The 288,358-nt window shown below is 29.9% G+C and overlaps 23 protein-coding genes and 4 long non-coding RNA genes across 51 annotated transcripts; 11 read left to right on the top strand and 16 right to left on the bottom strand.

Annotated features, from left to right (window-relative positions):
* Nucleotides 1–3,709: 3,709 nt before the first annotated feature.
* LOC118067303 (uncharacterized) lies at nucleotides 3,710–30,377 on the top strand. Its single transcript, XM_035083960.1, has 6 exons — nucleotides 3,710–3,773; nucleotides 15,153–15,355; nucleotides 18,762–18,897; nucleotides 19,080–19,213; nucleotides 26,162–26,402; nucleotides 30,078–30,377. The coding sequence occupies exons 1-6, from the start codon at nucleotides 3,710–3,712 to the stop codon at nucleotides 30,179–30,181; spliced, it is 882 nt and encodes a 293-aa protein (XP_034939851.1). The 3' UTR covers nucleotides 30,182–30,377.
* An 8,847-nt stretch (nucleotides 30,378–39,224) lies between these two features.
* On the top strand, nucleotides 39,225–43,340 carry LOC118067285 (uncharacterized). 3 transcript variants are annotated; one of them, XR_004690360.1, is made up of 5 exons: nucleotides 39,225–39,271; nucleotides 39,949–40,171; nucleotides 41,345–41,462; nucleotides 41,933–42,111; nucleotides 42,648–43,340. It is a non-coding gene; the product is annotated as an uncharacterized lncRNA (long non-coding RNA). The 3 variants fall into 3 exon arrangements; XR_004690359.1 differs by lacking the exon at nucleotides 39,225–39,271 and adding an exon at nucleotides 39,377–39,587; XR_004690358.1 differs by lacking the exon at nucleotides 39,225–39,271 and adding an exon at nucleotides 39,377–39,833.
* Nucleotides 43,341–52,465: 9,125 nt separating this feature from the next.
* kl-3 (dynein heavy chain 8, axonemal kl-3) lies at nucleotides 52,466–76,919 on the bottom strand. Its single transcript, XM_035083959.1, has 53 exons — nucleotides 76,794–76,919; nucleotides 76,487–76,709; nucleotides 76,228–76,379; nucleotides 75,958–76,159; nucleotides 75,730–75,893; nucleotides 75,480–75,656; nucleotides 75,185–75,406; nucleotides 74,868–75,116; nucleotides 74,534–74,808; nucleotides 74,142–74,481; nucleotides 72,681–73,555; nucleotides 72,391–72,605; nucleotides 72,201–72,322; nucleotides 71,929–72,112; nucleotides 71,501–71,838; nucleotides 71,251–71,414; nucleotides 70,205–70,459; nucleotides 69,645–70,085; nucleotides 69,402–69,573; nucleotides 68,351–68,635; nucleotides 68,047–68,277; nucleotides 67,708–67,913; nucleotides 67,417–67,637; nucleotides 67,167–67,315; nucleotides 66,741–67,016; nucleotides 66,362–66,582; nucleotides 65,608–66,280; nucleotides 65,318–65,489; nucleotides 64,408–64,553; nucleotides 64,138–64,336; nucleotides 63,407–63,525; nucleotides 62,724–63,331; nucleotides 62,440–62,640; nucleotides 62,123–62,368; nucleotides 61,747–62,065; nucleotides 60,060–60,509; nucleotides 59,796–59,972; nucleotides 59,328–59,711; nucleotides 58,686–58,823; nucleotides 58,321–58,617; nucleotides 57,788–58,235; nucleotides 57,576–57,727; nucleotides 57,251–57,504; nucleotides 56,736–57,164; nucleotides 56,146–56,422; nucleotides 55,797–55,983; nucleotides 55,467–55,728; nucleotides 55,144–55,383; nucleotides 54,519–54,831; nucleotides 54,258–54,447; nucleotides 53,246–53,367; nucleotides 52,713–52,874; nucleotides 52,466–52,627 (listed from the first exon to the last, which is right to left on the bottom strand). Exons 1-53 carry the CDS (start codon nucleotides 76,917–76,919, stop codon nucleotides 52,502–52,504), a joined length of 13,776 nt encoding a protein of 4,591 aa, XP_034939850.1. The 3' UTR covers nucleotides 52,466–52,501.
* Nucleotides 76,920–77,067: 148 nt separating this feature from the next.
* LOC118067290 (dnaJ homolog subfamily C member 5-like) lies at nucleotides 77,068–84,154 on the bottom strand. 3 transcript variants are annotated; one of them, XM_035083946.1, is made up of 7 exons: nucleotides 83,925–84,154; nucleotides 83,104–83,242; nucleotides 82,417–82,569; nucleotides 82,202–82,333; nucleotides 80,755–80,802; nucleotides 79,694–79,853; nucleotides 77,068–78,612 (listed from the first exon to the last, which is right to left on the bottom strand). In XM_035083946.1, exons 1-7 carry the CDS (start codon nucleotides 83,942–83,944, stop codon nucleotides 78,548–78,550), a joined length of 717 nt encoding a protein of 238 aa, XP_034939837.1. In that variant the 5' UTR covers nucleotides 83,945–84,154; the 3' UTR covers nucleotides 77,068–78,547. The 3 variants fall into 3 exon arrangements, with proteins under 3 accessions (XP_034939837.1, XP_034939839.1, XP_034939836.1); XM_035083945.1 differs by having other exon boundaries at nucleotides 77,071–78,612; nucleotides 80,755–80,805; XM_035083948.1 differs by lacking the exon at nucleotides 80,755–80,802.
* A 446-nt stretch (nucleotides 84,155–84,600) lies between these two features.
* On the bottom strand, nucleotides 84,601–91,626 carry Sara (Smad anchor for receptor activation). Of its 5 annotated transcripts, none has more exons than XM_035083932.1 (9): nucleotides 90,848–91,626; nucleotides 88,572–90,773; nucleotides 88,155–88,390; nucleotides 87,973–88,072; nucleotides 87,795–87,871; nucleotides 87,292–87,469; nucleotides 86,801–87,016; nucleotides 85,335–86,725; nucleotides 84,601–85,260 (listed from the first exon to the last, which is right to left on the bottom strand). In XM_035083932.1, the coding sequence occupies exons 1-9, from the start codon at nucleotides 90,903–90,905 to the stop codon at nucleotides 85,105–85,107; spliced, it is 4,614 nt and encodes a 1,537-aa protein (XP_034939823.1). In that variant the 5' UTR covers nucleotides 90,906–91,626; the 3' UTR covers nucleotides 84,601–85,104. The 5 variants fall into 5 exon arrangements, with proteins under 5 accessions (XP_034939823.1, XP_034939825.1, XP_034939826.1 ...); XM_035083934.1 differs by having other exon boundaries at nucleotides 86,801–86,989; XM_035083935.1 differs by having other exon boundaries at nucleotides 87,292–87,406.
* A 163-nt stretch (nucleotides 91,627–91,789) lies between these two features.
* On the top strand, nucleotides 91,790–94,456 carry LOC118067308 (ankyrin repeat domain-containing protein 13C). Of its 2 annotated transcripts, none has more exons than XM_035083970.1 (4): nucleotides 91,790–92,536; nucleotides 92,611–93,395; nucleotides 93,476–93,876; nucleotides 93,984–94,269. In XM_035083970.1, the coding sequence occupies exons 1-4, from the start codon at nucleotides 92,404–92,406 to the stop codon at nucleotides 94,039–94,041; spliced, it is 1,377 nt and encodes a 458-aa protein (XP_034939861.1). In that variant the 5' UTR covers nucleotides 91,790–92,403; the 3' UTR covers nucleotides 94,042–94,269. The 2 variants fall into 2 exon arrangements, with proteins under 2 accessions (XP_034939861.1, XP_034939862.1); XM_035083971.1 differs by lacking the exon at nucleotides 93,984–94,269 and adding an exon at nucleotides 94,321–94,456 and having other exon boundaries at nucleotides 91,792–92,536.
* Nucleotides 94,457–96,330: 1,874 nt separating this feature from the next.
* On the bottom strand, nucleotides 96,331–97,782 carry Vps24 (vacuolar protein sorting 24). 3 transcript variants are annotated; one of them, XR_004690365.1, is made up of 5 exons: nucleotides 97,659–97,782; nucleotides 97,539–97,599; nucleotides 96,999–97,393; nucleotides 96,636–96,939; nucleotides 96,334–96,557 (listed from the first exon to the last, which is right to left on the bottom strand). XR_004690365.1 is itself a non-coding variant. In XM_035083973.1 (4 exons), exons 1-4 carry the CDS (start codon nucleotides 97,701–97,703, stop codon nucleotides 96,787–96,789), a joined length of 654 nt encoding a protein of 217 aa, XP_034939864.1. In that variant the 5' UTR covers nucleotides 97,704–97,782; the 3' UTR covers nucleotides 96,331–96,786. The 3 variants fall into 3 exon arrangements, 1 of the variants encoding a protein (XP_034939864.1); XR_004690364.1 differs by having other exon boundaries at nucleotides 96,335–96,560; XM_035083973.1 differs by having other exon boundaries at nucleotides 96,331–96,939.
* A 188-nt stretch (nucleotides 97,783–97,970) lies between these two features.
* LOC118067312 (nuclear factor interleukin-3-regulated protein-like) lies at nucleotides 97,971–99,211 on the bottom strand. The gene is made up of 3 exons (XM_035083974.1): nucleotides 98,908–99,211; nucleotides 98,395–98,826; nucleotides 97,971–98,318 (listed from the first exon to the last, which is right to left on the bottom strand). The coding sequence occupies exons 2-3, from the start codon at nucleotides 98,542–98,544 to the stop codon at nucleotides 97,989–97,991; spliced, it is 480 nt and encodes a 159-aa protein (XP_034939865.1). The 5' UTR covers nucleotides 98,545–98,826; nucleotides 98,908–99,211; the 3' UTR covers nucleotides 97,971–97,988.
* Tao (Serine/threonine-protein kinase Tao) lies at nucleotides 98,727–104,022 on the top strand. 6 transcript variants are annotated; one of them, XM_035083969.1, is made up of 7 exons: nucleotides 98,727–98,803; nucleotides 100,497–100,951; nucleotides 101,027–101,375; nucleotides 101,482–101,657; nucleotides 101,758–101,920; nucleotides 102,001–103,576; nucleotides 103,670–104,022. In XM_035083969.1, exons 2-7 carry the CDS (start codon nucleotides 100,646–100,648, stop codon nucleotides 103,788–103,790), a joined length of 2,691 nt encoding a protein of 896 aa, XP_034939860.1. In that variant the 5' UTR covers nucleotides 98,727–98,803; nucleotides 100,497–100,645; the 3' UTR covers nucleotides 103,791–104,022. The 6 variants fall into 6 exon arrangements, with proteins under 6 accessions (XP_034939860.1, XP_034939859.1, XP_034939855.1 ...); XM_035083968.1 differs by lacking the exon at nucleotides 98,727–98,803 and adding an exon at nucleotides 99,313–99,379; XM_035083964.1 differs by lacking the exon at nucleotides 98,727–98,803 and adding an exon at nucleotides 99,319–99,740.
* A 1,400-nt stretch (nucleotides 104,023–105,422) lies between these two features.
* Nucleotides 105,423–107,060, bottom strand: Nipsnap (protein nipsnap). The gene is made up of 5 exons (XM_035083972.1): nucleotides 106,832–107,060; nucleotides 106,527–106,706; nucleotides 106,298–106,466; nucleotides 105,929–106,196; nucleotides 105,423–105,863 (listed from the first exon to the last, which is right to left on the bottom strand). The coding sequence occupies exons 1-5, from the start codon at nucleotides 106,915–106,917 to the stop codon at nucleotides 105,715–105,717; spliced, it is 852 nt and encodes a 283-aa protein (XP_034939863.1). The 5' UTR covers nucleotides 106,918–107,060; the 3' UTR covers nucleotides 105,423–105,714.
* Nucleotides 107,061–107,100: 40 nt separating this feature from the next.
* On the top strand, nucleotides 107,101–110,041 carry abs (ATP-dependent RNA helicase abstrakt). 2 transcript variants are annotated; one of them, XR_004690363.1, is made up of 3 exons: nucleotides 107,101–107,216; nucleotides 107,288–109,204; nucleotides 109,906–110,041. XR_004690363.1 is itself a non-coding variant. In XM_035083953.1 (2 exons), the coding sequence occupies exons 1-2, from the start codon at nucleotides 107,181–107,183 to the stop codon at nucleotides 109,121–109,123; spliced, it is 1,872 nt and encodes a 623-aa protein (XP_034939844.1). In that variant the 5' UTR covers nucleotides 107,101–107,180; the 3' UTR covers nucleotides 109,124–109,370. The 2 variants fall into 2 exon arrangements, 1 of the variants encoding a protein (XP_034939844.1); XM_035083953.1 differs by lacking the exon at nucleotides 109,906–110,041 and having other exon boundaries at nucleotides 107,288–109,370.
* LOC118067301 (uncharacterized) lies at nucleotides 109,654–111,306 on the bottom strand. The gene is made up of 4 exons (XM_035083958.1): nucleotides 110,258–111,306; nucleotides 110,093–110,192; nucleotides 109,910–110,014; nucleotides 109,654–109,842 (listed from the first exon to the last, which is right to left on the bottom strand). The coding sequence occupies exons 1-4, from the start codon at nucleotides 111,070–111,072 to the stop codon at nucleotides 109,654–109,656; spliced, it is 1,209 nt and encodes a 402-aa protein (XP_034939849.1). The 5' UTR covers nucleotides 111,073–111,306.
* Nucleotides 111,307–111,667: 361 nt separating this feature from the next.
* On the bottom strand, nucleotides 111,668–113,335 carry LOC118067300 (putative odorant receptor 92a). Its single transcript, XM_035083957.1, has 5 exons — nucleotides 112,596–113,335; nucleotides 112,286–112,385; nucleotides 112,073–112,177; nucleotides 111,848–112,003; nucleotides 111,668–111,782 (listed from the first exon to the last, which is right to left on the bottom strand). Exons 1-5 carry the CDS (start codon nucleotides 113,333–113,335, stop codon nucleotides 111,732–111,734), a joined length of 1,152 nt encoding a protein of 383 aa, XP_034939848.1. The 3' UTR covers nucleotides 111,668–111,731.
* A 508-nt stretch (nucleotides 113,336–113,843) lies between these two features.
* LOC118067299 (uncharacterized) lies at nucleotides 113,844–115,452 on the bottom strand. The gene is made up of 6 exons (XM_035083956.1): nucleotides 115,365–115,452; nucleotides 114,716–115,052; nucleotides 114,547–114,646; nucleotides 114,249–114,353; nucleotides 114,019–114,174; nucleotides 113,844–113,955 (listed from the first exon to the last, which is right to left on the bottom strand). The coding sequence occupies exons 1-6, from the start codon at nucleotides 115,450–115,452 to the stop codon at nucleotides 113,905–113,907; spliced, it is 837 nt and encodes a 278-aa protein (XP_034939847.1). The 3' UTR covers nucleotides 113,844–113,904.
* A 3,149-nt stretch (nucleotides 115,453–118,601) lies between these two features.
* Nucleotides 118,602–120,093, top strand: LOC118067298 (odorant receptor 67c-like). The gene is made up of 6 exons (XM_035083955.1): nucleotides 118,602–118,713; nucleotides 118,981–119,344; nucleotides 119,417–119,516; nucleotides 119,634–119,738; nucleotides 119,800–119,955; nucleotides 120,025–120,093. Exons 1-6 carry the CDS (start codon nucleotides 118,602–118,604, stop codon nucleotides 120,073–120,075), a joined length of 888 nt encoding a protein of 295 aa, XP_034939846.1. The 3' UTR covers nucleotides 120,076–120,093.
* A 3,693-nt stretch (nucleotides 120,094–123,786) lies between these two features.
* LOC118067286 (disintegrin and metalloproteinase domain-containing protein 10-like) lies at nucleotides 123,787–131,920 on the bottom strand. Of its 3 annotated transcripts, XM_035083939.1 has the most exons (16): nucleotides 131,396–131,920; nucleotides 130,369–130,592; nucleotides 130,140–130,284; nucleotides 129,870–129,988; nucleotides 129,343–129,604; nucleotides 129,124–129,261; nucleotides 128,712–129,037; nucleotides 128,500–128,624; nucleotides 127,753–127,881; nucleotides 127,494–127,662; nucleotides 127,078–127,415; nucleotides 126,872–126,999; nucleotides 126,544–126,793; nucleotides 126,378–126,420; nucleotides 125,988–126,230; nucleotides 125,743–125,884 (listed from the first exon to the last, which is right to left on the bottom strand). In XM_035083939.1, exons 2-15 carry the CDS (start codon nucleotides 130,505–130,507, stop codon nucleotides 126,034–126,036), a joined length of 2,508 nt encoding a protein of 835 aa, XP_034939830.1. In that variant the 5' UTR covers nucleotides 130,508–130,592; nucleotides 131,396–131,920; the 3' UTR covers nucleotides 125,743–125,884; nucleotides 125,988–126,033. The 3 variants fall into 3 exon arrangements, with proteins under 3 accessions (XP_034939829.1, XP_034939828.1, XP_034939830.1); XM_035083938.1 differs by lacking the exon at nucleotides 126,378–126,420 and having other exon boundaries at nucleotides 123,787–125,884; nucleotides 128,712–129,028; nucleotides 131,396–131,919; XM_035083937.1 differs by lacking the exon at nucleotides 126,378–126,420 and having other exon boundaries at nucleotides 123,787–125,884; nucleotides 131,396–131,918.
* A 239-nt stretch (nucleotides 131,921–132,159) lies between these two features.
* On the top strand, nucleotides 132,160–133,873 carry LOC118067292 (protein saal1). Its single transcript, XM_035083949.1, has 5 exons — nucleotides 132,160–132,397; nucleotides 132,486–132,641; nucleotides 132,725–132,986; nucleotides 133,083–133,523; nucleotides 133,594–133,873. The coding sequence occupies exons 1-5, from the start codon at nucleotides 132,242–132,244 to the stop codon at nucleotides 133,776–133,778; spliced, it is 1,200 nt and encodes a 399-aa protein (XP_034939840.1). The 5' UTR covers nucleotides 132,160–132,241; the 3' UTR covers nucleotides 133,779–133,873.
* A 179-nt stretch (nucleotides 133,874–134,052) lies between these two features.
* cN-IIIB (cytosolic 5'-nucleotidase IIIB) lies at nucleotides 134,053–135,996 on the top strand. Its single transcript, XM_035083950.1, has 5 exons — nucleotides 134,053–134,243; nucleotides 134,324–134,425; nucleotides 134,530–134,599; nucleotides 134,933–135,528; nucleotides 135,620–135,996. Exons 1-5 carry the CDS (start codon nucleotides 134,217–134,219, stop codon nucleotides 135,719–135,721), a joined length of 897 nt encoding a protein of 298 aa, XP_034939841.1. The 5' UTR covers nucleotides 134,053–134,216; the 3' UTR covers nucleotides 135,722–135,996.
* Nucleotides 135,997–136,183: 187 nt separating this feature from the next.
* Nucleotides 136,184–144,698, top strand: LOC118067288 (uncharacterized). 3 transcript variants are annotated; one of them, XM_035083940.1, is made up of 18 exons: nucleotides 136,187–136,446; nucleotides 136,618–136,762; nucleotides 136,839–136,994; nucleotides 137,341–137,487; nucleotides 137,843–138,467; nucleotides 138,533–138,643; nucleotides 138,705–138,938; nucleotides 139,056–139,180; nucleotides 140,760–140,849; nucleotides 140,924–141,681; nucleotides 141,766–142,139; nucleotides 142,422–142,606; nucleotides 142,677–142,707; nucleotides 142,816–142,956; nucleotides 143,072–143,301; nucleotides 143,412–143,517; nucleotides 143,743–144,131; nucleotides 144,391–144,698. In XM_035083940.1, the coding sequence occupies exons 1-18, from the start codon at nucleotides 136,413–136,415 to the stop codon at nucleotides 144,602–144,604; spliced, it is 4,095 nt and encodes a 1,364-aa protein (XP_034939831.1). In that variant the 5' UTR covers nucleotides 136,187–136,412; the 3' UTR covers nucleotides 144,605–144,698. The 3 variants fall into 3 exon arrangements, with proteins under 3 accessions (XP_034939834.1, XP_034939831.1, XP_034939832.1); XM_035083943.1 differs by lacking the exons at nucleotides 143,412–143,517; nucleotides 144,391–144,698 and having other exon boundaries at nucleotides 136,184–136,446; nucleotides 143,743–143,911; XM_035083941.1 differs by lacking the exons at nucleotides 143,072–143,301; nucleotides 143,412–143,517 and having other exon boundaries at nucleotides 136,188–136,446.
* A 10,879-nt stretch (nucleotides 144,699–155,577) lies between these two features.
* Nucleotides 155,578–157,184, bottom strand: LOC118067289 (annexin A13-like). The gene is made up of 6 exons (XM_035083944.1): nucleotides 156,621–157,184; nucleotides 156,442–156,555; nucleotides 156,175–156,345; nucleotides 155,923–156,104; nucleotides 155,794–155,849; nucleotides 155,578–155,705 (listed from the first exon to the last, which is right to left on the bottom strand). Exons 1-6 carry the CDS (start codon nucleotides 157,123–157,125, stop codon nucleotides 155,666–155,668), a joined length of 1,068 nt encoding a protein of 355 aa, XP_034939835.1. The 5' UTR covers nucleotides 157,126–157,184; the 3' UTR covers nucleotides 155,578–155,665.
* Nucleotides 157,185–157,977: 793 nt separating this feature from the next.
* On the bottom strand, nucleotides 157,978–159,812 carry LOC118067304 (annexin B9-like). Its single transcript, XM_035083961.1, has 6 exons — nucleotides 159,655–159,812; nucleotides 158,939–159,419; nucleotides 158,734–158,856; nucleotides 158,487–158,657; nucleotides 158,211–158,392; nucleotides 157,978–158,115 (listed from the first exon to the last, which is right to left on the bottom strand). Exons 1-6 carry the CDS (start codon nucleotides 159,655–159,657, stop codon nucleotides 158,056–158,058), a joined length of 1,020 nt encoding a protein of 339 aa, XP_034939852.1. The 5' UTR covers nucleotides 159,658–159,812; the 3' UTR covers nucleotides 157,978–158,055.
* A 240-nt stretch (nucleotides 159,813–160,052) lies between these two features.
* Nucleotides 160,053–162,265, bottom strand: LOC118067306 (annexin B9-like). The gene is made up of 8 exons (XM_035083962.1): nucleotides 162,250–162,265; nucleotides 162,022–162,157; nucleotides 161,570–161,861; nucleotides 161,147–161,482; nucleotides 160,959–161,063; nucleotides 160,698–160,868; nucleotides 160,436–160,617; nucleotides 160,053–160,363 (listed from the first exon to the last, which is right to left on the bottom strand). The coding sequence occupies exons 3-8, from the start codon at nucleotides 161,856–161,858 to the stop codon at nucleotides 160,271–160,273; spliced, it is 1,176 nt and encodes a 391-aa protein (XP_034939853.1). The 5' UTR covers nucleotides 161,859–161,861; nucleotides 162,022–162,157; nucleotides 162,250–162,265; the 3' UTR covers nucleotides 160,053–160,270.
* Nucleotides 162,266–179,651: 17,386 nt separating this feature from the next.
* On the top strand, nucleotides 179,652–211,407 carry toy (twin of eyeless). 2 transcript variants are annotated; one of them, XM_035083951.1, is made up of 10 exons: nucleotides 179,652–179,702; nucleotides 184,747–184,954; nucleotides 196,120–196,372; nucleotides 197,600–197,780; nucleotides 201,249–201,525; nucleotides 204,231–204,395; nucleotides 205,401–205,483; nucleotides 206,966–207,195; nucleotides 207,370–207,626; nucleotides 210,005–211,407. In XM_035083951.1, the coding sequence occupies exons 1-10, from the start codon at nucleotides 179,700–179,702 to the stop codon at nucleotides 210,091–210,093; spliced, it is 1,746 nt and encodes a 581-aa protein (XP_034939842.1). In that variant the 5' UTR covers nucleotides 179,652–179,699; the 3' UTR covers nucleotides 210,094–211,407. The 2 variants fall into 2 exon arrangements, with proteins under 2 accessions (XP_034939842.1, XP_034939843.1); XM_035083952.1 differs by lacking the exon at nucleotides 179,652–179,702 and adding an exon at nucleotides 181,971–182,683.
* A 1,841-nt stretch (nucleotides 211,408–213,248) lies between these two features.
* Nucleotides 213,249–217,304, bottom strand: LOC118067282 (uncharacterized). 3 transcript variants are annotated; one of them, XR_004690355.1, is made up of 7 exons: nucleotides 216,974–217,304; nucleotides 216,107–216,447; nucleotides 215,720–215,958; nucleotides 215,432–215,603; nucleotides 215,165–215,330; nucleotides 213,880–215,087; nucleotides 213,249–213,734 (listed from the first exon to the last, which is right to left on the bottom strand). It is a non-coding gene; the product is annotated as an uncharacterized lncRNA (long non-coding RNA). The 3 variants fall into 3 exon arrangements; XR_004690354.1 differs by having other exon boundaries at nucleotides 215,720–215,970; nucleotides 216,974–217,302; XR_004690356.1 differs by having other exon boundaries at nucleotides 213,880–214,110; nucleotides 215,720–215,970; nucleotides 216,974–217,225.
* On the top strand, nucleotides 217,168–255,215 carry LOC118067281 (ankyrin repeat and SAM domain-containing protein 1A-like). The gene is made up of 17 exons (XM_035083930.1): nucleotides 217,168–217,475; nucleotides 223,669–223,749; nucleotides 223,843–223,999; nucleotides 224,092–224,237; nucleotides 224,513–224,635; nucleotides 227,578–227,804; nucleotides 227,933–228,146; nucleotides 231,005–231,275; nucleotides 231,628–232,308; nucleotides 235,264–235,438; nucleotides 249,546–249,854; nucleotides 249,948–250,075; nucleotides 250,188–250,565; nucleotides 252,415–252,726; nucleotides 252,916–253,074; nucleotides 253,296–253,433; nucleotides 254,127–255,215. The coding sequence occupies exons 1-17, from the start codon at nucleotides 217,372–217,374 to the stop codon at nucleotides 254,718–254,720; spliced, it is 4,197 nt and encodes a 1,398-aa protein (XP_034939821.1). The 5' UTR covers nucleotides 217,168–217,371; the 3' UTR covers nucleotides 254,721–255,215.
* LOC118067283 (uncharacterized) lies at nucleotides 238,435–239,914 on the bottom strand. Its single transcript, XR_004690357.1, has 3 exons — nucleotides 239,740–239,914; nucleotides 239,328–239,656; nucleotides 238,435–239,151 (listed from the first exon to the last, which is right to left on the bottom strand). It is a non-coding gene; the product is annotated as an uncharacterized lncRNA (long non-coding RNA).
* A 28,691-nt stretch (nucleotides 255,216–283,906) lies between the features above and the next one.
* LOC118067291 (uncharacterized) lies at nucleotides 283,907–284,280 on the bottom strand. The gene is made up of 2 exons (XR_004690361.1): nucleotides 284,131–284,280; nucleotides 283,907–284,056 (listed from the first exon to the last, which is right to left on the bottom strand). It is a non-coding gene; the product is annotated as an uncharacterized lncRNA (long non-coding RNA).
* Nucleotides 284,281–288,358: the final 4,078 nt, after the last annotated feature.

Genomic DNA, 288,358 nt, shown 5'->3' with positions numbered 1-288,358 from the left:
TTCTAAATTAATTCTCACCATAATGTGATATTCTTGGTGTCCTCTTCAGAGTAGACTTCTATGGGTTGTGATTTTCTCCTTCAATGAACGATACATCCACACTACCTCAGGTATTGGATCATTCGTCAAATTATCTGTTTTCCTAGCTTCGCTCGTGAGGCTAATTCTGGTCTTTCTAAATCTCGTATTATCTTCCTTTTCTTCCTCTACTTTCTTTCTTTATTTGTTCTATGTTTACTTCTATTCTTTTCGTTTCTTATCATGAGTTACTGATTCCTCATTTTTCTTCTTTCTTTTTGTTTGAGTTTCACTCAACTTCTTCCGTTTCCTAACTTGGTTCTCTGATTCTTCTCGTTCTATTTCTTTCGTTTTACTAGTTGAATTTACATTCTTCTTCTTTCGGTACGCCAGTACCGGTTCTTGATAATGCATCTGCATTTGTATTCAAAACACCTTCTTATAGACAATTTTCATAATCATGAATCTTCTAGCATGATTCTCCATCTGGCTAATCGTGAATGAGGATCTTTAGATTCATAACCAAACAAAGGCCTATGGTCGGTTATTATTTGAACTTGCGGACCATACAAATATGGGCGAAAGTGTTTTACACACCATACCACTGCTAATAATTCTTTTTCAATAGTTGAATAGCGTGTTCGGCTGCATTGAGTACCCGACATGTATAAGACACTGGGTGTTCCTTTCCATTTTTTCTTGCGATAATATTCCACCTATTGCAACGCCAGAGATGCGTCCGTAGCTAAGGTGACTTCCTTTGAAAAATCTGGGTATGCAAGGATGGATCTATTACATATTCTTCTTTAAGGAATTGTTAAATGCTTTTCTTGTTCTACTTCCCATACCAAGGTGCATTCTTCTTTAGCAATTGTGTCAATGGGTAGCCTTTTGCTGTACTCTTGTATAAATTTTCTAGTAAGCCTGAAAGTCCCAAAATTGTTTGATGTTTTTATGTTTTTTGGACGAGGAAATTCTCGAACACTTTTACACTCTCAGGATTAGGTTTACACCATCCTTGTGATGACGTGACCCAAAAACTGTAGTCAGGTTTTAAATATTCACACTGTCAGGCTGCAGTTGAGGTTAACATCTCTCATTCTCTGTAGGAAGAGACGTAATTTATTATTGTGTCTTCCAAGGTTGATTCCATATATGATGACATCATCCAAGTAAACACAAGCATACTTTCCAATTAACCTCTTAAAGCTTTTATCCATTATTCTTTGGAAGGTGAAGGACTGTTTTTCAACCCGAATGGCATTCTGACAAATTCGTAGTGGCCTTGAGGAGTGCTAAAAGCCGTTTTATGTCGATGTTCTTTCTCATCGGGATTTGGTGAAACCCGCTGCTAAATCAAAGCTGAAATAGCGAGCGTTACCAAGCTGGTCTAAAATTTCTTCTATGTTGGGTATAGGATAAGCATACTGCGCGAGTTTTTTCGTTCAATTTTCGATAGTCCTACTACAACTCGCCATTTCTGTTTCCTGAAGCGTCACTTTTCTTGGGGACAATCCACAAAGGTGAGTATATGGAGAGTCGGCATGTCTGTAATTAGTCCTTTTTCTTCATTCTTCACTTGTCTCGAAATTTCTTCAAGTTGTCCAGTGTGGATATCGATATTGTTTACCAAAAACCGGTATTTCGTCTGTTGTTTCAAGTGGATGATACTCCTAAATCTGTGCTGTAACGGATCTTGCTGGCAAACAGACACATCTGATATGAATCTATTATTTCCAATATATTTTCTTAGCTTCTCGTCCAAAATATGATTAGACGTGTATTTTCCTCTAAAAGTTTACTTCTCTCTATGTGTAATTGTTTGATTCTCTCTCTCAATTTTCAACATTTTTAATTCTGGTATTTTCCTATTAAAAATATTGTTCTTCGTTCGCTCATATTATAGCATCTTCTTTCTCAAGAAATGGACAACGACCAGCAATACCGTCTTCTTCCAGGGGGAACTCGTTAGGAACTACGAGAAAATGTGTTCAACGTTATCTATTTCAATTTTACATCCTGAGTACAATTCACAGCGTACGCATTGATACCCGTTAGCTGCGCCAAGGTTTTGCCTGACTGGTTAGTCCGACAGTACACTTAATTTGATGACGTTGACGGCTGCTCCTGTGTCTGCCAAGAACGAATAGTATCGCTGTCCGAATTGGCTGTGATTCTGAGCATAAAGGTTGCTCCTGGGTTTCTTGAGTTCCTTGAACATTCTGTGTATTGATGGGATTGGGCACGGTTGGTTGTCGGGCGACGGAAAATTTGCATTAGTAGGTTTTGTGGGCAGTCTCGAATAAATGGTCTAAACTGCCACATCCATGACATGGAAATCGCTTTTTGTTTGCGCCAGATTTTCTGCGTTTCATATCGATGCTTTTCGGGTTTCTATTCAAATTTTTGTAATAGGTTTTTGTTTTCGTGATTCGAATTTTATAAACCCACGCGCGATATTTCTTCTTCTTTCTCTGTTCTAATGCTAAATTTTGAGCTCTCGACTAGTTGTAGGTTTTTCCAGCTTTGACGAATAATCTGACACTCGGCTTTAAACCACGAATGTACGTATCAGTCCTTGTTTTTCATCATTTGCTCATATAACGGCGCGATCTCTTTATCCTAATCAACATATTATTTATTGCTCTTTTAATATTAAGATGACATTCAGTGAATCGTTTATTGTAAGGGTACTTTTTCTGATCTTGTTGACATTGGCTTCTCTCAAGAATAGCGATATCGTAAGATCTTTACACTCGCCAAAATTGTTACGTAAAACTTGATATAGATCATCTGACGATCGAATATCGTGCCCGTCGATAGCTTTCCGTGCGCCCTTAATCATCTTTTTTGAAATGATCAATCGAACAAATGTATTTCTTGCTCCTCCGCAAATCATCAATAATAGATTTTATTTCGAAAATAAATGTTTCGACTGCTATGTTATTGCCTTCGAATTCCGTACTAATCGCGTTGTTGTTTAAGATTTTTATATCGTTGCCGTCGCGACGCTGTCTTGCGTGTAGATGCGTGATCGACTGTATCGTGATTTGACGGTGATTGTTAGCCGGTGCTTATATTTTCTATATTGCATGTAATGTAGTTAATTGATTCTGTATGCTTGTACTGAATTTACGAGATCTGGATTCGAGCTTCCATCGTGTTTTCTGTTACTGAATTTTCGATATCGTTTAAATCTCCGTAGACTCGTTAGAATCGTCCGTATTAAAATAATCGTATATTATTATTTTTCTCTGTATTCCGAAATGCGTTATCCGTCAATAGTGTTCCTATATAAGTAATTGTACTTACAGAGTGTTGTTATTATCATCTTTATCCTTATCAATCCAAGCATTCAAATTTCGACCTGATTTGAGCTATACCGCTGCCACCAATTTTGTATATGCCGTGGATAAATTCTAGGATTTCAGTCAATTTAAATACACAAAAATGTATTTGAAGTGAGCACAAATTTATTGTCACTTTAATATTAATTACACTTTAAATTGTTTAGCACTACAATATAGTACCACCGTACAGTTACTTAATCACTTCTATTTATTACTGAATATTCTACAACTTATTGACAATATTCTGATTCTTATTCTTCCCAGGAATCGAGAAAACGTCTATTTTATTTCTGTTTCTACTTTTCAATGATAGTTTCCTGTCGCTGACCTGACTAACAAAGATGAAAACATATCAAATACAAAGTAGTGCTACTAATGTTTATCTGCCGCTTGATGAAAAACTAAGTAAGAGAGTTGCCATGAGTCTCGAGACACAGGCGTAATAATATTACAGTCAGCAAAAATTAAATACAGTATGGGGTGAGGTCGTCACGGCGTAACAACCAATAATAGCAAATTATATTTACAAGAACTATTGAGATGTCAACATCTTTAACAAGTTTTATTGAATAGCTGTCCAAGTCACTTATTACAGGTAAAAACTATTATATAAAAATTATCCCAGTAATTTGTTTAAGTTGTAAACCAAGCTTTCAAACTTTATAAATATCCAATAGTCTTTAGTCTAGTTTGAAATCATTTCTTTGAAGACTGTCGTTTTCACTATAGCTTTGCTACATTAACTTCAGTCTATTGCCAAAAAGTTTCTTCAGTTCGTGACTATGAATAAATTATGAATATATAAATAAAAATGACATCAAAATAATTGTTTATTTTTCCAAAAAATTAAAATTTAAAATTAAAAAAAAAAAATTTATTGAAAAAAAAAAAAAAAAGAAATTGCCGAAACCCGGGATTGACCAGGGGACCTTTCGATCTTCAGTTAACGCTCTCCCAATGAGCTATTTCGGCGTTTAAGTTTCTGAGCGGGGTATAAAATACATTGTTTCTTACGTAGTTTCAACTACTTTAATGAATATTTTATGCACAAAAAAAAGCTTTTTTACATCAAAAAATAGCATTGTTATTTTTAAACGAAATACATTCAGTTTTTTCTTTATTTCATTTTTTGTCACAAATTTATTCCAAATTCAATGTTTCAATTGTTTTCTCAGAATAATTTATTCTTTATAATATTTTACGTTATTTTATTATATAATATTATTAGAGTATTTTTCCAAATAATTTAGTTTAATGATCATCAGTAACATGGATAAAAAAGGGATTAACATAATTTGCATCTTCGCAAGAGCAAAACAAAATCGTTATCAGCAAATTACTTCTGACTTCCTACAACGACTTCCTCAAGTATATTGTCGTGACATATAATTAAATTACATATTTTTTTCCGTCAACTCGAAACACATGAATCACTGGAAATACATAAATCCAATAATGTTAAACCATCAGATAATTTTTCCGCCTAACATATCGACACATAATCAATCGGAAATAAGACTTTTAAGAACATGGCAAGAGAACGAACAAACGTGACTTTACTCTTCACAAAAGGTATTTGGCAATTTCACGAGAAACAATCTCATCTATTTTACGTAAAAGATTTTTGATAAATTTGTCAAGAGTTGAATAGTCTTGAAAGATCAATAGGGTAACGGGCGAGAAGTCAAGGTAAAATGAACGTTTCCGACAATTGTGTGACAAAGACAAACTTTCTTGATATTTACATTGCTTTTGTTTCTTTCCTGTTTCTCGAACTTTGATATTGGTTCCAGGCCTTCAATGGTTTATTCTGGAAAAATACGGTACTTTTTCCAGACAATCAAGTTGTAAATATCAATAAGGGTAACGTGTTCATCCTATAAATTCTATCATCTCTTCACACCCTTCTCTAAAAGTCATGAAGCTTCTTAATTCCTGTGAATGCTAATTTGCACGATATTTTATTCACTTCTACTTTATGTTTCATAGAAATTACATTCTGTATTTATGAATGTAAATTCATGACTTTTATTGTATAACATAAAAATGAAATAACTCGATATAAATTCACGTTTATTGATAAAAAAAAATTGTAACGAGAAAAATTGTTACGTGCTTGAATGTTTAAATAAATACAGTTGCTCATCCTAGGCGCTCTGCTCGACTTTCCGATCATAATCAGACGAGCAATGGTACATTGTTAACCTAGGGAGAAAAGTATGATATTCTGACCTCGGTGTAAAATTACATCGTGGTCAACACTCAGGTAAGGATATCTTACTTTGCTTTCATAGCTAACATGCTATTTTTTATCATACCATTGTCCAAACTTGAAGTTTGATGCCTATTTTGAGGTTGGAAAAGTGACGTTTTCTCTCTCGCAAAAAAAGACAATATCTGTCTGTATAAGAAAATAGTACATTTCACTCCTAGGGAGGAAAAGTAGACTAGCTTAAACCACGTGGTGTAGGATAGTCTAATTATCCTCTCTATGGCTGAATATGATTTTCGACATATCTGTGTGGAAAGTTCAACCCTTCTCTATTGGAAAAGTGAACTTTCCATGCAACGAAAAAATATTCTCTCATCTAATTCATGTGTTGTTTTTCTTTCATACATCGAAAGCCCTTGAAAATAGTAGACAATAAAGAAAACTGAAGCGTGTGTTTCATTGTCGTTACTGAAAATTATATTGTAAAATTTAGATTTGTACATTTATTTTTTTATCAATAAATATAATAAAACGTTTATTAGTCACCCAAGGCCATAAAGCGTTTTTATTATCTATGCGAAGTATAACCTGGTCAGAGATAAGCGTGTCATTGTGTCAGATTATAAAGGCATTGGTCCAGAAAGAGTTTTTATTTTGCTCCTTGACCGAAAGACAATTCATCGAACGATAAGTTGAGAGTTGCGTTTGGTTAAAATTGTTTTTAGGAGAGGTGCATGCTTTCTTGTAGAGGAAAAAATGCGACTGAGATTTCTCTGTCTCTTCTAACATAGTTTCATGGTTTTTTGATTAATAGTAGCTAGAGGTCAAGTAAGGATATGTAAGAAACACAATCTCCAGTCATAAAATATATCCAGGAATGACATATTCAAGTAATTACTATAAATATTTCGTAGCGTACAATATTCGAAGTATATTTGCTTTTATCTAGTCGTTAGATGACTATGCAATGGAACTTTTTGTGATAAAAAAGAATGTAAGAATAATATTGAAATATTGCCATAACTTACGTCAACATACATATTTATGAAAATAATATTACTTTAAAATAAAAACGTTGAATGAGTTTTGTACTATAAAAAAATGTTACACATCGTTGAACAGCAATATTTATTTGATGTAAATGATTTTTTTATTTTGATGTTTACTTTATATCCCAAATTATTGAATCATACGAGTAATCTTTCTCAATACTTATCTAAATATAGAATTATTCTATTAAATATGTGTATTATTCCTAATTTAAGAATTTTTATAAAAATGAACAATCTCATTATTGATTTATTTCCGATTTTTTGTATTGAAAAATTCATTCCTCAAATAAATATAACGTCTATTGCGGATGTGAAATAAAGTAGTACCATCTTCGAATTTCCGTAAGTTTCTACATAAAGCAATTTTTCTTATTACTTCGAAAGTATTTCATTCCTTTAATAATATAATGAAATTTTTCCCCTTTTTTTTATGTAAAATTTATTTTCAATAAAATATTTTCATTTAATAACATATTTCCAACATAGTTAAAAATGTTTTGTAGAAAAATATGTTAGCAAAGAGATTACTTTATTAAACCTGCTATACTGATAATACATGAAAAAACTGTTTTTCAACGAGACGTCATTTCATCTGTATGAATAATTCTGTCGAGTTATATGAAGCTTTATAATAGCTGTGAATTTTTTACTCATCTGAAAATCAACGGAAACTTCCTCTCCGTAGAAATTTATTTCTTGGTCAGATGGGAGATGAAATAATTTTCTACTCTTTATTAAGGTTTCGATGTAACCCTTTACGAACTGTATAAAGTAACTGATTTCCGATAATAATTCAATATTGAAACATGAATTTTTTTCATGTCAATATGTATAGGGGTAGTTGAGACTTCGACCAATATTTATAGGGGAAGGGAGAGCAAAGTGAAACGCTCAAGAAAATGAACTAATTTATTAAAATAAGTTTTAAAACACTTATTGCACTTTTAGTGCATCAATTTTTAAATAGATTAATGCATTAAAATAATTATTTGTTAATTCATGGATTTATCATAGAAATAATTATTAAATAATAATTAAAATAAAAATAAATAACATTTGTTTATGTCTTTATAATAGCAGACATAACAAAAAATTTTATGGCAAAACTTTGACAACTTTTTGATGGAATTACAACAGATGCGCATTCCCTCGTATAAGTTGGCTCATGTGTCTCTGCCTTCAATATGACCAACGCTCGTAGCGGATTGATGTCTAGAGAAGTCAGGTCCATACCCAAGTCATAGCATTAGAGAGATAGGAAGTCGGATAAGGCTGGTTCGAAGCTCTGGTATTGGAAAGTGTCGATTTTACAGAATAACCCATTCTGATTTTCAAAGACGGTCGAGCCAACGTTCATCTTTTCAACTGCCCATTTTATTAAAGACCCAATTATAGAGGGTTGAATGTAGTTGAATCTAAAAGAGAAGTTTGAATTTCTAGTTATTATCATGCTTAGTTTTTTTTCAAACGTAATATTTATAAAATGTGAACGATTCTCGCGCGACCAATGATGTATTAAAGAAGATGTAGTTGAATATTTTTAAGAAATTCAGACTATTGACTGTAATAATAAACGTTCCATTTAACTTTAATAAATAATCTATTTATAATCGAATTTAACCCGTACATGAAGAAAATTTTTTTAGCAATTTTTATCAGTCAATTTACAGGAAAATTTAGTAGCAAAAAAAATTAAAAAGTGTTGGTTTTTTTTATTTATTTATTTCAAACAATTATAATTGCATGCATAGGCCCAACAGCATAAGCCAAACTATGGTTATAGATACATAAGAAAATAATAAAAACCAAGAATCAGAAATGATACATGTAAGTTACATCAAAAGCACGTTGCAATTATTCATCAATAGCAGCTCATGCATTAGGAAGTTTTTAGCAAGAAATACTGATTTGGTTCACTGTAAATTTGAGTGTTTTATTTTAAAACATTAAAAGTATTTTAATATGACGTCAGCCATTTGATTAACATTCTCTTGATTTTAAAACACTTAAAAATGTTTTAAAATCGAACACTTTTAATGTTTTAAAATAAAACACTCAAATTTACAGTGTTGGTAAAAATAACCAAAATAGGACTTTTTTTGGATTTTTTACTTTAAACTCATAAAAAATGACTATAAATTGTTTTTCCGTGTAAAAATGCATAATTTTCTTCGCACTGACTAATGCGGAGGGTCACATATTTTCATGTGCGTCTCGATACTTATTTATTTTCTCATAATTAATTCTAAAAAAAAATACATATGCTGAGTTAAATTAAATAGATTTTTTTTCCTTCGATTTCACTCCTTTACTATCTATTCCAATGATAATATTCTGGTTTTTATCAAATTTACTCATTGCAAATTTTCTCATAACCATAACCACTAAAGTAGAATCTACAAAGATAATTTGTCATCAAAAACTTTTGATCACCTACGGTAATAACAGTGCTCAAGAATCTGGTATAACATCGAACATTACACTCATGATGAGTGATTAGTTATTGGTTCTAACTATTTCGAAACTTCAAACTTTCAAATCAGGGGAATATTATCAGAATAATTTCTCTTTAATGAAAATTACAACACTAAATTTTATTTGATTTATTCTTCCATGAGATCTTTAAAACAATTTATAGCACAGCAGTTTATTGGAATTTCCAATTTTATCGTTGCTTGTGTTTTATACATTTCAAAGTAATTGTAAATGCATGGTATAAATTAATTTTATAGTAAAACTTCAGAGAAGTGTAACAGAAATACATGATAAATATAAAAGCTACAGTGATTTCTTGTTAGTAATAAATAATTGAAGAGACGAAGCTGGATAATGAAAATTAAACTTAGAATTATTTTTCATAGTAATTTCAAAAAAATTCATTTTATTATTCAAATGGATTTTAATTAGTGATTATACTAACATTAATAATATAATTTAACTATCGTAATTACAAATAATTAATTAGATTATTTAATCTATCAGTATTAACTTAGTAATGGAGTTCTTTTTAAAGTAATTTAGAATAATTTAATAATAAAACAAGAAAAAGTTCTTTGATTTTTATTGTTAAATTCTAATTCCGTAATAAGATTTTAAAGAATATTATTTTGAATAGGATAATGATAAATATGAAAAATAATAGAGTAATTAACCAGTGTCATAATACATAAAACCATGTGGATTTAACACAAATACATCTCATTTTATGACGTTTAATTAATGAATTATAAAATAATAATTATTAAAGAATTTAATTATAAATTAATCAAACATTGTTCGATTGTTTAAAATACGAAATTCTAGTGCAATTATTTCAGTTGATATAAATTCCATTGTATTAATCTCAACGTTATTTTCGTCATTTCATTATAATATTTAAAATAACTAATTTAGATTAATTGAATTCTTGAAAATATGATATTGATTGAAGATATTAGTATCCATCGATCAATTTTATCAGTCGGTAATTATTTTGAAGTACTAATTATCATTATGATTATTACGATATCATAGATAATGGAATAATAGAAGTTAAAAAACAAGAAAGTTTTTGATGGTTTTATTAAATATGTTGTCATAAAGTCTATATGACAGAAAAAAAAATTCTTGAATAGACTAAATTTTGTGTGCAACTTTTATGATTCTTTAATGCATTCAGTTTGGCTCCTCATTATGCATTCAGTGAAGAGATAAGAATTCATTCTTCCTTATGGGTAATCAAAAAATTTTTCATTACATACTACAGTAAAACTTTAGAATTTTTAATGAACTGTTATGAAATTTTTGTGTAATAGATTTATCTTGAAACTTTAAGCATTTGGTAAAAATTTGCAAATTCTGAATATGAGACACATTTTATTTTATTGTAATATACTTTTAAAGTTTTTAACTCTTTTGAACTACCTCTAGTTGAAAATAGAAGCCATACAAAAGAGAAGCAAAAGTAAGATAAAATAATTGTGGCCAACATAATGCTAATGAGACTTACTTTCTAACAATCTAATCGATAAAAGCATTCCTAATGAGAACGTTAGCATTCTTGGAGATGCAGATTATAAATTCTAAAAGTTATTAACCTGTAATTTTGCACACGTTTTCTTCGGCTTAGGGAAGATTTATAGTACTGAAGTTCAAAAATATTTCTTCTGTAGTGTTGAAAGAAAAAGTAGAAGTATAAAGGAAATGAAAAAAACTTCATAAATTGTGTTTTAGGTAGCTTCAGTGCCTTGGATTTATGTCTTAATTTATTACTAAAAAAAAGTTTGGATACGAATAGTATAGTGAATTGAATTTAAAGAAAGAAAAAATATTAATATAATCATTTATTCAAATCGAATTGCAAATATTCTATTCCGATCATATAAAAATAATATTTTAAAAAATTTTCAATCTTCACAACAGTTGGTATTAAAAAAAAATATTGAAAGCAATAAAATCTCACCATTCATCATATCATTGAATAATCATAAATGAAGAGAATTTAAATATAACAGATAATTCAATGAAAATATTTTAAAAAACACAATTTTCAAAAATAAACAAAATATTAATGTAAATGACTTTTTATGTCTATAAAATTGTTACAATCGTTTGAGAAGTCTCTCGTAGACTAGACATAAATTATCAAGTCAATATAAAAATATTTACTTATTTTTATAAATAAATAAAAAGATAAGGGTAAGAGGGAAAGGGTTAATTTGGTAAGGGTAGACGTTTCAAATTTTCTAGGGTCATTCAAGAGGTCTCTTGAATACGATGAAATAACCAATAAAAGCCAAAACAACTCTGTTTACTCTTACCTCTATTTTTAAATTTAATAATTCAACCTGAAATCTAAAATCGATGTAATTATTTACTTTTATTTTTAATTAATAAATAGAAAAATAGAAATAGAAGCCAAAGGGTCGTTTTAAATTTTATTGGTTATATCATTTTATTCTCGTAATGAGCATGAATTTGAATATCTACATCTGTACTTATTATTATTGCTTTTTCTCTTCATTTTTATCGATTTTTGAGCTTCACAATCTTCAAACATTCCGACATTTTTGGAGTAAAATGAAAAAGTAAGATTGTTTTGTATTTATTTAAGAAGATATTACAGATGTAACCATATAGCATCACTTCGAATTGATTGCACAATTATATTTTTTCAATTTAGTTACTTTTGCTGTGTAATTATATATTAAAAATTTTGAATACTTGAAAAAAAATCAATTGAATCACCTAACTGCGATTTTATTTAAAAGTTCATGTTACGCAAATTTCTACCCTTATTACTATCCTACTACTACCATAGAATATCCATTACATAAATAATTACTAAATAGTTTTGGTCTCCAGCTACTCTCCAACTACCCTATACTACCTTAGTATTACCTTACTCATTACTGCCCTATTACTTCCACAATCTATATTGTGATAATATTTTCAAAAATTAATCAATGAATATTTATTATTTAGTGTTTTAGTGATGGTTCTATAACTGCATATCATGCGGATTCTGATGATGAAGAAAGAAAGACTATGAAGTTAATTTAAAACTAAATAATTAAATAGTTATTTGTAAATAAAATATTACAAAATGATTTTTAGTTTTCATAGAATATTTATTAGAAAAAAATATCGTAGACTATTTGTAAAAATGAATAATAGTTTTGTATAACAATGTTAATATCGAATATCTGTCGATAAATTATCAATAACGAACACTGCGGATTTTGTGAGCTATAAACCAAAGTGTGATAGTAACTTGAATAAAACTGACTCTAAAAATCTGAGTTTTATTTAATTCTTTCTCTCAGAGCCTGTAATTCCCCTACTCTTCTTTATTGATATCATTTATTTACAATATAAATTAAAAAAATTAAAATATTACTTACCTTAAAGGTATCCAGAAGTAATTAAATGTTATGGATCATCTGAGATGATCTTTTAGTGTAAAGCAGGCATGGGCAAGTGATACTCCTCACAGTAACTGTTACTCAGTACCTGGATTCCTTAATATAATTTTCATTGTGGACATTATTGTACTAGTACTCTTAATCTCAAAAAGTACTCTGACTTCAAAAAGATTGCCCATGCCTAGTGTAAAGTAAAAACGATGAAACCTCCACGACTTATACCTGTAACAGAAGAAATAAATATATCGATCTGTAGTAACAACATAATCTTTATTTGCGTATATTAAGTCAAAGGCGCAATAAAGCACAAATCCACTTATGTATTTATGTATTCAGCTCGGTAATCTGCAATCTTTCGTTGTATTATTCACAGCTACTTACATAAATTCCACTAATTTCAATAAATTACAACCTCCTCATTAATCTTTAAGACGTAAAAAAAATCTTGATAAAAAAAAAATTCTATTTATTTCAAACAGGTGAGGCTAAAAATATTACTTCAGTTGGCAAATGATGATTAAATGCTTTACGAGGTTCTTGCTAGTCATAAAAACTTTTATACTTAAATTCTTTATTGCTACAACAAAGTAATTATATTGTTTCATTGGATATACACTAGGTCAATCATCATTGCTTGATAAAAGAGAAAGATATTAGTTTACAAAATGTACAAAAATATAAATTCGAAATTTTTGATGGTATTTTTTTGTCTGATATTAATTGAAAATTTTTTTTTTATTTTTATGCATTGATGTCGTTACCATCATACTTGTCGTCTATGATACTTCATAACTGACACCTAACAAATCGATTTACGCAAATATTTGTCTTTTTGAGATAGTAAAATCTAACCAATCCAATTGAATTATTATTCCAATCGTTCGACAACTCTATATTACTTCCGTGTCTTTTAGCGTTTGATTATTTTGCATTTATTTGAATAATATCGATTTAAATCAATGTTTTGTAGCATATCAATACTAACAACTAAAGATATAAAATTTATGAAAACTTGTTATATGATTTTGAATAATATTTTGATACTTATAAATTTTTACTGATTTGAGTATTACAATTTTCAATGATTTATGTCAAAATAAAAACTTATAATTCATAATCTTTGCATTAACATGTAATTTTTCCTTTTTTTTCATTTAACTTTGTAGGAAGATAAAAAAAAATTATGCTTGGATTTTTATGTAGTAGATTTGAAAGCAAAAAAGTGTTTAAGAGATAAAAAAGTAGATATAAATTAATGTTTTTTTTGTTAAAAATTTAACGAACATCAGTTTAGACACTTTTTAACTTTATTTCAATTTTACAATATTATTTGTACACTAGAATATTTATTCATTTGGATTTCACCACGACTCTCCTTTACTTGTAATTAATAAATAAATACATTGATATAAAAAACAAATTGTTTTTATTCTCACTGTTACGTTTATTAAATATTTTTAAATTAAAAATTTGTTTTGATCCTAGAATTTGTCTTATCCCAAATTTCCGTATTCATGAGAGGAGAAGGTATAATTATGGTCCAATCTTTAATTAAATGTGGTCCACTCGTTCATTTTGCGAGCGGTAATTTCACAGAGTATAATGTAATTGAGTAAAAACAAAAAATAACCCATGATCTTACCTTCTCAATGGCTAACTTTTTCACCAAAAAAAATTTTTGTGTAAAATTTATCCCGAAGTATGGTATGAAATTGACGCTACAGTAGAGTAATTTTTACCCTAAGCGAGAGTAAAAATTACACCTCTTACGTGTAGAAACTGCCTCATTCAGTGTAAAATTTACTCTCCTTATGTGATAATATTTTCCACTATTATGTGGTAATTTTACACTTTCGTAGGGTAAAAATTACCCTACTTTGAAGTAAAAAATCTATCACGGTCTTTGTGTCCCATAGTCACTCTACTATAGGGTAAATTTCATACCATACTTAGGGATTTTTACACACACATGATTTTTGTGTGTAAAAAATTCATTTTCGTCATACCCGCACGGAAAGTTCACTTTTCCATTAGAGAAGGGTTAAACTTTCCACGCAGGCATGACGAAAAATCATATTCAGCCTTAAGGAGAACAATTAAACTAGCTTAAATCACATGTTTACCACCCTCGCCTTTGGCTCGGGTTGTAATTTTACACGTGATTTGAGCTAGTCTACTTTCCCTCCCTAGGTGTGAAATGTACTATTTGGTAAATGATCAGTTTTTCAGGTAAATATTTATTTCTTCATTATCACGATGATAAACAAGAAACGAAAACAAAATGAAATATTTATTATATAACAAAAATACTGTAATTGTCTAATTATCAATTCTATGTTTGTTCACGAGTTTGAGATATATTTTAGTGGAAACAGCAGGTTATTAGCTCTGTGATCTCATAAATAGACATTTACCCCTAATAGGAATTTAATAATTCCATACAAATACTCTCAACTGTAACAAAGTGAAATACACTGGCATTGTCGACTATTTACTGTTCAATAAAATCAACGGGTATTATAGAATAGAATGAAAAAAACGAAAATAAAGTGTCAAAACGTGTATTGCAACGATAATTAACAGGATTGTTCAATATTGCTTTATTTATCTGTTACAGGTGCGAATGGGATACAGAACTTGAGAATTAATGTTCCACCGATGGTGAGATCTGGTGATTCAGTTATTCTCTCATGCATTTATGATCTTGAACATCCACTTTATGCAATCAAATGGTTCTACAACGAAAGAGAATTTTATCGTTATGTACCAAACGCAGTACCCATTCAAGAAAGTTTTTCTGTCAATGGAATGAAAGTTGACGTAAGAACTCATCTTTTAATCAATCATCTTTTTTTTCTAGGCTCAACAATATTGGAGATCAATCATTCTTACAATATCAAAATTTATTGGCTTGTTTTATTACTAGAAAAAAAATGTAAAAAATTTTTGAATAAATTTTATTCTTTTTCAACTAACTTTTCCAATCACAGTTTTAATTTATTTAGAAAGTTTCTAATAAAATATCGAATATATTTGCAAAATTGTGAAGTAAAAAAAATTTTATTAAAAAAAAAAACATTGTTCACTGGAAAATAAAAAGAGTTTGAATGATTTCTGAAGAATTTTAACTTCAAATTTAAATCTAAATGTATTATCTTTTCTACATTCTTATTGACTCCTTATTGGCAATCTAGCTGCAATCTCGTGATAAATGTTTTTGTTTTGATTTATAGACTCTCATTAAAATGTTATCGATACTATATATTCTTCGGATGTATAAGATAATAAGTTGACCAGTATGGTATCTAAATTACTGATTAATTTAACAATCCAATTATTAAAAATCGATTAATGATTTATAAAAGGTTCTTTTCGTTTATACAATAAATCTGAGTTATATCAAAAAGTGTTTTGATTTTATTTAACAGCTTTATCTATAAATAATGATAATTAAATATTCATTACAATTTAATACTTCATATGTAATGCAAGAGTTAGATAATAATATTCTTAAACAAATAAAACTTTTTTCTCATAAATTTTTTAATAATAATTATTGCTGCAATTATTTTATCTTCTTCAGTAGTGAAACAGGATAGGTCTATCTCTATTCCAATCCTATTCTAGTCTAAGTCAACCACGACTCAATGCTAAACCATAAATAAGCCAGTCTTGGTTCCTGCTAGGGTTAACTAGTCCTTATTGAATGCAAACTATTCCCTACTACTATTTGCTACTACTCCAATAGCTTATTGCTATTTGGATAACAATAATCACCTCCTGTTCAGCAGTCATTTTATTGAATTCTAAAACTGAAACTTGTATCATGATAAAAACATCTTTTATTTGCAAACCATCAGTTCTTATCTATTACTATTAATGCAGCTATTTTTTAATTTACATGCATCGAAATTATTTTATTATCATTCACCAGTTGGGTGCAAAGTACAAAATAGCTAGAATGATAAAGCATTTATAGAATAAAAAATTAGGAATAATAATATTAAAAGATCTTTTGAAATAAAATTATTGAGAATAAAACAAAACAGTCTATTGTTTGGAATAACTAATTATAACATATTTGATTAATAGCAGTATTACGTAAATTTAATATTTATAACTATAATAAATGGATATTTATGCAGCCTATATGCCCATATGGAAATGTTCCTAATAGAGCTACGATCACTATTAGACCCATTTCCATATAACTCAGGTAGTCGTTAGCACCGGAAAAGGATGTTAATTGATACGTTTACCTTACGGATATTTTTTAATAAATGGTGTTAATTTAGAGCGATCAAATGATTTACACAATAATCTTTATTTGTTGCACTATATTCTCATTCTATTGTTTGAATGTCTATTTTATTTTAATTCTCTTTCAACTCAATGCATCACGTTTTATATTACAAAAAATTGCTCGCCTAAAAATAGATTAAATTGTCTGAATGCTTTTAAAATTAATAAAAAATAACATTAAAAAAATCACATTAACCACTGGAATTGTTCATTTTATATCTTTGGAAAATAAACAAACTTTATTTCGAGTAATTTATTCTAGGTGACATGAATAACAAATGTTTTAATTAAACTGCGTTGTGTATCGCTAAATTTATCACTTGTTTAGGTCATTCAAAAATTTAAATAGAAATCTTTTTCTACCATTTATTCCTCGTAGCTTATTTCTGAGAGCTTAATTTGCTAAATATACTTGCACTTACGAGAGCTTAATTTTTGCTTAGTGTGCAAGTATTTATGTTCCTATGCATCGTACAAATTCACCAGAAGACATTTTGTATCAGCATTAATAACGTTTTTTTATTTTGAAAATATTTACTGATATTATTATTGGATGGATGAATTTTATAGCTGCTATTTGCTGATGATTTATGTACATCAATAAAAATAATATAATCCTAGCTATTGTTTTTTTTTTTATCATTAAATAAATATTTGAACTACTCTTTCGTTCTTTCTCTTTAATACTGAAATGACTACAAATTATTAATTTAAAGTTCTGTAATTGTTGATTTTTATCCATTTAACGTTATAATAATAAATGAACATTATTTTTATTTATTTTTTATTGTAAATTTAATGTTGATGATAAAGTACATTTTTAACAAAAGTATAAATGGAAAAAAAATTCAAAATTTAATCCTGTTTATTTATTTACAATAATACAAGCAATTTTTTTAGGGTATAAAGGTGCACATTTCTCTAAATTTAGATGAACACAGTCACGTAAAAAAGCTCGTATATAAAATTTCACAGAAATTCTCATTTTGACATCGAAATAAAAGAAGATTTTTTTTTTGTCTTCAAAATTACGAGAAATAAATGACACAAAGAGCGTGACAACTTAATATATTTGCTTTATTTTGAAGCTTCATAAATTTTTAAACATTTCCTTAGTTACTATTTTATAATGTCAGAAAAATTAATTTATTATCTGTTTACATTTCAGTGAAGTTTTTATTAATACAAAAAAAGATCTTCAAAAGTCTTCTAGCGTATTTGTAATGTCAAGTAGCATAAAAATCATAATAAATTCAGTAGTAGAATAAATAAATTTATTGTTAGATGCAGTACATGTACATAAATATCTACTTTAAGAGGTGTTAACATAGAAGGAAGAATGGAATAATATTAAAGTCTCTGAAGAGATGGACGCTTAAAAAAACGTGATAAGAGTTATAAAATATTATAAAATTTAAACTGTAAATTCAAATTATTTCCATCAATGTAAAACATATTTTTAATGATGTTTAAATTTTCATAATAGTAGCATCCATTATTTTTTCTAGGATACATATTAGAGATAAAAAAGTTAAAGTATGTTCTAAATCAAAACCTCTGCTTTGTAAAATTTGGTATTGTTAGGGGAAAAATGTTGTTCAAACTTTGTTTAACGATATTTCGAGAACTGTTGGAATGTTTTGGTCATTAATAGTGGTCGATCGATGTGTCTCCAGATCACTTAGAGTTGATGAAATTTTAAACTAAACCAATTGAATTGTTTTCGAGGTACTCACAATATTCAGAACTAAAAGTTTCTGGAATGAATCTGAAGGGTTAGAGTAGTTCCACTTTTTAATGTATTGGTTTATTTATTTTTTTTTTTTTCAATTTCATATTATTGTTCTAACAACAAAACTGAATTATGAAAATGTATGATTTACGAGGAAAAAAAAATGGAAAATAATGATAACAAATTTTGCAGATTAGCAACTCAGATGAACATGGAGTAACACTTCTTGACATAACGAGCGATTTAAGTGGCACATACAAGTGTGAAGTATCAGAAGATTACCCTTCCTACTATACAGCAAAAAAGGAAGGAGATATGGAAATAGTTGGTAAGCATACACTACACATTTAATCCTTGCATTACATAACAATGCTTTAAGGTACAAACTTAAGTGTTCTTATCCAATACTCTCTTGGATTTGAATTTAAATGCTTGGCAAAAAGCCAAATGGAGGACTTAATTTTCTTACATATACTTGCAACCAATTAATACAATTTATGTAATTACCAGATGTTCCAGATATGGATCCGATGATTATCGTTGAGAAGCCAAAAGTGCGAGTGAATGAAACCCTCAGAGCAAACTGTACATCGGGCGCTTCAAATCCAGCACCTAATATTACGTGGACTCTTAACGGAGCTCAAGTTGGTATCACATACGTGACTCTTTTCAATGATTAAACTTTCCTACTCATTTCTCATCCTATTTTCTCCTGCACGGAAATTAGATCTGTTAAACGTTACGAAAGCTTGATTCAAAAGTCAATGAAAACTTTCAGACTTCCTGATATGAGATTAAGTTTTTAAGTTTTCAAATCCTTTTAACACTAATAATGGAATATCTCCATTTGACTTTCAGTATCAATTTCATTACTAATCAATTAATGAATATTTTACCCATGATTTATTTCATTACCCATAATTCAAGATCATGATAAAAATTTTAATTAAAGTAATTGAATTTTACATTACAGAAATATGAACTGTAAAAATTTTAATAATTTTTGTTTGTTTAATTTTTTTTTTTTTTGTTGAAGTAAAAAAGAATATCAAAACATAAATCTCTAGAATTAAATTTCAAAGTGACTTTGACTACTTTCCACTTAGAATTTCTAGATTCCTCTGAGCTTTTAAGTAACTTGAGACACACTGGGGGCATGAAGGAAAATAAATATAAATTTATTTTTACCTTTATTACAGTTCTTAAAAATACTAAAGTATCAATAATATCAATATTTCTCTCAATATTTATATTTGAACAACAAAAAATAAGAATAAATCCAAAATAAACTCATTGATGAAATGATGATCAACTTGTGGAGCAAGTAGTAGAGATCTAGGGAAAATATATATCATGAAAAGAAGTTTTAGTTCTGTCTATACTTGCAGATGAGTGAACAGTGAATAGATGGGAAAATATTAGCCCTTGAAAATTCAATATTGAAAGGATGTAATCTCTTGTTGGAATAAGCATGTTCTTATTCATGCATATCTTTCATCTCGATGCTTATTAATGTGTACTTCAAACTAATGAAAAGAAAAATAGATACTCTGTATTATAAACTTCTTCAATGATGAATATGTATGAATATTGATGCTAAGTTTTCTTCAATTCAAAAGGATAAAATTTTCCACTTTTACATTCATGTTTTTACTCACTTACTACAAGTACTTGATATTCACAAGGTAGTGTTTATACATAAAATCTCACTTGAAATTATTTTAATTTCTATTTTGATGCAGTTCAACCAGAGTATGAATTTAATTATTTGAATTTGTACAGTTACTGTCACTGATACAACTTACATTATAATTACAAAATAAATAAGTCTTTTGAAAACACTCCAATGGTAAAAATTATTTTTTGAAACGTCAAAATATTTTTTTTTTTATATTTCTTAAATTTCAAACCATATTCAGTAAGTGGGAACCATTGTACTTCAGTTTGATTGAAGTTGAAAGAAAAATTCATTCATTTTCAACATTGTGTCTATCAAAAACTCTACAATCAGTCTTCATACTTTTATTTACTTAGTTTATCATTAATTCTGACATTTTTAAAAGCAGTAGTATTTTGAGAGGAAGCATTAAAAATATTTCCTGATGAGAACTCTTACCACAAAACATTAGAAGAATTTATTCGATTTGATTTTTTCCTTTATTTTTCTACGCCATGTCTCTTTTAGCAGGATCTACGTTCAGTTGTAGACTCTATAATCGTTGAAAATTCAGGTAGTGCACTTATATAACTTTAAATGCCTATAACTCATGAACAAATGACCATACAATAAATCCTTGGAACATTTTTAGAAAACTACAGGAATATCTCTGAAATATCCTAATTGTACTTCTGAAAATATATCTTCAATGCTGACTATTTGTTATGAAATTCTCCAAAAATATTCATATCAAAAAAATTACAAAAGTCATTCAACAAATATTTTTTAAATAAATTGTTTCCTTTGTAAAAACTTACTCAACTTATGCAATCAGATTTAGAGATTTCTACATCTTGCTCAAAAATAATTATTATTCTTCATCTCATTAGGATTATTTTCATTGATAATAAAGCATTAATAACAATCTAATCTGAGGTACAATTTTACTCTAGAGAAATATGAAAAAGTTTTAATTTCATTTTGTATTTTTAACTGAAGAAATTAGTTACAAAAAATTGGTAAAACTCAGTGGTCCTTATCCTTTTAGTTTATCCAATATAAAAAGCTCAATCCTCTTCTTTTCCTAAGCCATACCATCAAGATTGATCATTTGACTTAAGTTTTTTTTTGCCTAACTTTTTTCTACTTACTCTCGAGTATTTGGTTATCTTCGATCATATTTCACATTATCTATACTACGTTTCTGAAGAGATTGTTTTATCTGGATGTATTACAATCTTATTAAGTTCTCCAGAAAATAGTCTATAAATACGATAGATAGTAGACCTAATCATTCTTCGATAAGTCAAAATGAAAAATTAAAATAAACTGTAATATTTCATATCATTAGTTGTTTGAATAATTTCGTAATTTTGATGAAAAAAATTTTATATCATGAATTTAAAAAAAAAAATTGAAGTAGTAATTGTAAAAGATTGTCATAAGAGTATTAGTGTCAGACTTAATTCAAAATATTTCTTTTCTGTGGGCAACCGCATGAAAAAGATGTACTTTAAGGCTCATCTCCGGACACTCTTAACATCCTAACTATCAATATTAAAGTAGAGCTCTTAGAAACTTTTTTGTTCGAAATTGTGTTTTCTATATAAAAGGCTCCATGCATTTTTGCTCAATCTACTACAAACCCATCTGCATAAATGATGAGAAATTAGATAGAACGGTCCAACAAGAATAATTATTCAATTCTTTCAAAACATTTTTTTTTGTTGATTATAATCAATTCAGAAATTAAAAAAAATTCATTTGAATATTTTCTTTTGCAATTATTCATACTTCAAGGTCTATAATTATATTCACAGTTGAGAGAAACTTTTATTATTGCTTTTTTTGTGTAAAATGATTGAATTCATAAAATGTCAGAACAAAAATTCACGAGTCTACATTTTGAAATGTTAATAATACTTTAAAAAACATTAGTTAAATTTTGTAGTAATTTTCTGTGTAAATTTTGTTGTTTTCTGTTGAAAATTAAACAAAAAATAAACTTGTTTATTTTCACAAGGCAGACAAGGAAGTAAGAAATGCTAAAAATATCCTAATTAAAACAGATATTTGTCAACTGTTTGTCAAGAAAAAATTCCAAGTGTCAACTACTTGAAACTTTCCTCTTAAAGTATCCCTAAAACAGATCGATTAAAAAACATTATTTACCTTTTTGGCTGTTTTAACAAGAAATAAAAACTTGAAAAAAATTAAACAACTACATCTCACAACAATAAAAATTTAAAAAGCTCCACTTTGGTAGGTAGGCTATAGTTTCTAGAATACTTTATGAGCTGAAAAGTGGAGAGCTCTTGTTAAGAGTAGTAGGAGTTACCAGTGGTAAAACGAAGCAGAGTAGCTTGAGAAATATTTACTCACGACTGAGAAGGATAGCTGTAAGATAAAGTAGAAAAAGCAAGAAGTAAAGTATAATTCCAAAAACGAGTAAAGAATTTAACAAAATATTTCATTTCATTGTAAGATATCAGTTTAGATTTTTTATTAGAATTTTTTTTTTCAGTTACTAAACCAGTGCAATTTCATTCTCAGTATTATCTTTGGTATATATAAACTCTGTTCAATGCAGAGAGAAATGCACATTGTAATTATTAATATCTGCTTAACAGACAAGTAGTTGGAAATCGGATCGTGACAAACAGCTTATATGAATTTACTCGGAAATGAACTACCAGTTAATTCTATTAGATAATAATTCCATCGTCCATTCATTTCAGATTATCCTGAAACTAATAGACAGATAAAAAAATAGAGCTCAATGAAAACTCAATAAATTATCAATTACATTTCAAAATTAATTTTAAATAAGACTACACTTAAATTTAATCATTCCATGCATGAAGAAAAATTATCTCTAAAAATGTTCTCCATGAAGATGTTTCAAAAAATAGACAAAATAGATCTTTTGTGAAACTATTTTAGTACTTTGAATTAGGAACACTTTTTTAAATGATAGAAATATCTTTTTTTCAACAAAATAATTTTTTACATTTTTAATTAATTAATTAAAAAGAACACTGCAAATTGTAATGTTTTATTTCAATGTACTAACTTTTATTACAAAGGGTCAAGAAAAATTTTAAGAAAATGGATAAGAATATTATATTATTCTGACTGTAGTCATATGTATCTGCTTGACATGTTTAAAATGTACATGAGAGCCAATCGAATTAATTGATTGATTAGTAAATTTTGTAAATTGAATACTCTACCAGAATATTGAACATGAACTAACCCATTTACAATATTTATTTGGTTTAATTTTAGAATTTTCCACGGCCCGATTGAATTAATAATGAGCTTTTCAATGACATTCAATCATGTTGATGTAAAAATAGAACTATCATAATTAATTACATCAAATCAATAATCAAATAAAGCTGTCATATTACCAAGAACTTATTTCATTATTCAATAACTCAAATCTATTAGATTACTTCTAAAGAACAAAACACAGCTATTTTTACTGAGATATTTTTGAATGGATTTTGCAAAATTTCATTAACTCAAATATTTCAAAAGACTCTCCCTCTATTTTTCTCTACTCTTTAGTAAAAAATTAATCAACAATTTTCAAAGTGAAAATTTAGTGAATAAACTTTAATCATTATTATTATATCTAGGATAGAACATTTTTTGAAATTTTTGTGGCATGATAACAGAGCGAATGTAAGAGAAGCAAGAAAATGAGGCAACAATGAGTAATGAGTGAGAAAAAGCAATGTAGACAGTGTCTAGAAAAAGAATAGATTTTATGATCTGACCTTTTCTTCTGTTTCTATGCTACTTCTTTTGTTTACTATCTGTTTTATTATTCCTTTTATGTCCAAAACACTCCGGAGTGATTTTGCAAATGCATTTACTCAATTATCGTTGAAACAAAAAACAATGAAGCTATTTCATGGAAGATTATCTTGTGATATGTTAAATGATTTTCAATTTAACATAGCGTTGATGAAATATTACTTCAATAATATCAAAATTCTAATTATATTTATTTAAAATAGTTCCAAACCATTAGAATTTCATCACTATTAAATTTGATCAAAACTACAATAGAGAACAATTACGACTTCTCTGAACAACATGTGACTGTTCTAGGCAAGATGCATAGTCAAACTTTGAAATTTATTAGTATTTAGAGGCCATCCCTATTTTACTCTTGACCCCTAAATTATTAGTACTTAAAGTTAACTGTGGCATATGGTAAAGTTACCAATCATCAATTGCAAACCAGAGGTCAACTCAAGCTATGTTGAATAATAAAATAGTTTTCTCTGGTGATTTATCAAATGAAAAAGATATTTTCCAGATTTGAACAATCAGATTGCTAGTCATTTCTGACCGGAACAGACATTTATTTGGTTCTATTGAATGCCACCTATTTGATCAGTTATTTCCTACAAAATGTCGATAAAGTGTGTCAATTAGCAGGAACTGACATTCAATAGACAGCGCAATTGATGAAGTATATTATTTGATAGTATTATCTTATTATGCACTTCATTATGTGGTCATAACATCAATGTTACATGCTACGACAGTTTCAATTACATCAAAAATTAGCACAGTTTTATGAATAAGTGTGGAATAATAACCCATCACTGTAAATCCTGGATTTTTAAAGCATGGTAAAATAATGCTCATGTAGGATATTTGATGTAAAGTTTCTCTAAATAAACCCTATGAGGTTACCACTAGATATTAACAGATTTGGAAAGGTTTAGAAGTTACCATCATGCTTCATAGTTTATGTGGAGTAATTTAACATTGAAGATACTTTATGTAAAATTATTTCCACACATTTTGAACTTGCAGTGTATTTAGTATATCTCATGTCCAGCACGAATGAGATTTTCTTAAGTTATTAAACATCAAAAGTCATGCAATTTACGAAGCAAACAAGTGAGTTTTGCTATTCATTCTGCTGTTACAATTCATACGTTAATAATCAATGATTCTAAAGCATTTTTCATATTCAAAAAAAAAATATGATGTCTGTTATTGCTATTAATAGCTTTTTTTATTGCTACAAATAAAGTTTATATTACAACAAATTTTTTCATTCATTGTGAAATTGTTAGGTATTGTTTTTATAGTACATTTTGTATCAACATTTGATGTTACACTTCACAATAAAAATTAACTGTCAATCACCATAAAAAATATACAAATTCATTCCCTTCAAAATATGCAAAATAAAAATAAACAATAATGAAAAGTATAACATTAAAGTTTCAATAGTAGCTGTCAAGCATAATACTTTACTCTTATTTTTAACAGGTTTTTCTATAAAAATTCTCTACTTATTATCAACAAAGCTCCAATAACTCTACAATTTACCTTCTATTTCTTATTTTAACACAACAAAGTATTATTTCGTAATAGCATTTAAGAGAAAAAAGCATCTAAATCCTTTCAAAAGTGTATCCACCTAAATGACAAATTTCAAAGAATTCAGTTCAACGTGGGTGGCTAGAAGCTTGTGACAGACAGACTGACAATGCAATCTTACAATACCAGTTTAGTTTTGACGTTAGAATGCGGAAATTTTGAAAGAAAAAATCACTCACTGGGTGAATGTTGGTTGTCTAGATAAGAGCGTTGACAAGAAAATACCACCAGATAAAATGTGAGTGAATGTTTACAGAATTGAAACCAATACTTGAAGGAGAATAACCTCACGCTCCGTTTATTCGTTTTCCTCCGAGTTGTATACCCTCTTGAATAGTGCTTTCTAATGCTCCAGTTTCTCTTGCAATCGTCAGCTTTTTTTTGTCTGTTTCAACATTCATCGAAGACAAGAATGGACATGTGTCGAATATAAAATGAACATCTTGACGTTATTCTCACAATTATTCTATTCAGTTCATTCATCATCATTGAACTAAATATTTTTTTGTTTGTATTACAGTTAAATAGTAATACCACGCAGTTTACATTACGCAACCGTACAGTACACATAGACAGGAAGTTCATGAGCCAGTCTATTTTTGAACTTCAAACAACCAAGGACCTTTTTCATGGTGGTTGGTTGCGGTTACGTTGCTTTGCTACCATCAATGGAATCTACACTGCCACTGCTGAGTACAACATTACAAAAGCTGATCCACTACGCTCACCCATCACAGGTGATGCATCTGCTCATCATGGTAGTAAGTTGGTCACGGTCATCCATTTCATTTACTTTTTCCTGCCATTTTTGATCATGTTTTAGAAAATATTACGAACTTTATAGCTAGATGTTATCTTTGAACGTAATCTCTTGATTCATGATCATACTCAACGTCACTATCTTTAATTCAAGAGTGCTTTCAAATTAAATATTCTGCATTTAATAATGAGATTTAGAGTGCTTATTGGATAAGCTTGGAGCCATAAGAATAAATGAATACAATAAGATCAAATCATTCGAAAGAAAAATTATTTAGATTACAATAATTTTCTGGGCTTATTTTCAATTTTATTAATATTATTAAAAAATATACTCGATTATTTTGTAATAAATTATAAGTTAATTAAATTTAATAAATAAATAGTTGGTAATGGGATACACTTTTATCTATCAAGATCATGTCAAGAACGAATTATAGAAAAGGAAGTATCTTTTTTCATTTTGTCCTCATATAATTGTTTTCAAGAAAGAGATTAAATGAAGTTTTAATTTTATTTTTTAGTTTGAAATATTATTAATAACTTTAAACACCTCAATCCTTTCTCTCATGGCTTTGTATCTGAAACGGACGCAAAACTTTTATTTTCCGGTTTGATTTACTTTTGTAAGTTCTGAGCAATTCAGAAGATTGTAGAACTCTCGCCTGCAGTAAAACTTTGAGCAATTTTTATAAAAAGGAAATCAGAATTTTCCAATTCAACAACTCCGGATTTCCTTTTTTTTTTTTATTTCGCCTGTCTTTCCTCAGAATGTTTAGCTTCGATAAGCCATGAGATTTCGTTACGAAAATGAAACTATTATCATTCTTAGTATATAGCTATTATATGATTTTTTTTCTTGCTCCATTTCTACCCTATCCTATTCTGTAAATAGTAAAAGATACAATAAAACGTAGACTTTTATTTCTCAGGCGTAGAATGTTAAGTAAGGCGCCAGGTTTATAGACAAAAACTAGTCAAATATTTAATATCGATTTTCTGGAATTCCTTGGAGAATAACTTTATTTTGCACAGTACTTTGAGAAAATAAGAAATAAGATGTTGACAGTTTTCTATCTCTACTGTCCATTCGACGAAATTGTCTTTCCATTTTCTAAATAAGTCGTCAAGTCAACGATCTTATAAAAAACATCCATTTTACCGACATATACATATACTTTTTCACTCGTTTATATATTAAATTCCATCCTTCATACTTCGCTTACTCTTCCACATTAAGTCCACACCAAATGTTAGCTTCCATAACTGCTTCATTTACCATCTAGTTATTTTGACCCAGATTTTAATTTATCTTTTTCTAAATAAGAAATGATCTTAGCAAAGTTTTATCCTTTAATTTAAGAGAATATTTAGTGATTCAATCATTCTAGAATTCTTGTTATTATTTACAATTATCTCTAAATAGTAAAGGAAGCAAAATTAAATACAGTCTAATTATTTGAATAAATATCAATTGAGATTAATTTAATCTACAAACACTGTAATAAATTAAAGGATATGTCTTCTGAAAAATTTTTAATCTTTAGGTTGATTTCTTACGATTTTCATTGATGCATAAAAAATCAGAACAGAAAACTTCTTGATAGACTTGAAGTTCTTCTTTCATTTGAAACTATACAATAAAATTTTTCCTTTTGCATAATTGATGCTTTTTATAATCCATTGTTCGATGACACACTCAAGATCTGTCCTAAGATATCCTAGATTAACAATAACTTTTTAAAATTTATTAAAAATTTTATTTGGAAATAAATCTTTAAAAAAAAAATCAACTCCTTTTTGCTAAGCACTTTTTAAATTAATCTCACAAGATAACTTTTAAAAGTCTTCTTCTTCACTCATATGTATTTTTTTTTTCATCAAAAAGTTGAAATGAAGTCATATTCACAATTTTTTGTTTCTATTTTATCACATCAACTGTAATCTTCCCTCTAAAGTATAAGAGTATTTTAACCAGATTGTGTCACTAAAAATGTATTTAATAAAATACTAAGTAGTACTTATTCAACTACCAATATTTATTACTCTGTAGACTTGAAATGATAATAATTTAGATGACTTTAGAACTTTTTGTTGGTTTCTTTAATACCATAATAAACGAAATAGCATGTAACAAATGTTCGTTTCTTTTATTTTATTCCTCATTATTCTACCTTTCTTTTATTGTATCCACAACAGTTAGAGGTACTCAGAAAAATCAGTTTCATCTAGATGAAAGTCAACGACTTTATTATCTCGTACATAATTTTTTTATGGAGCAAATTTATATATTATTAAAATAAGTGGCCAGTTTTTCGATAAATATACCACAGTGATAAATGTTTATTATTACTTTCCAAATATTGTCACTGACGACGATTTGATTTTAAATGTCATTGGTTGATTTTAAAATAAATAATTCAACTCAATATAAATCTTTTTAAAAAATAAAATTAATTTTGGTGTATTATCAATATCGATTGATACCCAAGAATGTGAGGTCAAAACTCATAGGTCAGTGGTCACCTTAAATATCCCATCAATGAAATAGACACTTGACCACAAGTATTTAATTAATTTCAAGTAGTGGTTGTCCATTAAAATCACAAATGAATTACAATCTTCAAATGATGAATTACAAAGTTTAGTATTTAAATTGATAAACTTTTTCATTCGATTTTATGTAATTATACTAACTAGTATTTTTATTCTCTTCCCTCTTCAGTTATACAGCTACTATTCAATTATTCAAAAATACACAAGCAAACTTTGGTAGAAATGAATTCTCCAACTCTAATTCAATAACTGACAGTAAAATTATCAACAAAAAAAAACTCGTGTATTCAAAAAATTTTTCAATAGTATTTATCGAATAATTATGTTCAATAATAAAATAATAATTAACAAATACTCACTTTATTTCATACAAAATTGAAAGGTAATATTTAAAAAATTTTTAACTTTTTTTTTACGTTTTTTCGTACTTATTATTGAAGTAGATGTTAAATAATTGTGAAAGGATTATTCTTGACATCAATATATTATTTTTGTTGAATGAAAAAGAGATAAAATTTTAATTGTGATGAATTTTCTAAACGAGCCACGAATAATTATAAAAAAATTTTATCATCATTATTTGTTTGATTTTTATTCTCAAGTTTTTTTTTGCTAGGAATTTTTCTGACCCTTTCTGTCACCATTGCTCATTACTTCTCAACTCTCCATTAGGATTTTTCCATAAATTTGAATTTAACATAATTCATTGCGATTTACTTCTGTCTACTTAAAACCCCCAAGTTCTTTTTGCTAATACGATTTTTTCCTATTGGAGTGAGTCTTTTATTCTGCCACGGCAAGAAGTTTGATAAGATTAATAGTCTAAAGTGAAATAGAAAATAAAGCTCAGAAAATACTAAGTCAATTCAAAATTATAAAATACATATTTAAAGTGATAAAGCAGTCTACTTTTTATTTACCATTTTATCATCATTAAGTAATTCATGTTATTTAATAAATATTTTAATAATATTAATAATTTATCTTGTATTTATCTTATATTCAACAATATTGAGTATCTGACAATAAAGTAACTATAAGTCAACAAAATGAAATTCTTAAAAACAATTTATCTTTGTCCTTTTGTTTCCTGTAAAAGATTTTCTTGGTTTGTTTGACAGAAAACGGATGTGAAACGGCATTACTTGGAACGCTAGAGACCCAAAGAATGAGGACATTCCGTCTGATTGCTGGTACTATACTGTTATTGAAGCTTAGCAGGTAGCTCCATTCATCCATGGACATCAAAATGTGATCAACATTGTCCACATAAATCCTAGTAGTCTAGGGCTTCCAACATACTGTACGTTACGTGTTAACTACATTTATGAAGTTATGGAGTAGATAGAAAATTCATTTTTATCTAATTTTAAGATTACATTTAAATAACCGATACTCAACAGCGATTCAACCAATTTCAAAAATTATTAATCACAAAATTTAATTATAAGAAACGATTTAAAGAAAAAATTCAATTTATACTTATTATTATTGATTCTTTTTAATGTTTCACCTTTCTATGTAAAATGTAAATTGCTGTTAAAAAAAAATAAATAAATAAATAACACATACAAAAATATGAACTATATTTAATTTAATAATGACAAATTTTCCATATTGTAATCTATTATTTAATCTGAATATAGCTGATCACAAAGGATTCTAACAAGGTAAATCAGGGGTAGATGGCCAATCAAAATAATTTCTAGAACCATTGACTAAATATCACTAGTAGCTATATAGTTCACTTCGCATCATGTGTGGGATCTAAGCTACGACCAAAAAAATCAAATAGTAGCAACACTCAATCAACATTTCTATAAATTATTTTAATTAGCCATCTACCCCGGACTTACCCTACTGGCTATTTCTGCTCACTCCAATAAAATTGAACACTATTTGTACTTGTTTATTTTTTCTAATTTTAAAATCTTTAAATCTTTATCAAGATGCATTCCGACATTAATTAATTTTCCGTTATACTATAATATAATTTAAAAAGGAAATACACTAATAAGTGATAAGTTTTAATTAAACGTATAAGTTTTACAATGATCGAAAAATTTAGAAGAGACATTTACAAGCAGCTCCATTTGAATCATTATTTTTATTTTCTGTCTACTATTATTTCTCTTTTTTAGCTTCTAAATCCACAGATTTTTTTCATTTACTGTTTAAATGGTTTTTATTTTAATGGATTCAATGGGCTAGTCACGATTGCACGATTAATTTATATCAATCACAACGAGTTTAAAGCAATACATGTGCTACAAAAAAAATAGTGGACTTTGATAAATTATTTTTTTTTTTTTTTCATCGTTTCCCATACAAATACCTTTCTATGTTATTTTTAACTTAATCAAAGACTTTGAAAATTTCATACTACAGCATAAAAAATTAGGTAGCAAGAACAAAAGAATTCGTTTGATGTTTTAAATTCGTGATTTTATAGAAATCATTATTAAAAGTGAATATCCAATTTATGTCATTGTATGATCGATTCCTTTTAATTAATCTGTCTACAGAGATTTTCTTTTTAGAGGGATGTTTTTAACTTCTCTAACTAGCAAAATATGTTTTTTTTTTTGTTATTCACTTCATATTGATATCATTCAACAGTTGATAATAATTCATTTTTTGTTCCATAAAAAAGAAAAGCTTACAGCAATAAAAATTACAAGGACAGAAGATTTGCATCATTCCAAATGGAATTAACTAGTGACTAAAGTTAAAAAAATAACCCGTACAAAAGGAGTGCTTTTCTATTATGCAAAGCACATCCGTTGTCCTCAGAAGAATAAAGAGGGAATTCAGCAGGGTACGAGAGGAATACCTACTTGAAAGAAATGTGGAACAATACACAATCAAGCAGAACGAAAGAAGATAATTCAGTGAATATATACTAGTACTTATAAAAAGGGTAAATCGAAAAAATCACTAGCCATGTGTTCATTTACTCAAGGTAACCTCATCCAATATGATTAAAAAGTTAATCCCTTATTTGATCCTTTCATTTGAACTAATCTAATGTTTAGAAATAGCTTGAAAGTTCACTTTTTTAAGCTTGGTAGAATTTTTTATTTAAACTCAAAGAGAGATTTATACTTTTGAATCAATACACGACATGATGACGATGTCGGATTATCATTCTAATGATAAAAAAAAGACATATGTCGTGATTTATTTTTCTACAAATATATCACGAAAAACTCAATCAATATTATGTAAGTTATAATATTAATAGTCTGTTGAATATTAAAAATATATTGACACTATTTTTAAATGTGTTTAGTTTTCTTTTTTTAATTTATGAAATGTGAAATATTTTATAAAGTTTCACAATAGATTGTCAAATATTTCTTGTTATTATATGTGTGACAAGCTAATTGATACAAAAATGAAAGAGTTTTTATTTTAACTCATAAAATGAATTACTGATTTTCACAAATTTAATAATGTAATGAAGTTCCTTCATTACTGTGACTCTCATTAGTATATTAGTATCTCATAGAGGACAAGTTTCTTACAAAAAAAAAAAAAAAAATCCCTCGATATTTCTGTAATCATGTATTTCTCTTTTTTTATTTTTATTTTCCACATGAAAAGTACTTTTATGGTTTCCAGTGATGACTTAGTGCCTTTATTACCTCTCTCAACGTGATCAATAAATGCAGACATGATTTAGAGTAATTCAAAAGTCATAAAAAATACGTGTTTTAAAATAACAGTTAATTAGAGCTTTTATTGAGATTACTTTGGTATAGTATAAAAGTAGTTTATCAGTGTTAAATGTTAGTAGGAGAATTTCCATTGGCAGTGTGGTAAATTGAAGTGTCACAACGATTAGTGTAGTATGCTCCTAACCGAGACAGACATTCACATGCCATCAGAAAGGCTTGATTTTGATATATAAAGCACTGAAGTTCAATTCACCAAAGTCATTAATGATTAACAATGGACTTCACTATTTATTATCACGTTGATGTTTCATGTTTCATGTATCGTTAATTTTTAATACACAGACTACAACAACACATAATACCATTTCAGTTGTCTCGAAATGGCATATTTAATTGTTATTTATTATTGAACCAACATTATTCATTTATGTCAACTGAATATGATACATAATGAATGCAGAAATTGTTCACCATATATTCTTCACTGATATATGTTACATAATAGTTACATCGTATGGTCTTAAGTGTATTTATCAAACATCATAATATAATAATCAACAATTCTATAATTGTATTCTCCAAGATATATACCAGGAAATCATAACATTTCATGAGTTCCGTAATCCCTTGTCACTGTCAACTGTATTATATGCTCTCAAACATTCCACCATGCACGTAAAATTACGTTGTTAGCATTGTACTCATTAGTGATGTATTCTACTTACACTAAAATGTATCATTATTCGGTGGAACAATCTGTACTTCAAGAAGACTATATATTTTCTAACTACAAAGATAACTTAATTATATTATACAATCGGTGATATTTATTCTATGTTGTTTTGATGGAGTTCTAGTTGAGTTAGTACAGATGTTTGGTAGGTTAGTTGATGTGAACGTCAGTTAATATTATTAATATAGAATATGATAGATAATTACATTTTAAAAATATCAGTACTCTTTAGTGGTCTGAGTACGATCCAGAAAGCCCACATGACTAACTTCCTAGTGGGGAGGATGAAAAGATTTTTTTGTTTTTAAAATCAATCATTATTATCATTTAAACAAACTATAATAAAGACGAGACACTCATATGAATGAATGCCATCATAAAATTTTAACCTGCTACATGAACAATAAGTCTGAGTTCTTTCCAGTGATTTTCTGAAGAAAGTAGAGTTATCAGGTAGTTCACTTGTAGATCATTATAACAAATCAAACAATAAAAGAATTACTCTCAAAATGTTTTACATATTATTGTATGTCTTAAATACACTCGCAAATGCTAAAATGATAATGCAAATTATTTTACTGATATGTAAGGATTGGACAGGTACTAGAATGTTCCCATTATCTGCCATTTCCTATTTTTCCTGAATTAAAAATTATACTATCCTTTTCTGAGAACAATGTCTACTTCCAAATATTTGTAATTTCGATTTTAAAAGCTACTTTTTTGGGAGAACAATAATCTCTTTGAGAAGATCTTCAAAGTTATTATTGATAGATATTTAAAGACATCTGGTCTACACTTATTTCTACCATAAACAAAATATAAGCAAATCAATCGAGCGTTGCTAATAATAACTGTTAATTATTTAATATAAGACATTAATAAACATAAACGAGATTCATTTTTTTATTTTATAATATCATAAAAATGATGAAAAACGTAATTTAAAAAAATTATCAGCTTAATTAAATATAAAAAAGAAGAAAGGAAAAAATTTTTTTATAATATAAGTAATGTACTCTGAAAGAATCGCAGCATACTAAATTGATTAATGTATTTTAACTGAATTTCACGTTCCATTTACTCGAAAATTTTAATCCTTAATCTCATATTACAGTTTCAATGCTAAATATTTCATTAAAAAAATTTCACCTTCAATAAAAATAAATTTAAAAACCTAAAAAAAAAATTATCTCATATTACACTGTCATATTAACACTCTGCCAATTAAATTTTCTTCTAAGCTAAATTACATACTCTATCTACTTATTATACATCACTTTTATTATCAGTTTCATTGTGAAAGATAAAATCATGCTGGTTTATTTAAAGTAAACATTCTCTTTGTTAGAAAATTCGGTTTTTATTCTACCTTTCCATCTTTTATATAATCCGATTTTCAGAATAACATTACACGTAAAATTACATTTCTACAATGAATACGACTTCCAATCTAATTATCCTTGAACTTACTTTTTTTTATTTATCAACATATATGAGCAATTAAAAAATTCCCTTCTCATCAAAATAATCCAAAGTAAATGAGATTTTTTCATTTGTTAGTTACAAAAATAAATTATATTATTCATCTCATACATTTGTAGGTAAAGTTTTTTTTTTTTTTTCTATTCGTTTATAGATAGAAGATATTTTTTGATATATAGAAGAATCTATCAGCAAAAATTAGAGAGCCCCGCTCGTCATCCTATGGACCAATTTTGTATGTTAACTTGGGAAACGTTAGCTTGCGTGGGCGAAATGTCGTTACCAGCTTGCTGGATAAAATTAGGTTACGTCAACGCCATTGATAATCTCGAAAATGTTCGAACGAGTCTAGTTAACGACAGGATATCTCATGAGACTTTCAGGCATTTTTTAATTCTACCTTGACTAGTTTCATACATCATCGTTATAGAATAAGACAGATCAACATATATTTGTCTCCACTCTGACATTAGTATAATATATTTTTGGCAGTTTTGAAAAATTCACATGAAAAATGATTTTCAACTTAAATTTTATAATGATATTAAAAAAGTTTTTTTTTTTTTGTTAAAAAGATTTTATTATCATGATCCAATTGCCTTGACTTGGAAATCGATATTTTTAGCAGAAAATATCCTAGAATCGCCTTAACTCGATTGGAGCACTCTCGAAGAAATTTTAAAGGATTATTTGAAATTGTGCCATCTCTGGCTCAAATATAATTCAAAAATCACATGAAAAGAGAGGTTTTTTGATGCTCTAGTAAGGTGAGAATTATAATAATATATTATAAATTATATAATAAATTGTTTTTTTCAAATAATAAGTTTGAAAAATTTAAATCAATTAAATTAAATGTAATGCAAAATAACTAATTGAATTTTCAATTTAAAAAATGCAATAATATGTAATTAATAACATATTAATATCATATACGCATTGAAATACAAATCTGAGAAGTATTAAATTGCAGTAAAAATTAAATCGATTTGTACAGAAAATGTAATAAACCAAATACTTCAATGAGTAAAGTAGAATATATAATTTCAATAATTTTAGTATAATAACACAAAATAGTCATTGATATTTAATTTCAAACATCTATTTAAATGTTTAAATAATATCAATAAATACATACTGATGAATCGTTGAGGTTGTCTTTCAAACATATTTAGTCAATATCTGTATTTTTAATTGATAATTCAATCACAAACAAGAAATATATTTTACCTGTTGATTGCTAATTTATTTATACACTAATAGGAGGATTGAGTCTTCTCAACAAAAATTTATTAATAATTAATAACTATTTGATTTAGCTAGGAAATTCACGGAATATTGATCATTAGTTGATGAATATCATCAAACATTAAAATGACACGATTCAATTTGAAATAAGATTAAGAATATTCGATTAAATTACTTTCGTAAATTAAAATACGAGTATATTATTTTATCATCAACTTTAAAATTTGTGATTAGTAGATTTGCATTAATTTAAAAAATTAAGAAATAATTTGGGTATAATGAATTGATAAGCTTCATAAAGCATTGCTATAAATTTTAAAGTAAGTCAGAAATTTAATAAAATTTCAAATTAAATCTCGAATTAATTATTAAATATTTAATTACTTTATCATGTATTGATACATGAAATTATGAGTCAAATAAATGTATTGGTAACGATTGATATTCAACTGTCTAATTTAGAATACATACAATTTAATATGTATGAATTAAAATTGAAGAGCACGTTTGATTTAATTACTTCTTTGCTATCAATTTTTTTTATTGTATTTCGAGTATACTGAAAATCATCTAATAATTGGAAACACTTGAGGTAGAAAATTGAACTCAATTAATTGATTCTAAGTCACCCAAGTAAGGATAAAGCTAGGTAAAGCTGACCTACAAAAAACTTTAAACGTCGTTGTATATTTAAGTTTACTAGTCAACTAATTTTTTTATGGTATTTTATTTAGCAAATAAAAAAGTAGAATAATTGATTTTTTTCGATGGATCAAGAAAGAAAGAATGACAAATAAAAACAGGGAAAGAAGTAACTAATCTAAAGAGCAAGTTTATGAGGAAAGTTAGCGTGTTCGTTTGTAAAACAGTTTTTTGTCAAGGCTTTGGTTTTATAATTATTACAGATTTCTTTAGCTTATATAAAATGCCATTATAATAATAATCAAAGTATTAGAAAGTTTAAACGAAAAATAGTTCTTATTTACATCTTTTAATAAGACACATTGTTAAACTTTTTGTGTCTAATGAAACTTTCTTAAACAAATAAATTAACTATTTAATGGCATTAAAAAATTTCTGTCATGCATTAAGATTTTAATTTACCATGTAAAAAATATTAGTTTACTTTAACACAAAAATTTCTTTTTTAATTATAAGTTTCCGTAAATTTTTTAATTCTCAGATTTAAATAAAACCAATTAAATGATCAATTTCATGTTCCATGATTTTTTAAAGGTTCTATCCATTAAAATTGAGAATTAAATCTTTTTTGAATCATTTGATGACCACCTGTCTGTCTGTCTACCTATTCATCAGAACTATCACTGATGATACCGAAAACCTATGGAGTATGTACTTCTGATTAAACTACTTCTAAAGTATGAGTTCTACTTGCACTAGCTTGTTTTCCACGAAAAGTTAATATTAATAGTTAAAAAATGATTCGTACAGTGATTTATATTGTTACATAAATATTATTAATATTTGTTGCCCAAGTACAATACATTATGTGACAGAGAAAGTAAAGTTTTTAGAAGAATACTCACATAAAAAAAAGTTACAACTTCCAATACTGGCTGTGTGAATGTAAAACTACCTGTAGTTTTCATCAAGTTTTTGTAGAAGGAAAAGTTTCTTCCATAGCCATCGTACTCTGTAATGAAAGAACAGAAATCAAACTATTATTTACATCTTAATCAACTAATTTCGAAAAATGCATTGAGTACTCGTTTTATACCTTTGACACTAAAGCAAGTAAAATCAGTTAATAAAGTGACAAACTTTAAATTTGTTAGAAGACTTTGTTCTCAATAAACTTGTAGTAGAGGAAGAATATTTGTCAAATAGTTATTTAATAAAAAAGAAATGTAATATCACACTGAAGTATACACGAAGATGAGTAAAGATACTTAATCGAATAAATAAATATAAACTTTATCACATTCAAAATGCTTAGACTTATATTTTATACCATTTATTTATGATTTTATTGTGAAACTAAGGAATGTGTCATATCAAGAATGAAAAAGACTGAGTAGCAGAGTACAAAGAAAAAGAAAGCGGAAAGTGAAATTTCTTGCACAAGCATATTTTGTTTTTTGACATATTTTATTCACTCCACTTTGCATGTGCAAATGTGTATCTGGTTTTCTGTCTGCGTAGCAGACTTTCTATGAATTTCTTACTATACCTGAGAGTCTGCATTTGTACGCAAATATGTTTATCATCTACAAGCATGTTAGAATCAACTGGAATTCTCAACACTCTAGGAAGTTCATTTAAACAATTTCAACAATGAATAATTAAAAACCGTCAATGTAAACGAGTGTATATTCATAACCATGACTTATTGAATAAAAACAGTTTAACTTTTATGATCCTCATATTTTAATGACTCTGAAAGAAAACAAATATTGAGATATCTCTTATAACTTTATTAAGCTTATTAAAGTTCCAATAGCAAGCTATGAAGCGAATGATGATCAATTTTTTTGATCGAATAAATTTCTATGAAAAAATTTTTGTTAAAATTGATAACGTGTTCTAGATGAATGAAACATCTCTCACATAATAATATCGAAAGCATTATATTATAATGAGGTCTTATTTATTATGTAAGATATTTTTACTTCTACTAATGATACTTCCAAATAAGGTTTTATTTATCTCATGAAAAACAATTATTTATAATAAAAATCTGTTTTTTTTTTTACTTACATAATTTTTTTCATTATCATTGAATATTAATAAAGTTATAGTGGGATTGAATTCATCTAACTTTGTTCATTAAATATTTGATAACAAACATTACCAAATTCTTCTGCCAATGCGTAGCTTGTGATGTTGTTGACATGCCAGTTGACTCATAGACTAATTCCAATTATCGCGATTTTACATAAGGTAATACATTTATTCTATTTATAAATAACGAAATTAATTGACTTTTAAGTGTCATTTTTTTATACTGTATTATAATAATATTACAAAATTAGACGTGATGTAAACATTCCTTCGGTTTTGCCATTTTTTCTAGAATATTCTACTCGCTAGTCAAATGACGCATTATAGAAATGATTTATACTACGTGAGTCAAATCTGTTATCGATTCTTGTTTACAAGATCCGCCATTGTTGCTAATTTTATAAGACGAGATTAAAAACTCCATAAAGTAATTAATTTATTAGTAATATTTATTTATTAATTAAAAATATTGGATTATATAAATAGTTAAAATGATAAAATATTTTTTGAAAAAATATTATTCATTTGGTTTTAAGATATATTGCAATTATTATACATAGCAATTATTATATACATTAGCCTCAACTCTGAAGATATTCTAATCAGTATAATTAATTAATCTGCAAATTACATCACAGCAATTAGGTGAAATTGTTAACAATATTATTCACCAATTTCTAAAAAGCGAATCTTTATATATTCACCTGAGTAAAATGGCTAATGATAGGTATTAGTAATAATTGGTAATTAGCAGAACATAATTTGACAAGTTGTCAGCATATTATATCAAACTTATTCGTGGTACTCGTATTATCAGCATGTTTATTTAGAAATTTGAGAAAATTAAAATAAAGTAGTTTTGAGTTATGATTAAATTGGTAAGACATTGATAAAATTTAATGCATCAAACGTAATATACTAACTACTGTATTTGATAACTCTTCTTCGATATTGAAATTTAGTTTGCTAATTAAGAGGGAAATACAGAGGTAAATCATTTAAAATTAGTTATATCTAGAATTTAATTCAATAATTTCTGAAACATGATTTATTTTCTCGAATATTTTCTATACAAATAAACTGATAGATTCCACCATTTCACAGGTGCTAATGACGTAAAGATGATTTTTATAAAGAATCTACCACCGCATACTTCTGGAAATAAACAACAGTAAATTGAGCTCTAAAGCTAGAGAGTTAGCTCATGAGCTAATTGTAACTGCAAGTGGAATTCATTTACCCAAAGTAGCTATTAAATGAGCAAGTGAGGATAAAATCAATATACAGGATAAAATCAAAGCAGTTTTGTGGTTAATTTGGAACAAGTGTAAGTTTATAAAGATCTCATTATATCAGTGAGACAATTGAAAACATTGGCACCTATTATGCAACTTCTAGAATACCCACTACATTAATAGACCTCATATTTAATTTGGTACATCTAATTAACTATGGTAAAAAGATTAATTGAAGAGAAGGGAAATGTAATTAAATATTTTCTATAATAATTATTGGAAATGTATAGAATGGGAGACAAGCTGGTAGTAATATTCATGTAACGATTATTCTGATGAATCATCATTCCACAATTCTAAAATGATAACAATACTACGCCTAATTTATATGTTAACAATGATCATTCGCACCCTCCGGCATGCAAGTGCATATGGGTTCATATACAGCTTTATCATTAATTTATTGGCCATTGTACATAGATATATCAAAACAAACAATCAAGCGGTTAATGTGTAATTTCTCGGCAGTCTTAATGTTCTCATGTGGAATCTTTTAATCAATATTGAAACGTGATACAGTAACCTAACTCTAGGGAACGTGAATGAATTTCCGATTGCTTTCACAATCTCATCCTGTTTCCCCCAGCCACTTCAGTGATTGAGTCGAGAATAGCGTCCAGAATTTCATAAGATCTGATTACAAAATGGATTTGAATGCTAACTAAGTTGTGATAATTACTAATTTTAACACCGTTCTATTGATGAAAACCTGAAATTTTTTTTAGAAAAATTTTTTTTCGCTCATTTTTGATACATAGACAATCTAAAGAGGTCACAAACCAACTTTGTAAGGTAAAATAACATCATTCATTAATATTTAAATTAATTCACATAACCATTTTGAAAGCAGTTCTTGCACAGTTTGATAATATCTCTGGCAGTTTCTTTAGAGTTAATGCATTATCATGATCACTACACGAAATCTTTGTCCTCTATAATTCATAGCATGAATTTTTAATTAATGACATTACTGAGTAACGTTTCAATTGTGGTACATATTTTTAAAAATTCTTTTGCACTTTCATTTAAAAAAAAAAAATAGAATAATAATATTACTTACATAAATTATTATAAAATAGTCAAAAATGTGATTTCATTTTTTATATTATGACTTGTTTTCCTTCATTCTTTCATAAATATGACATAAAATTTTTATTTGATAAAATCCTTTGAATACTATGACTAATTATTATGTTATTTTTTAGATGGCTGTCGCATTAAAAAAAAAAAACAACATTCGAAACAAACATGAAGAAAAGTGTCGACGAGTTCCCCTTGCATGTTGACACGGATAAGCTGAAAATGTATAACGATGCATCTGTTGTAAGTATAAAAATCCGGAGCACCGTAAAACGAAATGGAAAAGAGGGCTGAGGGTTGTCGGAATTGAATGCATTTCAAAGGATCCTCGTGGACTGACGGAGCTTTTTCCATGCAATATGTGTCAGACTCAGCAGCTTCTTTCTCTTTTTGCTCAATTTTTTTTCTTTTTATTACTACAACTAAGCTATGCACTACTAAACGAAAGAATTTCCTTTGAAACAGTCCTCTTAATATTAATCTCCAGAAAGTTTCACACATTCGGTTTCTTAGTTTATAACAATAATTACAAGAGTAAATTCAATTTAAAAAAAAAAATTCATTCATTTAAATTCTAAAATTAGATTTCGGTTCAATTATCGGTAATTTTTGGGAATTATTGGGTTGAAGAAATGCAAATAATCAAGTCAACAAATAATAATACCAAAATTTAGAAAGTGTTCTCTAATAACTTTTGCTATTGTTTATTTCAGAGGTTGATATATAACAACTAAAAACAGAGCAGATCATTAGAAGTAACAGACACCTGAGTAAAGACGGAAGCTCGTTATCTGAATCTGTTTGGTATAATTTAGTTGCTCTCTTCACTATTTTTTATTGTCTCTCCGCCTTTTCACATTTTGCTTTGATTGTGTACTTTGGAAACTTCGAGGTAAATAAACGAAATTGTACGTAAAATAAACAATAACAAAATTTTCTGTTCGAGGTATATAAAAGTTATTGAAGAACTTTTCAATCTAAATGTTTAAATAATTTTTTATATCGAATAATTTCGTGCTTCATGGAGCTACAAGCTTGAAAAATATTTTTTATTGGTATAAAAGTAAGATAACTTTAATAAAAATTTCCCATGAAAAGTTTACTGTTATTTTTTATATTAAATTAATGAAAATTTTATTCATTAACAAGAATAAACGCGTATTTGAATCGAAAAGTAGTATGTAACATAAAAACGTTTATTTTCTTTTAACTAACATTTATTTACTAAAAAAATTGCCAGTTCTTTCACTCATGACTCAATAACTTTATTTTTCATTAACAGGGTTTTATTAAAACTAAGTAAATAATAAAATTAATTACACATACTATGTTGAAAAATATCAATTCAGTAATGAATAAGTTTTAATTAATAAATTATTATTATTCAAAAAGTTTATTATCATACATGACAATACTTATTATTTGCAGGATGAATTGCTCTGTAAAATGAAATCCAACGAAATGTCTTAAAGCTAAATTTAATCAAAAAAACAATCAATACAATTTTGAATATTTACTGACGATGGAATCTAAGAGACTAAAAAGTTTAATGAAAGAAAAAAAGCTGGCACTGAGTCATAATTTCATATTTTCATGGAGTTGCGAAACTTTAATGACAGACTGTGGGTCGGTTAACCATTAATTTATTGTGGACAGGGTGTAAAGTACTTCTAGAAGGACATACTTTTTATAGTAGTTTATTACGTTTGTATAAATATTTATGAAGTAAAAGCTATCAAAAGAGAAATTTAATATGCTTTAAATCTCTAACTGGAATGTAGTAAGATCCTTCCTCATAGTCTGTAAGAAGTATTTATTTTTTAATTACTTTATTACATTATACCAAAATTGTACGTGCTTTGCGGTTGAAAATTTACTACGGAGTATTAATTTTCTATCATATCTGAAACTTGAGAAAGATGAACCTACCACAGAATATGATAGTCTGGAATCTGTACTAATTCCAGTAAATGGATAAGCGAATGTAATTAGCATAATCTCGGAAACATTATCAACTGATCAATGTATGCGCAGAATTATTACAGCTTTATTAATATGCAGTTAGTTTGTATCATTGATATTCATGAAAATATGTAAAAATAAAAATGTAAAAGAACTTCATTGGGGAAAGTTTCCGTTAATTATTATGAATCATTTAAAATAATTAGTTTTTATCAATAAGTTTGTAAAAGTTTCATACATAATCAAGAAATAGTGGAAGAAGTTAGAAACAAAAACTAGGCTATTTACTTTACTTGAAATTTATTTTTATTAGAAAATAGATTTACTTTTTATTATTCTGATATTTCACTCTCTAAAATGTTGTTGAAAAGTACAATTGATGTAAACTTTTCTTTCAATTAATTAAAGATGAAGAGAAAATTTAAAACTTAAAAGAAGCTCAAAGAATTTCTACCAAATGTTCATAGTGAAACTTTAACTTACTGTAGTTGTTCCTGTTAATTCATCAACTTTGTGGTATCCGTAGATGAAGTTAATTGAAGAAAATTAGGTACAAAATCCGGTAAAATTTTGCCGATGATTTTACAAATATATTTAAAAGTTAATTTATATCTTTTTATTTCTTTGGTATTTTTTTAGTGAAAAATTCTTGCTCAATTTCACAAAGCCGTATTTTTACAAACGACTATCGAAATTGAGAAAAACCAGAGAGAATTTAAAAAAGTTTAATCTTTTAAATGCTTTTTAATCCATGAAAATCTGTTTTTTTGTCTTTTGTAAAGATATGTCCTTTAAAAGTTACCAGAAACTTTTCATTGTCCCTTAATCTCATATACATATAAACTCTAAAAAAATAATAATACTCAGTTATATTAAATACATTATTTTATTTAATGTTGTTATAGCTGTGAAAACAAAAAAAAAGAAATCAAATAGCAAGTATTAAAATTTCCATTAGCATTCATTTTAAATACCAAATACTTTTTCCGATTTAAGAAAATACATGGAAGTATTTAAATGATATTGTGTTTTTACTTGAGTACATTTAATTTAACAACAAGAAGAATATACACTTTCTAGATAACATACTCCGCCTCTACTTTTCTGTTTAAGAGTTTTTGGAGTGCACATGTGTTTTCTTCTACCTCCCTCTGTAAAACCTTCTTTCAATGAATATAAACTTATCGTAATAGTATATCCTAACGAAAATCCTACGTCTCAAAGCAGCAAAAGAGATTTAAAAAATCTTCTTATGCATTAACTGTGTTCTAGACATATCTTAAAAATTAAATTTTATTCTTTTTCTAGGAGTCAAGTAATTCAATGGCACGCAATACTTTGTATTCGTTCATTCAGCGTCGAGAGACTCATTTGTCGTTCCTGGGACATCGCCAAACTTTGTATTGCACCATAAATCCTAAACAGAGCTTGCTCAGCATCACTCCCGTTAGTGTTATGTCACAAATAGGACTCCAATGTATACCAATAATCTGATCTGTCTCGATGATTTATAATTCATTCTTCAGACCAATCATCTCCTTGACAATCAATGTTTCAAATTATTAAGATCTCTGGATTTATCAATAAGTCAACAACTTCATTTTCACGAAATTCTTTAAATAATAAATTTCTTTCAATTTAAAAGAATTATTTATTGATTACAATAAAAATTACCATGTGATAAATATTCAAGTCATATGTGAAGACAGGAGAATCTCATACATGCAGTAGAAAAATGGAGATATCAAGGCAAGTAGATTGGAGTAAAGAAAGCTAGATTAGTAGCAAATGGAATGGTGGCTGAAGATAAAGTGATTACTTCCAAACCCACTTTCATTTGAATTCTTTCTTTTATTGCAATGGCTTCTTTTTAAAAACCTTGAGCTTTTTCAATGCAATCCAGAGATAGAATTAAGCTTTCATGGCTTGTTAAAGATTTATTGTTACAAAGTGAATCTATATTTATCATATTACCTTGATTATTTAATGTATATTTAACTACAATAAATGAGTTTTCTCAGTCTGAGGTATTTATTATTATATTTTAAAAGCTCGCTGATGACGTAAATGATTCATATTGATAATTTATTTAACCATTTAAATTCCATGATATTTAATTTAAGTTATGTTAAAAATGCATATTTGTAAATTCTCAATTATTAATTAAATTTTCATGCTTTTTTATAGGCGTATTTATTATTCATTTAATTTAATATTCTAGGCAATGGATTTAAATAAGTTATCATAAAAAATCCATTCGGATAAGGTTTTATAGCTTGATATATTGTTCCATGTGGGTCTATTTTCTCCAGCTAGAAAATTATCTTATTGAATTATAACACTTTATTGTTTTATTGGAATGGGAATTTTAAAATAAATACTAACTACAGTCATTGATCGAGAATATGTAATGATGAAACTTGATCTATGCTATCATCGTTTCATCATTAATAAAATAGTTTTAGGATACGACATTGTTTTAACTCTTGTTCGTCCTGTTTGCTTCAAGTAGTACATTGTTGTATTACTCAACAGTATCTCTTTGACATAAAATCTTAAATGTATTCTACACTAAATTGTTTACCATAAGAAAGACTACTCGACCTCTTTCGCTCTTTTCTTATTCTAAAGTTGTCGTAGATCTCCACAAACGACCCTCAAGAAATTCGCCTGTCTTTGGAATATATTCATGATTCTTCCCTTCACTGCGCTACTTCTTCATCATACTGTACTTCCAGTCATGGTTTTATTCTCTCAGAAAACTTTAAAACCGAAGTGAAATGCAACTCACTAAGGTATATGTCGCACAGATCTTTTAAAAAAAGGAAAAAAAAAACAATATATGGAGAATAGTAGAATGTGATGAAATATTGAATCGTGGTATCTTTTTATTGAACATATTCTCAATTTTATATTTCTAAAAGCTAAATATTGAATTACTATATGATACATAGAAACAACTTGCTCTTTATTTTATTTTGCAACTTATTCATAGTTATATCAAATATTCAGAATAAATATGAACCACTAATTTTAGTTACTACAGCCTCTAAATTATTTTTTAACTTTAAATAAAGTTCTGTATCCATAAAAATCCCTGTAAAAACTATCTACAGTAACATGATCTTTAGTAATTTTTAATTAAAGGTTTTATAAATTCACCTTGAAGCGATCAAGTTTCACTTTTATATCCTTAATTAAATAATCTGTTAATCTTTATTAATAATAGAACAAATGAAATTTTTAAATTCAGTCTACTAAAATATAATTCAAAATGTGATAAACCTTCATTATCTGATAAATAATGCAGAATGAAAAGAAAAGGTAAAATCTGTTCTCATTTTGTTCAGCAAGAAATAATAAATTAAGCAGTCATACGTTAAATCCGGTTATTAAATTTACATTCAATTACATATATAGCATGTTAACGCAAAAGTTACAATGGTCGGTCTATTCGAGAAGTTATATTCCTAGTTGTTAGTACAAGTTGAGTATAAAGCTGTTTATATTATTAAGCAACACATGCTGCGAATCCTTTGGGTAACAGCTTGCAAATGAAAACTGGTTTTTGTCAACATTTAACAATAATGTGTCTATTTTTTCATGCTATAAACAATCTATTTATAACATATTCCAATTATTTTATTAATATCCATTGAATGGAAACTTTCTCAGCAATTATTATAAGTGTTAATAGTGGATTATTAAAACTCAACCATTTTCACTAAATTATATTTAATTATATGATTATCAAGTATCCGTTTAATTTCTTTGAAACTTTGGTTGAACATTTAATTATCCAACTTCATATTACATGTTCCGACATAGAAGTATCCAATATCCAAGCACTTAATTGTAAGTTACAAAACAAGTCATTCTCGTAACTTTTAAGCACTTTAAAAGTAAGTGCCAACCGTGTGGAGTATATAATAATATTTGTCCTATATAAGATGAAGTAAGAGCAACCTATTAATACACCTAGTGGGAAGAATACTTAGGCAAAGTTTCATTAATTAAACCTCTTCTTTAGTTCGTAATGTATTATATTAATACAAATCTTCATACAACTCTTCTTACCTCAGAAACTAAGTCATTAAAGTCTTTAAATACTGTCGTGATTTTATTCTTAATGACTCAACTACTTGCTTCATTAGCTGTTACTTGTAAAATACCTTGGATATATACTATGAATGATTATTGAAAAAAATTAGTTATTTTATTAGCAAATTAGTTGGGAAATTACTGTAATTATGATTTAGTAATTTATTATACATTAACAGTAGTCAGAACATGCTTATTGAGGAATTACAGAGTTACTTTTAACTTATAAAAACATTATTTTTATCACGTTTAAATATTACTATGTCGACAATATGATAAATTGTTCATTAATTAAAGTACAATTCATTTTTAGCTTTAATGATGTTTTAATAATTAAAAAAATTTGAACTGGCTTCATAAAATACTATTAGATACTAATACATAGCTGGGATTGTGTAAAAAGGAAATGATTCCCCAGAGAGATGTTTGTTACTCTAACTGTGCTTGTAAAAACTGAGCGTTAAAACGTTTCGTTTGCATGTATAAAAGTTGTTTCATTTTGATTCGATTCAGCAATTGAGTAGGACTCATTCATACTATCGATTTTAAAGTTCAATTTGTTATCTTTTTTTTTTTAATTATTCTTTTTGTAACATAATTTACTTTTTTTCATTAAAATATTCACTCTTCATTTACATTGGTATATTACTTGAAAAATATAATTTGATAACATACAAAAGATCAAAGCTTTATTATTCATGAAGAAAATATAAAACAATAATTCTGAAATAAATATTCATATCAATGGAATAGTTAAACTACTAGACAATTCATTTTACACGATTTTTATTCTATTTTTTTTTTCATTGGACTATGAAACAATAGCTTCAGTTACGAAAATGTCAATAACATTTAAAATCATTTCTGTTGTGTAGTGTTGTCACACATATTGAATTATTTTTAAATAAACTTGTTTGTAATTGTTTCCACTTGACACATTTAAATAAATTATTTGCATTTAAATCATTTGAATGAATATATTTAGTAAAAAGCTGGTTGTGCGTCTCATAAATTTCAAGCAAGAGGATGGATAAACAGCCAGGAAAGAATTTAGCATGCGGTACGGAAATAGGGAGTCCTAGCCGGAACTTAACTCGCCGAGCGGATCTCATGTTTCGTTATCGTGGTTAAACAGTAAATTGATCGAAAAGCAAATCAAGAAACTATAATTTCATAATTTATAGTATATCCTGATAATTAATATTATCATAAATTATTCTCACCTCAACTCTTTTTATTTAGCTTAAAAAATCATTAAAAACTAATTTCTTAATTAATAAATTATTATATGCTATTATGTATCAACAATTTTTAATATCAAGTAATAATTTGTTGATTTATCAGACACTATTTTAATTAATTATCAAAATACCAAAACCAATAGATATTTTTTATAATTATTCTAAAAATAGAAATATGTTTTAATTGAGTAATAAATATTTCTAATATTGATGATAAACGTTTTTGTTCTATAAATCTTCTTTATACAGAGATAGCTCTAAGTGGCAAGGTTTGTCCATCGCACAATGCCCGAATCGTCGCATATGTATCAAACTGTCTACGACCCGCAGTCTAATTTGCATTTCAACGATTGTCTCTTGTCCGTTATTACAAGTGGAATAGCTTGGTTGAATTTAACAGATATATCACAAAACACAAGCAATCTCCCACCTTCACTGCTGCACTATTAAATCTTCCTTTCCAGTTTATTTACTTCATACGGACACTAACACTTAGTTCAGTAATATCTTAATTGGAAACTTATATCATTCACTTGAAGTTTTATTCTTCTCACTTAATTTTCATTAATTCAACCACAAAATGTTTCTTATTTACATAACATCTCAAATCAGTACCACAAGACTACGATTAGTATCTCAAAGATGTCTGACTAAAGTTAAATAATTCTACTTTCATAAGAAAAAATGTCTGAGAATCTTTCGATTTATTTTTTTATAATAGTATATAAGGATAATACCATGATTCTTTAAACAGTCTTAATTTGATTGTATGCAATCAATCACTCAGAAGAATGCTTTAATTGCATAAAAATTTAAAAAAGTGAAATAAATCAATGTTTAGTCCGACATTGAAATATAAAAATAAAATATTAATGTTTGTAGTTTTTCAGTTCATATATGGACAAGTAACTCGTAGAATCGATTACTGTCGAAGACAGTAAATTAATGGATATCAATAACACTTGCTTTGTTATAGACAACAGGTCCAAGTGCTTCTTAGTGCATTATCGAGTGTTTCATAACATGTTTGATCGATTTCTGGATAATCCACTTCAGCATCAAAGCTATCAGCATGAGGAGTTTTTTTCAGCTTAGATCTTTCTTCATTCATTAAAGAGTCAAGATTTCTATCAACTGCTTCTGCTTGAAATGCTTGAATGAATTTTTAATCAATCTGTAAAAATAATAATCAAAGATTAGAAAATGTTCATTCAATCATTTCTTTAGGTTCAAATTAAAGAATTTCAATGTTTGCTATTGTAAGATTCTATAGGAAGTGTGTATAGAAAAAATATTTAAATATGTAAAAGCGCAAAACTTTTACAAATTCAAAAAATGCAAAAGGATACTATTATCAGTATGCTCGTTGCTCTTACATGAGTGAGTATCAAACAAGAAAAAAATGGAGCTACATGCACTAGATACTCTGTAAAAAAAAAAAATATGAGAGAAAAAAATACAGTTGCGTGAAATGAGTCAAGGGAAAACATTGAAGTCTCTACCCAGCAGTTTTCATTCACCACCGAAAAGCCCAAAGATAATAATAATTATTATGGAGCATTCAAGCGAGTGTGTAGTGGATATGCAATCGAGAAAGTGCTACATGAATATATCCATGAAAATAATAAACAAAAGGAAATAAAGGAAAGCATATACCTTCTATGTATGAAATAAATACATAACTGGAATATATGAAGACAGCAAAGAGATTTCCATTTATAATGTTCAGAAAACAGATGACAAAATTGGAATATGTTTTCAATTTTTTTGGATTCTTCTTCCTAATTTATGTTCACAAGCTGCTTCTTGTATTTCTATTTGGTTCAGCTTTTATATGAAAAGCTCTGTAGGAATATTACATGTAAAAATCTTTGATCTTTCCGTTTTTCTTTGATTCAAGTTCTTGGATGATAGTCAGCTGAAAGGATTTCATCCAAATTGCAATAAATAATTCAAATATTTATAATATTAATTAAACTAAAATATATTGAATTAAATCCTCTTTCAATCATACTCTTTATTGTTCTTCTTTTTTAAATCAAATAAAAAAAAAACATACCAAATAGCACAATTGAATGTTCCACAGTGTGTTATAACAGTTCTATGACAATAAAAATTTGATCCTTAACAGTCTCACGTACTTTTAGATCTCCTTTTTCATGATTTTTCCTCTTTCTCTTTAAATCATACTGACTTTTTATTTTTGATTCTTCGGAATTATAATCCTTCAAATTGGAATCTAAAAAAATTCTCATCTCACATAATATTCTTGTATCTCTACAAACTCTACACCACCTACATGTTCTTTTTTACCTTCTTTTTTTTACTACCTATTTTTCAACATACTTGGGACTGTACTACCACAAGTACCCATGGACGACAGCTTGAAGGCTTATTACAAGGGTCAACACTTTCACGCGTGCCAAAAAGCTTCTGGGCAAAGCTTGCGGACTAAAAGAAGACTTTCGTGGATAGATGAAACAAAAAAAAAACGTGCTAGGTAAAGAAAAGACTGAAAGAAAGGTTTTACTCATCCAGCATACGGGAACTCTAAAAACACAACTGAGATATTTATAGAGTTCATGAGACTTAGAATGAAGATGAGATTTGAATGCAAATTGCTGTAAGTAAAAAGGAAGAATAAGTTTATAAAGGAGAAATTATAAGACTTTAAAACCTGAAGTTTATTTCAAAATTTCTTCTTTATAATTTTCTTTTTCTTTTCAATCTATCCAGCTTTAAGCTTGTATTTTCCATTTTTTTTCACCCTTTCAACAGTTTTATTTAAAAAGTGCTAATGATGAATTATTGTATCAAAGTTTATATAGCTTTGAAATAATTAGCAAGTAATGATAAATTTTAATTTTCTTAAAACATTGTTACTAGTTGAACGGTGAAGACAATAGATCACAGAGATGCAGAGCAGGCCCGGAAATTCCATTTGTGACGCCTGCAAATGGAGGATACACTTTGCATTCCTAAAGTAACCCATATGGAAATCTCTAGGGATTGAGGATATGATTTATATTCCTAATGAGATCTTGGTATGCTTACTAAAATATAATAGCATGTTCTGTTTGAGCTACAGATGAGATCATTTCCGATTGAATAGAAAACCAACGATTCTTTGATTGTGCATAATCTTGCGATTAATTAATCTGTCAAGTAATAAATCACTTATGTGAATTTAAAAAATCACCTTTTTAAATAATTTTTATAATAATAACTTAATAAACTGTTGAAAGATATTTGTTGAGAGTAAAATATAAATTAATATTCATTAAAAATATTAAAAAGAATATAAGGCAGATAACAAACGTCAAAAAAATAAAAACTTGGCAAAGCCCTAGCAGTCACAAAAGATAACAAATGAAAACGTCATTTTTATCTAGTGGGATAAAATTACAGGACTTTTATTTTATAAGAATGTGTATGACTAAGTTTTATTTTTCTTCATGTCAACTGCATGGCAATACTCATTTAAAAAGGTGCAAAAATGAAGCATGCAGAGCAAAAATAAAACATGATAAATGAGCTAAATCAAAAGTTATATGAAAAACCTAAAACTCATTTAAAGTAATGAATGATTCTTCAAAGGGCAAAATTTTTTATTTATCTCAGAAATAAACAGTGAAAATAAATGAAAATTCTTTCGCACTTCAATATGATGTCAAACAGAATTTCAGATGATCCAACATAATTCAATCCCTTAGAAAGGATTTTGATAGTTAGTTTAATGGAAAGACACAGCAAGCAACAAAAGCAATTTGGACTATTCCCCTAGCAAATGAGGCGCAGTTTGATTAATGTGTGTTAGCTCAATTACATGAATTTAGCCATGAGAATGGGCAATTGACCACTATTAACGGTCTAGTTGGATATAGGGGACAGAGAACACTCATGCTAATTCTCCACCCTCTACTAATTCCACTTATGACAGAATAAAAATTTTAATCATTATGATTTCATACATGACGGTTATTTGTTATCACAGAGTAGCGCAACACCACGAAGGATCCAATATTCCGGTGGTTTGATTGTTTGAAGCCACAATGGGGTCACCAGTAACACATACGTTCTCTTGGGCTTTTTGTACACCGGACACTAGATAGATTAAAACATTCGGCTTGTCAAACGAACTTTTATCGTGGGACTGTGATTCATAACAACTAAATAAATTGCTTCGTACCCGGTAAAGCTTTGGATCCTTTCCCGATTTATTGTACAATGCAAATATGTGGATGACTGGCATGTTGACGTAGAGAACTTTTTTAGAAGATTCACGTAATCTGTTATTCTTTCGATCCCATCCAGCACCTTCCAAATATAATCCGTATACATAAACTCCTTCCTGCAAAATATTTTAACAATCAACATTATGGGGAACAAAAAACCTTACCGCCTATTATTTGTTCTCCCTAGACTACTGCTTGTAGTAATGTATTTTATTAGTGAACATTAAGTATCGATTCTAGATACTATTGATATTATTTTTGTTCATGAAGCATTCTTTGTAGACACATATTTTATGGTACTAGTAAAAGGCGATACTAGTACTGGTAATATATTGTAGAAGTTGGACGAATCGTAATATCTTTAGCAGATCTATTTTCTTAGAAGTCTGACACTATTTGTCAGATTTAAACCCTTTTTTTTTTTCTTCTTTTAATAAATTTTTTACATCTGTACAAGTGAGTGAATTGGGTTAAGAGTATTACTCACAGCAGGTGAATTTCTCACTTCTTCAAACATGTACTTAGTGACTTCATTGTGAAGAGTTACATTGTCAAGAGCCCACCCTTTGTGAGATCGAGTGACTTCTTGCCGCATCGCAGTTAGGAATCCTGTGAAAATAATATATGTTTTTATAGAAATAGCAAATGATTAAATTTAGAAAAAAAAAAATTGGAAATATTTCAATAGTTCAGCCCAAGAAATTGTGTTACAGAGTGAATACTCGTTTGAAAATTGATATTCTAAGGTTGGCCAAACAATGCACGGTTTACACTCCAAGTGCACGTTTAAACCATAACTCTAAATTCTGATAAAATATGTGGCCATGTGCAAATATACTAAAAATTTAGAATTTCAATTTTTGAATGTAAACATGTGCTTTAAATCTTTATAGTAATTCTAATAAATTATATGAAAAATGATATCAATTACTTTTATTTCCTAAAAATATTTAAAATAGATAAAAAGTTTATCGAAAAATGCAAATCTTTCTTTCATTTAAATACATGAAAGTTGTTGATGTCACTTTTATAGTATAAGAAAAGGATTTAGTAGATAAAATATTCATTTGTTGATAAAAGATTAACACCACCAAGAGATAATAGAGACTAACTCAGTTAAACCAGTGCTTTACTAAAGATTAACTATCTAAAAGCAAATATTCTTACTCTGTGGGCATCGAATCCTAGAAAAACTTATTACAAAATGATTTATTTTTAAACTCATTTAAATATTCTAATGCTCTAAAAAAAGTATTTTGCAGTTACTCTAGATGAAAATTTAAACATTAACTTCAACAAATATTTGAACATGTTCTCAAGAGTTTTAAAGTAGTAGCTTCAGATTTTTGTGGATTTTTGGAGAGTCTATAATACTAAAATATGCAAGACCAGTTGAAAAGACTTGTAAAAACTGACAAAAAGTTAATTAAAATACGTTTTTTGTACATAAGAAGTTTTTCTTAAGTTTCTTTATTAATTCTTGACATTTTTCTGTTTACCTTGCGGATTAAAGAATCCAGTCATCCAAAATTTATGTGGACGACCTCGAAAAATCCAGTTTGAAAATTGTTGATTCCTTTGGAGTAATTCGGTAAACCAAAAACCTAAAGTAGACGATTCCCAGGAACGCTGACGCCAAACTTTAGGAATTCTTGCGTCGTAAATGTTGTCTAAAGCGTCTTTTAATTGCTGTTGAGGGCAAAAAATACAAATTTATCTTTAAATAACACAATGTACAAGAGATAAAAACTAAATGATACCTCATTCATTATTATAATTCCTTCTATCGCAAGAAGTAAATCCGTTAGCATAGAACGTACAAGTTCAATAACTACTTGCATACGATCAATTTCTTGCTTAAGAAATATATTCATTGATTGTGTAATACCCATAGCTTGCAAACGAGATTTTACTTCAAATGGGTCATAAGAAAGTGGCAGTTTTTCTAACATCTCTTTTGCTTGTCTCATAACAATTACTTCTCTTGTTTCTCCAGATCCAACTGAAGACGACTCTTTTGGTTGTACTGATATTATTGTGTCCAATATATCTTGCGTTGTTCTACTTTGATATCTGTATGCAAGTTTCAAGTAAATTAATTCAAATGCTTTATTTAAATACAAGATTTTTATGCGTAAGTTTTGCTTTAGTTAACATAAAAATAATTTGGTATGTAAATTAAAATTAAGTTAATAATATTCTAACTGATTACATTTTAAGAATTAAATAAATAATTAATTTATGCAAAAAGACTAATTATAGTTAATAAAAATACAATTTATGATACAATAAAATATATTAAAGTTAAACTTTAGTTAAAAAATATGACATAAAAAATTTTTTTGTGTCTAGTGGATTCATAAAAAGTATTTACTGAGTACTTACGTTATGTCAGCATTTCTATGAAGTCCGTAAACCTGAGGTGGATCAATAGACGGCATTTCTTCAAATGCTGCCAAATATTCCGTGACTTGTTTGAAACTTAACACATGATATCCGGTGTAGAAAAAGAATTCTTTGGAAAATAATGCCTCTGAAAACCAGACTTTTGTAAAAGTATTAAGAAGACGTTTGTCATAATCATCAGTTACTCTTCCTCCATATTGAACTTCTCCAATCATATATCTAAACAAATATGTAAGTAAATAGAATATAAACGATAAAATATTGATTGATTTTCAGTATTGTTCTCTACTAAAATGCCTTACCTAACTGTTTGCCAACTTATCCCACGTTTGGGGTCATAGTCATTTAAATGGTTATTTATGAACAAACAAGAGGCAAGCCAATCGGCTGAATTGAATTCGTAAGGAATATTCCAACCAAGAGGACCGAATTTTCTTCGCTCTTGTACGATAGTGTGCAAGAACGAAATAGTATAAACGAGCGGTATATATTGTGCTGCGTCACACTGGTCCAACATATCTTGATTCATACCACTGTACGTCGCTAACAAGCCTGCCCGTATACCTATAGATTCATTTGTCATTTTGGTGCTCCAGTTAGAGAGATGTGCAAAAAGATTCATTAACATATACCTTGGGGCGGCTCGTATGTAAATTTAATAGACATTTGAAGCAGAGAAATCGGAAAATTTTGATGTGGCTCAGTTGTAATCCAAATACGAAAATTCGAATTGGGCGTTTCCATTTCTAGTATGAAATCAACTAATTCATTCATGTAGTCCAGCCCTAGATGACAATTTTGAAGTAAAACCCAAATTCCCTGTGAAATTAATTTAATTTAATATTTTAGAAAATTTAAAATGTTTACAAATTATTTAATAATTAATATGTTCTTTTTGATAGGTATATATTTATAATGATAATTTATCAGCCAATATATAATTGGCAAAATCTACGAGGATTTTTTAAAAATATTATTTACTTCAATTTTTGCTCTGTTCAATAATCTTCGGGCATGTATTTCTTGTCCTTGTCCCATGGAGATACTTCGACAAGGTATTTCCAATTTTCTCGCTAATTGATGTATACTCGGTGTGGGATCTGATCCCATACTAAGGAAGCAGATCATAGGCGTGTTTGGTCTAGACTCAGCGAGCATTATATCTAAAAGCGTTATTACAGGCTCTGCATATTTTGCACCCAGAGAATCAGCAATATACTTTCGAGACTGGGAAAGCGTTCTATCCGGACACCAAGCTCTGTAAAATTAATTATGGTTAGTTTCATTTTAAGTAAAAGTCAAAAAGTTCATTTTACTTACTCTAATAAACCTACTAAATGACTCAATTTAATTTAAAATTAAAGATTATTGGATATAAAAATGTTATCAAATTATGTTAGTAAATGTGGGTGAAGAATAAGATCAATAGAAATATTCTATAGCTAGAGGGTATCAATTAATAAAGTTGAGTTGATAATGTTAACAGGTTAGCGAGTAATTATTATATAAGTATACTACTGAAAGTTAATAAATTTTGTTTAAAAGTCAAATACGGAAAACGAATGAATTACCGAATCATTAATAGACGATGAAATGTATCCAAATTATTAAACCCATCAGGTATAACTTCTTCTTCTGGTGCCTCTTTATCATACCAATTTTTCCAAACTTTTTCTGATGCTTCAACAAGAGATATGATGTATTGAAATTGACGTAACGACGATAATGCAACTAGATTAAGCCATGTCATATCAGTGATCCATTTGCATGATTTTGGCTGAACAGCGTTAAGGTCTAGTGCAGCACCGCCTTTGATGAAATATTGAAACTCTTCATGTGATATTGATCCACGTTGTAGGTCAATTTTTAATGCCATCAGCAAAATAAACATGTATTTATGATTTTCATATAATCCTCGTGCTTTGTATTTAAATATTTCATAAGTTAAATATTCAATAATAAAATTAATTCGCCGCGAAGTAACAGGACTTTTTTCAGACCTAATTAAAATGGTCAGTTCGATTAATTAAATAAAGTAAAAACCAACAAAGTTGATGAAAACAGAGAAGTAAGTAAAATAAATTACCGTGCAAGAGAGAGATCGAAACGTTCTAAAAATTGCACCAGAGACGTCTGGTACATGCAGTTCACGTGTGCCATGTCACATATCAAGAAGTAAAGTACACTTCCTCTTGCTGCTACCGGTCGAAATTCCTCTCGAGCAGCATTTATTTCTACCTCTGTATTTCGTGCAATGTCAAGTTTCCGTGTCACATCAGCAGCAGTTTTTCTTGTTGTATTAAGAACTGACATCAACTCAACATCTTCGATTAACGAACCCTTTTATTAAAAAAAATTATCAATAATTAGCAGCCAAAAAGTCAAAAATAAAACTTTAACAATCTGCTCACTTGCACTGTGGTTAACTTGCGTAAGAGGTTTGCTTCTAAGTCTTTAATCTTCCTCTTGTTCATCGTGACATCCGTGATTAATTGCGTCCTCTCTGTCTCTAATTCACGTTTTTCGGTTAATATTACTCTTCCTAAAAGTTGATCCTCCAAACCTAACCGACGTATGATATTATAATTAAAGCTAATTATTTGTTTTTTTTTGTCATAATTACCTTTCATTGTAACTGTAAAATCGATAATAGAAGTTTTTGCAAAAATTTCCGGAGTATAAGCTGGATTTGGTAATTTAGTTGTTATATATAGACGAAAATCTGGATGAACATCAATTTCTTTATCTCCTAATCTAACTTTCCACGATGTGCCTATTTTTATGAAATTCTTCTCCAACAAATTATCCAACACAGGATCTAATTCTTCCGCAACATCTTCAATTAATAAAGGACGACCGATGGAAATACTGTCTTCTAAATGATTTCTGAAGTACTTGTGACTAAGATAGGTTGTTTGTAAATTAAATTCCTTTTCTTTGTTCTTAATCCATGCTTTTCCTTGTAGCTGTGGGTCGATCAGAAGAGGGTATCTTGTTGCTTTTGTGACAATAATACCATTTTGAATAGACAATTCATCATTAGGAAGTCCTTGCAAATTCCATTCACCAGTCTGAAGGATGAGAATTTAAAAATAAAATTAAAGTACTTTATTCTGAAAGTTTGAAGTAGTAAAAGATTTCCAAAAAAGTTGTTACCGTTGCGGTGTCTGATAAAGAGTCGACAACATTAACTTTCGAAGACACAGGAATTTTCTTGGCATGCAAAAGATTCAACCATCGCCTTTGAAGTAATACTCTAAACTCTTGATTGAAAGGACCACAATAGGAGAGAAAGCCAGTTAAAATTAAAACATCTCCAACAAGTCGTTCAGTTTCGGATTTAAACGTGGCTAGTTGATTTGTCCATCTAATTCTCTCTCCTGACAATCCTTCAATCAATGCTGTCGCAGTATCCATTTTCGCTTGACATGCTTCAGCTTGATCTACGATTTTCTAGTGAAGAAAGATTTATTCGGTAAATGATTGAAAATTAGTGCAAATTAATTTAAATTAAAATTCACCTGACGCTCAGCCATCACACCATCAAATTCCTTTTGGATTACTTGCAAATCTTCATCCTTAGCTCTCAATACCTCCTGTGCATCCATTAAATTCTTATTGGCTCTGTCGTGCTTGTTCTGTTGAACAACTAAATTGGCCTAGGCAATGAGAAGAATTTATTAAATATTTCAAAGAAAATACACAAATGTAAAATAGAAAGCTTCAAATGTATTCCAAGATCTTTTAATGGCTTTTGCATAAAAAGCTTTTTTTTTTGTTTCAAAGAGGAAAGAAAATAGTTTTAATTCTGACATTGAAAAATATTGATTGAAGCTTTATACTTTTAATTTTTTTTTTGTATTTTCAATTTATCACTGTAATGTAATCGACTAAAAAAAAAGTATTTTTCAATAAACTTTCAATGCCTTTGTAAAGTGAAAAAAGCTACTGCCTTTAAGTGTGATGGTGTATAGCTTGTCTCTTCCCCTTTAAATTGCTTTTGTTAACATCGTTGTAAGGTTTTTTTTAATCTAGTTTTAAATTATCAACGCAACAAATTTTTTTCAACTTAAAATATTCATCATTCATAATCACATGATCATATTGATATCATTAAAATATTTTCACCATTGTGAAATTAAATTTAAAAAAATTTGACATACTTTAAGCGGCAGCACGTCTTTGTTGACTTGATAGAACTTCGTCATGGCAATTGTCCATTGCAAAAGACCAGCGACATTGCCACAAGCTTGTTTAGCAGCTTCATAATTATACAAATGATAATCCAAATATGGTCTCATAAGATCAACGGTTTCAGCGTTAATATTATCTTTTTGAAAATCACGTAAATGATATAAAAATCTAACATCTGCCATGACTTTTAACGCTTCTGACCACGATGGTATCAAGAATTGACGTTCTAAATCCGGTTTGACGGGATCTAATTTACGACCAAAGAGAATTATTACGCAATCCATTATAAGAGTGATAAGATATGGAGGTTTTCCGAGCTTGCGAACAGTAGCAATATCAGTTGATTTTATTGTCTAGAAAAATAAAATATAAATTAACATAAAATAGTATCCAATTCATTTATTCCTATTATTCAATCTTAGAAAATGAGCATTTACTTGAAGCGCTTCTTCAGCCTCTAACAATGCTGGCTCAGCAGCTTTAAGTTTCTCTTCAGCAATAGCTTTTTCTTCAGAAATTATTTGCAATAAAGCTTCTGCTTCGTCTTTTGACTTTTGTACTTTATCTTTCACAGCTTCGGCATCGCTTTTTTTTTCATTCACTGTTACAAGAATCTGCAGTAAAAAACTAATTAGAAGTTATAATTTTTAAGTAAAACAAACTTTCAGTAAATCCTATCTTTTATATCAATAAATATATACCTTTTCTACTTGAACATTCTTCACTGCAATTTCTTCTTGGTTTTTCTCTAAAACTTTCCTCAACTCGTCTACTTGAGCTGCGGCGTCTACAAGTTTACTTAAACCGTTACTCATTCGAAATGCAAGAGTATTGATTTCGTCCAGGTGTTGCTTGTAAATTTGTTTATAACCATCAATAAAGGAAAGAAAAGACTTGGGTGTTACATAAGTACGCCGGCGAAATCTATCAAAGTATTCATTACAAGTATCATTCACTCCATCTTGAATTTCTCCCATGGCGTTAATAAGCTCCTGCTTGATTTCTTCAGAACATACGACACCAAACTTTTGCAAGAAATGTTCACTAACCGCACACAAAGCATCTCTTGGCCATCTGGCAAACCAATTCATTGTACATCCAGAGATTAATGCAGGAAACTTTAATGATCTCGAGCGGAATTTTTCGCCTACCTAAAAATGAGTTAAGGCCAAAAAAAAATTATAACTTTGTCAGTTGAGTTAATTAATCCTCAAACTTTACTAATTATAGTAACATAATTCCTCTTCAAATAAACAGTTTACATCTGCAAGAGATGTATCAAAAATTTTAAGGTAAAGTCAAACATTGTTGTTTAAACATTTTGAAGTTGTAAAGTAGATTTTTTATTGAAAATATTAAGTTGTCTAGGATTATTTCAAATGATATTAGAAACTATCCATCATTTAATGAGCTTTCATACACAAACTTTAGTTTTAAAGGTTTAATGAAAAAGTTGTATGAAAATAAAATATACAATTATTAAAATATTTTATCTTAAATAAATTAAAAATTTTCTAAACAATTAAAACTTTTTTACAAAATGAATTCCATTTCATTAAAACTTTTTGTTTTAGATTAAAAGAATATTAATAAATAGGAAACTGTGCGGTAGATTTGGTTTAAATCTCTTTGGATTTATTTATAAATTAATCAATTAATTGTATATTATTTGTATAAGAAATAACATAATTAACCGACTCGAAAACAATAATTAAACTTTAATAATTATTGTTCAAAATCTATAGAATAATGCTATTAACCATCATTATCTGTAATTATATACATATCAGAAGACTTTTAATCCCACCAGCATAATAGAATGGCTGATCGACATCAACCCGTATTAAAGAGAGATGATAAATTACAGCTGACGAGTCAATAACCCGAATGTAAATGTAGGCCAAGTTCATAAATCCAAAGGTAATCGGGGAATCGCGAAAAAACTTGAGTTCAATATGGATATGCTCCAAAGAACGAAGTGAATAGAAGTTACTATTTATTTTAAAATTATGAATGAGAATCATGAAAGTAAGTAATTTACAATTTAAAGCAATCTTTTGTTGAATAAAATTATTGAATAATTTTTGTTAAATGAATGTCCACATAAAGATGTTGCCTGACCCAGAAAAAAACCATCCATTTTGTTTCTAGTGATTAACGGACGAATAATTCATTTACAACCCAAGAAATATGTCTTTACTGCATAAAACTTATTATATTTTCTGCGAGTAGAATAAAATATATATCATATGTTAATTTTAAGTAAATTCAAAGTGCATAAGAGACTAAAAAATTAACAACTCTTAAACCCCCAAGGACATGAATTGAAAAAATATCCCTAATATCCTTTTCTGACTTTAAAGTTAAGTTTCAAAGAGAATTACTCACTGGAGAGAAGCATAAAACTATATGAAGGTTATTTCTTGCTCGTGATATAAAGTAACTATAGAGATTTTCTTGAGTAGGTGGTCTTTTTGGATCTTCTGCTTTCATCACAGGAATGAGATTTGTTAAAATCTCATCCAATTCATCCTTTGGAAAGAGATTCGCAACCTCTCCAACACTCAAAACATTGTTTAGATACTCAAGAAAGCCTTCATCCTTTATGTCATTGTCAGTGAAGATAAAAGTAAGACCTTTGTTTCCCATTCCAGTTTCATAATAGAGTCTTTTAATATCTTCCAATAAACTTCCGATATTGTAAGCTCTAAAATCCATAAAAATTGAATAATTCTTCATCAACATCAAGAAAACCCGTAATTACCTTGTGAGGACTATTTGAAAAAATTTATAGCCTGCTATAAAAGATGCAAGTCTTGTTAAACTCTGCTTTCCTGATCCACCAACTCCAACTAGCATTGCATGACCTCGTGGTACTCCTAGAATTCTGGATATCTTCATTAAGTGGACTAATGCATCATGGAAAAATACCAAGTCTAAATGCATTCCTCTAATTAGTTCGTTGAATTGTTCCATGTATTGTTGAACTTTTCCTATTACTGTTTCAAAACTGGAATAAATTATTTTTTAACTATGCTGTGAGTTAAAAGAACATAAAAATTTCGTGAATTCTAATATTACTTTGGAATCTCTTCGTAAATCTTTGGAGCATCAAAAACGAAATCTTCCGGTTCAAATCCTGTTGGCTCTGGTGCTTCTCGCAAAAAGTTGACAAAGTACGTCTCCGTTGAGTGGTAGTATTGAAAATCTCTTTTTAAAAGTTCTTCAGCTGTTTGATGCATTGTATTTGTAAACCATGTTTTATCTTCAGAATCGGTGAATCTATAAAGATAATTAATTAATTTCTTTTTAAATTTATTTCTCTAGAAACTATTCTAGTTCTAATAAAATACACTAAATGTTACCTGTCGGAAATAACACGAGTACACTCATGGCTCCATAATTTTAACAAAGTATTAGGAGTGGTACATTCATCTTTCCCAATCCGAAGAATTCCCTCCCAAATGCGAGACAAATCCCGCAAGTTGAATACGTAATGAAACTTGGCTGGAGTGGGTAACATTTTGCTCTTTGTTCGTTGCCAAAGCACTCGAGTTAAAGGAATCAATTTCGGTAAGAATTGAACGATCTCTTTAGGAAATCTACTGTCACAGAAATATCCTTCACCAATCGATCGAAATATCGTATCCATGGATTTATTTGATGGAAGAGTGCAATTAAAAATGTTAAACTGTCGCTTGAGTCGAGCAGGAATGTCATTTCTTCCTCCACCAGGATGGATCATTGCAGCAAGAAGTTGAATGTCTTGAATATAATTAAAATCTCCAGGTTTATCCAAGGAATAGAATCCTCCATATTCCATCAGTTGTCGAACTATTTCATTAGTGATTTGATCACCCCATTCGTTGATATCCGGCATATTAATATCATCGATAAACACAGTCATCTTTTTGCCACCCGGTGGTCCATAAGTAGTTCCTACTCGTTTCTCTACATAACTTTCGAATACTCGCTGTGCGTTAATAAGAGTTTAATGAATTCATTAATTAATTAACGATAGAAGCGTAGTTAAGAAAGATGAGCATACTTGAACCATATTAGGAGTTGATGCGGATGAGAAGTTGAAAGATTTACTCAAGTGAAATTCTGGATCGTATTTCGACATAAAACTTTTAAGCATAACTGTCTTCGCTGTTCCTTGTTCGCCTAATTAAAATAATATTCATGTAGAATGTCAAGTTTTCTTATACATAGTTTTATTATGAAACTTGTTAATTTCTTTTAATGAGTATGTTGAGCAGATGTAATGAAAGACATTCAAAAGTTTCGTTTGTTTCATAAAACGTTTACTGTACTTGCGTAGAATGCACGAAGTTGAGAACGTATTTATCATGTTTTTAGGTATAAAGTATTTCACAATTGCTATTTTAAATACACAACTCACGTAGCTAAAGAGTTAGAGTAAAAACTTTATATTACAAGTCGTTTTCTGATAACTTTATCTTAGAAAAAGATGATTTCGTTTTGATGAAGTAGAAAACATTGGCGAGATTGAACTTTTTTAGATTTATGATCATTCATCATTTTTTATAGACCACTAGTTTTTCTAGTATAAGAATGGAAAGAAAAGGTACTACTTGACGTTTTATCTATTTTTGAAATTATTATAAAAATGTTGAATTTTATTATTGTAAAATTAGTCTTTTCTTGGACAAGATAAATAAATCTTGTCAATCAATAACTATGGTGAGTAGTGTATTGTGATAATTTATGGCACGTAACTGATGACAAAGGGAAACTACCCCTTATTGCTCTTACCAATAAGTAATACTGCCTTGCTTTGCTGAGCAATGATATCCATCAGGAATAGAGTTCTCGTATTATCCACATTTGGAACCAATATGGTATAGTAATCTAACACATGATCAGTTGGGTATTCGAATTTAGGTACCATCTGGTTCCAGTGTATCCATTTTCCTTCCTCTGAGACAAGATACTCAAAAATCGTTTCATCATCCTGTGCCAGAATTAACATAGATTAGATTCTTTGAAATTTATCTCTTAAGATGATGTTAATTTATTACACACCACAGGTTTAGGCCAATTTAGTTTGGATGGATGGGTTAAAAAAAATTCTTCAAGAGCACTTCTTCCATCTAATTCAAGCACAGCACCGAGGCTCCACATAAGAGAGAAGAGGAATAATTTCTCGAGGTCAGAGGAAACGGAAGTTCCTGAAAAGGTATGTAAAGTTTTTATGAGTAATGGACTATATAAAAATGTAAAGACATTAATTCTTTATCACTTAACTAAATTATGTTTTTATAATACGTGGTAATTACAATGAAACGTGCCATTGAAGCATAAAAATTTAATCTCTAATTTTAAAATTATCATCTTTACTAGAAGATTTATATAATGTTTTCAAATAAAAGTTTTACATCAGAAAATAATAGCATTGTCATTTTTTTTTAATTACAGATAATGAGTAATCAAAATTTTTTTACTTTATTATGCAAATTTATGTATACGTTACTAAATATTTATAACTCATTAAAGAATAATTTCATTTATTTTTAGAATATGACAGATGAAAAAATACAGAAACTGTGATCAAATTTTATATAACTTTTTTTATAAAAAAAAATAAATTGGCATAAAACTCAGACCATTCTGAACGTAAAATTATTCAATAGTGAAATTATTCATTAATTTTTTTTATTACAAATTGCCATAATAAAAAAAAATCAAGATAAAGTGTCACAAGCACTCATTGTTTCTTCATTAAATTCTAAAGCTTGTGTTAAATGTAAAAAAAATGCTTTCAAATATTCAGGATATTTTTTTCTGTTAATATTAAAGGAAACACATCAAGCATAAAAATCGATGTTCACTGATTAAACTTTTTGAGCTTCAAATTACCATTTAATTTATTAAAATTTAATACTTTTTTATATACTAGAAAAATAAAAAAAATATTTATAAATAATATATTTACTTGCTAAGAGTCCATCTAATAAATCAATGCACTGTCTGATGTAAATAGCTTCTAGAAGCTTCATCTTGTTAACAAGCTTTGTTTGAACAAAGTTATGAGCATCCTCATAAATTTTATCAAAAAATTCCCGCAGAATTTCAGCCTGCTGAGTAGCTCTGGTCTTCAGCCAACCCTAGAGCAAACAAAATCAAGCTTCAGAGCATGCGGGCGATGATAGTATGTCAAAGAGAGTCAAGTGAAACAAGTAATAGAAGGTCCATGGTATGAACCTAACTTGTGTAGCATGTCACCTCTAGTATTGGGGACCATTTTAACACTGAGGCGCTGATAAAGACCATTCCCATGCGTGACACCGTCGCCGGAGAAGCATTGTCAACATTGTCGGGCTCGAAAACAAGTTTACTATTGGGTGCCATTATAATGCGGTCACCATTTGCTAAAGTTAAAGTTTTATTATCATCAAGCACAGAATTGAGATTTTCAATCCAAACGGCATCCACAGGACCATCAAGAACAATCCACAAGTTTTCGCTTTTCTTTATTTGTGTTGATCTTCTCCAAAGAGTTGAAAATATTCCGTCAGTCCAGTCGTTTGTTGCAGCATCCAGTCTGCCAAACATTTGAGGAGCTGTGATAGCTTTTGGATTCATTCGAACTTCCTTATGAGGTATTCCCATTTCCGTTAAAGTTTTCATCAAAGTCCACATACATCGAGTTTTCCCTGAGCCTGTTGGTCCCAATACCATCAAACCATGACGTACTAAAGATGTCTCGTACAACTGAATGACTTTTAAATTCCACTCTGGAGGATTTATTATTCCCAGTTCATCCGTAGCTTTTGCTATTCCCTGTTGTAATTCTTTATATGTTTGAGTTGTTAATTTAACACCTGGGAACATATCTGATATAAGCGACAGAAACAATGGTTCATCTTCGTCAACTAATTTTGATAAATTCATTGCTCTGAAAAATACATATTTAAATTACTCTGATGTGAATATTTAATTGAAGATAAAAGGAAACGAAAGAAAAGTTTTAATTTACCGAAGAACTCTCATGAGAGTAGTTTCTTCTGATTCACCAGGATGAGCTCTTTTTTGAGCGCCGAGTGTTCTTAAACAAGATAATATATTTCTGAGTCCAAAGTCATAGTGTACTTGTTTACTCAATTGCTCTTCACAAAGAGAATACAAAGTGAAGAATTTCCTTGAGAGTACAATATTCTCTTTAAATCCACAGGCTGCTAGCTTCACTCTTATTATGATCTGAGCATATTTATATTGTTATTAAAATCCTTTTATTCATTAAAATAACATTTAATAATAATTTCTGATTGCGGTATAATATAATTAAGATAACAGCTATAGAATGTTGCGAAAAAAGTCTCTATTAAGTGAAAGAATAAAAATAAATTTATGATTACTTGTCTATCTGGAACCATCATGGCAACACTGCGAAATTGGGTTTTCAAATTCTCTGGTAATTCTTGTCGACCAGCATAGCCTGGATTCATCGTGATAAAAATACCAAACTCATAATCGATAGAATATGTTTCGCCATCGCTAAAAAGAAAATTAGTTCGCTTTTCTTTCCGTGCGGTGAGAACAATAGCTATTTGTTGAGCTGCTACAGACAGAACTGGCAGTTCGATCCGATTGAACTCATCAAAGCATCCCCAAGCGCCTGATTGAGCCAAGCCCTGAAATATTTACAGTTTCATTTATATTGGAAGAATAAAACCTCACTATAATGGTTTCGTTTATTCACAGAATTTTTATGAAAACATTTTCAATAAATATAAAATATGTAGATTGATTTTCCTACTTGAACTACATTATAAAATGTAAACCTTAAATATTCGTCCAAGTCCACGGAAATCCATTTGATCAGAACAGTTGAATACAATGACATATTTCCCAAGAGCTTTTCCCATGTCTTTTGTTGTTTCTGTTTTTCCAGTTCCTGCCGGTCCAGCTGGTGCTCCTCCAAAATTCATCCCTGAAGCAAATCAAACTCTTTATAATTGAATCAAATGAATAATTGAATCTGCTTGTTCGTTAGTTTATCTCATTTTTATTATCAACATTTCAGAAACATACAGACAGCTTGTGCTAGTGTTATATAACATCTATCCGTGAGTGGAGTGATGACAAGTCTATCAGTGCAACCTAGAAACTCGTTTTGGTATGTGAACGTGACGTCGGTGATTTTGATCAAAACATCCTCTGTTTCGTCATTATAATAGAATCTCACTTGTTTGAGCCATTCAAAGTCATAAATATGTTTAATCTTCATTCGACACAGTTCGTCGAAAATGTCTCTGAAAATTTATATAATCAGGTAATGTTCAAATAAATTTACATACAAAAGAAATAAACGTTAAGTTTTACCTTTGATGAACATGAATAGTAATCAGTGCTTCGTACTTGGCCCTCTGATACTGGCTGAGATCCTTTACAGTAACTTCAATGAGTCCGTTGAGTAAATCTAAAAACCACTGGTTAGTTTTCTTCATTATCATTTTATCACTTCTTGATCCAACAATCGCTATTTCTGAATCTCGAGTCCACAGAGTTTGAAGTGCCAATAAACCAACCTAAATTGTCGGGGACGTCTGAGAATTCTTTTATGATTTTTTTATTCCTTGCAGACGACATCGTAAAATAGTTGAGCGAATCTATTCAATTGCGCTTTCGATAATAAAACTAAAATGATCAGTGAATTATTACCTGAAGAATTGAATCATCTATTAAAGTCAAGATACTCGTTTCTGGAGTTAACAATCGTTGAAGCCCCTGTGATATAACTCCGCCCACAGACTGTTGATGCATTTTCAGAAGAACATTCAACCAATTCTCTACACCGCCTGTACACGTTACTTCCTTCTCTAAGACGATTTTCTCGTCTTCTCGTGAATATATTGCCACTATTTTATCATAATCTGCCTCTGAAAACTCCAGCTAGAATTTAAAAAAAATCAATAAATAATTCAAATCGTTTAGTTGAACTAATGTAGGTTATTGTAAAAGAAACCTTTGCAATGTTATCAAAAAATCCATCTAAATAATTATTAATAGTATGAATGTCAGCAGCTTGTCCAAGAATTTCCAACAGAGTTGGATCAGACACAAAGCAAAATCTTGGAAAAATCACACGTTTCATTTCTAGATAACCGCTGAGTGACTTCTGACAAGATTCCAACTGCTCCAATAAATGTGGTAAAAATTGCTGCATAGTTTCATCCCCGGTACATGTTTCTACAGCGTTCATGGTCTCTCGAGCTCGATACATCAATTTTACCCATGATTTATCAATGTTCTGTATAATAAAATAAATTAATAATTAACTTTTATGAATTAAAAAAAAAACAATTCATGAATTTGCAAATTAAAAGAAGAATCTCATGAATGAATTAATATTAAAAGATTTTATTTTATCGAAAATATTGAAAATTTGTTGTGAATTTTCATTAAAAATTATTCATAGCATGATCATTTTTTAATTTCAACATAATCTGTCGGAATGCTTAGAATTTTTTTACTTAATATATTTTACAATTTTTAGAGAACGGTATGTAATGTTATTTTTTTTCGATTTGTTTATTTGGAATTTTATCTTGTTATAAATTCAACGAATAATTCTTTTTTCGTGACATTAATACCATCCTTTTTACTATTTTCTTATAAACATTTTCTGAAGTTTAAAATATTTTGCAAAGATATTTTCCTGTCCAACTATACTGAAAATCATAAATGTTACGTGCAGAAAGGAGTGAACATATGAAAAGTTATTTAGTCATAAAATAACTACTTTGACAAGTAAAGTCACTTTGTACAACCTTAGCTACAAGAATTTCCAACAAAATCTATCAAAAGAATGCAACATAAATGCCAAGTAATATTAAAAAGGACATTGACTTTATAAAATATAATAATAAAAAATTGTTAATTATTTACTTCTTCATACTTCTTATAAATATTTATAACCATTTTTATCAATCAAGAATGTCATAAGAAAAATAGCATGAATGCGCTTTTTAATTTCGTTATTAAAGTTACTTTTTATATTACACTTCATGACTTACATTAAAACGCTTGGCTTCATTAGGAAGCTGTTTAGCAATATCTCCACCAATAAAAACTGCTTCCAGATATGCCCATAAATTCTGTACAGTCAACCACGTAGCTAAAATCTCTGAAGTATTACTCAGTTTATTTTGCCAGTTTTGTATATCTTTTTTGAAGAAAGCATTGTACCTAAAAATCGAAAATAAATCAATCAATTTATCAAATAATTAATAAACTCATTAGAAAATCAGAAAGCAAACCGATTAGCCATCAAGGAACTAATGACCATTAAACTATCCTCTAGTTGACTAATTATCTCCATCGTTTCGATACCTTTCAACATTAATTCGCCTCTTTGTTTAAAGTTAGCAAACTGCAAGTCAACAATTGCCCAGTCTGCAATTACTTGATTAAGTTTACTCTCAATTTCCATCTCTTTTACTGCACTAATACAAATATCCTCAACATCATCTTTAAATTTTAATAATGGAGCTTGCATAACGTTCGCCAGCGTAAAATTTTCCGATTCAACATCGAACACGTAGTCACAAAGCTTGGACATTCTCTCCCAATGACGATCTTTCATTGCTTTATTGGCCATCAGCTCAAGTAATGGACAAGTTTCATTAAAATCATCAATTTTCTTTTTTAAATCAATATAGGCTGGCCAATCTTGCATTCCTTTTGGTAATCTTCTACATCTAAAATGATTTATTTTCAAAACTGATTATTTTTCAATCTTATCTTTTCCATTTGTTATTTCTTTACATTTATTTTTTTTTTATATAATATTGATGAAATTATAATATGAAAAACTTACTTATCTCTGAGATCAGCAAGTTCAGCAATAATTTTTTCAATGTCAATCTCAGACCAAGGAATTTCGTAGTATCCATCAATAGTACGCATAACTTGTAAATAAAGTCCATATAATTTTTGCAGCAAATTTATCTCTTGTTTTCGCTCATGCAGAGCTGGATACTCTGTAAGTGGTAAACCAAAAAGAGCTTCTCCACTGCTGTAAGTCTGGTAACGTTCCCATAATTCATCACAACGTGCCTGAGCTAGGATAAGTCTACAAAATTAACAAAAACAAAATGCATTATAAAAAAGCCCAAAAAACACATATAAAATAAAACGTTTTGATAATTTACATTAATAGTCGGATAATTAAGAATGAAAGGTAAAAATATGAAAAAAGTTAGAGAAAAAAAAGGTAATTGAACGAAGAAAGAAAGTTAAAGTTTTAAGTGGGTGATGAAAACGCAAGAAAAGTTTGTAAGAAGAAACTTCTATGTAATAAACACAAATTACGATAAACTAAAATAGTTCATTTAAATGATTCGAATTCTGGAATGGAAAGTTTGGAAAGCAAGTAAGAACTGCTTAATTAACAACGAATTGTATGAGGTAAAACTGAAAGTAAACATATGTAAAAAAATGGTAGATTCTTAAGAAATTAATAACATTCAGCAAACCTTTAGTACATCTTTCAAGTATTAAATAATCTTAAATCCAGTTCATTTGTGAAAAAAATATTTTTATGCTTCATGCAAAACAGACATTAATATCAGTGTATTACTTTTATCTTATCGTTTAATTAATAAAAACTTAAATACAAAAAATTGATTTTTACATGCACGCTATGCATATTTTATCGTAGCATTTTGCTTATGTACAATGTATTTAATTGTACCACCTTTAATTAATACTGCGGTATAATAAAAATTTATCAAATTATCAATTAAAAACCTAACTTTGAAAAATGTACTACTGCTAAGTTGTTCAATAAATTTAATTACAAAACGTAAATAACTAAATTCCCATTTCAGCACTCGGATAAAAGGAATTCCTGATAATAAATACCGTTCACTAGCTTCTTTAGCTGGAATTCCTTCTTCTTTAGGTCCGTGATGTTTAAAATCATCATCGAAAATTTCTACATCTTTTTTCAAAACCATTACACCATCGATCAATTCCTTCTTCAATGGTTCTTGCATCTCACATATTTTTTGCTGAACTTCTTTGGCCTGTTAATCGGAAGAAAATTTAGTGTAATTAAACTATTAAAACGCTGAATTATTGATAATGGATAATCCCAAGTAAACGTTGATACATTTTGTAACATGTTGCCAAAGTTGTATCGTAAACTATCAACGATGTTTTGATCTTCTTGCTGTATTGGAATATTAAATTTCGCCATCAGAGTGTAAGTTTCTTCAATCATCATCAAATTTGTGTCTAAGAATATATAATCTTCCCTTATCTGATCTAAACATTTCATGGCTAGACGAACATCTTCCAAATCATTTATCGATCTTCCTAGTACCTTGTTTCTTTCATAAATATAATTTTGCATATATGTAAGTTTTTCTTCGTACATTTTGCTCAGAACTTTACCAAAGGTTGTTTTCCAACTCATTGCTTCTATTAATAAACCCGTTTTCAATTTATCTGAAATTTTGATTCATTGATTTAAATGATTTGATTATAGCCCAACATTAATCAGTGGTATTGAAACTTCTTAAAACTTTCTATACAAACCAATATTGATTTCAACGGGACCAATAATATGATAAACTGGAAGGTTTTTTATCTCGGTAACTAAATTTTCGTAGAAAACAAATCTTTCTCTTATTTCATCAGGGTTTGGATCTTTATTAATGAACTGCTCGATCTGAGATTCTCTATCTTCTGCCCAAACATGACAATATTTTTTCATGTAAATCTTTCAACAAGTCAAATAAAAGAATTTTATTTCTCTCAACAATAAAAGATGAAAAATATAATTGCTCTTTTATAAAGAATTAAATTACTTGTCTCAGATGATTAATATCATCTCGTAATACAAGGATTGCTGCTTGAAAGCTCATGGTGATTCGAACAATTTTTTTGTGTTCCACAATTGCCTGGTAATAAGTTTCCATATTATCTTGATCTGTAGAAAGTATCAAAAAAAAACTGAAGTAGTTTATATTTTATTCATGTATTCATGTAAAACTTTACCACCAGTTTTCTCGACACCAATTTTAGTGACTTTTTTTCGTTGTGAGTGTCTTTGTCCCCACATTATAATACCATCATGTATCTGGATTAAATTTTTTACAACTGTCTTCACATGGTTATTAAGTTCCTCAATACTAGGTGACAATATAATATTAGGTATTTGCAGTATGAAGTGAGTCAGCAGCAAGGGCGTTTGTCGTCCTTTAGTACTATCACTGGAAATAATTGGAAAATTTTAAATTGCTACTTTGTAATAATATATTCAACGAAATTTTCCATTTACTACTTACTCTAGGGTACCAATTCTTTTCTTCAACATCTCCAGTGAACGTTTAGTACATTTAACAAGTGCTTCAACTAGTTTATTGTTAAAATAAGTAAAAACTTCCATACAATCACGGTGAATACGAGTTAAATTAACTTTGGCTGACTCATCAGTACTTTTATATCCAACATCCAATGTTCCCCTTGTTAATCTTGCCTGAGAACCAATTTGTCTTATTACTCGATCGGAATCGAGCCAACGGTACTTATCTTCTTCTACTTCCGGATCTGTTATAAGACTTAAACATTTATCAATTATACCAATAACAGCATTCTCAGCTCCAGCAGATTTGGTTTCCAATTCTTTTGCTATATCACGACCAATATCGTAGTTTTCAGAAATAAATTGTGCTGGACTCAACGGTTGATCAGGAAAATAAATTAATTGAGTTCCAGCTATAGTATTAAATACTTCTTCAACTCTTGCTTCTTTTGTATCCACTAGTTTCTTCGTAAATATTTCTACATCTTGAACAATGCGATTGATTTCACTACATACTTCTGGAATCTTCAGAGATGTCCATGTGATAACTGATAGACATGGTCGAAATGCAATGTCCATTTTCACAAATGCTGGACGCATTAATTTTAGAAACAACTCGGGAATAGAACTTTTGACATAATCATTCTCTTGTACAAGTTTCTTGACAATCTCATATGATGAATATATTTTATCTTTGCAGAACGAGATGATTTTGATAAATTCCGGCACTTCGAGACCCAGTCTTGACATATAATCTGCTTCCTTGAGGACTTCATGAATATACGGATCAAAGTTAATTATGTAGGTATACTCTTTAGGATCTTTAACCAACAGAGGCGATGTCAAAGCTAATCGAACCTGTAATTATTTATTCCAAAGTTACGATTTATTTAAAGGAATGAATTGATTAAATAATTAAATTCATCTGAATTAAATACAAGTATTAAATAATTTGAAAAGGACAAATTTTACTAATGTAAGTTCTACAAACTCAATTGGAGATTGAAATTAAAACATAAAATAAGTTGAGAACTCAGTGAAGTGAATCTGATAATTACTGAGTTTATTGAAAAAATTATAAAACTTATTTAAACTAACGAATAAAAGTTTAGTCAGTTTCTTCATACAAATTAGTTAATTGATTTTAGGTTGTATTTAGTTTTATCATTTTCAACACCAACTTAAAAATGCTGTTAGCATTTTTTTAACTTTAATTTCAATCTTCAAATAGCTTAGACATCAATTTAATTAATCAAAGTTGGTAGAATTTACTCTTCATATTTAAAAAAAAATTATTTCCAATAATTTGTTAATAGTTCATATTGAATGTAATATAGAAAAATAATTAAAAGAATAAATGAATTTTAAAACGTTCGTCGCTAAAACTCTATCCTAAAATTAATTTCAATGCAAATTAAATAAGCAAATTTAAAGTAAAACCTACAACTTCAGCAGAATCAAACCAAGCTTTATGATAAATGACTTCATAGTGAACGAAAACTTTGAGTAATGCATTGTACATTTTGATGCACTTTTGCATTTTTTCGTGAGTGATGACTTTTTCTCGTTGTCTGAATATATTCATTGGCGTTTCAATTCTTTTATATAACTGTCTAATCCAAAGAATTCTTCCAGCAACAGGTGGGGTATTTCTAGGTAACGGTGGAGAAGATCTATCTTCGTTGTATCTGTCTCGCACTGTTTCTATTTCTGTTTGATACATTGTCACAAGTTCCAAGTATTTGTGATCGATCCATAACCGTTGGAGATTCAATTTCTGAAACCTTTCAAGGAAATAGACGTATGAAAATCAACATAAAGTACCAGAATGTGTACCTAAGAACTAGACGAAGCGCTTCATCAATATTCGGAGTAAGCGAAACAGTTTTGAAGAAGAAAGTTCTTATTTCCAACTCTGTTTCTGTCACGTTCTTCTTGAATTCATCATAATCAGAATCAAAATATGGTTGTCGATGATTCAAAGGATCATAATTTTGTGTAGCTATTTTTGTAAAGTATCCCATGAACTTATTTGTAAAATGATCGATGCCTTGTATTGTTGAGCTTTGAAGAATACAATGAGATATATGAGCTTCAAAAACTTCAATAAGCTAGAAAAATGTTCAACTATATAAGTTTGATTATTATTAATGTCAGAATAAATACTAACTTTTTCTAATCGTGTTTTGAATTTATCGAATTTTGCAAAAACATAAATTTCAGAAATTTCTAAAGGCTTTTCATCAGGTGATTCTTCGATGCTTTTTATCATAACTTTATAGCATTTAAAATATTGTTCATATAATTGAATACAATCTTTCATTCTTGAAATGATAGCAGCTCTTGCTTCTTGCCAGATGTTGAGAGTTCCATTTTCAGTGAGATAATTTTTGCAAGCGATAATAAGTTGGTTAGTGATCTGGAAGTAATTTTCTAATGAGATTTATAGTATCCAATACTGTTGAATTAGTGAAACCAATTTCAGACCTTGGCAAATACAGCAGTAATCATTTCCTGAGAGTTAAAAAACCGCGATGTTGAATAAACCATTCTAATTGCATTCATGAGAGCTGGTAAATGACTGCCAATTTTCGTTGGATCTAGTTGATATAAAGGTCTCGTAAATTTTTCAATTGAATCTAAATATTTAACATTATCTCTTGCTAGAATTTCGACTGTTGAAACTTTATCATCTAGCTTTTTCCATTTCTGTTTATTGAATTTAAAGTTTATTTTTATTTATCATTGAGAAATTTTCAGTGTATGAAAAAATGATAAATACTTTAACGAGCTTGGATTTGGCTTGGACTAAAAGTGCCATAAACATCTGGGTTTCCGGACGTTTTATGTAGTTGACAATAAGAGAAAAACGCGTGAGAATTCCGCGCCAGTAGATAAGCTCAGCCCTTGGTCCAACATCTTCTTTCTCTCGACGCAATTGTTGGCTTTCAACAAGAGCCTAAAATATAAATTATTAATCCACACCGTTGGGATTACAAATACCAAATTATTTTTAAAATATTAAATATTACCCTCTCTATTTGCTTTATCCACATTCGAACACAATTTTCTACCTCTACAATAGCATCATAATTTTTTGCACTTTCCATCACATTCTCCATTGTCGAAACATATTTGTCAAAAACATCTTGATATTCATCGAACTTTAAGATACTAGAAAGATCTTTGTGTGCCACTAAAAAAAATTTTTCAATCATTTTTAGTACCAATTTTCTTGAATATACTAAAATATTCCTTACTTTGTAGAAAATTACAAAAATCTTTGAAATCACTGATAAAATTGTTCCTTATTTTTAACCCTAAAACTCTATTCTTCAACAAATCACCCCATTGTGTGTTTACTTGTACTGCTGGCTCATTCAAGCGTGAAATAAGTTGAGAAATTCCTGCAAGTGTCCCACTACATTGATCATCAACTTCAAGATAAGCGTAATACGTTTCCTAAATTTTCCCATTTTCAAACTGATGATAGATTTTATTCCGTTACTTATCCACAATAATAAAGTTACCTCTAACAATTGCTTCAACTCAAACTCTACATCTGTGCGCAGTCGATAAACTATCACAGCTTTACCACAGAGTTTTTCTATTTTTCCATCCGTTACACAACAACGTATGATCTCCTGTTGATGTTTCATACTAGAGTCCCATCTTCCTGATTCTATAATAACCAAAAAATTGTTTTTGAAACCATTCCACATTGAAATGACCAAAACAAAACATGAATTTTTGAAATTATTATCAATTCTATGAGTCCATATTTCATACCGATGGGTGGAGGATCCATCGGTTGATAATGAATAATAATCGTTCGACATCCACCTTCAGATAAAAAATTATTAAACACTTCAAGATATTCATTTCTATCAACAACACCATCTTCCAAACTAGAAACATCAGTATCTAAAATGAAAGCTACAACTTCTAGGATATGACGATGGGTTGAACGAAGGGAACTTTGTCTTTCTATTCTTGATTCTTTATACTCAGCCTATTGGAATAATTATTTAGATCTTTGAATCATTTGCAATAAAATAATTTATAAATATTAATTGTTTTATAATAACCTACTTACCAATTGTTCTGCTGAAAGCTCAAGTGGTACTTTAGAAAGCTGACTCATTCTTCGTTTCAACAAATCTTCAATCCTCTGTTCAATAGCAGGGATCGTATAATCTCGATAATTGATATGATTATCCATTTTATAATAAAGTAATCAGAGTTAATCGCAAAAAAAAATCTTCCAAACCTCTAATCTCAGGATTTATTTGAAGTTGGTCAAATAATTATAAACAAATAACACTTGAATAATAGAAGTAAAAATGGAATGGATTGACGAAAGTTTTATTTATATTTACAGTGTTGCGCATTTTATTACACGATTCACTAGAATTATTTAAACCGGTACATTAAGTATCGTTATTATTATTTTATAATTTAGTTGTAATTAATTCGCAAAATTTTTTTAAATTTCATTTCATATACATAATATATCATTGTACCTCTTTATTATCAATTTATTGATTTATTTTTAACTTGATATTTATGAGAAAAAAAATACTCCCAACGTACATTAAATTCGATTATACACGCGTGATTACAGTTTACCATTTACGAAGAAGTGTCGCGTAAAGTCGACGACTAAAATGTCTTATAGTGGGTATTAAACGAATATACAATAAAGAATTAATATACATATACTCAATAAGCGATCAACATTCAGTATGAGGATGTCTCAACAAAATTAAAAACCATTTTGTTATTATTTGGTATATTTGAATATAATGTAAAACATAAATCCTTATTTATAATTTGTGGTTAGGCCAGATCGAACAATGGCTAATTTTTGAAATTGTTTTATGTAGTTGAGACAAACTATACATTCAATAAATATTCAAAAACTACATAACTCTTATATGGAAACAGTTATAACTTCAAATGTGAACAAATATATAAACAAGATTAGGGTCTTTTTTTTTATTATCTCTGTACTCTGATAATATTTTGAATATTCAATCAAAGCATTTCAATCATCAAGCGGAAGATAGCTTCTCTTTTTGCAAGTAAAATTACATATTTATTTATCATTATTCTGATTTATTATTAATATAATAATCATGCAAATGATATTTTTGAAATTGTTCCACATCAACGAAAGCATTGGAAGTGTTCATAAAATATTATATTAAAGATAAGAATATCTTTGCTCTTCTGAATATCAGAATATTTTTTTCTAAGGCTATAAAACTTAAATGCCAAGAAATTGTATCAATAAAAAACACAAGATGGTATTAATAAAATTATTTATATGCCTAATTGGATATTAATTATAATTGAGATGGCACCTTAGGCATTGTTTATCAGATTCATTGAATTAAATGCAACATTAATGCATTGTCAATCTCATTCCAGGCACCCTTATATAGCACTTAATTTATTGAGTTGGTGCGCAGCTTATCCCTCATTATGTTTATATTTCTTAATCAATAACACTCTTCACATACATACTCACTCTCCTACAGGAAAACAATGATATCAATTAGTTAAATAATTGTATAATAAAACCCAAATATCTGTACTATTAAGTACAATTTTCAATTGTTTAAACTTCAATTACTATTGTGGTTACATAATAGACATTGTAGCCACAATCTTATAAATTCTCTCTTATTCGTATGCTGTAGCAAATTGTCGGTCATATAACAGAAATATTTTAAGAACTAAGTATATGTTCTTATTATATCGATGACCAATTAATTCAAAGAGATATCTACAACAATCCGTTGCCCTCTATATGATGTCCAAATTATTTTAAATCAATAATCCTCACTACCATTTGGCTCCTCCAGAAGCTGCGGCTTCAGCAGCTGCTCCCGCTGCAAATGGATTTGTGGCTAATGTCACAAAAAATGGAGTTATTAGTTACATTGTTTAAATATTATTCCTGTATTTAATGGATTTTTTGATGATAATGATGATGATGATGATGGTGTAGAATATTAAAAGCAATAAAAATTTTTACTGCAAAGAAATAAATATTCAAATTAGATAAATAAAAAAAAAACAATTAATTACTTACTTACATATAAAATAAAAAGTTCAATGATTATTTAATTTTATCCTTTATATTTTATGTTTTTTTTATGTTAAATTAAAACCTAATAAATTGTAGCTTAAATAAAATAAACTAGATAATAACCAAAAATAAAAACACATAATAAATAGAAATAAAAAATTTATTGGTATACAGGAATGGCATATAAATATAATAATAAGAGCTGGGGCAAATCAAGTAAACGGGGAATAGGAGTCAAAAGTGGAAGGTTGTAAGAGGGTTTCTTTCATGAATAGCTATGAAAAATAAAGAAAAATATAAATTAATTTTTGAAAAAAATCCATGTGTATATATCAATATAGTAATACTTTCATTTAAAATAATGAATATGATGCTTTTTTAATTATTATGCATCGTGACAGAAAAATAATAGTTGTAATTTAAATAAAACTAATACGAATTAATTTAAATACAAATAATAAAAATAATTAAATTGATTAAGGACAATTATGTAAACATAATTTGATGGTATTTTCAGAATTCTAAATTCATAAGTAAGCATGACGAAGTAATTTTCCATGATTATTTAAATAATATTCCTGAGGAAATACATCTTCATTAAGTGTACCTAGATGAAAAATAGTACTTGTCATTATACACTGCTGCACCTTCTTTGGTATATGTCCTCAGAACATAATTAAAAGATCCTTCCATTGAAAATTGATTATAAGCATGCAAAGCCTCAATTTCTAGAGTAAAATATTTCTTACTTTTAAAAGAAAAAGCTCTTAATAAAAAAAATTAATAAAATAAAAAAAAAAGCTTTGCACAATGAATTATGATAAGATGAAAAATCTTCCTTCATAAAAACAAATTCTGCGAAGGTGCTTAAATACATGATTATCGATAATCAGACATACTAGTCGTATATATCACACGTTCTCCTCCACTGTTCAAGTTCGTGCTTTCATTAGCAGTAGTTGGTGGAGGTGGCATTGCAAATACAGTATTTGACGCAGCTCCTTGAGCTGCTCCACTCGTTGGTTGACTTGTTACCGCCTCTTCATCACTCTCATCCTCCTGTAATTGATTTTCAATTAATAACAAACTCAAATGTCACTAAATACAATCAATATATTTCCTGAGAGATTCTTCTACTGATAAAAAACAAGGGATGCTCATTCGAGATTTTATTGTGTTGATAAAATAAACATTAAACATTCATATTCAGTTCATATTCAATTATTATTATTGATTTTTTAAATATAAACTGAATTACAAATGAAAAACCCTTCAATATAGTTAAATACATTAGATAAAATTGTCATTATTTCATCAACGTGAATGAAATTTATATAAAATTAACAAAAAATTATGAAGCTTGGATTTTAAAAAGGTGTATTTGAATACATGTTATAATTATTCAACCTACCGTGAGAAATGTTTCAACTAGAACAATAGAATTTAAGTGTTTTAATTTTTTTATAACAATAATTAAAAATTCTTTTATAATAATAAAATGAAATTCATTGTGATAATTCAAAGAACCATATAGACCATTTATTTTTTAGTATTAAAAGTATTTGTTAATTTATTCAAAAATTTCTATGCTATTAGTTACCATTTAACCAACACACAGTAGAAGAATCTCAATAAATATTTAAATTTTCTCTCGTAACTGAAATTGTACACATAAATTGGTACCAATGTGGACTAAATAATGATGTTGTTATGAATGTGTTTAGTCAGTGCGTGAAAGGTATTCACCAACAATTGAATTAGTTAAAATAGTTAGTGATTTGTTGTAAGTGCATTAATGAAACACATAATAAAAATTGTATATATTAAAAAATAAATATTTTTGCCTGTATTTTTTTCCATTCTATTTGTTTCATCTGGTTAAATAATTGTAATAATTGAAACAAAATTTTGAATTATAAAAATTATTAACCAAATAAAACATCAAGCTTAAAATACATACCTTATTGAAACCTCGGAATTGACTGGGCATATCACCGGCATTCTGGCCCTGCTATCATACAACAACAACATAAACCGAACTGCTAAAAATCTAAATGCGTTTTAAATAAGGCGAGACATGCTTGGCAATGAAAACAACGCGTGCATCTACTTGTTGAAACAATTTTCAAAAATTTACAATGAAAAAAAAAAAAAATGATGATTTTGTCAATTAAAAAAAAGTCTAATTAGTTATAAGTGAATATCGAAAATGAATAATAGAATCCATCAAGAAAAATTTGGAAAATATTTATAATAAATACATTTTTTGTTTTTCTTAATCATGCTTACAGAGCAATGAGCAATGATATTAAAATTCAATTATGATTAATGAGAGCACGAAGTTCCAGTGCCAAGAATACATTGCCATTAAATATAATAAGTAAATATTGGAATAAGTAAGTGATTAACATGGAAAAAAAATGATCCAACTTTCTAAGAACAAATGTATTGTCGTTGATTTCTTTTATACGATATTTAATCTTATCATCTAAGCTCAGTGAGGAGCAGATTGATAATAATATATAATGTGTAACTCACTGATTTTTTCTCATTGGGATAGCAAAGTAATTAAAACATTTGAAACAATTACAGAATAGAAAGAAATGGTGTTTTTATGACAGTAAAACTAAATGTCTAAACAATAGTGAGATGATAAGAGCGCAAGATAACTAAACAATAAAACAATTAAGCAATTACTAGTAATGAATTTATGATTCCCTGTAATTTAAAAAAGTGAAAAGCCAGCTATGTGCAAATAAGTAAAGCTTTCCAAGGTTATATCTGCGCAACTAATCATGCTTTGAAATTCGACATACTTACCAGACAGCATCGAATTTATTGAACTTGTATTTCCGTGATTAATCAATCATACAAAACAAAGCCCAGCGATAGAACATTAATTCCACGCATTAAGTCATTACATCTAAAGAATATTTACCTCTCTGACATGTAAAATCTATTAAAGTCTCCCCATATTGAAATGTCACATCAAGAAGAAAAAAATTTGAAGCATTAAAAAGAGTCCTCTACGTACCTTTTTTTTTTCTCTAGTTAAATTTCACAAAATGGTGAATAGCAACAATTGCAAAAACAATCACACGTAAAAGTAGCGCATGCAACCCAATCCATCATTTATACATAAAATTGTAAATAAATATTTTGCAGCCACAGCACACTACCAATAAACCGAAAATTGCATCCGCGAGTCTAATCAGTGAGCCCACAATTCATTATTACGCATGAGAATAATTGATTATTTAATAAATGTTGTGATAATGAAAATTCATCACTCATAATAATTCATCACAACAATTTTTCTAATGACACTCTTTACCCGTTCGTTCACTCCTCCTAGATAGTTCTATTATAAAATAATCCGTTGTAGTAATTACTCAATTGATCAATACCTGTAGATTATGATAATCGCCACTTTCTCCAGGTGGTGCGGGTTTGAATTTTCCGCAGCAGCAGTTACAACAGCAACATAGACAGCAGCAGCAATAACATCCAGTTAAAATGCCGCAAATGACCATAAATGCCTGAAATAAAATGTCATTTAATACAATGATCGTATGTGAATTTTTATTGGAAAAATTGATAAACATTTATGGACAATTCTTACTTTGCACCATCCTGACGTTACAACGAAGTAAGCGTTGACATTTTCTTCCCCAAACTGTTCAGCTACATACAGTCCGAGTGATCCATAATTATCATATATATTTCTCTTGGTTAAGTCTGTTAATATCGCGTGAGCTCTATTTATTTCTTTAAACTGTAAAATAAAACCTTTATGTAATTATAAAGCTTATAAATCTAGTTTTTATCAGCAAGAGTGAAATTACCGAGTGCTATTATCGATTCATTAGCACATTCATATTAAAATTCAACATTTTTCAAGCCAGTAACAAGGATTAGCCTAAATTTTTAACGAGATTTAATAAGATTCATGATACCTATTTGATATCCATTTTTATTTAATAATATTAAAAAAAAAATATGAAAATTATCTATTGAAATTGACAACTTGATTATTTGACCTTAATTAAGATTCTGAATTTAAATACAGAAAAATTACAATAAAACATGGTTGTCAAGTTTTCATAATCGTAATATGGAAATATTTTTACAATTGAAGTAATAGCTATGTGACAGTTATGTTTCATTGTTATCATGAACCCCTTGAAGCAATAATTTTCTATTTCCGAAGAGTGACAAATGATATTATAGAAAATATTATAATAGAAAGTGTCAAGCTGCCTATCAATAACTTGCTCACATATAAATTCTTGTTTTTATAGCAAATTACCTTCTCAGCTGCCTCTGGGTTGTTCGGATTTTTATCCGGATGATATTTTAAAGCTAGTTTTCTGTACGTTTTTTTAATTTCTTCAGGTGTTGCTGTTTTAGGAAGTTCTAAAAGTTGATAGAGGGAATCCCCCGAGGTTCTAGAAAAAAAAAAACGTGGACGAATAAGTATGTTGAAATGTCTTATCCATATTTTGAAGCAGAGAATAATTCAATTTTTAATTTATGAGTCATCTTCTAATCTTAGAAATCGACATTGATCAGATATTAAAGCAATTAAAGATAAAAGTCGTAATTATTAATATGAAAAATAACTTGCCAAAATATCAAACACATATAATTTTATATCAAAAAATGATGAAAATACGACTACAGATTATATTTTGAATTTTGATAGAAATTATACCACATGGCTATACTGTTTATTTAAGTTGTCTGACAGTTGCTCGAAATATTTACCCAATGGAGCATTAATCACAAGTATGAAGTATGAAAACAGACAGCATAGAATCAATAAGTAACCACTAAAAATTAACTCATTATCCCATTTAACTTAAAAAATGTATTATAATGATTATTCTTATTATTATTCTGATTTTACATTATTGTAAGGGTGGCGTCAAGGTCACTTAGAAATAAAAAATGATGTCAAAGTTAAAAAAACGTTTTTGTTCAGCTGCATCATATGGCTTTGAAATACTACATTCTATAACCCTCACAGTAAATAATAATACACTTGATACTTTTCATGATCACAAATGCACTGTAATGGTGTATTAAATAATATTATCCATTTTCAGGGTGTATCGTTTTAATACTCACGACATTTTTCGCCGATCCATGGCGTTGTAAAGTTTTTTTTATATTTTCTTGATTAATCCGACAATGACAGAGCCACAACACGTGGTCTAATACACTGATCACGGATTATAATAAGTAAATTTTAATTAAATTTAACACTACGCAAACATTCTTCGATTTTGTCGAAAGAATTGTATAGACACCTGGCTACTTGATCGAACCACAAAAGTGCCTACACCGCGCACACCGCCGAATTCATTCAATATTTTAGTTTCAAATAAGAACATGTGAGTACGCTAATATCGGACGCCATTTTAATCTAGTCACGTGACTATTTGCCACGTGATAACTCTAAGCGGGTAATTTAAATTAAATTTAAATAATTTTACTTTATAGATTATGTTAATATTTACAATTTATTTTGATAATTTATATACATTATTATATAATTGTTAAAATATGATAAATGGTATGAAAAAGGGCAAGAAAAATATCGCCAGTTTGTAAAAAGCAAACAAATGTATATATAACTTTTTATATTACCTAAAACTAAATTATAATAATTATAATAATATTCATAATGATAATAACACTGTACATTTAAATATTTTAAATTTGAATAGCATACAAATGATAAGTTTTCATGGTAACATTTTAATATATATATATTTATATATATATATCTATTTATCTCTAAAGACTTAAGCCACGAAAATATAGATTGTAAATTATTATTAAGAACGAAAATTAAAAATATTCTATGTATTTTTTTGTATCAATAATTCTTTACTAATAATCATTTTAATCGGACGTAAAATTGAAAATCCATCTTTGTTAATTCTCTCAACATGGAGCCTAATCTTACTAAAATTTATTGATAATAATACAATTCTTGTCTAACTTATTTGAAAACATGACTACGATTGTCAATCGTAGATAAAACACTTCGAAGACTTAATGTTAATTCTGCCAATGAGATTCGTTTTTCATTTGTCAGTTGACAAAAAATTAACTGTGATACTACAACTAATTCTCTTTCTTATATTTCACCTTAATTCAAAGGTATTCGTTTTCTTCACTTTGGTTAATATTAGACACAATTTTATGCCCTAATGTAGAATTAATTGCACGTCACCCTAGTGTAAAAAATAATCAACTTTCAGAGGCATTTCGAATCGAAGAATTTAAATAAATGCTATATTTAATCATCTAAAACGTGGAAAATTAATTCAAGCACTACATTTATTTCTTGACTACTTTGGGCAGCTTTATGAAGAACCGGGATCAATTCATTGTCCAAACTATTCATATAAATTGGTGGTAATCGGGTATTTTCACTGCCTGCTTCATATCCAACCTAGAACATTAATAAAAAAATCGTTAACTTAGTTCAAACAATATAGTAGTTAAAATACTTTTAAAACTTCTTACATTATCTGTATGAATAGTCGTTCTAACAGCCAATTTAGTAAGTCCCGCAGTTGCCAAAAGATCTAAAAGCTTCACCAATGCCGCACAGGTAGCTCTAGCAATACTCTCTGATAATTTATTAATGTCTACAGGGTCATGAACTCCATTAGGATGATCATCAGATTTAATGATAAAAACTTCTGTCCATCTAATAAATCTACTAGTTCCCATATAATCAGTTCCATTGTGAACTCTAATAGATGGAATACCATCCATCGGTTTACCATCTATAGGACTTTTAACACCTAAGTTAAACTGAACATCATTCTCGACCCATTTAATATTAACAGTCTCATCAGGTTCAGATGCACCTTGACGTCCACAACCAATTGAAAAATCTTGCATATTTTTTAATGCTGCTTTAAGTGCTTCCATCTTCTCTGGCATTATTTGAACCATTAATCCATCTTCAACGATACTTGATTTTGCTGATAAACCCACGGAAGATTTTAATGCACCATTAATTACAACAAAACTAGCTCCAGTCACCTTTCGTGGTTTGTTATGAATATTTATCGCTTGAGTTTGATAACTGCTTTCATCTCCAGTGTTAGTTTGAATGCAAACAAGATGTGAGTCTGCATGAATACTGAAATTTGCAGCAAATGCAAGGACATGGTCGTTAGAATTATTTAATCCTTTAATCACTTGATCATAACGATTACGAGGGAATAAAACATCTGTTGTCCTATCCTGCATATGAATTATTAAACCTCTGACACTTGGAAGAGTATAAGCGTAATTCCTGAAGTCAGCCAACACTTTCATAATAGTATGACCGATTTCAAAGTAAACAGCATCCCTGAATCTCACTGACACCAAAGGGCAGGGATAATATCGGTATTCAGCTCCTAAACGTAACACCAATCGTAATGGGAATATTTTTGCCCATGGTGTTTCCCATCTATGGACTAAAAGACCAACTAAGAAAGGTGCAGGTGGAAGAACAATTTTTTGTAGACATTGAAATGTCTGTCTTATAAAAAGAAATCCTGCATGTTCACGAGAACCTAATAAATTTCCTCCTTGATGAATTGAAACGCCGAGTTCTGTTACGGTATTGCCTTTAATAGCTTCAGTATAAATTTGATTTATGTGAATAAGTAAGTCTTTTGGTATTTGAGTTTCTTCTGGTAGAGTTTCTACCAAAAGAATTACTTCATCTTGACCAACACAAGCTAAACCTCTTGACGTTACATTCCAGCATATCCTATTCACACAACAATTTAAATTTGTTATCTTCACATAGGCGTAAAGATTTCGATTGATTGCAAACATCACTGGTGGTTCACATTCATTTTTGAGTGATTGAAAAAGTTCAGCTTGATCAACGACTTCGTGATACGAAATTTCTAAAAACAAAACATAATTGTTATTAGATTTTAATTTATTTCTTATTAAAAAAGATAGTATCTGTATAAACTTACGGCCTTTATGAATAGTGACTGTAGGAGGTAACATATTGGCATCTTGAGGAATATAACTATTCGTATGTAGATCGAGAGGAGGTAAATTTTGTCTCTTGGTAGCTGAAGTTGACTGGGATCCAGGTGATGGTATTCTCTTATTCCCAATTTTCCGGTAAGGCGGCTTCAGATCCCACGATGTATCAAGTTCTGTCAGGTCACATCCAGGCCTTATTCCTGTGTTTTACGTAGAGGCCGGGTGAAATAAAAATAGAAGGGACGGGAACAGGGCCATAACAAGCATTGGTAGGTCAATAATTAACAACTAAATAAAACTTGGGAATAACTTGGTATGAAATCGAAATAAAAAATAACCAAGAGCAAAATAGAGGTCATGGAAGTTACATTGTTGGGAATATTGTTTACAAAAAATTTCTCATTTCTTATATAGAAAATCATTGAAAAAATTCGAGTTATGTAATAATTGAGAAACAATATAAAAGTTTACTCACCGTCACTGAACATCACAGACTTTTGACCTTCTGCACGCTGTTTAGTACTTCCTTCACGTTTTAATACTCCAACAGGTACCATGACTGTAGGTGGTGACGGCAATCCACCGGCAAGCTGTTGCAAAGGAGGTATTGTTGAACAGTATTCCATTGGATTATTTGGATTAGGCTGTCTTCCCTGTAACCATTTGTCGAATACTCCATTGTCGAAAATTAAAGATGCAAATCACGTGCCATATAATTTATTCAATCATTCAAAGCTATTTTTTATGATGCATTTATTACATGTAAGTACTTGATAAACAACTAAAAACTTATGACAAAATAATAATAATAAGCATGCAACTGGCAATCAAAAGGATGTATTCAACAAGTCGTTACAGAGTGGAAATAAACTGTCTAAATCATATGAAAAAATTATTAATTGTTCAACAAGCATGGTTTTAAATCATGAAATAAAAAAAAAATAAAAGAATTTTGATTTTTTATTGTGAAATATTTACCTGAGGTGAATTAATACTTGCACTGGCATTATTAGCATAGTCCGATGACCAATCACCACTCCCGTGTTCACTTTCTGCTGGAAAGAAAAATAGAATTAATGGACCAAAGAATTTCAACACGATGGAGTTTTAATAATAAAGAGAAAATGACACTTTCACATGCCGAAGTGATTCTTACTTCTGATTAACTGCAAGTAACAAGTAGAACATACTCTTGATTCTACATTTTTTTGATATTCAAGTTTGTATTTTAAGTTACAACACTTGCTACACAGCACCTGGATAATAAAAACAGTCATGAGAAATACGGTTATTTATAATTTCAAGAATAATAGACAAGTCAATTTAAATATTACTTACTTTACCGCATGCTCGACAATGATGCCGTCTTTTGATAACAGTGAAACGTGCATCACAAAGCATACAATTGGGTGCCTCACTATCTGGGACCCAGAAAGGCGGTTGTTTTCCCAGGATTATTCCAAACTCCATCGATGAACTATCTGAGGCGTCTGGCGAAGGATCCCGTTCTCTTACCACTGGATCTTCAGTCACCGGTGGTTGGTCTTGCGTGCTAGGAGTCGCACCTGGTAAACCTTAAACAAGTGAACGAAATATAGAAACAGTAGCTCGAGTAACGGTGCAACAACCATGACGGTAATGGCATGCCGCATACAGTCTCCTTGTTAATTAGGTAAATAACATGAGTCATGCTTCAGATACTTTATGATTCCTCTGATTGAGGCTGAGTTCAAACATTATTGTTTACCAGCTTACCTATTGTTGAGTGGCTGTCCATTTTAACTGGCGAAACTATATTTAAAGTTTGCGGTCGTGATGGTCTTTCGAAATCCTCTTCAGAATTCAAAGACTCTATAGCATCAGTGGGAGTTTCAAGAGCTTCAGTTGTGTGTTTTTTATCATCTACCATAGTAGGAATTTCACTCAATTGCTCTACAGAATTTGTATTATTGTTTACGTTCAAAGAATCACTAATATTTTGTCCTTGATTAGAATCGTTGGGATTTTCTTGTGATTTTATTGCTATACCCTGAGGTAATTCAGTCGATTTTTCAATACTGCTAACTGTACCGGAAGTTTCAAAATTATCAGCGTTGTTCTTATCGTCTGATTCATTATTTTTTGATGATGCATTTGCATCTCTTGGTGAAGACTGATTGCAATTATCAGAACCACTTTGGGTTAACTGAAGATTTGCTTGTTTATTTGCATCCTGTACAGCAGCAAATTGTACAGCATTCTCTAAAGCATCATTTGACGACTTCTTCGCAGTTTCACCAGTTTGTTTAATCTTTTTTTCCTTTACCTCGGAAATAGTTTTTGCAGGTTCGTGGAACTTTTCCACGTCCTTCTTTTCTAAAAAATCACCAGACTCACTACTTGTTCCACTTTTACTATAATCAATAACTGGAAATTTTTTAGCTTTTTCTTGAAGCTTTTCTTCAGATACACACGGCAATTCACCTATAGTAACGCTCTCAAATATTGGAGCTTCATTCGCATCTTCATCATCATGTTGACTGGACATTACTCTTCTCAATGCACCATCATTTGTATTAATGTACGAAGAAGTTGAAGATCCTGGAATTGAAACGTTCTCATATACAGCGACTTCTTCTTTGGCTCTCTCTTCAGCTTCTAATTTAGCTAAATATTCATTCAATTCTTCTTCAGATAAATCATCTATTGTACTAAAACCTACCGGTTTATGTTCCACCTGTGGTGGCTTAATATTGACATTTTGAAAAACAAGTTTTGTCGGATTTATACCAGTTGTTTCCATCTCTGATGATTTCATACTTACAGTAAACTGTTCATTCAATCTTTTTGCTGCAATTTCAAGTTCTGTCGTAGTTTCTGGTAACTCATTTGTCTTACCAATATAAATACATTCATAAACTGTTTCTTTATTAGCTTGTTGATTGAAGTCTACATTTTCATAAACATGTTTAGTCTCTTCTTGACTCGCAGATCTTGAAACATCTGTTGATTTCAATTTTTCTGCAGGTACATAATTTTCTTGATTATTCGAAATGTTTGTACCAATATGAATGTTTTCGTAAATATGTTGTGAACTATCAACCACACTTTTTGCTTCAGATAATTTATTCTGCTGAGTCTGTGGAGATTTTTTATTAGTTTGATTTATATTTGATGCTGTAGAAGGATCCTCGGTGTTGACTTCTAATTTTTTATCACTACTAGATTCACTTTTTATTGGTAACAATATGTTCTGATACTCCGGTAATGACGTGTTTATCGATTTTTTAATTTGAGAATCGACAATAGTTTTTTTATCGTTTGTTTCATTCACTTTACTGTCCTTGACCAATGTATTATTTATTTGTTTATCGATTACGCTTCTACTACTTTTACACTCATTTCGATCTACCGAACAGTCTATGCGTTCCATATTTCCACTAGAGGCATTAATATATTCATTTAAACTATTAAATACATTGCTAACACTTGGCTTAATATTCGGTTGATTAAGTTTCTTATCGTAACTATTCTGATTTTTCAACATAGTATTATCATTTTTCCTCTTCTGTACCAATTTCTGAGAGATATCATTATGAATAGTTAATGAAACCGGTTCAGATTCACAAAAGTCCACAGCTCTTTTTTGCTGAACTTTGTCATCTAATTGATAGCCTCGTTTATTAAATTCATTTACTGATTCACCATTTCCATGAATTACATCTGCTTTGCGGATGTCCAGAGTCTCTGTTATTCTTTCTTTTGGTTGGTACACATTTTTATCATCAGTATTTATTTGTTGAATGTTCATCATTTTTCCTTCAGTTAATATATGATCGTTTTCCTTGTGAACACTTGAATTACTGCTAATGACCGGTTGATTGAGAATCTTGGTCGATGGACACATTTGACTTTGAATTACTTCTGTAGACACGTGACTCACTGATTCTCCAACTGTAGCTACCTGCTCTGCACAGTCTAGAAATATTAACAGATTGGTTAATTGGTGCTAAAAAAAAAAATTACAAATATTCTTTGTTTTAGATAATTACCTTCATTGAACTCAAACTCATCGAGCACTTTATCAAGGTCTACGGCAAATTTTTCCATTGTTTTCTTATTATCTTACCGTTGTTTGATACAATAAATATATTATTAAAAAATAAAATTTTTTAAAAATGAACGTAGAAAATTCTTATTTATTTATATCTTTTCATTTATAAAAAACGTCATTCCTTTATAAAGATGAATTTAAAACAACCGTCATTTGTAAAACGCCCATTAAAAATTCCAGTATAATCAACGTAGAATATTTCTTGATACACTCTCGAGTTACTTGTTGACAATTTTAGCGATATAATAATTTATTTTTAAACAGTTATCAATCTCCAAAAAGAGAAGTTAATATTGTCCAAAAAAAGCATAAAGTAAAAGATAATTTACACAACTTCACTCCAATACTATACGGATTTTTTTTTTTATAAAAACTAACCTCAAATTATGACCAAAATTGACACCATAAATAGTTCATTAAAAATTAATATTATAATAATTTTTATAAAAAATTTATATATATTTCACACAATGTCACGGCGCCATCTTAAGCAAGAGCATTTATTTCATTCACTAATGCATTCTTCCTTAATAATTATTTTTCTGATTAATTTTCACTCTTTTCTCATATGTAACGATGACGACATACATATGATTTTATCTTGTTGCACTGATCGTATTAGAAAACCCACATTCCATGTATTTTCTCCGAATGAAATGCACTTCATTCTACAATTCATTGACTTGACAGCAAAACGAAAAAACGTGTGGACTTGAAAAAAATTACCCAGTATGACATACTATAGCAAATATCTATAGCGTCTGTAGAGACATTTAACTGTAATAATGGCGATGACGCTATGACTTTTCCGGTAAGAATACTCTCTTGTTTACCTTCAGTTAATAAAGTCCATAATTTTGTAAAAAAATTTGTATGTGTGGCAATCGGCAATCAATGATGACACAAATGTGTACAAAAATGGCGAAACTTGTGCATGTTTAATAATTGACGTCTCTTGTATTTTTGACAGTTATCTAATACATACCAACAGTGAACGCCTACGCTATTTATTTAATTTTATGTATGTCGAAACATCTTATAAATATTTTAATTCATTAGTGAGATCATTCTGAGGTTATAAAGAATCAAGACTCGTGTTACCTTTTTTGTTAAACAGCATAACATGGTTTAAGCACGCTCAATACGGTCTTTACAAGATTTGTCAGAAACAATCATTTAAATAATTGCCGATTATCGTCTTACGTATTTACACTAATTACTTTATGTTAAAAGTGTATTTTAAACGTTTCTAAAACGTCAATCTGTATTTCTAAGAAGCGACAATGGGAAATAGACTATTATTGTGCAGACGTAACATTTATTTTATTTATTAAAATTAAAAAGAACGTGCTAGTGTGATGTAGATAATTGAACAATTGTGACATTAAGTTTCTAAGGAATATAAAAGATGAATTATAATATTTTCTAAATAATAAGATTGAGTAAAACTTTATACTAGTGATATAACAATGTGGTTACTTTTAATTGTATAAAATGACAACAACTATGGATAGTAATAATTCTTCAAAAGTGGAATATCCCATCCACAAATGTATTTTTCAAGGAGACATTAAGTCATTAAGTTCATTATTAAGAACTCATGACATTGCTGAAAAAGATAAACATGGTAAACTCATTGTCTCAATATTATTATTTATTTATTTAGATAAACAATTGTTCCAATGATTATTATCATTTCAGGAAATACACCATTACATTTAGCTGTAATGCTAGGAAGAAAGGAGTGTGTTCAACTTCTTTTATCTCATGGGGCACCAGTGAAAGTAAAAAATTTAGCAGGATGGAGTCCTTTAGCAGAGGCGGTAAGTTATGGTGATAGACAAACGATATCATCTTTGGTGAGGAAATTAAAACAACAAACAAGAGAACAACTGGAAGAAAGGCGGCCAAATTTAGTAGCTGCTTTACGTGAAATGGGTGATTTTTATATGGAACTTAAATGGGATTTTCAAAGTTGGGTACCATTAGTGTCGAGAATACTTCCATCAGATATTTGTAGAATATATAAACGTGGAGCGTCGATTAGAATGGATACAACACTTGTTGATTTTAATGATATGAGGTGGGAGCGTGGTGACATATCTTTCATATTCAATGGTGATCATAAGCCTAACATATCGCTCACAGTTCTTGACAATAAATCAAAAGTCTTTCAAAGAATTAGATACGTGGAGACTGAGAATGAAATCGAAGATGAAGTTGATATACTGATGTCTAGCGATATCATAGCAGCACAAATGTCAACAAAGGGTATCACATTTTCAAGAGCTCGAACTGGATGGATATTTAGAGAAGATAAGCGAGAAATGGTCGGCTCCTTTCAAGCAGATATTTATCAAATTAATGGTATGATATTGGAAAGTAGAAAGAGACGAGAACACTTGAGTGAAGAAGATTTGCAAAAAAATAAAGCTATTATGGATACATTAACTAAAGGAAGCTCTCAAGGTTTTGCCAATGGAGAGGTAAATTGTCAATATATTTTTATAAATTTATTATATATTATATACACATATATTGATTTTATATAAATATGTTTTTACAGCCTCCTGTAAGACGAGCTTCTTTAAATCCTCCTCCTGATACAAATATATCGTGGGAAACATATCTTGCCGCTCCTCCAGGCGAATATCCTCTTTTAGGTAGAAGTTTGGTGTACAAAGAGAGCAGTAAATCATTTAAAGCAATTGTTGCTATGAGTCCAGATTTTCCAATGACTGTCGATATGCTCTTGAATGTTTTGGAAGTTATTGCTCCTTTCAAACATTACAATAAACTTCGTCAATTTGTGAAAATGAAGTTACCTCCAGGATTTCCTGTGAAGATTGATATTCCGATCTTGCCAACTGTTACCGCAAAAATAACATTTCAAGAGTTTGCGTTTAGAAAAGATATTGATCCATTGACATTTGAAGTACCAATGTATTACTTTGAAGATCCTATGAGGTACGATATAAATTAATTCTCAAATTTAATTTGTAATATTTAAAAATGTTTCAAACTATTTGTTTATTAAATAATTTTTTTAATAAAAATTGCCTGAAAAATTTCAGCTACTACGGGGCGTATATGACAATGATGATGGTTCGACATACCACTTCGTCTATGTGAAGATAAGGGTTTTAATCTAGATTTAACGGTTTATGAAGAAAATTAATAATTTTTGATTCTAACATTTAAAATACTAAAACTTATTTACGATTGCGAATCCATGTCGCATGATATAAATGCTTTTTTTTCTAAAATATAAAAAAATTACTACCATCATCATTGCACATCTAACTCCAAACTACTAACTAGTTTTTGAAAATTAAATAATAATATTTGGTTTTTATTTGAATAAATTAATTACGAATAATAAAAATAACAAAAACATTATTTAACTTACAGATTCCCAGATTTATGACGCTTTGATATCCTAACATTAATTGAGGTCAATTATCAAACTGGTTCAGGGTTACTTTCTCTACTTGGAGAACATCTAGCCCTAGAATTTCCTCTTGGAGTAAGCCTTGGTAGTATTTATTCAAGTTACTGTGTGCTATTAATTGAATAATATGACAATGTCTGCTTGCACCTGATAAAAATGAAGTTCGTATACTCTAAATGAAAATATAAACATGAATAATCATTGACCATGGAAAGTATTAATGTGTGAATATCAAAACCACACTTCTTGTTTAGTTACTGATAATCTACGTATTAATTCCAAGGCTACTCGTAGTAACTAGACGAAGTATAGTATAAAATACTAAATGATTTTTACTTTTTAGTGCGACCCAAAAAGCTTGTGTCGTTAAACATTTGTTTTATACTATGAAACTAAAAAATATTTTAATTTCGTTTGCCTTCTTAAATTAAAAAAAAAAAAATATGTTACTAGTTTATCAGCCACTGCCAAAGCAAAAAGAATCACTTATGTTTTTTATACAAGCTTTGCTAAATTCTAAATTATTTTTTTGTTAAATAACTATGACTTTGCCTAATCTTGAACTAGCTACACAAGACCTAATCAATAATGCAACATAATTTAATTAATTGATCTAAATTCTGAAAATGAATATGTATCGATTTGGCACTTGGTATCTTTGAGTACAAGAAATTGATTGAAACATATGATGAGAAATGGGAAATACCTGCTCAATGGTTAGCAATATTTATATCAAGAAAAATGTATTTAAACACAAGAACAATGCGAGTGAGATTATGGACTGGAATTCTTACCACATTTTAATGAGCGACGTATTTATACCGTGGCCTTGTGGTAGAATTTCATTTATATCAACTAATTTTATGAAACTAAACATTTAAAGAAAACATATACTGAGCACCCAACAGACGTGCCTGTCTAACTCTTCTATCATCGTGCAATCTAGTCCTGATATTAAATATTTATAAATATATACATATATCTATTTTTACACAATTCAAAGCACCAAAGCTCATCAATCAATCCAATTTGGCATACAATTTTCTCCGTAGTTTCTTCTATTTTTCTAAATTGTGTATTTTCTGACATGCATGATGATTATCTTGACTAATAATTAAATTTAAAATTACAAAAAAGGGGTCGCTCTATGATTTTTTGACACTAATTATATTAAATTTAACGTCTATCCGTTTAATATCACTGTTAGGCAGCTTTTTCATATCATATTAATGTGCTAGAAAGTTTTTAGATAAAATTATACATAAACTATTTTACAAAATTGATTTTTAAGTTATGAAGCCTTCCTTTATGACACTTCCTCCTAGTCTCTCACTCAAAGTGTTGTTGTTTTGTTAAGAGCAAAAAAAAAAATAAAATAAAATTCACAATATATATTGTTAGTTAGATCTCAAGATATATTGGTATAATCATTTGTACTGTGTTGTGTTATGAAAATAATTATCTCTATATTATCAAATCGTAGAACATTAATGAAAATAAAGAATATGTTATTGTTTTAGTGTTTTCCTCTCAGGTCTACCAATAAAAGTTTTTGTTATCTTATTGATTATAAAATAGTAATTTTATACTTGTTTCATAAATTTATTTGCTGTAGTTGATGAAATGTTTTAATATAGTAAAACCGTCCAAAATATCACTTTAATGATAATCATTACGTTTAATTATAATAATTAATATACGTCTGCATTTATCATCTTGGACCAATTCGCATGACAACAGTTTCTTATCCTGTAAAATATTAACGTTAAGTAACTTTCATGTCTTACAATAAAAATTGTCATTCATTTATTGTCACCATATTTTCATTGTGTATTATATTGGCTTAAATGTTTGTAAACTATAATAATATAAACAAATATAAGTACAATATGATAAAAACTATCATCTTAATTTGATATTTATCAACCTTTTCATTTTATGGAGATTATAAAAAAATACATCATAGTGTGATTTTGATAATAAGTATTGTTATTTACACATTCAAATCAATTCTTAAATTACAATCGATAATAAAGTGAAGACAATTTATAAAAATGTTACAAAAAATATAACATTTGTATTTAATTTTTGTTTTTGTCAAATGTTTTAAATTGTTGATTATTGCTTGGTATAAATACTAAATATTAATTATAATTTCTAATGAATCATTGCAGCTACTTATCAGACATGAAGCCAGCTTCTTGAAAATAAAAATGTACAATATTTATAAGAGATAAATAATAAACTCTGAAATATTTATCTTTTCAATACTGACCTAAATCGATCTAGAAGAAAAAATAAATACAGTAATTAAAATCAGTGCGAAAGAACGCTTTAAGCAAGTGTGTTATTGAATACTGGAAAAGCGTCTGATTTACTAATTGTAGGCACGAATTAAATTTATTCAATTGATTTGTTTCATCAATTTAACTCCGGAGACCTTGTAACCTGTTTTTCATTTCTTCTAATTCTGTATCAGAAGCTTCTTCAGGTTCTTCTTTAGATGTTGAAGCACCAGGGGTTTCTGTTACAATTGCAGGCGCCGTACCTAATTGCCCAGCAGTGAGTTCCCACAAAATCTGAAAGAAAAAAATATTTTAATAATTCATAAATGAGAATCTTTTTTTACATTCTTTACCTTATCAACTTCCTCATCTGCTTCATCCTCTATTTCCTCGGAGTCTTCTATCGAATCCATAGTTTCATCGAGCATTTCTTCAATAATTCCTGCTTTCATCATTTCTTTGGACAATTCTCTCATCGTAGCTGCTACTTCGGGTACTTTTATAAGAGCTTGCATAGCTTGCATAACTTCAGTTGACTTAGAAACTGAACCTGCTACTCTAATTGCAGCCAGTTGATTTTTCATTTGTAAAGAAACTGAATTTAAGTGTGCCTTTGACGTGTATATTTTATTACATGCTTTTCGTGCACGGATGATTTCTTTGGCAAGGATTTTACAAACATCCTTGTCCCCCTTTTTAGCTGCTTCCTTCAAGGATTTCTTTACTTTTTCTTCTTCTCGTTGAATGGCTAAAAAATATATGAGAAATCGGCATAATTCCAAAAAAATAATTATCATGTTAAAATGTTTTAGCGAATCAAATTATTATCTTATCATAATGCTTAGTTAGACATTGTTGATATTCTATTGTATTTATTTTGAGTAATGACTCACCCCTAACCTGTCGATCTAGCTGATAGCTTTCTTTTCTTAATTTATGAGTCCATTCTTGTACCTGTAAAAATTTGTATTAATTACTATTAATAAAGTTAATAAATTAAATAATTATCTAACCTGCTCTTTTGGGTTTTTCTCTGGAGTTTTTCCAAAAAGACCCATTGTTATTTCATAGATTTTGACAGACGTGTCAAGGATCTAGATTCTGAAAATATGATCTACATCTAACAACAGAACCCTGCACTACCTCCTGAGTCAGAATTGATCTTACTAGTAATTTTAAACATTGATGGCGCTATTTATTAATTCCTATTGCACTGACGTAATATTTAAAAATATTAAATGACTATTCCCTAAATTTTATTTAAATTCAATTCAAAAACTAAACGAAAATTCTTTTTGTATAGCAAATAAATTTAACTCGAAATCTCTAGAAATATATAGATTTTACAAAGTAGATAGTGTTGGTAATTGTGATGAGAGTCGTGAGATAAATGTAGTTAATGCTGTCACGCTAGTCGTAGTACTTTCAACTGATGTAGGATATTCTGTAATTGTGCCATGAATATTCTTCATACAACATGACGTTTGTTCTGGAATATATGTTGTTTGTAAATAATTACTGAACCACAAGCTGTGATTACTTCTCAGGTCAGGTATATTTCGTTGAATTTCTTGAACAAAAGCCACTAGTTTTTCTAACTCTTGAGATAATAACACTACTTTTTTCCATAAAAATACATTTTCATTTTCCAAAAATTGTGCTTTTAATGCAATCTAAAATAAAACATTTAATCAAATAAAAATAATCAAGTCTTTAATTTATAGAAAATGGAAAATGATTAAAACTCACAATATCTTCACGCATTCTTCGAGCATCTCGAGACTTTTTAGCAGCTTGATTATTTCTTTTGCGGCGTTCGTAATACTTGGCGTCTTTTTTGTCCTCAGGTATAGGTTTCTTTTCACTTCGATGATGCCTTGATCGACTTAAAGAGTTCATATCCTTGACAGGTTTATTGGTAACGACTGATTCAATGGCTTTTATAGACTGAAATTACCTTCGTTGCATTGGACTAGTATAAACTCGTGCACATTGTATAACGTGATCAGATCGTTCAGAGATTGTCGTAACTGTGAGAACCAACACCTGATGTTTTGCAAAAGCTTCTAACCTCATCAGTAATCGGGGAAGATCATGACAAGTGTTACTGTTTCTCATACACATATTGTTTTTTGCACGCATTCATGTCCAGGAAAAGGTATTTAAAAATTCATACTTATCCTAGTAATAATAATTCACAATTACCATTATGATCAATATAAATTATTTTTAATGTAATCAAATTAAATGGAATATCAATACCTTTTTCAATGTATGTTTCAGGTATATTTAATTATTTTTTGACATCAGGCCTTTTTTTGATTGAATTAGACTTTCGAAAATTGTATAAAGCATTTTTTCGACGACGTGTTAAAGCATTTGATGTTGACACTTGACGTAAAAATTCATACACTAATTCAGTAACACCATTTAGATCCTTTTCATTATTACTATTTTTTTGTTTCTTTCTACGGTTGTATGGACTTGGAGGCATTTTTAAAAAATTATAATTTTTACAGTTATAAAAAAAAATAGTCAAACTTGAAATTTAGATACCAAAGGGTTATAAAAATTTGAATGTAAGTAACAATCGCGCGAAGAGGATTGAACTGCTAGCGACATCGGTGGTAGTTTGAGCAAACTAATGAAACACGATAAAATTGTTGGTAAAGAAATTCGTTTACACAGAAATATATACAACGTTCTATTTGGTGTAAGAATTCGTAAGAAAAAGGTAGTTTAGTTTGAATAAATTAAATGAATCGAGCAATTAGACTGTTGTGATTTACGATTGGCGATCGACACTGAAAATATATGAGTGCACTTGCATAGAAAATAGTAAGAGGTTTGCGCGTGTGTGAATCTGTAATAATCGTGCATGCGTGCGTGTCACGTACATATCGGGGCGTGTACATACAGATACAAGACTCTTGGACCGCTCAAAGCACGGCAAAGTTGGTTGACGAAAATGGCACAGCAATGTCTGTTGTGATCGACGTGATTTGTGATAAATATTGTCGAGTGAATCCGTGAAAGGGTACAATTGAAGTATCCAGCGGTCGCGCGCATGTCTCTGTTCACATTATCGCCATTTTGTAGGTGAATATTACTCGTAGCTTTTTTTATCAAATGACAAAATATCCCCTGGCATAAATTGTGGGACACCCGTATCTCACCTCCTATTCATCTTCCTTCTCATTCTGCTAGTGGTGTTGGCTGTTGTCGTGGTTGGCTCTCTATGAACATTAATGTAACGCTATATAATATCTGAGGAATAAGGCACTGTATGCAGAAAGTCGTGCGTAAATTTCCCAAAGGCTCCTTTTGTGCCTGACGATCTCACTTTTCGAGGTATCCAGCTCTTATTTATGTATTTCCTCAACCTGTATATCAAGCGAAATATTTAATATGATGTTTGGTATTGACTATCAACTTCAGTGAAAACATCTCAACCAGGTCGATTCGCGGCCAATGCCACGGTCACTGGTAAGATGTTCTGCCAAACTTCATTGTAATGACACATTAGATATACTACTTGGTAATCGTGATAAACGTTTTTTTCTTTCTCATCTCACTCATTAGTCATGAGGGCGAATGAGACTAAGAGAGAAAGATATATATTTTTATTAAGCAATCTTCACGCGATCAAGCCTTGATTTCTCGCTTATTTGCAACCGCAGCCACTCGAGGATATGTGTCACACATTTCAAAATGACGTCGTCTAGTCACTAAATTATTCCAGCTCTAAAAAAAAATCTTTTTTCTTCTGCATTATATATTTATTACTTATAGATATACTTTTCTATCAACTATTTAATATTCATTACAATTTTATTGTCTTTCCTATTCAGGCATTTCATATAAACTTGTCGATAACTCTGATGATGGACTGACATGAAAAGAAAGACACGCGGTACGAAGCGGTAGAGTGCAAGGACCCACGTCATTGCAGAAGAAACAAGTTTACAAAAATTCCATCAAATATAAAATTCTATTGACTATGCCAGCTATTCCAAGACCTGGTAGTCTTAAGGATCCCGAGATTGCTGAACTTTTCGAAAAAAATGATCCGGAAAAGATATTTGAGGACCTACGGGAAATTGGACATGGCAGTTTTGGCGCAGTTTATTATGCGCGATGTCTACTTACGAAGGAAATCGTCGCGATTAAAAAAATGTCATATCTCGGCAAGCAAACTGTGGAGAAGTGGCAGGATATTCTCAAGGAAATTCGTTTCCTGCGACAACTCAATCATCCAAATACTATTGAATACAAGGGTTGCTACCTCAGAGACCATACAGCATGGGTAAAAAATTTTATTATTCATTTTTTTTATTCTTTCTTTCCCTAATTTGCTAATTTAATCATTATTTTTTTAAAGCTGGTGATGGAATATTGTCTCGGTTCAGCGTCCGATATAATTGAAGTTCACAAGCGTCCGTTGAAGGAGGATGAAATAGCAGCAATTTGTGAGGGAGTATTACGTGGATTACATTATCTGCACTCTTTAGGTAGAATACATCGAGACGTTAAGGCAGGTAACATTCTCCTAACAGAGAATGGTACAGTTAAACTTGCTGACTTTGGATCAGCAAGTATCAAGTGTCCAGCAAATAGTTTTGTGGGTACACCATATTGGATGGCTCCGGAAGTAATATTAGCTATGGATGAGGGCCAGTATGATGGAAAAGTTGACGTATGGTCGCTTGGAATCACATGTATCGAATTGGGTAAGGTTCGTTTTGCCAGTAAATTTTTTTTGTTTTTTGTTTTTCATTATTTCCACCAGGTACTATATTGTCTAAGTGCTCTAATGACTAACTAATTTATCTGTAGCGGAAAGGAAGCCACCGTACTTCAACATGAATGCAATGAGTGCACTCTATCATATTGCCCAGAATGATACGCCGACGTTGAATTCTCCTGATTGGTCAGATATTTTTGGTAATTTTGTTGAAGTTTGTTTAACAAAAAGTCCAAATGAAAGACCCTCCTCTGGTAAACTTTTATCGGTAAGTTATTTTTTGTATCATTTTTTCCAATTTATCATTTGATAATATTGTTAGAGAATTGACGTAATTATTATTATAATTGGTTGATTAAATCTTGTAGCATTCCTTTGTTACTCGGACACGGTCACCACAAGTTTTAATTGACCTTATACAAAGAACAAAAGCGGCTGTGCGTGAACTGGATAATTTGAACTATCGGAAAATGAAGAAAATATTGATGATTGATGCATGCGAAACTGAAAGTAATGTTGGTGACGCGGATGGTAAGGATAATTGTATTTTTTATGTTCTATTTACTAGATGAATTTTATATAATCTGATTACACAATTTTATTATGTTTAGATACACCTGATGAACAAACAGGTGGAGACAGTAGCAAGAGCAATTCAATCACTTCCGAACATTCAATTCATTCAATGGGTGTATCCGCGAGCTCTCAGAGTTCTTCGACAAATAGTTTACCACTGCCTAATGCAGATGCAAACGATTATTCGTCTGGATCTGTGAGAAACCGTCATAAAGCGTCTGCGGGTGTTACTGCCAATCTATTGGAGCATGGTGCCAATAATTTTGCAACAATAAGGACTACTTCAATTGTTACAAAACAACAAAAAGAGCATATGCAAGAAGAAATGCATGAACAAATGAGTGGCTATAAGAGAATGAGAAGAGAACATCAAGGTGCACTAGTTAAACTTGAAGAACGTTGTAAAATGGAGGTTGAATCCCATAAACAATTGTTGGATAAAGAGTATGAAACGCTGTTACAGCAATTCAGCAAAGATCTTGAAAAGTTACAATTAAGGCACATACAAGAATTAGAGCGTAAGTTAAAACAAAATCAAAATGCTGAGAAGAAGCTTCAGAAAGAAATAATAAGCCGTCAAGAAGCTGATCGTAAAGCGCTTGAGGCACAACAAAAACGAGAATATAAAGCGTATAAAGAGAGATGGAAGAAAGAACTCTCACAGGATGAAGTTACGCCCAAAAGACAACGTGATGCCACCTTACAAAGTCAAAAAGATAATTTACGACAGATGGAAGCTCAAGAGGAACAGCGGCTTGCTCGGGGACAACGTGAATATCTCGATTTGGAGATAAGAAAGTTCCGTAGAAAAAAATTGCTCATTTTCCATAGCCTCGAGCAAGAATTACTCAGAGAAGAACTCAATAAACGTCAACAACAGTTGGAGCAAGCGCACGCAATGCTTTTAAGGCATCATGAGAAGACGCAAGAGCTCGAATACAGGCAACAACGTGCTGTACATTCATTACGTGAAGAGCAAATACAGCGACAGCATGCTACGGAACTGTGCAATCAACAGGAGTATATGCAACGCTCTGAACGTGATTTACGAAAGAAGCATGCACTTGAATTGAAACAACAGCCTAAGAGTTTAAAACAAAAAGAAATGCAAATAAGAAAGCAGTTTAGAGAAACGTGCAAGATACAAACTCGTCAATATAAAGCTTTGAAAGCTCAGATACTCCAGTCCACTCCCAAGGATGAACAAAAAACAGTGATAAAAAAATTAAAAGAGGAACAAAGACGTAAACTTGCACTTCTTGGTGATCAGTATGAACAGAGCATTGCTGAAATGTTGCAAAAACAGAGTATCAGGTTAGATGAATCGCAAGAGGTTGAATGTCATCATCTGAAAGAACGACTCAATTATGAGTTGGAAATTCTCATGGCATATCAGTCAAAGAACAAGATGCAAGCTGAAGCACAGAGAAATCGTGAACGTCGAGAGTTAGAAGATCGTGTATCAGTTAGAAGGGCTTTACTTGAACAAAAAATGGAATTAGAAACTCAGGAGTTCCTTCAGGAGCGAAGTGAAAGGATACGGTTGTTACATGAAAGACAGGAACGTGAATTACAGCAATTTGATGAAGAGAGTGCAAGAATTGGTTTCAGGTGAGTTCAATCTCAATTTAATATTTTTTTTTTCTTTACTTTTACGTTAAATTTATTAACTTACTAATAAATATTCTTTATATTATATTATAGTGCCCTGGCAATAGCAGAAGCATCAAAAGAATCTTATCCAGATGATGAAAGTCTCAGTGGTTCCATGTTAAGTTTAGCTCACAGCAATAGCTCTACATCTTTTCCACCTAATAGTATCTAATTATTGACAATATACAATGTGTATGTCTTATGACGACTCGTACCAAACGAGCTAATAATCTTGTGACATCTTTGACATAGAAACTTTATTAGCATTGACGTTGACAAAAAAAAAACTCATGATAAAAATTGAAAAGTTTCTTACGAACATATTAGTGTAGTATATGAGTAGTATCAACTATCGAGTCGTCCATCCAAATTTTTTATTTTTTTTTATCTCATCTCATTTAAAACGTTTATGATGCATTAATAACTTTCATTTACCTCAGTCTCAAAGTTTATTGACGATCATTTACTTCCGTCATTCTTTTTTTATTCTATGTGAGTCTTGTAATCGTTTATTAAACGAGAATCAGATGATTGTGCCAGATTTTTATGTAAGATGCCAATTGTTATGTGTATTCTAAAGTGTTAGGGAAACAAAGGAAACGAAGTTAAGCAACGAGTTTTATTTTTTAATTAAATGTTCTTTTAAATATTTACTATTGTTTCCCTAAAGTAACATTTGTAATCTAGTGCAATAAACAGAGGGCGTGTTGCATTTTTTACAAAATTCCCATTTTAAAGTCACAAAAACTTGCCCAATACAATGATAATGTTACTTAATTAAGAAAGTTAAAATAAAGCGTTACAATCACCTGACTCTCATTATCGTAATACGTCGTGTACATACTTTATATGAAATGAAAAATCTAGCGAGCATGAATGATTTAAAAGAATGGTGTGTCACAAACAAAAACATCGTCATTTGATAGTGACCGTATTTTTAAGATCTGCTCCAAACATATTATCTCCAAAAGTTGACATTTGTTTGTATTATAAGTGATTGCTACAAGTATATCGATCAACCATTAATAGATTTAATACGACTCCAATAATAATATTAATAATAATTAATAATATTGATAATAATAATAATATTAATAACGATAATAATAATTAATAATATCGATAAGAACATTAAAAGTAATATCAACAATAATTTTAGTAACTATATTGATAGTAATATTGGATAGTAATATTATTATTGCACTTTGCTATCATTGCCGTGAAACATTTAGGAAAAATAACTTTTTTATTGTCGGCATTTGGAGACGTAAGTTCGCTATTTATACATAGGTTAATCTTTTAAAAGAACTGCTTAATTAACTTCCCAAAGCACGATGGTGAAATCATAGCGAATAATGCCTCAATTTGCTGCGTTGTTCGTGCGTAAGAATATATCAGTATCAATGAAAAAATAAAAAGTAAAGTAAGACTTTTTCATTTGCCTTTAAAGTTCACCATGACAGGATCTTCCAAAATATTTCAAAAAATCATTTTCATAGTAATTAATTAAGAAATAAAATTGAATTTGAAAATGTGAATTGATATTCCGTTATTGAAGAAAATAATTTATATGTTAATTTCTTCGTTATTAAGAATATCATCGCAATTTAAAGAAAATATTATGGTAATAATTGTGTGATTAAGTTTAATGAATGTATAAATACATTTTTACACTAAACCAATGTTTAAAAAGTTTAATACGTATCTGCGCGACCAGTTAATTTTTTTTTGCGTTTGCGACTGCAACTCCGGCCATCTGGAGACAAACATTATGCTGATTAGATAGAAATAAAAAGAAATCATCTATTGAGAAATATTGTTTTAAATATCATTTCATTGCATTTATATCCGAAACAATATACAGTCAATTGTATTATTTAATATAATATTCCTTTTCCTTCAATATTTCTATAAGATAAATCAGTGATCACAATCACAATCCTACGTATGAGTACATTTAGACATAAAAATTTAATTGACAGAAAAAATGATTATTAAAAAAAATAAAAGTGATTCGTAATAATATTCACATGAAAATTAATAAAGAATGTTACTTGCTGGATGACTGTTTGTCATTAAAAAATAACCCATTGAATTTATTGAGTGGGTGAAAAAGACGTAGGTTTGAGAATACGACTGTGCATCTCTCGTATCAGTGGAACAGTATAAGATACACATTCATCCCATCCCGGTGAACGCCAAGCACTTTCTCGAGTTTCTGTTCTTGACTGAAGGTCCTTGTAACCTTTAAATAGTAGTTAATTGATAATAAATTGTTAAATAATTAACACATTAAACTTTCATACTTACACCAAATATGGTGAACGTTATAAAGCCGTCCTATTTGTGAAAAGAAACCAGCAAAAGGTTCATCATTATTTCTTCTATATGTTATGCCTCTTGCCCAATTATTAGCCCATTCAATCATTGTCCCTGGTTTCAATCTATAGCTACGTATTTCATATATATTTGGACCCTCTCTTTTAACTGCTTCAGGCCAATAGCTGAATGGATATACATATTGCAAATGCCGAGATCGCAAAAAATTGCCACGTTCCCTGAGTAATCGTTGATAAGACTAAAAAGAATATTCCTGTTACTTAAAAGATTCGCTCCCTCTCTTTCTTTCTTTCTTATCGTGGGATGCTGATAGTTGAATAAATGATTCAGTAATTATACCTCGTCTTTGGATAAAACCAATTGAGCTTTATCTACTCGTTCAAAACTTCCATTGTACTGCCAAAGATGAAGAGCTTGATCTAGATCTCCAACTTCAACAGTCCAGGAACCAACTAATTCACATTGTAGCTCATTTTTTTTGGAATGAATCAGATTAACGTGTTCTTGACTGAAGGAAGGCGATGATGAGAACAAATTAGTTAACAAGCGAATTAAGACTTGTACTCACTAATTGGCAAAATATTTGTCGATGGAATCAGGTCGTATGTTGTGTGTGTAAAGAGCATAAATAGCCTTTTTGTCTGATAACATTCGAGAGTGTGGTTGTTTCGTTTGCTCCATAGTTCTGACTCCCAATTTGCTGAGAAATCCTTCGTTGTTCCGACATATTCTTGACGTTGACAGTAACCTGAAAGTAAGACAAAGAAGATTGTTGTACAAAAAGTTCAAAGGAAAATCATTTACAGACCAGTCTGCATATTTAAGATGCTCATTCAATTTTATTTTTTCTTAAGAAATAATTTTGTCGTCTACCGGGCGACTGTAAGGATCGGTAAATTTGTTTTCCCGATCACCGGCACTGTAGCACGAAGTCTTCTTCCTATCACTGAGACTGCCATCCTCTTATTGGAGCTATTATTATTGTAAAAAAACAATCAACCTTTCCCGTCACTCGCCAATCAAAATATTTCGAATGCTCAAATATCAACAGTTCAACATATCCAACATATTTTCCGGTCACCCATCTGTTTAGATATCAGCGCCACTGTACGACACTTTCATGTACTAAATATTAAAGGTTATGTGTTTAAAGTTCAGTCAACTCATATGTTTGTATAAACAAAACGTTTTTAGTTGAGTTTCGTTGATATTTTATAAAATAATGAGTTCAAAAGATAAAGAATCGTCTTCCAAGAAGGTAATGTTTAAATAAAATAATTATTTTTACTTAACAGTTTTTGAAATGTTAATAAAAAATTTCTATTACAGCGATATATCAAAAATAATTCAAATAGTGGATCTGATTCAGACGACAACTATGTTCCTTATGTACCTGTCAAAGAACGTAAAAAACAAAAATTAATGAAATTAGGACGACTAGGACAACTAAAAGAGGAAGGATGTGGATCTGCAGGAAAAAGTAGCAGTGAAAACGAGAGAGATGAAGCTGACGAAGACGAGGGACAAGTGTGGGGTAGAAAATCAAACATTTCACTCTTAGACCAACATACAGAGTTAAAAAAATTAGCTGAGGCTAAAAAAGAAAGTGCATTGGAAAAACAATTGAAAGAAGAAGAAAAAATTCTTGAAAGTGTTGCTGAAAATAAAGCGTTGATGGGAGTAGCAGAGTTAGCGAAAGGTATTCAATATGATGAACCAATAAAAACTTGCTGGCGTCCACCAAGAGCAGTTATAGCACTTGGTGAAGCAAGACATGAAAGAATTAGAAGAAAATTGAGGATTTTAGTAGAAGGTGATAATGTGCCACCACCATTAAGAAGTTTTAAAGAAATGAAATTGCATCGCGGAATACTTCATGGCTTAGAAAAAAAAGGTATTGTTAAACCTACACCTATTCAAGTTCAAGGAATCCCAACTGTTTTATCTGGTCGTGATATGATTGGAATAGCTTTCACTGGCAGTGGTAAAACGCTAGTATTTGTACTTCCACTAATAATGTTTTGTTTGGAGCAAGAAGTTGGAATGCCATTTATTCGCAATGAAGGTCCATATGGTCTAATTATTTGTCCATCTCGAGAATTAGCTAAACAAACGTATGATATTATTCAATATTACACAAACTGTTTGCGAGAACATCATTGTCCAGAAATAAGAAGTTGTCTCGCTATTGGAGGTGTTCCAGTATCTGAATCACTAGATATAATTAGTAAAGGTGTGCATATAATGGTTGCAACTCCAGGAAGACTTATGGATATGTTAGATAAAAAAATGGTGAAATTGAATGCATGTCGTTACCTCTGTATGGATGAAGCTGATCGCATGATTGATATGGGATTTGAAGAAGATGTTCGTACGATATTTTCTTTCTTCCGTGGTCAAAGACAAACTCTTCTATTCTCTGCTACTATGCCGAGAAAAATTCAAAACTTTGCTCGATCAGCTTTAGTTAAACCTGTAACGATTAATGTCGGACGTGCTGGTGCAGCTTCTATGAATGTTATTCAAGAAGTTGAATATGTCAAGCAAGAAGCTAAAATAGTTTATCTATTAGAGTGTTTACAAAAGACTACTCCTCCAGTATTAATTTTTGCTGAGAAAAAACAAGACGTGGATGCTATTCATGAGTATTTGTTACTCAAAGGTGTTGAAGCAGTTGCTATTCATGGTGGTAAAGATCAAGAAGAACGATCTAGGTCTGTTGAAGCTTTTCGTGCCGGTCGGAAAGATGTTTTAGTTGCCACTGATGTTGCATCTAAAGGTTTAGATTTTGCTAATATTCAACATGTTATTAATTATGACATGCCTGATGATGTAGAAAATTATGTTCATCGTATCGGAAGAACAGGACGATCGGGAAAAACTGGAATAGCTACAACATTCATTAATAAATCAAATGATGAATCTGTTTTATTAGATTTGAAACATTTATTAATGGAAGCAAAACAAAGAGTTCCACCATTCTTATTAGAACTTTGCTCCGAAAATGAGAAGTATCTTAACTTGGGAGATGAGCGTGGCTGCAGTTATTGTGGTGGTCTTGGTCATAGAATTACTGAATGTCCTAAATTGGAGGCCATACAAAATAAACAAGCTTCTAATATCGGCCGACGTGATTATTTGGCAAGCAATGCTGCTGACTATTAAAGTCTTTATGTTATTGTTATTGTGGATATGGAAAACTATTTATTTTAAGAAAGACAATTGTCATCAAGTTTTAGTATCTACGTATGTATATATTTAGTATTAAACGAATAGGAATATTGTATATACCATAGACATGAGAAAACGGAGTAAACTATGATAAGATAGTCAATGAATTTTTAAAAACAATATACACAAGTACAATTTTATTGATTGAATCGGATTAAAATAAATTTTTATTCAATATAAATTTGGATAAGTGTGTTAAATTATTTTAAAAATAAGCTTTAATCAACATTAAATTTTCTTCTTAAGTAAATAATGAATGTGCAAGAAAATTAATACAACAATATTTTTTAAGTTTAAAATTATTAGATTTTTTATGTCATTTCACAAACTTGATTTATTTTTTTCGTTCTGTATGTAAATTACCTTATCATGTATTTTTATTTCATTCTTAAAAGTATCAAACAAGCAGAATATGAATTGCTTAAAATCTGAAAAATATTTCATTATTATTCAACTGATTATTTTTAGAATAAAAATTCAAGAAGTAATATTCTTACAGTTTTTAAATTGATCAAACTTAAATTAATCGGTCCACATGTAGACAGTTTACATTCCATCATATTAGTGCTCATAATTATTGCAAATAATTTTTGTATATAGAGTTCTCTGTTGTACCAAGGTTCCCCAAATGCTTCTTTAGTTATTGATACGCTCTAAAAAATATACAAAGATGGTATGGATTTTTTGTTTTATGATTTTTCATTTTCTTTTTTCAGTTACCAATTCTTGCAAGCGATCAACACTAGCACACATAATGTAAACTTCAACAAAAAGTCCCCCAAAGTATGTAGCTACTAAAGACCTTTCAAAATAACTTCCTGACATCTATCAAAAATCATTAGTTACTAAATAAAATGAAACTTAATTAATTAATTAAAGATAATTCATATTAATGAAACGAACAGTTAATAACATGAATCCCATGACACAAAAGTTTAAAGTGGCATTAATGTAAGTTATTGTAGTATTAATAAAAAAAAGTTTTGGGAATTCTTTGGCAATCCTATAAACAATGTACATAAGAATTAGTAAACTACATTTAAAATTACATTCAATATTTAAACTTACTTAACAACAATCCGATGTTGGTTCAAAAGCTGCTTTAATTCCTCCATCAATTCTTCATTTGTTGAATTATGGAATATAGCAGCTAATCTGTATTGAAGATACAAGTATTGGCCTATTAGAAGTGCAATAAAGTGAACGATATAAATATTGATAGCCGCTTTTTTAAAACCATTATATATACAGCCCACAAGCTGAATCATAAAACCAGTAAGAAAAATTTGAATTCCAAAAGATTGCCAGTTGAAAAAGCCAATTGGAAGACGAAAATCATTCATTGTAAAGTTATTTTTATTAAAAACAGCAAAAATTGGCATGAATGCCCAAATGATGATGGAGCTCATTGAAAAAAATGTATACATTTTAAATACTTTTACTATAGGATTGACACTATTAAAAATGAAATCTTTTAAAACATCAGATTGAATATTAAGAATCAAGTTGAAATTTGTAATTAATGAATGATATTTGTGACGATGATATTGAATATGTATTGTCAAAATAATAACTTCAGCTGAAACCATCAGAGTTATAACACTATCATGTACAGTTTTTAATGTAAGAAAAGATATAGCTCCTTGAAACGTTATTACAAAATATGCTACGTGATAAAAGAAAGTTCCAATACTATAAAACTTTTGTAAACTGTTTATCTGATTATCATCAGATTGAACAGGAAAGCAGTTGCCAGACAAATCATTAGTCAAGGCATTGAACTTATTCACGTTAAGGAAATTCATAATGAGAGCTTTTATCGAGTCTACTGAATCACTATTCTGCTGGTAAAACGATTTACTCCTAGTTATTATATTGATCATGTTATTAAGCTATGTCTGCATTCAATATAATTACGGTACTTCATTATTCAGACTGATCAAGGGAAGTAATAGAGAAATGCTGATTGTAAAGAAAATTATATCTTCTCCAATACAATTCTCTACTATATGATTAAATCGATTCAAGAATTTATTGTACAAATGATTTAGTATAATACTTCTCGAAGAATTCTAGTAATTGGTAATAGTATGGAGGAAAGGAAGATATTGTTTAATATTAAATCATTTTACTTTTTAGCAGTTCATTCACCTGTTTATAGTAAAGTTGTTAAAATATGAAGGAAAAATTGTGAAAAATGATACAAAATATTTTTCATTTAATTTCGGAAATCGACTATTCTTTTAAATCTAGCCGATGAATTTTCAGTGACTATTTCTAAAGTATGAAGATGTGAAAAGTAGATAATCAGGAATGGAAAACTATTTTTCAATTTTTAAGGATGTCTGTAATTTTACGAGCATGAGCTACTGATTTATGCCTACTTTTTTCAAATTAGAAAAACTTATTAGTAATGTTAAAAGATTATTTACTTTATTTATGGATTATTTTATTTCAAAATAAAATAATGTATTATTTGTTCATTCGAAATGAAATACATTTCTTAAATCATTATTGATTTTTTTAAATTAACTCTGAAAAATCATTTAATTCTTAACAGAAGTAAACAAATAGAGTATGCATTTTTCAGTATCTGTAAAATAGAAAAATAATTATTTCTTTTTGAAAATTTTCTGATGTTATAAAATTAATATTTACAGTCATAAAAGCTGGTAAAGAAAGATCAATTGAATCACATATAGATAGTCGACACTTCATCATATTTGTCATCGTAAGCATGGTAAAAATTTTTCTGAAATAACGCTTTTGGCAATACCAACTTGTGTGGAAAGCTTTATCAGAAATTGATGAGCTCTATAAAATATTTTTATCAATCATTATTCTTTCGATTTGATTAATTTTCTTTTTTGTTTTTTAAATTACCACTTCTACTAAATGATTGACTCTAAAACAAACAATATAAACTTCTACCAATGACCCACAGCTATATGAAACGACGAGAATTTTTGAGAAATAACTTCCAGGTATCTGTAAAAATAATTATTTTATGAAAATTCTCAAAAAGTCAATATTAATGGCAGATATTTTAAACTTTATTATTATCTATCAGCTAACGTGAATTCGTTTAATACTAACAGTTATCACCATGAAGGCCAAAAAACAAAACTTTAAAGTACAATTGATGTAAGTTACTGCAACATTGATGAATAACAGTTTACTCAATTTATGAGTTACACTAAAAATGATTTAATTTATTAATTGTATTGATAAAAAACAATAATGAAATAGTTTAGTTTAAGAAAAATTAGTTCTAAGTGCTTTCTTATAAATTCGATAAATGAAAAAGTTTTCACGTGCGAAAAGTTCTTTAACTGCTAATTCATTTTGATTAAATTATTTAATTTTCGAATAGAGTTACAAAATCTAAGTAAATATTTTCACTTACCTAACTATAATGCTATATTGATGTAAAAGCTGTTCTAATTCCACTTCAATTGATTTCTCATTCATCAAATCAGAAAATATTACAGATAATTGATACTGCACATACACATATTTTGCTGTTAAAAGTGTAATAAAATATAAAACATAAATATCAATGGCAATCTTTTTCAAAATTGCATATGCACAGGCAATAGCTTCTAGAGCAGTAACAATAACATAAACACTAATTCCACAATTTTTATTTAAAAAAATATCAATTGGAACTTGTAAATCTTCAATTGTAAATATAGTTTTATTAAAAGCTCTCAACATTGGAATGCAAACCCAGATGACAATAGAACCAACAGCTACAATTGTATAATATGTAAATATTCTCATCACAGGATTAACAAAATCAAAAGTAATATCTCGCAAAGTTTTAGATTGGTAGCTTAAAACTGTATTAATATTCGCTATCAACGAACGATATTTATCACGGTGATAATTCATATAGACAGTCAAAATAATCACTTCGGATAAAACAAGTAAATTTATACTACCATCTTGAATACTTTTCAGTGTGGGAAAGGATATCAAACCTTTAATTGATGATACATAGTAGAGAAGAATATAACAAAATGTTCCGATAATATAAGCTCTTTTCAAGTTACTTATCTGTTTATCATCAGACTGAACAGGAAAGCAGTTGCCAGACAAATCATTAGTCAAGGCATTGAACTTATTCACGTTAAGGAAATTCATAATAAGGGCTTTCAGTTACTCTTATAACAGAAAATTACCTCATATCAAGTTGATTCACACCTAGTCATTGTATCGATCATGTTATTAAGCTATGCCTGCATTCAATATAATTACGGTACTTCATTATTCAGACTGATCAAGGGAAGTAATAGAGAAATGATGATTGCAAGGAGAATTATATTGCCTTCAATACACTTCTCCACTGTATAATTAAATCGATTCAAGAATTTATTCTGCAAATAATTTAGTGTAATACTTCTCGAAGAATTCTAACAATTGGTAATGGTACAAAAGAGGGGAAGATATTGCTGAATATTCAATCACTTCACTTTTAAGCAGCTCATTAATCTGTTCATAGTAAAGTAGTTAAGGTATAGAAAAGATTTTTTTTAAAATAACATAAGAAGAAAAATTTTTTATTCAATTTTTGAAAATTGACAGTTTTTTAATTAGGCAAACTTTGTATGAATCTGGACAATGGCTTTTTTTATTCTATCGTGTGAAGCAGACAAGGTAAGTCTTTAGGAATGTATATTATGTAAAAAAGTCAGTTATTTTTTTATAAATTTTTATTGCATTCCCATTAGTAGTAAACCAGCGGAATATGCATTACTCAGAATCTAAAAAATTTATTGGTTAAAAAGATATGTATATTTTTTTATGAGAAAATTTACATGACTTACGGTTTTGAGAGCAGGTAAAGTAAGATCTGTAGGTTTACAAGTAGTCAATCGACATTCCATTCTATTTGTTAACACCATTAATAAAAAAATTTTTTTAAATGATAAATTGTGTTTATACCAAGGTTCATGAAAAGCTTGATCAAAAATTGATGTACTCTATAATAACATATTAATATTTGTTTTACATTTTAGTTATCAAAAATTTTTTAGTAATTTGCCCAATTAGTTACCGATTCTTTGAGCAGATCGATGCTGTCACACATCAAATAAACTTCTGTAATTATTCCTGATGCATAGAATGTTACTAAAAGTCTTTCGAAAAAATCTTTGGAACCCTATGGAATAAAACATCGTTGGATAATTCATTTTATTGTACGGTCAAGAGGACACATATATTTATTAAGGTAAATAAAAACACTTGTATTAATTTTATTCAAAATAATGACTTAAATTGTTCAAGTTTTTCAAGTAAATTTGAACTTATATGTGCTCTCTCGAAAAATAAGAAACAAAATATTTAAAACGAACATGAACAACTTTGTATGCCAAAATAGATAGTTTAATGGTAGAGTTGATATAAGTCGTGGTAACATTGATAGAAAAAAGTTTAGGTAATTCCTTGGATATCCTATAATTTAATAAATTAATTAGATAAGAAGCTATTAGAACCTTAATTAAAATGTTTTTGCTTACTTACTGAATTATAATACTATACTGTTTCAAAACGTGTTTTAATTCTTCATCAAATTTATTATCCACCGAGTTACGTACTACTTGACTCAAATTTTCTTGCACGTACTGATATTCAGCTGTTAAAATTCGAACAAAGTGAATGATATAAAGACTGAGACCAGATTGTTTACAAAAAAGATATATCTGTGAAATAGCTTGAAAAACAAGTCCACATAAAAAAAGACCAATTCCAAATTCATCGTTAAAGAATATTAAATTCACTTCCACTTGATAATCTTTTGTTGTGAAAACATCTTTGTCTCGAATTATAAACAATGGTCGGAATGTCCATATAAATACAACTGTAATAGATGTAAAGTAAAAAATTTTAAATGGTTTCATTGTTGGCTCAAAATTATCTAAAATAAGCTGTTTCAAATTATCAGATGAATGTTTTAGAATAAGGTTCATTTTGAAAATTAACGACCGATATTTATCACGTTGTGTATTCATGTATATTGATACACCAATAAGTTCAAGTGAAACAAGCATGGTGATAATATTATTTTGAGCACTGTTTAATGAACAACTAGTTATGACATTGTTGATCATGGTTAAGAAAAATGATATTTGCATTAATAAAGTTACTGTGATGTATACTTTTTCTAAAATACTTGAATTGGAATCTGAAGTCATAGGAAAACAATTTCCTGAAATATTATTAGCTCGAGCATTGAACTTATTCACGTTATGAAAATACATAATGATAAGTTTTTCTTTTTCTCTGCTTACTTCCTTAAGAGGGACAAAATTAACCTTTTTTCTTAGAATACTTTTCTGCATTTATGCAATTGTTACCTGGTTATTACATCGATCATTGTTTCATCATCCCTCTACATTCAACGTAATTACAGTTTTTTATTATTCATACCGATCAAGAAAACGCGTAGAACAATGGATATCGATTTGAAATTTTCTTTTCCTAGACAGAAAATTAAAGAAAAAAAATCTCTTTATGGAATATAACGAGTGCGTTTATAAAGAGGAACTGAAAACGAGGGGTTTACTGAATATCAAATTATTTTGCATTTCAGTTACTTGCTAGGTCGTTGGAGAAGAAAGATGTAGAAAGTGAAGAATAAGGTATAGGAAATTATTTATTTTTAAAGGATGTCTATAATTTTATGAAAATATATTGCTGATTTTTATTACGTACTACTTTTAATTAAATTTTAAAAACTTATTGATAGTCTAAATAGATTGTTTCTTATACTGACATGTTTTAATTTATTTATAAAATAAAAAAAGGAAAAAATTGCGGAAGATTGAATCATTTTACATTTCAGTGGCTTGAAAGCTCATGAATGAAGTTATTTTATAGTATAAAAATGAAATTTTCTTTTAAATAAGCTATAAAAATTGTGTCCAATAACAGTGTAATTTTTTTTCAGGTAAAGTATTTTTGCTGTAGGGAGCTGTAAAAATTTTTGACTATTAAATAAGAATTTATAACTTCTCATTAGGAAGTTATTGTAACGAGGTCAATTTTAAAAATATTTAATCTCGAGTTAAAAAAGATATTCATCATGAGAATAATTGAACGATATTTATCATGCTGACAGTTCATGTGTAGCATTAGGATGATTATTTCTCCTGACACTAACAAACTTCTGACGGTGTATTGCTCATATTTTATAATAGCGAAGGAAGATAAGCCTCTAAACATTGATGCAAAAAATAATATATGATGAAAAAAGGTTTCTAGATTATATAAATTTTGTAAAACAGTCAATTCATTTTTATTTGGAGCTACAGAAAAGTAAAATTCTTGATAAATTATTGACTGGAGAATTGAACTTTGTATTCACATTATCTCCAACACAAACTTTTTTCTTTGATTTTTTTTTTTTTTTTAAAGAAAACAGAAAATCTCCTTTACAAAGCACATTTAATTTAGTTATTAAATTGTATTACTCTGTATACTTCTGCTTTATTCGATTTGATGGAGAAATGAAAGAATCTACTGCTCTTTTACGTTGTTCATTCCTACAACTGAAATTGTTGTGCTCTATAAAATGCAATATTGTATTAATCCCAGAGCAAATGATCAAATCGATATAGTGATCAACTTGAAAAGTATATTGAAGGAAATCCAATTTTCATTACAATTTCAATCAGCTTTTCACCAAAAGCTCTTTATCAGGTAGATAGAAGTAATATTCAAAAGTTATTTTACTGAATGATCGATAGGAGAAATGAATGTAAATCATTTTAATATTACGATTTTCTTCTTAAATGAATGAAGAGAAACTTCTACTACATGATTCTCAGTATCAATAAATTGGATCCCTGAATTTATAAGCATTCAATGAATCAGTACGTGTGAAACAAGTGATATACTATATTATTGATAACTCAATTGAATTGAGATTGGATCTACTTTTAAATTAACATGGCATTGTTGGGGAGTAAGTAAATTGTAGTTATTAGACATTAAAATTTTTTTACATTGAATGCTAAAAAAGTATTATTAATAGAAAAGTGAGTGAGTAATTTATAAGAGTATTTGTTAAAATAAGTTTAATTATAAAATGAATTAATACTGTCTTATCTTGGAGAATGTAAAGTTCTTAATTGGTTGACTCTTGTTATTTAGCAACAATATTTAACAATTATAAACTTTTCATAAGTTTATCCATTATTTTTCATTTCTATAATGTAAAGATCTTTCTACATTTTCCATTTTTTTAATTACTTCGTTTAACCAATTAAATTATCCTTTTTATTCAAAAGTTCATTTCAATGAGGATTTCCCAGAAAAGAAGTACTTTTTCAACTGTCATAAAAATATTGTGTAGTTTCTACATCTAATTAACAGAGTAATACTTTTATATTTTTCTCTTCGAAATTCATTAAAAAAATTTTAGATTGTTTTTATAATTAGACTTGAAAGCTTATATGTCATTTTTATGTCAAAAGTGAGCTCTTTTATATGTTTGATAATTTTTCATGAATCTATTATATTATTTTATAAAAGATTATATTATTGAATGTAGAGAATACATGCAAAAGAATTCAAAGAAAAATTATTTTAAATAATTGTGTATTCATAGAATTATAAGTCGCTAATTAAAAAATAATATTTTCCATTTTCTGCACATCAAATTTCTGAATTCAAGCACCAACATCTGTTGATATTAGACCTATCCATCATGTTACTACAATTAACAATTGAAACGTACTTCATATGAATATTTCACTTCACCTCTTCATTTAATTTAATATAATTTAATGCCAGCCAAGTATTAAATTCCATTTCTTTATTTCAAAATTCTTTTTTATTTTAAGTGTGTATTCAAATTAGCTATATAATATTAAAATTCCATAATAAAGCATGATAAATATTACATGTCTAACATAATTACAAACAAAATTCAATAACATTAATAACTAGAAGATTTTACCTTTGCAAATGAAATCAAGTACTTTGTTCTAAATAAATCTTTGTCAGTATTTTATCCTCGAGTGCTTGCATCTTCTTCCTTCAACGAGCTGGCAAGTAACTGAAATGTAAAATAATTTAATATTCTGCTTCTCCTCCACTATACAACCCCTCTCCATAAACATGATCGTTATACCCCGCAACAAGAAGTTTGAATTATTTGCAGTGAGAAAGAAAATTTCAAATCGATAGACATACTAAATAAGATAGGAATTTTCTAACAGTATTGTTATAGATATTTCTTCGATTAGTATGAATAATAAAGAACCATTATTACTTTGAATACAGGGGAATTGTTATAAGTTGATTGAGGTAATGACTGGGTAAAAATCAGAAATAGGTTCTAGATGAACAAAGACTTTAATTCTGCTAAAAGAATCAAACAGAAAATAAGGAATATTATTCTATGATGAATTTTTATAACGTGAACAAGTTTAATAACTTGGTTAATACTTTTTCAGGGAATTGTCTCCCTGTGACTACGAATAATCAGGATTATACTATTTCTAAAAATGTATACAGTTATATGACTTCAATTATTTGTCTGATATATTCAATTGGTGTACTTCAAAAACTTTTTTCTGTATCTTCATTCGAACATGGTCAATTCATGTTTTTTGCTGTGATAGATACAATAGAAATTATAGTCTTGTTGGTTTACATGCATCATCATCGTGATAAATATTGTTTGCTAATCGAAAAGTTGAATATAATTTTCAGCTTTCCTTCTAATGTTTTAGAAAAATTAATTTCAAGTAATATTAAACCTGTTATGAAAATTTTTAAAGGATATTACTTGATGTGTTTGTTAACTGCGTTCATTTGGTCATTGATACCATTGATCAGTATTTTAGAAAAAGATGAATTTACGAGTGAAGATTTTTCAGTACCTATTAACTTTTTTTCACTTCTTGATGGCAAAGTAAACGTTACTGTTTTTATTATTGTCATTTTTTTTGAAAGTATAGCTCATATTTATCTTGTTGCTAAAAAAGCTGCAATTAATCTTTACCTTATTCACTTTGTGAAAATTTCAACAGCTAATTATTTATTTATAAGACATCAATTAGCTGAAGTTTTTCATACTTCAAGTGAAACTGAATTGATGGAAAAACTGAAAATAATTTTGGACCAGCAGAGACTTATAATTCAGTAAGCTACTTTATATTTTTTTGTTATAATTTACCATTGTTAGAAATAATTAATTTATTGAATTTTTTTCAGAGTTACTAAAGAATTTCCTACATTATTTTCTCCAAATATTATTGCAACTTATTTGCATTCTACTGTGGAACTGTGTTCAGCTGCCTTTATGATGGTAACAGTAAGTTCGATTTATGTATAAGTGATAAAGAACAATAAAAAATATAACAAATTACTTTTAAGACAATTAGTTTATCATAGTTTTTTTGAAATCAGATCAACATTAAATATTTTTCAGGCTTCAGGGAATATCTTTGAACAATTTCTAATATTATTATATACAAGTGGAGTAGTTATAGAGATTTATCTAGTTTGTTATAGTATTGAACTATTAAAAAGAGCTGTAAGTATTTAAAAAAATCTTTCATTAATATTCAATATGAATAATTATATAATTTTTATAGTGTTTATCAATTGTTGATGAAGCTTTCCATGAACCGTGGTATGACCAGAAACTTTATTTGCAAAAAATGTTTATGATGATTGTTTTTACCAGTCTAATACAGTGTCGATTATCAACATTCAAGACATTCGAGTTGTCACTACCGGTTTTCAAAGTAGTAAGTCAAGTTAATTTTTTTCTTTTAAAGAATAGAATAGTTCTCTAATTAGGTAATAATGTTTTACAGATTTTATCTAATGCCTACTCCGTTTGTTTACTTCTTTTAGAAGTACAGTAAATATTTACGACGAATCAGGTATGTTTGATAATAATGAGAATTAAAGTTGAAAAACTTTTATCAGCTTTATAAATGCTAGTAAAAGTTTTATGATTCCAACATAAAATGTTTCTAATTAACAAGCTGTAAAGTAAGATAATTAGTCTCCGTCGAATTTTTTTTAGAAAGATTTATGAAATAAACTGTAATCAAATAATATCCATCTTATCATGTATTTAATTAATTTTTAGTTCCATTTAGTCTAGAGAAACAATTGAGTTATGCTCGAATGTCCTCTTTAACAGCTCATAAATTTAATATTTGAATCATTTTACATGAAAGAAATAGCACTGCATTCAATTATTGAATTTAAAATTATGAAAATAAAAATTCTCTTTACAAATTTATATTTATCAATTTTAAGAAAAAATATAATAATAACAAAACTTACACAATATAGAGAAAAAACTTTCAATGAAATTAAATTGTTCTTTAAAGCATGAAAACCCCAAGGAAAAAATAACTTGAAATTTCTATTTAGATTTTATTTGAATAAAAACGTATTTTTTAAAGCGGAAGTAATGAATTTCGAATTCAATACATAATATTCACTCATTAGAATAAAATGTTATGAATAAACATTAAAAAATGCTGTTTCAATTTCAGTTGATACTAATTTTTAAAAAAAATATTTATTTTGCGTATCGTAATATCACTGAAAAATATCTCTGATAAATATGTGATTTATGATAAAAGCCTCAATCATAGACATTTATTATTTTTTATCTAACATGTTTCCTTTCTTTTTCCAAGTCGATTCGTGCACGTTGCAAACATCAAATATCATAATGTGACATAAATAATGTAATAATTCAAAATGCTTTTAAATGAATGCACTCAAAAACTTCAATTTACTGTAAATAAACCTATAAAGTCGCTTTTACACCATTTTTACTGCTCTGATAGCAATAACTTAGATAGTAGAATTCGTATCTATTACGAGAATCATCAAATTGTAAAACGTTTTTTTTTTAATTAAGAATACACTTTTTATTATTATATGATATGTCAACAATTGTATTTAATAGAACTCATAAAGAAATAACGTGACATTTTTTTCAAATAACTCAATTTGATTTTTTGGAATATTATATCTACAATATTCAGTTGAAAGTGCTAACTGTAGTAGAATTTCTTGCCTTTCATTTTTCAGTAGATTTATTGGATAAAAATGTGATAGAAATTAGATCAAAAACATGATTTTTCCATTATTAAGAAGAATGTGTTTTGTAAGTTCAAGAAATATAATTTTTAGAACATGAATTATTCAATTGATAGTTTGAGATATGATCAGATGGATTTTCAATGAATTCATTCAATATTGAAATTTTCAATTAATATTTCAAGACCGGATCTGATAACTTTTACTTGATTTTCTGTTTAAATTAAATCTCAATAATGAATAAATATGATGAATGAAATTTTTACTCTTGGTATTAAATTGAAATATTGGTACTTCAATTAACTTAATAGAATACTTGAAACTCGAGTAAGCAAAGAAAGAGAATCTAAACTTATAAAAATGATCTACCATTTCAGAGTATAAAACCAAAATTATGTACCAATTAAAACTAAGACTTTTTATATTACACATCCAATATCTGTTTGTTCAGACAGCAAATATCTTTTTTTTCTTGTTTTTTTTAGAATTATAAGCCATGTAGTATGATATAGGTGAATAAAAACCAAATGCCATATTAATCATGGTTAAATAAATCAACATTTGAGTTGTAATTGCTAGATTTGTTAGTTGAAATAGTGAGATTAATACCTCTTGAGATGAGTAATCGACATTTGATAACTGTTGCTAATGACATCTCAGGGAAAGACTTTTAGCACAAAACCATTTTTCTTGAACAAAACTGCAGGAAATTCTTCATCCGTAAATGCTGTATTCTACGATAAATCACTATTATTAAACCATGTTATATAACGTTTATCTTCTACCATCAGTTACTTGCTAGATCTAATAAAGCTTGGATGCGTGAACATCAAACATGATCTAGGTGTTGACCTAGTACTGTAACGTGACCATTTTGGAGATCTCTATTGACCTCATTAATATTCTAAAAGAGTGAACATTTAATAATAGTCATAACAAAAAATTGATTGCGAAAGTTAAAAATATTAAAATCAATCATTCTTTTTTTCATGTAATGTTTCTCTTTCTAATTAATATTTTTTAATTTTTAAACAATGAAAAGATTGAACTAGATTCTTTTTTAATGAATGAAAAAATAATTAGAGATTTAGAGCATAATTAATTAGATTCTAAGAAAATTTATTTCTCTTATAAACTGCATCGATTAAATCCTAATCATGTCATTTAGCTTTTATGAGATTAGTTGGCTGTCAATTAAAGTTTATTTCCACGAAAAAAATATCCAACTCACTCGTTGGCTTTAGTATATTTATTCTTTGTAATACCTAAATTAATCCTATTATTATTATTACCGGTATTATACACGTAATAATCAGATATGGTTAGCTAACTTTCAACAAAAATCACAGCAATCAAACCACGAATTGTGTCACAATTACTGATAATTATTTTTATCCAAGTATTTCATGTACACTTTTCTTTTCATTCAAACGTCAGATTTAATAATGATGTATTATAAAAATCTTTTTAAAATAAAAATAATCCATCATTTTGTAGAATAATGTTCATATAATACGAATGGAACATTTTAATATTATATAATTTAGAAATTATTAATAATTATGAAAAATATTTTTCCATTATAAAATATAATAGATGAACTTTCTAACTTTTTTTTAATAATATATTTAATCGTGTTAATTGTAGAACTTTGTACATTGACCAATAAAATATACTGAAATAAGAAAAAAAAGAAAAAAACAGAGGAATGAAAGAACAATTTATAGAATTTATAGGATGAAATTCTTGGAAGGATATTAAATAACTTTTTTTTTTTTTTTCATAAATAGGATTTTAGTGATAAAAAAAAAAATTGGAAAGAATCCTAGACAGTTTGTGAGAAAATGTTACAATAATAAAGTATTTTCAAAGACAATAAATCAACTGTTTTTTTTAGATTAAAATTCTATTTTTTGGTTACTGATATCAACCATTCTTTCTTATTATTATTATTATTATCAAGAAAATATTGCATAAACAAAATAAGAAAGGTATAAATAATTTTAAAAAATTCAATTATTTAGATGAAAAATATTGCAGAGGTATTGAATTATTGAAAAGTTATTTATCAAAGCTTTGTTTTTATCTATTCAAAACTCTTTTATCTATAAAAAAATTCATATTAAAATACGTGTTTGATCTCCATTCCCAATAAATGGATGCTCACAATTTTGCGAATAAAAGGAAATCATTTCTCTCTAGACTCCCATATTGATCGCCCTTCATCTCACCCTTACATTTATTATAATGATGCTATTCTATTATTCCTCTTGATAAAGAGAATTTCCAAAAGGAAAATTTTCTGGCGATTTGAAAAGGGAAATTGCACCGTTTTTCTATATTCCTTCAGACTATCATTATGGCTACTTTAGTATTTTATTATTCAAGAGATACAAATTGGCTTTTTCGCAACGAAGTAATGGAAATAGTGTAGCTAGTAAAGAGAAGAAAATAATAAAAAGGAATTCTAAGCTAAGAACAACCGGACTATAAAAAAATACCATCTTATATTATTTATTAATACATACATATTTTATTTATTTATTTATGTACAGAAAAAGAATACAGCCTTTCATTAATATTTTTAATAATCATCATTTATACAAAGCCCGTGAAAAAATACAGCTGACCAATTCTTGTACATGAGAAAATGTGGATCAATAGCATCGAAATTTATCATCTGTTTTTTTCATTTATTGCAATCATACATTTGTTTGAATTTGACATTTTTGTTTTCCTGTTTCATATTGAATCATGGACGAGTTTGACAACAACAAGCAATTCATTATGTGAGTGTCAATACAATTATCTAAATACAATTTTTAGCATGATTTATATTTAATATATAAAGCTTTGCAAATATGTACATTGACCATTCAACAGTAAAAATATGTCATTATCAATAATAGTATCATTAAATACGCTTAATTTTAGTCTTGATTTCATCAGTTTGATAAAACTGTAAGTACAGTTATAGCGAGAGGAACTGTAAGAGTGGACAAATGTAATTGACATGTCCGACAGGATTTGATTGATAAATTAAATGAAACATTTTAATTAGAAAACTACAACTCCAGTGAAGAGACAAAGGAATAATGTCAGGTATGTATAATATGTATATCATCGGCAGTGCATTTGTATCTCGCATTAGCACATATCACAATAAATAACAACGCTTTAAATGAATTTCAACGTCGTTCACGACTGCATATATATATTGATATTAAAATTTCAACTATCTATACTTGTTCCCGTCTGATGCGATCGTGCACGAGGATCGTCAAGACACACTTATGCACGTGCCGGAACTAGGAAGACGACGGATCAATTGCCTCGGAACACGACCACGTTCAAAGAAACAACAAAATATAACAATAATCATATTAATTATAATGATAATGATAATAATCACAGTTATCCGTGTATATACATACAAGTGAGTATTTTTTATTATTGATATTCTCCACCTTCGTTTATATGTTGTAAAATTATCAAAATTATTCTGGCAATAAAATTCTTTATCATCGAGGATAGAAGACAATCGACTGGACGAATAAAAATATAAAATAGGGCTGAACACGAGGCAGTAAGGAATAAAAAATACTCAAGAACGCGAATCATGAAAGACTAGCATCTATATACTTTCTATGATCGGCTTTTTCGTTTAGTTTTTTTATAGTCTAGTGATAATCCTAATAAACGTACCTAGAAGAACTTTCACTATATTTGTTCAATTTATTTCATCATCCATAAACGGATGATCGACATATGTCACGCATCAGAAAATAAAAATTCACTTTCTGATAATAAAACTTCGAGATCTGACGGGACCGTATGGAGATCCGAGTTGGCAGCGTTGGAAGACTCAATAGGTCGACTAGTGGCGTTAACTCCGGATGTTGTCGCCTGGTGATTTTTCCTGAGTTTATCTTTTTTATTGGAAGCTCGGACAAGTACCGCAGTCCTTGGATGAATATTTTTCGCGTTGCGATTATTCGTTGACTGAAGACTTTTGTCTGTCTTCCTGAGCTTAACACTAAACTTAAATGGTGGTTTATAAACAATTTGTAATCTTACGCGATCATTTCGTGGCTCATTACTTCGAGCGATGGCACCACGAGACTTTGCATCTGCTGTTCTTCTAGAATTTATTGGTCGAGTTCTGGCGTTCGACACACCCGCACGAGCTGCATTTGCAGCAGAAGCACTAGCTAAACCGACTGGAGTTGATTTACTTTTTGGAAGAGCTACACTTCTTGGTTCTACTCGGCATTGTGATGCCAATAACCACGATCTAACTTTACTTTTCGGATCTGAATTATCATTTGCAGTGACTTCATTATCCTCATCGGTTTGTGTCATTGAGTAATCAATGACTTCTTTCTTTTTACGTTTTTTTTTCTTCACGTTCTCCTTGGCTGAAGTCTTTTTCGGAGTTTCATCAGCAGTTGAGGGTACCGTTGGATCGGCGATAGCGGGAATTGTAGTTGATTCCAATCTTCTTCGACCTGGTTCTTCAACGACAATAGGAGCCACTCTTTTCTTCTTTTTCTTTTTCTTCTTTACATCTGATGCTTGTTTATTTCTTCTCCTCATCATAGTTGAGATCTGAAAGCAAAAAATCAACATAAAGAAATGAATAAGATGTTTTATATGACGAAACAAGAATATTGCATTCTTGAGAAAGTACTAAAACATTTTAATATTTTACTTTAGTAGTTCTTTCATTGTTAGCAATATTATTGGCTATTGGATCCTTAGGTTTGCTCTGTCGTCGTTTCTCCCTCACTTTTTGATTTAACGGAAGCTTCACCCTCACAGCAGGAGGGTGGACTGTCACTCCTTCCGCACCCTCCGGTGGTAATCTCACTGTTTCTGTCGTTGAGCTGTGGATTATCGTGACCGACTTGAGCTTCGGGTTCGATTTCTTTCCTAAGAACCGGATTGTCGCCACCTAAATTGAAAAATAAAACCGTGTTAAATAACACATAAATATTTTTCTTAAAAACATTTCTTTTACAGCAGTTACAGGAAAATTTTATGTTACTCCAAGGAAATAAAGCCACGAGCAATTCTTTCCTATGAAAATTAAATAACTTACATTTTTTATCTGTACTATCCTTTTGCTTTTTACCACGATGTCTCTGATAGAGACGAAGTAAATAAAAATTTGTAAATTAAATAAACGAAACTTGCTTTTAATTAAACGCTAGTCCAAATAATAATCATGACTCAAAATTAATTAAATAGCTTGTACTGGTACTTACGAGTAATGAAATTGTTGCGAGTATGAGCAAAGCAACTGCATACCAGTGCTCAATAACCCACCGTTTGAAGGTGGCCAGACTTTCATCTGAAAGAAGTAATTTTCTCAAAGTTGCCAAAGGTCCACTCGGATCAACTTCTCTACATTTTTGAAAGACATCACAATATCCATTGTAATCATTGCATGGTGTACCGGGTTTTGAAAACATGTCGGGAATGTCGTAGGGTGGTGAATTCCAATCGAATGAAGATCTAAAAGAAAAAATGCAAATAAAAATAAAAAAATTTATGAAAGAGTGGATTCCTACAATAGAACGTCTGGATACTTACAAACATGGTTGATTTCCGCCTGGAAGCCGACAACAAAGTTCACAGGCTTTTGTTGGGGGATCATTAGGTCCTGGAATACATTGGCAAGATTCTAGGCCGTAAGCTAAGCAAATACTACCGGTGCATTCCTACAAAATCCACAATGCGGTAAAGAACTTGGTTTGCATTAAAGGAGGTATTTTAAAGATAAAATACCAAATACTTACACCCATAAAACATACTAGTTCTCTATTACAAATAGTCTTATTTGGTTTATTAATTGACGGTGGACAATGCGGTGATCTTCCATCACAGAAACTGGCATCACGACAACCGTTGTCTTCCCTACATTTATCCGAGAATTTCAATTTACAATCAGTAGTACAACAAGGACCTTGACTAGGACTGCAAATGGCTCTTGGTGTTAAAGTACAAGGTGTTTCATCAGCAGGAGGATAACGACGTTGAGGGAAGCAACAAGAATCACGACAATCTTCTTCCCAACCACAATCACACTCCTCTCCTTCCTCGACCACACCATTTCCACAAAGAGAAGCCTGTGGTTCTGTAGGATGGGAATATGTCGATAATGCAATCAATAATCAATGGTGTTTTATTGTTTTTTTACTTATTTAATACTCACCAGTAAAACAGCCCTTAGGTGAACGTGCTTTTGTATTCAATACAGGATTAATGGCGTTTAAGCTACATGGACTAAAACGATTGTTATTTCGTTTATCACCACTAGTGGCCCGAGCAAACATGATAAAATTTCCGTCTTCTCCACCTGGTGTGCATTGTTCCGGATCGTGCTAGAAGTTACAATAGCAAGTTTCATCAGTTTGTAATTTAATTTCTATCGGTCGTTTTACATGAGTAGTCTTGTTAATTGGTTCACTTACTGGTGAGCCAAAATTATGGCCAATTTCGTGTGCTAAAGTAACATGAGACACAGCTGGTGGAACGTGCTTGCCGTAATTTAACAAAGTTACGATTCCGGTATTTAAGGATTTCATGCTTCCTCGATAATGCTGGAAAAATTATTCATAACTTATTATTAAGTATGTATAGAATTTTATATAAGCATAATATTAATCTAAATTCATGTAAACAAAGTATACTAGAACATTGTGAAGAAAAATTGACCAAGAAAATCAGATTACTGAAACGATTCTGTCATGTGAAAACTTCATTACAAAAGCCACACAAGCGTAACATGTTTATACACGTTAAAAAAATCTTTTAACGTGTTATTAATTGTTTTATTTTTAATATGCTTAGTTGCTCAGTTTGCAACTCAATAATTGACCTGTCTAGACGCCTTGGTAATATCATTTTGAGAGTATAAACGCTTGGCTTGTCATAATTTAAAGCCTGAAACAAACGTTGATGGAATTGTCGAAGGCTTGGTCTTTCCATAACGACTTCTCGATCAATATTTAATATCCTGTATTCCCTTTTCTGACGCTTGGATTTTGTCAGAGCCTATTTTCAGGTGGGTGTACATATAGATAAAAGCGTGCGCACCTTACTACTTCTCAACAAATAAATTTGCATTTAGGCAAAGTGGTCAGCCTCAAACGGCTATTATAAAGTGTCACAACTTCTAAATTGCTTTGATAAAACGTTGGTTGTCTTTCCTTCCTTACCCCATTCTTTTCGCAAACACCTCCGGCATTTTTTAAATCTCCCGTCCATGCTAAACCAAGTGTTCCCATCTCAAAGTCCCGGTAGGTGAACATGTAGGCCAAACAAAAAGCATCATAATCTTCCTCTAAAATGAAAATTAAAATAAAATGAAAATTTCAGGATCAAAAATTCCATCAAATCCCGCTGGCAATGAAAGTTATTTTATCATTACCTGAAAAAAGCTCGAGAAATTTTTCAACACCGTAACTATTTGGAAATCGATAATGCGGATCTTTTACTGCATTTGCATTATGTACTTTGACTCGCTTTATCATAAAACTAATGTTGTCTGGTCTTCCATCTTGATTAAAGTCAGTACGCTTGTAAATAGAATTTACTCTCTGTACGTGTCTTGTCATTACTTCTATGCAAGCCTCCTCAGTCTTATATCTTGCGAAGAATTGATGATCTGCTTGAAGATAGAGCATACATGTCGTCTTTCGAGGATCTACAGTTGCTCGTTTGTGCAGGTGTCTCGTTATTCGATCTCTGTTGTTTCTAACAAAAAAAATATCTCAGTTAACGATGTCACCGTAATTTTAAAAACTACAAACAATACACATAAAATACTCTTCAAACTTTACCCGTCCACAAGTTGAGTATTTAATCCTCCTCTACTGACATGTCTTCTATTAATCTCTCTCAAATAATATCCGCCATGATCACGGATTTCATGGTCTTGCAATTGCTCGAAAAACGGTTCAAATGATTCATTGACTTTCCTACAGTAAGATGAACAGTTAAATTATTCATCAATGTTACGATGAAAAATCAATGACTCATTCAAATTACGAATGTTTTACCTATAGATTGAATTTTGCAGATTCTTCTCATGTAGTTGTTTGCTGGGACATCGTTGAGGTTGAGGAGGACTCACAACATCTGAAGCACGATACGCTATGGTATGATAGGTAGGTGATGTATTTTCCTTCTCTTCAGGATCTCCTTCTCGCGCCAAATACCGACTCGTAGGTTCAAAGTAATATTCTTCAAAAGCCATGGACACTGAACCGTCGAAAAGACCATCTTCTGTGACAATACCTTCTACTATAGCGTCATCGTCTTCTACACCAAACAAGAAACCATATAAGTAAGTGAGAAAGTACGTGGTATATTCATTTATCTTACTGAGGAAACAGAAGATCTAAGAGACTAAAAGCGATTTCGCCGAAAGAAAATGAATGGATCTGAAAGTTAGAGATATGGTGTAGGTGTAAGGAAAGGGTGGAAAGGAGAATAAACGGCTTCCAAAAGAGGCGGTTTCTCTTACTAGTCATCACTAGAGGACACATTTTTCGTTTCAACGATTTATGAAGACGACGATACTTACCAGCAATTGTGCCGACGTACGAGTGTGAAGTGTCAAATGCAATTGGTCCATTTGTCCCTTCAAAAACTGCATCTTGAGCAAAAACATTCGTATCTCTGACAAGCCGCATCGTCCATTCTCTATAAATAAATTATGTTATATAAATCGATATTTAATTTAATATTACAAGGACGTTAGGAAGCCGTAAAATGTCACAAACTGATGTGTTCGTAAAAGAACACGTTGACGTAACAAATTTAATCAACGACCTATGGCGTATTTTATTATCACCTGTCGAGAGCCTGAAGACGTAGAACAAGTGGTTGAGACTTGACTTCTGATGTATCTCGACGTACACGATTTCTGTGTTCTCGCAAAACAGATGTGTCATACCAAACTGGTTCGTAATATCCTAGATAAGAACGTTTTATAATACCTGTAAAAATATTAACGACTTTAATAACGTTATTCAGACGGTATAAAATAATAAAATACTCAAAATGGAAACGCATGGTCTCACCTGCATGTGGTGGAACAGGATGTAAAGGGGAAGCGTCTACCAGTACGAGCCAAAGGATTACTAGGGCCCACGGACATGTCGTTCTCATCACGACTAGTCCCCGGGGCCCGTGTAACTCCTCCAGGAGCGTATCACGCATGGCTCCTGGTTCAGGTCCTACTAACGCTATCTTCCTATCAGCTTAGCTATCATCCTCCTGCCCACATTATCTATCAGTTGCATTCCTATTGACAAAGAAATAAATTTTAAAATGTTTACTTTGAGTTATCTTTGAACTCTACACGCTTCTGTTTCTTGAAGCATCAGTTTACTCTGTGTAACGGGACTGTTGAGTCAACCTTCACTGGTAGAAAATTGAGCAGGCAAAGGAACAAAAAATGATAATAAACAACTACGTTATTATGATTGACTCCATGGGGACGACGGTGTCGTATTTAAATTAGGTAGATTTGTTTGTTCGATTTTCACATAAAACCTAGTCTCGTGACTACATAACAACGTTACATCTTCAGCGATTATTTAATTGATAAGCACGCGCTGTGCATTGGAGAGAAGCATAATTATGTACCGCGTGCTCTGCGCTTAACAATCCTAACATCATGGTATGAAATCAGCATTGATTGCATAAATGAACTTTCAGCTATAGAGAATTATTTAAATAACTTTTCGCTGATGAGCAAAACTGATGTAGGTCGAGGATGAATTGAGGCCACAAAAAGTCGCATGGCAGTGATTGATAATTATTCCAGTAAAATCTAGTACTAAGGAACAACAACAAAACTCTATAATATCCGTCATTTAAGTTGTATTATCATAATATCTACTTTCAATGGTCCGAGATGAATCACCAATCTCTAAAGGTAGATCTGGCATCGCTGTCGCGTAACTGGCATTCTCCTGGGGAGTATAAGCAGGTACAGGAGACAAGATGAGTGGTTTGAAAGGCGTACCAGGTTTTTAGAGAATAAAAAAAAAAACACCAACATACATATATTACTAACTACAAAAAATTAATACACCTACACACCTGTTTGAGGGCTCCGAGGCGTTTGATCCTAAGTTCAACAACTAGATGATTGTCTAGCGGTTTTTTTGTCAGTGTTTAGCAGCTGCATGGATTTTTGGAGTATCTCCAAAACGTTCACCTTGATGATTATTCTGACACTATGTAACTGTTGTACAATATTTAAACTGTATAAACAAAAACAACAATGAAAAACTAAAAAAATAAAATGAAGCAACAGAACGACACGCTCAAGTACGCGTTTCGCGTAGCACTGCTGCTCTGGTCGGTGGACGGTGAACGAGGACTCCGAGGACAACGACTCCCTCCTTCGCCAACGTACTCGCTTTCGACCAAATCTACTCCTCACTCCTTTCTCTCACACACATGCTCGTATTCTCGTCTACTTTATCAGGCATACTGTCTCTCTCATATCACTAGGTTATCTTCGTTTAACCGCCGCGACGTTCGATCCGTCTCGACACAACTTTACCCCATTTCTTCCACCCTTCAGGTAGTGTGTGTTGGTAAATATACGCCTTCTAGCCCGGAAAATATAGAGAATCCGTTTTGCGCCGTGTCATATTTTGGCGCCTGCGTATTCTTTCGGCGCGATCACATTTCTCTGCGCGAAAAATTATTTTTTTTCGCATTGCGCATATTTTTTTGTAATTTTATTGTTAATAACCTAGAAATCTATTAAAGTAATGCATACATTTAGCTTCAGTTGATAATTGTGGGATATAATATGCTCTATTTTACCAACCACAAGACAAGCATGCGCCCATTGAGTTTGATGTCAACGAAAAAGTTTGTTGTTTGTGTATATTGAATTTGATAATTGAGATTTTGATTGCTTTTATTTAATAAATGGAGAATAATTCATCAGAGGATAATCAAGGTGTTCCTGTAATTGAATCTCAGGACATCAATAGTGATGAGCAATCAATCATTAGAGGAGATAATATTGGTGATTCTACGTATAGTGCACGATGGACATTAAATACCTTACTTTCGTTATCCAAAGTAATCAATTTATTTTAAATTACGTTGTTGGGAGTATGTTTGGTAAAGAATAAATAATGAATTAATAATTAACAATTAATTATTATAGATCGATGAACAAGAATGGTCGGAAGAATTTGAGACTGATCTATGCTACCTCTGGGATATGGCAACAGAGAAAGATGTCATGTTTTTTTTAATGCAAAATAATTTTTTTTCAATTGCTGAAAACATTTTTAGAACTTCAGAAGAACGTAGATTACTAGTAAATACATTGATTAATTATATCTCATTTTTACATTTGTATATTTTTGTAATAATTGAGTCAATTTTCAATTTAATTTTCAGGAAATCATTGCAGGCATTATTAGCAACATGTGTTCACAAAACAATATACTCGAAAAAATAGGAGAATCAAATGATTTTGTAGATAGTATATTGGATTTATTATCGTGTGATGATAGTGGAGTGTTAATCCAAGTTGTAAGGATTCTACAAGCTGCAGCATGGGGTATCCAGAAAAATGAATCTTCCAAGTGGCGAGAACATATGACGAGATGTGAAATCCTAGGCGATTCGTTGACATTCATTTTAAAGAGCTCAACCAACAGTAAATTAAATTAATCATTTATATTATTTATTTCCACTATTATACAATATGCCACCGTAATAGAAACCTCTCCTGACATTGTATTATTTTTTTTAGGTATTCTTTTGACAGGGGCATTAAAATTAGTACAGTCAATATCAATAGTTGAATTATCAGACAACACAATATTTCTCCAACAATTATTTGACGTCAATCCACTACTTTTAGCATTAGTCGAGGCTCTTAATCAGTTAATTCCAACTGAAGAGGAAAATGATACGTCAGAACAACAAGATATCATTGAAATTTGGCTTGATGTTTTATCTAATATTCTTCATGATGAGTCTTCATCAACTCCAGAAATTTATGACAGTATCAATAAAATTTTCGTGAAGATTTTAAGCAGTAAAGAACACAACTTAACATCTCTCGAAGAAAGTACTGCTCTATGTATTCAAGAATGTGTAGAAATTATTCAGTGGTTTCAAGATAAAAAGTTTAAAACGGATGTTAAACTTGTTAGTGTCATTGCCGCTATTATGTACAAATTGAATATTAGTAAGTACAGCTAAATATGATATTTATACAAACTATAAATCACTTAAAATAATTATTATTGTATTTACAGTCATCAGTTCAAATCAAAACTCTAGTACTGTGCGGGAGTTGTTAGGATATTTACAAATGTTCTGGCTTGATATTTATGAAGAATATGAGGAGACTAAAACTAAAATTAATGAATTGTGGGAATTTTGTTCTAGAGAAGTTAGAGATTATTTGATAAATTATACACTTAATGGAACATCTTTATAATTAATTGAAAGAAAATTTTAAGTATTTTACGTATTTTATAACAATTGAAATATTGTGGATTTTAACATGCGCTTGTAATTTTAACATAGAAATCAATTATGTACGTTACTTTATGTAAATTGAGAATTATTAAATCTTTTTACTTGACAAACATTAAAACAAATAGATTATAAATTGAATAAACCCGCGCTTTTGATAATAACTGAGAAAATTTTATCTCCTATGATAATACTCATTCGGTAAAAAAGTCATATGGTATAAATCAACAATGGATAATAAATGAAGATCATCGTGAAAATTGTAGGCAAAATAAAAGTTCATAGCTCTGGAGAGACAGCTTTATTTCATAGCAACGCGTTGGGATGAAAATAATTTAGAAATTTAGGAGATACAATTTATATTTATCAACCTAATACTTCATATAATAATACATACAAAATGAAGCCTGAAATACTTTTCAATGACGTGAGTATACATCGTCATGCTCCATTTTTTTTTTCGTTTTTTCATATTCTGCAAATCATAACAATTTTTATGCACATTAGATTCCAGAATGTTTGAATCGAGAAAATGTTTATATACGTAATAAAGATGATGTTCTGAGGAAAATAAAAAAAATACAAGAAGACGGACCGGAGAAATTACAGGTACATTTTCTTTTTTTTTTATATTGACACATAAGTTGATATAAAATTAGTTATATTTTGCAACATTTATCAAAATTTTTCTATTGTTTTACATATCTATATAGGTCGTAACAGATTTCGACAGAACTGTCACTAAACAACATGTAGATGGAAAAGATGTTCTCAGTAGTTTTGGTATGTTTGTAATGTCAATCAATTATAAATAGCTATTAATAAATTATAAACTCTAGTCACGTACATTGTTCCCGCGTATTATACTCAAAAATTTCCGTTTTCTTCCAATTTAATAAACTAACTCAAAAGTTATAAGTTCCAATCATTGTAATTTCGTCAATTTAAAGTAATTCTTAGGTAATTCAAAAATTTGCAATTTATTTACATTTTCAGGTCTATAACAAGCTTGTTTATCTAAACATACTAATTATGCAATCGAGATAAGAATTTTTTACTTTTATATTTCTCATTGTATTAGTTTACAATATAATTTTACTTATTTGTTGTTTTCAGGAATTTTTTTTCGCAGCCAAAAAATTCCTGAAACACTGAAGAAAGAAGAACAATCTTTATTCAATACATATCGGCCTATTGAAGTGGCCCATGATATTGTTTTAGAGGAAAAAATAAAAGCTATGGAAGAATGGATGATGAAGACGGAACAAATGCTAAAAGGAATTCAAATGGATGTCGATGAAATCGATAAAATTTCACAACTCTACAGTGTTGAATTGAGAAATAATACACAAGAATTGATTAAAAAGTTAGATGCAGCTGGAATTCCAGTACTGGTTTTCAGTGCTGGTCTTGGAGATGTTGTTCAAGCTATTCTCAAGTGCCACGATGTTTTATTGAGCAACGTAAAAGTAATTTCAAATTTTCTAAACTTTAACTGTGGTAAATTAGATGGATTCAAAAATGATAAGTTGATCCATGTTTTCAATAAAAATGAACATTCAATCGATCAAAGTTATTATAAAACAATCGAAGAAAGAAGTAACGTTATTTTAATGGGTGACATGACAGGCGATGCTGCTATGGCTGATGGCCATAAACACATTGATACAATATTGAAGATTGGTTTTCTTTATGATGCAGATTTACAACACGTGCGTAAATAAATAACTTAATTGAAGGAAATATGAATCATTTAATCTAATATGAATATTATTTATTTATGTTAACTTATTTTTATTTCAGGCAAAAGATTCTTTACAGTCATACATGGAAGCATTTGATATTGTTTTATTTGACGACCAAACAATGGACGTAATACTCGATATTATAGGAAAGATGATATGATGAACTGTAACTGTATAAATGAAAAAACATTTTTTTTTACGTATCCTTCAATCGTGTTTTAATAATGATAGATAAACTATTTATGTGGTCCAACAACAATATAACTGATAATTTATCTGGCTGCCATGGGAGGTTAAAAAGTTTTAATTCAGATTTTAAAAATATTAAGTCATTGGCGTGTGGCCAATAATACTTCTGTACAACGATACAAGACAAAATTAATGTTTCAAACAGTTTTTTTTTATGATTGTGAAAATACATTGTGTTAAATAAAATATATCGATAATTATTAAGGTTAACAAATAAAATGAAATTAAAAAAAATTACTTGTTTAAGGAAATGATTATACTTTTAAATTGTAGCGGGCTATCGAAATTTACTTCGAGAATCATTTATATCATTAATCGACATTTTAAATCGATTATCGAAAACAGAACTCACTGCGCGCGCGTGAGCCGGTAGGTTTCGTTTGTTTTGAAGAGTATAAACACAACTTTCTGTTGATTGTTTTCAACCAAATCACGATTCCTTATATAATTTTTACTCATCAAATATAATTTTAAAGATTAAGTTTATAAATTCAAAGCCTATGATCATGATTTTTTAAAAAATATAAGTAACCTTTGAAATCATTATGAATGAATAAATTAATTGTTTTATCACATGGTGTTTTGTTATAAATAATAAGAAAATGGCTTACTTGAATAATATCACTTCAGAAGATGGTAAGTTTAATAGTTTTTTTTCCAATATATTCAAAGCTATGTTAGACAAGAATCCTTCTAAAAACTTCTATTGAGTTGTGAGTGGTTTTGATTAGAATATATAATCACGTAAACAAGACTAATTTAATTAGGGTACATCTTGTTATTTCTATTTGTTTTGCTTCTTTTCAGAAGTATTTCGAAATATTTTTTTGGCAAGTCTAACGTCTTCACCTACAGTTTCATCAAGTTCGTGTTCAAGTGGATCGTCAAGACCTATTGATGTCCCTATTGACACTTGTATTGATTATATTCGTTCTAAAATCACCGATTTACCGTAAAAAACATTTTATTAATTAATAATTCATTTAAAATTATTCAAAAATCATAGAATTTATTTTTTTATTCATCAGAAATGATGTTTTGGATAAATTTAAAAAGTTTATGGAAGAGTGTGCACCAAATGGTCGAGTTAATTGGAAAACATTCAGAGAAGCATCGCAGCGTTGGATAACTTCAATCAATTCTAAGTGGCAGGAGACAAATAATAACTCCTATCAAGTAAATGGGTAATTAACTTTTATTTCAAATCTATTCTTCTTTGTTATATTTATTTTCCATTTTACATTAATAAGTGCATTTTTATGCATAATTTTGAATGATTTCTATTAGTTTTTCAAGGTCACGGTAGCCAAACGTTTTTATAACGCTGTGACGCTCATAGCGATAAGCTCCTTATAACAATTTGACTCACTAATGTAATAGCATGCAACAACAGCACCAAGTGTGCTCTGTATGTTACACAATAATAATAAGAAATACAATACAGCATGTTTCTGTTTTGAAATATTGTTCTTGTTACGTATACTGTAATAGAGTTATAATAATGATTCGTTATGTTTCAATGTGGTCCAGTGAAGACATCGCTGATAGCCCTGATGAAGGGACTAGTACTGATGATCCGGATATTTTAACCAAGAGGTGTGATAGTGGAAAATCATCTGAATTCTTGGAATGGTCAATTGTGCCTGGAAATAATGTGACCAATGATACAATACTGGAGTAAGTTTAAAAATTTTTTTGATAGTAATCATTTTAGTTTTATACTCATATTAATGCGAGTAGTAATTCAGTTTTACATTTTTTATCTAAAAAAAATAGTAAAATTACGATAAAAACAGTTTTAGTTAATTTATACTCAATTATGAGCAATAAATTCTCGTTATTGATAAAAAAAAACATGCGGAAACAGGTGGAAAGATAAACAAATAGTAAAATATCGGTTCTAGGTTTTTTTAATTAATAAGAAAATTTCTTAGAATAGTTTAAATTAGGAATGTTAATTATTAACAATTATTTTATTATTATAAGTATAGATGTAATGTAAAATTATGGACAATTTTGATCGTTTGTATAGATCTGAAGTAAAGGATGTGCCAATTAAGTCTCCAAAAGGATTAGACTTGACAAAAATTGGTGAAGCTGAGCTCCACAACCGAATTCGAAGATTCGATGAAGATAATGCCTGGCTTCGAGATGAACTCATTAGGACTGAAGATTTAGCTAACAGTTATCAACGACAATTCTACTCTGTACGACAGAAGTTTGATAAAATTAAAGAAAAGTATGGCGAGCTTGAACGAGAAAATGAAGAACAAAAGGAAATTATACATAATTTGGAAGAACAAGAGAGAAAGTGTCAAGGAGTAATAGAAAAAATTAAAAAAGAAACAAAGTCGTACATTAAAGAGATAGAAAATAATAAACAACTTATTACAACGCTGAAAACCAAAATTGAAAAACTTAATAATGCCAACATTAAATATGCTAAACAACTGTCCACGTATAAAACAGAGTTGGAAGAGAAAAAAATTAATTGTACTATACTGCAAGATCAACTTGATCAGATGAATAAACTTAATAGTAACCTTGAGAATCATTACACACAAACAATTCAAAATTTGCAAGAAAGATTTGAAGAGTTGAAAAATGATAATTTCAAATTACAAGCAAAATTAAATTCTAATAATCTGTCGATGGAGGTGAGCTATATTGTTTATAACACAGCAATTGAATAATATTTACGACAAATTACATTTTTTTAAAGGCAAGCTTAATACAATCTGTTCACATAAATTCACCAGTTGAAGATTTTTTTGATGAAGAAATCAATAGGCCTTCTCCTCCAGATTCTCTCTATGCTGAATTAAGAGCTTCAGTAAGTCACAAAACTAGTGCTTATGGATAAATCACTATTTAAGATAAATATTTGTTTTTAGGGATTTTCTTTGAACACTAGTGAAAATAATGGAAAAATTCAAGAGCTTGAAGAAGAATTAAATTGGTATAATGAGGAAATACACAAAGCAATCGAACAAATTAGTATAATCATTCAAAAATTGATTCAAGAGAAAAAATTATCTCTTGATGAAAACAATTCGATAGATACATGTGATCCCAAGTCGAATTACATTCCAGCACTTTTAGCGGAAATATCAATATTATCAAATATCGTAAGTTTGTTTTTTAACAATAAAAATTCTAGACATGATCAACGTCAGAGATATATTTTTTATTGTTATGATAATTCATTTAACCTTTAGTAGTAATATTATGTATACTTCCTTTAGGTAACGGAACCAATCCAAAAGCCATTGACTAGTGAAGTTTACTGTCAAGTATTCGCTGAGCCTCTGGAGAGTCGAGGATTAGACGAGTTTCAAATTTCATCATTTAAGAGTAAACTAAGTAATCAGTAAGTATGAAATATACACATCAACAAAATTTTCCATGAGACAGTTTTAGTAAAAGAAAGTAAAGATTAAAGAATGTTCCACAAAAATAGAAACGTCGCAGGTTGTGGTGATCATTGCAAGGCTACGTAACTTGTGCGACGTAAAAATAACCAAGATGGCCTTCGAGACGTCGGGTTAACTCCAGAGTCACACTGGTTGACCCGATTGCACTAGTATAAGACCAAATTTTACATTTCACCAACATTCTGGTGCTCTTACTTTTTTAGAAACATCATAAAATCAAACTAAAAAAATTCATCTTAATTCTGGTCGCCTCTATATATCCTACACTTATAAATAAGTATTCTATTCGAGTCGTAGTTCACTAAATATTTACTTTGAACATTTTCAGATAATATGCACATTATCCTGCTCATCCTGTTTCATATAGAGATGAATCATTATTATTTAATAGTTCTTACATTTTCTTCGATTAACTAATTAGTTGTTGAAAATAAAATTGGATCCCTTCTAAAAAGGGTCTAAGGAGGTGAACTGGTTCCTCTCTCTCATGACCATGTATCAGTTGATTTTTTTCCAGTTTTGCTAAATTTAATTATACTGAATTCCACGCAGTCTTTTTAAATTCACATCTTTTAAAACAACAACTCAATTGATATTTTTCAGATTTTTATCACTCATTAGAGAAAGTTGAAAGAATGCAGTTGTAATTCATCTTTTAATCGCTATAAATTATTTAAAGTAAAAATCCTTGACATTAACTGAAGTGCATTTCTACTGACGTTTCATGAATTCGTCTATTTAAAATAGTCTAATAGACAAGAGCATCAGGTTTAAGCTCATCCTACTCATTCTTCAGGTTCGCATGCGTTTACAATCCCCTCTCTTGATCGCAGATATTTGCATCTTCTTTTCATATGATGATCTCTTGCTCTAGGAGGCATTGTCATACCGAATTCAATGTGTTCTTGTGAAAAAGGCTTCCAGTCGTGACAGTACAAGTTTGTACAATTTGTTCACAGTGACTTGATACATAATCCAAGTTTATTTATACAATTATACCAAGTGTATTAAGCACTATGATTTTTGTTTCTTCGATTTATTGTCATTGACGTGATTACTCCTATATTTCTCCAAATTAGTGCTCATCACTCCATACTTCCGCGTTCCACAATTTTCCAGGGAATCTATCAATACGACAATACGTTAGCATAATACAATTTCAAAATTTTAATTATTCATTACTAGGTTTAAATGACTACAAAAAAACAGTTGTATAAATTATAATTAATTAGAAATTAACATTAATGTTTCATACTTTTTTATTGAAATAAAAAAGTCTTACACCTTCAAATAGAGTCATATCACTAAACCAGGACGTCGCAATGCCAACATTGCTAATTGAGCACATATACCTCGACACTGATTGTTTATACAATTAAAATCCAAGGTCTTTATCTGAGCTGCGACAACTCGATCAATGGTTTTATTACCTTTTACATACGGAACCCAACTGTCTTTATCCCCGACGATTGTCGTCATTATCATCTAATGTAGAGACGGGAATATTTGTTTCAGAAACATATGGCAGTCCAGTAGTTCTGCTCGAGCTTTTTTTACCGCTCCGCCAGTTGCACCTAATCAACAGAATACTGAAATTCAATCTAGGTATTAATTGATTTTTAAAAATAAAAATTAAATCAATAAAAATTTTTCACTTATTTATTTTTCCTATTTTTTAGGCGTATTTATACTCACCCATCAAGGTTAAATAAAAGACGGTGGGCATGCAAGTTTTCGAATGAATTAACTTCTGTATTAAGTGGAGATGGTTCAATGGATGCTAATTCGTCGCTTTCGTCACATTCCAGCAACGAACTTGAGTCAAAAATAAATTTTCGTCCCACAGTAGTTGTTGTTGATGATACTGTGGAGAAGAAAGACAACGAAATTGCCAAGTCGATTTACGTCGACAAAAATTCATCTCAAGAATCTCCTAGTGAAAACAAATCTTTCAATTCAATCATCACAACACCAAAAATGAGTGAAAAAAATATTCCAAGGAGGAAATTCTCAGTGTTTTCGCGGTCAATTGATTTGGATAAAATGTTACATCCTCAATGTGTTAATGACATCCTCACGACTAGCACACCAGCTCAACCGCAAAATTTTTCCGCTACTTCTTATCGAACCACTACTGATTTAAGTGATTCATCAAATAGTCTATCACCTTCTCAGTTAGACACTTCTACTGAAGAAGAGAAGATTGATCGTGTTTTTATTCCAACGACACGTGAGACTACAACACTTATTGCTCCGGCTAAATTAACTCTTCCTATTCAAAAAGACAGCATAGAATTAGATTTGTCGAATACATCAAATAACTCAGTAACTCATGTGCAAGGTGACACGAGTGCTTGTAGTGATTTGTTTGCTACTAAACTAATTGATACTCCAAAGTTATATATTTATGGAAATATTGATAATGATAAAAAACAAGGTAATATTGATAGTATAAAGAAATATATTTATTGCATTTATAAAAATATTGATAAAATTAAAAAATAATAATTGGTAACTGTAGATATACAAGGAAAAAGGCGTCCTAAAAGTGATGTTACGTGGATCGCTCAAACAGACGTTGATTCTTCTTATCATGGTCGAAGCAGTCGCGCGGTAAATGAAAAAGAGCCAGTAAAATCGTCTGCAGTCACACTCGAGATGTCGAGCGGGGAGGATAGCTCTGATTCTTCAAACAGTGAACAAGTAGTTATTTGTGATAATAAACAAATCGTCCAGAAGATTGACAATAATATAACTCATGATTTATGTGATTCTCTTGAAACTTCTCAATCCTTAACAAGTGAATTGTCAAATTATCCTGTAAAACCCCTACCTAAAGTTTCAAATGGAATTAATGATAAAACATTCACGTATAAACCATCAAATAGCCGTGAGGTAAATAATTATTATTATTCCTATGCATTGACGTTTTAATTGATGTTGATTAACTTGTACTTGAAATCAATATAGCTTATATTGACTCATTAAAATTATTGTAATTATAATCAGGAATCTATTCAACTATAATTGACAAAAAATCACGTATGTTTGATAGTATGAAATCATCGTGTCACGTGTATTATTTCAAATGTTTAATTAATATAATGATTAATTGGAATTATTTGATAAATAATTCAAAAATCCAATGATAATTTATTGCAATGATATGTATTTCAGATAATACTAACGATGAAAAGATCACGGTCGGAGAGCGAAAGTTATGAAGATCAGTGTACATGTAATCTCAGAACATCAAAACTAAATAATAAAATTCCAGAGTCTAATCTCATGATATTTCCTAGTTTAGCAGATTTCCGTATGCAAGAATCTGGTATTGCTAATCTTTCTGAAAATGATGAGCAGTGAGAATTTTTTTAAAAATAAATTTGTATGCATAAAATTTTTTTTATTTAATAAATCATTTTATTTTAGGGAAAAGGATTTATCCGAGGCCGATATAGAGGTAAAAATTTAATATTTTTTACATAATTTTAATTAGAACATTTTTTTTTTACCATAAAAATTAAATGATATGTATTTTTTTACTAATTTAATTCCACTATCATTTTAGAAAAAATATTTAGCATTTTCTTTAGGCCTTTCCACCGACAGACTAACATTAACCCGTAGAAGAGCTTTCTCACTTCGTCAACGTGATCAGACTGAACATAATCTTGCTAATGAAATAACCCGGATGTCACAGAATGTCAAGGCAAGTATTACAAACAGTTAAAAAGTATAACTGGAAAATTTTTAATAATATATTGCAAAGATATACTTGTATAACATATAAAAGGAAAAAATGGACAACGAATTAAACTCGTCAGGAACTCGCACCATTATGCTTCGACAGTGAGACGATTGATAGGATAGAGCGTGCAAGGAATCAAGTTGAAATAATCACACAGTGCGCGCGCAAAGTATCATGGGCTGCAGAGCTGCTTGGAGCTATTCAACAAGAACATCGAATATCTAGAGCAGTTTATCTGGCTGACAAATATCTCAGAATGCTGCGTAGTCGATGTGAAAAACTTGAAGCTGATCTTGCAGAAACTAAGTGAGAGCGCAATCTTATAAAAGACTCTTGCTTTTTACACAGCTTTGTTCAATTATATTTAATTGATGTGATTTTTATCAAATCTATTACTTCATTAATTCTCCTTATAGGCGTATCCTTACAGAAAATAATATTTTAATTGATGAACACAATGTTGAAACTGGCGAGGAATTGACTATACGTTATCGCGGATTACCAACGACTAATCGTACAATGGTGCGAAAAAAATATATAATGATTTCAATCATTGCTTTTTACCATTGATGCTTATCATATTCATTAACTAACATCTTATGGATGCTTATCTTTTTAGGGTTAATTTGTATTAGAAATTCAAAAACAATTAACTAGCAAAGTCATTTTTAACATCGTTTATTAAAAGCTTCTGTTATCCATTGCTATAGTTTAAATAATTATAACATAGTCAATTTGATTTTATAGATTGCTAGAAGACGAGCAAGTATAGCCACAATATTCAGACCTATTGGAGCAGGCCAGGATAATACAAAAGAAGGTGTAAGACAACGGAATTCAGTATCTGGACGTGTTACTGTCAGAAGACCATCATTTAGCACTGATTCCCAACGATGGGAAATGGAAAAGTTGAATAAAACAGAAAGCTCAAATTCTGTTGGAGAACTTCGTGAAATATTTGAACACATTGAATCTCGACGGGCCTCAAAAGAAGAAAATAATAATATTATGTTGCAAGTTGTTACAAATAGTGAAGGTAGTTCTTTAATAGTACCGAGTACAATAACAAGGTCTTATAATACCGAAGAATTACCTGTTGCTATAATTAATGAGGAGGAACCTCTTCCAGATTCTAGGTTCGTTCATTTGATTGTAACGTAGATAATAAGAATAAGTTTATTTCCGGTCATTTCTAGTAATAGATAGTGTATGCTATACTTCTGTTGCATAATAGCAATGAACATCATTTGAATAGATAAAAAATAGGAAATTGTGAAACTTTTTGATAAATGTATAATTTTTTACATTTCAAGTTAAATTACAGTAATGATTGATTAAATTTATATAAATATTTTTTGTTTCATAACGAAAGTAATTTATCGATGGTTTTTACAGGACAGTATCTAGAATGTTATCTATGCCAATAAGCCATCCTATATCATGGCGATCATTAATATGGTGCATTATAATTGGATTTTTTATTGGATTCTTCATGAAAGATGTTGTTTCTTCGAAACCCTGCAATGAAGGGTCTTTTAGATGGTGGACTTTAGAAGAAATACTTGGTCGCCATGTGGAAAAAAGATGTTCAGCACCATTACCAATTTGAAAAGAGTGTAAATGTTAATTGCGAATTAAGAAATAGAAGAATTAGTTATATATGTATATTTTGCATAGTGTCATTAAATTGATGTGTATACAAATCAAGTTTAAAGTACTGTAAAGTGATCAATTAGAAAGTATTTGATTCATATCTAAAACATGTATATTGCAATAGAAGGTTCATGTATTAATATATAATAAGATTTTGTTAGAAATTTTCAAAAAAATTATCATAGAAGAAATCAAATTTAACAAAAGTTTTTCATTCAAATTTACGATAATTTCGCGTTATTTTTTAGAGGATTTTTATAGCATTGAGAGCCCTCTTAATTTTTTCTGTTTTCTAGAACTAATAGAAAACGACGCTTAACCTGCGTAGATATTGCAGAATTGTGCATGCGCACTAGAATTGCATGAATGTTCTCTGTGTGCGAATATTAGATGGATAAATTTGTTTGAGCATTTCGCTCTTCTATAAAATATTCAGAAATATAATCATGATATTTTGAGTGCAAAAACAATCTGCAATTTAATATTTTAAAAAGAACAACAAATTGTATGTCAATTTCAGATTTGCACCATACACCAGTAGATGTAAGTGTAACTTCATTTTTTAACTTTTCAAATTAGTTTTCAACCAATATGTTCACTCCAATTAATTTGATTTTACTTAAGATTACCAAAATATTTATTGGTTTATACAGCTGTATTATTATTAAGAAAAAGCTTTCATTGAATTTGTCATCTTGAAACAGCAAAATCTTGCGTGCATGGGATTCAGTGATGGCAATATTTTCAATGTTTGAGCTACATAATCCTTCAATGATTTCAATAATCTACTAACTTGGAGAATTGTTTTCACGAAAATCTTCGTAAACATCATAATCTATTTTAGGTTATGGAGTAAGATAATTATCATGCATATGCATCTTTCATGCATTGTTTCATAATTAGCATTTTTAAAATAATACTTATGATTTTATCAATTTTAAAAATCCCAAAAGCTAAAATTATCTTACAAAACCCATTCTATGATAATATCATGGACATGCAACATTTTATTTCTATAATCCTTATAATTATGACTTCGAAATCGATATGCAAATATTCAATACCATAAAAGCATTTTATAGGATTTGTTTTTATATTGATTATGAAACAATAGCTAATACCTAGAGTTCTTGGATACAATTGATTGAGAAAACAGGTGACAAACCAGGATAACACTTAAACTAATTATTACATGTGATTAAACGACGTTTTCAAAGCACAAATATCATCCAATTTTATCATTGTCTTTTTTTTTATTTTTTTATTCCGATCGGTTCTGATGTTATTTTATTGGTAGTTATAACTGCCTTGATTTTTCTGTAAAATATATCTTCCTTAGCATCTTTATTAGATAGAACTTTTCTAGTTTTCTAACTTTATCAAAATTGCTTCAATTTTTTCATCAATCACAGTTTTTTTGGTTTTTTTTTTAAGATCAAAGTCATGAATACTTTTATGAGTTATGATTCTATGTATTGGTTTGGAAGGATTCACTATCAGGTTTTTGTCTCGACCCATCCGCACTTCGAAAATGAAACATATAAATGATACTAAAAGTCCTAATCCCAAAAATTGAAATATAAACATCATAGAATCCAAAGTGAGTGGTTTAACGAAACCTTCTGCTCTTGCAGCCTCTCTTTCAGCTTTAATGACAAAGCTTTCTGTCAATTGCTTAGTCCATAATTCGGAAAAACCTGCTTCACGAATATGTAATAATAGCTCATCAAGACGATCTTTTAATGGCCAATCGTCTCGAGTTACATATGTATAATAATTATAGCTTATTGGAGACTTAGAAAGGTGCAAATTATGTTCTAAAGATGGACGTAACAAGAACATATAGTCCTCTATGCAAGCTGACGTTTTACCAGTAATAACATGTTGAATGCATATAAAAGCATCATCTGTAATAATGTTTTTATCTTTCAGTACTTCATTTTGAATTAATGGTGCTGTTGAAATTGTTGTTGCAAATGATTTTATATAATTTTCTTCTAAATCTGAAATTTTTTCAACATTATCACGTTGTGCTACACCTGTTAGAAAAGTTTTGAATCGACCGAGAAACGTAGCTTGGAGTATTAGAAAGTAAATAAAGATTACACTGAAAAAAACTCTCATTGGCTGTTTTTCTAATGGGGTCATAAGACCTGCTCCAATAAAAAGACGTTGTATTTCCAGTGCTGCATAAGATGTGTTTTTTCGTGTAACTTTTTTCACAACAGCCATCACTATGAGTATAAGAATGAATGTGAGAAGAAAGATCCATACGCTATAGAATCTAAGAATCTTTTCTAGTATGCTTTGTTCACCAGTACGAACTGCCATAATGTAGTAGGCAGAGAACATTGAAGGATTGGTAACAGATAGTTTGTAACCGATGCTAGGACTTGTGGGATATAGACTTAGATCTGCTGTTCCTTTATCTACGCGTCTAAAGAGTTTTGCTGGATCTATAGCAACGTTTAAAGGCATATTTTCAAAGACTATTTCCAATGACATATTCATAATTGTCATGATAGAAGTAGCCATTGCTGCCATTTGTGGAAATAGTGGCAATTTTAGAATACTTGCGTTATAAGGTTTTCCTGGTTCAAGGGTTACTTTATCGTCTGGATCAAATGAATAGGGCATAGTAATTTTCAGAATAGATCCATAGAGGTTCTTGTTTCGATCGAAATATAAGCTTGAACAAAAATTTGAATCTGTAAAATGATGAATTAATTAATTAAATTATTAATACCTGCAGATATAAAAATTTTAAATTCTGTATTAGAATCAAATGGATATGAGTAAACAATTACCATTGGTATGCATTCGATAAAATGCTGTCCACTTATCATATTGTTTAACAGTACTTACCACTGTTGTCCAATGAGGATAAGGTATATCAGAGTAAGGATTAAAAATATAAACAGTTGGCTTTAAATCTGGATCAAGACACAAAAAGTATGTCATTATGAGATTAGCTTTTGAAGCTGTTTTCAGGAAACGTGGTGCATCTTTGCATCCTCTTTCCAATTTGTACAAGATAAAGAAGGGAACACTTATTTTCCAATATGGACTTCTTTTATATGTAATCAACATTTTTTTATAGTCATCCATTGTAGAATTAAAATTCATAATATATCCTTTTATATCCGTTCGATCTTTTTTGGGATATAGAGGAATTGTACCTTGCCATTGAATCAGTGGGAAGCTGATTGGGTCTTCATCCCATAATGACTGTATCAAATTATCATTGTCGTAATTAATCACCAAAGTTCCTCGTCCAAAATCACAATTTTTTATCATAAATATCTAAAAAAAAATGTCAAATAATTAAAAAAATAAATATGAATGGAATTTTTAGAATTCTGAAATTGATGATAATTTTATCTTACTAGCATTTTTTTTAGAAGCGGATAATAATCTTGAATTTTTTGATCAGCATTTACTGAATCTTTCAAACCAAAAAATACAATACAATACAGTACACCCACCAACGTAAATATAAAGCATTTTTTCATATTTATTTGGAAATGATTTTTTTCCCGTCTTTTAATAGGAAGAAAGGATACTATTAAAAGCCTGATTCTCGACTGACAATATATGGAATGCTTTGTGATAGTAAAGTAGATATTAAAAAAATTAATTGAGTCATTTTTGTTATTGCATTACAATTTTCTAACTAAAAGCATTTTTACGATGTCATGTGAATATTAATTTTAGGTTTAAAAATTGATTACAATCTACATGTAGCAACAAATTGTACATTATAGAGAAATTTACAATTAACGTAGTAGTTCTGTTGAAGGTACAAACTATAAATTATACCATTTTTTTAAATTAAATCCAAGAATAATAATAAATGTTGTTACTATTTAAATGAATGCAGATAATTTTTATTGGAAAAAACATCAGGATTTCTGAATAAAGGCTTCTATTGGATTTGTTATCTTGAAATGGAAGAATCTTGCGTGCATGGAATTCAATGACAGCAATATTTTAAAAGTTTTAATTCCAAAATCCTTCAATGATTTTAATAATTTATCAATTTGAAGAATTAGTTTCTTCAAAATTTTTATAGACACCAAAATCTATGTTGATTTATATAGCTGGATAGTTAGCATACACAGAGACAACAGTTATTACAATATTGCTAAAATTCTAAAAAACTTTCTTAGAAACTCCTCCACTCATATGGATAATTTCAGAATCAAGCAAATTCAATTAGAAATATCCGATAATAAATACTAGAGGTTCGCTATAAATTCTAGTAAAATTGACTTAACAAGAAAATAATTTTTACAAATATTGTTGCTAATGTTATGGAATTATTTAACAATACATTCCATAAATATAATACATTATTTGCTATCATGGTTAGGAAATATTACACTCTTTGAAAGCTCTACAGCAGAAATCATAGCGATTTACGTGGAATATACCGAACAATAATTAATAGAAATAGTTTAAATAATTATTCAAATAAACGTACAAGATGAAAAAGTGATTAAGGAATGAACGAAAAAATCTTAAATTAACTTTGTTGATTTTTTGATTGCTATTTATTTAATGGTATGAGAAACTTCTTAAGACTGCAAATAATAGTGACATTTTTCTAAATGAGTTCACTTAATTAATCAAGTAATAAAGCTCTAATTATTTTTCTCGATGTACACATACATATTTTATTTTCAAATTTGATATTAAAGTTGTTTTACAAGACATTACAATTAAAATTGTTTCATGATTAGCATCTTTAAAATAATACTTATGATTTTATCAATTTTAAAAATTCCAAAAGCTAAAATTATCTTACAAAACCCATTCTATGATAATATCATGGACATGCTACATTTTATTTTTATAAACCTTATAATTATTACTAAGAAATATACATTAGACCTTTAATCGATATACAAATATTCAATACCATAAATGCATTTTATAGGACTTGTTTTTATATTGATTGTAAAACAATTTTCTATTCGTAGTAAATAATAGATCATAGCTGATACCCAGAAGTCTCTGATACAATTGACTGAGAAAACGGGTGACAAACCAGGGTACTATCCTAGTTTGAACTTAATTTAATAATGAATATTAACTTGAACTAATTATTACTTGTGATTAAACTACGTTTTCAATCCAACAATATCATATGCTTTAAGATACTAAATATCAACCAATGAAAGAGTATATTTTGCACTAAAAGAGTTAAGCAAAACGTTTTATCCGCGAGAAAACTTTTGTCCTGAGTTGAAGGTAGATAGATAATATCTTGCGAATTAAAGTATTTAATACTTACTCCCATGATGGGAGTTTTTAACCAAGAGAGCAAAGTGTGATATTCTAATCTGAATGTAAAATTACATCTCGAGCCAAAAGCGAGAGTGGTAAACACCCAGGTAAGGATATCTTACTTTGACTCCATGGCCAACTGACTATTTTTTATTATATCATCGTCCAAAAATTAAAATTTATCGTCTGTTTTGAGGTTAGCCACGTGTTTATCACCCTCACTTTCGACTTGGGTTGTGGGCCAACTTGAAAATGATTTTAGCTATTCACTTTTCCTCCCTAAGTGTGGAATGTACCATTTCTCATACCTTTGTGGAAAATTAACCACTCTCTAAGGGAAAAGTAGACGCAAGTATAACGAAAACTTATTTTTTTCTCTTCTCCAATTTTATCATTGTCTTTTTTTGAGTTTTTCATTCCGATCGGTTCTGATGTTATTTTTTTGGTAGTTACAACGGCCTTGATTTTTCTGTAAAATATATCTTCCTCAGCATCTTTGTTAGATATAACTTTTCTAGTTTTCTAACTTGGTCAAAATTGCTTCAATTTTTTTATCAATTACAGTTTTTTTGGTTTTTTTTCTAAGCACAAAGTCATGAATACTTTTATGAGTTATGATTCTATGTATTGGTTTGGAAGGATTCACTATCAGGTTTTTGTTTCGACCCATCCGCACTTCAAAAATGAAACACATGAATGACACTAAAAGTCCTAATCCCAAAAATTGAAATGCAAATACCAAAGAATCCAAAGTGAGTGGTTTAACAAAAACTTCTGCTCTAGCAGCTTTTCGTTTAGCTTCAATGACAAAGTTCTCTGTCAACTGCTCAGTCCATAATTCAGACAGGCCTGCTTCGCGAATATGTAATAAAAGCTCATCAAGACGATCTTTTAATGGCCAATCATCTCGAGTTACATATGTGTAATAATTATAGCTTATAGGGGACTTAGAAAGGTGTAAATTATGTTCTAAAGATGGATGTAACAAGAACATATAGTCCTCTATGCAAGCTGACGTTTTACCAGTAATAACATGTTGAATACATATAAAAGCATCATCTGTAATAATGTTTTTATCTTTCAGTACTTCATTTTGAATTAATGGTGCTGTTGAAATTGTTGTTGCAAATGATTTTATATAATTTTCTGCTAAATCTGAAATTTTTTCAACATTATCACGTTGTGCTACACCTGTTAGAAAAGTTTTGAATCGACCGAGAAACGTAGCTTGGAGAATTAGAAAGTAAATAAAGATTACACTAAAAAAAATTCTCATTGGCCGTTTTACTATTCGAGTAACAAGACCTGCTCCGATAAAAAGACGTAGTATTTCCAATACCGCATAAGATGTGTTTTTCTGTGTAGCTTTCATCACAACAGCCATCACTATGAGTATAAGAATGAATGTGAGAAGAAAGATCCATACGCTATAGAATCTAAGAATCTTTTCTAGTATGCTTTGTTCACCAGTACGAACTGCCATGATGTAGTAGGCAGAGAACATTGAAGGATTGGTAACAGATAGTTTGTAACCGATGCTAGGACTTGTGGGATATAGACTCAGATCTGCTGTTCCTTTATCTAAGCGTCTAAAGAGTTTTGCTGAATCTATAGCAATATTTAAAGGCATATTTTCAAAGACTATTTCCAATGACATATTCATATTTGTCATGATAGAAGTAGCCATTGCTGCCATTTGTGGAAATAGTGGCAATTTTAGAATACTTTCGTTATAAGTTTTTCCCGGTTCAAGAGCTATTCTATCGTTTGGATTGAATAAAAATGGCATAGTAATTTTCAGAACAGATCCATCGAGGTTCAAGGTTCGGTCGAAATATAATTCCGAACAGAAATCAAACTCTGTAAAAAAAATTCTGGTTGATAATCAATTCTGTTTGTATGGTACTTAGAGTCGAAAAATAAGACCTGATTTGATTTCTTTCCCTTCAATTTTCAAATTTGCTAATAGAATTCGATCTGATTGAAAAATCTAGACCTAGTTTGGCTGTAGCTATTTAGAATGAGATTATAATTCGTTTTATACTTTACTCAGAATCAAGTCTTGACTACAAATGACCTGATATGATACTTGAACGTATTCTGATGAAATAAAATTTTTTTGTTTCTATCTGGTTTTGACATTATTTCATAGTCGAAGCCAGATTTTATTTTTCGACTCCGGATATTGAAATTGGAAAATCAAACAATTACCATCGGTATGCACTCGGTAAAATGCTGTCCACTTATCATATTGTTTAACAGTACTTACCACTGTTGTCCAATGAGGATAAGGTATATCAGAGTAAGGATTAAAAATATAAACAGTTGGCTTTAAATCTGGATCAAGACACAAAAAGTATGTCATTATGAGATTAGCTTTTGAAGCTGTTTTCAGGAAACGTGGTGCATCTTTGCATCCTCTTTCCAATTTGTACAAGATAAAGAAGGGAACACTTATTTTCCAATATGGACTTCTTTTATATGTAATCAACATTTTTTTATAGTCATCCATTGTAGAATTAAAATTCATAATATATCCTTTTATATCCGTTCGATCTTTTTTGGGATATAGAGGAATTGTACCTTGCCATTGAATCAGTGGGAAGCTGATTGGGTCTTCATCCCATAATGACTGTATCAAATTATCATTGTCGTAATTAATCACCAAAGTTCCTCGTCCAAAATCACAATTTTTTATCATAAATATCTAAAAAAAAATGTCAAATAATTAAAAAAATAAATATGAATGGAATTTTTAGAATTCTGAAATTGATGATAATTTTATCTTACTAGCATTTTTTTTAGAAGCGGATAATAATCTTGAATTTCTTGATCAGCATTTACTGAATCTTTCAAACCAAAAAATACAATACAATACAGTACACCCACCAACGTAAATATAAAGAATTTTTTCATGTTTATTTTGAAATAATATTTTGTTTATCTTTTTTACTTAAAGAGTGATTCTCGACTGACAATGAATCTCCATGAAAAAATGGAATGCCTCTTGATAGTAAAGTAGATATCAAAAGAATGAATTGAGCCATTTTTGTTATTGCATTACAATTTTCTAACTAAAAGCATTTCTACGATGTCATGCAAATATTGGTTTTCAAAATTGAAAACGATTACAATCAACATGCAACAATAGATGTACATTATAGAAAAATTTAAAATCAAAATACTAGTATTGTTTAGGATTCAAATCACAAATTATAGAGTTCTTCCTACCTAAATCCAAGAATAATAATAAATGTTGTTACTGTTTAAATGAATGCAGATAATTTTTGTTGGAAAAAAACATTAGGATTTCTGAATAAAGGCTTCTATTGAATTTATTATCTTGAAATGGAAGAATCTTGCGTGCATGGAATCCAATGACAGCGATATTTTAAAAGTTTCAATTCCAAAATCCTTCAATGATTTTAATAATTTATCAACTTGGAGAATTAGTTTCTCAAAAATCTTCATAGACATTAGCAAAGTGATCTTCTTCTTCTCCATTGGTATTGAATTGGATCAAAATAATTAAATATGTCATAATTGTATTACTAATCTGTAAATTGAATTTTAAGTATGATCCTTTTTTCAAAAAATCTTAGTTCAAACTTACCAAATACAAAAGTGAATTATCCAAAGGGAAAAATTCATAAGCCGAAAATTGCATATTTTTATCTAGCAGTTCAACTGAAAATTGTCTCAACTAAAAATTAAATTTCCCAAGTCGTCAATTGCTTTCTTTATACTTTAAGGTCCACAATTAACTAATTAGAATCAGAATAAACTGGGATCATACCTGTAACTTCTGTTTATCATGAATGTTTGCTGTGTTCAACAGCTTATGCACCATATGAACAGTTGTTCTCATCTAGAATTGAATAAAAGGATCAAATGTTTGTCTTCAACTAAATCAATTATTTAGCATAGCTTTTGTGATAATTATTAACAATTGTACAAACCTCTTCCATTAAATTAGTAATTTTATTAGTCAGAGTTATAATGGGAAATACCTCTGTAGCTAAGTAGAACAATGAATTACTAATAATCATAAACGCTAAATATGATTGAATATGCATGTAAGTTGTTATACAATAATATGATGTAATAATAATAGTTACACAAAAATAAGTTACTATCATCAGCGTTGGTATAGAAAAAAAATCAGCCAACTCTTTAGAAACTTCATATAATAAATTATGCATATACTTGAGAAGAGTGATATCATCAGATAACTTGAAATCATCAAGTTTATTTATTTTATTAACAAGTTTACAAATGGAATGATTAAAACTTTTATATCGAGTTTGCAACATATTCACCATAAATACATATTGCATTATGAGCCAGGAACTTATGAAATTGGGCCCATTAAAACACCACCATACCCAACTAAGAGGGAAATCGATGTAATAATCAGACACAACTACCAAGATCCATGTTACTAAATTGATGATACAAAGTATAAGATAGTTATATTTCACAGGTTTGATGGAATAAATATGATGTAATTTAAGAATCATATTGGTATCAATGCTGACTAGTTTATTTAATATTATCACTGCTTTCTTTTGATTTACCCACAATAATGTCCATGTACTTATTAACACAATACACCCTAGTGCAATTTTAAACTTGAGAATAGCTTTGGTAAGCTGAGTTTCGTTTGTAGTAAAAGCATTATCTGCATTCAGTGAAAAAATATAGTAAAGAGTTATGTGGATTATGATGAGGAAGAAATTATATATACTTCCAAGATAAGAACACGTGCAGTAAGGAATATTTTTTCTAGCAATATGACGTTTAGCTGTTATTGAAAATGGTTCTAATCCAATAATTTTATAGAATAAATAGGCCATTTTAACTTTTTTATTATATTCAAGCATAATTTAAACCCAATGGTGGAAGAAAGTATAATTTTTAATATTCAGTCAACTAAATTGAAATGGTTGACAGGACTTTGGCTCTAAACTTGACAGTATGAAAAAGTGGTCACTTATTTATTTTTATTGTCAGTCGTAAAAGTGGTTAGTTATATTTTTTGTTTGCTAATCTACTATCCAATCATGGCCATTTTCCATTAACATTGTTATTTTACATTTAAATTAGAAAGACTAGCGGTAGTTGACTTTGATGACTCTGATAGATTAGCATAGACATATTTAAATTATTTGTCATATGTTTTTATTGATCAAATGTTTTAGTGCTGCTTTGATGGAATATTCAGTAGTTTAAAGAAAAATAGTATAAAAAAATAACTAATTGCAACATAAAAATAAGTTAAAAATTTTTATGAACAATAAATTAGAATTAATATTTGCTGACAAGTTGGAGTTTTTTATTGATTGCTTTTCATAAACAGAAATAAAGTCAATAATAAAAATTACTGTTAGAGGTTAGAATATTTCTATAAAATAATAATGCAGGTAATTTAAAAATCAAAATAAGTATTAATTATAATCAAACGAATTCACGGTGATGTAAATATTACGAAAAACTTTGCTTGGTCTAGACTACCGCAATTACATGGACTTAAAACTAGAAAAGGAAGGGAGAGAGTGTTAGAGACATTTTCAGAAGTGCTCCCTCCAAAATATATAGACGTCATTGTTTAAATTTCAGTAATCATATTAAACACAAAAATGGTTTGAATGATTTAATTTTATGTACAGTTTGATATTTTATTTTTACATTATTGTTATTTTAAAATATTAGCTCAGTTGAGTTAAATTTATTCCAGGTCTAGCTCATCTCTTATTGGTGGAAGCTTTCTATAAAAAAACCCATTTTTATTTTATTAAGAATTTAATGAACGATATATTTTTATTAGTAAGAATAAAAATGAATTATTCAACTCACTTTTTAGCTAGAAGATTAACCAAAAAAAAACGAAAATTTCCAAATGGTATTTTTTTCTGTTCAACAAAAGTGATGTAATAATGTGCAATACTATTAATTATCAACAATCTGAAAAGTTTAAATACGTACTTCGATAGTATGAGCCAAATCTTCCTTATATATATAGCTGTAAGTGTTACAAATTTGTTGGGAGCTAACAGTTCTCTCCATAAGAGCTAAATGCAGTAAGCTATTATAATCTACCTCAGATCCTGTTAAACTCTCATGCAATCTCCTTGCAAAGTAAAGTTTTTCGGATTGAGAATATTCGACTGTGGACAAAAAATTTAATTTAAAAAATTGAATAAAAACTTTTTGTTATTAAAAACGAAATTTATTAACTGATTGTCCCGAGAGCTCTTTGAAAAGCCCCTTCATATTTTTGGCTCATTATATCGTCTAGTGTTTCTTTTGTCTTATTTCCAAATGATAATATAAGTTGGAAAAATTTTTCGTCACTATTTTCTGATAAATACATCATAAGTTCATCTCCTTTCAAGGACTTCAGAGGACCTATCAATTAAATAAGATATTTCTTCTTATAATGTGATATAAAATTATTAAATATCATATTTTATCTTTAAATGAACGTATTCTTGCTTCAATTACCAATTTGTTTCATGATATAGGTTTTTCGTTTAGAGACACATAATAACATAAGTTTTTGAAAATTTTCTGGTTGCAATATATTTAAATCATCCTTCAAGCATTTCTTATTAGCATCTATAACATAGTTGATATTCTTTGATTCTTTGTTATAAATTAGTAAAATTAAAAAATTCACTTACATTGAGGATATACTTGAATAATATTGTTGAGTAGAGGATCGTCAAAAATACATAGAGAATCAATAAGTGCATTGTGTTGTGTATTATTATTGTGAATGCATTGACTTATTTCTTGGGCATAAAATTTATGTAGAGGTTTCATAAAAGCATCTAATGCGTATTGAAATTTACCAGAAAATGTATTTTTCAAATCCTCTAGTAAACTTACGTTATAGGTAGAGAAATATTTTTCTTCAAGTTGTTCTCGTTCTTCAGCAGTAGTTGATGTTAAAATTGTTGAAACAATCCTTCCATTTGGATCAGAAGCATTGGTTGCTCTATGAAGGTATCTAACGTCAAAGTCTATCAATGCAGATGGAAAATTTAATTCGGGTTCAGGTGTTGATTCATATGTAATTAAAGAAACTGATGATATTAAGGCCATCAGAGCCACAGTAAACCATAGAAGATACATTTTGACTGTAATATCACAACTTTTTTTATCTTTATAAATAATATATAACATATGAATAAAATATTGGAATCTTATCTCACAAGTATGTGGAATCGAATAAAAATATTCATTAGCTCACTTCAATAAAATTTAATCAAATGAATAACTATTGTGTTGACACAATCACTATGTATTTGTTCATTTAATTTTTATGACGCTGAATTTTTATCTTATCATAAACAAATAAAAATGAAAAATAAAGAGCAAGAGCATAGACTTATAATAAAATGAAAATAACAAAGATTACACCAGAAATATTATGGATTTTTTTTTTTACTCATGGGAAAATTACAGCTTTGCATATTTGTAGTTTTAGATATTTTTAGACATTCTTTGTCGATATTTTTTCATCATGTATTTTAGAATAGATTATTTGAAATAGTTCTATGGACTAACATGAATAAATTATACTCTGTTAATCAAATATAAGATTAATTTTACTTCAGAATATTTGACATTTAAAAATAGAGACAATTTTCGACAGAAAAAAATTTTATTTATCAAATTCAATTACAACTATGATACTACAATCTAGTTGTATACAAAATGTATAAAGAATAAATATTACAATTGCAAAAATTATCAAAATTTTCTAGAAATTCGCCATCTAGATAAATTAACATTTTGTATTTTATTGCTAATTATTCATTGTTATTATAAAGAAGAGATCTTGAAAAATTATTATGTATCACCAAGTTGATTATTATCATATCAAATACTTGATTAACATGTTTTCAAAACTTACATGCTACAATAATGTTATCTTATACAATAAAAATTTAATTACTAATTGATACTTGATGATATAAGCATTGTTATTAAATATACTGGTAATGTCATGAATAATTAAAATAATGGTTATTATTATTATAAGCTTCTAGAGCTTTTTTTTCACTTAATTTTATTCCTTGAAAAAATGATTAGCACAATTCAGATTTCGATTCACATTCTAATAAAAAGTGCTTGAATTAATTTCCGGTAGTTGCCAGGTGGTAATTTATTCTGCAAAGTAGAAAAATATAATTAATAATGTAATTATTGATAATAATTTTATTTATATACAAATAAAATATGTAATAAAAATGTATAAAACTCACTGATAAAACTTCATCAATATTCTTATGATATTTTTTTTGATAAATATCTCGAATTCCTTCATAGCGAACTTTTTTTCCCATCAAGATTAAACGTATCAAACTACGATGATCCACACAATGTCTCTCCAAACTATCATGGAATCTTTTTAGAAAGTAGAGTTTCTCAGACATTGCATAATTAACTGTTAACAAATATTATTTTTTTATGAATAATTTATAATTATTTATATATTTAAAACTTTACTGTAATATTTTTCTGATTATTTATTTACTTACGAATGGCCATGAGTGCTCGTCTAAAATCTCCACTAGAGTTTTCTTTAATAATGTCTTCTAATTTTCTTCCATACCAAGGTTTATGTTTCATTCTCATTTGATGTATTTCTTCAAGACTCGTTAGTGCAAAATAGGAGATAAAATCGTCATCAGTGAAGCCATTAGAAAGCTCTGAAAATTCAATAAATTATTTAACTAAAGTATCAAAATTTATATTGAATATTTTTCAAGTAATTAAATTACTTACTGGTGGCGTAATCATCTATTGAAATTTTGTTTGTTCTCATATTATGAACGCACGAAATCATTAATTTTCCAAAGCTTCCTGCTGCATTTACTCTTATTTCATAGTCCATGTTCGTATCATACACTGTAATATACAATAACGAGATGAAATAAAAATAATTATTTATTAAATAATATTAATTAATGTTAAAAAATATTCTACTTACATAATCCGTACATGTTTCTCACTTTATCCAGCATCGTAGTATTGAAAAGACATAGAGTATCAATGAGTGCTGTTTCATCAGAATGAAAACCATAGATAGCATCATGGATTTCTTGAGCCAAAAACTGATCTATAGGTGTCATTATAGCAACTACTGTTTCTTCTAATTTGCCAGTCAGTTTATTTCTCAAATCATTCACTAAACGGGTACCATAAGCCCGTTGATATTCTTGAGCAAGCAGCTGACGATCTTGGCTTTTCAATCTTGCTAAAATTTCAACAATTTTGATTTCATTTGGTATTACACTTTTAAGAGCCTTATGAATTTCTTCTACATCTTCCTTTCTATAGTATGGAGATGGTATTATGTTGAAAGAGTTATAATATCCTTTTAATGGGCTGAAATCAATTTCCCAAGTAGCTCCCAATACTAAAGATCCGTTGACAAGCCAAAATGTCAGCAAAAATAATTGATGGGCTTTCTGGAATTCAAAATAATTTTATTAATAATTAATTATTTTCAATCACCAGTTATTTTATCTACAAACATTAGTTAATTTGTTGGAAAAAATATTAATAAATAGTTAAAGGAGAATTTTGTTATGCAAGAAAAGAATCAAAATTTTCGATAATTGTTTTTAATAGACAATTTTCATTCTTGTGTGAATATTCTTTATTTAAAATAAGTTTAAAAAATAGAATAATAGCAATACTTACCATCGTAAAAAACAATTGTTAATACAATTAATAAAGGAATTGCCGTGTTTCAAGTGTCTTCAACAATCCTTTACGAGAAATAAACTGACTGGCACTGCAGTAAGGTTCGATGAAATACCTCCGAATGAATAACTGCCAAATAAACACGACTATTTGTTTTGAAGTCGAACCTTGCATTATTGGAATAAACATATTATAGAAGAAAGGCAAGAAAATAAGCCTATGAAAAGAAAGTTATTGATACTAATATTTTTGAATTTGAATTATTTGATGTAAATAACATTTACTGTTATTGTTATCGTGGTATTGAAAAATTTTAACTGATAAAGTTTTTGATATTTACAAGGAAATTAATATTCAATATGAATAAGGAAGAATGTTTAATTGAAAATTTTAAATTACAGTATATAAAATCATTTATTAAATTTGTTATTTATCTTTTACATAATCATTTAGGACAATATATTTTTTTGTATCTTATAGATAAACAGTCGAATATGTTAAAATCAGATCTCAACTCAATATAAAATAAGTTCAGTACTAACTAATATTTGTAAATAAAATTGTTCAATCATCTTGATAAGCGTAACAATTTAGTCTTTTGTAAACGTCTTTACTAATTCATCAGAGGTCCATTTACTGGAGGTTCTTGTTTACGTTTGAAAAGAGCTTCAATAAATTTCCTGAATCTTTCGGACCTTATCTTTCTCTGAAAAATATTTAACAACATTAAAATAATATTCTAAATTTCAATTAGTAATAGAATATCAAAATTACTCACAGACATGACGTCATGAAGTTCTCTTTTGTACTGTCTTTTATAAATATCACAAATTTCATCGTAGCTCACTCTTTTGTCCATTATAGCTAATCGAATCAAACTATTGTAATCTACTATGTCTCCTTCGAGACATTCATGAAGTCTTCGTGCAAAAAAATTATTTTCACCTTTCGCATAATAGACTGTAATAAAATATTTGAAATTTTACTAAACAATCTTTCACATTTAATAATATTTCTTCCTTTTATTTCTAAGCACTTACCGATACTTAAAAATGTTCTCTTAAGGTCACCAGAATATTTTTCTATTATTGTGTTTTCCAAATATTTTCCAGACTGTTTATAATATTCCATGGCAAATTGAAAAACGTCAGAAGGATAGTTTACCAGGAAATCAAGAAAAGATAATTCATCTTCAACAATTGCTACAACATCTGTAGATTGAAAAATAAATATTTAATTAACACTTTATAATAAACAGAACAATTTTATTTTATTCTGTTATTAAATTTGAAAATACTTACTGTCAAACTTAAATATATGTGATTGAAGTTTTTCTGATGAATATAGTAGACGTCTAAAGAATTCAAGTGTGAACGTCATATCTCTGTCTATGCTTCGGAAAAAGACTATTGTATACGAAAAAAAAATAAAGCCATAAGTAATGAATTAATGTTAAAAAATAATGTATAATTATTACAATTTTACTTACTTTCAGAATAACCCATGCGAATCTGATTAATAATGGAATTATTGGAAGTACCAAAAATATCAATGAGAGCTCTTTCATCAGCACCTATTCCAAAAAGGGCACTGTGTATTTCTCTGGCATAATAATAGTTTCGTGGGATCATCCAAGAAATCACTGCTTTTTCCAATTCTCCAGTTAAGATGCTTCTTAAACTTTTCAATAAATCAAGTTTATAAAGTTCTTGGTATGATGCCTGGAGTTCAATTATTTCCTGATGAGTATGAGCTGATATTATTTTGATAATGGTATCTTCATCTGGCTTTTGAGAGTTGATTGCTTCATAAAGTTTAACCAAAACTACAAAAAATGAAAAAGTAATTACCACAAAAATTCTATATAGCTTTATAAAAAATTATTAATTATATAATAAAATATTCTAAATACCATTTGATGACATCTGCGACGATGGGAAAAGTATTGATGATGAATCGAAGTGACTTTTCACAATTCGGTGTTCTTCGGGTGATTTCTCCTCAGATGGATTGTTTTTCGGTAGATTCTGTGTAGTTGGGTTCTCCGTAGATGGATTGTTTTTATGTAATCCAGTTAAAGGTTGTAGTATGAAATCTATTAATCCATTCCAAGAATGGGTATGGCTCATTGAAATATTCAAATCAGAACGAACAAGACTTACAAGGCCTACACAGACAGCGAACCCCAACAATAGACGCATTTTCTGTAATTAAAATGATTTAATTTTGATGAAAAATTCTTAATTGTTGAAACAATATATAACTTTATGTAAACAGTATTAATTAAATGAAAGATAAATTTTTACTAGTTTTTGAAAAGTAAAAATTAACAAATTGAATAAATTGTTATAAATAAATTCTTACCAAAAAAAAATTGTATGTCAACAGGAGAAGACTTCAAATCACCTTAGAACAGTTGAGAATATGTCAGGTACAAGAAAACCCAGCTATTTATTTCATGAAATTGCTCCCAAAAGAGGAGTGGGGAAATTATCCTTACCTAAGAAAGTTATTCATTAAAGTATTTCTAGCTTTTGACTAATTTAGAAACATAATTAAATACATTGTTATTTAATTATATTTTGAGATTACCTATTAGTTATTGCTTCATTTCACATAATCTTTGTTTTTGTTATGTTGGAATATTTACAATTTTATCTATGACTTAATTTTATCAGTGATAATATTCAGATAACTTTAATTAGAAAACCATGCAATAGACTAATTACTCTTACAGCAGAAGAGAAAAGTGGTTATTTAAATATGAGATAATAATTAATAACTGTTTTTTTAAAAATATTTCTTTCAGCAGAATTGGATATTATACTGGGGGTGCCATCTTAGAAGTATCATGGAAAACTCAACTTTGCTGCTGGCTCAAAGCAACAAGTCTCCACAGGATAATGGCAAATAGCAGAATTCATCATGATATGGTAAGTTTTTGAACACTATATTGTGACTGTTTAATGGTTAAATAGATTGCTCTGTTGCAAAAAATTGATTGCTATTTCTTTAGATGGCAATAGGCTGTCAATGTTGTGATTAATATGTTGAATTCATTTTTATTCAATGAAATTTTAAAGTGCAACTGCGAATGCATGATCATTGAAGCAGGTAAACAATTCAAAGTGTCATAAATAAGAAACTTTACTTATTTTCTTTGCAATTTCTTCATTGCTAGAGGACAAATAAATTAATGAATAGGAAAATATGGTGATAATTGTTATTATCAGAGACAATGTAATAATTCATGTAAACAATTTTCATCATAAAATTAGTTGATAAGTTTCATCATTTAATGACTCATGTTGTTACAAAACTCAAATAGCTATTAGATTATCTATTCTAGAACTTTCAAACTATTTATATCAATGATGTTGGAAACTTCAGTCAGCAAATGTTAATTAAGGTACTTGGAGTAGTTACACACATGTGTGAAAATAAAGCAAAACTTTATGTAGAAATTATGGATGGATCAATGGATACTATTTGAAAAATTTTGAAGAATTTATTGGCATAATTATTTCCAATAGAATTCAAAGAAAATAAAAATTGTTGGTCAATGAAAAATCCTAACTAATATATGAGCAATGATTCTGAATGATAGATATAAATAATTATAATTATAATTAATTGAAAATTGTCCAACAGTTTTATTTTGTTTTATTCAATTGAAGACTATATTGCAAATATTCTTCAACAAGTTTGATTCAATTTTATTCATTTATTTATTCATAATTATTGTACAATGTTTTATCTTATTCTCATATGTGTGTATTATGATTTCAGAAACTATAATTTATGATTATCAACTCAATTGGAAAAAGAAGATTCTAAATCAATTTAATCTTATCTTCAAATTCATTGATATTCCCTAAGAAGGATCTATTCCTAACCATTTGGTTGTTAGATAGCTTCCAGAGAGATGTTCTCGTGTAGCAAATGGTAATGAATAAAGAATCCATGACAACATAATAGAGCCATGAAGTTGGTTTTGACTACTTTACAGCATCAGAATATGTAGTAGGGAGTTAAGGATTAAAATATGTGATTCTCGTGCATAATTTAAAAATGAATGAACTGTAGAAATAGACTGTGCGTAAGCGTGTCCACGTAGTCAACAAATTTATACATATAAAATTCTCAATCCCCTCATAGCTCCTGTCAAGCTGCCAGAATCCGGGTGTAGAAGTAGCTCGAACGATGTGTTCTTCGCGAGAGCTCGTGCAACCAGGAATAAAAGGAAGAAAAAAAAGAGAGAAGAGAATCCAGGGCGCCACAGCTGGCCGTGGCGAATTTCTTCTCCACGGGGGTCTTAGCCTCTCGAGGCGTTTGTATCCGATGATGATCCCCACTACCCTCAGCCTATTCCATCCCCTCAAGTGTTTAGTTGTAGCAAGCAGTCGATCATCGTTCTTGACGCCCGTCCTCATAAAACCCCGTTACGTCGTCCATTATCCTATCATTGTGCAAGCGCTAATATTATTATTATTATCGATGTCTATTGTCATAATCGTAATGTGCTATGCAAGCTAGTCACTTCTAAAGGGGAATTCTTCAAACATTATAGATATGATACACCCCAACATTTCTAATGAAACATTTATGTCTGTAATGATACTTTACTTGGGGTGACAGGCGTTTTAATTATTTATTGATCATGTTTAAGATAATTGACTACACAGAAAAAAAATATTCATCCAGAAGTGTATTGTACAGGTTTTCAATTATTTTATTTTATTTTAAAAATAGCTTTTGAAAGTTTTATTGGATCATGAGTATCCTTTAGATTGGTTATAGAGATTTTTTAGCTTCAAATAAGTGATAAGTATTGAAATGATATACGAATAGAACTGATACATAAAGAAATAAACCAAGAAATGGAAATAAAGTAAAAGAAGTTTGGTAAACGTGATTCGGCGTGACTCGTGCAGCTCGTTATTCGTGCAATCTACACAATGTGCTCGTCAGCGCGCACAAGCATTTATCTTGTATTATGCTGAATCAAATAAGGGACTAAGCGGTTAAATTGCAAGTGTAGTCAATAGTATAGGAAGAACCTGGACAGACGTATGAATTGTTGAAGGCTAGAGCAAGATAACAGGTGCAAGAATGAAGCATATGGTCATCATCATAAATGCACGCTGTAATAAATTTATATTCTACTTCACTTCCTTTTTTTTTCAAACTTATTATGCATGTTTGATTGAGAATTTTCTGTGTCAGATATCAAAGCATAATATTTTACAGCACTCAAAAGAAATATATATGTGTTAAAAAAAATTGTATTTCTGTATGAAGAAATTGGAGTAATATATTACTATAATTTTCCTAATTCTTTAAAAACATTTTCCAGCCTCCGTGAAGATTAAAATATTTTTAGAAAATAATATAGTTTTTGCAGAAATGTTCCAATAGAAAACCAAAAGACTTCATGACACCAAAGATCTATTAAACATCATCATAATTCACCTTATGGCCATCACCTTCCAAAAAAAAAGAAACCAGGTAATACGTTCTTTTTCTAATAATGGTCTGTCTGAAAGCTAAAGTGTCTATTATCATCGTTGGAGTATCAATGGTCTCGTAATACAGGTGCAAAAGTGACTCCTGGCTATTTTTATTTTTAGCTGGTCATTGAGAAAATTTCTTACCGGTGACAACTGCTCAGAATTTCCAGTCTTCCCAACTAGAACCCGCTGAGTATTCAACTTTAGAGAGTCTTGAATGGAAGATCCCTAACAATATATCAAACATATTTCTTGCTAGCTTCTTCAGATTGTCACATTTTACACTCTCTCGGTCGCCTACTCTTGACATAACAATAATCATGGTACCTAGGGCCCTCTAAATGAACACAAAAGGTCCATTTGTCAGGCTAGTCTATCGATGAACACTTCATTTTATGAAGGCGTTCCGCAAATTTTAGTTGAGTCGTCATTCGATTCATAAGTCACGCTTGGAGATGACCAAATGCTTCAAAATATTTTACAGCATTTGAGAGACTTTCCTCTCACTTTTACCTGACATCTTCTCACATATGATGACTTGATGAAGGAATGAAATAGGGATCGAGCTACAGTTATATAATATGATGTATAATGGAAATGATCCATTGAATGGGCTTCAGAATTATACAAGTTTCCTTGCCATCCTGCAATCTCACTGCCTACTCATCCGTTATAGTTGCAAAAATGACAATATCTATAGGTGTTCTTTATCCCTGACATTCCAGTCATGCTTGTGATGCATCTTAATGAGATTTAATGATGAAACTTCATGATTATTACAATTTATGGCATTGACCTTTTGGAGATGTTGATTCTTATCAACTCGACTCTAATGTTGCATTGGAGACATTATATTATTTTGGATCATTGCAAGTGTTATCATTTTTTAATCCTTTTATTTAATTCATCAAAAATTAGTGCTATTAATCAATTAAATTGCTTGATCTATTAAATCCATTCTAATTTCATAAGCAATTAATAATATTAAACAATATTAATTTGTCGTTCTTTGTTTATCAACTTTGCAGAAAAGAAACCACAACAAATATTTCATTGAAACTATTCTATTACTTTGTTGATTATTCTGCTAATTTTTGTACAATGTACTTACCTACTTCTTTTGACTGTAATACAAAGCAAACTTCAAATACTATATTGAGTGAGAGATTAAATTTCAACATTGATAATATCTCAATTGTTTAATGTATGCTTCTGAAAGGGTCTATCATAATCGAGTACTATTTTTATGCTGTTTACAAACAGCTTGTCGTCACAGTATCAGGAGTCAAACCGACTGGAGGGGTAGCTAGCCAGGCTTATCGAGGGGGAAATGAAGGGAAGAACTGTAGGGGATGAAACGCCTGTGGATAAGGCATTGCGTGGGGGCGAGTTTTGATGTTTCCCTGTCTGTTGAACTATACAACAGCACTTTCTGTCCCTTGCACAACGATTTGTCCGCTCGTGGCAAAATACTTTTGTACCATTTCATTGCTCGTATATTGAAGGCTGAGAATCAAAAGAATTAATGTTCTATAAATTGTTACAAAACTCTGACAATTAATTTAATGATGTAATGTGCTGTGATTATCATTTTTATTAATTCTTCTACTCTCTGGTTCTGAACATTTACAATAATTAATTGATTCTCCTTAACTCTTTTTTAATGAATACAAACATTTTGCAGAAATCATGTATACACATTTTTTGATTAAAAATATTGGAAGATTATTAATTGGAATTGACTTTAAAATTGAAAAAAAAAACTGCTAGAATATTTGGTAAATACTTTAGAAGTTTTTGACAAAGTTTCAATGCTGATGTGGATGATTTGAAAATGAAAGTTAGGAATGAGGAAATGATTGAAAGATCTAGCACAGGTAGATGAAAATGAAGGAAAGAATAGACTTAAAACTGGTATACTATAGTATTTGTGGGGTAATTGAAATCCAAAACTGTATCACTGTCTGTCTTGAAGATTTTTTTTGTTAAAATTTTAACATTTTAAAATAGATATTTCCAAGTTGTCAGGTCAAAGTCCCTCATGTCCCTAGATCAGCTTTCAATGTAGGCTTCAAAAATCAGATAGCAGGTCACCAAATCCTGGACGAGGCAATTCGATATTATTTGTCACTCACTGAGTCAGGTAGATCACTGTGGGTTTGGAGTTTAGAGAAGAGTTGGAGAAAAAGGATTATAGGTATCCAAATATCCAAGTCTGTGGATATAACGAGACTAAGCACTGGCGACCCACGTAAGTCCAAGTATTTTGTAAGGCCTACCACCGTGGAACTATTTTTCTTTTTTTTTTGTCTACTTTTTCTATTTCCTTGTTCACTCTTCTTCTTTTCGTACCGCTCAACATGTAATGATAATAGACGTGCGTTCACTTCCCTTTCTCTTTGGATTCATTACACTTAACGAAAGCTTATTATTTAAAAAGGATTACATTAATTCGAAGAACGTTTAAACTTTTATCTCATGCGACCTCTTGAGAGGTGCACACTATAAGACCTGTCCAGAATTGAACAGAAAGATGAAAGATTATCTGTAGACTACTATTTCAAGACAAAAAATAGATAATCTTTTGAAAAACAATATGTTTGAAAAATACTGTCTTTTCTTCAGAAATTCAACCTAGAACAAATTTTTGGCTTTCTCTGAAGACCGATATTCCGCGAACTTGGTGATCTAAATCATCAGTTTTAATAAAAATTCTATTTTATTCAAAAAATACATTCTTTTTCATAGCTCATATTGACATCAAAAAAATTTCTAGCATCACAAAAAATATTTTTTAATTATTTAACAATCACTTAATTATTTATTTTTCAGTACAAATATATTGAGAAACTATTTACTTACTTGAATAATTGAAAAAAAAAAAATGAAAAAATATTTTTTGTGTTGTTAATGATCACCCAAATGAATATTGATCCGCGAGATATTTTTTTTTCACTCATTGTTAAGTTAAAATTTATTTCATGATTTATCTTAATTACTCAATTAGTGAAAACTCGTTATAAAGACACCAAAAAAAATTTTTTTTCGTCGAATTATATAATAATTGCCTGCCAAATATATACACAAAATTCATTTTTTCAACACATGATGATAAAAAAGATTTATTGTTTTTTTCCGGTCATAATATTTCGTTGACATAATGATGAATGGATCGATCATCAGTACCTTGACTGAGTAGATTTAAAAATGCTTTTACATACATGATTGAAAGCCTAATTCTTTCCATATCATCACCCTTTAACAATATTTATTTCAATCCTCTTGATAATATTCCATTAACGACCAATCAATATTTATTTATTTAATCATTTGTTTCATAGACACAATTCTTTTAAACTAAAAATCTTTATCCCATAATGATATTCAATTATAATCTATTTATTTAAATAACTTCACTTTTAAATCACAAGATCCAGTATCTTTCATTAAAAAGTTATTAAGACTTCAACTTTTTAGGAAATACTCAAGTGGTGAGTAACATGCTGAGACTCACAATATTTTCTATGTCAATATACACTCGAGAGAAGGATTATAGAGAAGACGATCGAAATTCTGCAGTTGTCAAGTTCAAAATCTAAAAAGTGGAAAGGTACACAAAACACAATAAGTATTAATAGGCCGCCAACTTAATCCGCACAGCAGTGAATCCTTCTTTCCACCAACACTAGAGTGATGGGTAATGATTACCGATCCTCGTTAGCTCTGTCTATGACTTAGTTCAGCCCACCTGCCTCGACTCTAAATATTCTAAAGCTGGCATCTATGTAGTTCTCAACAGTACACGTGCCAGAGTGCTCATATATTTATTCAGAATTTACTCCATTCTCAGCTTTACTTAATAACTAATTCTTCTAAACTTTCAACACTTTGATGATGCTGATGCCATTCACATTGATTTCCATCGGAGTTACGCTTGTCTTTCTGCCTGTCACGCTGTCTCTCCACGTGACATCTATACTATTGTAATATTTATTTTCATGTTCTTTTTTTTTTTATAAATATTTATAAAGCCTTTTTGCATTTTTAATAGTATTGGTTGGGGAAAAAAAGTGAAGATAAAAAGGATTTTTCTGAGAATTGTTTGTTATTATATTTTTTATTAGACTTTGATTATTAAATAATGGGTTGGAGAATACGTATTAGTTATAAGAAGGTAGATGGATAGGATTTGCTTATTTTTTAAATGTATATATTTAATCATTACAAAAAAAATAATTACCCTTAATAATTTTAACAAAAAATCAATATAATATATTCTAATTATTTTGCTTGGATAGATTTGAAGTAATAACAATTATTGAATCATCAAAACAATAATACGTCATAAAAGAATTATTGCATTCACTCTGAATCATAGTGTTTTATTTCAATGCACTTAAAGTGTTTTAAATTTTTAATGTAACATCATTTATTTGATTAACATATATTAAAATAAATAAAATACTAATGGTAATGGTGTTTAATATTGTAATTTTTCTAGGGATTTAATTATTAAAATTATTATTAGATATTAAAGGTAAAAAAACCCACTCTAAAGTAAAAGGATATTTTGTAATACTTGTTTAAAATTTATGTTTTTTTTTTTATTAAATAGAAGTGAAGGTAGGATTATGGTCCGGTCTTTAATTTGGTCCATTTGTTTATTTTACGAACACACTACATCTTCCATCAACTAACTTACAAATATATTAAAAAATAATTTCTTGGGAATAAACAGAAACTTTATAAAGTGACAAGTGACGATAATTTAACAGAGTAAAATATGGTTCAGTAAAAACAAAAAAAGTGATCCATAATCCTACCTCCTCCTCGAGTGAATGAGTTATTTTTTTATTAAGATAAGAGAATATTATTGAAATTTATTGGTTTGGAGCTAATTCGTTTTATTGTACATCGAATAGATGCATAATTCGCAGCAAACATGAATAAAGATGATGAACATTCTGTCAATTAGCAAAGGACAAAATTGAATAACAAGATGACGACTCGTGATCATCATTAATTGTCTTGGATCACACCGCGAATTCTTATAGATGGACGCGCGTTCGCGATTAGAACGACGTCGGTGTAACGTGACAAGCATCGTCGCTACGCATGATGGATGAGAGGGCGGCCAGTTTACGTGATCGAGACATGATCGCTTGCGGACGGGGTGGTCTGATGTCCATTCTACCTCACTCTTCCCTTCATCTTCTCGACGCGTTCCTCGCTTGCACACTCCGCATACTCCTCGCTCTGCCTGTCACCGAGTGAGCGATCTCGTTGTCATGTGCCTTGGACATACGTCCGACGATGGTAGTTTATAAGCATGCTGAGCTAAGAGGACTTGAGAAAAAGAGAAAGAGACACATAGTGCCAATCATGAAATTAAAATACAACACTTTTATCTAATGAAAATCCTTTTTGTGATCAGAATCTCTTATTTTGTTTACGAAAAATATACCATTTTAACATTACTTTAGATTTTTAGAAACATTTGTTTTAATAAAAAAGCCAATAATTAAAACGTTTATATTCTAGATCTGCTAAATTTTTTTACAGTACTTTTATTTACTCTTCACTGCTAATCTCAAATTTGGAAATATTTCAATTTAAAACTCTTAAAGTGTTTTAGAATAACGTTACCTACTTGATAAACATTGTAATCACTTTTTAACAACTTCCAAATGCATTAAAAGTGACTAAAATGTTAATCAATTGGATGACATTATTATAAAATACTCTAAGTGTTTTAAATTAAAACACTAAGCTTCGCAGTGATTTAAAAATAAAAGAGTGAATATTTATTACTTTGTTATAATCTTCAATGATGATCACTGTTCCATTTTTAGAAAAATTGGTATCAAGAAAAGAGCTTCTATAATTAATTTATAAAAAAAGAATTTATTTATAATTGACAGTTTTGGAGTTAAAATTTATCTTATGTTTTTAAAGTGTTTATCATACAAGTTTACAAATTGGATTCGTTTTGGAGCTTCGAGTGAAAATATTATTTCAAAAGTATTATTCTCTGCATGTTACAAAAAAATAATTTTATTTTATTAATTTTCTTAACATTTGTTATGTTTAAATGAACATAAAGCAGTATTAAATTTTTTGTGTTTATAAATAATTAAAATTCACCAATTTGTCATCTTTTAATATTCTTATTTATAACAAATTGCTATTGTTATAAACAATATACAATGATTTAATCACATCCAGTTATTTATAACAACATATCATTCATATTTATCGAATATAATCATCCTCAATTTATTGTACACTCTTTTTGTTATAAAAAAAAAAACGATTGAATCGATTTTATTAACACTTCTTTCAGATCTTCTTCATTGTATTATCTTTCAAATGAAATTAGTCCGGAGTCGTACATCTACACATCATTATTTAAACCTTCTAACATGCTTTGAAATGTCTCAAAACGTAAAGATATGATTAAATTACGAATTTCAAAAATCGACCCCATTACAATAACTCCCTAATAGGAAGTTAATAAGAAGTCTGGTTAGATTAAAGTTGATTAATAATTTTTGCGGTTAAATTTTAATTAAATCAGCACCCAAATACGAAGCAACTTTGGTAATATTATAAACAATTAAAAATTAAATCAGAATCCGACCTGGATTAATAATTGCATTAGCTAAAAAAGTTATGATAATCTCAGAAGTAATCTATATTTGGTCTGATTGATCATGATAAAATAAATGCTCCAACAGAAAATAGATCAAATTCTTGTTGACCAGAAGACTAAAAACAGATTGAAAAAAAAACATTGGTGGTCAGTAATGAATTTCTTGGACTTGCTAAATAAAATACCATTCAAGCAACGAACAAATGACCAACTAGAATAAACTTGAAAAATTCCAGTAGCTTGATCCATAAAATAATAATGATGTATGGAATGCTTTATACCTTAGCCGAAAATGCATTTCTTTCTACTGCAGTCATATCAAATATATTAAATAACATATAAATGTACATGCGCCGGTGATTTTCTGCACAGTAGCAAAGAAAAATTCTTGCGTGAATGACGACATTTCTCATGATCAAGTCAGAAGTATTTAACATATATCCAAACGACGACATGAGCAACTTTGTGCGCCAATTCCGCGATCGTATATGTCTGGTCAATACCTAAAAACCCATTTCAATTGGGCAAGCATCAGTGACGGGTCGTTCTCTACTCCAAAATGAATAAGCCAATAGAAAAAAAAAGCAAAAGTCTCGAAAAACAAATCCGCCACCTTTGGATACGAGAAGCCGAGCGATGGTCCATGCGATAGTGAGCATAAGCCGTCGAGGAATGTGAAGTCTCTTCTCATGCTCATCTCCTTCTTCTAGAAGAGCGCCGACACAAAGATGATGAACGTACGAGCTCAAATCTTCACAAATCATCCATTATTTTAATATCAAGACAAACAATTGCCTAGACTCATTAACTCTTATCTACCTTCCACGACAAATAATCAAATCTACTTGACTATTCCTCAACATCTACATAATTTTATAAATTATCTAATTCCACTGTCTATCATCACCATTGACTGGAACATTACTATCTAGCACAACGGATCTTCGGCGCATCAAAGAGGAGTGTTCTTCCATTAAAATTGAGTTGGGTTGTCATCGCTACAAGTGCGTTATAGTCTCCAAGGACACAACCTGTATGCTTGAGTAACTTTTTAGATGCGGAAGAGCCTCTTGCCTCTGTCCTAGATCATGGGAATATATTGAAAATCATAAGAGATGCTGTAATGTATCTATCATTAAATAAAATAGTAAATTTCACTCACCTCCAACACACTACATAATAATCCCAGTAAATTGTGTCGGCAAACAGTGCTTTGTAGGTGAACAAAAACGCCACCGCGTTTACGTCATGCCGCCTATTTTCAAAAGTAATATACACCGTCCACGGGTAGTATTGTTGAAAGTACATTCATGCGTGTATTTCCCTAGTCCTGATGTTCACCGATCCGAGCCAATGTAGGCCCCTGTGAGAGATTTTAAGCTCTGCATCGTACACATAACTATACCAGATCACTCTAGACTAGTCTCTTTCCACAGTCACCTACTAGACCCCTCGAGAAAATTTTACTTCAGTTTAAGACTCTTCTTCAAACCTTGCTATTATACCTTTTACTTGCAAGTATTCATAAAACGTGCCGACGCTCACAGCCATTCAAATCCGTGGTCGGATGATCGCACGTAAGCACGTTATTCGCACCGGCAAGAAAGTACTAGTCTCTTGCTACACTGTGGGATATGTATCTTTACTTTTTATGTAGACACCGCTCTTCTTGCTTTCCTCATTTTTCTCGAGTTTCCTTTTATTCTTAGCAAGAACATTGGCTACAATAAGCTAATTATCAAGACTACTGGGTGAAAGGTAATAGGAAAATTAACTCATAGGGTTTTTTTTTTGTTTATAAAAATTTATTTAAATGAATATTAAAAAATTAGTGAAGCTGTGAATTATTTAATTTAAGAGGACAATGGTAGATTTATTGAAATGGGAAATAAGTAAGAATTTATTCAATTACTTGAATTAAACATTTAATTTGGATACTTTTTAAATAAAAAAATAATTTTATAGCCAAATTAAAATATAAATTAATTCATATTTAAAAAATATATTGTCATGCTTATTGCAGTGTAATAATAAAAAATATCTGGTGAATAACCAATTATAGAATTTAATGCTTGAAAATAATTGTCAATTGTGATACGAATTTAAAGTTGGGCTTCATTTAATTGTGATATTCAATTTTGTAACAGCGAGATAAAAATTTTACTGCAATATTTTATTTTAGATAGATAATCCAAAATAAAATAAAAAAAATGTCGAGAAAACAATAGTTATTGAAGTTACCTATCTCTGTCAACACTTTGAAAGAAGGTAATTTTTAGAACAGGCACTTTTGAAGTTTTAAAACACAGAAAAGTGCTATATATCTGTTTGCAAAACTGTAACTATTATAAAACTTTGAGTACATCGAATTTTATTCACTTCAATAATACTTCAGTCGATTAAAAGTTAATTTTCAACTTTGTGAATCAGATTCCTCTTTCAGCAAATTGGAGGTTTTGAAATCACTTGATGAAAAATCAGTAAAAAATTTCCCTTTTATTGTTAAATGTGACATCTGAGTACCACACCAAATCATGAAGACTTTCGAAATGGTTTTTTATTATTTCAAATATGGCAATTAAAAGATAAAAAAAATTTTTATTTAACAATTTATTCAACATCATTCTCTTGAACCTTCTATCAATAAATTTCCCATCATTTTCTGATTACTGCACTTAGTCAAGTCATTTTGATGATTCTAAAAAAGCTTTTAATGACGATTAGGAGTAAAAAAAAAATTTTTTTTAAAGAAGGTTTATCGTAAACTGTGTCATAAATGTATATTTTGGCCTGAAGGAAATAATAAATAATTGTATCAGCTGCATCTCTTCATATTTATCTCACTTTTGGTTTCAAATCTGTAAGAATACCGCGGCCTGGTTTTTAAGGGATGAAGCCACCTGGAGGTTCAATCACGGGGGGAGGAGTGAGCATTGGGATGCGTCGAGGCGTGCAACAAGCCGCCGCGAAATAAGGGATGTTACCGGTCACGTCCCTCGTGCCCCCTTATTTTCTACTTTCCCCTCGGCCTCATCTTCCCTTTCTCTATATCTTCCTTTCGGTATTCTCTGTTTATACCGCCATACTTTACCCCTCGGCTGTCGGCGCGACTCAAGCACAAGCATGTACTTTTACCGCATGTTGCCATAATGAGTCGGAGACTGCTATACTCGTCTCGTTCCTTTTTTCCTCACTCGTCCACCACTTTTCCATTCAATGCAATACATGAAGATTCATGCCGCTTCTAAAGAGAGATTAAAGTACCGCGAACTTGAAAAGTTTATTTATCAACCGCTCTTTTATGCATCGCTTTCGCATTTAACTCATCACTTCTTCTTTCATGGCTTTTATTATTTTAATCAACCGATGTTTTTCTCGGTTATTTAATATTTTTAATATGCTTTTTTTAATTATGCTAATTTTAGTGGCACTTTTGTAGTGAGAGATAAATTATTTTTTAGTCTTTCCTTTTTTTTTATTAAAAATCAATTTCTTTTATTTATAATCAATTTTCTTTTAAATGGTTACAACAAATAGAAATTATTAATAACAAAAAAAATAATAATAATAACAAATAAAATATTTTTTTTTGAATTTGTTATTGATTTTTAAGAAATAAATTTTTTGGAGTTTTCCATTTTTATTCACATAAATGTGTGATATTAGTCGATGATTAATATTGTAAAATGATGATACAAAAAATGATTTAAAGAAACTAAAAGTTTATTAGAAATTAAAGGAAAACGTCGGCAATAAATTAAGCCTTGCTAACAACAAATTCTATTGCTTGTTAAACATTATATAGATAGAGACATATAATTACTTTACAATATTTATCAAATAATGAGGTAATTAACTCCTTATTGGTTTATCACATAATAATACTACCATATAAAAAATAAACTGAAAATATTCTCTTGCTATGAGCTGTATATTCTTAGTATAAATTGTTTTTATATTTTTTTTGTCAGTATTAATTATATTATTTTATGCGTGTGTAAATTTACTCTGTTAGAAATGGGTACAGTGTCCTTATTATATATTAATTTGTGATTTTTTTTTATGTAACAATATATTATAATTTCCAGTCCCATGTACAGTTGACTAAACGATTAAACATCGTGTATTTTCTGGAAATAAATAAATAAAAAAAAATAAATGAATATATTTTTATATACAAGTCAAACTGAAAACGTCAAGTATTTCGAAATAGTTGAGATGTTTTAATAAAGCAGTAAGATGATAAATACATCCATTTCGATTTTGTTCGGTGAAATATAAAACAATAACAAAAAAGCACTGAAACAAATTAATAATTGTAGGACCAATACCGTCCCTTTTAAATCAATTATTTAACCTCTAAAATTCATAGTATTGCTATTATAGTAATACTTGACTTGCTCATAAGATTAAAATAGTTGTGGCAGCACTGCAAATCCAACTGCATTTTTATTACACATTTAAACGTGTTAAATATGACGTCTCCCATTTAATTAACATTGCAGTCACTTTTTAAACACTTCCAAGTGCATTACAAGTGACTACAATGTTAATCAAATGAATGATGTTATATTTAACACGTTTAGATGTGTGACAAAAATGCAGTTGAATTTTCAGTGAGCTATCTAGATAGTTGAAACAATTATTCAGATAATTAGAGGAGGCATAAGAATTTCTGTGACACCAATTTACTTTAGCAATACTTGAGATTGTTCCTAAGTCTATCAATTTTTTTTGATGCACATATTTTAAATATATTTGAGATTATATTTATTATTTATTCAGATATTTATTTTTTGAAAATAATTATTTACTTTGGATTACAGAGATGTTGATATAATTGATTTAAAAATTGCTACTTTTTTAACTGTTGATCAATGAATAATATACTCTTTTTTACTGACTCATTTCTAAAGAGTTATCGTTAAAAATAAATTTAAATAAATTTTTCAATATTATTCAGATGATAATTTTAATTCATCCACATCAGTTAAACATAAATAATTTAAATGTTAATATACTTAAACCTGAATGAGCTTGGGGAAAATGTTAAAAAATTTCAACTACAGGATGTTCAACTTGAAAAAGGTTCAAGTAGCAAGAGAGTTAAGGAGATTTAGAAGGTTTATATTTTTACTTAGTGAGATTTTATTTATATGCATTAAAGACTTGAGTAAGAAAGATCTCCATTCTACATTACATAAATTAGTTAACTTTACTCCATCATGTGTCTCAATATAAACATGTACAGAGACACACGCGAATGAGTAAAACGAGAAGGGTTAGAGGTTGATGATGAATACTGGATACTAAAAGGGAGGAGAAACACTCTAGAGATTCAGTAGGGGGTAAATAGTACAAAAAACGGTAAATAGGGTGGCTAAAGTACGCTGCTGGCCACTATGAATATGGCTGTGGTACTTGGCAGAGGTTGGCACTCCCTTTTATTCTTCGGGTATTTTTTACAGTATAGATTTACCTCCACGGCTTTTATATCCACCCGAAAGAAGAAGAAAAAACGAGAGAGTACATTAGGACATCATCTCTAGAGATTGTGAGAAAAACTTTTCTATTGGAATGATGGAAAGCCGCATCTTTTGGCGGCTTATTCTTACAATCATTAAGCCAAATCGTCATTGTGGGACATGTTAGATCGTTTTCTCCATGGTACTTACACCTACTTACCAAGTTTGAGGGATTCTTAATATAAAACAACTAATCTCCTTCTTTTAATACTGAAATGATAAAAATATTTAAAGGCATTTCATCGTAAAAGAGCGGTAGAAAATGCATGAAAGACTCTGGTCTACATAAAATGCATCGTACAGTAGACCGCGGCATGGATCAGAGGCCATAGGGATCTTCTCGGATGTTTTCAATTACATCGCATCTTTTTTTCCTTTTCTAGACCGGTGTCTGATTACACCGAGATGTCGGGTGGCGCGTTGCCGCCGTGTGCACTTGCGCCCGTTTATATCCTCCGTCGTCGAGACTCGGTGAACCCTGAAATTGGAGAATAATATAAAAATTCGTCAGGCGCCGTGACTTTTATCATCATTTATTTCTTTGATTCATCGTTAAATAGGCATATATTATCGTCAGATGTGGATTACTTGGGAAGGTTTGTGTTTGTATCATTAATTGGATTTGTGTTGGAGCAAGATATTTATTGAAGGCGAGATAAAATATTGATAAATATGTTTGGATAAGAACATGATTGAGAGGAATATGGTAGAAAAGTGGTTTAATCACATAGAGATATTAATGAGAGACTGAAAAGTTAATGATGATTAAAAGTTTTTTTTTAAATAAGATGAAGAGTAGATACACTTTTTTTTGTCCTTTTGTGCATTTTAACAATCAAAGTAAAACTTGGAGTTGACAGAATCAAATTATAGCTTGAAGAAAAAAAATTTATTTGCATAAGTTTGAGTTTTTAACTATCATAAAATTACTTTGAAATTAGTTAAAAAATAAATTTATATTAATTTTTAATAGCCATTTTTTAGTGTAACGTATTAATTTTTTTTTAATATTTTTTAAAAACAGTTATATTACAGGTATTATTACCTCTATCATGCAATAAATAACTAATTTATTATGTCTAATTAATCAGTGTACATTTTTTAAATAATTTTAGACATTTCTCTTTTACTTTTTTAAAAAATCCAATTTTGTGACAAGTATTTTTTTTCAAATCTATTTTTTTATAAAATCGTATCCTTTTCTGTTTATAATATTATTATATCAACACAAGATTTAATTAATTTAATCTTTTAAATTTTATTATATTTTAAATCCAACTTAAATCAAAGTTGAAATAATTTTTATATTAATAAAAAAATTCATAAAATAATTTTTATCAGTAATACTTTGTCTCTTTATTTATAGAAAGATGATCAATGTTTTTAATGAAGTTCTAGATGGAAAAATGAGGAAAATACATGTTCATTAGTAGAAATAAGTAGAAATAATTGAGTAAGAGAAAATAAAAAAAAAATTTATAACAAATAATTTGAGAAATAAAAATGATGCTCTACTCATGATGGTGATGAGAATACTGATTAACACATATTTTCCATCACTTGAGAAATTTCAAGTGTAAAAAAAAACTCGTTACAATAGTAATTTAGAGTAAAAAAAAAAGGCAATAGAAATGAAAGTGAGAAATACTCAAAGCTTTTGAAAAACAACAGCAACACTTTGCTTCCATAAAAAAAAACAGACCAATTAAATTTTTACTCTGAAAGTCACACATCTCTCACTTTATTTCAATATTCTTTTATCAACGTTCTAATTGACACCTTTTTTTCGAAATTTATTACAAAGGAAAATTCTTAAAAGTAGTAAGTTTTATCAATTGTAGAATTTTAGTGAAATTAAATAAGTATTTTAGTATGCACAGCAAAAGAAGGTTAAGTCAATAATTTATAGCCATTTGATTAATTGCTCAGAACTCTGTAATTGTCTTTCTTTTTGCTTAATCTTTACTTCTCTCTTATTTTCAACTCATTCATCTTCTTCGTATGGGTCTAGGTATTACTTTCATCGACCCACTGAATTCCTCAGCGAAATGGAGCGAGTGATACGAGAAAAGTTTTCGTGTCAAAAGAGCGAGTGAGACACAAAGTTGAGTAAACTCAAATACCCAAGGGACACTCCAGCAACTTTTCTATAACATCCTGCCAGTTTAGACTTTGTTGTCATTGGTAAGTAGGTGCGTTTTAGTCAATATTTAAATTATGTTTATGCTGTTTTGTCAATATGTAAAATTACAAAAACAATGTTGATCTTTGATAGTGGATTTCATGAGATAAGGAGCCATTTTTTTTTGGAGTAATGAAGAAATTTTGGTGTATTTCCATGATGCTTCTCCATCAATGGTAAGTCTATTCCAACTAATAATAATTTTAATTTTTTTTGAAATTTACATTTATTCATGTGGATAATTGAAAATGATTTTATGAAGTCTTGTGGTGGAAATTATGATGATAAATTTCCTTGAAAAAAAATGAAAAATTCATGAGAATGTTAATTGAATAAATAGCAGAGTAAATATGTTCAAAAAAGCTGAGATCACACACCAGAGAACAAGTGAAAGACCACAAAAGAAAGAGAATAAGAACTAGGTACACATCAAGTAATCGTAGATTAATTGGAACCACCTGTTTCATCTAGACTCTACACAAGGTACTTTGTATAGTGTGCAAAAAATATCTTACCCTGTGGTCTAGAATTAATTAAATCTGAATAATCATTAAGAAAATAAAAATTTGTTTATGATTAAATGTGCTAGGGCTAACAGTTTACCTTGGATTATCAATCTCTTCTGATGAAAATTATTGCTCCAAAATGAATAAACTACCTAGTTAATTAAAAATAAATCTTTTCTTTGTTTAAAAGTACAAATTGAAAATAAATAAAGAATAAAAAATATATTCAAAATGAAGATAGAAATAAAATTTGAAGGAATATTAGGGTGAATAGTCGGCAAAATAATCAAATACCCAAAATCATTAAAAATAATTTTCTCACTTATTCACCAAATAATCTCGAAGGATAAAATAATCACAATAGCAAGCTCTAGTGAATTGATGCAGACGATTAATTCACGTGGAAAGAGAATGTGAAGTAAAAGATGAACCCGATACAATGGCGACTGAATAACACGCAAGAGTCTGATCCTAAAACCTGTATTGCGGTTCGAATCACACCAATATGTAAGAGCTGGGGGCTTCTCCCTTTTTCACACCGTTTTATAGTTTAACAATCGCCGGAATATATACTTTAACTGTTGTGTGTATATACATCTATGGATACATCCTTTTTACGCCGATTAGATTTGTGGAGAAATCTTGAAATCAATTGGAAGCACATGTGTAGGTCGCAGGGTTTGGATTATTCCTCATGTGCAAAGCATATAAGCCGATCGAAGTTGTAATTCTTGTACTAACATAAATATAAAATTCAAGAGAACACAAACTGTTTGTACATTATGTAATTGCTACGAAAGTTCCGTCGCTTGCAAGTGTAAAACAGTGCTTTCATTGATGCGTTATTAATTTGACTTTACTAGAGTTTAAAATAGCTTAATAAATCTTTCATGATAGTCTGAATATTATAATGGATTAACAAAAATCATTTATCTAAATCAGATCATTGATACTCTAATAATAATTAATAACCATTACGTACATCGATAAACATTAAAATACTATTCTATTAAATTTTTTTTAATATTTTTAACAAAATCATTTCATCCCAAATAGGTTAATTGATAATGAATTAAATTAATCTAAAAAAATAGTTGGCAAAATTTTTGGAGTAATTAATAAAAAGCTTTTTTGTCATGGAAGAGTTTTATAATAAAATAATTTAAAATGTAAACTTAATTGTTTCTTTAAATGATAAATATATTTTTGTGTTCCTGATTGATTTTTTAGCCAAACTATCATCGAAATGAATGAAATTGAAACACTGAAAAGATGCCAACTAAAAGTCCTGATAAATAAATTCAAAAATGTTGCAACAAATTTTAAAAAAAAATTAAAAAGCGTTTGAAAAAACAAGTATATTATTTAGATTGAATCCTAAAGAAAGATGAAAGGATTAAAATTGGTATATCTGAAGGAAGCGATAAACGATGTGGGAATGTTGAAAGGTGGTGATAAAGTATGATTACAAGTCGGCGATAAATAATAAGCATAAAGACTAAAATGATAATAATGAAAGCAGAATAAATATGTAAATATTACCTGGAGTAATGCAAAAAGTAGTACTGTGGCGATTGGATCCGGCGGGTCGCGTCGACATTGCGGATAACGTAAAAGTGGCGTCGCGACGCTAAGCGTCGTTGGCGCAAGCGGCGCAAGTTCGCGACGTCGCGGTGGACAGTTGAACAATGGCGTCGGGGGGTTCCCACCAACGGCACGCGAGTCACGCCCACAATGGAATGCCGCACCCCTGTTATACACAGTAGGGTGTAAGGATGTCTGATGACGAGATCCTTTCCCCAGGTCCCCACTATGACCTACTGGCTGAGAGCAACGCCCATTTGGCTCTAGAATCAAACGAGTTTGTGAGCAATGAGCCCCTGGTTGCTTCAGCAGCAAGAGAAGGAGCTTGAAAGAGAGAAAGAGAACAAGACAACGAAGCTGAAGGTCCACAGAGTGGGAGACTCGAGATGACGACGCCGAAATCCCGACGAGGGATCCTCGCGTGAAGGAAAGGCAGACTCTGGTGGTCAATCGGGCGCCGCGCACCGCAGTAGCGACGCGTCACTGCACCCCCGTTTAGTTGCACGTGCTCCATCGCACCGTCGCTTATCGCCCAACCAGGCGCAATAAACGACAAATATATTCCTCATCATCGGTCGTACGGATCACTTGGTCATCATACTTTGTCATCAGGATAAAGTTCGACTCTGGTTACTCGAACCGATGCACTTGAAGTGACAGGAAAAATCGACATTTTTCATAAGAAAGAAGAAATCGGTAATTATACACCAAGTACACAGTGATTGCTCTATAACCGTCGGCTAAAAGTGGTGATTTGTCAAACACTCGAGTTGTTATTGCTCCTCAAGTACTGTATTATTACAATCTCCAAGTCATTGGACGGTGCTATCAGTGCTTATTTCTATTGGTGCGAATTATTTTATAACTCATTTACTACAACGTGCATTCTCTGGTTTACCTATCTACACTTGTTGAGTAAATGTACCACCAGGAATCATATTAACCGTTTTACAACATCAACTAATCATTTAAATAAACTATTTAAAGTGTTAATCTGGAATCAGTTGCAATAGTTATCCTTTTCTCTGGTGTCAGGACCCGGCCTGATCACGGCCATTCTCGACACGGTATGTATTTCTTTCGATCACTAATTAATTCAGAAAAAAATCCCTATTGACTGAATGTACATCAACTTTCATTGAACAGATTGTTAGAAATGGCCCATAAAAAATGTAGCTGATGAGAAATTTATGGCTTTTCTATCTATTCTATTTGAGATCTTTTGTTGAGTAACTTTATTCAAGATTCTTTCTCTTTCTCTCTGTATATATATATATACTTATGGAGAAGAGTTAATGTCTGAAAACCGCAAGGTAGAGTATGTTTCGGCTATATGGATAACGGATCTTGTATCCGACTACAACGGGATAATACGGGTAAATCGGATCTTTGGGTTTGTGTATAGGGATTGCTTGTAGTAAGGGTAGGTTTCAATTTACCGGATTTTAAAAGCAATTGTGTCAATTGTACACTTAAAATACAGGTTGACAGCTGCAATTAAATGTATACTTTGCTTCATTTTAATTAGCACTTGAGATCAAAGTATTCAATAATTGACAGACAAAAATTAAATGTCGAAGAAAAAAGTGGGATTTTTGGATAACTTATTTCTCAGTGTAGATATTTGTTTCTTCATTCTACAATGAAAATATGCACACTGTTAAATACATTTTTATATTATTTACAAAACGTGTTAGAGATACAATATAATAAACACACATACACACACACTAATGTGTAGCTTAAATTGTTTATTATGTTAAGTTTAACTGGAGTAATCTTGCTGTAAGGATCACATTGTAGATATATTAAAGTCTCCAAAGAATTCTGTCTTATATTTATCCCAAGTTAATGCTATCATCAACAAAATGATTTGTGAAAAGTTTCAAGATGAATCTGTATGGCGTAATGGTATAGTAAAGGGGATTAAAAAATACCTCTGACTTAGTGAAAGCAAAACTCGTTAGCGCCCAGTAAAACTCATTACTTTTTTATTTTTACCGCACTATTCACAGCATTACAGTGAGCTACAAGCAAGACTCTATGAGTAGGGAAGGAAAAATCTTGCAAACTGAACGGTGTACGCTTAACTCTTTAGGATTACGATGTAGTTATGATCATTATTTTCTATGAAAAGAGTGTTTTTTTTAATCATACTTTTGATTTTAATACTTCAAAGTCGACCGACGGCCCGCTTCTAGCATGTAAAAAGAGTCTAAAGAGTGCAATAACAACAGAATGTGTATAATTAAAAGGGTTTAATATAATACCGATTTTGTTTAAGTCTTATAAGTAATAGATTCTGTTGAATGCGATTATTTACATGTTATTTAAACGTTGGAGGTTATTGTGTGATGACAATAAGTACCTTTTTAACACACATGTATTCATAAATAATAAATTACAATTAATTCTTTGGAATATTTTCTATTTGAAGTTGGAAAAAAATTCATTTATTGTTATGTGAGAAAATAATTTGGAGATTTTGATGATTAATTTATTTACATTTAATGAAAATAATGAAATAGTAAAGTATAGATAAAACTTTTTTTTTAATAATGTTTAATGAAATATATAATATCTAGATGGTTGTAATTTAATTGAAGTTGTTGTTGTATCACGTAATTTTAATATCAAAATTATCAATACTATTTTATAAATAATAAAGCAAAGGACATTATTTAAATTCAACTTGATTCATTTAGTATTTAAAACAATATAAATAAAATAAATTTGGGGAAAAGAGTAAAATGAGGTATTTTTAATAATTCACATGATAAATTAGTAAAAATACTTACAATAATTGATGTGAAAAAAACTGCAAGCTTTTAGACAGTTGACTTCAATCATATATTGAAGATAAATAGTAGACTTATTATTATTATTATTATTATAGAAAGGAAGTGAATAAAAGAGCAACAAATAATTCTATCGCTTTTTCTATATTATTATGAAAATACCCGCATGTAGAAAACATATTATTTCCACTACATGACTGTCGGTATACAAGCGCGAATGTAATTAAATGACCAAAATAAACATGTTGAGTACACAAGAGTATTATTTTAGTTGTTTTGTACATATTTTTAATCTCTCAAAGTGACTTTATTAATAATGTTTTGATTTACAGCAGTGTGTTAGCGTGGCCGGAGGCGGCGGGGGTGTCTCGGGTGCCGGAAGTGACGGCGTCTCAGATTACCCGCCGAGCGCTGCGGCTGTTCGGAGCAGAGAAGCGGCCGCGGCGGCACTGCACGCGGCAAGAACGTTGTTGGGCGCGGGGGTGGCTAACCCTTGCTCGTCCACCCCCGAGCCATCCTTCTGGAAGATGCCACACAAAGGTCAGTTGACATCAGACCCCCTTTGTCTGGGGAATCATTTATTTTATTTTCTCGGGATTTTATTTTTTTTTCTTTTTGGATTCACCGTTATCACTTGTGCATCTAAATGATGATGGGAAAAAATTCGATGACATATACATACATAATAGGAACGGTCGAAATTCAAACGCGTTATAAATTCGTTTACGGCCGTTGAAGCGGACAATCACGGATGTGACACGGGGGGTGGGATAAAATAAATTCACGCTCGATTCGATAACGATGATAGAAATGATCGTGCGAGTGTCACGGGGATTTGATAAATAAATCCAATGCTTGTTTGGCTCGTTGGGAAATGTACAACAACCAATAAATATATTCCAACAAGAGAAATACACTGCAATATCAGTAGATTAATTGTGCGCTGATAAATGTACAACGTAATTTGATTTTTAATAAATACACAAATCTATGATGTACACTTAATAGACAAAAGTTTGTAAAAATTTTTATTTTTCTGTTGTACATTGTCTCTATGAAGCTTTCATTTTTTTTTATCGCATAAGGAAATTCTGCTTTCAAAATATTTGCACACACGGTATAATAATTCAATAATTTTTATTATACAAACTGTTGTATGTATATTGTTAAAAAAATTATTTGAGCATAAAAAATCTTTGCCAAGTGATAGAAACCGTCATCAGATCCTCCTGAACTTTTTTAAAAATTTACAGAACAAATTTTAAAAAAAGGATGGGCATATTTCTGATTACAATTATTTTGTCACCATCATAGATGTAGATATACATTTATTTGTCTAGAAAATTACAATATTCTTAGAAACTGTCGAAAAGTAATATATAATTCAATTATAGCGATGCTTTTCTCTCAAGATAGTTGGCTAATAGTAATTGAAAAAATTTTAATAGATAAAAAGTTACCCTGACATTTGAGATAATCTAAAAACACCTCAGAGTAGTGATAATAATTATTCCTAAAGAGAATAAAAATTATGTTAAGTTGGTTAAATTTTGTTCTTTTTAGAAGCATAGTATTTTACCTCAAATAGGAACATTTTTATTACAATTCTGGTGTGTTCCTTGGTTATTCCAAATGTAAGAGTAAATGTTCCTCAATGTTTTCAATCTAGCACTTAGGTTCACTTTGATATCTATAGTCTTGCTACTACAACAATACTTTGTTTATTCACACGATTGAAATAGTTGTGGCTAGATAGTTATAATAACAATTCAGATAATTAGAGTCGACATAGCAATTGCCGAGATAGCAATCTACTTTAGCTATACTTTAGACTATTTCTAAGCCGATAAATTTTTTTTAGTGTATTATTCAACATTTCTTGTTGACTGAAGAATTATTAAACATCATTTATTCATAATTAATTCAACTATCTATTAAAGGATAATTATTTTCCACAATCACACTCTAAACATAATAGTTGAGTCTCATAGTTGGATTTACAATCCTTTGTCAATTTCTCATTTAAAAGGAAATAGTTGAGTCCTTTTCGAAATATTAGTAGTAAATCCAACTATATATTTCTCTCTATGCAGTTTTTATTTTTTAACTATTAATTAAAAACAGAGTATTTTATAATTCAAAGATCTTTTGATTGTTACATTATTTCACCTTAATTCTTCTATAAAATCATTCACTCAATTATTTAATTTTGAATCAATAAAAAACATTTACTCCATTGCAAGAATGAATTCCAAAAAAAAAAAATTGATTTAAAACTGCAAAATAAAATTAAAAAAAAAAAGATCATGTTCTAAACAGCATAATAAAATCAGGCCAAAACGTGTTTAGCTTCTAAAAATGAAAGAATAAGCAAAAAAAAAATATGACAGCACGTCGAAATGATCTGAGTATCGTTACAGAATCCTTTGCACTTTGATGAGAATGCTTCTGACGGATTTTTCGAGTTGGTCTGGACGTTCTTTAACACACGGGGGGTCTACGCGGGTTCTTCGAAACGGCAGGGAGTCGTTCATCTCGATAGTATGCAAAAGGCTCACTTCTCAAAAAAATCTAACCAGGGGATCCTTCGGTAGCAAAGCGACACGATAAGCGTTCGTGCCATGCTTATAAATATTCTCTCACTCATCCAACCCACTAACGAGAAAACTCGACCGAAAAATCGGGCTTTGGTTAATACTGTAATCTAGTCGATTAAAGGTGCTTTCAAAACCTCATAAAGAATTCAGAATATGCTAATTTCATCGGTTCTATATAAAAACAGGCTGTTTCATTCAGGAAGTATAACTATACAGTGGGAACAAGCCAAGGAGAAAAATTTAATGCCTGGCTTATGTAGTTCGTTCCAATCTATTATCACACATTAATTTTAATATTCATTCTATGGGTTGCATAATTAATACGTTAATAAATATATATGAATAAACTAGTAGAAAATTTATGAAAAAATAGACCTACAGTTTACAGAATATACTGAGATACATAAATAGCGTCAAATTAGCTTGAATTATTAATTAAAACAACGCTGATTAATTTTATTTAACTATTTACATTTGTTCCATGTTTGATTGAATACATCAAGCAAATTTCATATCAAGTCATTTCAATATTTATCACCATTTATCAATCACACTGATAAGTATTTCAATATCTTTGACTATATTTCAATATCATATTTAGAATTATAAAATTGGTTGAACTTGAAATGACTTCTATTTTACTTTGAATTAAATTTTTTCATAAAATAATCAACTTTTATAGCTGAAAGAAATTATTAAGCTTTTTTTTTATCAGCTTTGAATTTCAAAATAAACATTTTACAATTTGTTATATCAAAAGATGTATTTTTTTAATTTACACTTACAAGTAAACTATTTTATTTTAACTTAAAAAAGTAATTATTAAAAAGATTTCTTTTATAAAAATATTTTAGCTTCTTTGAAAAGATTGAATGAATTGATGTAATGCCAGTAATAAATATCAAAGGCATAAAATTCAAAGCAGAAACATGAAAATTAATTACTATAAAAAATATTTGAAAGTTCAATATAATTTTTTATCAAACAAATTTAATTATAGTGTTTACGAGTAAATTTAATTACTGTTTATAAATAAAATAATGATTGGTATTATTTGTATAAAACAATGATGTTTTTGAATTAAATAATAAATACGGATTTAAAGCCGATGAGCAATCGTGAAAGTGTAAAGATACGCAAGGTATTCGCGTGAAATCAGTTTGAGAGATTAAGATATCAATGTTCTAGACTCCACAACACTCTGTAGGGCTTGGAATAGTGCATTGCAGTTGGCAGAGGTTTGTTTGTAACCCTATATGTTATTGCTTGGCTTCTGTCGGGGCAACAGCCCCTCATATATAGCATTGCAAACCAAGGGTAATACGTTTTATTCTTACTTAAATCATCTACTCAGCCACGTTCAACCTCTAAGTCACGCTACGTAGACCAGTGATTTCTTGGTGTCAAGTTTTATCTAGTGTTAAGCTGTAGGTACCATGCGGTTAATTATTTTATGTCAAGCTTGAACTCATAAAAATTAGCTACATTTAGGTTTTTCAAAGACTCATAAACCAAAACTTTTTTACTAAAAATATCTTTTAATTGATTCAAGTAAAATTTTATTGTATCTAGAAATTAAAAAAAAAATGAAACCAATTTGCAAATGGTTTTACAATTGAAGTGTTCAAGTACTTGAGATATGAAGGAAAGCATTAACTTGAAAGTTTTATTTTGACATTTTGTGTTCAATGTTTTCCCCAATGTATTTGCACTCAACATATCGACATTCAAAAAAAAAACCTGTGCTCCTGAAAGCCCTTTTTCTGCTCGAGACTCCAATTTCAACGACAATATTATTAGCCTAGTTTCTCTCTGAGTTTAGCAAAAAATCTGAGCACCCTTCTTGCATCCAAGGCTCCAATTCTATCTTTAAATTTCATCAATTTTAACAAACAACCTGAGAAGGGTTTTAAAAAAAAAAACTTGGAACACAATTTATGCATTTTTTTATCCATTAATTTCCTAACAAAAGTTGATATCATGTCAAAAAAAAATTCTACTTCATCTCAAAATACTTTTATTAATTCCTTTCCAATTAGAATGTTTGAGTTTTGCTGTAAAATAATAGATTTTCATGAACAAAAAAAAACATTCAAGCTGATGTTTAAAGTTATATTTTTCTTTAACTGAATTTTTTTTCTTTTAAAGATGAATTAAAAGCAATTTGAAAATTCGTTTGACAAAAAATCAGACAACTTTATCAATCTTAATTCCTAACTTGTAGATTCTCTCGGATGACATAAGTAACTTGATTAGATTAATCCTAAAATCCTCGAAGCTATTGCTCAGGTATTAATGAAAAATCATGAATTCTAATCAACTTTATCTACTTATGAGAATAGATGTTTGCACAAGTTGTATTCGTCACTTGAGGGTGCACCATTTTACTCAAATCGTGGTTCAACTCATTAGAGAACGTGCCACATGGCATCTTTGATGTCTTGTAGCGTGAAATGAAACTATCTTGCCTCTGGGTGTGTCTATCACTCTTTCTCCTCTGCACTCACAAGTTTACCTTGTGATAAAACCCCTGTTGAACCCTTTTCCCACACGACGCTTCCATCGTCTCTACTTCTTCACTTGTCAAACGTTTTCACTCTTTACTCAACGTTTATTAATTGATGGAAGCGAAATCTCTTCTGGGCTTTAAAAATAACTTGACACCTTCTAAAACTAACAGATTAGCTTTATTTCCTTTTTCTACGTGTGTTTATGGAGTGTACATCTTTTTTAAATTACTTTAATTTTGTTATAAAAAAAAAAAAAAAAATTCCTCAGTAAACAATATTTTTACAATAATTATTTTATTTTTTAGAATGTTTAAATATTTTTTTGTGCAATAGAAAACATTTTTATTAAATTTCATTGGTAAAAGGGTTCAAATGAGATTTTACTCCAATTTCATACTGTAGTATTGAAAATTTTTATCATTTTCTTTTTTATTTTATAGTAAAAAAATTTTTGGGTAAAATAAACTTTTAATTGTCATTCAACTAAGATCAAGTTAAAATTAAAGTAAAAATAACTAAACATTTAATAGCTATTATTTACAGTTAATTAAAATTAATTTTTCTTTAGAAAGGTATAAAAATATCCTTGAAAAATTAATCAGTGAATATTTATTATTTTAAGTGATAATAAATAGCATTAATTTCAACAGGGATGGTTTTATAATTAAAAATCAGTGAATGTACACTCTTTTACAGTGATTTTTATTTCTTTATTTTTAAAGAATCATTTTTATTCTTGCATTCATCTATTTACCATGTAAAGTAATTTTTTATTAGAATTTTCATTATAAAATAAAACTGATATAAAATATATAAAAAAATTAATTAAACTTGATTAATTATTCAAAGTATTATTAATATAAAGAATGCTACCAATTATAGTGAATAAAATAATTAAAAATATTTATCGTTTGAAATATGATTATTTATTAATTCTCTTCACACTGTAATCTTTCAATTTTCACTCTCAAAATCCTAATAAACAAATTTTCCAGCAATTACTACTGGACCGTCATTAACACGTCTAATTCGACAATTTTCCTCACAAATGGATGGCTAAACTTTGACAATGCAATTGGTAGGGTACACGAAAGACGTCGGCATAACTTCTTGCTCTTTAGGGACAAATCAACGGTCTTAATGAGACGTTCAATCAGTTGTGTGCTTGAGCAGTGGACAAATACAAGGTCCTCAAGATACGGAGTCGAGAGATTCTTGCTCATTATCGTTAGCACATGTGGGTTGAAATGTAGTCGATATATGCAGTTGGAGTAGTATATGAAGCGAACTGTCGTTTTGTTTTATTATTATACCGAAACCGTCGGCCAGCAGTTCCTCTTGTGAATGCATCAGCGACCAATGCTCATGGGAAAACGATCTAATTATCCGTGTCCCATTATCGCGCCCGTTGACAAATATATGTACTTGCGACGTAAACTTTGCGCTCGAATACGAATGCGTATTATTCAGTGGACATCGTGTTTTGTTTCCATTATCGAATAGAGATTAATCACATTTTCCCCATCGTTCTCTTTATATATACACTTTGTACATATACCTGAACACAATTTGGGCTGGGGTAATTTCAGTTGTACACGCGTGGCTACATCACAACCACATTCAATACTTGATCAATCATTACTAGAGTTGATGATTAAAAATCGATTTTTTCCTATAGATTTGATCATTTCTGAAGAACTCATTTCTATGCTTGCTTTGATGATGGTAATTTTTTATTAAACATTGTTTACAAATTGGATACTATTATTAATTAATGTGAAAATAGTTTTCAAGTCATATCAATCCAACTTTCTTTTGATGAATTCTTTATTTAATTTAATTGCTGTTGAATAATCATCATCATCAGGAGCTGTAAATAATTTTATAAACATTTTAGACAATGCAAAATCACTTACATCACTATCATTTTTGATATTTAATCACAATTGGGCCACTTAGTTCTGAACTATCTGACAGTTATTAATGGTACACTGAGAAAAACATTTACTTCATACAGAAAGTATTTTATTCGATAATTAACATCAAAATTTCAAATAGTCGCAATGAAATATTTCCTCAAAATTATGAATATTTTAATAAAATCATTTAAATGAATGAAATGTTATTTGCTTTCAAACTTGTCATAACATTGAAATAAATGACAAAATGTGTTTTTGATAGCAATATTATTGGATCAAATAAAATATAATCTGGAGAATACTCCAAGTTCCTTTTATTGATTAAATAAAAAATTCTTTCATTCCACGAAATTCTTTTCTTAGTGTATACCCTGAAAAAAACTAATATAAATTAAATATTTTGTTAATTAACAATATTATAAATAAATCTTGCAAATGAATCCTTTGTTTAGTCATTAAATAAAAATTAAAATTTATAAAATATTTTTAAATCAACACAATAGTTGCAATTATTTGGTAAAATATATTATGAATATTTTTTTTCTTCTCAGTATGTGTTCATATTTCAAAATTAATATCAATATGGTCAGCTTATCTTATTATTAAATAAATAATTTTATAATTTATCAATTATTATAATTTTTATTCAGAATTATTTTCACAACAGCACTCTTCCATCATAACAGCTTGATGATCCAATCACTAGAGCTATAATTTACTGCTTCACTTTTAATTTTAAATCAATCATTACCAATAGTATACTTCTACTAACAATGTTATCATCATAATCACTATCATTAACTTCAATGGTACCTGATAGACCAATTTTTAACACTACTTATATGGTAACAGATAAAACATCTTTTACTAAAATACCTTTCTCTGAGTCCAACACCTATTTTGGTGCTCCAATATTCAAAACTTCAAGTTATTGCCATTCTAATTTCAAAATTCTTTCAAAGAAAGAATGTTATCCATTTTTTTATTTCATCTTTATATCAATCCTTTCAAGCTTCTAAATTACAATTTATTTTTATAATAAATGAAAAATATTTTCAATTAAAATCTAATTGGCAAAATAATTGAATTTTTTTATTTATCATGAGTATATTTGTTAACATACTTTTAATATAAACATTTTATTATTATAAAGCAATTTTTATGGACAGAATTTTTTTATTTCTATTATTATTAGGTACTATTACTGAAATTTTATTTTAGTCTATATAAGAGATTTTATAAGAGAAGTTCATTTGTTATTTAAAATTAAAATAAGAATTAAAATTTAAATATTTAGTGATTCCTAAGGTTTTTAGTCACAGTGATGCTTTTATCTGATAACAATAATAATTTTTCTGTGATTCATTACTAAACATAATATAATATTATATTAAAATCTCTACAGTTATTAGAAAAATATATATCATCAGAATTATTGGGAATTTTTTTCTAAAAGTAATCCTTTGATGCACACATTAAAAAGATAATTTCTGAAATTATTAAATAAAAAATTTCAACTTATGATTATTCAAGTAAATATTTTATATATTTCAACATTCGATTTTTTTTTTTGTTATTTTTACTTTGGTGATCAGATGCATTTTTATTGTTTTATTTATTTCATTTATTAAAAATAGAAAAAGCGTTCTTATCGATTATAGATGTTTAAATAAAAAGTGGTGACAAAGAAATTATTCAAACGTAAGTCTTTATAATCCCACACTGAATGTCTCGTATCTTCATTAAACGATTTGATCACAGAAAAGGACACAATGGACACGTTTTCGAATTAGCAGTATTTCTATAGACCATAAGACTAGGGAGATAGAGAGCAAAAAAGAGATTTTTTGTATGAAACAATTGTTATAATTGGTTGAAAAGTATTTTTAACTTTAAAAATCTATTTCTCTTTAACCACAATATTTTAAATCGTTTTTTTTTTTTTTATTTTAATAAAAATGTAAATTATTCATAAAGTTAAAAATGCAAGAAAAAAAGTGAATGTGACTGACGTGAAAAAAATAATGTTGAAAAAAAAAAAAAATACAATGAGGAATTTTTCGATCCATTCAAGAATAATTACAAACTGTTTCGTTCCAAAACTTAGTGTAATCACTCAATTAGTTTTCAAGATATTTAACTTTACCCGTTTCGGAAGGACAGACACGCAAGTGGTTTCATAAGTATTCCCTTTTTGCTTCATATCAAACACATCCACACGAATGCACATAACACTGAAAACATAACACAAAAACTCTCCAGCAAAAAAAAAAACTGATTTTCATGTCAGAAAGTTATTAATTAAGAAAACTACAACAGAAGCAGCAGGGGAAAAAAGAGAAAATTTTTCGAACCACTTAAATATAGGCACAGGTCGCTTTTATATTCTCCAACACCATCAATTACTACTTTCTGATTCAAAGCAGCAATAAAAAAATGAAATAAAAAAGAGGAAAAAAGAGAAAATGATAAAAAAAATTCTTGACTATTTTAAGGGAGCTGTAAAATATTCTCTGCCTCGAGCGCCTTCTTTTTTTATCTTTCCTTGTCTCTAGGTTGTTCGCATGACGGGTGGGTTGAGGGGAGGGTTTGTAGAGGAAAGGAGAGGTGGGTAAGGTGGTGCTGTAGGGGTTGTGGCGTGTGTATGAAAAGAACGGTGACTGGCTGGCGAGTGGGCGAACGAGCGCGAGGGAACAAGAGCAAACTAGATGATGAGGGGAAAGGAATAGGCGACGACGAGCACCGCGACGTCGTGCGCCAGGATGGGATTTAATCTGTGTCCCGTTTCACGCTCAGCCAAGTGGAACCTTTTTGCCTCACTTTGCGGCATGACTCGCTTTTACCTGGTCGTCGCGTAGATTAACGCAAAATTATAAATAAAGAATGTGTGCCGTGTACATTGACGTATGCAAGCCGATGCCGTGTCTGTCCACTTACTTTTCTTCTTTTTCTACTCTCTTTAATTCCTCTTTATTTCACTCTTTCGTTTGCCTTATGCCACGATGCACTACGTACACTCTTTGTTCCAAACAGGAGCACTTCCCTGTCATCGTTACGAATATGAATGGCTTGCAGTTTTATATTTACTTGTCCTCCTGGTACTAATGTTATCAACGGGATTAATTGCTTTCGGGTGTTTGTTGTCATTATTTTAACAGAATAAGTGTATACATATATATATATGTTAATTGAAAAAAGTTTCATTCTTTTTTTAATTTAAAATCGATTTTATAAATCAATATTTGTTTGAATATACTTTTTTCCAATTTTTTTTTGTAAAACAATTATTTTTGAGTACATCGAAGAGAATTAATTTATTATTAATAGCTTTTATTTACTTTGAATAAAGCAAATTAATATTTGAAGAACCTCACTTTGATTAAAAATTATTGAAATATTGCAAATGAAATCATTTATCTCTTTTCAATTATTTTACTCTTAATTCATGGAAAATATATGTGTATTAAAATAAAGTGTATTAAATGTTAAAATTCTATACATTAACTACATTTTTTAGTCCTTTTTATACACTTTAAGGTACACAAAATTACATCATTTATTTATACAAGTGTTACTTTAATATTATTAAAACAAAATTAAAAGTTGAATTGTTTTCTTATATTAATTTATTATTTAATTTTTTTATAATAAAAATATTTAAATGATTTTTGAACAATTATTCTAAAGTAATAAAAAACAACTTTTCTTTTTCAGAATCCTAAAAAAGAATATTCTTAATTTTAATATAAATAGAATCATTCGACTGCATGAAATTCTATCAAAGAAATATTACCAATTTTTTGACATACTGAAACATGATTTTATTAATAATCTCAATCACTATTTTAAAAATAAATATAATCGATTGAAACATTAAAAATAACATTTTAAAAATAGCATACCGATAAACCTCATTAAAAATCCAAGCTGTCGTCCATTTTTCCCAAACACAAATGAGCTATAAAATAAATGAAAAATCATTGCGAGAATTCTCTCTGGCATTTATACTCGATTTAAGATAAACATTCCTGTCAATTCAATCGAACAATTTAAATTATACAAACCTGCCTTAACCATCATGATTAATATTCAAACAAACAAGAATAAAAGCGAATACAAGCATAAAAGATATTTAAACATAAACGAAGACAATTTTGACTGAATTACCAAGTGTTCAGTCAAAAGATGATTTTCTTGCTTATTTGCTTGTTTCATTGTCAGATACATGCCTTCAACTGAAAGCTTTGAATTACATTACTGACGACGTCGTCTTGCAAACAGAAGTAGGTCGTCGCAAGCAAGATTAATTAAATTCATTAATTGCAAGGTACATTTAACGTTGATTCTTCTCAAGTTGCTTCAATGAGCGACATTTTCTTCAATTCTTTCATTTATAACAACGTTACTTCTTTCCCTTGAATCGTGTAATAGCATTAGGCAATAAAAGAAAAAATGAAATGCTAGACATCATAAAGTCACTGTTGGGAAAACAACAATGAAATCTAAAAAGAGATTGAATTAAAGGGAGATGTGAATATATCATGAATAGGATTCGTATCAAAATAATTGGTAATATATTGAGATTATTTGTATGCAAGTTATATAGACTGGTAGCACGTCCGTGCTTGTCATTGGTAATCGACTAAGTGACAGATTAAACTCGTCGTTCTGATTCACAGAGGAGGATTTGATGCACGGGGGCGGTCCGGGTATTGGCGGGGGTTCTATGGTCGGTCAGAACTCAATATTTGGGTGCTCGGCTGCAGGACACAGTGGGGTCAACCAGCTTGGTGGCGTTTACGTTAATGGCCGACCATTGCCGGACTCGACGAGGCAAAAGATCGTGGAATTGGCACATAGCGGTGCGAGACCGTGTGACATTTCGCGCATACTCCAAGTCAGCAATGGATGTGTCTCCAAAATCCTTGGGAGGTATGTATTTTACACTCTCTTTCTTCTCCAACAACTTTTTACCCTCTTATCTTCATTTCCTTTTAAAAATAAAATAATTAAATATTTAATTCTAGTCTTTTTTGCGAATTAAACAAATTGATTTCTTAAAGAACAAATTGTTTTGATAAATAAAATTATTTATTACAAAAACTGGTATTTATTTGGATTAAAATAGATTACTTAGAGAGCGGAACATTCCCTTCTTGTTGCAGTATTTCTTTAAGGCATTCATTTATCTTGAAGATAAATCGTTTTTATAGTTGTAGTCAGTTTAATTGTATAGATCCGGAAGAAGTTAAGTTATAGATACAAATTGTGATCTCTGAAAAAGTTATATCTTCAATTTTATACATTATTTAAAATATTATTATTTATTAATACGAAATAAATAAATAAATGATCACAAAATTGTTGATAAATAAAAATTAATTTAAAAGAAACTTTTCTATGTTAATCTTGTATTGACTGGACTAAAATTAGTTGGACATTATGTATATTGGTCATTCGTAAATCAGTTATTTACAATCGTGATTTAATTCCCTATTTTACATAATAAGTTTTGAAATACTATTGTGTACACATTCTTTGTTGATCTATTTAATTCAGCATCAAATCTAGAATAATTTTCAAAAAGGACACTTGTATGAAAAGAAGAAGCTTCAGTAATTATTGGCTTCATAATAAACCTCACTACAAATCCAAGTGTTCAAGAACTAAACACTTAAAGTGTTTATAATGTTCAACGCCATAAACCAACTATAGCAATTTTGTGGACTAATTTTAAACGCCTCTTTACCAAAATGTTATAGTTTGTTTATTTTGTTTAACATTATTAACAATCAGGGTTTTTTATTATTAAACACTTTAAACGTTTTATTATTAAACACTCGAATTTTCCTGGATTCACAGTATAGGAATGTTATTATTACTGAAGCATAAATTTTGTGCAAGTGTTCTGTAAAAATATTATACCCTAGTCATTGTTTCATATGTATCAAACAATTTGTTGTCATTAAATTAATTATAATTATCTCTAATGATGTTTAAAAATTTTTATTATAATTGTTTAAACCTTGAAACAAAGTAAATACTATGTTTTCAGTAGTAAATTTTAATTTACAGTAGACAATAGAGTGAATGGAGACTGAAAATATATTTAGTTTTTTTGATAATATAAATTATTTTAATTTATCTTTTGTTATATAGATATTATGAAACTGGATCGATAAAACCTCGAGCGATTGGCGGCAGTAAACCACGCGTTGCAACAACTCCGGTGGTAAATAAAATTGCTGACTACAAGCGTGAATGTCCATCAATTTTCGCCTGGGAAATTCGTGATCGGTTGCTTCAGGAAGGCGTTTGCAACAATGACAATATTCCTAGTGTGAGTAAATATTATTTATTTATTTTTATTCTTTTTATTGTAAATAATATCCATCCTTTATTTCTTCGATATTAATTTAAATCATTTATATTGATTTTTTGACAGCAAAGTTGAGGAATTTTTATAACAATAAAGCTATAGAAAAAAATGAAGTGGATGGAGTTAATTCAATCTATTGATGAAAAAAAAAAAAAATGAACTTCAATATTTTAGAATTACTGCAGAAACTCATTTGAATATTAAAAAACATTTTTCAGAACTTTTCTTGTTGATGTTAAACTTTTTAAATGTTTTCTTTGAATATTTTCTCTTAAACTTAATAAAAATCTTATAAAATTGCATTAAAATTCGGAAAAAAAGCTTCATTTTTAATTTTTTCTCACAAAAAAATTCTTTTAATTTTAAAAATGTTCTTCAAAAGGATCATAAAACATCAAATTTTTATTTCAAAGTACATTTTATGCCAAACTAATACTCCATGATCTTGATTAATACAATGCATGCAACAATCACATAAAATCCATGCACCAAAGAAAAATAACATAAGTATAAAATAATTAAATCCTTATCAAATAGATCGGCAGTTAAAGCTCAGTGCTTAATGCAATAGTGAGCATGAGTTAAGAACTAAGGCACTAGAATGAAATATAAATCTTTAGGTTATTTGTGGCAATGTCCATTAGAACAAAGATGAAAGTAGAGAATGAACATCAGAGTCAGACACAGGGGCAGGCACTTACCCGTCGGATCTAACCACTCGACCCTAATCAAAGTCTCGTCAATTCGATAGTTTGAGTAGGGGTAATCGCTCCATTACGTGAAGTCGACGATGTCCACCCTCCTACTGTTCATCCCCTAAGATTTTTCTTCAAACATCCTGGCCATCATTACATCCCAAGACCTCAGGACACGCAATGGAACGCCGAGGTCACGATCGTTACACACACGTATTGAGATGACCGAGGGATTAGAGAAGCTTACTGGGATTGCAGTATGAGACGACCGGATAGGGGGGTAGTAAAGGCCACCCTATCTTTAGATGTCTGTTGAAGAAGATTGGCACGCGTATGTGTCGTTATCCACCGGTAGCTTAAAAGAAAAAAGGGACATTTGATCAATCGGATGTCCTAAAAAAAACAACTGTGACAGTTCCGGAAGTAGGCCATTAGGAATTGTCTGCGATGATCAAAATTATCCAAATGATTGGGAGGATTTTTAATAGATGGATGAACATTCAAATAAGGTTGATGCATATTAGGAATACACTAGACTCTTAGTTTAAAAATAATTATTACATAATTTTTTATAATAAATAAATCAGAGATATTTTTATTAAGCTCAAGAATAGGTGTTTATAAGAAAAATTGGTTTTTAATTTAAAAAAAAGTCTATTAAACTTTCAAAAAGCTTGATACGTATTATAGAGCTTTTATGTCATGTATAATACTTTGAACAACAATTTTTACAATTTTAAAAATCAATCTCAATTGAATTTCATTTAAATAAAAATACTAAAAATCCATCACCATTATTCCACCTTTTTACATTTTGGTAAAACATTGTAATTGTCTTTTAGTCCAAAAATGAAATATTTCGATCAAGTTATGAAAAGCAATTTAAAAAAAAAAAAAAGCTCTTTACAGAACCAACAGTTGATTATTCATTCAATAGTGGAAGCATTAATATCAGATATTTTGACAAATTTAGCATATCCTGTAGCTCGAAAATCTTGCATGTACCATGTTAGTCTTTTGACACTAGCAACCATATGAGCTGTCTGCAACTGAACTGATCGCCCTAACTTGCTCGAGTCTATCATTCTGGCTAGGGTGCCTCAGACTACCGGGGGCGAATGACGGAAAGCGGGTAGAGAATCAGTTTGAATGGGATCAGTTAAGCGTGTTGCACAATTATTCGTGTTTGGTCGCGCGTGTAATGGTCTGCATCGGTGCTGCGGCTGTTGTGCGGCGGACCAGTGACTGCCACAGAGGGTGCAGAAGTAAGAGAGGCTTACTACTGCTTTTACGTTAGTATATTGAACCTTCAAGTCGGCATCCACGCGCTCAGTCAACCCCCCAGGGTTATTTCGCGGGTACGATGTACCCAAATCAATTTCTAGTGATTTTAAAGTCTTCATTAAATTTTCATTTACTTTTGTTCAACATCATATTGACACGAACATTTTATTATCTGAATAATTATTCTAATGGATTTCTTTTTTTTTTTAGTTGGTTTTAAAAAGTTTTAGATCATTGTAATGAACTTTAGAATATGTTTGAAAAAATATTTTATTTATTTATGATCAAATTTATGAATCAGTATTAAAAAATTCAATCCAACTGACTCATGTTATTGCTTTAACTCTAATTAATTTTTGTAAAAAATAGTAAGGAATGATTCACTTGATCATGTGCTTAGATTAAAAATTTATTTTTTTTATTACTAATTCAATAAAAATATTTATATTAGTTAAATAATTTTTTCATTATTGTATCACTGGAAATCTAAGTGTTTAGAGACTAAACCTCTAAAGTGTTTACAATATTAAACGTCATAAACAAACTATAGTAATTTTGTAGACGAATTTTAAACGCTTCTTGCCGTTTACCAATATGCTGTGGTTTATGGCGTTTAACATTGTTAACACTTGGATGTTTTATTATTAAACACTTTAAACGTTTTATTACTAAACACTAGACTTTTCATGGATACGCAATGATTTTAAAAATCTATCATTTTTTTTTATTGAAGAAAAAAAAACAATTTTTGCTGTTTTGATGCAGAAAATTAATGTTTATTTCAATGTTTTACATGTTTTCTTTAATATTTACTACAAGAAAAAAATTGCATATCTATTTGATGATTTGATCAAGAACAGATGTAGGAGATTACTCCAAAAATATTGACACAGTAGAGAATTTATCCAGAGAAAAATCTATTAATGATTGTATTTGAATGACAAAGCGTGTATGTTACCCATTATGTTGGTCGAGTAGGTAGGGACATAGAGAGATACATCTCGTTATAACTTGAGAGTAACTGAACGTACCGTGACTCTTGGGTGACAGGAGGACATTGAGAAAGCATGACAAAGAACGGCAAAAAAATAGAGAAAGGGAAACTGGGGAAAGCGTTTTATATAATAATTGGATGGCGGTGTCCTTTCATCCTACTGGCTCTCCCTCAAATAACCTTACGTCTGTCTTTCTGAATAACTATTCGGAAATAGTCTCATCCTTTGCTCTTGTTCTTGAAAATTCTTTCAGAAAATGTACCACAGATATATTGTGATTCCCAACAATTATCTTTGAAAAAAGCTTTATTCTATAAATTTTCTCATTGTTATCAGGAATAAATACTTTGATGAAATCTTTTCTTACTGAATTTCGTCCAATCTTGATAAAATTACAAAAACATGAATAGATTAAGTGGGATGATTAAAAATGTTTGCTTCTATTTGTCATCCAGGTGTCCTCCATCAACAGGGTGCTTAGAAACTTGGCCTCGCAGAAAGAGCAACAGGCAGCGGCTGTACAGGCGCATCAGGGTGCTGAAAGTGTCTACGATAAGTTGAGGATGTTTAATGGGCAAGCAACAGGATGGCCACCAGCATGGTATTCAGCAACACCATCACATCATCCTCTAGCTACAGGAATACCTACAACTGTTACACCTGGAACTGGTCAGTCTCTCTTACCTGGTGGTCAACTTCATGGTCGTGATGATTCTCTGCTCAAACGATCTGGTAAATAATGGCCCCAATACTACCTTAATTTTCCAAATAGTTTTTATTTACACTATAAAAAATAAATAGGCATTTTTTGTTGATACTATTACTGAAATACTTTGGAAAAAATTCAAAGTTTTGAAACACATCAAATTTATATGTTTAATTTTTCTTCAAAACTCCCATCAAAATATAACTTCATCTCTAGAGATTTATTTTCTTTTCAAAAATAGCTTTTGCTTATGGTATTTTATAAATCCGACACCCCAATGGCTTTTTCCCACTAACTTTATTTCTCTTTTGTCAAAATTTTAAACTAGTCCTAATCCTTCTTCAACTCGAGTGCAGCACTTGGCACTTCCTTCTTGATTTATATCCAACTTTTCTCACCCACAAGTCCAAGTCGAGGTATTTTCGTGTTGATGTCAAAAATCTCATCTTATATATATTTTTATTTTAATTCATGGACATGATGCAACGTGTGCATTATAAAAGCTAAGTCTCCTTGAAGACATGTCTCAGATCAAATCCAAGAGTCTTACCTCAACACAGAACATTTATACGAGCGAAAATATGAGAGAGAATCTCTCATTCTCTCTTTCAATTTTATCGTCTTCTATACATTAAGTCTGTGCGCTTATAATAGGATCACCGGAGTCATTCAAGCGACTCAGATTGCGGGCGCAGATTGGCCCGCAGATGACGATTCCAGATGCGTCGGTGCCTCGTTCAATAGGCAGATTACCATGCTATGAAATGTTCTCTCTATAACGAAGGGTGGGTGAGAAAAGACAAAAATGTTCCATTGATCAATTAAATACAGAGTAATTAAACTTGAAAATTTTTAATATAAATCAGATTATTTATAAATAAAAATTATTTTAACTTCACATTTTTGATGAACATATAAAAATAATTATTCTTTAAACTCTATAAAATATTAATTTTCATTCGCAACAAAATTTTATTTAAATTAAAAATTGAATACTCAATAAATTTCACCATCAACAAAAATATCTTTACTTCAAATATTTACAAACTCTCTCTTCAAATAATATTTTATGAAAAAAAAAACTTCTTTGTGATGAATCAAGCAAATAATTCTTCCAATCGATTTTCTTTTTCTTTCATCTATAAATAAAAAATAGAAGATAAACACCAAACGATAGAGAAAAAAAAAGATAATAAAAAATGAAATAAACAGGCACTTAAAAGACTGGTAGGTTTTTTGGAAAGGTTAACAGTCGTTGTACTTCTGGACATTTCAATTAACTCTTTCTTTCCTAGAGAATGGATAATGAAAAGGGAAGAGGCAGGAAACACGCAAGGATGGAATTGAGTGCAATTGGACAAACTGCAATTGAGACGTCCCCATGATCCGACTAGTTTTGCTAGTTACGCGATGTAGGGTGTTGAGGCGTATAGGATAGAAGCTTTTGTACACACATACAAACACTTTGGTGTCACGAACGTGTACATGCGCCGTCAAGTGTGTCTCGTAGAGCAGAGGAACGAGGGTGCTGGTATTTCGTGAGGAGCTTTGAACGAGGGATGAGTACAGAGAAGATGAGGAAAGGGTAGGATTGAGAGAGGGTAGTGTCCGTTGGAGGCGATGAGGGTGAACGAGCAAGAAAGCGAGCAGCTGACGGCCAGATAAACGAACGCTATAGTTGAGAGAACCGAGGAAACGAAGGGAGAGAGATGTATAGAGAGAAAACCGAGGGTTCGGTGCGCGGAGGCGGAAGATAATTGTAGCCCTTGGGGATGCTATCCAGTATGTGCAGCTCTATGTACCTATTTCCCATACCTATATATGAATATCTATACATGTTGGCTGTTTTACGTCATCATCGATGTCTCTTTGCACCTACGTGTCTGCAACTAGTGCTCATTCGTCTAGAAGCTCATGTGAAAAAAAAATATTTCAAAAGTATGTGTGTGTGTGTGTGTGTATTAGAGGATGTTACTCTCATTTTTTTCGAGATATCTTGAAAGCTGATGAACTTGTTGGAACTTTAAACGGTTCTTGCTATTGATTTTATTACGAAATTTCTTTTTTAATCAATTTTATAATTAAGAAAGAAATATCCACATTTGAAAAAATCATATAAATTATATTTCTATTTGAGGGAAAATTGTTTTTTGTAGAAAAAAAGATTAAGTTTGATTGAGATTGGGTTGATTGAGATGAAATATATTATTTGGAAACAATCACAAATATTTCCAATGGTATAAAATAATTTTTTTAATTGTTTTTAGTGATTAATAAAATGTCGGAACAAAGTCTGGCTATTCTACTTTCTAGATTTTGTAAATTTGTTGAAGAGAAAAGAAATTTTTAGTGAGTTATAAAAATACAGACATTTCCAGGTCATTTTCAAGCAATGACTAGAACATTTGTTTACCCCCAAATGTTATAATAAATTATCACAAGACGAATAATTGATATAAAATGATGATTAATGGTGGTCACCGATCTGTTAATAGATGAATGTTGACATTAGTTTTCCCACAAGATTATTCCAAGGGGAAATATCTTAATTCGATCAGCCAAAAAAATATTATTCAATTTATTTATTTAACAAGGATGATAGACAACAAAAATATTTGTTGATATACTTTTTGTTTTTTTAATTAAAATATTTAGTTTAATCTCGGATTACAAATAACGTATAGACTAATTTACATGTTGTATATTGATGTTTATTTGTTCTTTATTGTAGATGCTGGATCATTGTTGTCACATCAACAAGAAACAACGTCAGATGGTAATTCTGAACACAATTCCTCTGGAGATGAAGACTCTCAGGTGCGGCTGAGGTTGAAGCGCAAACTCCAACGTAATCGCACGTCATTCTCAAACGAGCAGATCGACGCTCTCGAGAAAGGTACATTTAATGTTTTTTTCTGCTTCATTTAGTTAGCACCTTTCATCTTACTTCGTTTCTTGAATGTTGGAATTTAAAAAAAAAAAAACTTATATATAATCTTATTTTAAAGTAAAAGAAAAAATATTTTAAGTCATATTTTCAATCAAATTTTTACATGACACGATTAGTCATTAAGGTATTTCGCTCGCTCTGGGCCGTATCAAAAAAAAGACCCAAGGCCCTTTGGAATAAAATTAATTTTTTTTTATAAAATATACACACTAGCTTTCTGCATCTTGATTAATTAGTGTTTCATTATTCAGAAAAACACAAAAAAAAGAAGGTAAATACCTATTTTATAAGAAAGTTAAAACTAAAATTATTAATAATAGATAAAATATTTATAATAAATGCATTGGCATTGTATAATTTTGTTTATGAAAATTTAAAGAACCGTTTTTTTAATGAAAGTTAAAAAACTAATCTTGTAGTCAATTATTATTGATTTAGATAAAGAAAAGAGTGATCTTTGGTTTCAAATAACTCGAGTTCTAAACGGTGAATTTTTTTTCATTAAAATAAACGTTTTATTTTTTAATAATCTTTAATTTAAATTTATTAAAAAATAATTCTAAGAAAACATTAATCTCGAACGAAATACCTTAATTCAATTTGCAAAAAATCATAAATTTATTTAAATAGAAAGAAAAAAAGAATGAAAAGTATTGGACTGAACAATCTATTCTCTATTTTTATTTGGGTAGTAAAAATTTTTTTCTGCAAAAAAAAATCTAATCAAGGGGTGTTGATGTAAAATAAACGTTCAGCATGCCAAAATCGATCTAACCAATTCACTTTTGTTTGGAACCTCTCTGTTGTTGTCTCATTTTACCAATAAATCCAAATTTGATTCTCATGAATATTTAAATGTGTATTCATTTCATTAAATATACATAAATAATTTTAATAAGTACCACGAAATAGACTAATGACGTGCACTTGTTGCAATGTTGTACATTACAGAATTCGAGCGGACACATTATCCGGACGTGTTTGCGCGGGAGCGTCTCGCCGAGAAGATTGGATTGCCTGAGGCACGTATCCAGGTGAGTGTGAATGTGTGCGAGAGTGTGGGGCGTGTCTCCAACGTTCAAGCTCTGTTCAAGCTAGTGCCAAGGTCTTTACTGGACTTATTTCTTTTAACTTTTTTTTTACTCTTGGCTCTCTTCTTTCTTTAACCTTCTTCACCAAGTGACGCTAACAACGATTCGTATTGAGCTCTTCCAATATCTAATCGTCCGTAAGTTGGTGACAAAAAGAAAATCTCAACAACCTGAAGAGCCACGTGGTGTGAAACATGATGAAACCAATGAATGCTTACATGATGCTAAATAATACCATTTTCATGTTTTGGATGCATAACCATTTACATTGATAGGCTATGATAGCCGTCATGAGGTGACGTACGATGAATGGAAGCTAATATGTACGCAGACTTGTCGGACATTGTTTGAACGTTGCGCGAGTTCTCATCCTGCCGACGAAGAGTACGAAGTGGTCAGAGGGATGATGAGTGAGAGAGAATAAAGGCTAGCTGGAGAGCAGAGCAGGTAGAGGATTGGCCGTGGTTGCAAAGGGATGAAGTCGGTGTGGGTCGGTCGAAGCGTTATGTGGACGTACAAACAGTGCAAGACCATGTTGACGCATGTTTTCAAGCCTCGTTGGCTGGTATTGATCTTGCTAAGTGCAGGAAACCGGGAGAACTGGTGCGAGAGAGGAACAGAGAGAGGATGAAAGCGAACAAACGAGTGGACTTGATGATAGAATAGAAAGAGAGAGTGAAAGACAAGAGGTCAGAACTGGAAGCAAAGTACTACTTTTTACCTGAGATTTACACACGATCAATTGCACGTGGCTGTTTCACGCTTATTTCATCAAGTTCGTGGATGGAATTGTTAAAAAACTGGTGGAGGGAAATGCTGTGGAGATAAAAAGGTTTTTGTATATTGACTGAGGGAGTACAAGATGATAAGAAAAGAGACAAGGAAAGGGAGTGAAGCGAAGCTTGAGTGAGGGATCCAACAGAAAGGCCTAAGAGGGTTCGGACGCAACCATGGCAACGTCGCGTCCCCGGGGAGGTTGCCCTCTGATTGGCCGCTTCTGCTTTTCTACCTTCCTATATTACTACTACTTGCCAATTCACCACAACGCACAAACCACCCTAGGGTACCATGCGATTATCATCGAGTATCTCATGTGAAATGGCTGAAAGTCTTCAAGTGATAATAACAACCAACCTTCTCTCCATCAGATCCAGAAAATGATTCTTCAAAACATCACTCATTACACTTATTTAGACACCGCAAAACAACACATTGACTCCAATAGCAGTCTTCTAGTAGTCGGACTAAGATTACAAAAAGTAAGTAGGTAGGAATCGGCTGGCTAAACTCGATCATTACTACTAGCTTTCGTGGTCTGTCGTTAAAATTAGTATGGTTGGAGGAATGAATGAAGTGTGACTGTTGTTTTATTTCCCAAACAAGTATTAGCAACTTTCTTAGGGTAAATTATTGGTTTACTTGCAGGTTTGGTTCAGTAATCGCAGGGCAAAATGGCGAAGAGAAGAAAAATTACGTAATCAACGAAGAGCTGCTGTTGATCAAGTTGTTGGTGGTGCTGCTACTGGAGGGGCAGGAAGTGGTGTTGCTCCACCTGCAGCTACACCTGCAACACCTCGGATACCTCTAAATGCTGGTTTTAATGCCATGTATTCCTCAATACCACAACCAATTGCCACTATGCCTGATACTTATGGGTAAAAAGAATAATTCTTATGATTAACACATTTAACAATTAAATCAGCCATTATGTTTCAAAGAGATAAATATGTTTCATTCAAGTGATAGATGATGTTTGGGAGATTGTAGAATATTCATGAAATTGTGATAATTGTTTTTCTTGATGTTAAAATGGGAAAATGTTGTTTCAGCTCAATGACTAGTAGTTTGGGTGGATCAATGGGAAGTAGTTGTCTTCAACAACGAGCTGAAGGGTATCCAGCATATGTATTTCACGAACCTCTGCACTCGTTGACGCAATCTTATTCTCATGCTCACACAACTGCAGCACATTCGCAACCCCATCGTGGCATACCGACCTCCCATGGTGGAACACCGAGCACACCAGGGGGTCAACCAGGAGCTCCAGGAGGGACACCATACCAACCCACGACTTCTACTGCGACTGGTAGGAATTCAATCTTTTTTAATTGACTTGACATCGCTACTTGATAACACTTACATGCTGTTTAATCATGAATACAAATGCTCCTGTCTGTTTTTATTTCATTTTAATTTCATCTTTTTTTTTTTTTGTTTTTTTAGTTTAATTGAAAACAAATTTTGTTTTTTCAAGTTTCGAATTTGGAAGATTTTTTTTGTAGAAGAGTTTAAGCTGTAAAAAAATAATTAAATGATGAAGTCGGTATCCAATGTGGAGATTAAATTCTTTTTGTTCAAAATGTTAGAAACTAAACAGGTGGGTCATTAGACAAAAATCCTTAACATACATCTCGTAGTTACATTCAGAAAAAAACCTTCTCATTTCATACAGAAAAGCGACAAAGTTGTACAGAAAATGTTAATGCGCCAGATGCGGATAATTTTTTTTTCCTTCATCCTAGTATTTAGTTAGAGGAGAAAAATCCTCGTTATGCATATTTTGTTGATCCGGCTGTGGGTGCCAAATTACTTATTTTTTTTCGCTTGGATTAATTGTAACATTTATTTTTATGTTACAAAGTTGAATAGATTATATCATCATAAACATTAAAATGTTTTCATCATTTTCTCGAAATTTTTTTTTAAATAATAATTAAAAAAAATTAAATTTTCAAAACTTAGTTTAAAAAATCCAATATTACATTACATAATCATGAAAATATTAGCTTAAAGGTTCTTCTACATCAAAGACATCAACGAAAAGTTATTTTCATACTTTGTTTTTACAATTTATTTAAATATTTATCAAATCAATAAATATTAGTGTGTTGAATCATCAGGAAATTATTGAAATATTAAATAATTATTGTTATTTTTATTATTTAAATAAATATAAATAAAGCAATACTTGTATTAAAAAATAAATTCCAAGTAAAAATTCTAAAACAGACATTTTTTTCCAACCACCATAAAACAATAAAATTCTGTATCTTTTTAGTTCTATAGAATCGTTGAAATTTATTGAACAGAAGCAAACCCATCAAGAAGTTCAAAATAAATCTTTTTTCCTGTGCTATATTCTTTTATACCTCGAAACAGAAGCCAAATTGAAAATAACTACACACGTGAAAGAATCTAAGGAATGTCCCCCTAAAGAAATAAATAATTGACACAGTCCTCTATAACCAGAGTTTCAGTGGTCGTACATCAACCACTGTTGAAAAATCCAACCAGCAGTTTGATATGGAATGAGTTCAGTAGAAGTAGTTGAGAACAAAAAACTCTTTGAACCGCACGTACGTTTCTGGGCAAACTGATGAGTGGTATAGACAATATATGTCGACAAATAAAACGCGTTGCGTACAAGGATTACTGTTATACATAGAAAGGAAGCAGAGTGGTAAATAAAATGAGAGAACACTCTTCGCACGCAATCTGCATCTAGATTCGGATTGGTTTGGAGAGAACACGTAGATATATATGTATACAAGAGAAGCAAAAACGTACGCAAGCGGCCGGAATTGTAAAAGGATTTTAAAACAAATCTCGCATGGGTGCCGTGGGCTGAATCGAAGAATGGGATGTTCGGTGGTTTTCTGTTGCCTCTGGTGAATTTTCCATTTTCCTCGATTCTCACTGAGTGTTTCCCTCCCTACTTTTCTCTGATATTTCTCTCTTTTCCCGGCGGCGCCTCTCCGCCTGGCGCGTTTAACGAAAGCCGCGGAGAGGGTAAACCATCAGCCTCTCCTTCCCTTAATGTAGGGGTGAACGGAGGATGTGGATGGGTTGGGTCTCGCCTCGGCTGGGCGAGCGCTCAATAACGTGCGAACCCAAAGGGGAGGAAATAGGGACCATAGCGTTCCATAGAATACCTACAGAAATGGAGTTGAGACACCGTTGGAATGGTGGTATAAAAGTATTCCTACATCTGATGATACGTATATCCATTTTTCATTCAGCCCACTTTTATAATGCGATTGTAGAAAACAGCATAGACTTGAATGTGCATTTAATCATGGAGAATATAAATATCTTTGGTATTGTGGTTTGGTATTTATATCAATTCCGTTGATTTTTGTTAAAAAGCTTCTTCTACTGTGCTAAGTTTATTACATTCACTTTACTGCTCATATCGCTGATACGAGTAACTTTCACTTGTTTGCTAAACGCTTACACTGTTAATCCAAGTCACATAATTCATGCACTTTTGAAGATAAACGTCAACGGCTTAAGTAGAATGTAAAGAAATTGTAAACTGATATTTCAACTTAATTTATTCAATAGTTCAAGTTTCAATTGTTTTCATTCTTTGATTATTCATGATTATGTCATTTCTATCATTAAATATCTATAAAATAACATGAATCATTTGATGTAAAATGTGATGGTTATTTTTTATTACAGGAGTGATATCAGCAGGAGTATCAGTACCAGTTCAGATTCCATCTCAAACTCCAGACCTAACAAGTAACTATTGGCCACGGCTTCAGTGATCCCAGCTCTTCGGGTTCCCGCCTGCGAGTCTTCTCGTTGGCCAGGAGAGCCCACCTTCAACACCTGGAACGGTTGCTCGGCCACTTTTAGCTTCGCTAGGAATATCCACGCAACCACCACCACCACCATCTTCCACCATACATCAAACTAGTACACCTTCAACAACACCAGTCAACACATCAGACGCCAGTGAGTGAATGTATTACAAGCTACTGGGACAAATTCTCAGTTTTTCATTTGACAATTCAACATCAACTTGAACTCTTTATCTTACTCTCTCGGCCTGAAAACTTTGCAACAAACTGAACAAAAGTATCCGGATCATGCAGGGTTGTGTACTTGGATATTTAGCTTACAAGTTTTAGATTCTTTTTTTACTTTTAATTAACCCTTAATTTAGGTAACTCCTTTTTTTTTTTAAATTTTTTGTAAAAAAAATAGCAGAGAATCCAGGCAGTTTTATTATTAATTCAACATTTAATAATATTTTAAATCAAAACAATCTTCAGACCAATTTGTAGGCATCTTTTTGTTTGGATACCTACTCTTAATCATGTTATCAACCTTTGTAATGTTGTAAATCAAAGAAATATTAAAGCTAAATTAAGGGTTAATACACCACAGTTCACTCATTTAAATTTTAAATAATAACGTCATAAAAGTAATTTCCGATACAAAAATATCGTGAAAATAATTTTATCAGATAAAAATCACTAAAATGAAAAATTTAGTCGAAGAAAGTCTTTTAAAAGATCGATTGTACCAAATCTAACGTCAGTGCAGTATGGTAATTGCAAGTAGTGAAGGGATAGTAGGGTAGTGGGAGGATGAATGAGTAGAAGAGGGTAAGGATAAAAAGAATAGAAAAGAAGAAGATCCGACGTTTTTTAACGACGACTGGTGGTATTCTCGCGAGGTTTGCTGGGGTGATGAGCTGTTTTTGGGTGGTGGAATGAAGGGAGCGTCTGATAACTACGAGGGTGAATTTCTTAGGGTCGGCCATCGTATTCGTCTAGAGATATGGCGTCGTACAACCAAAACTATCAGTTATATGCGTACATTTTTATATTGAAATGCTTGTTTTTGTTATATTTATTCTCTGGATTACTCTGTAAACAAGTTACCTTCACTGCAACTTTAAAGAGCACAAGTGTTTGATAAAAGTATGTTTTTTAAAAAGACTTATTCAAATGATTCCAATTCATTTTTATTAGTAGTAATTTTATACTCGCTCTCATTTGATACTTGATTATTAAACAATTTTTTATTTTATTTTATAAAAAGAATTAAATGTCAATAACATACACTCCAAACACTGAATAAAAAATGCTTAGAATTGCAGTGTTTAATACAATAAATAGATTTTAATGTGTACATTTATATGTTATCAGCAAATTTATTTGTTTGATAAACGCTTGCATTAAGAAATTATGTTGAAGAAAAAATAAAAACAAGGCGTGAATGTATCAAACTACAATCTTGAATGAAGTTTTTTACGATAAAGTTGATTAATGAGTACAAGAAGTAAGTAGTATTCTTGATCTTAGATCTAGATACCACACTTCTATGTCAAAAAATTTAGTTATTAAACATAGATAATGTATAAAACTGATGTAAAATAGAACTTTGTTACTCTTGTTAGTAGATAATATATATAAATATTAGTCGCATTATTATTGTAAATACGCATGAATGATAATCCTAATTATGTTCAAATGTATGATTGTAGATAATAACATAAAAAAGCAAATTCAGTCAAAAGTACCCTTATAATCTCATACATAACATCCTGACAAATTGTAGAAAATAAACACAAATGCATATAAAAATACTTGTCAACATTTAACCATCAATCAGATTTTTTTGAATTCCATTTCACATGACTAATTATTATCGAACAGTTTGATGAAGCAATAGCACAGTATTCTCTATAAACTGCAGTTTTCAATATAAATCCAGAAATACTACAGCCTTTCATGTTTCTACCGTACCTTAGCAATATATAAAATATTAATTAATTACTAATAATTTTTAAACAGACACTCAAACCATTAAAAAAAAAAACATTAATAAACAATAATAAAATATAATAAATACATTTTTGCATTAAACATGATATTAATAACAGGTTTAGATATTCATAAACATTCATAAAGTAAATTTAGATGACCAGTTGGAAAGAGTGTCTATTCGATCTCATAATCACAGTCAATAGGTAGTTATTTAAAAAATAAATGGCACGATATTACAAGGTGTATCATAGATATAATAAATCATAAATATATATGAAAATAGTACCAAATAAAGACATAAATTCTAAGTCAAACCGAACAAATAACTGTTTCAGAAAAATCGTCAGCCTTTTTCCTTCCCTCTTTCTAATTCATATAAAAATTTTTTAGACATTTATATTTATACGATTGGTCATATTACTGCGGAAATGGAACCCAAAAATAGCTGAATTAGTTATTTGTTTAAACAGACTTAAAGATATTTATCAACAAAAAATTTATTGTATTAATAAAAAAAAACAGAAAAGATTAGAGAGAATAAATTCATGAAATAATGTATATTAGTCGTAAATTTATATTTTTGGAAAAAAAATAAAAAAAAAAACACACACGGAACAAATTACGAGAAATGTTACAAGGCTAATAGATAACTAAATTAAATTATTCTGACAAGTTTTGATGTGGTATTCACTTTATACCATCCCATTTTGTTACAAAAAATTAACAAGGGATTGGTATTTAACTCCTTTTATTCGTAGTACTAATTATAAACAAAATACAATGTATGCGTATACACAAATCTATCGATGAAATCAATGAAAATAAAATATATATATATATATATATATATTCGCGGCAGTAATTTATGTAAGTGTTGTGAATAATAAGATAATATTGTTGCTGTGATTACCTTAATTAAGATTGTAAAGTAGTAGAAAATAGATCTACTGTTAGGTGTCACTGTCTTAATTCAATAAATGTTATTTCATTTTAAAATAATTTTCAAGTCACTTTATCTGTTTATTAATTCAATTAATATACATTTAAACACACATTTTAACATCAATATACATTTAAACATATATTTTAGTATTAATATTCATTCTAATTTTCAAAAATTTCAATATTTATTTTCACTGAAGTGTTTGTCAGAAAAATATTCAAGTAAGTTAAAATATTTCACTTTTTTATTTTATTAAAAATATGTCTATTGAAATTTCTTTTCTATCGTTGTATGAATAATTTCTCTTCCTTTATGTATCTTAATTATAATTAATCTTTTCCAACACAGCCAAACTTTAATTCGTTGATATACATATTTTATTTCAAAATTTTTAATAATCTCGTTCATTAATGATTAAATCAAAATTGAACAAATGCAATTTAAACACGTTGATTTTGAAATGATTAATTTAAAAATTTTTTCCTTTACTTTTAAATTTCTGGCTAAATATTTAACAAATTCTGGAAGTCAATGATCGCCTTGACGGACAAATAGACAGAGACACGCGTAGATAGACAATAAAATGATCCTATAAAAATTCCATTTGTTCATTAAAGGTGCAGAACCTTTAAAACCTTTTCTAATGTTTACTGAAAGGAGGCTCGTATGTGTGTTTAAGTTCTCCCTGTAACAAAGAGCCAAGAGTATCAGTAAAATTCTAAAATGATACAGTCATATTATCTGTAAAGTTACCAAATAAAGCGTGTAATATTGCTAAAATAAATTTTTATGAAGCATAATTAAATAAGATATAATTAAGTAAAATTTACCTGCATTTTAGATTGGTGGTAAAGTAACCGTTCCATTTTAATCGTTCAATTTTTGAGTGTAATTAATTATAATATATTTCAAGCTAGATTCAGCCCAGTAGTCAGTTGAAAAGATAATAGAAATTGAACCAAAAATTGCTCAGCATTCATTTGGTTGTATTGGCATGAATGGAATGTCATACGCATCTAGAAGAATGGTCAGAAGTATTTTTCACCATGTTATTTTATTATCTAAATAAAAATAATTTTCAAATTAGATTATAGATTGAATTTTAAAGTATATATTAATAAAATAATGGATTTTTTTGAATTCGTAAATTTTTTCAGAATTAAAAATTCATAAAGTCTTTCTTATTAATAAGATGATTCATGATTGGATATAAGAAATTGTTGATAAATTGAAAACATTTTTCATTGGAATGTTTTTTAAATATATAGTCAAATGATCTAGAGCATTGACATGGATTATTACAGTTCAAAGAGCACGGAATAAATTATGGTCTTGTTGATCGTGATTGCTAACACTCGTCTTTACATATATGGGCTCGATATGCTTTATGCAATAGTCCATGTACTGGGCGTGTAATCTAAATAAGTTCTGCACTAAATAAATACAGGGACACAATTAGGTAAATGTGAATCTTTCAAGCTGGTTACGACTTTCCGTGGGAGTTTGTGCGTGCGCGTTGAGGGGTACCCTTTTACTTTTATAAGCGTGTGCGTGTGCACGAGGGGTAGCGCTGTGGTGAGAAAGACGAAAGAGGCACACAAATGCCCATTGCTTCTGTGCGGAGGGGTTCAGAGCTGGCAGAGTTTCCACATGAGTGGACAACATTGATAGAAGCCGCGGGGTAAGAGAGAAACGAGTCGAAATGTTCCATCCCTTCACTAAAGTCGAACTAACTTCGGGGCGCGCGCGGGTGAGCCTCTCATTCCCCTTTGGCTTTAAGCTGGCTTTCATTATTTTCCTATAATTTGCAACTGCTCTCCCTGCCTTATCTGTCATCATATTTCTTTCCGCTACGTAACTCCGTTATTTCCTGGAGAATCTATGAAATAATCGTACGTGCCTGACATTCCATAGTGTAACATGCAAATTATCAATGTAGTCAAGGTGGTCACTGATGGAAAGTATCCAGTACACGGCACCATACACGACATGATAGTGATTACAATACTTTATATTAAAATCGATCCTCCTAAGAGCCCTGGAAATTTTTTTTTTTTTATCAGTGTGTTTTAATCATTTTCAATGATACAAAAAAGTTTGAAAAACACTACTCACAATTGATGTCATTTATTTCAACAACACATAATGCTATATAACTGACTAAACTTCTCCAGACTACACTGATGACCATTCATTGGCTCATTCGAAAAGTTTTTGCCTACTATTAGCAATACTCCGCAACAGAATACAATTGTGCATATAACTTTAGTCATTGTTGAATCTGTAATGTGAAAACAAATGTATATTTTATGTATTATTAATGAAAACAAATAAAAGAATAATGATAATAATTAAGAAATTCTGATTGAAGGAGATATTTACTCAAGAAACAGCAGGATTCTTCGTTAAACACTGGATCACATCCATAAGAAAATATTGGTATGTATGCTGCTGAGTAATTTCCGTATTTTGCAATCACGGCATATGCTGATCCAACTCCACGATATGTATAAAAGTTATTATTATAGATCAATATGAAATTTGATGGGGGAATCTGGAAAAAAACGATATCAGAAATAACTAATAACTTGTTATATTACTTGTAGTATTAAGTAAATATTTCAAATAAAAACTGATTTATTAGTATTGTTTAATTTAATTCATAAATACCTCCATTTTTAATTATGTCATCAATGATGAGCATCTTTGAAATTGTAGAAAAATGAGTTTTGTCAGTAAAGTCATTGTAAGCATCGAGATAAATTTCATAAGTGATAGAAGTTACATGAATGGTAGCCAATAAATTTTGCAGAAACTGGTTGAGCACTCATCATTGCAAATATATCAGTTATTTCTACTGTAAGGTAAGGAATTCATTCAAGTTTCAGATGATTGTTCATTACATCCTTCTGAAATTAGAGCTAGAAGACGTAATCCAAAAAATTTTTTTCGTTGTTGAAGATAATAATTATAAAACGTGTTCACCGATGATATTACAAAAAAAATGATTTCTATCTAAAATATGATTAGAAAGTACATTTCTTTTCGTTTACTTACCTTCTTCAATGTATACTATTACCGCTATCTAAGCTGTTGGAATTGAATTATGATTATCAATAATAGATTGAATATTTTTTTAATCAATCATCGTCGAGTCAAGCATACTCCTACATTGGATCCAAAAGTAGCCGCTTCATGAGTAGTATTAAACATGAACAGAGTGAAATTCCTTTTTGGAGCATGAACTTGCACAATAACGAAAGCAACGTCCGAAGAAACGTTCACAATATGAATTATAGTCGGGTCAGAAGGATGCAACTCAGCATATTTAAAAAATGCTCGCCCATTGATATTATTTCTATCGTTGTAATGTTTTAAAGATAGATTTACAGAAATCTCTGGAATTTTAAAATTATACAATAATAAAAATATTTATCAGCACAAGTTGGAAATAATTGTTGATAAATAAAATGATAAATATAAATAAAGTATTTATTGTTATATTTAGTGTATTATGATAAAGTATTATCAGCACTGTTGAATCATAGTTGAAATGATAAGTGAACTTTATTACATAAATACAATAAAAAAAAATAATCAGTGTGTAAATATTAAAATTAAAAGTTGAGAAAATTTTAAGAATTTTTTGGTTTTATTATACCAGAGCTTTTAAACTTAAAGATAAGTTATGTGGTAGAAATATAAAAAAGAAGTTCAACATGTTTATTAATTAATACCATTTAGGCAATAAATAGTATATTATTTATAAATAAAATCTTGTTAAAATTAGTGATTTCTTAAATATTTGTGTAAGCAGCTAAGTGGTTAGATGTAGGTAGCCGGTCATTGTTCGACTCTTTAGGTTAATAAAAACAAATAAATTAATGACAACAGTAAACTCAATTGAGAGGTTATGTGACTTACCCGCTTCTGCATAAACGGAGTAAACAGTGGATAAAACAAATATAAAGCCATAAAAAAGTGTTTCATTATAACAATCGAGTACGGCAACCATTTTGCGATGATTAAGCACTCGAATTATCGCGAACATAATAAAAATTAAGTCAATTTAATTGTTGTAAATACTTGAATGCAAACGTTAATTATATACGAACGCAACAGCTGTCCCTTTCGTTGATCGGCGGCTGCGGTGTCAGAGGGGACAGAGGGGGATAAGTAATTCGTTTCAGCAACGCGAGGCGTCAGGTCAGTCGAGCTAAGATGGCTACGTTGGATCAATGAAACTGGAGTAATAGTAGTAAAATCAAAATCAAGGACTTGTTCAGGTGTGTCTTGATCAGTGTTTAACGTGTAAATGGGACATGGGAAAGGATCAAGAGCTGCTGGAAGCAGCAAGGAGTGGAAATGTCACTGTTGTGGAGAAAATTCTTGGACAACGAGCGCGAAGGAGTGGTCCATTGGCAAGGTGGGTGTTAACCCGTCAGAAAGGAATCTCTTACCTATTTTACTAAGTTCTAACTATATTCTTACATTATTTACACTTGAAATTATCTCTATAAATGATATTTATACTATTCAAAAGTCCACTAACAATGGAATAAAATTATTAGAATAATCAGTTGTGTCAGAATTCAGTGAGAAACTAATCCAGGTCATCATGTGCATCTCCACTTGTTTGCTGTAATGATTTTTCGGTGTTCAGTGGAGAATAAAGATCGGAGAAAACCTATTAGTTACACTAATTATTTGGTGTATCAAGAATGATAATATTTGGATTATTTGTTATAAAATAGTGTCAATGGAGGTTAGAAAGCCTCTGATTAATCTTCAGAACTTTCTTTAGGTCAAAAGTTGTATCTCTGTTCTCATTTTTATATGTGACCTTTTTCTCTAACACATCATTGACGTTTCACTTCCTCTTATTTCAATCATTTTTATCACATTAGCTAAAAGCTACAGTAAACATGTGATTCATGGTTTTTTAAGGTTGATCACCTGATAGTTAATTAATTGAGTGTTTTGTCAATCAAAAAATTATCTATAAAGTTTTTTATTACTTAAAAGAACATTAATATTTTTCTAGAATACTATTTGTTAATCAAAATATGTTAGGTGTTCTAGGTATTACGGTTATTGGTTAAACAATAATAATTCTAACGTGTTATGAGTCATCAGGAAAGCGAACATTCATAGTACATATAGCTAGATTGCGTGTAGACTTGTGTTGGCTTGTACTAGAACTCCAAACCCCTCTAAAAACAGTACCTATAATGAGATTTACAAAAACCTCATTATTGATTAGCCTTTACATCGTCTGTACAACTTGTCATTATTTCTACATGATTTTGTAGCTAGCACACGTGCTACTGACAGTTGATCGGACTTTACCCCTTTAATTAGCCAACGAACTCATAACACCATTGATTTCCTCTCGCATCTGCGCTCTTTTGCTAACTTTTTCTTTAAGATTTGTCTTAAGAAAAGTTCACTTCTTGTTTCTACTTTCACCTCTATCAAGTTCATATTCGCGGAACGATAGCAGAATCTATTTTCGCTAATGTTGTCTATTTATTTCCAACACTTGATGATAAATCCAGTCCACTTGAAGCTTGTAACTCAAATTATAAATTGGATCAATCATCATATTTATCTCTAGATGTATTCTAAATGTTTTATTCTAATTTTATCAAGGGCTTTCACCCTTTTTTTCTTCAATTTGTTACTTTGTTTCAATTTAACTCATGAAACAAGTTTGGAGTATTTTTTTTTATTTTCTGCTAAGTAAGTATTATACTGAATAGACTTGATTTGCAACTGTTAGCACTTTTTTTTTTGATAAAAAGAGCAAACTTTTTTTTTAGATAAAAGAACCGAAATAAGAAAAGTTGATTGGAAAATCAATAACTGTGTCAACTATCCAGTCAATTAAGTTAATTACTTTTAGATCTTAAAATTATCGTAATTACTAAAATGGAGAGTTTAGTGTACTAATAAACAGCTAAGCATTAGCAATAAAATATTATTACGAAAGTATGTAATATCAGCTGAATGCTGAAGACCATTGTATAAGTGAACTCAATGGTTCATTCATCACTGTCGTTTCTTAAGTGCTAATTTATTCCGTAACTTGAGAACTAATTTGAGGAAAATAGTATTATTTAAATAAACAAGGCACGATTAAATTTCAGATATTAAACCACATTTGCAAACAAAAAATACCATCAAGGTTCCATTTTATATTCCACTTACTTTTCAATTCAATGATATTTGATTGTTTATTAATTAGCATTAATTGAAATCAAATTTTTAATATCGAGATCAGGATGACACAAATTATAGAGAATAAAGCATAACATATTATATTGAAGATTTGGGTAATTGATTCAATTAAATACTGTGACACGTCGATCATACAAATTTTCAAGAGATAATCCGTTAAATAATTCATGAAACAAATTTATTGAATTATTGAGTATATATAACAATATATTTTTGAATTATAAATTGTACATTTGTACAGCTTGTTTGCAATTATGTTATTAAATATAATTCACAAAATATGTTAAGCTCATTTGTTTCTTTCTTAAACCTCTTTACTTTCATTGACCTAGTCTGTACGCCTAATCAATCCACAACAATTGACTTGTGACAATGAGAAATATTAAATGTTATGATAATAAAACAAAATATTTTTGAAATGTTATCTTAATTAGTGTAGAATTTATGTTAATTAATTATTCAGTTATTCACTTAGTACAAGTGTTGTAAACCATTTTTGCCATAAGTATTACCATTTTTAAACCCGGAAGTCGTTAATAGGTTAACGGAATAGACTCTTTGAGAGAATTGCCACTTGTGTAGATCATTATTCAGCGGAAAAAAAAATTCTTTTAACCCTCTTGACACTCTTTTTACTCTCTTATCGTCTGCTTCATCACCAGATTGTTAATTAATTCACACCACTTTTTTTCGTATTTTCTGTCTGGTCTTTCGATTTAATAAATGCGAATAATAAGAAAAAGTATGGAAATATTGGAAAAAAAAAATATCATTCATTCAATGAACATTTATTTAGGTATCCAGTGGATAGTATACACATCTCAGCTCGTATCGTTTTTCCTCTCAACTGGAGGAAACTATCGATTGATGCCTCGCCACCCCTCAATGCCAGAAAGTATAAACTCAGTTGTATTAGAAGACACAAATACATCGTCAATATTTTTTATAGTTTTTTTCCCCTTTATTTTTTTCTCTTTTTTTTCTGGTTTTATTTCTTCATGCTTTTATTGATATATTTTTTTATGGAAACTTGGTATGAAAATTTTATAAAGAGTTCTTTCATGGTAGAATCTTTTCAATCTTTAACCAACGATTGATTAATTTAACTTTCTTAAATAAAAGTGATGAACATTGAGGTTATTCATTATAAAATTAGACTTTTTGATTCAATTAAATGTTAGAAATGCACTTTTAGGATTTTTAGAAGATAAAAGATTTTTATTTTTCTAGTAAATATTTTTAAATGAAAAGAAATCTTTTTTTTTACAGAAAATTTATTATCTTTTTTATTGTTATCAAATGATAGCTTCAAGGCTTATTTAATTAGTTATCATTATCAATAAAAATATTAATTTAGGTTAGTCGTGATGTTTATTTTCTAAAAATAATACAGTAAAATAGTAAATTCATTTGACTTACATCAACTTCAACATTCAACTTGATTTTCAATTAAAAAATTAAAAAATATTTTAATGATAAAATTGAAGTATTCTTCATTGTCATTTATTAGTAATATTTCTTCGTAAGCTGTTTTTTATTTTATGTAAATTCAAAAGTACAATGAGTCATAAGAAGTTTTATTTCAGTTAAAAATAAATATTTATTCATTTTATTTAATTAAATTGATTAATATTATCATAATTTTCAATTAACTCTTATGATAAATTAACAATTAAAAATCCAACAAATGATTTTGTAGAGAAAAACTGTATAAATATAAAATGATAAATATGAAAGTAGAGAAAGTTTGAAAGAAAGTTGCTTCTCGAATTAATCTAAGGGCTAGACTCTTTTTGCCATTTCAGTCGTCCTATTACTTCCCTAGTCCACTTGTGACTTAAGTCTTTACAACTTCAAGACTTATTCCCTGCGTACTCTTAATTAAGTCCTGCAAGAAGTACATATAAAAGCGTCTGGCCTCTTTTCTCGTAGTACAGTTCCAAGTGGATCCATCCAACATCAAGAAAGAGAGAAAGCAGAAACGACAGAAAGTGAGAGAGTTTAACTATACCCTATCTTGGGTTACTTCACAGCTATTCTTGTATTGCTAGTGGGTGAAGGAAAGGGCGAACGATGTCCTTTTTGCAGACAATCTTCAGAGTTTAATTAAGGAACTCGGCGAGTGGCTGAACGCGATGAATGAGAGAGTCAAATGTCCCCAATGTACCAAAGGGGGGTTTGTGAGAGTTGCTTTTGTACTTGGCTGTTTCTCCCTTTCTATGTCACATACTCACACATGTTAGTTTGGTACTTTATTACAAGCTTACGACACACCTTGGTATGTCGTATATACATGTTTCATCAGAATGACGTACACAGATGCTTGGATCCTACATCCAGGACCTGAAAGGGTAGTTCATGGGAATGAAAGTTATACTGAGAGTGTGGTTGACTTTGAGAGTCGCGACCCTATGGCTCTCATTGATATCAGACGAGGGCGAAATAAACAAATACATGGACGAAGGAAAAGAAAGAGAAGGGAGTAAGTGAGAAAGAGTACTTGAAACAACTCGTGTACACATAGAATATATATGTGAGCACGTGCCATTTTCTCTCCTGTTCACTAACGTCAAGTCAACGTTTATTCTACTTTTTATTCCTTTTTTATCTTGGCGAAGAAAAAGCCCTCCTTCAAATGCATTCATTGCGGTAGGTTTTTGATGTTTGATACAATACATCAGAGAAATGCGGATCCTTTGGCATCTAGACTTTAAGCTGTTGACTATTGGGTGTGCACGTGAGTCAGAAAAGGGACTAATGACTGAGAGGAATCATTTTTATTTTGATAAGTTGAGATAAGAGTGGGTGATATTGTTGGAGTGCTTTGAAGATGATGATGTTATTAATCTTAGGGTGATGGAATGGAGCCAGAAAAATTCATATACTAGTAGATGTCTTGGCTCGAGAGTCAAATAAATACATTTTTCTGGATGACTTTATTGGGGTCACTTTATCAAGTTTCGGGGTTATGAGTGTCATAGGATTCATAAATATCTTGACTTATTATTTTATCCAACTATCAGAGGGAATATCCTTGGAGATGAGGAAAAATGATCATTATTGGACACTCCACCTATCATATGAATCATTATTATGTCCAGAAGTTAACGTAGTTGTCTATTAAATCAACTATCGATAGAATAAGTGATCACCAATCTGACAAATTCAATTCTAAAAAGCAAATTATTCAAATTCTTACTAATAAGTAAGTTCATTGAATAAAATTCACCCATCGACATGTCAATTAAATCGATTATAAGAGGGTTACTGTAACGAGATTCAGGGTAAAATATTTTTCTGAACGAAAGCAAAGGGGTCAGTAAACATAAGTTCACTTGCGTTGTGGTAGATTCCCAATAGGATTCTGTGGCCCTTGGGGGTGGATCTCCATAACGCCGTGGATTTTGTTGGGTTGACGCAACAATGGCGTTTAACGAGGACATGTGTCCAACGTATAGGCTTCGTTAGCGAGTTGGTTGACGCGACCGAGAAGCTTTGCTATCACATTTGCGTCACCACCACTATGGATTATCTCAACGTAACTCGTTTGGGATTATCACAGGGAGAGTTCTTTGAATTTTAACAGTCTATCCAGAATTATAATAAACATTCAGAGACCAACTAGAGATATATCCAAAACGTTGTCTCTGAAAATCCAGCTGTTGACATGAGTCAATGTGAATTCTTGATTGCGGAAATGAACCGCTCTACAGACGGAAACTGCCTGGTCCACGAATGAGACTGTTCGTTGAATTAATTGGACGTTGGGAGAGACACAGGTTCAACCTAAAGTGGGCCGAAACAATTTTACCATTCCGGTGTACTTTAGTTACGATTTTATAAAACCAAGTGTAGAGTTTTAATTATTTCTTCCTTTTATACAAGAGATTATACGATTTTTTTCTTTTATTAATTTCAACTTGTTGATATTTTTTAACAAACAAAATACTTTTTTTATTTACAAAATAACTTGTTAAAGTACATTTCTAAACTATTATATAAACAATGTTTCAGTAAAATTAATTTAATTAAATTTAAAATATTTAGAAATGATAAATTTATAGATAAAAAAAAATGTTAGCTTGGTAAGATCTCATTTTTTTCTTTAATTATCGACTTAAAGTTAAAAAGCAACAGCTGTGTGAAATTATTATTTCAGGTCTAGATAAAAAAAAATTCATAGAATGTAACTCAGCTGATTTAAAACCACAAAATTCTCAGAAATGCATTAAAAGCATAAACACTATACGTAGTTTTAGCCACAACAAATGAGAAGATTATGATTAGTTTATTATTCTTAAGCGGTATTTTGCATTAGTTAAACATCGTTAGTATTCAATTTAATCTCTTATTATATTGTAATGAAATTTTTTTTACAGCCTCCGACGAGGGCCTGGAGCTAACGTGCAAGATGCTAGTGGTTATTCAGCTCTTCATCACGCAGCTTTAAATGGTCACAGGTATATACATTTTATTTAAATTACCTTCAAGTGAATTATACAACACAACAATGAGAATCATGAGAATTTTAATGAGAAACATTTTGCTTTCAGAGATGTGGTGAAATTATTATTACAACATGAGGCATCAACTAACGTTGTCGACGCAAAAGGATCATCACCACTTCATTTAGCTGCGTGGGCTGGTGATGCAGAGATTGTCAAATTACTTCTCAGTCAAGGGCCATCTGTACCGAATGTTAATCTCACGGTAAATTATTCGTCTCTTTTATATTAATTAATCTGTTGTATTTTATTTTCATATATAAATGCTTCAAATTAATTACAATTATTTCATAACAGACGAAAGACAATGAAACAGCTTTACACTGTGCTGCTCAGTATGGTCATACAGAAGTGGTGGCCCAGCTGTTGCAGTACGGATGTGATCCCAGCATCCGGAACAGCCGTGGCGAATCTGCACTCGACCTTGCAGCGCAATATGGCAGGTGAATATATATGCAAAAAAAAACTTGAATATTTATTTATTTATTATTGTTATTTTATAAACAATTCCGTGTTCAATATATGCAATAGAAGTAGTTTAAATATCAACAAACATATTTTTGTTAATTATTTAGATATACGTTCATATGTCAAATAGTTTTATTGCAAAGAATGAAAATCCTACACTGATTATTGAAATAATATGGTGAATGATTGATCATTAATTAAGAGTTTAACTGCTTGATCAATTATAACTTGATTATATGATATTTTATAGATTGGAAACGGTTCAACTTCTTGTGAGAACACATCCAGAGTTAATTGAAGCACTGCGTAGTTCTTCCTCATCGTTGATCTTCCCTCACACGCCACTACACCTTGCCTCTAGAAATGGTCACAGGTGAGAAAATGAATGCTTTTACTAATATTGGTTTTATTCAATATTAACAACCCACCTTCGGATAAGATCAAATTAAATTAACAGCTCAATTGAAATGAATTTAATAGCTTTATCATTTGTCATTTTTTGATCTAATCATCTCAGGAAATGACTAAACTCTGTCCCTAGAATGAAGTTGACTCATAGTAGTTTTTCTGAAATGATGATCGACTAGCACACAATCATATGAGGGAGATGTGTGTTTGGCAAGTGCGTAGTCATGGTCTCTATATGTTGTATTATCCAGGATGCCCCTTTCAAACACATAACGATAGCAAGCCATTTGCAGCACTGGCGATTAGAGCCAATCAGAGAGCACTACGTTGCATAATCCCATTCAACTGATATACGCTCGATAGTCGATGGTAGTGGCTTCTCTATACCGCGTGTTACCGGCTCGATTGTATTGGCATACCGTTGAATCCTGGGAACACTATCGTACCAAACCGGCTCTTGATCTTTCTCTCTTCCTCAAGCTTCTATACTTGCTCATTCTATCCCTATTCTACCCTAATTCTCACTCACTCTTACCCTCCTGCTGTACATACGTCATCCCTATACACGGAAATGTCTGATCGCTTTCGTATTACGACAATCGTATTAGACACGAGACGTTGCTTATTCCCAGCTAAGATATTGCTTGGTCATATACACAGGTCTTGAAAGCAGGTAATGCTGGATTAGGTTTTCTGCTTAATGATTTCCACTAGTTCCAGTTCTCTTTGCTCAATTCACCGGAAATCTCAGTGATTTCTCTGTTTATACGGATTGCTTTTTTCGGGTTTTATAGATTGTGTAATCCTGGAATTTTGTTTAGAAAAATTTTATCAAATTGATTTTAGGATTTTTGTTTCTGGGAGAATAACCAAGATTATTTGATTTGAATATTTTCAGGTCAAATAAAATCAGTTGAAAACAATTTAATTTATTTTAATAATATGAAAAAGAAAGAAGATTGAAAACTATCAGTGCAAAGATCAGTACATCATTTTATTACTCAATATTGATAGATATTATAAAATATATCATAAATCATAGTATTTCTTCAGCTTCAAAAGTAATTTAGAATAATTCTTCTCAGCATTGATATTATTAATAGAGACAGCTATTGTTAGAAATAAATAGTTGCATCAATATAATAATAGTTTTAATATCAATATAATGAAAATAAAAAATTAGATAATATGTAGAAACACATTCTGAATATATACATTAAGTGCATTTCATTAATCTCCAGCTAATCCTTTTAGAATAATTTCGTTCGCAGTTAAAATGGTTGCAAATCGAAATAGCCGCGAAACTACGATTACATGGTAATCGGGTATAACAGTTGCGATTTTTTTTTCCATTTTCATGTATATATGTATATATTGTGATAGTTTAGGATACAATGGAAGGGGGCAAAGAGTGGGCAATAATCGTTTCAACAACGCCTCGCCTATAATGCTATGATCGCATTGAAATGCAGTTGGGTGAATGCCAGTGCATTTGCCGGTCATTCAGAAAGCATCAGAGAAGAGGATAAATGTGAAGTAGTTGGTTGAGATGGTGGACATTTTGGTTAAACAACGGTTGAACGCGAGATTGTTTTGATGATGCTGGAGGGTCAGTGATGAGGTGGAAGGGACAAGATAAAAGGAAAGAATGCAATGCAATGCACTGACGCATGCGTACACTATGAATATTCTCATTAGGTTCTTTGCGAGCATGCACGTGCGTGAACCTGAACGCCTCCTAGCTGGTTGCCCCAGCGACATAGTGAGAGGGTGAAAGATAGAGGGAGAATAGAGTCAGGCGGGGTAATGTCAATTATCGGATTCAATATCGCTGCTCTTGGTAAGCCAGTACAAATACCCCTATGGTACGGTAATAACAACATAGGTGCATGCGAATCCGATCTCCCTGGTTCCAATCCTATCGACGATGGATGGCTGCCGTTGCCGTTGCTTGATTCACTGCCCCAGGCATTATATTCCACCCGCGCTCATGCATCCACCCATTCATCCTGTCACAAGCTCTCTATCTCTATTTGTGCCACTGCACTACCCGGAATATCATGGCAACCGGAATATTTCTGTATGCATAACAAGCATTTGATACCATCGTCGAGGAATTGATTCTCTGTGGCAGACAATCGTACCTCATGTCACTTTATCTTTCTGTTCTTTTATTAAGATCCAATGTTGGCTGGTTTATGCTTCAATCTACTTTCGTCTGGTTATTTTTAGCTTTCAGTTTAGTTGAATTTTCACACCTGTTTGTAAATATCCTTGACTAGCATTGCTAATTCATTTTTTGATCATGCCGAATTTATAAATGGTACTCAAATGAATTTTTTTGCCAAAAAAAAATGTCAATCTTGATAAAGTTTATTTTTATATTAAATAGAAAGATTATAATTATTAAATATAATATTTTACAATAAAGATATTATCTTTATGTCTCCAATTCAATTTCTCTGATCTATATGATTTGTTCATCTAGTGAACTGTGTTTATCTGTTAGTCTATTTACCCAAACTACACGCAAATACACTAAGAGAAATTAATATAGTCCAAGCTGACATGATACGATCCATCTATTCAAAGCCATCAATTATTGCACTTCAATCTCTGGTAGTGAAAATGATTAGATAAAAATTATAAGATCACACATAATTAGGGATCAATAATTTAATCAATTTTATGTCTCAATTTTTAACAAAATTTGCCCAGAAAAAGTCATTTTAATTTACAAATATTTTCTAAAATTTATCTTAAAAAGTTCTAACTTAAATTTTATATGTCATGATGGAAAAAAAAGGATTTATCTTGAAGGAACATATTTCATTTTAAATCATTATTTGTTCAATTCACTGACTTATAGAGGATAATCTATAAAAATGTCATGTTTTTCTGCTTTAGGGCTGTTGTTGAAGTTCTTTTGGCCTCCGGCGTGGACGTCAATACAAGAACATCAGCCGGTACTGCGATGCATGAAGCAGCTCTCTGTGGTAAAATGGAGGTTGTGCGAGCACTTTTAGATCGTGGAGTCGATCTTGGTATCAGAGATTCGCGACAGAACACGGTGCTTGATCTTCTCGGTCAATTTCCACCTCATGTCACACATGACATAACTGCAGTGATAAAAAGTGAGTATAATTAAAATCATTGAATAATTAATTAAAAGTCTGATCATAAAAAAAAATGAATACAAAAAAGTATAGGCAAGAATCTTGAAAGACTTGATAAAAATAATTTTTTTTTTCTGTTTTCAAAGGACATCGATCGTCTTCCGGAATAGAAAGTGATACAGAAAGTGAAAATCTCCCACCAATTCCTGTTCAAAATGAATCATTAGGAAGTCCTTATGAAAATGTTCGTCCTGGAGATGATCTCTCATCGGTAGAAGGATCGTCTCCTACTCAATGGCAATTCTATCATAAGCCACGAGAAGAAGATCGTCGGGTTTCTGGTACCTCAGTCATGTCACTGTAAGTACATTCTTTATTTTATTTATTTTATAAATAATTTTATTGATCTTAAAATAATATTTTTATATTACGAATAATAAAAAAATAACTAATTTACATATTCGACAGAATTAAATTTCGGGTTTATAAAATTAAAACACTTTCTTTTAGAAATTATTTTTTAAATTTAAAAAACCAACTTATATGTAAATGGATGGATGAAAAATTGTTTTGACATTAATGTCATTAAAATTAATACTTTAGTATATTTTTACATTTATTAAAAAAATTTTTGAAAAGGAATCTTTCTGAATTTTGAAACATTTTAAAATTAAAAATATTTTTATTTCTTTTTTTAACATTTTCTCTATAAATAGTAAAATAAGTTTATGAGTATAAACAAAAAATGTATATAATTATATTCTTGATAATGACAGATCCAACAATTATATGAGAATCTACCTTGCTTGTAACTATTTTTCATATTTTAATACTTTTTAATCCATCCGGGTCAGATTCTTTTACCGAGATTAAAATAAAAGTGATAAAATAAAATACATTTTAATGGAAGTACTAAAAGAGAGAAAAAATATTCTCATTATACACTGTTAAGTATATGAAAAATTTTGAAGAAAGTGGAAAATATATGGAAAGAATGGAGATATTTGTGGAATGACCGATGTACTTTCTTATCAAGAGACAAAAAATATAAGCATAAAGTAGAAATAGTTCCATATAAATGTGCAGTATCCGTGAGAATATAATTCTAGTTGTTGAAAATGTAATTATGTTCCATTCTTGGACCAGTGTCTCTGGTATAACAATTCGTCAAGAAAGAAAATTATACCAGGATGGAAGTGCTTGGCTCCCTCATTTCCATTTTCTCTCATTCGTACAACGTGTTACGCTTACTGAACATATACTCAAAAATGAAAAGAAAAAAGCCTGAATAAAAAGACAAACGAGTATGTATATGAAGAAAACTAAAAAGAAAAAAAAAACAAACGTTCTGATAAAACTTGATCTGCATCTCTCTACTAGAGTATTTCTTCAATTTTTTATTCTTATTCCTTTTATGGTCTTCCTCACATTTATGAATTCTCATTGACCCTAGTGGCCGTAATATTTCGCGAAAACTCAATATAGCAGTGGTTTCAACTCTACGATTAATATAGGAGATGTGGGCAAACAAAAGCACAGATGTAAACCAAAGTGGAATGAATGAGTACGTTGTATATAGAGAAGTAAGTGGAGAAAGTAGAGAATATCGGTGGTAACATAGTGGTAGCTAGCTTGAGAAGGGTAAGCCACCTCTGGCTTTAGAGAGTGTAAAGGACAGAGTAGAAAGGTGGTACGGTAGCTCCAGCGCGTTAAACATCGCTTGGCTTGGTTTAATTTTCCTGATGTAGGCAGGCTATGGTGAGTCCATTCGCCTCGGGTCACCCCTGCAACCCCATTGGTATCGTGCTAGCTCGACATCCAATCCCGTTACTACCATCAATGTTTGACGTAACCCCGTACAGTACTCAGGAACTTTGTTACGTCTACGAGGAGATGGATCCATCATGTTAGACAATGTAAATGTTAGCCCGTTTTTACTATAAAACTAATAACTATTCTACTTTTTCTTTATTTTGTTCATTTTTTTCTTCCCTCGTTTTTCATTAGTGTTTCCATTTTTTTTTGTTTTGTTCTTTTTTTTTGGAATTCTAAAGGAAACTTGGACAAAGAGAAAAATTAGTTATTAAGAGGAAGAAAAAAGCTCTTTGTGGTGAAAATTAATTTTTTTTTTTTTGGGTTTTTATATTAAAATTGAAAAGAAAGGTTATATGGAAACTTTGAAAAAAGGAAGAATAATTTGTTGATTAATTTGATTGACAATTTTCATTTGGGTGAAAAATGTGAGAAAAATATTTAAATTTAAAAAGTAGTTTTAGTCAGATAGAGTTGAAGCCAATCAGATTTAATTAAATCAAATGTGATATCACGTATTATTTGATTTAAATCTCTTTTATTTGATGCTGAAAATTGATATGAAAGTGATAGGCATTTAGCTAGATCAAGTCATTTATAATCGAGTATGAGTATTGGTCTGATCATCTGTGATTAAATGGAGTATCATCTTTTACTTTTTGATGAAAATAGAACATCAGATATTTATATATCAAATTGAAGTTAAGATCTACAGTTTACTTTTTTCTTCAGTGGAGTGTTGAATCATAAGTTTTTTCCATTGATGTCACATGATTTCTACATGTTATATTGTGTATATAAAAAAATCTATTGTTCATTAAAAAAAAATGATATAATTTCATGAACTCAATCATTAAATCATCACTTTTTCATTTCAAGGTATTTATTATCACCTCATTGCTGGTGCTAATTAATAGTAAAAACCTAGAAATAAAAAAAAAATTAGTTACTAGTTAGTAGGATTAGTTAATAGGACAATATGACTGACGACGTAATTTTAGCAGTGATGTCCTAGAGGAAACAAATGGACCAATTGGATATCTACAAGTGACAGAAGATCTCTCCGATCCTAGTTCGCTCTTCGACAGTGTCTTCATGTCCATGTCTGATACTCTCAACTCAATAAATACACTTGCAAGCTCTGATCAAACACCCGACGACAAACAATTTGACATTCCTACCAACACAACACCTGTATCACCGCGAGAAACACTACGGTATGAACGGTTCAAACAAATCGCAACATTTAGTACACAAATTCGCAGATGCAGATCATCGTGCTTCGTGTATATTCACATAGACATGCTTCGCTGAGCTCTAGATTAGCTATACAAAGTGCTTGGACGTAATAAACAATATATTTAACGAGTTTGCAATTCGATAAAAGACAAATTTTTTATCTTCAGGGGCTCTGATAGTGGATTATACCAGACGCCACCAGCACCTCTTTGTACGGAAGGTAGTTACGTCTCTGAGGATCTGTCTTTGACATTACCTCATGGATTTGTGGGTAGAGAATCTGATCAATTGAGCGTTTCGTCTTCATCAAGCGTCGGTGGACCGAGCCCCAGGGATAGACGTTGTTTACCAAACGATTCTGGAATTTCTGGAATTTACTTGCCTATGGCTCCACTGTCCAGTTCACTTCACAGTCCTGCTTCTAACAGCAAAGTCTCGGTAAGTTGTATCATGTCAATAACAGTTAGCTATTTTGCTCCAAATTCAGAACATTATTTATGTTTTAAAAAAAAAATTTTTTTCTTAATTACTTAGAAAAGAACAACGAATTGTTTTTAATAAATGTTTATTTCAGTTATTTTTATTGCTTGTTTTTAATATCAAAGAATTTTCTCTTAATTAAATTTTTTCTTTCAAATAAAGATATAAAAGTAAAAATATATAACTTGAAAACATTGATAACATCTTAAAGCATGCTGAATTAATTTTTATACAAAGAATAAATTCTTAAAATATATTTCAATTTAATTAACGGAGCAGATAAAAAATAAAAATGTTTTTTATTTTGCAGCCAACACCTCCTAAAAAGCCACCTCGAAGGAATTTATCAGTTTCACCAACTCATCTACAAACACAAATGTCTCTCTCGGCTGATTGTTCACTTGGTCCAAGCAATTATGAATACTTATTTCTCGCTAGAAGTGGTGCAAGAAGCCATATAGATCTTGACCAACTTCAAAGTCGTCGGGATCAATTACGCCATGTTACTAGAAGTGTAGATCAATATGTAGACATGAAGGCACGTTGCAGTGATTTCACTAGACGACCGGAAACGGAACCAGTTGCATTGACAGCTGTATATGGTGATCGGTTGATAAAACTTCAAAACCCACGAAGAAAATTACGAAGACATTGCGAAAGAGCTTATGAAAATTATGAATTTGAACGAAGTCCTGGAGTTGATGAATCTCCATGTAGTGAAAGTGCATCTAATGATCAAACTTTTGTCTCCAATGCATTTTTAACACTTAAATCTTCTCAAGAAAGTCTTCTTGATGAAAAACGTGAAAATTGCGATGGCCAAGTGTTAAATGACAACCGAGAAGCAACAGACAAAAGACTCAAGAGGGTACAAATGCTTATTCCTACAAGTCCAACACATTATGTTCAACCACCAACACCAGACCATCCCCCTCCGTCCGCTTTACAAGCTGAAAAGTCTATTCATGAAAGAATTCGTCCACTGAGTCAGGTAAGTTTAAATGTTTGCTTTCACACACTAGAATAATGCATGTGTTTTATACCAACTTCATCTTTTTCAAGTTAATTGTATTGAAGGATAAAACATAATGATTTTTAGTATTTTGATGTCGATAAAGTATTTAGAAATTATAAATTATTTGTAAATTTTATCAAGAAGTAGCGAATTCTGTGATTTTAAAAAAATTTATCTATAAATAATTCACTGATAAGAAACATAAATATGAAATTTATATCAATTTCTTTACATATCCAAGAAAGTTCTTAGATTATCAACTTAGTAATATTATTATTTTTATTACCTATTTATTATTATTTATTATTATAATTTACTTGATATTATCAACAACATAATTTTATGTAATAAATAAAAATTCTATTCTTATATAATAATTTATATTTCAATGATTATTTATATCAATAAAAAAAAACGTTGTTAGAAGTAAATAGAGCAATAAAAACCGCGATTAGCGATGCAATCGATTGCGTAAAAATAAGTAGTTATAATGATCAAGATTCAGTGAGCTATACTCAATATACACAAGATAGCATTTGATTTGTAATGCGATTTACAAGAAATTCCTTTTATCTTTGTACATAACCCTCGACTGCTTTTACCTTGATATTGCTGTTTGCTGCGTGTCATCCTGTGATCATTCTGCTGTACGGCTAGTATCGTTCACTTTGCTCGTCTTTTATACAGCTATAGGATGGATATGTCGAGCAGTGCATACGGATAACATAGTTGAAAGACGCACGAATATTCTTGTGTGATATAACTTCTCATCAGTTCATATGCACCCGCAATCCACGTTCCGTAAGTTGTGACACGCTTGACGAAATATTGCACAGTGAATATAACCTACGGATGGAGGAAGTCTCGTCTTCCCTCAGGCTCTTACTTGGATTCTCTTGCTCTTCTCTTTCTCTCTGTGTCAAACATATCCGCTCCTGAAAGCTTTGAATATGCCACCCTACCGTAGAAAGATCATCGATGTGTTTGCATCCCTCTTTCGTTTGAAGCTCTCTCCGGGTTTCCAAGTCGATGAATTTGGACCAAGAAGCAATGATATTTCTCAAACGAAATCTTATGTCTCTCTTTACTTATCAATAGGGAATATACAGCCATCACCAAAATTATCTCAACGATTTTGAATGCTTATATTATGTTAAAAACTTGGTTTATCAAATATAAAACCTTCGTAGGACTATCACTTAAATATTCAAAACACGTTCCTTTAACTGGCTTCAGGTTTTTCATTTGCATTCATTTATTCGTTTGAAGTTAAGTTTAATTTTAACTCAAGTTGGTGATTTTTTTTTGGCTTTTAACAATTAATAGCTGCAATAAAGACTTTTAAATAATGATTAATAAAAAAAAATCTCTAAATAATTATGTAATGATTTAATTAATTGAAAAAACAAAGATGATCAATAATTTTCTTATAGAAAAAAATAATAACTAAAATAATTATTAATTATTTGTCTGTAATTTTAGATTAATTCTTTCATCAGTAATGAAATTTGATCACCAAAAATACTGAGTGAATACAGAGAGACACCTTTGATTAAAAAGCTATTTAGATTACTCACCTTGTTCTTTCAATCGCTTTGGAGTCTTGAAAGTCGCGTTCTCGGTGAATTTCTCTTGGGAACGTGACAAGGAAGCGCAATTTCTTTATAGGATCGAATCTCGTTACTGTAGTCGGAAACGGAGGTGTCAAGATAGAAAACGGTAACGAGATGATGCGAAAATGACGAAGAGACAACTCAAAGTTTAAGGAATGGAACGAGGAAGAAAGGAGTGTAAGGTACAGGCATAGTAATACAGTTGTATATAAAGGAGAGCTTGTAGGTATGCGGCTGGTTGAATCTCACCCGTCAACTTTCGCAAAATCAACGAAGCGGCAGAACGCAAGACGCCGACACCCTTTGAATAATGAAGTCTGCCTTTACTTCAGGTTTCTACGAAGCATCATTTCTCCTTGAGTTTCACGATGCACGTCAGCATCGTTTCCTTGAGAAATCTGCGAATTTATACCTGTGGTTTCAATCCTCATGTTGTCGGCGTTTTCGTCTGTGTAAAACAGCTGACTGTTTGACGAGATGCTTCTCTACTGCCTCTTAAACATTGCTAAAATGAGATTAGGAGGAGATGCTGCAAATCAACAGCTCTTATCATGTGTGATGTCAAAATATATTTCAAGACTCCTGTCTAGAAGACTTTACGTTTATTGACACATATATGCTTGTATACTTTACAACCGTAAGTTGGTTAAGCATCGCTTCAATGTTGATTACTATTTTCTCACAATGAAGGCTTTTAATAGAATTAGAGTATGGAGCTAAATATTGCTGAAATGGTCCAAATGTTATATGTATAAATTAGTGTCATATCTTGCTGGATTTCATGTTTAATCATCAATTAATTATCCTCGTGGAAAATGTGCTAACTTAGCTCTTCTGTAAATATCTTGATGCTTAAAATAACGGTGATGCATTCGAGAAATGGTGCAGGTGTTTTCATTCAGGTTCTTCACTTAATCACAAATTACTAATTATTCAATAGCTTTATTTCATTTTTTAACATTCACTGATAAATAATAATAAATAATAATTATCAATTCAATTGTATCTGTAGTGTAAAACATTTATGGTTGATAGGAATCATATGCAACTTATGTTCATCATTCACATTTGTACTGGATGTGTTGGTTTTATACATTTTTTTTTATAGCAAGATATCATGATATAATTTTATTTCAATAAATTTGCATGAAAATCGCGTCAGTTTTTTATTTACCAACTCAATGAATTTTTTTTTTTTTGCATCATTTTCCATGCTGAGTTTCGTGTAGAAGAAGTATAATGTTAAAGTGATAACAAATGAACTGGAAGATTCAGGAATATTCACATATGTTACATTGCATAAAATATTTTTTTCTAGGTTTATAAACGACGTTCACGCGATATGGAAACTGAAACGGATGAGGATCTCTTACAATTTCAACCAAGTGGATCTCTTGATGCATCAAGCGGCTCTTTGTCGAGTGTTTCACTCTCGGACAAAAGTATGTCCACAGACAACGTGGAGGAGTACTTTGGTGATGTGCCCTTTGCAGGTAAACAGCAACACACGCTTGGCTGCACCGCATGACGCTTTATGCCCTGGTGTACATGCATATAATCGTTGTGTCGTTGAAAATAAAAAAAATTTGTCAATGCGGTTGATATTTTGTTAACATATCTAACCCGACTACATAATCAACAAAATAATATAAAATACAAATGACATCAAATGATATGGGTATTGTCTTCCTAATTTTATTCCCACATACTCGGGAAATATCCGGATGAATAAACGAGAGAAAAAAATTAATTACTTTCCAATAATAATTTATTCACTAGACTTAATTGAATACAAAAATATTAAATTAAAATTAAAATGTTTTATGCATATTCCAAGGGCTTGAGATTTTAATGTTATTAACGTATTGACGCTAGATTTCCATTTATTTTATATTATTGGCTTTTTAATTATTGAAATTATTATTCGTTAATCAGTTATTTATATTGGCAAGAGGCTTATTTATATTGTGGTATAAAAAAAAATATTTTTATAATTCATTTTAAATTTCTTTGTTTTTAATTACATGTTATATTTAATTAATGATTAATATTTTATCAGAAATCAATTTGTATTGAACTTTATCAATTATTATTATTATTACTATTATTATTCTTATTATTATAAAAATAATAATTATTAATATTAATATTATTGTTCTTATTAATGTTATTATCATAATTATTATTATGGATGAAGCTGCTCTAGCATGTTAGTATAGATTTAGAATATATATTCGACGTTATATTCTGTGATCAAAAATTATATATTTTATAATTATATATTCGTCTTTAATATGTTACTTCTTTATTAGTATATCAATGAAAACCTATTGGACAGGATCTAAAAATAATTCTAATAAATTAAATACCATCAATTGACCATTTTATGCAGCTTTAAATTTTTGAAAAATATTTTCAAAGTGATGATAAATTTTTTTAAATAGAATTTTGTATTTAAATTTTAAAAATGGTCAACTATTGGTATAATTATTATACATGATAATATATTAGTTATTAATTAGAGAGATTTTATCAATGAGAAAATTTTTTTTATATATATATAATAATTTATTAACTGATATTAACAATATTGGAAAATTATATTGGAGTAGTTGACAAAAGTATTAGATAAAGTATTTAATTAGTTGATAGGTAATACTTAGGACTACGTAATTAATGTTGAATTAATTAATAATTGATTACACACATTAATAATTATGCAACATATCAGAACACAAAAGTATATTATTGATAACACTGATAGTTTATTACTATTTACAATGCATTATATAATAATATTTTTTTGCCAATAAACTTTTTGCCATTGTGTATGCAATTTTTGTGCAGTTTTTTTGTGTATGCAATTGTTTTTTACGACAAGCTTCATCTCTTTTCACTGCATGTATCATACATTTTTACTATATCATTTAATTCATATATGTCCAGTGTCCTTTCATCTTTTAATTGGTAAAATTATTTCATGTTACACAAAAATGAATTCCAGTATGATTATTATATTACAAATATTATGAAAGGATATTAATTATTGAAAATAATGAACATCAAGAGTTGAATTAATATAAAGTAGCATTGAAGCTGAAAATAAATTTTTTCCCTGTTAAATATTTTTTAATTTTTGTAATCACGTTCAGAAAAATAAATATAATTTTTTTTGAAAAGATTTATAAAGTTTATGACAATGAATTGGATCTTATTCAGAAATATCATTCTATCTAGATCTTTTGTCTCAATTAAAGTGATTAATTCAATTGATGTATTGCGATAAAATACACCTTCATGCTAAAATGAATCATTCATCAAACATACATGCACATCATCCAGATTGTACGATATAATTGTCTATATCATTTTTATCATTGTTAAAAATGTTTGAATTTTTATCTTTCTCTCTGACACACATCCACATCAGTATTAATGTAAAAATTGTAAAAGTCTCTTTCAATTGGTTAATCTATTTTTCGAAATAATCTCACATCCTGTGTATTCATCCAACATATTTATTCTTAATTAATCTTTATTGTTACTCTATGATTGTTTTTTTTTCTCAATATTTGTTTTATATTTAAAAATGAAGGCATATATGATTTAAATAATTTAAGAATAATTCTATAAAACACCAATAATCTTCAACAATCAACCATTAATTGAACAAAAGAAAAACAAAGTGTACATCTCATTATTACAAGCAACTTTACATCATAAAAATGAAGATCTCCAATTGGAGCAAGGTGAGAGCATGGATGACTGACTGCTCTGTATTCTCACCATTGTTATGAAATGCAGATAAAAATTGTGAAAGCTAACACCGAGAAATAATTAATATTATTATACCTGCCTACTACAAATAAATTACAATAACAAAAAATATTTAAAGCTAACTTTGAAACAAAAGCAATTGAATTACACTTTTTTATCAATTTCTCAGTAACAAGTAATAAAAAATGAATAATAATTAGTTGCTTTCACAACCAAAACTAAATAAACACTTAGCATATTAAATAATTACGATGTAAACGAAGAGAAAAAAATATTTGTAACTTATAATTAGTAATTATAGAGTATGGAAGTTTGATCATTTACATAAATGCAACATTAATGACACTACGGAGCTGTCAAGTATTTCAGATAATGGTAATCACGTCGATCAAAGCGTGAAACGCGAGACAAGTTTCTGCTGATAAGATAATCTATTCGTGCATATACATTGCAGATATCTTAAGTTTTGTGATAAAATACCATCTTGTTCAATGTTTCTCGTGTGTGAAAGTTTTTTCTTGGTGTATTATCATCATCATTATCATTAATATTAATATCAATTGTTAATATTTATGTGTCATGTTTCTTTTTGATATTAAAAACCTTTCGTTGCTTGCTTAAATTATTTTATATATGTGATGCCAATCGCTATATGACATCACAGCGGAATGTGTGGATCGTAGGATGTGACTCATTCAGCAACGTTACTTTGTTTATTTGTTGGATTATTTTATTTTAATTTTTTCCTCTTTACATTTATTACCATGATACAATTAAGGATTTGTAACAGTTCTCTTTTGATTGCGAATCAGAAAATTTCCAACGTGGGAGGATTCCTTGATGATGTCCCACATTCATCAAGCGTCATTATTCTCTTAATAAGACGTGAATTTAAATTCGTTTGATGTCTCAATTTTTTCGGAACATACTGAGAAAACATTTAGTCATGCAGTGATATAAAAGACGTGAGTTAGCTTACTGGTATTGATAAAAGTCACATGGGATTTAATCTATAGAACATATGAGAAGAATTGAGCGTAATATTAATATTAGCATTATTGTACTTGATCTGTTCATAGACTTATATTAATGACAAAGACCTCTTCTCACTCTATTATCCATATGGGGACACTGACATTTATTGGATCAAAGTGTGTTTTTAGCAATGTCCCCAGCTCTCTTTATATTTATTCGTATGTGTACACACACTAGCCCTGCCTTGTCAGCTTTACTTTATTCATCGCGACATTTAATTCTTCAAAACCAGTCCAGCATCGTCCAGTTCAAGAGCCCTGGCTCTTTTTTGTCAACAACAATTTTTTATTTATTTAATCATTCTCTCAATGACACTTGTTCTGAAATAATGATTAATTGTGAATATTACATCTCTTCTGTAATTCCTCAGCTTGACTCAATCCAGGAAAAAAATCTATAAATAACAATAAGAAATTATTGAATAGAATAATTCAAGTCATTGTCTAGTTTATTTTGATTAGACTACAAAGATTGCGTGGCTGGGTTTTTTTTTGTAACAAAACACATCAATTTTCCTCCCTGGTAACATCATTCATCTAATCACTCAAAACTTGACAGATATATTTTTACCTGTAGCTGGATCGCATGTGTTCAATTCAAAGGTAAAAATTCCAAGTCTTCGAGTTCTTCAGCTGGTTTTGAGACCTGCTATCACGAAGCCAGTCTCTCCCACCACACCATGAGACCTCTCTTCACCTCGCTCACACTTGTTTTGATTCCTCCTCCTCTCTCTGTCCATAATTTGACGCAGGGCCCCAATGAGCAACAGTCCCATGTCTGGGGTCATCTTTCCATGCGGCCGTCGAGCGACTGCACGGTAGTAAGCGCGAAGCAATTCTGGCCCCGTTCATTGTCAGTTGGAGTGTGCGGGTGTTAAGTACACCAAGTGTATAGTTTACCTACATGAGGATTATTTTCAAACGTGCGTTATTTTATACAGTTAGACTTTCATTTTTCATCTAGTGTCTTTCTCTTTGTTTACCTGGTGTATCACTTGCCTCCTCCAAAGACCTCCTCCACATCAGCACATCTCTCACTTCTCTCTAACATCGCGTGAGCCAACCACTCAACTTCTCTTGACTTGCTTCGAATTAGTCGACTTGTTAGCTGGATTCGCGCCACCTTTGATACCACTCGTTCAAGTTTTCCGTATTGCAAATTGAATGTGGAACATTTTTGAGTATCTGTAGATAACAATTTTGTTTTTATTTATGTGAACAAGTGCATTGCCTGTGGATTTATATTATCATTCACTCTATCAACACTGGTAAGATATTTATTGCTTCATGCAAGTGTAGTTTTTTATGATTGACGTTCCAATCATTGATAGTCAAGTTTTGTAATAAATAACACATTTTTAAATGAATATTGAAAATAATTGGTAATTGTGTTTTTAAACAAATGATTCATTCAAATTACTAGAAACTATTTTGTAATGTTTCAAATACTTTGGATGAAGCTGATAAATTACCTAACTTATCAATAACCTGTTTCAATGATTGATCAATCATGAATACTTCTTTTAATGACTTTTAGCAAACAAAAAGATCTTTTTTTAAAAATAAAACAGAGAATTTCTAATTAAAACTTTCGTGTTATGTAATTTAATGTAATAGCTGATGATTGAGAAAAAAAAACCTTGAGTTAGAAATAATAAAAAATAATTATTGATGATATATCATCACTGATTGCTTTTCTAATCCACAGAAAACATATTTATGTATTCTAAGAAAAACCGCTTCATTACTAGGTATCCAAGTTTCTAGTAATAAAAGAAGAGATATTACTTTTATTTTAATGACTCTACCAGAAAAGTATTAAAATTCTCTAGACCAACAAATTAAATACAAAATTACTTCACAAAAAATTCAAGTCCAATAAATTTTTATTCTTTTCTCAATAAATGAAATTTATGACATTTTAATAAATTTCTTCTCTCTCCCAAACTGCTACTCATGATTTTTAAGTATCAATAAATTAATTGTAAGTTTTAGATTCTTAACTTGGTGATAACTGAGTCTAATTTGTAGCTTTCAATTGAAGTTGAAAACCTATTGAATTATTGAGATTGAGATACAATGTCTAGGGTCTAGGTTTTAATCCCCAAGTGAGGCTTTATATTTCAATTCTATTGTTGAGTTTCAGTTATAAAGCTAATAGATGAGGTCGCTGTTTTAAAAAAACACATGTATCAAGTGTCATGTAGGGCATAGTGGAGGGTAGAAATAGACATGGAACATATCAGAGGGGATATAAGGGCAACTGGCTGCGGGCCTCCTGGTAATTTGATTCGAATGCAGGTGCTATGAGTTCTATATGTACATGGGAATCATTAGTGTGCACCTTTTCATGATTATTTAACAGAAAATTTGAAACCTGGCCTGTTTGCCACAATGTGTCACTTTCAGTCATTATGTATTTAAAAGCAGGCAAAAGGTGGCCAATGTGATGATAATGAAGTCACACCTGCTGTGGGAAAATTTAGGAAAACAAAGAATAAATAGAGAAGTAGGAAATAAGTAATCATGTCACGTGCGACCAGTGAAGGCGTAACCGCGTGTCCGGAGTTCCTGACACGCCGCGAAAACTTGAAGGCACATACTTGTTGCTCTTGTAACGCCCCAAGTAATAATAGCTTTGCCCCACAATCATTACGTCACGGATATGAGGGCGCCAAACTAACGTAACATGTGAGCACTTGTCGCTTTTATGAGATGAAACTCTATATAAGCTTCTATGTAACTCCGTTTAGTTGTTGTTCAACTTGTTCATAAGATCAAGGGACTATAAATAGAGAAGTGGAATACCTTCGTTGAACATAAAATTAAGTCATATAATATTTTAGCTTTTTTTCCTCATTAATAAATGAAAACATTAACTAGTTGTTTCATGTTTACATCTGTTAAATACTCGAAGCTTTTATTTTTGTCTTTCACTTTTTAATTAAAACTTATCTTTCTTGATAATTAGTTTCAATTTTTTCAATGTTAATTATTTATTTCTTGTTGAAAAGGTAGAAGATAGTTGGATCTTTTGGTTCAATTTGTTGATAGAAATTTGGTTGATTAATGATTGTAGGAATTTCTATGTGAACTTTAGAGTTAGAATTAATTAATCTGTTTCTGTAAGTATGGTCATTAAGACTATAAATTGATAATTGAATTCTAGACTAAAGCTGATTAGGAAAATGAATTGCACAACTAAAAAAATGTCATTGTGGTTTTACTTTTGATAATAAAATTATTACTGCTACTCATTTAAATAGAACTACGTGTTGTTTGCTTGCTCGAGTCTTTATCTTAATGTAAGCTAGTAAATGGGTCAACTAGAAAAATTAAATCCATATCATTTTTTTATTGTTATAAAGATAAACATTTAATTTTACCATATAATCACAATTTAAATGAAATGAAAAATTAAATGTTAATATCAATTTTCACAATCTCTTTACAGAAAAAAAAAATATTTAATTTAAATAATCTATTTTTCATTTACTTTCAAACTTATATACATGATAAAATTTTTCACTTGTACTTCTTAGAATAGAGAGTTTACTCATTCAAATAAGCATAATTCATGAATAGTTAAATCTGTTAATGATTGGACCATTAACTATGAATTAATACCCATAAATTATGCGTTTCACTTGACGTAAAATATAATAAGTGCACCAAGCAAAAAACCAGATAATTGCGCGATAATTGGAAAAAAATTCCTCAAGCAATCTCACTAGTACTCGATTATGCAGTAATCTTTAAAATCAAGAATATAAGGCAATTAAATAGACTGAAAGGCACGCGGAAAAGCTGATCTGCTGCCAAGACTGTAGGCTAATGTACAAGGTATTTCTCATTTATGTTCGATGTAGCAAACTAAGTATCGCGTGCTAGGATCTCTGTTATCATCATGTAATCAAAGTACTGAAAAATGCGTGACTCGTATTAAAAATTAGCACACTTGTTAAATGATAAGTGAACTTGAAAAAATTCTCACATTCAGTGGATAACCCAAGGTCTTTTGGGATTACTATCAATTAAACTGGATTGCAGAAAAGTGTTATGGTTGAGACTCACGCGAGCTAACTATTGACTGATAGAAGAACAAATAAACGGAAGTATCGCATCCTGCTTGTGTTGAATGCATATCAAGTACGTGTATGCATCATCGTCTTAATTCACATTCATGTGGAGTATTGATTATGGTCGAAGATGCTATGAAATATAAGTGCTTCTATGGTATTATTTAACGTTCAGACAACTGAGGATGTTATGGTATGCCGTGGTATCACGCTACAGGAAATCATTCCACCAAGGTCGAAGCTACACGTGCTGACTAATACGCCTATTTTTGATAATTCCGGATGATAAAATGACTCTGTGTACATATCGCAAGGAATGTTTTTTTTTTATTCAGTAGACATGGTTTATGCAAAATGATGAGAAGGCATGTTGGCTAGGTTGAAGCAGTGATAGTTTTCCTTGATTGAATATTAGCTCTAGAGTCATGTGGAATAGAGTTGATAGCAGAGATAGATTATGTCATCATCATTTTTATTACAAACATTATTTTAAACATTTAGATGATTTTTTATTAGTATTTCTTAAAATATTGTTATAGATTGTTTTCACTGAATTATTCATTTAATTAATTAAAATTTTTAATTTATTTGATGTATTAATGTTATCATTAGTTGAATTGAATATATTTTATAAGAATTTTAATGAAAACACTTTCTGCAATGAAGAAAAATCATTAAAAGTGAAAAAAGAATTTCATGATGATGATGACTGTTACTTTTGCTCTACTTATTACCAGCATTACTCCACTTATTTTGAGTGCTAATTGAAATTGTTTTAAAAACAGATTTATTCAAAAATAAACATTTTTTTTTTAATGAAAATTTTTTTTTAATTTCTCACGGTATGTAATTGTGAAGATTTACATATATTGTTTTTTTAGGGCAGCAATGATCCCTTCGTACTGTCATTTAGAATCTTGATAGCACAGGTGGAATAGATATGAATTGAGTAATTCTGAAAAGATTAATTACCTGATAGTTATGAAATTGAAAATTATTATTGTAGATTATGTACATTGAGATTAAGATAATGATTAATCCGTAACATGGAGAAAAATTTTATTATGTTTGTTCACGAGTCTATTACTTATGTTACTCAATGTCTATGACAGATAATTATTTTAATAAAAATTACGAGGTATTTGTTTAGTCAAGGATTTTTAAAAATAATATGTTATAATGGTTTTACTGACTTGACGAAAATTCATTTGCTTCTTAAAAGAAAATGTTTTAAGTGAGGAATCATATTTAAAAGTTGATGAAAGATAAACCGACCTTGGTTTTTATTTAGTAAACAATTCATACAATTTTTTGTATCATTTTAACGCGATATTCTCACCTTGAATATTATTAGGATTATATTTCACAAAAACATGACTTAATTACCTAGTAGATTTCTGTGAGAAAAAATTTAATTACATAATTATATGTTTTCTAAATGGATTAATTAGCAAGTTTTCTTGGAATATGATACGATAAATTTTATTTGGTAAAAACAAGTGAAAAAATGATTGACTGTCTTTGAAGCTTTTCTGAAATATTTCAAATATTTTCTAATCCGTACAAAATAATTTCGTTCCCCAAAGGTTGAATTTTTTTCTTTTTTGTTAAATTTTCAGATAATGAAATAATGATATATTGGCGATAAATTGTAAGACATAAAAATGTGCATAACTTCTATGCTAATAGTGGTATAGGGTTGATGGAGGGCTCATTTGATAGATCTCGACAAGAGAAATAGAGTCAACATTGTTAAAATCATAATTGGCGCATAATTGATGCTAAAATTAGAGTAAGTTCCGGTTTTACCCCATTTTAGGAGTGAAATAATTGATTTTTCGTATGTTTGATCTGATTCCGCATTTCTACGCATCAAGAGGAAGAGAATGAGTGGTCAAACTTGAAAATCGGAGTACTTTTATTTTTCGACCCCAAAAAATGGCAAGAGAGGTCCAAAGTCGAAGTGAGGGTCAAAAAATCATCTACTTTTGACTTTGGATCCTTATAACTCCTTTTAAACTTATCAAATAATGATTTTTAAGGATTATTTAAAAACTTCAGAATCTAAGCTAGAGATACATATCCATGAAAAACGTTTAAAAAATTTGTTTCACCCTTAAAATTGCCAAAATACTTGTCAAACTCCCTAAAAAATGTGACTTTTTTTCATATTTTAGCAATTTTAAGGGTGAAAGAAATTTTTTATACATTTTTTATGGATATGCATATTTAGCTTAGATTCTAAAGTTTCTAAAACGTCCCTAAAAACAGTTATTGGACCGTCTGTTTATGAGTTATAAGGGTTTAAAGTCAAGGGGATGATTATTCGTAATTTGTATTTAGTGTAACCCGTTTTTAAGGGTGTTAAAGTGAATTTTCTTGGGCTGTGCTCCGATTCCGCATTTCTACGCATCAAGAGGAAGAGAATGAGTGGTCAAACTTGAAAATCGGAGTACTTTTATTTTTTGGCTGAAAAAAATGGAAAGGGGTACCACTTGCCATTTTTTGGGGTCGAAAAATAAAAGTACTCCGATTTTCAAGTTTGACCACTCATTCTCTTCCTCTTGATGCGTAGAAATGCGGAATCAGATCAAACATACGAAAAATCAATTATTTCACTCCTAAAATGGGGTAAAACCGGAACTTACTCTAATTTTAGCATCAATTATGCGCCAATTATGATTTTAACAATGTTGACTCTATTTCTCTTGTCGAGATCTATCAAATGAGCCCTCCATCAACCCTATACCACTATTAGCATAGAAGTTATGCACATTTTTATGTCTTACAATTTATCGCCAATATATCATTATTTCACTATCTGAAAATTAATTTTAAAAAAATTTAGTTTAACATTAATATATTAACGAGATATTTATTGATACAAATTTAACACTTATAAGCCGTAATTATTTGTCTCATGTAAATTTTTATCTCAAGTTTCTTTAAGTGAAGAAAAAAGGATTGATTATCATTAGTCATGGCATGAATTTATGCATTAGTATCCGAGGATTTGGAGCAATTTAAGTTATTTATTCATTAGATGTAGAAGTAATTTTCTACAATATTAAAAAATCTAGTATCAGTAAAATATTTAAATAAGTAAAAACAGATTGACAAAAAGTATTCTTTATTTGTCAGTACAAAAAAATTCCTTAAAGATATTAAATCAAATATTTTTGACTTTACTTATAATGAAATTTAATAAAAATGTCTTTTAGTGTAAATAATAAATAAAATAACAAGAGATAAAATGCAAAAATTAAAAAAAAAAAAAACTAAATGATTTCGGCAAAAAATATATGAACTTTGAATTCACTTTCGTGCGTAAATATTTGTTGAATTGACAAGTACTTTTTGAATGCGGTGATAGGATATCATTGAAGTAATTTGACGCCCGTGAAAACAGGTTGTCCACAGCTGCTGGTGCTCTCGGTCAGCGTCAAATGATTGCCTAACAAGTGCCGCGGTAATTTATGGCTGAGTGCACCGCACCTACGGTCTATTAGGTCACGTTGCCCGAGTTCGATTCAAGTTGATTGCACATCATGCCTCCGATTTGCGTCCATGAACAATGAGCCAATGTGCTAGTTACTGCGATATATAACAGTTACTAGAATATTATTCAAACATTTCTATTGTCAAGTTGTTGCCTTATCCAAGTTTCATTGCTACTCACCAACCTTGTCTTTTATTTCCACGGCCTTCAATCACTATCCTCATAATAACGATGTCTTTTTTTAAACTCAATTTATCAGTAAGAGGAAATCTAACTCGAGGACGTCTCTTGGCTATGCTCCATTGCTCGTTCATAATAATTGCCTGACAGTTACTCGGTTATTGACCCCCCCAGCAACAATTGAAAATTGTCAAGTATAATTTTATATTTGCAATGCCAAATTGTTATTTCCTTCATGATGAATTATTTATACTTATTCATTTGATTGACCACATTCATTTGTTATTCTTTTGACGACAACAATAAGTATTTTTATTGCCAACGTTATATCCGTCAACATGCATGGAATTATTGTCGTCAGTTTGTTTTAATTCAGATTGTGTGAGGTAGGATTTTGTTTATTCAGCAAATCTTTTGTTAAAATTCATGTTCATGTTGGATTACAGCCATAGGCAATGGCATTACCAACCATGAAAGAGGATTTTTTAAAACTGTTTGTGTTTGATTGAGAAAATTCATTTCAAGTTGATGCCATTATAATTAAATACCACAATAATTTATAACAATACTTTATTATTTAAAAAATATGTGAAAAGTTAGATTACCAGGTTTAAAACAGTAAATAGAATAACTAGATCTTCAAAGAAATATTTTTTGTTTCATTAATTTTAATGTGACAGTTGGGATCTTCCAAATACTTTCAATTGGTTGTTGTTCTAAAACTCTAAACTAACATTATTAGAACACAAGATATAGTAGATTTTAATGTAATGTTTATGTTAACTAGTTAAATGCTGGCAATATTTTGGAGCAAAAGTTACTTCAAATTGTAAGTAAACTAAAAACTACTCCAAATTGCAGTGAAAATTATCACAAGTTCAGAAGTAAAGCTTAATATTTACTTGTTTATAAGCTGAATAATTTTTATTACAATTCCTTTTAGTTTATTCACAATTTAGAATAAATTTTATCAAAAATTTTCTAGCCCCTAGGTACACAATTATGCATGATGGATAATCTGAATATTTTTATTTCAAATAAAAAAACACAATTTCTAAAAGAAATCAATTTTTTAATGTTCAAGAATCAAAATTAATTTAGTATTAAAAAAGCCATTATAGTTAAACATTAAAAATAATTAATTGTATTAAAAAAAAAATGATAACATATTTTAAAAGAGATTTAAAATAAAATATTTCGAGTCTTTATATTATTACCATAAGTTCATTTTGGTTGTTACTGGAGAAAAGTTGAACTATTATCTATGAAAATCCAGTAACAGTCTCATTGTGGAGCATAAAAAAAATGAATAAAAGGATGAGAGCGATGAGGATTTTATATAATTTACATATATGACTTGAATAACTGCCTGCGTAATATAACACGATGTCGCGACGAGAGGAGAGAGGGATGAGTAAAAGAGGACTAAGAGGTGGAGGCGTCGACATCGTAGTTGAGACGCCCTTAATCATGGGGCTTTAATTAAAATTACGTACGTTTGCACTTGTAACCCACGTTTCCTTCTCTCTCTCTCTCTCTCTATTTAGTATTTTTATGAGCTTTTCATTACACGCATACACGTGTGCAACATGAACGAAAAGCATCTTTGAAAAGACATTGCCACTACTACCCACTTTACTCTTATTCCATTGTTTTTATTCATCAACAATATTTTTTTATAATTTTTTACATCTCTTATTCATAATGTAATGTGCTAGTCAACGAACGAGCTGTCTCATTTACTGAAACTACAAGTATGAAAGAGTTATCATCATTTTGATAATTGTACGCAATTCAAATAAGTTTTATAGTATTCATATTTCATATTAACCTCTCATCACATAATGACAGAAGTAGAAAATGTAACATTCATATTCCATTATTTCGCAAAATAATTATCAATCATTATTTTTCCTATACTAAAACACATTTCAATGTCGTCATTAAGTTGGAATTTTCTTTTAATTGATTCAAACAATTACACTTTGCTGACAGTAATTGTTATTGGTCTTCACTCTTTAATGAGCTTCATCAATCACAACAATTGTATTCATTAAAGATACATTAATGTCTACTTTATTATTTAATATATATATTGATGTTTATTATGAAATACATCTTTTAGATGTAGAAATTAATTTTTTTCTCATCATAAATTCATCTAACGTAAATGAATCTTTAAAGATGTAAATTATGTTGAAATTAAATCCAAAGATTGTTCAAGAAAATAAGCGTTTCAATGAGAATATTGAAATGCTTAAGATTGTATAAAATTATAAATGTAATCTCGTTGCAAAATTACAAGGATTAACTTCCCCGTAACTTCACTAAAACTTCTTTATGATTAATATAAAGCATCGTACATTTTCTGAATTTCATATCTTTTATAAGATTTTGTGTCTCTTCCTAAACCTCTTGGAAACTTTTGTATGAATAAGAGAATTTAGACTAGTAATATCTTAAACTGATTCATTATAACCAACTGCAGGTATTTAATTGACTTATTTTCCTGCCACAGTGAGGTGAAGATTTGTTGGAGATGGTTTCCTCTTTTCATGTTGCTTTGTGATGTTGGAAGTTCTTCATATTTATTGTCATGTGTGAAGAGATGTTGGAAACTATTTTCGCTTGCTTTTGAATCGATAGATTTGTAAAAGAAAAATTATATTATAATTCATTGTCAAAGCTAGTGTTCATGTTAGGAACAAGATAATGGTCAGGAAAAAATAGACATTCTATAATATATTCGGTCAAGGAAAGTGACTGATGCCTAATTGTTCTGATACAGAATAAGAAAAATATAAAACAAAGGATTCATTCAATAGGTAGGAAAGCAATTCTGGAGATATTATGATGTTTCCTGTAATGATGTTCAACTTTGCAAACCAAGTAATCAATTCCAAGCAAGAAATAATAAGAGAAACCTTGAAACTAATCATACAACTGGAGCTTTAGCTCTAGATGAATAACCTGATTTGTTTTATAAAAATCATTATTATTTTTAAAAAATGATATTGAACGTTTTTGGCAGGTTTACTAAAAGGTTCTGTCACGGCTGAACGTCCTCGAACTCTTCGACGTTTGCGGAACGTCTACGGATCGACCGTATGCGGGATGGGAACTGGTGTGGACGTTACTGGAGAACGTTTAGATGATGGTGGTGTTGATGGGTCACTTCGAGATCGTGATAGGGATGAAAAATCTCTCAGCATCATGAGCCCCTTCGACGAGCAAGAAGAGTGGGCTAAAATTTCAGAAATAATGGCTTCTTTTGGCACAGGGCTTGTCAGAGAGTCAGTCTTTGTTAATGAATTGGAGAAGGAGTTTCAAACAAGATTGGGTATTGGATTGAACTTTACTAACAATACTTCTAAACGTTCTATGTCCCATGAAATTGTTTATTACTCTTGTATTGCTGATGATTTATGTTTAGGGATTGGTTCAGACACTACCAGCAGCCCTACTGTTGTTTCACCGATTGGTCAATGGCTATTGGATTTAGGCTTGGCTGACTACGAGTCTCTTTTCATCAACTATGGTTTTGATGACCTAGATTTTATCGTAAGTCATTTTCAAAATGATACTTTTTCTATTTAACTCTATCAAATGTTCTTTTTCATCTTAATTGCTGTTTTATAATATCACTTAATCCAGTTTATTTGGAATGTTTCAGAATGGAATATTGGAAGACTCTGACTTGAAAGACATGGGAATAACAAGTGACCAGGATCGTGCTGTGATAATGAACGCATCCTTGTCGTTGAATAAATGTGTGGACAAACGATCAGGTTCACAAGCAAAGACAGTTGATGAGTGGCTTAAAGGAATACACTTGGAAAAATACATAGAAACTTTCAAGAAACATCTTTATACTGATATGGATCGTGTTAAAAGAGTTTGGGAAGTGGAGTTAGCAGCAGTGCTTGAAATTCAAAAACCTGCCCACAGAAAACGAATCCTAGCATCTGTAACAGGACCAAGCCCACGCTCTCAATCTAGAAATGGAAGTGGACCTAATTTAGAGGATCTTAATAAGGATCTTAACACTTTGGTAAGTCTCGAGAAAACATAACTCATTTACTTATTTTAATTCCCCACAACAATTTATGACCTTACATTTACATTTTCAACTGTAATGTTTTCACATCTAGACTTGGTTGGAATATTCTAAAATAACAATTTATTTTCAATATCAGATTATTATTAGTAGAGTAACAATAGTTCAAAATAATTAATTGGATCAAAAATGTTGAAGATAATGATTATTTTATCACGTGAACAGTGAATATTCTATTGTACCAAGATCACAATAATTTCTCAAGTCTTCGTAACATCTGTAAAGTCTAAGTAATACAGATAATTAGTAGAACCAGGTATTTCCACCCTCGACAATAATTTCCAATCAAATTAGTACTTTATTGCATGGTAGAATGTGTAGATCCTGGTGATGAAAAGGGAAACTTGGGGAGACATTTGATGGGACAGTATGGAAGAAAGAGAGAAAAATAGGAAGAGAGATTGACGACAGGGTGCTCTTATGACACAATGAGAGCAGTTTGAGACTCGAGTGTAGCAGAAAGCTACGGGGAGTCTCGCTCTTTTATTCCACCCCTTGTGACACTTTCGCTCGGATCGTAACCAACCATTCGATTCGATCAACTAGCACCGCGTTATAATGTAAATAAAGTGGCTAATTGGAGATACGTACATTGTATAAGCTCTACTCTTTCACCAGAGTTCTGCAGAAACGGCTTTCAGTCACGTCACTCAACCATATCAACTCTTCAGAATTGATTTTTATCACAATTTTCTTCTACTTCCTTTATATTGTTCACTGTATCTATACCAGTGCTTTTTGTTTTCACTCTATCTCCCATTAATTAGCTCACTAGATTCAGTAAACATCATCCTCACGAGTCCTCTCATTTTAGCACATCCGGGAATCCGATAAATTGCCTCTCGTCGATCGAACAACGCATGATTATATTGGCCCTTGCTTGTTACTGCCTGCTCCCTATGCTGTATCTCTTTTTGCGCAGCTATCAGACCTTCAATAGGATACTATATAGTATATATGACTATTATTTGCTTTACGCGTCACCCGAGCATCAATGAGATTTTTATAGGTGTTTAATACTCTACTTGAAAAATCATTAATTTATTTGTTCTTTGTCAATATTTTCACACTTTGCTTTCGATTTACTCTACAAACTCAACTATTTCATTAAAAAATGTTGAATCTTTTTTACACAGTTTTTGATTTGTATTTTTAATTAAGTACTACAACCACTTTATTATAATAAACAAAAAAGTATCATTTCTTTTTGTTATTATTATTAAAATACGAACATTTACATTGAATATTATCCTAATAAATATTTATTTTGCCTCTGAAACATGAAATAAATATTCATTCATCTCCAAAATAAACATCAAGTTATTAAAAAGGAAAAGTAGAAAATTGTCAATGATAATAGTAAAATTTAATTTTAAAATTCACTAAGTGAGGAAAAATAATTGAAAAAAAGTTAAATATTTCCAAGAGTAACTTAATGAATATGCAATTACCGATTTCATTAAATTCGGGACCATTATTTTTGCATGAATCGAATCCAGTTTGCGGTTTGGAGAAATCAACGATACGATCGTTTAGTGATCTTCTATAGAAGAATGCCGCAATCCTTTCCCCCTCATTTAGTTTGGTCGTGTCCGGTTTCAGAGCAACGTCCGGAGTCCCCTTGTAGTTTTTTGGCTGATGAGAAGTGATTCCCTTTCCGCTTGTTACAAAAATCAAAGGCTCTGATTTCTTAAACAGATACTATATCTTCAGGTATATAAAGAAAGATTCAAACAGGTTTAATGTCGTTTATTAAACAACTATTTGATGGTGTTTTTTTCAGAAAACTAATATCCAACAGCTGAAAGAGGAAATTCGAGAAAAACTTCCTGAACCTTCACAAGACAATGGAAATCACTCGACTATTGTTACTGGAACGAATGCAGCTACTTCAGGAACACTGAGACATCGAAAAAATCGTCCAGCACCTCAACCTCCTAATCGTTCAAACTGTCAGAATGGTAATGTGACAGCAGAGCAGCTTGAAATTCGTGCACCTTCTGAACTTCTTTTTGGTGTTCCCTCGACTCTTAAGACTCAGTGGAGACATCAACCCAAGGTTCTAGTCACTGGTAACATCAAATACGTTGCCAATGTAAGTTAATTTCCATTCTATTTTACTCTTCTTTCTTTTCTAACATTCAAACAATTTTTGATCAATGAATAACTGATCAGTTTACTTTAGAATACTTTTGTTTTTTTCAAAAAAGTTGATTAGGAATCACTTCTAAATAATTGGCACCCAATTAGACATTTAATGTGGATTGAATTTTTGTTGATGTAGTACTTGGGTTCCACGGTGGTCAAAGAACTTCGAGGCACCGAATCGACCAAGAAATCAATTCAGAAACTGAAGAACACTTGCAGAGATCCTAGAGTTAGTTTAGGGATCACTTTAGCCATTTCCTATCGTGGAGTTCGGTTTTTGGATACTGTTACGAATGTAAGATCCAAAGTTATTGTTGAAGATGTCCAAGTCTCAGTTCAATATGATTTTTATATAATGCATAAACCATTTTTGTCAATAAAAAAACAATTAAATATTTTCTAATGATTTTAAAACTTCATTATGGTTTATGTCTTATGTAAAAATTGTATCATTCATTTGGATATATTTTTATGTAATAAGTTTAACCTTTTTTCGACAATGTTTTATCTAAATAGGAACCCATATGTGATCATGAGATTCGTAATATCCACTGCGCGTGTCAGGATGCGGATGATCTCACCCACTTTGCATACATAACAAAGGATCATGCGAGTCGAACACATTTTTGCCATGTCTTCTGTGTCCCAACGATGGTAATAAAAAGATCACTTTTAATATATTCTTGTTAATATAAAATTTTATTCAAGTCTTTTTCATAGCTCAACATTACAAAATTCTATTTTTAAAATTAATCTTTATCCTACTTTATACACCAAGTGCATTTCAGGTTTTTGATAAAAAATATTCCTCTTTTCTTTATTTCGTTATCAAAGAAATGAATTTTTGAAAATGTTATTTAACATATTCCAATGAATTTGAAAGGATGAATTCTGATAAATTTTATCAAATAAATGCAGACAATAATTTCACAATAAAAATGAATAATTTATACTTCAATATTTTTAATTCCATTTATTTATTGTTCAAAAGTGCATGGAATAATTAGCTTACAAGATAAAAAATATTCTATTGTTTTTGAACAACATATCACAAAATTTAAATGAAATATAAAGTCGAGGATATTTTTTAATTATAAATAAACGAAACAATTTTTGCTGATCAATGATCAATAATTCATAGTTCTAGCTTTATCACAAGCACTTATCAATGCTACTCGTAATGAACATTCACGTTATTCCGGTCATCAAGTATAAAAATAAACTGTGCAAGCTAGTGTTATCATTCAACTAATCAGCATAGTTATAAGCAAGTTAATTTAGCATAAAATACGATCAGAACAGCTAGTTAAACAGTTTGGTACGAAGGAATATATTTTTTTTTTGCAGGATCAAGCTACTGAAGTTATCTTGACTTTAGGCCAAGCGTTCGAAGTTGCTTACCAAATGGCTTTGAAAGATAAACTTGGCAATAATCAAACAGTACGATCTCAATCCGCTAATCAATTGACCAGCATAGCAAATTCGGGCAACATTACATCAACAAATGCCAAAGCGACTTTGATAACTAATCAAAGTAATGAAACCCGTACCAAGACTGATATGATTGGTACAAATGATATGAAAATGACGACAAATACGAATGATAGTGAAAAGACGAATACATTAAAGGCTAAGTCAAAAACGAAGAATACCAATTCAATAATGACAAGTTCTAATCACAATTCTCATGGGAACTCAAGCGTAAGCGCAAATTCACATGGTACAAACGTTAATACTGGAAATAATTGCACTTCCGGTGGAAACTCAAATGCCAATCCAAAGCCACTGGTAACGCACGGACGCTCACATTCGGTAAACGACATCAAGATTAATGGGAATCAGTTAAAGCTCGCACCAACTCCAGTTGATGACATTGGTATTGGCGTCAAGGATATGAAGGCTGGCTCTCGGGCACCAATTGCTCTTTCAGAAGAGCTGTAATCCATGAAAATCAATTTGATTAAACTGTGATTATTTATTTAAACTTGTGAGTCAAGTCTTTGTGGTCATATATACAACGAGTTATTTCTAGTGATTTATTGAAAACTATTAAATATAACATTTCCGCGTATTACTATCAAAAAGAAAATAAACATTTTTTTAGATCTCATTGTGATCATTTTATCAAATATATTTGACAGGTTTTAATGATATTGATGGAGGTAAGTTGTTCTAAAAATTTCCATCGAATTATTTTTCATTCTTATCTCTCGCTTTCTCTGCCCCTTCTCTTTGACTTAGTGCATTAAAATGATGCTTTTTAATGCACGTGGGACGTTATTGTATTCATCGAATTAATAACAATGACATACACAGAATAGAAGACTATTAGCGATAATTAATAATGATTGATGAAAAGAATGACATTCCCATGCACATCAGAATTTTTGAGGATTTATTACACCAATAAAATAATGCTCAATATTGTTCTCCTAATTAATAGATTAATTGTAATTTCTTAGTCTGATAATGAATTTTTTTATTCGCCAATCTTTTTGATAATTTTATTGATGACAGCCTACTTTTCAATATTTCATCCTCAAAGACTGAAATCAAGCATTGATCCTCATCGAAATCGATGTTCGAGTTATTTATTGTAATTTTTAAACAGTTTATTGAAGTAATTGAAACATGAAACATTTGAAAAATGCAATTTATTAATTATTAATTAAAGTAAATTTAGAGTACAGTCTAAGAAATAAATAAATCCATTTTCGGGATTTTTTGAAATAATCATTATTGATAATGATAACAATTTTTGAAGTTTTCTTATCAACAATAAAAATAGTCGAAGTGTACAAGGAATAATAAAATAGAATTTTTCTTCAGAGAAATACTGAGAAAAGAAATTTATTTGCAACTTTTGAGAGATGCACTGTCTCAGATTGGACCAATCTTTTTTTTTCTCAATCAAGTAAAAATTTAACATATTTTTTATATCAAATTATTACATTTTCTGATTGATAAAAGTGCAAATAAATATTTGATTAATCATTCTTTTTATTCAAATAATCGCATAATATAAATTATTACAAATAATATTCAAATAAACTTTCTTTTTCATTTCAATAAGAGAAAATGTAAGAAGAAAGTGGATAAAAGATAAAGTTCTTGACATAATATTTTTCAGTTCAAGACTCATAAACTTTTATGTAAGCATCAAATAAATTTTTTTCTCGGTATATAAACTCAGTAAACTGTTGCAGCTATAAAAATTCAAAAGGTATACATACTTTACTATTTCCTAAAAATAGAAGAAATGAATCTAAACATAATAGATCACATGAGCATTGTAAAATTAATGGACATATAGTCGTAGAAATTTTAGAATAACACAAACGAGTGTTAACTATTGTATATTATATATTCAAGTGATTACGACTTACAATAACGACAAACAGTGTTGCGTGCATTTTACTCAGTGATAATTGGCATTGAAGAGCATATAATAAGTCAGTACATTGCCCTGTAGACCAAAGACGAGTATTTAATGAGATCAATACAGTATGAAATATATGTTTTAGAAAGTGAAAGACAGTTAGAGAAAAATCGAGATTTAGGCATTCAATTTAATTAGAAGAAGAATATCTATTTAGAGAAGAAATAGAGATTTGAGAAATTAAATTGACTAAAAATAAAAAGTATTTAAAGATAATAAAAAAATTAACTACTGCCAAAAAATAATTCCATACCCTTTATTGGGATTCACGTGGACATTGTATTAAAGTCTTAGCTGATGATTAATAAAGAAAATTAGATAATGAAGAGAATATTATATACCAAAGCATTCTAAATATCAATTTTCTTCGAAAAATTATTAATATCAATAGCATTAATCATTTAATAAAAATTTATTATGTCATTTTAATGATTCAAAAAAAAAGGAAAAAAAAAAGAATGATGTATTTTTAAAAGGAAAAAAAATAATTTATTGAAAATTTAAAGAATAATTTAATGGATAAAATATAACAATTTATTCAATAGTTCAAATAATAAAAATATTCAATCTAATATTTCTAATAATTAAACACAAATATATAATAATAATAATAATAAAGAAAAATTATTAAATTTTCAATAAAATATTTTTATATAAAAAAACTATTTTTTTTCCTTTTTAAAAATAACTTCTTTGTTAAATTTTTTCATCTTTCAAGCCTTTATTTTTATTAAAAAAAAAAATATACATTGAATTGAAACTTGGTTGGAAAGAAGTTATGACACGAAAAGAGTTTAATTATTATAAAAAAATGAAACAAAAAAAAATGATAAATGAAATAAAATGAAAAAAATGACTGTTCCAAGGAATTCTAAAAGGGAAAATTTTGCATAATCGAATTTTAAAAGTATTACATCATAATTCAAATTTGTCTCTAATATTATCGCTAGCAACGTTAAACATTAACAATATCGCTTAGCACTATACGTGTATTCATCATTGCATTATGAACTTATTATACCATACATTCACTACTTTTTGATTGGTATTTTTTTTACTATTCTCTATGCCTATAGATCAGCTCGAATGTTAATTTATATTTGTGCAATCATTATCGTCTACATTTAATTTACATTTTAATATGAATTACATCAATTGACTGGATAAATATTCTCTTTGATAGAGTAACAAATATTTTAATTAATCATGATAAGTTCATTTTGTAACAGCATAGACAAATGGAAATAATTTCTACATATAAAGAGCAGCAAGATAATGGACAATTGTATTAATTCTTATCATTTATTATATATCTAGTGAATACTTGCCATCAACAATATTTTCATTCATAATAACCAAATTCTTTTGCTAATTTATTCCATTATTAAATACATAATGATGATAAGTGATAGCATGGACTGAGTTAATTTTTATGGCATTATTCTCAAAACTATGACTAATTCTCTTACTATGCTTCAATTGAATGATGTATCAATTAATACATTCAGGAAGTTAGAATGAAGTCTCTTGATACCTATTTGCCAGTCTTTAGCACAACTTCTTGCATCTTGGTATCATTGAATTCATGTCGTGAGGTTTTTGTGTATAAGCATCAAAAGGAAAACTTAGCAGTCGAATAATTTATGTAGAATACAAATTCAATTACCATCCTTGGTATTCATGAGCTGATTCTATAGGCTATCCAGTGATATATTTCACGATTTAAACATCAAGCTTGCATAAATTTACATAAAATGTTTAACGAGAAATAGAATGAGAAAAAGTACGAGTTGTTTAGGTCCATGTGGATAAAATGAACGATGAATTTTCTCAATAGTAATCATTGTTGTTGTCACGGCAGCTCAAGGGGATGTGGAAACAGTATTGTACTGAATTTAGTTGCAAAGATGAAAGAGAAAGAACACTTTTATAAAGAGGGAAGTAGATTGGTTTTGCTCGATAGCGACTTTGAAAGGGTGCAACCCTGTTTTGCTTTAACTCAATAAAGCACCGATACGATTATTAAACATCTATTCTCTTTATCGAGTCGCTATCATCATTAACCAATTGTCTATTATGTCGATGGAATAATTAATTCATCATCAATTATTCAATATGGATTGTTTAGAAAGTCATGTTAAACAACTCGGTTATTTTAGTCTTTCACTCATTCTAATTTTTAAGATACATTTATCTGCCATTTTTATAAAAGGTATTTTATGTCATCAACATGCATTGACGTATACTATTAAACAATTAATAACATATTTTCCATTGAAATCAATTCATTCATTAGTGTATAGAAAAGACGATATCTTGTATTAATAAATACTTACGATTGTTAAGAAAAAATTATCAATTATCTTAATAAATATTACATTTTTTTCTAGAACTTTTCAGTGATCATAGTCATAATTAACGTTAAAATATTTAATATTGGTTCATTAATTAATAAATGATAGATAAAAATGAATGTTTTTTCTTGATAATCGTAATTAACTTTTATGCAGCCAAGAAATAAATTATTTTACCTTTAAAATATCTAGTGATTTCAATGGCCAATTCTAAAACAATGGAGCAATTGTTCTTGGAGTTTAAAAAAAAAAAAAAAGTAGATATTATATTTCTCTTGATATTAGCACCAAAGTGCAGGATTTGTGCAAAAAAAAAATGGAAAAGTAATGGATAAATAAATATTGAGAATGAATAAAATGAATATAGATACAAAAAAAAAAACAAAAAAAAAATGTGAAAAAGCGTGTATATAAGTTGGATAAAATGCTTTATGACGTAAGCGTGAATCCAATTAGTTCATGTGCAATGTTGTAATTATTATTATCTATATTTATTGACGGAGAATTTATGACGGCGAGTAGCTTGAAAAATAGGCTTTCTGGTCGATATATAGTATGATGATAAGAACAAAGGATGAAAATATAATAGGGATTATAATATCAGATTAAATATAATGTAAAATTTCATCGATATCAAATTAAAATAATATCTTTATTTCGCTCATTCTTGACTCTTAATCGGTGCGATTATGATTAGCCGATGTGATATTTTGGTTGTTCAGTAGTTGTAATGAGCTCTGAACAATAATGTAATGATTAATAATTCATAACATTTCATTCGTAGTTTTTCTTATCCTCGTATAATCAGCTTTGCTTCACAACAATTCGTCGATTGGACCTTTTGTTTATAAATGCGCCATTTTTTATAAAATAATGTATTAACGTACTGATATACTTGAAGTATTTATATGCAATAATCGGTAAAATGGATACAAATGAAAATAATCAAAAATTAAATGATAAATTATTCAATAATAATGATAATTAAATAAAAATACCTTTTTCAATAGCTTTCCATCGACGAATGTGGCATATAGAACGCACTATTTCGAACGTTGCAGCCTGGTTATACGCAGACTTCCTACGTTCTTGTATACACTATTTATTATTGTTCATGTTTATTAGAGTTATATAAATAAAAAATGAAGATAAAAACATTTTTTTTTCAAAGGTCTCGCTTTTATTTTTACCCTCAAGGAAATACTTTTTTTTTTTACTTATTTTAGATTGCAGTTAATGCAAAAATAACAGGTGCATAAGAGATAAATAAATGTCAGTACTCTCTTAAATAAATCAGTGAATAATCACTGATTTGCAGTAATCTTCACTAATTCAGCTCATAAGGAGAGCGAGGTAATTTGATAGTAAGTGATTAATAATAAAAGTCCTAAGTAGAAATGAACTTTGGCTTTAAAATTGAAATCTTTGATGAGAAAGATCAGATTCAAAATGTCTGACCAAATTTGGACATCACTACTTACATTAATTATTAATGAATTAAACCAAGAATCGATAAATTACTGATTAGACGTAATTATAAATAATATTTACCTCAATTTATTTTAAATTATTATTTAAATATTTAATATAAAAAATTAATTTAAACTTTTGAGTAAAAAAAATGTTTAAGTAATATAATAAAGTGGAATGATTATGCTCTAACTGGAAATTAATATTAGAGATAAAAAAATATTCTTGTTAATTAGTCGAGAGGTGAAGCAGATAAAAAATTGACAGGTAAGAATAGTGCACATATTGTTTTGGTATTTTGAATAATGTTGTGGACGGTATGGTTTTTTGCCAGCGCAAAGAGCAAGCCGCAAGGCAAGCGAGTCGGCGAAGATGCTAATTAACAAAGTTTCTAACTTAAAAAACTTTTTCGATTAGCAAGTAGATTGTTACGCCATGCGGGCGGCCTTTCGAAGTCGTTTGCTCGTTATTATCTTGGTGATAGAGAGGAAGAAGAGTGGAGCTAAAATTGTACTGCAAAACTGGCGAAAATAATAATAGTACTCGACCAAGTTCCATCGTTAAAACTGTTTCGACAACTACCGCAAGTATTGTCGATCAGAACTTGGAAAATTTTCACAGCGTAAATATCACGAAAGAATAACATGGTTTCTTATTTTTTTCTGTATCCAATGACTTTTATTATCTTTATTAAAAAACATAGAATTCGAGTACTTAAAAAATCATCTTTTAGATAGATAAGAATGAATGACGTGAACCAAAAAGTATCAACACTACCTCCAGATCATATCATTAATGCCTAGGATTTGAAAGGGCTTTCATCAGAAATGTAATGCCTTACCTGACCAGAAGAACCAGTTAGACATGTTTAAAACCTAATGAGATTTCAAAAACCCTAGTGAGCAACAAGAGTAGATTATTTGTGGCCTAACATTGCATTAAGTTCGAAGGTATTGGTTCAACTTTGGACCAGTAATATGTCAATCTCGTTTCCTACTTGGATAATGGATAAACAAGCCTAATAAGGACCTAGCTAAAATTTTTATCTAGATAAAACATGAGAACCTGACTAGTCTACTCCATGAGCTTTAGATAGAATTAGAAAGGTGTTGATTGTTGTACACCATCAATGACAATTAGTCATCTAAAATCATCTTATAATTTAACTTTATGTTCATCACTTAATATTTTTAATTGAAAGAAAAATTAAACATTATGAATTAAGAATTGATTATGATTTAATGAAAAAGATGAAAGAAATCATCTTATCAGGAATTAATTTAGTAAGATATGAGATAATGAGGAAAATACTATAATACGACACACTTTATCAAACCTGGTCTTGATGATAGCCCAACATGTCCTAGCATTTTTCTTTAAGTATATCACCTGGTAAAATGTAGTTTAAAGAATTAATTCTCTAGCTACGGATGATTTTATCTCTGTCTATTATAAAAGATTATGAAGCTTGATATATATATATCAGGAAACCTAAGAGATAAGTATGAAAGAGATGATGAATTATTCCAGATGTTATCAATAATTGGCAAGAAAAATAATTCTGACATAGAAATTATAATTCCTCATCTCGTCTTCCAGATCAATGATAGTAATGTATTCCAATGTCGTCAAACTCCAAATTTCCAAAGTCTATAATTGGAAAATGCTGCTATCCAGCCCTTCTTGCTTGTTTATGTGGCACATCATTTTATTTGCGCCATTGTCTGCTACCAAAGTACAAAAAGCTTTCAACCTAAAAATTTCTTGGTAAAATGGGAGAAAGGAAATTAACATTGGAAGGAAAGTGATCTTTTCAGAAGAAACAGATCGTATTAATGCGATTGAACCTTCACTTAAGGTAAGTTGGTCCAATCGTTCAATAACGATAGAGTTACGGAGTTTAACCAAAAGGATTGGCAACGTTAGTTTAACAGCCATCATCATCCCTTAGATCCCACGAAAAGCGATCAGCGGCACCCCTTGCTGCGGCGCGGAACAAAAGAAATAAACGAGGGCGCGGTTTGTGCGTGACGTTGTTATATAAGTGCGTGCAAACAACGTTTGTGGTGGGACCTTGAATGTTCACCACGCACGTTCGTTGAAGGCGAAGAAAGCAGCTTGAGAGGTTTTGAGATGCTGAAGCTAGAAAAAGAGGGTTGGGTAAATATCAGGATGATGTTTAAATCCCTCCCGCTTTTGTAGTATATACCTTTACTTTGTGCTGTCCGCGAATCCGTGCAATGAAAGCTCCGACTTGTCGTCGCCCCTCAAAATGCTCTTTCGTGCTTATCAGGACAAATCGTGTAGATTCTTTCACCCTCATCTCATACTGGAAAGTTGGAATTTATTTGAGGAAAAATGACTTTGAAAAATATTAAGGAAAAAAGGAATATACATCAGTTATACATCCAAGTCAAATAAAAAATGATGTAGGGTAAACATTGGATAAATGATACAGAAATATACATCTATTTTCGCATGGATCTAACATTGTTTACAATTAATTTCACTGTGTCAACAAACAAAATGTTCGACATCACTCTTCGAAACAATTTCTTATTATTACATGGAGAAATTCTTTTTTTTTAATCGTAAGTAAAATAGTACAATATAACCTCTTTAATACAAAGTCATTTTCCAGTAAAATCCCCATTATAGCAAAAAAATTCACCTTTCTATTGCCAGATTTTAATATGATGACCATAGAAATAAAAATGATAAGTCAATAACTTCGTCATCCCTAATTTCAATGGAGATATGTAATAAATATTACTCAACTTTAGGCTGTAAAAAGAATGACAGAGTGTGGAAAGCCATGATGAATAAAGGTACGAAAAGTAAAGAATTAGACACAAATGTAAGATAGCTTAAGTGGTAGAGTATCCTAGTGTGGAACTAGAAGATTCTGGGCTCAACTTCCGGTCTCACCAAGTTGCTTATTTCCAAAAGGTAAGCTTGTACGAATTGTGGAAGACTGCAAATGGGGAGAGAGAGGTGAATGAGCTGTAATTGCTATCATAGTCACTTTTTAAATATGCTCACGTGCATTAAAAAGTGACTAGAATGTTATTCAAATGGGTGGCGTTATTTTAAAACACTTTAAATGTATTAAAATCAAGCACTACGACTTGCAGTGCGAATACTCAAAATTTATTGTTGAATAAAAATAATTTTATCTTTTTATGTCATGTTATTTACTTGCTGTTGGAAAAAAATTTTAAAACTCACTTAATAAAACAAATTTTTTAAATAAATTATCATAATTTTTAATAAATACTTTCAACCTCACGTATTATGTTGAGGTGTGCCATTTTAAATAGAGAATGATCGTATTTTATGATGAGAAAAAATGGACTATAAAATTGAATTTCGAAGGAACATTGTGTGTTTAGAAAATATGAGGTGCATTTAATGCATTGCTGGAAGGTCTAGATCAGTTATCTCAGCCGAAGTTATATTTCTGAGCAAGCAGGAAATAAATAGTATCGAGTAAATAGAAAGAACGTAAAATAAAATCGATAGACAGTAAATGGAGAAGTATGACCGGTGATTCAAGTAAAGTATTGCAATGAATATGAAAGTGACAAGCGCGTAATCCATTGAAAATTTATCTGACCTCTCCGATAGGTCAGCATGAAGGGTTCAACTCTCCTCTTCCCTATAAAATCGTACCCTTTCGTATAGAACTCCTATAGATAACGTATCACACCTCATTCAGCCAAAAAGATCCAACCATTCATTACATCCTTTCTATTTTGAAATATATTTTGGGATAATATTATTTCAAAACAATAGCTAAGGCAACTTTGGTCATCATATTACTTTTTTTGATGACTTAAGAGCTGTCAATTATATTGAATCACTGCAAATCGTAGTGTCTTATTTTAATACACCTAAGTGTTTTATTATGATGTCACTCATTTGATTAACATAATCATTATTGTTAAAAACACTTTCAAGTCATCATTCTTAAAATACTGTCAAATAAATCTAAGTCTCCATCTACACATTGATTGACAAACGAATAGATTTGTTAGCAATGCTTGACTGATTTGTCCATGTTTAGTATTTGACAGAGTTCAGCTTTGACCAGACATCTTTTAAAATCAGTCAATATTTAATCATTTTAAATAACTACTTCAATTGCTTTTATTGAGCATTTTGGTTCTCATTACCCCCTATTTTATAATACTTTAAAATGATTGCAATATTAATCAAATGAATAATGTTGTATTAAACCACTTTTAGTGCATTAAAATAAAACACTAAAATTTAAGAGTTGACGTGATGTTATTTATTTATTTATATGATTCCTAGTTATGATTATTTAAGTGCCTACATGCCAGGCATCCTGGAAATTTCTGTGCTAGATGGTGATGGTCCAGTTGGCTTGAAAAGCATAGTTATACCATATAGTTTTGGTGTTAATTAATAATAAAACATTTTATCTACAGATAGATTGTTATTATTCAATAACGTTATCCTGCAAAAATTGATTACTTGGCTTTTAGTTGATTAAGAACCTTCACCAACCTAACATTTCTGTTTTTCATGCTGCAACTTTTGCTCAAATAATAACTCATCTACCTCCACAAAATTTTATCGACTTATTTTCAATACATGTTATAATTGATTTTATTTAATTGATTCTCCACACACTCAAGATCTTGATTTATTTTTCCTCCAAATACCTCTGGATCATCTGTTCCATTTTCAAGAGAACCCCAAGTTCTGATGATGACTTGACAATATGTATTTACTTTCAAACTATTGACAAACGTTTTTTCCTATCCAAATGACACAATAGGACTTGAATGAGTTCTGAACGAGATTGGTATAAATCTGTTGTATTTATTTATGCTATAAAAGAATCCAAAGAAAAAAAACTTTTTAAATCATGAGCTGCCGTGGGCGTTGTGTTGGAAATCAGCAAGAGTATTTCTTGATATTTATGTCTGATGAAAAGTGCACCATTCTTTGCTCATCTTCTTTCACATTAGCTGGGACATTTACGTGGTGAAGCGTGTCAAATGCCTACGCAAACCTGAGGGTTTACAATGGTGCGTGGCCGCGAGGCTGTTGCGCGACGTCGAGACATTGTCATGAGGGCGTTGTACGCACGTTCAAAAAGATAGAGAGTTAGCCACGTGGCAAAAGAATGCTAGGGATTGTGTTTTATTTCATGATCACTGAAGCGGTCGCGGCTTGGCTCGTTTGGACTCGTCAGGGCGTAAGTGCGACCATGCCGATGACAAAACTCCCTTTTTTCTCTCTTGCTTTTTAGCCCCTCATCTCCTTTTTTTCTTTATGTACCCAGAGAACGAGACACTGGTCCATCTAGATCCAAAGCTGTATATACTAAAAACCACTCGTGTAAGACGAGGACATCCATGAACGCCTGCATAAAAACGTCAGTCAGGCTTAGCAGAAAGTGAGAGAGGGAGTCAGTGAGAGACTTTGGGATGTAGATGGTATCAATGAGGATCACCCAAAGACCAATGGACACCGTTACCTAATTATTTCAGCCGTCTCACATTCGTTCTATTATTTGAAGCTCTTTGCTAAGCCCATATCCTTTTTCTCCAATTTTTAACTGTAGTTTTTAACGGCTTTTCAATGCTGAGATCAAGTGACGTTTGGGCTTACTTGAAATTCAGCTCAAAAAAATTGGAGATGCTTAGTATTAAATTATGGAGAAATCCTTTTTTTCAAATGTGTAACATTGAATAATAATTCAAGTACATTTTAAGTTTGTAAATAGAATAAAAGATGATTTTAACGAAATTTTTCAACCATGAAAAAATATTTTTAATGAACTTTTTTTAATGAGATTCATGGGAAATCAAGTTGAAGATACTTTTGATGAAAATTTGGGAGTTTGCAAGGATGGAAAAAATTACAGAAATAATCATTCATGTACAAAAAGCAAACTTGAAAGTAATTACGACATTTTTATCTACAAATGTAAGGTAAAGTATTTCTGTGTATAAAAAATTGTTTGCTATGAATAAATGATATTTATCAAATTCACAGATTTATTTGCTAAACCAACTGAAAGAAGTTTGAAATGAAATTTAGAGAGCCTTTTGAAATAATTTCATTACAAGAAACGTTGAATTATATTTATATTGACAAATTATTTAAATTACAAAGTTATTTTTTTTAAAGAAAAAAAAATGTTAAAAATCCATTATATTGTTGATGTACATCAGTTGCAATAGATAGCAAATAATAGCAAAGGAAAAAGACCTTGAAAGCACAAAGTTATTTTCTACAAGGATATTTGTCTAAGTATGTATCTGATGACAGGTGGTGAATACCAGGACATTAAACCCAAACACGCGGAAGATCGACGTTTCTCTATGCTCGCCATATTGACGAGTGAATTCTGTAGACACGCTGCACTGGCACGAGGCCCTGCGGCTGACGCCAAGCAACGAGCCAGCTTCAGGGTATCTATCGGATAATTAGCCGTTGATTACGTAGCAGTCATTGAGGCGAACATCAGCGCCCTCGGGTTCTTCCATCTCTCTTACACCAATCCATCTCCTGGACGTTTGATACAAATGGTGAAAGCACGAGGGAAAGAGATATGAACATGACGGAGAGGCTACCCGAGTTCATACCCGCACTTCCTGCATCTCGTTACTGACGCCAAATGCTCTGTTGGTTCGTATTCTAGTCCGTCGAGTTACCGCACACTAGACGATTCGCCATCAGGTACTATCTCCATCCCCTCGATCTAGCCGCACATGTGTTTACCACCATGTATCTGCATGGATATACCTCTTCATCAGCTCCCTAACTTACTATCCGACAGGAGTAGCCTCTAAACAACCTCATTATCATTCGATTCACTATAATAGAAAGGCGATTTCACGGTGCCCAAGTTTAGTTTAGGTTTCCAAAGAGCTAGTCCAAAAGAGTTTGATTGTTATCATATTGGAAATGGGATGTTTCAAATGGATTTTGTGAGAATGGTCAAGTCAGCATCTTGATCAGATGCATTTTAGGAAAGTCAACAATGCAAACTGGCTGATATTAAGTTGCATGAAAAGAACTTTTAACTTACTTTCAGATAAAAATATTTTAGAAAAAATAGATTGTATTCAATCATTATTTACTGTTTTCTTTATTGACTTTTTGATAAAAAATGCTAGCTTAAGGAGGTTGGATCACGATGGCAAAATAAATGAGATTCTGCTAAAATGTTCAGAGGATGTTTATTATTGTTGGTCAAATCACTCTGATTTTCTGCAAATTTTTTAGAAAGCTAATTTAGAAGATGTTGATAATTAAAGTTTCTTCTCAAACACGAGCTCTTGTGGGAATCATGTCGTTTTTGACTATACTTTTCATATCAACTCAATGATAATGTAGTGTTAGTGACCAAACTCCTTGAATGAGGATAAACATTGTTTTTAGAAATGATTTCATGAAAAAAAAAAGATAATAGAATTTTATAATTAAACGAATTACTGCTCCTCTAAACATCACTAGTAATCAAAAGGGCATTTATTTATAGGTCTTGAAATGTTTACATCATATTCACCTTCTGGAGTATTTATATTTATTTTGTATTCACCTACATTTCTATCATGGGCTAATATAATAAGAACATTCATTTCATCAACAAAAGTTTATCTAACTATTAGTAAACATATTTTTTGACCCAGAATTGTAATTATAGCATAATTAATCAATACTCGAATTAATTTTAATTTAAATCAACATTATATAAATTTTAAAAATGTATTTATTGTATTATTGAATATTTATGCTATTAAAAACTGGAGTAATATTGATAGATATTAATTATACAAAACAATTAAAGACAATCCATGAATTTTGATCATCAAATATTCTCCATGCTCTAAAAGCGAAACGGCAGCCGCAATTAAATAATTTAGAAGTCTGTATACCAACTACTTTCGAGCACGAGTATATGCAATGCGAACGATCTAATCAGTCAAGTTAATTGAAGGTACTTTTTTTCCTTCTCACTTCTGTTCTTTTGGAATTACCAACTCTCTGTCTCTCGTTGGAGTTCTCTCAAGTGGCATATCCCATTGGAGTTGGTCTCGCCCTCCTGACGATATGCAGTGCCGAAACGATTGAGTCATTGAATGGAATAAAAACACAACAAACCCTAGGGTACGTTTGTAATAGAAGTGGAAGAGTACCGACGACGTGACGTCACGAGCAGAAGGCATTCAGATTGAAGAGCGCTCGATGACTCTTGAGATTTGTATTGCCATTAATAACGAGGGTGCAGCCTCACCGAATCACCCGTGGTACTTGGCTAAGAGGAACGAAAGGAGAAAGGTGCGTACCATAAAGTATTGAGTACGAAAAACATGTGACCTTTAACCTCTGTCGCGCTTGATGCTTTTCATTGGTACACCCACTCAAATAAATCAAAGAGATTACATTTAGATCAAAGTTACTATTGCTGCATTATTTAGAATAATGTTCAAATACCTATTTGTCCTGGTTTCATATTCTCTACTATTTTTCATTACATGAAAATACTTCAAGAGGTTCCACTAGCAGCAAATTACTACAGACTCATTGTAATTTTTGATACAATGTTATCAAAAGAGATGTTTTGATGCGAGAAAATATTGAAAATGTTTTTAGCCATGAATTATTTGGGTAAATGTGATGTAAAAAAAAGCTCTTCAATACTTTCTTCCACTGAATCAGTAATTGTTCACTGCCCTTTAAAAATAAAACAGTGAAAATCACTGTAAAATAGAGTACTTGCACTGTTTCTCAGTTACAAAAGTATCGCTGTTTGCTTTCTTAAATTGAATCAGTGAAAACTACTGCGAATCAATGAATATTCACTGATATCCAGTGCCAATCCAATGACTGATTCTTTCAGTAATATGATTGACACTGGCAATCATATCACTGAATTGCAGTAGTTTTCACTGATTCAGTTTAAGAGAGTGAATTAGTGCTACTATTACAATTGCAAATAGTGAATATTCACTGATTCATTTAAGAGAGTAGGTATACCAAATAAATGTTGTCAATTTTAAGTATCTACCCAAATTTTGGATATAAAAAATATAATCAATATATATTAATTAAAAATATTAATTTTCATAGTAATTTTCTACTGTGAATTTAAATCCTTGTACAAATTACAACCTTATATATAAATTTCCTACATTTCCTATTTTAATTTTATTATTTTTATCGTTCATTTTATATTTACTAAAAGGCACAAAACAATTGAATTAATCATTATATGCAAATTCATCATTGAGTACACATTTTTTTTTAGCGAAAACATGACTTCAATATAAGATGTTAATAGGAATAATTATATAATGCATGAGAATGAATCAAACTGTGACAATTTCTCTCAGTGTAATTATTTTGATAATTAAAATTTAATGGATACATTAGGACTTGTAAGAGTTTTATCAATTATTTAATCATCAGAAAAAAGTGTTGTCAATTATTTATCAGACATTTATTGTTTAAAAATCTTTAAAAGAATGAATTTCTTATAAATAATGAGACCTTGGCAACTTTTCTAAGTGGCTGCTTCATTTTAAAATAGGACATATTATCTTGTAAATGAGGAAGAATAAAGGATAATGGTTTTATTATGCTGCTTATCTGTTTAGAGAATATATTTAGTTGTAGTTTATTTGAATAATAAAAACAAAAATTAAAATATATAATAAATATTTAAATAAATACAAATATCATTGTTTTAGGCCATAAAACTGGAGTTTATTTTAGCAAACTTAGAGTAATAAATTTTGATGTAAAAAAGTAAGAAAAAAAGTTGAATGAAAAAATAAAAGTATTTAGTAGCTGAATTTTATAGCTATCACTAGAATAAATGCATTTTCTCACTTTTTTTAATTTTATAATAAAATTCAAACAGCAAAAAGGTTGATAAAATGACCGACTTGGAGTTTTTTTATTTTCTCTACTCCATTGATTTCCTTTTTCCAATTACGATTAAAATTAATTGATATGTGAAAACGAACGATGAATTGGTTTCTCTCACTCCCTCGGTCTTTTTTGCATCTAGAGTGGCCCCTGGAGCGCCACCGGTCTGCCGACACTCAGCCGCAAATATAATTACTGGCGTTTAAGCCTCTTCTATTGTACGTCAAACGCTTGACTTGGCCACCGTCATAGTTGTAGGAACATACACACAATAAGTACTGAAGAAGAAGTCTTTATTTTTTCTTTCTTCTCCCTTTGCATTGTTTGGCATGAAATCGATGCCACGCGTACGTGTTCCTCTTTCAAGTGGTCCTTGGAAAATTGAGAATGAGAATTGAGTAATCTTCCTTCCAAGGGTGTGAAATAGTATTTTAGATGGTTGGAGATAAAAATAGCCAAGGGAGTGACTTTAGAAAGTAATTGGATTCAATTTTGATTCAACTGCAGACGTCAAGTGGTTGATTCCCATCATGTTTGAAAATTATCTCACATTTCTACCAGCTTCTGGGTATGCATAACATTTATGTTGCATTATGACTCTTCATAAATGATTTGCAATGATAATTTATTAAATTTACTTGAGAATATAATTGAAAGGCTGTAAAGGCATAGAAGGGGTTGGAAGAATGATAATATTGACATCAAGGACCAAGAACGATTTTCATGAAAAACTCCGTCAGCCGCGTTTTTTCGCACGTATTGGCCAGGGTGAATTTGTTCCCTTACTCTCTTCCTCTTTACCGTTTCTCTTTATTTTTCACCAGTCTCGAGCTTCCCCTCTTTTTGTCGCATGCGTGAGCATCACGTGTCATTTCGCAGGCTCGCAAATATGAAACCACTCTCCATCTTGTAGGAATATGAAAAAGTGAGTGAGAAGAAAGAGAAAAACTGACTTTATACTTTTTTATTATTTTCATCTCGAAAAATTTTCGCTTCGAGTCTGCTAAGTTTTTTTTTCTGTCTGCATTTGAATTACTCAACATTTTGTATTTTCCCTTTGTTTAAAAGTTGTTTTTTTTTTCTCTTTACTTAATCTATATATTCTTGATTAATTCAAAAATTGAAAAATCGTCGTTGATAAATGACGTTTTTTGTGAATAATAAATTTGACATTTTTTTAATCATGAAGGAGTAAAACTTTCATTAGGGGAATTTATGACTTGTATAGGAGAATACAGAGAGTCATAAATCGGAATGGAAATTATTCGCAAACTTTTACTGAACAAATTTGTACTTGAATTTAATCTTTGGAGTTTGAAGAGGGTTTGTGCAATGAAAGTGAAGTTTCTCATAAGAAATTTGACAAAACATTGTAATGAAGAAAGGATATAACTGTTTTCTCTTAATAATACCAACCTTCGGAACAACTTTATTGATTGCATTGTCATTTGGCAACGTTTCCTTTGTTAGACTTTATAGTGAATAAAGTCCGGAAATAATGAAGTCTAATGCAATTATTGTTTTCGTTTAATCCAGATGGTATTATGAACACCCAAAAGATGATAAATATATGCGCAATTTCGATTACAATTATGTAGAATAATTATAATATTTCTAGAGTTAATACTCATCCATTATTAAAAAAAATTCAATTCACCAATATTTATTACAAAGCCAGACAATTTCGAACAAAATATCAATATATAATAATGGAAAAAATATATATCAATAGCTTTCACATAAACGTAAAGAAAGTCAACCATAATCCAACCTATTATGCGATTTTTAAAACAAAAATCTAATTCTAACCAAAAATTACCAAAAATTGGAATTGAGAAGTTTGTTGATTTAATTAAATTATTAATCACTTAAGTAATATTGAATAATGATGTGTCATGATCTCTCTAGGAGAAAGATATGATGAGTCCATTCTTGAATCAACACTGTGCCAATTTAAATCAGCCATGGTCCAATATTGAATCATACATGAGTCAGCCTTGCCTCATGCTAGGATTTATTCGATGAATATTCGAAATTTTGGTCACAGGTTTCCTTTTCAATATACTTAATGCGTGATCAAGTACTCCCTAAACAGGGCACGACTGGATCCATGACTGGGTTACAACTGGATGATAGCACCAGTTGATGATCAATGCCGGCCCATCATGACCCAATCATGAAGCCTATTGTTAATTTCTGTGCTATTTCCTGTATGGGTAGGTTGGAATATGATACATCTTAATCTCATTAATGACTTTACAAAAAAACTTCATAAAAAAATTTATTCAACTTCACTTAATGGCTAAGATAATTCTTATTTCATTAACAGAAGTAATTATTCGTGCTAATTTATTAAAATATTTTCTTCTAAGATGATGTATAGAATTAGTTATTGCTTTTAATGCAATAATATTTTCAATCAAAAATACTTATACTCTTTTTGATCCTTTAACAGAGCTGCCACCATTTCCTACACTCGACCTGTTTAGAATATCAGCGATAGAGGGCTGAAAGGTATCTCATAAGGTAAGAAATCTGCTTGTCTAACTGTATATATACAGTCTCGTCTTCTTCCCTCGGCTTCCGCTTCTCATTCCTTCACTGTCTTCCTATCACTCGGGTGGCTTCGTCCTCTTGTTTTCGAACTACGTAACGAAAACTTTACCTTCCTCTCCTTCCTTCGTTCTTTCCGCTTTTCGATAGATCGAGGGTGGTAATCATTGCAAGAGAAAAAACTTTTCCTTTATTTTCTGTTGTTATTTTTTAGTCCTGAAATTGTAATTAATTAATTCTCATTCAAATGAAGTAGTGTAATAAACAATTTTATACTCACTTCTTTCATTTTCTTTGTTTGTTGTATTATCATTATTCTCCTTGAACTCAATACCTAACACCAATTTCAAAATTTCCTAAAAAGCTGATCATAAATAAGTAGATTATTACAGGAATTATTAACGTTTTATTCGATAATTGTTTATAAGTAAATCTAAAAATATCTATCAGGTTGTATTGATCGCATTGTGTTGATAATTGAGAAGTTTATAGAGAGCTGCCAATAATCTTGACTCTACTACAGCTACTTTAATATACGAGATCAAGTATTAATTACTATGCTAAGCTGCATATTGGTCACACCTAAATTACCCATCAACATCTAATGAATAACGATTTACTCAGATTATATGACCTGTGCTTAACTCCTGTATCTGTTCAACATATTCTGATTACATGTCCCAAATTTAGTCACCTTCACATATAGGTCATCTCTAGAAGTATCTAAATATTTATTAACAGAAAAATGATATAAAAATAAAGTAGTACAGCCTTAATTTGGTCCGACATTTCATAATTACAAGAAATGATGGCAAATCAGTAATTATCTATTGATCATCAATATCAAATCTATTCCTGAATAAATCAGTAATCACATTAATACTGATAACCAATCAATAGCTACTACTTTTCAGTCATTTTTACTGATTTATTTTCACTCTCTAAAAATAAAAACAAAACAAGGTCTATTCATTTATCAACTTTCCAGTGGGTAGTTATTGCAAATTTCGACATATCTTGACGTTTTAAGGTCTCTCGAGTCGAATGCTATGATTTTTAAAAGGATATCCATGTGTGTACATGAACATATGTATGAATGTGTGCTCGTTATCAATTTTGGTCTCGTGTATTTTGAGAACAAATGATGATATTGGCATGGGACCAGCTTTATCCAAGGCGTAATTATGGAACTCAAACCTGATGAAATTTTGAGAAAATTGGTCAAGCCTTTTTTTGTGCAGAATTAAAAAAATAAGAAGAGACAAGCTAGCTGATTTTTACAATTCATGAATTCTTTTTTTCAAAATAATTGAGTGTTTTTCCAATTGCTTATTACTTTCCACTGGGTTGATGGATGGTAAGTTGATGGTATGGACTTCCTGGGTCGCACCTAGACCAGGTTTTTTACCATTATAGAATCATTTGTGCTTGAATGAATGCAATAATTATCACTGCAAACAGTGAATATTTACTGATTTATTTTCAGAGAGTAGAGATGTCCGATTTATTGAGATAAAAACATATTCTATCATGTAATAATAATTTCTAAAAATCCACTTCGCAAATAGACTGGATATAAATAGCATCACGAAATTAACTTGAATGAGAAATCAATGACGTGAATGGAATTTAGTTACTAGATGGCAGATGGCATCAAGGATCGGAATATGAGGAGAAAGATGAAGAGAATCATTTCCCGTTTGGTGCGTCTGCTTGGCTGACGTACCGGTTTTACGGCTTGATAACCCGAAGCGTGTAATTTTGCAATGGCCTTTGGGAGATGGATAAACACCGAGGTTTTCTAGTTAAGTGGACCACAAAATTCGGCAAGCCTATATAAGGTCTTTTCAAGGGAACAGGCCGATCAGTTGAGTCTTGGAGCCACAGGATTGCAGTAAAGCTTTGATTAATTTACTCACAGGCATTTTGGTTTTAAAAAAATCAATATTTTCGTCTAGTTTATGTGAGGTAGCCTTCAACAGTTGGCTATTTATACTGATCAATATTTCAGTTGGTTAATATTATTTAAATAATTTTCTTGTAAAGATTAACAACATAAATATGTGAATATATTTGTGGAGTTTTTTTGTGTGAATTAAAAATATTGTTTATTGTAAAAAATAAATTTATTTATTCAGTAAGTTTACTTAAAGTATAATGTAAAGAAAGAACAAAATATTATTAGTTAACAATATTTTATTTACACTATTACTTCATAATATTATTTAAATAAATTAATTACAATAATAAACTGTTACTAATGACTTTAATGATTTTTCTTAGCAATTAAAAATATTTAATGACTGAATAAAAACATAAAATATATTTGTTTAACATCAAATGTTTCTATAAAAATATATTGTAATTTTTTTAAGATGTGTAGTTAATTTTTTTTAATAATAAAAATCGATAAAAACTTTTGTGCTAATAGTTGTTTTGATAAAAAAGAGAATGTAAGTAATAAAGAAACGAATTTTCTATGAAAAAAATGATAATTAATTGTTGAAAACATAAAATATATCACAAGAAGTCATGACAGCAATCAATAAAAACATTTATTGAAGCGTTGGCTTCGAACAGACATTACAAGCCTCAATATAGCCTGGGTTAATAACATCTAAGAGTTATATACTTGTCGTTGAAGTTGATTAATGTAGTCCAAAAGTTCGAGAAAGACTTGCTGAGAGTCATCCACACGAAGTAGCGTCATTTGGCAAAAGAAGTGGGTACGATATCCATAAATAGTTTTCCAATAAATCACATTAAACGGATCGTGAAATAACTCTTTCACATCTTTGGGGTGAAAGATCTCTTCTACTATGTAGGAGCTACTATGTATAAAGCAACCAACGATCTTGTACAATAGTCTGTAGTTCTAGGAGATATTATATCAGATTAATATGCTGTGTTTCGGGGTAGAGATTCAATGGCATTGCTAGGAAATTTCGTATAGAAATCAAGTGGACATGTAAAGACAAGAGGCAAAGTCTCTGTGCAAGGTTTCAGGTACATCAGAACACCAAGTAGTGCATAGAGGAAGGATGCTTGTTGAGTATCATCAACTTAACTTGTGCCTTGGTGTAGAGCCGCTTCAGTCTAGCTGTGAGAGAACTCTAGAAGATCCGTACTAGCATAATAAGCTTTGTGCTTGACTATATATCTCCTCTGGATGCTCTCTGCCATCACTGGAGCCTTCACTTGCCAGATCTCTATTTGCTAGTATCTCCACTCATGCAAAGTTACTTATCTCTTATTCCATATCAAGATTTATATGATTTAATTACCATTTTATTAAAAAAAAAACATTAACAACAATTGATTCAGATAATCATTGTGATAATTCATCAAACTTTTTAGCTCCCCTTGGTTTGACAGTCAGGCCCAAGACCTCTCTTGGTTGAGGATCGAAATAATCCCAAAGTACTTGATGATAAAAATTGAATGCAGAAAACGATGGATAGAATATGCGTCAACAAGTGACATGTTTTATAATTCGATAGTGCGCTACTCGAGTACTCAAGAAGTTGGCGTCGAATCCAATCGTTGAGTGATCCTCAAGTACGAATAATATTACCCCCGTAAATTTAACAGCCTGTAGAGCTTTGAGGAGTGGTAAACATGTAAGAGAAAACACTTTGACTTTGCTGGATAAATCATGATGACAAGAACGTATCACAACTGGGGAAATATAATCCGGATAAGTCGTCAACAGTTGACCCACTGAGTTCGCCCTTTCTCCATACCAGAATATAAAACACAATGTATTGAGTGGGTTTACATATTACTACACTCACTTCATTCATTTATTGTATGACATTTAAAAGGAATAAGTAAATAGGAGAAAACTGTTAGTGGAATTAGAACGGAATTTCTAAAACTGAAATTTTTTTTTTCTTTTTAAGTAAAAATGATCTGTATTCACGAGAGTACTCGTTCAATAGTCATGGTATATAATTCACCCCCTTTTTACTACTCTAACCCGAGTCCTCGTTTCTCTCTCGGTGGAATTTTTTTTTCATTTCAACAAAGAGTAGACCGTGGAAATCCGCCTTGGTTTGGAGCGGCGCTCGTTCATTTCCCGTTTTCATATTCAATATGATCTGCTCGCCATTGTATTCATTGAAAACGAGTCAACCGCACGCAAGATGAGGAGTCCGCACGCTAGCACGAGAGTGGATCATGAAGCAAACGCGAGACTAGCGGAGATGAGGGGCATAGAGATGGGGTAAAATAGGGTGGCGTGGTTATATACAGAGGCCGGTTCGTTGGTTGGTTCCGCGGCTTCCTCTACTTCAACTAATGAAAGGAAACTCGGCCCAACCGCGGTTTCACCACAGCTTCAAAGTCGACGTATTCTTTTTCCCCATTACCCCGACTAGCTATCCTCAGGGCTAGACCGAACCCCTTCTGTGTATCACAATCAACCGCATCTTTTGACCGAGATCTTTTCACGACTATGCTAAATATTTATTGTAATATTCTGCGATTGTTGTTGACTAGAGTTATGGAGCTCATGTTTTTTTAAATCATCTTATTTACTTTGTAGCTGTTTAGGTATTTGAATAACCACCAGAATAGAGTGCGTCAATTTTATTTTGAAATTATTAATGAGTGGTTTTGTTTGGTTAATAATGTGGATCAAAGAATTTATTTATATATTGTAAAATAAAAATATCTTTCAAAAGACCAAGGACTGATTCTTTACTAGTTCATGTTGAATAAACATTGTACAATATTTATAACATTTTATAATATTAATAAGAAGTTCTTGAGAACTATTAAAGGTTCAGTTATCTTTTTTTATCTATCAGAATAAATACTTTATTTTCAAGATGTTATTTTTAATAATAAAGGATAAACCAGCTGATGAATTATAATTGATTGATTGAACAATGTTGATGAGACTATTCTGTTGTCAAATTTTCCTTCTATTATTTGCTGATAGCTTCATCAAAATTATTATCAGAATGATGACTTTTTAATGTTTGGTAGTAAAATATTAGTTTCTGGTTTTACAAGTAAATATTAAACTCCAAAAAAATTAAGTATTTGAAGATTTTATTTAAAAAAATGGATTCCTACTGATAAATTAATGCTGTAAAAAGCATAATACAACCTCGAATAAATCTAGGAATAGCAAAAAACAGCAAACATAAAAAAGCTTCTATTTCTTGTAAAATAACAATCTGTAAATAATTACTTTAAAAAAAAGAATCATAAAACCAATCCATCAGAAGCTCGGCAAAAAATCTTATCAATAAATAGAAATAAAATGAACCAAAAAGTGGCAGATATGTTGAAAGAGAAAAGGGTGTGGCTGCCTAGAGGCAACAAATATCTATAAAAAGCTAGGCTGCTTCTAAAAGTGTGGAGAAAAGCGATGAAAATAGACGAATGGAAGTGGTCGAGGGGGATCGTTGCTGGTGAAGAATATTCCTCAACTATCGTACGTATGCATTTGCAAATATATACACCATTCGGACACGTGAAGACTTGCGCGATTTCTCTTGGCATAGGGGATGTTCACGCAACAACACGATATATAGGGTGAGAAAAAGAGGGAGAAATATATGGACAAGATATACTGTGAGTGAGTAGTGGGCATGGGGCGGAGCGATCCCAATAGGAGGGTTGCAACTGGGGTGTTTTTGGGGGGTGGATCGTCGGCGCATGATTTTGTGCGCGTTGGCCACCCTCGAGCGCATCAAAAAGATGAAATAGAGAAGGGGATATGCGAAACCAAGGAAAACGTGTTTATACTTTATCAGGATTACATTTTTATCTTGATTTGTTAATTTTACAAAATCACTCCCATATTACATCATCAAAATGTCATCTAGTCATTTTGTTAAGACCAATAAAAATTAATCTTAAAAATAATAATAAATTATTTCCTATCATTTTCATAATTATTTTCCAAAAAAATGTATCATCTGGATCAATAATCATTCAGAACAATCCAATTAAAATAGTATTGGATTACTCTTGGGAAGAAAAAATAAGATATATGCAAGTGAAAAGAGAACGAAGAGATAAACGTGTGTAGTAGGCAGTAGTCGCGTTACTTCCGGTCGGACGATTGCTGCGCTTGGCAGCTGTGGATTTGTGGGAGCAGGGGTTGGCACATCCACGCGCCCCTTTTCGCGCAAAACTCTCTTTCACCCCAGTCTCATCCCCGTTGAAATCGCGTAGTCCATCGCTCTGTATCGCCACATCGATTCATTCTCTAATTCGATTAGTTTAAATGGCATTAAAACAATCCCGTTGCGTTCAAGTTGGGCCTTAGCTGATCTCCAGTACTTGAGATCAGAATTGAGTGACACAGCTGTTTGCTTCTGCCAACTGTATCCGTATATACGCGTAATCTAAGCAGAAAAGTTCCATTCTCCTGATAAAATCTCTTTACGGTAAATCATTTTATTTCGGATGAAATTAAGGTTTGATGATCAACTTTTGGAGATTGCCAAGGGTCGTGACTTTTGGAAAGATATTTTAAGAGATTAAACATTTTTTTCTTTCTTTTTGTAAAGCTCAAATAAAAAATGACAATTTTTGTTTTTTAATGAAAATGAGGTTGAAGAGATAAAAATTTAATTATATTATCACGATTCTAGAAAACAATAAATAACATTGGATATAAAAATACATTAATGTAATCCTTTTAACTCCAAAAACATATTTTCAGTAAACACTGATATTTTTTCGACTGGAAAGATAACAGGATTTTGTAATAAAAAGCGTGGTCAAGTGAATGTTTATAAAATTATTTACAAAATAATCATATTACATGGAGTCAAAATTTTTTCGTAAAAAATTAATTCATACTTTACGATCTACTCTGAAATTGAAAGACAAAAAAATTTTTTTTAAAAACAAAGAACCTCATATTTGTACACTGATAAAAAAGATTTGTAATAATAAAGGAGACTTTTTAATTGTTAAAAATATTTCTTTACGATAAAATGAAATTTATTTATTATAAAACCACTTATGTGTTCATAACTGAGGTTTTTTTTTTATTATTATGAAATATTTATTAACAATTGAAAAACATTGATGTTAATAATTAAAAAATTGTTGTTAACATTTATAAATCTCTTCTATCAGTGCATTAATATTCAAGAATCGTAATTTTTCTTTGAAAAAAGCTCTCCACATGCTGATAAAAATCGTAGTAAAAAAATTAATCGGAAAGATAAAAAATGATGGAAATAGTGTCCGGAAAAACCAGAGCACGGGTAGATAAAAAGATGAAAAAAATCTAACTGCCAGAAATATGAGCCAAGGGATAAAATACAGCTATCAATACTTTTCCAAGTTTTTTTTGTTGCGTCAAACGCAATGCGGACATGGAGAGTAATACTATTTCGTATATGGCTTAGTCCATTACTCTTGTAAGTTATGAGCCAAGTTCTAATACTCTAATGATCTAGCTGCTGATCGTTACAAGCTATAATACAACACAATAGTCATATAATCTTTGGGTAGACTCCCCCAAGAAGACGCAGAGTTTATTTGAGCCGATCAGCCGCACGTCTTTTCTTTCTCTTTTACAATTCCTCACTGCTTCCCTTATTTTTTCTTTCACTTCTCGTCTTCCCTTATATCCAACAGGCGGCCCTTCACAAATATACCAACTCCCTCTTTTTGATGTATTCCAAGCCAGTCCAGGCGCGCCAAGTCAGTGTGAAATTCGGCAGCCCTTATTAAAGTCCGCGCCCTCACAACCCCTCGACTACACACATTCTCTTCTATCCTTCCAATGTTACGCAACAAGAATATTATTCATGTTTTGCTATATTGATATTTTTTTTCTCTTTGTTATCCTTGTTAGAAAGTTACACGACCACTCGACGTCGTATAAATATTCAGATGATTTTTTTTATGGTATGACCAATCAATGGATATCTTTTTTTATTTTTTTTGTATTGTTGAGTAGTATATGTGTGAAAGTGATAGGAGTTTACTGAGGATTAGATTTAAAAAGAAATTTTCTGTAGAATAGAATCCAATGAGCTAACTATATTCCATGAGCATATTCAATTTTATTATATGTACGGAAGAAAATTTTAAGTCAATTTTACTCCGAAATTCAAGTTTAAATTTGAATTTTAGACAGAAATGGAATTGACTTTTGTTAATTTAATTTGAAATGATTTATAATATTTTATCAATAAAAATCTGTATCGCCTTTATTTAGAATAAAACTAAGGAATTTTTACTTAAAATCCTTTTAATATAATATTATTAATTAATTTATTAAATAATCACTTGGATTTATAAATTAAACTAATTTTAAAAGTAAATTTTTATTTCCTAAAATTAATAATTGTTTGGTGAATATTAAGCATAATTTTTTTCAATTGATTTTTAAAAATTTTTATTTAAATTAAATTTGATTAACAATTAAATATCATTATTTTAGAATTCATTCTTCTTTAATTTAATACACTCTACTCAATCAAAAAAAAATAAGATCTCAAAATACCCTTGACATTGATAATCTATGGGCCATCAATAAGTCATGTATGCAATTTGATTTTCTCAAGATAAATTGGTCGTTTTTTTATAGATTTTGAGATGATTATTTTTTCTAAAGTTACTGACAATTTGAATAATTCATTACGATTTATAATTTATCAATTACACTTCAAATCTCAAATTTAGAAGTGTTTCATTTTAATGCACTTAAAGTATTTTAAAATGACGTCACCCAGTTGATTAACATTGTAGTCACTTTTTAAACACTTCCAAGTGCATTAAAAGTGATTACAATGTTAATCAAGTAGTCGACATTATTTTGAAACATTTTAAATGCATTGAAATAAAACACTACGATTTTCAGTATTTGAGATATTAAAAAAAAAATGATTATCTTGTATTAGTATTATTTTATGAAATAATATTTATTGAAGACTTGCACTTGGGTCATTGAATTGCATACAAGGCTTGATGGCCCATCGATAATTAGCTGTTAATTTTTACTCAAGTTCCTTTTTTTTAACCAATCAAGTAAATAATTAAAATAAAAATAAACTAATAATCACATCTCATCTTAAGACTCCATATTTGCACCATCTAACAAACATCATTAATTGTAGGCTAAATAGAAAAGGATACAAAAAAGTATACTAAGTTGATAATATTAATTTCCAACGACTCTCCAAACAAGGTATTGAGTGATTTACACAGCGATTATAATAGAATAAATTTCCAATGCAAATTATTGTGGATGAACTCGATGAACAAAACGGCCAATACTGACACGACATGGGACAATGATGTTGATATACCTATGCATGTTCTATAAAGTTATGTAGTTGCCAACACGCGCAATGTCATCGTATCTCTCTTTCTCTGGTGAACTACAAAATATATCCGATGACTCATCCACGGTCCTTTCCGCATCCACGGCCACATCACAAACACGCCCGGCGGCCTGCACGCGAGCTGTAACTAAATTTAAAATTTTTACTTATTTCCAGGCTACTGCTCACCCTCGTTGTCATTACTCGGCTGCAATCAGCGTTGTTGCGTCCTAAATCCCCTATGCTTGCTTCTCACTTACTCAGTATCTCATTCCCTTTTCCTTTTCATCAATGTTGTACCTAACATGTACCATGATCATGAGAGTAAAATTCTCCTTTTCATTTTGACAACCACCCTAGAATTTCCAATTGTCCATAACCGGATTAACTGCAGCCATTTGATAAACGACCATGTACCAAGTCTTTATAGATACCAAATTAGCACTTTTCCTTCATTCCTGTCGTAATTAAGTAAATTTCTTCCACGGATGCTTAGTTGTTGATAAAAGAACTGTTCATGATATCTAAGATTTTATTTTAAATAAAATGATATGAAAAAAATTATTGTTGAGGGTTACAAAAATACTTTTTTTTTGTTAATATATTTTTGTTATTTTCAGTGAATTGACTATGGAGATATGAAAAAAAGCTTTTCTAAACAAAAAAAAGTTTTATTAAAAAAAAAAAAAAATACAAGTAAAAATTGCGATAAAATCAAAGTTCTTTTATTGCTTTCCACTGAGTAATTTTTCTTCATTTTGTTTATAAATTTTTTCTCTGGCATTCGTGATCAGTTTACCGAAAATTCTAGAAATTGCAACATTTTATATCATTTTTTTCCCTTTTTTTTTTTTTTAATATAAAAGAAAAAAAAATTTTTTCAGCTGAGTTTTTTATATTAATGTTTAATTTTCCCAATATTTTCAAATATCGTTTTCCAATACTAAAAAAATTTAGTTTATTGTAAAAAAAATTGTTTGGATATGTTCGAAGAATGTAGTTGAGAAAAATTCATTGACCAAAAGTGATATTATTGGTTATCAAAAAACTTCATTTATCCTATTTATAAATATATATCTGATTAATTTTTTGAAAAACTGTCCAAATGTATCTGGAAAATCTTTACAGTATATTCTGAAGATGTATCGAAGCAGAAGAAATTTGGAGAGGATAATGTGTTTTTATTTTGCGATACAGCTAGTGTTTCTTGTCGCTAAGAAAGTTCCAAGTAAGTAGGAAGGGATAAGAAAGATCTCGACTTCTCTACTTCGGATATATACTTTATACCAACTTGTCATTTTATTGTTTTCCGTCCAGACAAGTTTTTGCAATCGCAACTTTCTTCTATTCGCCAGAGTTAAAATAACGATTGTAGACGTTTTCCATTGTCGATAAAATATTTTTTAACTACGACCGAAGTAGAATTTATCTTGGATATGCCTGAAGTTTCATTAGGCTCCTATTGGAAATTGTTTAGATCAGCCTAAATTAGGCATTCCCAACTTATGCCCAATTAATTTGTTATTTAGATGTCACAGAGACAGTCCAAGACATTCTCAATTTGCTTTTCCTAATTCCTGCCTAATAATAACCTTATTAACTTTCCTGACATTGTAATCACTTTTAAGGCGTTTTCAAGTGTGTAAAAAATGACCACATTACACTAAATGGATGACGTCATATTCAACACGGTTAGATGTGTAACAAAAATGCAGCTGGATTTGCAATACTTCTATAACAAATACATCGTAAATTTCGACCTACAAAATGATTAAGTAATTTTTTTTCACAAGAATTATATCAGTAAAAAGTTAATTGAGATAATTACTTACACAAAAAAACAAAAATACATAATTACCATTAAACATTTATACAACTTATTATGTTCGCGGAACGGGTAAAAAGTGACTACAATGTTAATTGAATGAGTGACATATTTAACACGTTCAATTGTGTAAATATAAAATACTCTGATTAATATTGTACCTCGATATCTGAAGGGATTTGACTCAGCTTTCCTAGTTTGTAAGAGACAGTAATTGATCATGGAATTTCCAAGATTGTTAAAAAATAAAACAAATGAAATTTTTTACACAATAAAGAAATTTATTGTAACAGATGTTCACAAACGAATATATAATTAATTCACCATAGTTACTATTGTATTAGTTCTAACTAGGAAGTACAAGACAATCTATGGACACTCATCATATTGAAGACACTTTTCGGATATATCTACGAAAACAATCAATATTTATCAAATATAATAATGATCCTTCAATGAAAAATATTTTAAAAAATTAACTTACATGGCATAGCTTTTTGTATAATAACCGCCACTACAATCGTCATAAGGGCAATTCCTCTTACAATAGAATACATTTTGTTGAATGCAATTTGTCGAGTGACTCGGTTAAGTAATACAATCTGTATCAAGAAATTTTTTGTATGCAAGTCATTTGAAAATCGAGCTCTCTTTATACAAGCGTTATCAGTGTTGTCAAATAGAACAAAGGTGTAATAAAAAATAATTGATAATTGTGCATAATTTTTTGTTATCTGTATCTTGATGAATATATAATGTACAATCAACAGCAATTTTGTAGTTTATTTTTTAACGATAATTAGGAATGAAATAAATGTCAACCATTCATAATTAACGATTGTTACTATCTAAGCATTGACTTTCCATGTGTGATACATTATTTTGTTATTAACGTCTTTATTATGAAACGACTGAATTTTTTGTACGTGGGTAATTGGACTTATGATCACTTACATACGACTTGAATGAATATTTTAATACGAATCTTAGGAATTTCACTTTGCTTAATAACTTCCTAATGATAACCTTATTAAGTTTCTGAACTTCATGTCAAAGGTAGGCATTGATTAGAAATTACTTATTAGGGCCAACTTAGAATGACTAAAAGTAAACCCAAATGTAGCACAGTATATAATAGTAAAGAGTAAATATATAAGTAAATATATATATATATATTTATTTGTTGTATTGTGGCGTATATTATGGTGTATATGGTGTCACAAATAATATATATAAAAATAAATCTATTTTTTGGGGACAGGGGACTGAAATCCCTCTCTCAAAGTTTAAAATCAGTTTCAGACAAATGAATTAAACGACTTTACATACACTCTGGTGGAGAAAAATAAATTTCGCAAAATTTAATGTATAGCTGTCGACAAGTTTTTTGAAAATGATGGAAATAAAATTACTTGGGTCGGCAGCTGGCAAGGTAGCTCAAAAGATAACTACTACTGCAACCGTCATGATTATAATTTTTTGACAAAAAAGGCCATTTTGCTAAGTACAATTAATTAAGTGACTGTACTAAGTAAATGTAATATAATTAAAAAAATTTTAGAATATGATAATTGTTTGAGAATTCGGGTTTTTTTAGTGTTATCAATAAAGTAATAATTCATATTCAAAGAAAGAAATAAAGTTAATTAAAAAAATAAATTATCATTGTTAACTGTTGTTATACAAATGTACATCAATTTATTACTTAGTTATGTAAGAGAAACGATAACAGAACAATTCGGTTTTATTGTTATTTATTTTCAATTTCAAAATCTTTAATTCCTTTGATATTTTAATTGCTGCCTATAATTTAATTCCATTTTGGGAGTCATCAACTTCATTGAAGACTTTGAAGTTAAAAAAATATTTCAAATTCTGTCTTGGGAAAGTTATATTCTTGGATCAAGAATTATGTCATTCTTGATTATAATATTTTTAAATAAAACAATAATACTTGTCCAACATAACACAAATGAAGACAGGGTAGAGACAGAATCATGACATTTCTGCCATCACTCTGTGACTATTCTGTTCTTATCCTGTCATCATTTGTGTTATGTTGTACGTGTATTATTGTTTTATTTTATTCAGTAATCAAATTTGATAGAAAAGCTAGAATTTAATCTCTAAATTATAAATAAATCCTGTAAAGATCAATTGAAATTAAAAAATGTGCATAAATTAAAGTAGTTTATCATTGCAAATCCGAGAAAATTAAAATGTTTAGGAATAAAACGCTTAAAGTGTTTAATGATAGTAACAGTGATATCACACGAAATTTATTATTAAATTAGAGTTGACAAAAAAAACAATTAAATTAATTGAAAAATGAGGAAAAAGATGAATAATATATTGCTTAAAAATAAATATGTACATTAAAACTTTGATATTTTCTCATTCATGGTAGTATTTTCCTTCTTCATATTTTTCATGAGCAGAAAATGGCAAAACTGATGAGGTCACAAAAACAAAAAGTTAAAAGAATAATTTATTTACGAGACTCGTAATTGGGAGCCATAAACTTTTTCAAGAGTGAAGAAATAGTCATAAAGATTTGTTATTATGAAATTACAATTCGCAACTGCAAAAGGTTGTTAAGAAAAATAAAGAAAAGTCACTCTTTCTCTCTCTCTCTCTCTCTTTTTTATTTTTCTTCAGCTCGCTGGTCATTAATTCTTCAAAAGCATTGAAGCGAAAGTCCACACTGACTAGCGTGGCGAAATCTTGAAAACACGCGAACGCCAAGACTTTCAGGAAGCTCGTAGAATTTTCTCAGGAATCTTATTTATTATCCGACGTGGCGACGAACGACGAAGAACAATTGTGAACTAATTCAGCTGCTTTAATTACTGACAAAAGAACAATAAGATTCAGCGCGCTTTTGTCTCATGCAAAAATGAGAAATTACATTACGGGTCGACGATCCGTTGGTTGAGGTAAGGCCAGAGGAAAAGGAGGAAAGAGTACAGAAGCTTAACTATAGAAAGTATATAACTACGAGGAATCAACATTTATTTAAGACAAAGAACATCAACTTGTTTTCAAAATTCATCTTATTTTATTTTTCATCATGAATTTTTCAATTATTGTTTGTTAAAAAAATATTATTTCAATACTTTCCCTCCGGCAAGAGTTCATTAGAAATCATCAATTCAATTCCCTTCGACTCGTATACCATTGCCATTCTCCACAAATTCCAGTCAGGTCTTGAGTTGATTTTCACGGTTTGAGTAAACAATGAAGGCATCGCGAGCTTCATACACGGGTTAAGTTTACCAAAGAATTGCTGTCGAAATTCTTGTCAGAAGAATCGAAGGATTTTTACTCTTTGGCAAAACTCCAATATGTCGTGATTCAAGATTCCAGGTGAGAGTTTTCAATTTCACAGCTTTTTCATCAAAATAAAGAAAGAAATTTCATAGAAAAAGTTTAAATATTTTAATCATTATTTATTTTTCAATAACTCTGGAATTATTTAAATAAAAATATCATTTTGTCATAAACAATAGTATTAATAATTTTTACAGATATTCATTTCTGATGGATTTATTATTAATATTTAAAATATTTACTTTCAATGATTCAATAATCATTATTTAAACAATATATTCTAACATTATTGTTTTTAATTACTTTATTACTATTATGAGAGAATTTTAATTTTAAAATTAAATTTAAATAATAAAAAAACTCTTCTACATAAAAATAAATATTTTCTGCATCAATTAATCAATGAATTCAACTTTTTTTATTTTAAAATTGTTCAAGAAATTAAGAGATTTAATTTTAAAGGCTGTTCGAAAAAAAATAATGAATAAATATTTATGCTTATTTATGAACAAGCTACAGTTTAAGAGTATTTCTAACAAAGAACTAAAAAAAAAAACTCGGAACTAAAAGACGAAATAAAAAAAAAAAAAGAAAAAATTACCCTGATAGAAAAGAATAGATTTAAAAGGGGTGGAATGTAGATCGAGGGCAACTTCCGGTTCAGCTCATCAGCACGCGTCACCCCGTATTACTCGTAACTATTCTTTCCGCTCGTTTCCAGCACCCCATTGTGTCTACCTCCCTTCCCGTAAGCGATACACCTACCCCCTACTGACACCCTTATCGTTCACCACGAAATATTATGCACTTTTTACTTTTTATGCCATTTCTTCCTCTTCATTTTCTCCTATTTTATTATTTTTCATGCTCCATCTTCAGTTTTACCTCTTATGTTTTATAGATATTCGAGCAACGTTGTGATATTGTGAAGAATAAAATTAAAAAAATAGTCAAGAGTAGAAGGGGGTAGTTACCCTCGATTCCAGCTCTGGATTAAAGTTTAATTGATTCAACTTGGTGGTCTGTAATCAGCGAGGCGAATCGAAGAGAAGAGGGCACTCGTTCTATACCTCTGCAATTCTTCGAAGATTGCTAAAGGCAAAGGGGTAGAAGTGAAAGGGGTATAGAAGTGAGGGAAACAAATCTACTGCCTCATTCTCTTGCTTTCTTACTACAATCTCCAATCACAAGATGCGCCCATTACTCCTCCTATGGCTCGGTGATCTTCACTGATTCAATGGAAAAAAATAATAGATACTCAAAAATAAAATACGACTACCCTTAAATTTCGGCTTTAAAGTATTCCGCTGGAAATACAATAGAAAAATAATAAACATTCTCTACTGCAACTATTTTTGTTGCTGGAATTGAATCTGTAAGTG

The sequence above is a fragment of the Chelonus insularis genome, unplaced genomic scaffold (assembly GCF_013357705.1).
Source record: "Chelonus insularis isolate UGA/USDA-ARS -01 unplaced genomic scaffold, ASM1335770v1 contig_377_pilon, whole genome shotgun sequence".
In the NCBI taxonomy this organism is placed as follows: Eukaryota; Metazoa; Arthropoda; class Insecta; order Hymenoptera; family Braconidae; genus Chelonus; species Chelonus insularis.
The sequence above is the reverse complement of the archived record's forward strand: the minus strand, read 5'-3'. Positions and strand labels throughout refer to the sequence as shown.

Coding starts and splice junctions, on each gene's coding strand:
- LOC118067292 (XM_035083949.1), top strand. CDS start 132,242: ATGGAGAATAATTCATCAGAGGATAATCAAGGTGTTCCTGTAATTGAA. Junction 132,987..133,082: donor TTTAAAGAGCTCAACCAACA/GTAAATTAAATT, acceptor TATTTTTTTTAG/GTATTCTTTTGACAGGGGCA. Junction 133,524..133,593: donor TATGTACAAATTGAATATTA/GTAAGTACAGCT, acceptor TTGTATTTACAG/TCATCAGTTCAAATCAAAAC.
- toy (XM_035083951.1), top strand. Junction 184,955..196,119: donor CTGGAAGATGCCACACAAAG/GTCAGTTGACAT, acceptor TCTGATTCACAG/AGGAGGATTTGATGCACGGG. Junction 205,484..206,965: donor TGCCTGAGGCACGTATCCAG/GTGAGTGTGAAT, acceptor GTTTACTTGCAG/GTTTGGTTCAGTAATCGCAG.
- LOC118067300 (XM_035083957.1), bottom strand. CDS start 113,335: ATGAATTTCCTTAACGTGAATAAGTTCAATGCCTTGACTAATGATTTG. Junction 112,178..112,285: donor TGGCCTTCATGGTGATAACT/GTTAGTATTAAA, acceptor TTATTTTTACAG/ATACCTGGAAGTTATTTCTC. Junction 112,004..112,072: donor TCAATCATTTAGTAGAAGTG/GTAATTTAAAAA, acceptor AATATTTTATAG/AGCTCATCAATTTCTGATAA.
- cN-IIIB (XM_035083950.1), top strand. CDS start 134,217: ATGAAGCCTGAAATACTTTTCAATGAC. Junction 134,426..134,529: donor ACGGACCGGAGAAATTACAG/GTACATTTTCTT, acceptor ATATCTATATAG/GTCGTAACAGATTTCGACAG. Junction 134,600..134,932: donor AGATGTTCTCAGTAGTTTTG/GTATGTTTGTAA, acceptor TGTTGTTTTCAG/GAATTTTTTTTCGCAGCCAA.
- LOC118067281 (XM_035083930.1), top strand. CDS start 217,372: ATGGGAAAGGATCAAGAGCTGCTGGAAGCAGCAAGGAGTGGAAATGTC. Junction 250,076..250,187: donor TTGATGACCTAGATTTTATC/GTAAGTCATTTT, acceptor GGAATGTTTCAG/AATGGAATATTGGAAGACTC. Junction 253,075..253,295: donor TTTTGGATACTGTTACGAAT/GTAAGATCCAAA, acceptor TTATCTAAATAG/GAACCCATATGTGATCATGA.
- LOC118067288 (XM_035083940.1), top strand. CDS start 136,413: ATGGCTTACTTGAATAATATCACTTCAGAAGATG. Junction 138,939..139,055: donor TATCAATATTATCAAATATC/GTAAGTTTGTTT, acceptor TACTTCCTTTAG/GTAACGGAACCAATCCAAAA. Junction 143,518..143,742: donor CAACGACTAATCGTACAATG/GTGCGAAAAAAA, acceptor TTGATTTTATAG/ATTGCTAGAAGACGAGCAAG.
- Tao (XM_035083969.1), top strand. CDS start 100,646: ATGCCAGCTATTCCAAGACCTGGTAGTCTTAAGGATCCCGAGATTGCT. Junction 101,921..102,000: donor TAATGTTGGTGACGCGGATG/GTAAGGATAATT, acceptor TATTATGTTTAG/ATACACCTGATGAACAAACA. Junction 103,577..103,669: donor AGTGCAAGAATTGGTTTCAG/GTGAGTTCAATC, acceptor ATTATATTATAG/TGCCCTGGCAATAGCAGAAG.
- LOC118067306 (XM_035083962.1), bottom strand. CDS start 161,858: ATGCGTCTATTGTTGGGGTTCGCTGTCTGTGTAGGCCTTGTAAGTCTT. Junction 161,483..161,569: donor GTCGCAGATGTCATCAAATG/GTATTTAGAATA, acceptor CATTTTTTGTAG/TTTTGGTTAAACTTTATGAA. Junction 160,618..160,697: donor GAGAACATTTTTAAGTATCG/GTAAGTGCTTAG, acceptor ATTTTATTACAG/TCTATTATGCGAAAGGTGAA.
- Vps24 (XM_035083973.1), bottom strand. CDS start 97,703: ATGGGTCTTTTTGGAAAAACTCCAGAGAAAAACCCAAAAGAGCAG. Junction 97,394..97,538: donor GCTAGATCGACAGGTTAGGG/GTGAGTCATTAC, acceptor TATATTTTTTAG/CCATTCAACGAGAAGAAGAA. Junction 96,940..96,998: donor CAGATGAGGAAGTTGATAAG/GTAAAGAATGTA, acceptor TTTTTCTTTCAG/ATTTTGTGGGAACTCACTGC.
- LOC118067308 (XM_035083970.1), top strand. CDS start 92,404: ATGACAACAACTATGGATAGTAATAATTCTTCAAAAGTGGAATATCCC. Junction 92,537..92,610: donor TGCTGAAAAAGATAAACATG/GTAAACTCATTG, acceptor TTATCATTTCAG/GAAATACACCATTACATTTA. Junction 93,396..93,475: donor AAGGTTTTGCCAATGGAGAG/GTAAATTGTCAA, acceptor ATGTTTTTACAG/CCTCCTGTAAGACGAGCTTC.
- LOC118067303 (XM_035083960.1), top strand. CDS start 3,710: ATGAAAACATATCAAATACAAAGTAGTGCTACTAATGTTTATCTGCCG. Junction 3,774..15,152: donor GCCGCTTGATGAAAAACTAA/GTAAGAGAGTTG, acceptor TATCTGTTACAG/GTGCGAATGGGATACAGAAC. Junction 19,214..26,161: donor GGACTCTTAACGGAGCTCAA/GTTGGTATCACA, acceptor TTTGTATTACAG/TTAAATAGTAATACCACGCA.
- LOC118067289 (XM_035083944.1), bottom strand. CDS start 157,125: ATGTTATATATTATTTATAAAGATAAAAAAAGTTGTGATATTACAGTC. Junction 156,556..156,620: donor TATTCAAGTATATCCTCAAT/GTAAGTGAATTT, acceptor ACTATGTTATAG/ATGCTAATAAGAAATGCTTG. Junction 155,850..155,922: donor ATTTGGCTCATACTATCGAA/GTACGTATTTAA, acceptor TTTGTTGAACAG/AAAAAAATACCATTTGGAAA.
- LOC118067290 (XM_035083945.1), bottom strand. CDS start 83,944: ATGGATCGGCGAAAAATGTC. Junction 80,806..82,201: donor GCGATTATCATAATCTACAG/GTATTGATCAAT, acceptor GTTGTATGATAG/CAGGGCCAGAATGCCGGTGA. Junction 78,613..79,693: donor ACGTGTGATATATACGACTA/GTATGTCTGATT, acceptor TTGTGACATTAG/CCACAAATCCATTTGCAGCG.
- LOC118067286 (XM_035083937.1), bottom strand. CDS start 130,507: ATGCGTGATACGCTCCTGGAGGAGTTACACGGGCCCCGGGGACTAGTC. Junction 130,285..130,368: donor TCCTGTTCCACCACATGCAG/GTGAGACCATGC, acceptor ATATTTTTACAG/GTATTATAAAACGTTCTTAT. Junction 126,794..126,871: donor GGCGGAAATCAACCATGTTT/GTAAGTATCCAG, acceptor TTTTTCTTTTAG/ATCTTCATTCGATTGGAATT.
- LOC118067312 (XM_035083974.1), bottom strand. CDS start 98,544: ATGAACTCTTTAAGTCGATCAAGGCATCATCGAAGTGAAAAGAAACCT. Junction 98,319..98,394: donor GAAGAATGCGTGAAGATATT/GTGAGTTTTAAT, acceptor GTTTTATTTTAG/ATTGCATTAAAAGCACAATT.
- LOC118067301 (XM_035083958.1), bottom strand. CDS start 111,072: ATGATCAATATAATAACTAGGAGTAAATCGTTTTACCAGCAGAATAGT. Junction 110,015..110,092: donor TGGGATTCATGTTATTAACT/GTTCGTTTCATT, acceptor GATTTTTGATAG/ATGTCAGGAAGTTATTTTGA. Junction 109,843..109,909: donor TTGATCGCTTGCAAGAATTG/GTAACTGAAAAA, acceptor TATATTTTTTAG/AGCGTATCAATAACTAAAGA.
- Nipsnap (XM_035083972.1), bottom strand. CDS start 106,917: ATGGCAGTCTCAGTGATAGGAAGAAGACTTCGTGCTACAGTGCCGGTG. Junction 106,467..106,526: donor GACAAATATTTTGCCAATTA/GTGAGTACAAGT, acceptor GCCTTCCTTCAG/TCAAGAACACGTTAATCTGA. Junction 106,197..106,297: donor TGGTTTTATCCAAAGACGAG/GTATAATTACTG, acceptor TATTCTTTTTAG/TCTTATCAACGATTACTCAG.
- LOC118067299 (XM_035083956.1), bottom strand. CDS start 115,452: ATGTATTTTCATAACGTGAATAAGTTCAATGCTCGAGCTAATAATATT. Junction 114,354..114,546: donor TGGCATACAAAGTTGTTCAT/GTTCGTTTTAAA, acceptor TTTATTCCATAG/GGTTCCAAAGATTTTTTCGA. Junction 114,175..114,248: donor TCGATCTGCTCAAAGAATCG/GTAACTAATTGG, acceptor ATGTTATTATAG/AGTACATCAATTTTTGATCA.
- LOC118067304 (XM_035083961.1), bottom strand. Junction 158,857..158,938: donor GAGAAACATGTACGGATTAT/GTAAGTAGAATA, acceptor TGTATATTACAG/TGTATGATACGAACATGGAC. Junction 158,393..158,486: donor ACGAGCACTCATGGCCATTC/GTAAGTAAATAA, acceptor ATTTGTTAACAG/TTAATTATGCAATGTCTGAG.
- LOC118067298 (XM_035083955.1), top strand. CDS start 118,602: ATGAATTTTTATAACGTGAACAAGTTTAATAACTTGGTTAATACTTTT. Junction 118,714..118,980: donor TATTTCTAAAAATGTATACA/GTTATATGACTT, acceptor AAATTTTTAAAG/GATATTACTTGATGTGTTTG. Junction 119,956..120,024: donor CACTACCGGTTTTCAAAGTA/GTAAGTCAAGTT, acceptor AATGTTTTACAG/ATTTTATCTAATGCCTACTC.
- kl-3 (XM_035083959.1), bottom strand. CDS start 76,919: ATGGATAATCATATCAATTATCGAGATTATACGATCCCTGCTATTGAA. Junction 75,657..75,729: donor GGATAAAGCAAATAGAGAGG/GTAATATTTAAT, acceptor TTTATATTTTAG/GCTCTTGTTGAAAGCCAACA. Junction 68,278..68,350: donor TTTTTGATAACATTGCAAAG/GTTTCTTTTACA, acceptor TTTAAATTCTAG/CTGGAGTTTTCAGAGGCAGA.
- abs (XM_035083953.1), top strand. CDS start 107,181: ATGAGTTCAAAAGATAAAGAATCGTCTTCCAAGAAG. Junction 107,217..107,287: donor AAGAATCGTCTTCCAAGAAG/GTAATGTTTAAA, acceptor TTTCTATTACAG/CGATATATCAAAAATAATTC.
- Sara (XM_035083932.1), bottom strand. CDS start 90,905: ATGGAAAAATTTGCCGTAGACCTTGATAAAGTGCTCGATGAGTTTGAG. Junction 88,073..88,154: donor ATTGTCGAGCATGCGGTAAA/GTAAGTAATATT, acceptor TTTATTATCCAG/GTGCTGTGTAGCAAGTGTTG. Junction 87,872..87,972: donor TTACTTGCAGTTAATCAGAA/GTAAGAATCACT, acceptor TTTTCTTTCCAG/CAGAAAGTGAACACGGGAGT.